The 231,690-nt window shown below is 42.6% G+C and overlaps 6 protein-coding genes across 8 annotated transcripts; 3 read left to right on the forward strand and 3 right to left on the reverse strand.

Annotated features, from left to right (window-relative positions):
* The first annotated feature begins 31,873 nt into the window (after window positions 1–31,873).
* CAMSAP3 (calmodulin regulated spectrin associated protein family member 3) lies at window positions 31,874–75,396 on the forward strand. Of its 3 annotated transcripts, none has more exons than XM_081321885.1 (17): window positions 31,874–32,191; window positions 48,230–48,495; window positions 54,651–54,785; window positions 55,518–55,616; window positions 59,230–59,368; window positions 59,478–59,617; window positions 60,120–60,213; window positions 61,414–61,462; window positions 63,019–63,095; window positions 63,791–63,863; window positions 65,535–67,254; window positions 68,485–68,621; window positions 68,883–69,109; window positions 71,901–71,997; window positions 72,140–72,258; window positions 72,503–72,621; window positions 74,408–75,396. In XM_081321885.1, the coding sequence occupies exons 1-17, from the start codon at window positions 32,044–32,046 to the stop codon at window positions 74,714–74,716; spliced, it is 3,948 nt and encodes a 1,315-aa protein (XP_081178011.1). In that variant the 5' UTR covers window positions 31,874–32,043; the 3' UTR covers window positions 74,717–75,396. The 3 variants fall into 3 exon arrangements, with proteins under 3 accessions (XP_081178011.1, XP_081178012.1, XP_081178013.1); XM_081321886.1 differs by having other exon boundaries at window positions 63,022–63,095; XM_081321887.1 differs by lacking the exon at window positions 31,874–32,191 and adding an exon at window positions 47,446–48,158.
* Window positions 75,397–76,640: 1,244 nt separating this feature from the next.
* XAB2 (XPA binding protein 2) lies at window positions 76,641–100,235 on the reverse strand. The gene is made up of 19 exons (XM_081321888.1): window positions 100,154–100,235; window positions 98,825–98,973; window positions 98,400–98,523; window positions 94,462–94,659; window positions 92,311–92,445; window positions 91,998–92,162; window positions 89,988–90,132; window positions 89,301–89,452; window positions 88,812–88,931; window positions 88,400–88,531; window positions 86,665–86,796; window positions 85,865–85,978; window positions 85,037–85,199; window positions 84,216–84,406; window positions 81,874–81,996; window positions 80,975–81,146; window positions 80,756–80,882; window positions 77,436–77,545; window positions 76,641–77,291 (listed from the first exon to the last, which is right to left on the reverse strand). Exons 1-19 carry the CDS (start codon window positions 100,196–100,198, stop codon window positions 77,230–77,232), a joined length of 2,559 nt encoding a protein of 852 aa, XP_081178014.1. The 5' UTR covers window positions 100,199–100,235; the 3' UTR covers window positions 76,641–77,229.
* Window positions 100,236–100,249: 14 nt separating this feature from the next.
* Window positions 100,250–106,136, forward strand: PET100 (PET100 cytochrome c oxidase chaperone). Its single transcript, XM_081321897.1, has 4 exons — window positions 100,250–100,370; window positions 103,368–103,448; window positions 105,665–105,697; window positions 105,787–106,136. Exons 1-4 carry the CDS (start codon window positions 100,338–100,340, stop codon window positions 105,862–105,864), a joined length of 225 nt encoding a protein of 74 aa, XP_081178023.1. The 5' UTR covers window positions 100,250–100,337; the 3' UTR covers window positions 105,865–106,136.
* A 1,393-nt stretch (window positions 106,137–107,529) lies between these two features.
* On the reverse strand, window positions 107,530–123,747 carry PCP2 (Purkinje cell protein 2). Its single transcript, XM_081321982.1, has 4 exons — window positions 123,546–123,747; window positions 110,044–110,167; window positions 109,221–109,378; window positions 107,530–107,627 (listed from the first exon to the last, which is right to left on the reverse strand). Exons 1-4 carry the CDS (start codon window positions 123,654–123,656, stop codon window positions 107,622–107,624), a joined length of 399 nt encoding a protein of 132 aa, XP_081178108.1. The 5' UTR covers window positions 123,657–123,747; the 3' UTR covers window positions 107,530–107,621.
* A 10,339-nt stretch (window positions 123,748–134,086) lies between these two features.
* On the reverse strand, window positions 134,087–180,625 carry STXBP2 (syntaxin binding protein 2). The gene is made up of 19 exons (XM_081317672.1): window positions 179,717–180,625; window positions 155,818–155,867; window positions 154,598–154,679; window positions 154,221–154,297; window positions 153,839–153,917; window positions 151,123–151,226; window positions 149,490–149,638; window positions 148,773–148,857; window positions 142,461–142,591; window positions 142,244–142,351; window positions 141,844–141,901; window positions 141,048–141,113; window positions 139,056–139,136; window positions 138,754–138,892; window positions 137,413–137,519; window positions 136,428–136,523; window positions 135,860–135,945; window positions 135,304–135,461; window positions 134,087–135,216 (listed from the first exon to the last, which is right to left on the reverse strand). The coding sequence occupies exons 1-19, from the start codon at window positions 179,751–179,753 to the stop codon at window positions 135,137–135,139; spliced, it is 1,773 nt and encodes a 590-aa protein (XP_081173798.1). The 5' UTR covers window positions 179,754–180,625; the 3' UTR covers window positions 134,087–135,136.
* Window positions 180,626–187,926: 7,301 nt separating this feature from the next.
* On the forward strand, window positions 187,927–192,561 carry RETN (resistin). Its single transcript, XM_081315611.1, has 4 exons — window positions 187,927–188,034; window positions 188,981–189,117; window positions 191,995–192,072; window positions 192,340–192,561. The coding sequence occupies exons 2-4, from the start codon at window positions 189,000–189,002 to the stop codon at window positions 192,474–192,476; spliced, it is 333 nt and encodes a 110-aa protein (XP_081171737.1). The 5' UTR covers window positions 187,927–188,034; window positions 188,981–188,999; the 3' UTR covers window positions 192,477–192,561.
* The last annotated feature ends 39,129 nt before the right edge of the window (window positions 192,562–231,690 follow it).

The raw sequence follows: 231,690 nt of genomic DNA on the forward strand, positions 1-231,690 counted from the left end.
GCAGTTGGGACAAGGATTTCTGTTGCAAAGCAAGGCAGTTACTAAGTGAGTTGCGCCCAATTTTACAATCTTTATTTGCTATAGTTGTTAAGCAAATTACTGCAGTATTAGGTTAATCATTCAGTTGTTAACTCAGAAAATCTTGTAAAATACATGCTAGTTTCCAAGCTTGTGAATTTTTACCAAATAATTGCAGTGATATTGTGATGGTCGTTAAGTGTGAAAACTGGTTGTGAATCACTTTTTTTCAGTCTTTTGTGACATTGAACAGTCGCTAAACAAATGGTTATAAGTCAAGGATTACCTGTAATCATAATTTCCTGATAAGAAAATGTGGTGAGCAACCTGGTTTTTGGTAGCTTCACATTCTGTAAAATAAATAAAAAAATAAATAAAAACCCTTGCCTGTTGATGAGACATTGTTGTTTAATAGTTCGATTGCTTCCAACACTTTGTGACTCAACAAACTTTGCTTTTCCAGGTTATGTGTCACAAACTGCTTCTCTGAGCGTGTGTAATCTCATGTTTACGTCATCAGTGATATCAAATTGTCTTCTGTCAGCCTCTTTTTGTTACCTTAAATTTTTTCCAAAATTTTCCAAGAATGATGATCTTCTCCAGTAATTCTTCCCTTTGCTTTATCTGTCCAATGTATTTAAACATTAGTTCATTATTAATGCTGCCTGATTTTTCTTCATCTGGTTTTGAATCATGTATTCTTTTTCCAGCCCAAGATATTATTTTTAATTCTCATAAGCCATCTGCATTTGTTTTTTTTAAAAAAAGTTGCAATTTTATTAAAGATTACAAATACAACAATAAAAACTAATACAAACTAAAGAAAATAAAAGAAAAAGAAAAATAGAAGGTGCAGAAAAGGAAAAATAGAAAAGAAAAACATAGTGGAGAAAAATGAAATATATAAAAAATTGACTTTCCTCTTCAACACAAGTATAAACAATTTTAGTAACTTATCACCTTCTCTTAAAATATAACAAATGATCTCTTCTTCCCATATCCCATTTATTATCCATAAACAAATCCATAAAGTCTCATCATTTTAGTCCTGATGTAAGCGAAAATCTATTAAGGGTTATCAGAGAGAAAATATCTTTTATCTCACCTTGATAAAATAAATCAACTTTATATACCTTCTTTTTATTTTTTACAATCTAGATTTTTAGTACCCAATTTATTTTCATTTTTTTTCTTCACAAGTCTTTTTTTGTAAGTCCAATATGGGAAAATTATCCAGGTAATCTTGGTTTGTTATTTCTAAATCACTTTTAATTAGGAAGCCACCACCCAGTTTCTTTTTTATGTCCAATGTAGCATCTTTTTTCATATCATTCTTGTAGCCTGTCATTTTTTAAATCTACTTTCAAATAAGTCTTGATCCTGTCAGGCACAACTTGTTCCTCTTCCCTAACATATTTTAACATCTTTTAAGGATAATCTATTAAATAAAATATATACTATTCAAATTAACTTTGGTGTCCACTGTTCAAATGTAACTTTCAAAATGTCTAATGTTAAAGTACTTTGCTTCATTCTGTAACTGTAGCTCAAGATTACGTGTTCTTTAATTGTAATCTTTAGTTCCTTCTAGTCCCACCCCCCCATGTCCAATTTTTAAATTCTTATTTTTAAAATTCAAAACAAAAGCATTTCCCCATCTTTATAATTAATTCCAAAACCTTTATCTGGACCCTTAGTCCATTTGTAATTTTTCAAAACCAAAGTTTTAATCATGCTTTTATTGTTTATTCTCCAATATTTTTAAAATTCTTAAATTTGTAGTTAAAACTTCTTTCACCAAGGAAACTCACCTGGTTTTGTGAAACTTGTCGATCCAAAGATTTGTAATAGCTGAAAAGCAATTAACAATGTGTGGAAAGTTTCATATCAAAATAAATGTTGTTCCTTATACTGTTTCCAACTTCCCCTTAACTATTAACAGAATCTACAATTGACAGACTAGAAACAAGGTTGCCAACAAAGATAATACATTGTTGCATAAGATCGCTAAATCGCATCTCCAATAGATGATTGACAGCTGTGACAAAACGGATTAAATCAAGTGCAGAACATCAAACAGGAAGAATCTTTTACACAAACTTCCTTGACTCTCCAAATAGGTGAACCAGACTTAATCCATGCAATAAGGAAGAATGGCTGTAAATACACATAAAGTTAATTAAAATTTTCTCAGCAAACTATAAGTCCACTGGAGTACACATCAAGCAACACACACAAACACACACACTCAAATAGCATACCCCTATCCAGTGCTTTTTTTGTAAAAGAAAAAGGTGCCAGAACTCACACGTGATACAACCTGCCTTGCTTACCCTACAAGGTTCCATCCAAAAAAGGTGATGGAACTCCGTTCTGAGCGTTCTATGAGAAAAAAAACCCTGCCTCTACCACTTTTTCTATAAATATGTCTAATTTCTGTACCTCATGTGTAGCTACCTTTCAGAGGGTGGACTCTGTGCCCTTTGTCAAACACCAGAGAAATCAGGAGATTCAGGCCATTCAAATGTGCCTCCAAGAGATTCATTGCAAGCTTAAGCTCTACAAGAATCTGAACTACTAATGGTCAAGGGAATTTAGTGGGAGTTAAGAACAGAAGGAATTCAAGGTGGGTTGGACTTAGCCTGGTAATCTCCACTCTTGGAATAAACCAACTCTGTTCCACGCAGCATGTTGCTCTTCTTCTTACAAAAGCTCAGCTTCAATTGGGATCCTCAAATTCCTTGCACAAATGATTTTAAAAGGAAGTTGGAAACTTAATGTCCTTTCAAAGGCACCAAGTGAGCAAGATGATAGTCCATCATGTCCCAGAGCTGTAAACCTGCCAGAGACCACTGTACTGTGGTCTCCTGTTGAGCAGAATCCTTCTGAAGCATTTGTGGGCAATCTCAAGTCCACTCCTTGTTCAGAGAGGAATTATGAAGAGCCGGTATATTTGCCGACTCCTTATTCCACCATGCTCATCAGCTCCACTTTTAACAGATCCATCTTCACTCCACTATTTGACTACTGCAACGCTCTTTACATGGGGCTGCCCTTGAGATCCACTCGGAAGCTTCAGCTGGTACAGAGTGCAGCTGCACGAACACTTTTGGGGGCTTCCCGATACTCCCATATTACACCTCTCCTCCGTGAGCTGCACTGGCTTCCAGTTGCCTTCCGAGTGAAATTCAAGGTGCTAGTGATGACATACAAAGCCCTGCATGGCATGGGTCCGGACTACCTACGGGAACACCTACTGCCAGCGTCAACACCCCTCCCTCCTGTGCGCTCCCACAGAGAGGGCCTCCTCAGGGTGCCACCGGTCAGAGAATGCCGGCTGGTGGCCCCCAGGGGGAGAGCATTCTCAGTGGGTGCGCCAACCCTTTGGAACTGCTTGCCTGCCGAAATCCGGATGGCCCCCGACCTTCGCACCTTCCGGCGTGACTTAAAAACCTACCTATTCCAGCAAGCCGGCCTGGCCTGATAGATTTTGGGGTTTCATTGGTTTACTATTGCTTTTACTGTATACTCACCTTGCTCTGTACACCGCCCCGAGTCCTTCGGGAGAAGGGCGGTATATAAAAACAAACAAATAAATAAATAAATAAATAAATATTTCTTCTATGGAAGTCCCAGTCCAAGGTATTCTTAACCGTTTCCCCCAGCAGCATAGTTCAAAAGGCATAGATTGTTTGGGTTCCATTTTTTTTAATGGTTAAGCTTTCATAGCCAGATGTGGGAGACACATAGCTTCGACAATGCATCTCTTTGTCAATGTGATGTCTCTATCTAGAACTGCCACCCAAGTAGCAGACATCTGTTTATTTTATATATTAGCAACTCAATACAGACTTACAGACTAGTCCTCGTTCTTTTTTAAAAAAAAATTAAAAAAGGAAACAGAAAAGTGCAAAGAAAAAACATGCAAAGATAAAATATCAGTTAACAAAGAAATTGTAGAAATTGTACTGTTAGTGCTCAGTTATGATCAGTTGATAAGGAATTAACCATAAAAACAGAATAGGTTGAGTTTTTTAACCAAGGAAAAGGGATTTTAAATATCTTTTTAAACTGAATGTCAGTACACGGAGAGACAAATTCCTTGTGTGTCCAATCACACTTGGCCAATAAAGCTATTCTGTTCTGTTCTGTTCTGTTCCGTTCCGTTCTGTTCCGTTCTTTCTATTCTATTCTATTCTGATGGGCATCATATACATTTCACGTATAAATAATAAATAAAATTTAAAGATGCATTTATCTTTAAATTATCTATACAGTCACCATTCTTGTAAATGTTAATACTTACATAATGTCTTCCTAGGTGAAATATTAAATCTGTACAATTTAGTGTAAAATATTAATAATTAATGGTTGATCTAAAATCTTTAAAAACTTCCCAATGTATATCACAAATAAACAATTACATATAATACTTTAAGTCTAAAAACCAGTAACTTACTGTACTCCTTTCCCTTCTGCAATACAATAAAAATGAAATGTTTTAGGGATCAATAACTTGTTAAGTGTTTAACAGAGACTAAACAAAAGAGAGAGAGAGAGAGAGAGAGAGAGAGAGAGAGAGAGAGAGAGAGAGAGAGAGAGAGAGAGAGAGAGAGGGAGAGAGAGGGAGAGAGACATAGGCTATATCTTTGATTTTCTCCTATAACGATTTTACTTTACTTTACTTTACTTCCTTATATGAGAAGTCTATTATAGAACATCTACACTATATCCCATTTCAAGACAGTTATGAAACTAAGTCCTCGTTGATATGAAAAAATATGAATCCCTGTCTGATTGTTTAATAAAATATTATCATTCAAAGGCTATTTGAAAAGTGTGAATTGTTTTCCAATAAGGCCAAATGAAATAGTTATAAGATCTGTGCCAAAAACCAGGAAATAATGCAAAAGATACACAATTTCTAGGTGCAGAAGAAGATATATTAATATTGGAAAGGAGCACAAGAATACAACTTTGGAATTTGAGAACAAAATTGAAGAGAGTAGGACTTACAGTATGAAGAGGCATCTAGAGTTATCCCACAGTCATGATTGTTCTCCATGCTAACTCTGTCTAATAAGTGTAAGAAACCATCTTGATGCCTATCAGATTAATTGTGGGTGAAGTTTTGTTCAAGAGCATCCAATGTACGTCTATGGGTAGAGCATTAGAGAAAATGAGGGAAAAAAACCATTTACCTTTAATAACTGCATACTATTAGCATGAGAGCTCTCCTGGGGTTTACTTTTCTTACAAAGTCCTTGACTTAATCTTTTCAATGGCTTCAGAAGCTGCTATTGTTCGTTGTTTTCTAGCTTGGCAAGCTACTCTTAGGGATATGGCTTATGGCTCATAATAACTTATAAAACCACAACATTATCATGCTTTATGCAAAAGATTAAACTAAAATACAGTTATATATTGCAAAGCACAAACATACCCAAAGAGATTGCATCAGGTATTAAAAAACAGTAATGGCCAATTAAATGTATACAGACACCTATGAATATGGACACAAGCAGCACAATAGAAAAAGGGAAAATTAGTTCAACATCAAGTGTTTAAATGTTAATAATTAGTAAATAAAATAAAAATGTTCTTAAAAATCTCTTAAAAGACATTAGGTTCAACACTTGAAAGTCTCCCAGTTAAATCCTCCTCAAGGATACAGGTGAAACTCAAAAAATTAGAATATCGTGCAAAAGTTCATTTATTTCAGCAATGCAACTTAAAAGGGGAACTAATATATGAGATAGACTCATTACATGCAAAGCAAGATAGTTCAAGCTGTGATTTGTCATAATTGTGATGATTATGGCGTACAGCTCATGAAAACCCCAAATCCACAATCTCAGAAAATTAGAATATTGTGAAAAGGTGCAATATTCTAGGCTCAAAGTGTCCCACTCTAATCAGCTAATTAAGCCATAACACCTGCAAAGGGTTCCTGAGCCTTTAAGTGGTCTCTCAGTCTGGTTCAGTAGGAATCACAATCATGGGGAAGACTGCTGACCTGACAGTTGTGCAGAAAACCATCATTGACACCCTCCATAAGAAGGGAAAGCCTCAAAAGGTAATTGCAAAAGAAGTTGAATGTTCCCAAAGTGCTGTATCAAAGCACATTAATAGAAAGTTATGTGGAAGGGAAAAGCGTGGAAGAAAAAGGTGCACAAGCAGCAGGGATGACCGCAGCCTGGAGAGGATTGTCAGGAAAAGGCCATTCAAAAGTGTTGGGGACTTTCACAAGGAGTGCACTGAGGCTGGAGTCAGTGCATCAAGAGCCACCACACACAGACGGATCCTGGACATGGGCTTCAAATGTTGTATTCCTCTTATCAAGCCGCTCCTGAACAACAAACAACATCAGAAGCGTCTTACCTGGTATAAAGAGAAACAGACCTGGTCTGTTGCTCAGTGGTCCAAAGTCCTCTTTTCTGATGAGAGCAACTTTTGCATATCATTTGGAAACCAAGGACCCAGAGTCTGGAGGAAGAATGGAGAGGCACACACTGCAAGATGCTTGAAGTCCAGTGTGAAGTTTCCACAGTCTGTTTTGATTTGGGGAGCCATGTCATCTGCTGGTGTTGGTCCACTGTGCTTCATTAAGTCCAGGGTCAACGCAGCCGTCTACCAGGAGATTTTGGAGCACTTCATGCTTTCTTCTGCAGACGAGCTTTATCAGGATGCTGACTTCATTTTCCAGCAGGACGTGGCACCTGCCCACACTGCCAAAAGCACCAAAACCTGGTTCAATGACCATGGGATTACTGTGCTTGATTGGCCAGCAAACTTGCCTGACCTGAACCCCATAGAGAATCTATGGGGCATTGCCAAGAGAAAGATGAGAGACATGAGACCGAACAATGCAGAAGAGCTGAAGGCCGCTATTGTAGCATCCTGGTCTTCCATAACACCTCAGCAGTGCCACAGGCTGATAGCTTCCATGCCACGCCGCATTGAGGCAGTAACTGCTGCAAAAGGGGCCCAAACCAAGTACTGAGTACATATGCATGCTTATACTTTTCAGAGGTCTGATATTGTTCTATGTACACTCCTTGTTTTATTGATTGCATGTAATATTCTAATTTACTGAGATTGTGGATTTGGGGTTTTCATGAGCTGTAAGCCATAATCATCACAATTATGACAAATCACGGCTTGAACTATCTTGCTTTGCATGTAATGAGTCTATCTCATATATTAGTTTCCCCTTTTAAGTTGCATTACTGAAATAAATGAACTTTTGCACGATATTCTAATTTTTCAAGTTTCACCTGTAGGTCTTTCTGCTGGAGAAGAACTAGGCAAATTGTCTGAAATGGTATAGGGTTTCCTGCCTGAGCAGGGGGTTGGACTAGAAGACCTCCAAGGTCCCTTCCAATTCTGTATTCTATCCTATTCTGTTCTGTTCAGTTAAGGTTTAGCCTAAGCTAAGAGGTCCTTTTCTCTAACCACTAGTAGCCAGAGGGACTGAAAAGGAATGTGTTTTGCAACAGGCTGGAAATCAAAACAATTAGGAAAGCTATTACTGAAAGACACAAGGCAAAATTAGACTAGAATGTTAACCAAGTCCAGTGATGGAAGATTAGAATCCAGGCAGCTGGTCATGGGATAAACATGTTGCCCCAAATCCTGGGTGAGTGCCAAATTACAAACTTTATCTCACAGCTTAGAAACCTCTTTGCAGCTGGTCTGCTTCTACCCCATTTAACACATAGACCAACTCAAAAGCAAGCAGAATTCTTGAGAGGTTTCTTCAAAAGCCTTGCTGGCACACTATGGTACTTCTTAGCCTTCTGAATGATGGTCTGTCAATGCTCTGGAATCCAGGCAAATTTAAATGCAATAGGTGATTCTTCAGGCAATTTGGTCTTACATTATTTTGAGCTTTAAAGGTTTTTCAACCTAGAAAAAAAATTGACAAATCAACACAGCTTTTACAAACTAGGTATAATATATTCTGACTGCCTGGAGTAACAAACAATATGGATATTTTATTCTGTCGAAACAAGCATGCAAAGTGCACAATATTCAAAGCAGACTTGCAAAATGGAATACAATAGTCTAGTTTCCATATAACTAGAGCAGAGGTCCCCAACTTTTTGGGCACCAGGGACTAGTTCCATGGAGAGAGGTTTTTCTGTGGACCGGAGGGTGCATGGTTTTGTGTGCTGCCTGCATCCCGCGGATGGGGCTTTGCTTGTTTGTGCGGACCGGCTGCTGGCATGCTGTGGCCCAGTACTGGTCCACAGACCGGGGGTTGGGGACCCCTGAATTAGAGGATAGGTGGTTTGGGCACTATTCCTAGATAATAGCTTTCTCTAAATGAGGCATGTCAAACATGTGGCCAGATGCAGCCCATGCAGGGCACGTCCACTCTGGTCCCGCAAAGGCAAAAAACATCCCAATACATCACAATATGGCCCACAATGTAATCGGGCTTGACACCCCTGCTCTAAAAATTCAGCCTTTCCTCACTAATGATGTAATGAACCACCAGCTCTTGCTTGTGGTTAAAAGGGTGATTGCTATGGTGTGCCTGGCTGAGGAATTTTGGGAGTTGAAGTCCACAATTCATAAAAGGGCCAAGTTTGAAGACCCCTGCTTTACATGGTCTAGAGCAGGGGTGGGGAACTATAGCCCTTTAAGTCATAAAGGGGCCATAGCTGCTCACCTCTGGTCTAAAGTCTTGATAAATACCTTGTCCTTATGGGTTGGCACCAATATTTTCAAGTAAACATTTCTTCAGTGGCAAGATTGACACGCACCATCAGCCAATGATCTAAAGAAGGGGGCATGATAACACCTTCCCACAGCTCACATCCTGCAGTAAGTTACCTTACCTGTCCTTTCTGAAAAAGGATGCTGAACCACTACACATTTTTCACATTTAAATGTTATGGGCAGCCCCATCAGCTTAAGCAGGAAAACCTGTTCCTTTTCAGGACTTCTCCAGACTCTTTGGGCTGGGAACAACATGAGATCAGCATCATGCAATCAAAAAGCTGCCAAGTTGTTCTGAGACAGAAAACAAAGAAAGGACTAAGGTCAAAATGGTAAATCAATCTAAGTAGCTCAAGGCTGCTTCATCCCACTATTGAAGCCATCTCAGCTTCTGCAGAGCTTATTGTACTCCTCCATCCCAAATAGCAAATTATCCCATCCACAGTGTCATCTTATCTAGAGATTATTTTAGTTTTTTTATGAAATGGAAATGGACACCTGTTTAAATCCCCATATCTTCCCTGCACTAGTAGGAACACAGAGCTAGAAGTACATGTCATTCATAAGCTGAAGACAAATCAGCTAAAAGTTTTGTCTGGTTTTTATAGTAGTTAACAATATGGGTGGTAAAATGTACCTATAGCAGCTAAAAGTCATCAAGTCATGGAACACAGTAGTCATCACCTTCTTGGTTACAGCCATCCTTAGCCTTGGAAAGCCTTGCCAAGCACCATGGGCCTGAAGCTAATTCATTATCCCTTGCATAGCAGTTACATCATGTATTTTATTTCAAATCATTTTTGGCTTCCGTCAGCTCTTACAATCCTTCCAAAGATCATCACCTCCTACAGAGACTTCATGACTCTCCTCTGTAATAACACTATGAAGCTGGATCTCCTGGGAGGCCACGAGATATTTGCAGATCACAACACTTGAGATCATGACATTGGTCTAGTGTTAAAATACCAAGTACATAGGGGAGATTTCCTCTTCATAGCTTTCTCATTGTTTAAAAAAATAGGAGTCCTACTGTATTAGGTGGGATCAGTGGTACCATAATAATTTTCTTCTTTGGGAGAAACTGAAATTTCTTTATTGCCCTTCCCATTTATGTGCATTAAGGAAGGAAAATTATGAAAGAGTGAGCACCCTATCCATTTACACAATACCATCTTCCCCTGGAGAACGTTCCCTTCCCCTCACTCTACCCAAGAAATCATCCCAAACACATTTCATGTTCATTTTATAAGAACTGAAAAGAGCTGTAGGGGATACATTGGATCTAAACTCCAAAAAGTGCTTTGGAGTGGGGAATGTAACACCAATCAGGGACACCTAAAAGGAATCTGGAAGCACCTTATGGAGGCTGAATGCAAAGTGCTACACAGCTCTGTGACAGAACAGTTCTGATCTTCATTTATCAATATCCACACCAGGGATCTTCAAACTTGGCCCTTTTATGACTTGTAGACTTCAGCTCCTAGAATTCCTCAGCCAGGCATGCTGACTGAAGAATTCTGGGAGTTGAAGTCCACAAGTTATAAAAGGGCCAAGTCTGAAGACCCCTGATCCACACATTAGAGGATGGAAGAAGAAACATATTTACATGGATGAATGGAACCATTTTAAAACAAGTTCATTTTTAATGTGGGTTTGGGACTGCCTCTAAGGACAGAGCACGTTGAAAAGATGGGCCCAAGTTAATTTAGAGCAGGGGTTTTCAAATGTGGCCCTTTTATGGCTTGTGGACTTCAACTCCCAGAATTCCTCAGTCAGCATGCCTGGCTAACAAATTCTGGGAGTTGAAGCCCACAAGTCATAAAAGGGCCAAGTTTGAAGACCCCTGATTTAGAGCCTTTCCCCCTTTAGAGTACTTTAGAGAAAGCTGGTCTTTGCTGTGACAAAATTTGCTACAGTATTTGAGTATTGTAGTAAAACAGCCTGAACCTCCTTGCTCTCCAATCCAGCTATCCAAATGTGTTGTCCATGTGGGTAGAGGACAAATGATTTGTGGTTGCTGACTAGTGAATGAATGCAGTTATGTAAGGTATTATATATTTTACTACATTGTAATACAGGCACTTTGAAATTGCACCACTGCACAGTATACAGAGTTCACATGACAGAAAAGAAACATAAAGTAACCACACAAGCTACACTCATCACAAAGGAATGGTTCTCAAAGAGTGCATGGTGAACTCCTGGAGAGCCATAGAGTCTTTGCAAGAGTTCTATGCACCAAATAAGGAGATGATTTTTTTTTAAAAAAAAACCCTACTTACACAGCTTTTCCAGGGGCACAGAGGGATACTTCAGTGCCTCAGATGCAGTGGGAGAGAGGAATGCTGGGCTGTCCTAAGAGGAAGCTTAGAAGGAACAGGATTCAGTTAATTTGACTGATTCTTCCTTCTTGCCTCCTGCACCAGCTGGGATTTTCCCCCTTCTCAATATAGGCATTACTTTACCCAGGAGGGCCATGCTTCATGCATGGTGCCTGAATGCAATTCCTGTAAACTGGTTGCAACTTCATCTCTAATCATGCACAAAGGGCTTCTCCCCAAAAAATGAAAAGTGGGGGGGGGGGCGGAATTCATAACAAGGATATATTTGGTTGTTTCTTCTGAACAAGTGTGGTGTGTGAGGTAGGGGAAAGAATGGGGAAAGAAAAATCATTGTCACTGCCTTTTCGAATTATTTAGCAAATTGCCAATGAGATTTGTTTGTGTGAAAAAGACTAAACTTCTGTAGCCTGAGTAGATATTTGTGCATAAATGTGATAGTATTTTTCTGCTATTGCTGTTGTTGTGAATATTTAAAATACAGGCAGTCCTCAACCTATGACCACAACTGAGCCTAAAATTTCTGTTGTTAAGAGAGACATTTGTTAAGTGAATTTTGCCCCATTTTATGACCTTTCTTGCCACACTGCAGTTGTTAAGTTAGTAACACGGTTCTTAAGTAAATCTGGCTTACCCGTTGACTTTGCTTGTCAGAAGATCGCAAAAGATGATCACATGACCCCAGGATACTGCAACCGTCATAAATATGAGTCACTTGCCAAGGAGCTAGATTTTGCTCACATGATCAAGGGGATGCTGTATAGGTGTGAAAATCAGTCATGTCACTTTTTTCAATGTCATTGTAAATTCAAACAGTCAATAAATGAACTGTTGTAAGTTGAGGTCTACCTGCAATTACTCATGATTTCTGAAATCATAGCCTTTTTTGTCACTATGTTTTAATTCAGTCAGCAAAGGACAAGGTGAGAGTCCACAACATTTTTGATGTTTTTAAGAAAAGTTTTTTTAAAAAAAATAAAATAAAATAAAATTTGAGAACTACCCACCTAGTTAAAAGGTGACTGATTAGTGTTTTGCCTGAGTGCATCTTGCAAATGCAGCCATACCTTGTTTATTTGAATGGCTGCCTTTTCTTTTTCCTTTGAAGTAAAATGGTTTGGAAATAATTAATCCAAGAAGTCTATTGGAATGCTTGCAAGAGTTGGACTGACTGTGTAACAAAATTGTGTAATTAGCTTATCAGGCTGTGAAATGCACCAGATATTGAGGCGAATAATAACCTGATTCAGCACAGGGAGCACTTTCTTAGCTGAGTTATGGAAATCAGCAGAAAGGTCAGGATATAAAGTTATGATTCACTCTCCACAAACTGCAACCAAATTAAAAAATATTCAAAGTATTTCGAAATCTATCATTGCGCTCAAGAGTCTAATAGTGCTGAGAAGTACCTCATTCAAAATGCCAAGAATAGGAGGGTGTAGTGAACATGTGAAATCAGAAAATGGCAACATGCACCTTAATTGCACTATCCCTACATATTGAGTAGCAGTCCCCCTACTAATAGTTGGACTTATGCAAAGCTGTGTTTTGTTTGTATAACTACACTTGGCTGGTTTCATTGCACTAAGCAACACACTATAAATGATATGCCACATGTCTAGGTTTATTTCACATGCTAAGCCAAACACACACACACACACACACACTCTCCACCTTATGATTATCACGGGAACCTGACCAATGGCTAATTTTTAGCCTATTATGGAATATTAGGGCTAAGAGCTCTCCATCCTTTCATGGATTCTCTCCTCATATGCTAAGTTGCTAAAATATGAATGAACCTATTTGTATAATTCTCTGTCTCCACATCTAGACCACAAGGAAAACAGCATTGCAGTGATGGTTTCTCACTGTCTATAAATACTTCAGACAAAGATTTTTTTTTCACACACACTCATCTTCCCCAATTTAATCAACTGCAATAAGGACATCTGTTTGTTATTCCATTATTCTGTCATTTCAGCAGACAGCCCTTTCCTTGTATTTCTTACATGGATATACAGACTATAGAAATGCCAGTAAAAGATGGGAGTAAAGGTTTTTTGCAAGCAGTTTAACACAGATCAGGTTGTAAGAAGGGAAGGGAAAGTTCTGGAAATGCAAAGAAATCTGAAATTGACTTGAAAACTGTAGAAACCAAAACTGCCTTCCAGGTTTTGTGGAAATCTCCACCCTATCACTGCTTGATTATTGCTGTTTCAAGCATATATAGATATATTTACTCTGTTTATCTTAAATTTTGCGTATGTGTTTCCTAACGTCAATAACTTTAGCCAGCAAACCACATTTCCACCCCCAAAGGCAGCTGAAATTGGTTATGAGATTACACAAGCCATATGTTGCCCCCATCTCCAAAAAAGAGATGAGTGAACACAAGTCACTCCTGTGCTATGCATCAGAAGTGTTTCCTCATCCCTTGAGTAACATGATCTAATTTCTCTGTGGGACAGAAAATAAACTCTAAACTGCAAAACTTGGTGGATTTGTCAGAAATATTTGTGGTTCCTTAGAACCCAGATGATAAGTGTCAGTTTTGTAAGTAGCCAACACTTGCATTCCAGATCAGTTCAATCTATTAAAACTACTTAAAAATAAAGGAAAGATGAAGAAAGAGAATTATTCACAAATTCTGATCCAGAAAAAGCATAGGAATAAAGAGTTCTGTGGAAGAACATGGCTTACAAAGTACTTCTATCCCACTCACAAAATGTGAGAACATTATTTGTGAAATTCACAACTTTCAATAATACTGGAATGCACAATCAAACGTTTTGCTGTAGACACATCGCGAGTACTCCACTCATGCTACAAATTTTACAGGGTTCTGTTCCTACTATCTTCTATTATGTCCAACTCTATTTTTGGGACACAAACATTCACGGTTAACTATATTTTATGGAATTAGCCCAAATCCCTGGGTTGATATATCTGCCTAATAGGTCTAACAAATATGAGGAGAGGTGAATGGAAGGAGACTCATATAAAAGGTCTATCAGATGGAAATCACATGACCTTAGAGATACGGACGGGTAAGTGGGATAAAGAAACAGGAAATCCACCAATCAAAGGTGCTCTGGAGCGGGTCGTGGGATTACCTATTCCCACGACATTAGGGAATGTCAGCAGGTGTATGAACAGAGGGCGGTATCGACATCCGGGAGGGCCTCTCCGCTATTTACAAGCGGTGAGGCGCTCCGACCCTCTGCTTCTGCCCCGAGGTCCCGGGAGAGAGGATTTGCAGCCACCTGAGCTCCGGTTGGTGTACTTGAATGCCAGGTCCATTGTTAATAAGGCTCCTCTTGTCCGGGATCTGGTCGAGGGTGAGCATGCGGACCTAGCTTGCATCACAGAGACTTGGTTGGGCCCAGAGGGTGGTATTCCTCTGGTTGATCTTTGCCCACCAGGTTTCCGGGTGCTACACCGGCCTTGGGCTCAGGGTAGGGGCGGGGGAGTGGCGGTAGTTATGAGGGAGACCTTGTGTCCGTGGGAGGCCACCGTTCCCCAGATAGTCGGGTGTGAGTCTCTCTTTCTGAGATGTGGTCCTGGGGCACAGTTGGGCTTGCTGCTGGTGTACCTTTCGCCTAGTCATGCAGCAGCAGCCCTGCCTGAGCTTCTCAACATCCTCTCGGAGTTGGTGATTGAGTTCCCCAAACTTATAGTTTTGGGTGACTTCAATCTACCATCCCTGGGAGGATCATCTGAGTTAGCTCAGGAGTTCATGGCTTCCATGATGGCCATGGACCTGATGCAAGTAATTCATGGACCGACTCATGTGGGAGGCCACACCCTTGACTTGGTTTTCTTATCTGGACGGTGGTTAGATGATCTTGGTGGGGGCTCCCCAATTGTTATGCCCCTGTCATGGACCGATCATCATCTCCTGCGGCTGGTCTTCCGTTTTGCCACTCCCCGCCGTAGGTGTGTGGAGCCAATTAGATGGTACTGCCCCAGGTGCTTAATGGACCCTGATAGGTTCCAGGCAGCGCTGGGGTCTCCACCTGCCTCCGTTGCTCACAACTCGGCGGATGCCTTAGTGGAAGCCTGGGAAAGGGCAGCCACGGAGGCACTTCACCGAGTTGTACCCTTGCGGCCCCTGACCCGGTACAGATCCCAGCGAGCTCCATGGTTTTCCGTGGAGCTTCGGGAGATGAAGCGTCAGAGACGGGGCCTAGAGAGCTGTTGGAGATCCAGCCGATCCGGATCCGACCGATTGCGACTAAGAACCTATATTAGGTCTTATCTCGCAGCGATAAGGGCGGCGAGGTCTAATCACTTCGCTACCCTTATCGCGTCCGCAGATAACCGCCCGGCCGCCCTATTTAGGGTGACCCGCTCCCTCCTTAATCAGGAGGTGAGGGAGGAACCCTTGCAGGGTCGTGCCGAGGAGTTTAGTCAACATCTGTCGGACAAAATCGCTCGGATTCGGACCGGTCTGGACTCCGACTGGGCAGAGTCTGACGATCAGGACGCGGGCGGTCTTGTCGATATTATCTGGGAGGAGTTTGATTCTGTGACTCCGGAGGAAGTGGACAGGATTATGGGGAGGTTGAGCTCCACCACATGTTTATTGGACCCGTGCCCTTCCTGGCTGGTTTATGCGGCTCGGGAGGGGACACGAGGCTGGTTCCAGGCGGTTATATCTGCCTCTTTGAGTGAGGGCAGTTTCCCCGCCGTCTTGAAGGAGGCGGTGGTGAGACCTCTCCTCAAGAAGCCCGCCTTGGACCCAGCTGTGTTAAATAACTTTCGTCCGGTCTCCAACCTTCGCTTTCTTGCGAAGGTTGTTGAGAGTGTGGTGGCGCATCAGCTCCCTCTGGTCCTGGATGAAGCGGATTATCTAGACCCATACCAATCGGGTTTCAGGCCCGGGTACAGCACGTAGACGGCATTGGTCGCTCTGGTGAATGATCTCTGGAGGGCCCGGGACAGGGGACATTCCTCTGTCCTAGTCCTATTAGACCTCTCAGCGGCGTTCGATACCATCGACCATGGTATCCTGCTGCGGCGTCTCAGGGGATTGGGAGTGGGAGGCACAGTTTTTCAGTGGTTCTCCTCCTATCTCCTGGGACGTTCGCAGTCGGTGTGGCAGGGGGGCAGAGGTTGACCTCAAGGCCTCTCGCTTGTGGAGTTCCTCAGGGGTCGGTCCTCTCGCCTCTCCTGTTCAACATCTACATGAAACCGCTGGGTGAGATCATTCGTGGTACTGATGATACCCAGCTTTTTATTTCGACCCCAAACCACCCCAGTGATGCCCTCGACATGATGTCCCGTTGCCTGGAAGCGGTTCGGGTCTGGATGGGGAGGAACAGACTTCAACTCAACCCCGACAAGACTGAGTGGCTGTGCATACCGGCATCCTGGGATATTCAGAATGTTCCATCTCTTTCTATGGGGGGTGAGCTATTACCCCCCGTAGATAGGGCTCGCAACTTGGGAGTCCTCCTAGATTCATGGCTTACTTTGGAAGATCACATAGTGGCTGTGACTAGGGGGGCCTTCGCCCAGGTTTGCCTGGTGCGCCAGTTGCGGCCCTATCTAGACCGGGATGCCCTGTGTATGGTCACTCATGCACTCGTGACCTCTCGTTTAGACTACTGCAATGCTCTCTACATGGGGCTGCCCTTGAGGACCACTCGGAGGCTCCAACTGGTACAGAATGCAGCCGTGAGAGTTGTGTTGGGAGTCTCCCGATACTCCCATGTTACACCTCTGCTCCGTGAGCTGCATTGGCTCCCAGTTGTCTTCCGGGTGAGATTCAAGGTACTGGTAATGGTGTTCAAGGCCCTACATGGCATGGGTCCAGAGTACCTCAGGGATCACCTGCTGCCGGCATCAACGTCCCTCCGCCCTGTGCGTTCCCACAGAGAGGGCCTCCTCAGGGTGCCACCGGTCAGAGAATATCGTCTGGTGGCCCCCAGGGGGAGGTCCTTCTCTGTGGGCGCCCCGGATTTATGGAATCGGTTGCCAGTCAAGCTCCGGATGGCACCCGACCTTCGCTCCTTCCGACGCGATCTGAAGACTCACTTATTCGAACAAACCGGCCTGGCCTGATGGGGGATGGGTTGGGATTTTACTGTTGTTTTTAATATATCTATTTATTGTTTTAGCTGGGCATTGTGTTTAATTCTTTTTAACTTTTGTATCTTTGTATTTTTATATGTTTATATGTATTTTTATATGAGAAGGGCGGTATATAAATAAAATTATTATTATTATTATTATTATTATTATTATTATTATTATTATTATTATTATTATTATTATTATTATTATTATTGTAATATTTAGCAGGACAAGCCTTTAATCAAAAGTTAAATCACAGAGCGATCACCTGCATGATCTAAAGTGCTCTTGTGAGTTGCACAAGCAGGCAGAGGCAGTATAGACTTTCAGTTTGGCTGAGAAAAAATGTTGCCACAATGAAAATGCTAAATGGGTGGTTTCCATTTCCTTACAAGCAATGCTAGAATTCAAAATGCCCTTTCAGGTTATCATTTTACAAGTCCAGAAATATGTAGCTGTTTATTACAGGACTGCAACTTTTTCTAAATTAGGAACTTCTACTGCAATAGGAGAGTATATAATATTTTCCTAGCAAACACATTGCAATACCCAATTCTTAGGAAAATATAATTCTTCCATTCTACACCACATTATGATCAAGCATCAGTTCGGGAAAATTATTTGTGAAGGAACTGAAACTGTCCATTTCCAAATCTCACTCTAGAAACAAATCTCTAAGTAATCATGGTAAGCTATTTTTTTTTAGCTCTTCACTATCAGAAAAGTAATAGTCTGCTTTACTGAGTTTGGAAGGATTAATGTGTTCATGTTTTGGAAGTGCTGTGAATCTTTGCAGTACATTGACATGGCGTCCAAGCCAAAACCAAACTATTCTGGCTTGGTGTACTATGTGGGCCTATTTAGCTACTCTTGCACACCAACAAAGAAAGTAATAAAAGACATGGGGGATAGTCACAGAAGTGACATTTTGTGGCTTGTACATCCATTTCTTTTCTTACTTTTGCACAATCTGTGACACTCTCAATTCTTGGAGTTGAAGAAGTGTTTGTATCCAAAGGTGAAACGCCTATTGAGTTTTCACCAAGAGGAAGCTCAGGGTTCTATGTGCACTTTGGAGCAAGCTATTTATACAAAGGGTAGCCTTTGTTCATAACTTCTGTATAATCTGGGAATGGGAGGAAAGCTATTAATTAGAAACAGTAGTTAATCATTTCTAACTTTATTTAACACTGCAATAAACTGATATGTTGCTTTTTAAGGCATCAGTATTTTTAAACATACAAGAAGTTACCAGAACAAGAAGCTTCCTTCTCTCTCAAGATATTAGATTTTTTTTTATGATTTAGCACGAGGTGTAAAGTTTTCTAATGACCGAAAACTACTTCCCACCTCATGTTGACCTTGGGAGAACTACAATTATTCCAGATAGAGATGATTTCCAAATAGGATGGAAAGGTCTAAGGCTAAGCAAACAGGGAAAAGGAAGAAGATACCAGTTAGCTGCAGGTTTTGAAATAGTGGTTATCACATTCTAGTGACTTTGGAGATAGTCCTGTTTGCATGGGACTGAATAGGCACTAATAGCAAACCATGGATGAGATTCTAAAAAGCCTTACTGTACTCCTTACACACATTTGATAGCGTCAGAATTTATTTCAGGCATTTTAAGCTCTCATAGTTATAAGTCATGTCCAAGTCAGTAAAGATGATGTGGATTCCTACGAGGTCTGATGAGCATGTCTTGCTTGCTTTGAGTGACTTCTTTTCCTTCTCCTTGCTAAGGCCCCCTTCTTCCTTTCTCAAATGAAAGTGAAATTAACAAGATAGAGCCTCAGTGTCCAAAATAGTTAAGTAGAGGTTTGAAGGAGTACAAGGAACAGGAGAAAGGCTACACGGGAAATGTGAAGATACAACTACTAATTTAAAAAATCTTGCTTTCCAGCCAAAAACAAAACAAACATATCAGCACCCCCCCTTTAAATTTACTTTTCAACAAGCATACTTCCTGGTATTGTAATTTATAGGTAGAGATGTGGTATATTTTAATTAGGGAAGAAATCTTATAACTGGAGATGTGCCAGCTTGGGGAGGTTGGAGAGGGAGACCAAACAGCTGGCTATGACAGCTGTTTGGGCTATTCCAGTCAAATGCCTCTAATACCCTGCAGAAATAGCTAAAATTGATCAGAGTTGAGAGAAGACAGGGAGGAATAATTCATGTGTAATCTTACAGTGCCACAACCATGCTTTTGTGGACTATGGAACTTGTCCATCAATACCAGAGGTGCAATGAGGAAATTTATTCATTAAAATGCTTATATGTGATATAACTGATCATTGCAAGATCAGTTAAAAGAAAAACAACAGCAATACTACATAATGTTAACAGGAAAAAAACATACCTCAAAGGTTCTACCAGATTACAACATTTAAGAGAAGAGTCCTGGAGCATGCCCACACTATCAAGTCTAGAGGGGTGGGCAGATAATATCAGGGGGAGGTAGTTCCTCAAATAACCCGGCCCTGTGCTGTTTAGGCTTTATAGGTGATAACTAGCACCTTGATTTGGACCTGGAAAGAACCTGGGACCCAGTGCAGCTTGTACAGCAGCAGTGTAATATGGGCAAACCACAGGACAACCAGAACTATTGCACTCTAAACTAGTTGTAACTTCTGGATGGTCCCTGTGTGGAGTGCATTGTAGGAAGAAACCAGGGTATGACTGTAAGGCCTCCCAGTCCAGGATACGCACAATACGAATACCAGATGAATTTGTCTAAAGACTCTCCTAGACACGGCTACCACCTACCTCAGGAGCCGCACCCCTAAATTGTGCATTCGCCCTGACCAGGGGAGTGCTATCCCATCAAAAGTCAAACACAGCATCCAGGAAAACCGAAAACCCAAAGCCACTGCATCTTGCCAAGATTGAATGAGAGCTGGTTCTTCCTCATCCCTCCCTCATAGCCTCCAACATACTAATGATACTACACCTCATGCTGCTGAATTGCCTAGTGGTTTTTATGCAGGTGTTAAAGAAGAGTGGGGAAAGACCTAATCCCTGAGGCACTCTCTTCAAACCAGGTCTCTCTCCCCCAATAGAGACTGGAACCAACCATGAAGGAAAGAAGTCCTTTCCATTCCCTCACTTGCAACTTGGTAAATGTTATTGAAAGCCACTGACAGATCAAAGAGGGGCAGGAAAGATACACATCCCCATCCCAAGCCATCCATAGTCCTCCTAAGTGCTGCCTCAGTACTGTAATTCAGTCTGAAATCTGACTGAGAAGGGAGCAGATAATCTGCCTCTTGGTGGTGGTGGGCAGACCTCCAGGCCTGTTGATTATGTGGTTTTGTCTCCTGCAACCTAAGTGAGAGTTAGGTTAGGGGTAGGGTAGGAAGAGGGTTTGGTGGATGACCATTGATTTATTAAACTTTGTATCCACCCATATAAAGTGCACAGGTGTGATCTGCTATGCTCCTTCCAACAGCCCTGGAGAGACTGATATAGTTCCCATTATTCTTGGCTATGCTCCATATAGTATGATTCCATTTAACAACCTTTGAGAACCACCTATGTCCCCATAATTATTTATCAATATTCAGGATTTTTATCCTGTCCATTTAAGTAATGTTCTGATCTCTTGCTGAGGAAAAGTCAATGCTTGATAAGACAAAGGAAGCGTCTTGCAGCAGGATTACATGAGTTCATGACAAAGATACTGCAATAAACCTACATGTCTGCTTTGCCCCATATTTATATCAACGATTTCACATAAAAAGCTAGAGGCTCCTTCACATACTCTTCCTCCAATATCTGTCATCAACTGCCAGCAATGTTTCTCTGGATTCTGCGTAGGAGAAACAGGCCAGACTTTGTACAAAATTTTCTTTAGTGGAAGATTTGATTATATTGATTGGGCGATTAGTGTGAATCTTGGATTTCAAACAGTTGAGTTGCTAGCCAATTCTCTTAGTTTAGGAAACAAGAACTAAAATGAGAATCTTTTACGTATAACCTTCAATTGACAAAACTTGCTTCTGATTAAGTAACATGTATGCTATGGATCGTACGGCATTGCACTGAAATTCTTCTTCCTGTTGTTCTTTTCCAGTCAGGATGAATCCAAGGCAGAAATTATTACCGCTGGATCATCAGCTCACAGAAATAATAACTGCTGAGGTCATGTGGATTAGACATTGGCAGGATCATTTCAGTGATAAACTATTTACATGGAGATAACCTGATAGAGCAAACATACCCTAACACTGGAAGAAAAGAGGGCTGGGATTGTACTGGTAATTAGAGAGAGAAAACATTTACCCCAATTCCTCTGCCATATCATTCCTGATCTTGTAGGTGTGACTACGTTAATGTTTAATTAGGACAAATCAAGCAAGATCTTATTCAAGAGAAATACATTGGCATGTGTTACTTGCCTCAGCAAATAGCTGGCAGGTTTCATAGCTCATCTCAAGATAAACAAAGTCACGTTTGAACTCGAATAAGGTAAAGTCTACAAGGGGGCTCAGCCTACAGGTGGTATTGTTTTCAATATTCTTTCCTCATCCCTCAACTGTTCATAATTATCTTAAGTGTATGAAAAAAATAATACTCTTTTTTTTGCCTCTACAGATAAGCTGTGATCTTAATGAAGGTTGGGGTGATTCCTTTCTCTGGGCAGCTGACCGATACTCTGCCCCACATTGTTCTCAAAGCCTTCTAATCTTTCAGAGAATTTTGGGGATCAGTGTGGAGAGATGCAACTGACTGGAGCACAGTCATAAAAGTTTATTCATGCTGAATTGTCTTAGAACATGTTTATTTAATAAAGTTTCTTTAATAATAAATATACACATATGGTAAGATTTTGCAATCAACAGTCAGTCTGATTCAATGACAATTGTACCAAAACTCAGATTAATAACAATCTGCTGGCAGCATGCATTTGGGAACTATTTTAGGATAGAGTTAGAATTAAAATCCTGAAAAAGTGGACTATTGGGAAATAATTTACAACCTGTATCACAGGGGTCTTCAAACTCGGCCCTTTTACGACTCATGGACTTCAACTCCCAGAATTCCTCAGCCAGACACACTGGCTGAGGAATTCTGGGAGTTGAAGTCCATGAGTCGTAAAAGGGCCGAGTTTGAAGACCCCTGCTGTATCAGGTTAGTGGAGCTTCTGAAAAACTGTGCAACTTGGCTAATGTTTGCATGAGATTCATGGGTTAACTACGTAATACAACAGAGTGGCTGCTTAGGAACTTAATAGTTTATCTGTAGCCTTATACAGAAATAAGAAAAATCAGCTTTCTAGTATCCTTCTAAGCATGTTTACTTAGAAATGCTGGGGGCACATCTGTAGGACACAGTGCAGGACAGAGTAGATGGGATTTTGGCTATGAAGCAAACCTGTGGAAATTTGGGAAGAGAAATAAATGTGAACTTGGATAGGGAGACCCAGGCTCAAATGCCGATTTGACCACAGAACCAGTCATTCTCTCTCAGCTCAATTTACCTCACTGCTGCTGTTGTAGGAGTAAGATTAGGAAAACCTTCCCCTGTTTGAGCTCTCCGAGACAAAGCAGGATACAAATTCAATAAATGAATCTGGAGCAGTGCCCTGATCTAAGACTGTTGAAGTGAGATTGGCCAGAATGACAAGGAGAGACAATTGCAGGGGAAAGCTGGCAAAATTTGGGAAAAATAAGGCAGAGCAGGAACCAGCATTCTCTGTTTTAAGAACAGTGTTATCATTTGTTGTCTATCTATGTATTCTATTCTCTTTATATCTATCTACAGTATGTATTCTATTATCTTTACTGTTTCCCCCCCCCCTACTATATTCCCTATATCCTTTTAAAACTGTATCTGTACCAGCAGAAACGTGGTGTTATGTACCCTCTTCCCCTCCACTGGAGAAAAAGAAAAAATTGCATCAAAAACTCGTCAGCTCTCATTTCTGTATTGAGGAGGAATTTGTGAAGCTTATAATAGAGGATTCAAAGGAAAAACTGGAATAATCTTTATGCACTCCTGAAAAATTCCACATTGAAATAAGCTCCTTATTAAATCTGGTTGTCATGATTGATGTTAAAGGATAATCAGATCTTAGGAAGAGAGGGAATAGAAGAACATGGCAAGAGCTCTGGGGGATCAGCTTTGAGATTCGTTTTGTCAATTATTGTATTCCCCTACTGGCTTCGGGCAAATTTAAATGCATAACATCTTTGCAACATTCTCTATTTGATCTGCAGGATCTGGTACTGACAGGCAAACCACCTCAGACATAACTATTACATTTTTATCACAGAGGTTACTCTTTTATCTTTCATGAGCCCCAAACTCTCCAAATTGCTGATTACCACTGCATCTTACAAATTATATGATTCACCTGTGCACTAGACCAGACCAATGACAGGGAACCTCTGACCATGTATGAAAAATGACATACCATGTTTTGGGTGACACGCCAAGGTTTACCAACATTGGGCAACTATTATTTAAAGCATAGCCTATTCTCACATGATTTTTGGAGGTTGGGTGAGAATGTGGTATGTTCTTGCGTGCCCTCTGGAAGTCACGCAAGAGAGCTGTGCTCTTGTGTAGCTTCTGGAGCTTCCAAGCATTGTGGGTGTGCTTTTGTGAGATTTTTGAAGGCTATAGAGGCCCATGAGATACGATGTGCTCTTGCGCAGCCTCCAGAGCCTCCATAATTTGTGCAAAAAGGCTGTGCTCATGTGGTCTCTGGAGCCTCTAAAAATCATGTGAAAACAGTATATGCCATGGAAGAGCATTCTCCAAAGTTGCTTCAAGAATGAAAGCCTTGTATGACCTGGAGCTGCCTCAATTCATATTTTTAAAAAAATAAATGGATATGTATTGTTTCTCTTTTTTGGGTGTATATGTGTATGTGAGACAGTAGAGAAGTATTTATTTTTCTTTTCAATATATCACTATCCAGCTTTATTCCATATGACCCTAACCTCTAATATTTTAGGTGCGTGTGTGTGATATTTCCCTTTTTGCATGGTGCATGATTTCATATACCACTTTCATGTCATATATTATTGGCATTGTTGTCCACAATAAAAAGTCCAAATCTTCTTTTTACAAGTCCCCTCTTGATTGTTTTTGTTTTTCAGCTCTTCATGCACCATCCTCTCCCAGATTCTTAGTTGGTGAGAGTTCTGTCATCAATATTTGAATTTGCACCTGCACAAGTGACACTGAAGCTCTGGGTCACTGATTGTGGCAAAATTAAAGACCTGGGTAAATTATGCAAAATTGGGTAAAAATCTTTTTTTCTTTGGACACACAAACCCATTACCCAATCACAACAGGGACATTTAAATAAGGAGTCTCTGATAAGCGGGAAAATGGATTTTCTGATAAGCGGCTTGGGGTAATGAAGGAAAAGGTTTGGGAAACACTGCCGTAGGAGAATGTTTCAGCTGACTTCTCAGTAAATCTGTTAATCATTTACATACAGAAACTTGCACTGCATTCCCCAAGGGGAGTCAATGTCAGACTTTGCTTTAGGAATTCTGTTTTCCTGATTTAATCAATATGAGAAGTGGAGAATAATGCCAAGAGAAAAAGATTATCTTGGGGTGTCTGTGTGTGTGTGTGTATCTCCACTGAAAGATCAAGACCATTGAACAAGAAAAGCTTCATTATCTCAGACCATTGACTAAGCTGACACTGGTAGGTAGCCTTCAAAGTGACACCATGCTTATGTACAGTAATCCTCGACTTACAACCATTTGTTTAACAACCATTTGAAACTATGATGGTGCTGACAAAGTGCCTTAAGACTAGTCCTCACACTTGACTATTGTAGTGTCCCCATGATCAGAATTCAGGTGCTTGGCAATTGGCTCCTATTTACAACAATTGTGTTCACGTGATCACCCTTTACGACAAGCAAAGTCAAAGCAGGAAGCCATATTTGCTTAAGGCTCATGTAATATTGGCGTCTAGTCATGCCGGCCACATGACCACAGAGACGTCCTCGGACAAGTGCTGGCTCTTTGGCTTTGAAATGGAGATGAGCATCGGCCCCTAGAGTCGGAAATGACTAGCAAGCATGTGCGGGGGAACCTTTACCTTTACCTAATATTTTAACAACTGTGGCAAAAAGGTCATAAAATTGGGTGCAATTCACTTAACAACTGTATCACTTAGCGATGAAAATTTTGGTCTCAGTCGTGGTGTAAAGTAAGGACTAACCTATAAACATCTACAATATTTGCCTCAAACATGTTTCTCTTTGGGGAAGGGATCACATTTTGAATATTTTAGGAGTTGTTTAGGTATCTCTAAGGCATTAAAAGTGGAGAAGATTCTTACTGGAATTAGGTAAAAGCATAGAATTCTAACTGATTTCTCATGTCTAGAGCAGAATCTAATAATTCAAGACAAGTGAAGAAGTCCTTCGTTTGACTGATCCTGAGCAATGCTTTTGGGTGGTTTGTTTTTTTTCAAAATTAGAGTTTTTGCTTTCTTTTATCACACTAGTTTGAAATAAACTGGCAATGTAGAAAAAAAAGAACAGAAAAAAATCCTTTCTGACTCTTTTGTTTAAAAGTCAGTGGAATTTGGGTTTCTACCCAGGAACTAAAAAGCAAAACAGAAATACAAACAGATACAAGTGGCCTAAAAGAGCCTGCCTGAAACGGAGGCCCAACAGTTACCTTGGAACTTAACTCTTAAAATTTCTGATTAGCATGGCTAGTGAGTAGTAACTCAGGGAATTGTAGTCATAATGTATCTGGAGGGCATGAGGTTCAAAAGATTTCTCTGTTCAGCTTACATTGATATGGATTCTTTCACTGTCTGCAAACCTTTGTCAATTTAAATATTCTATTGCAAGTGAAGATTGCCAAGTGTACAGGCGCTCTAAATTAGTTGATAAGATCCAAATGCCCTTCATTATTTGTCTGATCCCATTCAATTGTGTCTGATTCTCAAGAGACTGCTGTCCCTGCAGTTTTCTTGGCTAGGTTTTTCTGAAGTGGTTTGTCCTTGCCTCCTTTAAAAGATCCATCCATCCCCATTTGGCCCAAGGCAGGATTAGAACTCAGCTTTCCAATTTCTAGCCTGATGCCTTAACCACAATACTAAACTGACTTTTGTTCGTTAGGGTAATGGACTGAAAGTACATTTTGCTCCTAAGTTTTATCTAAAAGCTGATACAGTAGTTGCTTTATACTTTTAACAAAACAATTAATTACATATATGGGGCAAACCCCTTCATGGATTACTGCCTTGTCGTGGTGAAGGGCTTGCGTAATTCAATGAAGCTATGAGCTATGCCGTGTAGGGCCACCCAAGATGGACAGGTCATAGCAGAGAGTTCTGACAAAACGTGATCCACTGGAGAAGGAAATGAAAACCCACTCCAGTATCTTTGCCATGAAAACCCTATGGACAGTACCAAAAGGCAAAACGATATGACGCTGGAAGATGAGCCCCTCAGGTCAGAAGGTGTCCAATATGCTACTGGGGAAGAGCAGAAGGCTAGTACTAGTAGTGCCAGAAAGAATGAAGCGACTGGGCCAAAGCCGAAAGGACGCTCAGCTGTGGATATGTCTGGTGGTGAAAGGAAAGTCCGATGCTGTAAAGATTTTTTCTCCGTAGGAACCTGGAATGTAAGATCCATGAATCAAGGAAAGCTGGACATGGTCAAAAAAGAGATGACAAGACTGAACATCGACATCTTAGGTATCGGCAAACTAAATGGACAGGAATGGGTGAATTTAATTCAGATGACCATCAGGTATACTACTGCGGGCAAGAATCCCTCAGAAGAAATGGAGTAGCCTTCATAGTCAATAAAAGAGTAGGAAAAGCAATACTGGGATACAATCCTCAAAATGACAGAATGATCTCAGTTCGAATACAAGGCAAACCATTCAATATCACAGTAGTCCAAGTCTATGCCCCAACCACCAGTGCTGAAGAGGATGAAATTGACCAGTTCTATGAAGCCCTACAGCACCTTATAGAACTAACACCAAAAAATGATGTCCTTATCATCATGGGGGATTGGAATGCTAAAGTAGGAAGCCAAAAGATAACCGGAATAACAGGCAAGTTTGGCCTTGGAGTACAAAATGAAGCAGGGCACAGGCTGATAGAATTTTGTCAAGAGAATACGATGGTCATAGCAAACACTCTTTTCCAACAACCCAAGAGACGGCTCTACACATGGACATCACCAGACGGTCAACACAAAAATCAGATTGACTATATGCTCTGCAGCCAAAGATGGAGAAGCTCTATACAGTCAGTAAAAACAAGACCAGGAGCTGACTGTGGCTCAGACCATGAGCTTCTCATTGCAAAGTTTAGGCTTAAACTGAAGAAAGTAGGAAAAAACACTAGGCCACTCAGGTATGAATTAAATCATATCCCTGTTGAATATACAGTAGAGGTGACAAATAGATTTAAGGAATTAGATCTGATAGACAGAGTGCCTGAAGAACTATGGACAGAGGTTCGCAACATTGTACAACAGGTAGCAACCAAAACCATCCCCCCCCCAAAAAAAAATGTAAGAAAGCAAAATGGCTGTCTGAGGAAGCTTTGCAAATAGCTGAGGAAAGGAGGGAAGAGAAAGGCAAGGGAGAAAAAGAAAGATACGCCCAATTGAATGCACAATTCCAGAGAATAGCTAGAAGAGATAAGAATGCCTTCTTAAATGAACAGTGTAAAGAAGTAGAAAAAAACAATAGAACAGGGAGGACCAGAGATCTCTTCAAGAAAATTGTAGAGATGAAGGGAACTTTTCATGCAAAAATGGGCATGATAAAGGAACAAAATGGCAGGGACCTAACAGAGGCAGAAGAGATTAAGAAGAGGTGGCAAAATTATACAGAAGAACTATACAAGAATGAGCTTAACATCCCTGATAACCACGATGAGGTGGTCACTGACCTCGAGCCAGACATCCAAGAATGTGAAGTGAAGTGGGACTTAGAAAAGCTGAGCAACAACAAAGCTAGTGGAGGTGACAGTATTCCAGCTGAGCTATTCAAAATCTTAAAAGACGATGCAGTAAAAGTGCTACACTCAATTTGCCAGCAAACTTGGAAAACTCAACAGTGGCCACAGGATTGGAAAAGATTAGTTTACATTCCAATTCCAAAGAAAGGCAGTGCCAAAGAATGTTCAAACTATCGCACCATTACACTCATTTCTCATGCTAGTAAAGTTATGCTTAAAATCCTACAAGCTAGACTCCAACAGTATGTGGATTGAGAACTACCAGAAGTACAGGCAGGATTTCGAAGAGGTAGAGGAACTAGAGATCAAATTACCAACATACGCTGGATCATGGAGAAAGCTAGAGAGTTCCAGAAAAACATCTACTTCTGCTTCATTGACTATGCTAAAGCCTTTGATTCTGTGGATCATAACAAACTGTGGCAAGTTCTTAAAGAGATGGGTGTACCAGACCATCTTATTTGTCTCTTGAGAAACCTATATGCGGGCCAAGAAGCAACAGTGAGAACTGGACACAGAACCACTGATTGGTTCAAAATTGGGAAAGGAGTCCAGCAAGGCTGTATACTGTCGCCCTGCCTATTTAACTTATATGCAGAGTACATCATGAGAAAGGCAGGGCTAGATGAATCAAAAGTTGGAATTAAGATTGCCGGAAGAAATATCAACAACCTAAGATATGCAGATGATACCACTCTAATGGCAGAAAGTGAAGAAGAACTAAAGAGCCTCTTGTTGCGGGTGAAGAAGGAGAGTGCAAAACTTGGGTTGAAACTAAACATTAAGAAAACCAAGATCATGGCATCCGGCCCTCTCAATTCCTGGCAAATAGACGGGGAAGAAATGGAAGTAGTGACAGATTTTATTTTCCTGGGCTCCAAGATCACTGCAGATGGGGACTGTAGCCAAGAAATTAAAAGACGCTTGCTCCTCGGGAGTAAAGCCATGGCAAATCTAGACAGCACACTAAAAAGCAGAGATATCACCCTGTCAACAAAAGTGCGTATAGTCAAGGCTATGGTCTTCCTAGTTGCAATGTATGGCAGTGAAAGTTGGACCATAAAAAAGGCTGAGCGCCAAAGAATTGAGGCCTTTGAACTGTGGTGCTGGAAAAGACTCCTGCGAGTCCCTTGGACTGCAAGGCGATCAAACCGGTCAATCCTAGAGGAGATCAACCCTGACTGCTCTTTAGAAGGCCAGATCCTGAAGCTAAAACTCAAATACTTTGGCCACCTAATGAGAAGGAAGGACTCACTGGAGAAGAGCCTAATGCTGGGAAAAAATGAGGGTAGTAGAAGAAAGGGACGACAGAGAATGAGGTGGCTGGATGGAGTCACTGATGCAGTAGGCGTGAGCTTAAATGTACTCCAGAAGATGGTAGAGGACAGGAAGGCCTGGAGGAACGTTGTCCATAGGGTCACAATGGGTCAGAAACGACTTTGCAACTAACAACAACAATGGGGCAAAATTCAAGTTTGATATCTAGGAAATAAGCTTATATAGACTCAAATGTGACAAACAAGAAACTGGAAAGGCTGGTTTTACACATTTTTTTTCTGTCTCCACAGTACTGGAAAAACAGATTAACATTTCCATGTTTCATGTACAGAACTGCCTGCTCCCTGGATTGCTCTTTGGAGTTTCATGACTATGACATCTGGAATAAAATCAAGACATCTGGAAAACGTGCCCTTGGCTACATGCAAACCTCAAATGCTCATTGAAAATGTGAAATGTCTTGAAATAATTTCATTTCAAATCAGATTTTAGAAGTTTAACTGTGCGGGTGCTCATCTTTTGAACAGGGTGGGTTCACTAGAACTTACCTAGGAAGGTGGGGAGAGGAAGGAGTGGCACAGGCATGTGAGTAGGTTTTTGCTTATATATGCAACATGTGGCAATACATATCAGTTAAAACTATGCTTCATCTACATGTACATACAAGCAAGCAAACGAGAGAGACCCTGACAAGTCCATTATCTCCCTGCTTAAATAGTTAAACTGACATTTAGAATTATTTTGCCTCTGAATAAGGAAGCTTCAGATGGCCTCTGTGCCAAGATGTCTTGCTAGGCTTACCTTCAGTCATGCATTTTTCTAATTCCCTTTTAAAGTTTCCGAATTAAATGCTGACCCTTCTGTGATGCTGTATTGGGCATAAACTCGGGCAGTGGACTGAACTATTTCATGCAACGGGGATGACAAAGAACCACAGAAGGAGGTGGGTTTTTTAAAAAAAAAAATAAAATAAAATTCCGACCATTTGTTTTTTGTCAAGCGCAGCCAGGAAAATAAATACTGGGCAAAAAACCAATTTCAGGTTGAAAAACTAAGGATTCAAGCCGTTGGTCCCTACGCTATTCAACCTTTAGGTACCACCCCCATTCCCCGGATCAATAGGATTTAGATTGGCTCCAACCTAACAAAATGGTAATTACTTGCTGCAGCCAAACCCAATGGTCTTTACTGCATCTTTCAGCCGCAAATTCCGCTTGGTTATCGCCCTTTAATCTTCGATTGGTTGCCCCGAGTTAAAGTTACAGGAGAAATAAAACCTCCCCATCAAGGGGCGCTAGATTTCGGTCTTTTAAAGGTTCGTTTTGAAATTCTCCCCTTAGCATTTCTTTCAAATAAAAAATAAAAAATAAAAAAGTGCCTCAAGCCTTTGTGATTACGTCGGTGGCCTTTCCCAGCTCCACAGCATCTTTGTTGGCAAAGATGAGAGCGTGTCGGAGCGAGAGGAAGAAGCGTAATTCTACTGTTTTCCAACCCAATGCTTTTCCCACAAACGCCGGGCGCAAAGCCAAACTCGCGCTGCGTATTGGTCACGGAAATGAGCCCAAGGTCCGAGTTGGGTTGGGTTGGGTTGGGGTGCGCTCCGAGGGACAAGTCGCTTTCCTTCGGGGGAGGGTCATTCACGGCTGACTGGCCGCTTGCAAACATGGTGGAGGTGTGCAGACGAAAAGAGCGAGCACGCGCGCGCTTGCTCTAGCCCGGGCTGCGGCTCCTTTTTGTGTGTGTGTGTGTGTGTGTGTGTGTGTGTGTGTGTGTGTGTGTGTGTGTGTGTGTGTGTGTGTGTGTGTGTGTGTGTGTGTGTGTGTGTGTGTGTGTGTGTGTGTGTGTGTGTGTGTGTGTGTGTGTCTCCCCCCCCTCGCTCTCTCTCTCCCTCTCTCTCTCTCCCTCTCTCTCCCCCTCTCTCTCTCCTCCCCTCTCTCTCTCCACCCCTCTCTCTCTCTCTCTCCCTCTCTCTCTCTCCCTCTCTCTCTCCCCCCTCTCTCTCTCCCTCCCTCTCTCTCTCTCTCCCCCCCCTCTCTCTCTCTCCAGTAGAAGGACTGCCGTAGTCATTTCCAGCCTATATAACCAGGAAGGGGGAGGGAAGAGGAGAGGGAAATCCCGATCTCGTTTCTCGTTCCTCCCTCCACCACCCCCCGCCCGCCCGCCCTCCAATCCCCACTGCCGGGAGAGCGCTGGCAAGAGACGCTCAATGGACTCCAAGCGGCCCCCGCCGGCCGCTTGGTGCAAGGCGCGCACGCGTCCCACTCCCCCAGGGCTGCGGCTCCCAATTCATCCAACCCACATTTATAAACCAGCGCCTCCTTTTGCCCCGGGCAATTACCTGTCTGGAAGCTCCGCCCTCCCCTGCCCTTGATTGACGGCCGCGATCACGTGGCGGCGAGCGGCTGCGGGGGGGGGGGAGGCGGGAGGCCGGGAAACTGGGACGACTGGGCGGGCGCTCGCACCTGGAGCTAGCGGGGAGGGGAAAAAACCGGACGGGGATGCGCTCGGCTGGGGCCGCCGCCGCCGCCGCCGCCAGCTTAGTCTCCGTTGCTGTCGCCTTAGCCGCCGCCGCCGCCGCCGCTGCCACACCAGGCCGAGTCCCCTTCTCTTTCCCGGTGGCGGGGCCATGGTTGCCGCTGCTCCTGCAGCCGCCGCGGCCATGAGGAAGAGCTTCCTGGTGCCCGAGATCAAGCCTTTGGATCAGTACGATTTCCCTCGGGCGCGGAGCGCTGCCAGCTTGGCCTGGGTGCTCGCCAAAGCCTACGGCGGTGCAGGTACGGCCGGCGGCGTGCAAAGGGGGTTGGTACGGTGTTGGCCGATGTCCTTTATCTTCTTTCTCGGGGTCTCTTAGAGAAGGCGGTAAGGGAGCAGGGATTACCTCCCCCGGGGCGTCTATTGTGACCCGATCTTTCTCTCCCTCTCTGGCAGCTTACTGACCCTGGGTTTTGTGTGGTTTTGTTTTTTTTTTCTTCTATCTTCAATGGAGCCGCAGTTTTCTTTCTCCCTCTGGTTGGCGGCGGCTGGGAGAATATGTCAGCCTAGCCCTCCTCTCTCCCGGCTTCAGGGATGCCCCACCTGGTCGCATCGGTCCAGGGGTGCGGTGGGCTGCCTTGGCAATCTTCCTTCCATTCCACAAACACCCCCCCCCCCATTTTTTTCCCTTTCCCCGGCGCTAACAATGAGCTCAGCTCGCTTGCGCCTTCTCAAGCAGATAGTAGCCCGGGTGGGGCTGGCAGAGCCAGCAGTGGGTCGCCTTGCACCTAGGAGGATTACTTCATGTCTTTTTTCCTCGCCAAACAGGTGTTTGCTTTTCTCAGATGAACAGGTGAGAGAGGTCTGGGAGAGAGACTCAGATAGGTAGTAACAAGCATGTGAGGGGGGCCGTGGGTAGGGGCACTTTGCCATGTCTACTGCAGCTCCTGTCCTACACTGCCCCATGTAAATATTCTCAGTCGCTCCAATTCCTTACGCTGTTGTTGCTTTGTGTTGGCTTTTGTTACAGCCTAATCTTCTGCAGGGCTAGTAGGCTGCTAGGTGAGATCAAAGGCTTAGCAACACTCGCTTGGCTGGGCACCCCAAGGACCACATTCTCCAAAGCCTGATGGTATCATTGCTGCCCCACCCTAGTTGGTGGCACTGACAGATCCTTGAACAGGAAGGCAGTATTGGGTGTTTACCTTTGTTCAGCAATGGAAAATTCTTTGGGGAAAAGGATGCTACCAGCTTCAGCTATATTGCTTCCCCCTCTCCCCATTTATTAGCTTTTATAAGCAAAAAGGATGTAATGAATGCTTGATTCCTTTGCTAGTGCCTTGGCAGGGTGTCTAAAGAAGTGCTATGGAAAGGCCAGTGCCTCTTAGCATGGACCTCTTCGGTCCTCTGGCAGTGCCAGGTGGCAGACTTTGCACCCAGGCAACCCCCCTGGGCTCTAGCTGTGGTTCCCTTTGTCTCTGCTGGGCCTGGAATTAATGTTCTGTGAGGATTTGCAAATTGGTGGTATACAATGAAGGGGAAAGGAGGGGTGGCGGAAAATCCCTATTGGGATTAACCTCCTTGCTGTTCCTCCAGAAAATTGGGTGTCATTGGCACTTCTCTCCGGTTCTTGATAACCCAGATTTTGCTTGCTTCTTGGGATGTCATCCTTTCATTCTCTTGGTTGCAAAAAAATAAATAAAATAAAATAAAAAATCCCACCCCAAAGAGGTGAGCTCATAGACACCAGTCTCTCCTGTAGACCATTTCACAGTTATCATTGTGTGATTGCAGAAAGTGATTTGAATCATAAATGGCATGTGAAGTACTGTTTAATTTTGAGGATTTTCAAAGTTATGTGTAAAAAATATGAGGTGCTTACTGTCACCAGTGATTCTCCAACCAGGGTACTAGCAGTGGACAGACCCTCCTGATATCTCTGTGTATGTATTTGTGTTTGCGTGTATGTGAATGAGGGGCATTCCTCTGAGGCTGTTGACCTAGAAATAACATAATAGGGTTTGAGTCCTGCTGGGATTCAGGCCAGCCTGGAAGTAGGAAAATGGCTTGTGAGTCAATTAATAATTTTTCTCCTCTTGGTCCAGGGCTTTTGTGCCCAGAAGCTGTTCTCTCCTCAACTCCTGGAATCATGGATCTTCTCTGAGTGAGATGCAACAACTATTCCATGGAGCAACGAGAAGAAAAGAGTAGAGTAATTGTAACTCTTTTTGAAAAGCCATGTGTGTGAGTGTGTGTCTGTGAAACGTCTTCACAAGGGGTAGAATTGGAATTCATCTTTGGAATTAGTTCACACATATCTGGTCAAACTCAAGTGAAACAGGTTCCCCTTGTCCCTACCCTTCCTTGTCATCTTGATGACACACCAACAGCACACTGTGATGGAAGTGAGAGAGAGACTTGTCGTTTGCTTTGGACTGAGGCCAGAGTAATCAGGCTTGCTAAACCAGTGCTGGGTTCAGAGTTCAGTGGAAAGTGGAGAAGGTGCCTCTTGGGACTGGTAGAACCTTAAAGCACAGTCCAGTCTGGCAGTCAAGTCCTTCTGACCCCCAAAATAAACATGGCACAGTTGCTCCAGAAATTGGCTATTAGTGAGAGTCATTAATAGTTGAAAGCAGGATATTTGGGGGATTCACACAGTTGAAGTAAAATAAAATAAAATAAAATTTAACATCCTTTTTAAAGATAAGTATTAGTAAGTGATTTCATCAGATACCTTGTTGTCTAACCTAATGCATGTTATATTATCAGAAATATTTTTGCGTGCACTTCCCCCCCATCTACAGTATATATAAAACTCTGGAGATGATTCAAGAAAGGGGCCCAGGTTCTCCTCAGGAATGTCTCCAAGTCTGGCACGATCGATGGATACAAATCCAATCATTCGTATGGGTTAGACCCACTTGATTTACCCATCCTGTGACTGATGCTTTTCCTCTAAACTAGCTATCCCCTGACAGGTTTCCTGGCTGAGATTGCTGTTGTATAAATGAGAAAGTTGGTTATAATCAGTGCTTTTTTTGTAAAAGAAAAAGGTGCCGGAACTCACACATGTCATACAACCCGCCTTGCCTACCCTACAAGGTTCCATCCAGAAAAGGTGCCGGAACTCCGTTCTGAGCGTTCTATGAGAAAAAAAGCCTTGGTTATAATTACGTAAATTAAGGTAGCATGCTGAGATTAATTTCTTGGACAAATTTTGGCCCTTGTATGTTAGACCACAACTTGGAGCCTCCCATACCTTTGAAGGATTTTGGCAAAGGGATGGTAGGAATGGGAGAAGATATGGGTGGAAGTGACTGGATCAAAAATGACCAGCAGAAATTGACCAAAAATTTCAACTGTTTGCCTGGCTGACTAATTGGATGGGTTTTGCAACTCTGTTATCACGGTTTTGGTATTGTCATACTCTAAATCAGGCATGTCAAACTGCTGGCCCACGGGCCAGACGCATCACCTTGAAACCGCACCCACTCCATTGCCGGCAATGGGGAAAAAGTCACGATACATTGTGCGATGTCATGAGTTTCACATGCCTGCTCTAGATCAAACAGGCAGACTGTTTGAACATTAGCACCTTAATCCAGTATGATAAACATATTCTTCACTGGCCCAGCTATTTTTTGATAATATAGGAATATAAAATGTAGTTATGGTTTTTAATTTGCTGACTTGGGAAATGAAATGAAAAGAGAAAAATGAACTCCACCTAGCTTTTATCCAGTCCTTCCCCAAACTATCAAGTTGAGCAAAACTACCTTGTTTAAAGTGTATGTTTCAAATGAGATGTGCAGAGCCTAATATGAAGCTGGTGAAAAAAGAACAGAAAGACAGTTGGTCTGTGTATAAACATGTATATTATTATCTATTTCAGTCAATGTCAGTTTTATTTAAATTAACTAGACTCCTTGCTCTCTGTAGTAGAATCCTGTTTAAAGTAACATCACTGACTCATTACACTGATGTAAAAAAAATGTTAAGGTATTTATTAGAGTGTACTCAGTTTTTTTAAAAAAAAATGTAAAGAAATGTGAGTACAGATCCTACTAAATTGTATGGTGTAACTGTATGCCTTGAGCTGTAATATAGATTCTCATCAGCATCAAAAGGCACATGGAGATGATCTAAACTAATATGTTTTCCTCTAAATATGCTGGGACCACAATTCCGAAATTTCTCAGCTATCATGATATTGAATTACCTCCACCTCAGTGCTTACTGGGTCAAAATCACCTGCGATGCAAACTTTTATGATACCAGCTCCCAGATTTTAAGTAACAATTTAGTCTTTGTTGCTCACAATTTATATATTATATTTTACTTTACTTTATGGAACCTTTAAAATGTCCATTGGAATTCCATAGAAGTTTTCAATGGAGCCTGCTTGTTAAATAATAATATTGGTTTAGTCTAGTTTTCTTCTTCATGCTTAAAGGTTTTGTTAGTAAACATTTGTTTTGAGTATTTTAAAGATAGAAACAAAACTAATTTTCTGAGGTTTGTGTCCTTTTTGCTAAATACAACAACTGCGGCTTTTTTCTTGTCTGCTGGAATTTTGTATATTTTAAAGATTTCTCCAAAAAGACTGTTAGTGGCTTTGTTTGTTCCTTGATTTTCTAACATTTGGGAGTATAGTTGGTTAGGAACTAGGTTTTTTTAACCATAGGCCCACCTTTCCTGCATAGCTATTTGATCAATTTATTGAACATCTGAGCTTTATTATAAGGAAACTGCACTGAGAAAATCCATACTGAAAAGCTATTGCTCTTATTCCTCTTTGACACTATATAATTCCTCTTGCTGAATATTCTCACCTCGAATCAAGTCCTTGATCCATCTGCCTTGTTATGTCAACACTGGACGTTATGCATGGAATTCTCAGGAAAGTGCTTGCCATGGTAGCTTAATTGAACGCTTGCTGTTGATAAAAATATTAATGCCTTGTCTCTTCTGGGTATCTTTCCAAGCTCTTCCTGCTCTTTTTACCTAGGCCAGGGGTAGGCAACCTTGGCTCTTTTATGACTCGTGGACTTCAACTCCCAGAATTCCTGAGCCAGCATGGCTGGTTCAGGAATTCTAGGATTTGAAGTCCACAAGTCATAAAAGAGCCAAGGTTGCCTACCCCTGGACTAGAGGGATGCATATCTCTCTTTAATTATTATAATAGCGACTGTATGGCTGATGTAATGATTCCTGTAGTAGTTTTGAGAAGGCTGCTGACTTGCCTTGTGATTTGGAGGTCTTTAGGGGGTTGCATTTTTCATCTTGGCTTCTGAAGCTGAACTATATTAGTCTAAATACTACTTGGCTTAAATTTGAGATTGTGGGTGCACATATATACTGGGGTGTGTGTGTGTATGTGTGTGTATATATACACACACACATACACACACACATATATACATACACACACACACACACACACAGTAGGAGATTTAAAACTTTTTGATTGTAGAACCTGCCTTTAGGTTCATTCTGTATCATAGGATTTTCTTTCTTATTTCCTCACTTGCCTCTTGCTGATTTAACTGTATATTGGGTTTGAATGCCTGAATTTTCTGTGTAAGCACTTTCTCTTTGGTCTGCAAACTGGAAAGTCCAGAGATTGTTGGTAGAAAAAAAAGGTGCTGTTCTTAGCTAGGGATAAGTGTATCGCAGGTAGGAAAATAACTGAGTATTTCTCTGTCTTACCAGCTACAGTGGCAAGAAAGTTTATTCTGAAACTCCTATCCTTGATTGTGTTTCAACCCCAGAAGCTGACATTTCACCCTTTGGTTATTTATTCTCTGCATCTGTAAAATAGATTAGTTTATTTTCTTCATAGTGACTGAAAGATTTCAGAATTTTCTTTCAAAGAAATAGTCCACACCAAGTTGTGTCAAGTTGCCCAGTGTGGAATAGGCAATGTGCATAATAATGCTTTTGCAGTATGATAACCATCATAATAATATTACTACAGTATAAGTAAAGGAAACCTTGGAACAGAGTAGAAAAAACTTCTTGATAATCAATTAAAATAGAAAATTATTACTGTAAAAAGAAATGTGGGCTTCTAAGGTTGTATAAAAATTTCAGATTCAAGTTCTGACTTTACAGGAGTTGTTCTAGCTTTGGAAAAGTGTTATGATCTCAAAACTATTTTACACTATAGTGCTTAAAAGTGTTTTGTACCCCCTTCCAACTTCAGTGGTTTTAAAAATGAAATGGGATGGATCTATGAATGGTGAAGATTTTAGAGGCCATTTGCTGTTGCCTTCATCTCCTTCTAGGCACACGGTTATCTTTTGTGCAGAAATCTGGTGCTGCTTTGTATATAGACCTTTAATCCCATCCAGAAAAACTCTGCCTTATGAAACAGAGCATGTATGACCAACCAGATCTCTGTAGCATGGATATTGTCTTATACCTGGCACATCTCTGGGGCCCATTAAATTTGCATTAATAGACTTCTACTTGCCTCCCATCCTCGACTGTAGCCCTAAGTCAGACATGTCAAACACAAGGCCCGGGGGCCGGATTCGGCCCGCGAAGTGGTTTCATGTGGCCCGCAAAGCCTTCCTGGAAACAGTGAGGGAATGGCCCCCACTGCCTTGGCCCTGGCCCAGAAACCCTCCTTCTGCTGTAGACCCTCAGATCTGTCCTACTCCTGCCCAGGCCCCCATAGGCACCCTTGATGCGAACGATGTAGAGCTGGCCATGCCCACCCAGTAGGCCATACGTGCCCTAGCCCCGCCCACCCAGTAGGCCACGCCCACCCTGGCCACACCCACCTGGCCCCTTGAGGGCAACCGCAATGCTGATGCGGCCCTCAGTGAAATTGAGTTTGACACCCCTGCCCTAAGTGGTGATCTTAGCATTGCAAGATGGAGGAGTAGGTAACTGGCTAAATTGCTCGTTTTTGTCTGTAATCTGGCTGCGTTGCTACAATTCCCACATGTGATTTTACAAAACAGTTTCCTGGCTTGAATTAAACTCCGGTGCCTTGAGGATATATTTCCATACGTTTGTGGCACAGTTTAGGATATTTGGTCTTATCTGTCTGTCTCTCAGAAGGCCTGGGATCCTAATATAAAAACTGTCTATGAAACTGACTTTCTGGACTCAATAGGAGTAACTCTGATTCGCAGATGTCTTGGGGGCAAAGGCTGTTTGCTATTTTAAATACTGCAGCTTCTTCCTTTTCTTCTGTTCTAGTGACCACCAACTGTATGTATGCCTGGGTATAGTTGTTCCCTCCCTGATTCAATCACAATCCTGCGACTGCCAGAATTCCTGGTCATTGTGCAGTTTCTGGAGTCTGGGAGATGTAGTCCAAAAAATCTGGACAGCATCCAAATGGGGGAAGTTCTAGTCTTAACACATTTGGGAAAGCATTTGACTAGGGATGGCAGGATTTTTAAATTCCTTTAGGAACTTTGGTTTCAGTAACCAAGAATCTTTTTTCCCCATGTAATTAAATTGTGCTGGTCATATTTACATGGACAGCAGGCTTGGACTATAAAAATAAATACATAAATAAATTACCACCAGGCTGTGCTGATAGATATATTTTTGAGTATTTTCTCATATTAAAAACCAGCAACATCTCCCACCCTCTCCAGATATTCTGATAACAGGCTCTAGGCCACAGGTCTGCAACCCACGGCTCCGGAGCCGCATGCGGCTCTTTCAGCCGTCCCCTGTGGCTCCCAGTCCTCTGCCATGTGCAGTCCAAAAAAAAAAGTGGGACTAAAAAAGTTCAACCAATCAGTTCAAATATGCAGGGTAGGTGCATATCTCGCCTTGGCTCCACTCTTCAGTCAAACCCTGTTCTGCACATGCGTGTATGTACGCGCATGCGCACACAGTTTTTGCGGCTCCCAGTTTTTCCTTTTGTGAGGGAACCGGTTCCGAGTGGCTCTTTCACTGTTTCAGGTTGCTGACCCCTGCTCTAGGCTATATTCTCACTCACTCCGCTATGACATAGTTTTTTTTTACTTACAGGTGTGTCTGTGCATGCATATATATGTATAAAAGTATGTGTATATATTATATAAGGGACGCGGTGGCTCAGTGGGTTAGGACGCCGAGCTTGTCAATCAGAAGGTCGGCAGTTTGGCGGGTCAAATCCCGAGTGCCGCGTAACAGAGTGAGCGCCTGTTACTCGTCCCAGCTTCTGCCAACCTAGCAGTTCGAAAGCACGTAAAAAAATGCAAGTAGAAAAATAGGGACCACTACGGTGGGAAGGTAACAGCGTTCCGTGCGCCTTTGGTGTCTAGTCATGCCGGCCACATGACCACGGAAACGTCCTCGGATAAGCGCTGGCTCTTCGGCTTTGAAACGGAGATGAGCACCGGCCCCTAGAGTCGGAAACGACTAGCACGCATGTGCGGGGGAACCTTTACCTTTACCTATATATTATACGTTTGTAATAGCTGGAGCTTTTTCCTCCTGAAGATAGAATAGAAGATCCTAAGTTAGACCTTGATAACTTAGGACACCCTTTGCTACGTACAGGGAATATTTGCAACCCAAATCTAGTAGCTTTATCCACATTGTAGAAAAGGAAAGGACAGACCAAAGTCTACCTGCAGTCTTTGTATGGAAAATGAGCAGCTGTTGAAGTTGTAGAAGCCCCTAGTGCACTTTCTTGCTTACTAGCAGGCCAGAGCCCTGGTTTTCTTCATTTAGTGGCCGTGATGAGAAACTAGCCATCTCCAGAAGAATTTTCTAATTTCTCTGAGTGATCTTACCCAAGATTGATGGTTTCCTGTTGCCAGTGGCAACCCCAGAACTGAAAAGGTTTCCCATCTCCTGCTGTTACAGTGAAATTGTATGCGTTTGAAGGGGAGGAGCATTTAACTCTTCGCCCCTTGCTGTATTCATATTAGAACAAAGTCCTTTTTTCCCCTTGCCATGGCCCCATCAGCCATGCAGGTCTACACCTCATGATGAAAGTCATATCTAGTGGCACCTGAGTGCTTGGATCATGATCACACAGCCATAGAGGTGCTGCATGGCTGGGACTTTGAGGGTTGACCATATGTCCATTTTTTCCGATATTGCCATAACTTTGGTTGTTGAACAAATGGATGTAAGCTGAGGACTACTTCTACTAAAGAGATCAATGTGAAGGAGAAGAATTGTTTTCTGCCTTCTGACTGGATGTCTGCAAAGTCAGGGCTTTCAGTCATGAATTGTTAAGCAAGCTATAGTGGCTTGGCTCTCACACTAAAACAAAGAGCCTTGGTGGAGCAGTGGGCTAATGCCTCCTTAAGTAACACCAGCTGCCTGCAATTAGTGCAGGTTCGCATCCCACCAGGCTCAAGGTTGACTCAGCCTTCCATCCTTCCGAGGTAGGTAAAATGAGGACCCAGATTGTTGGGGGCAATTAAGCTGACTTTGTAATAATGCCGCTTGGGTGTGTGTGTGAAAGCCCTAATAAGCAGGCATATACATAGAATGAAGGCTACTGCTAAGCTTGTAAGCCGCCCTGAGTCTTCGGAGAAGGGCGGGATATAAATGGAATTAAAATAAAAAAAATAAAAAAATAAAAATGATTGGATTTATAATCAGCTGAGCAAAAAGAAAATTGCCTGATGGTTATATGTGAACCAGGCCATGGGCATGCCTACCGTGCTGTAATATACTTGGCATTATGACTAATCTTCCACTGGTTCACTGTGAGGGCAAAGGTAATTCTAAAAAACATTTGCTTTGGAACTGAGCCATTTAAAAATGGACTTGCATCCCAATCTTTGCTGTTTGCACCACACCTTCTGAATCAGCTAAGTGGCCAGTTTCAAAATTGTCACCTTATGGCCAACTGCGATCCATCTTGAATGATAATGGGCTGTACAGAAACTGAAACCTACTCAATGAATTAGATACCTGCCCCATCAATGGCAGCTGTACTTCAAATCCCAGGATGTGAATCATGTTAGGATTTCCTGGCTTCAAGGAAATGGGTGTCCTTGTGTTAGTGCAACCTCAAGTGGGGCTTGGTTTATGAGTTTAAGCCTTTGGAAGCAGTATCCTAAAAGCTTTCTTGTTGGACATGCTTAAATAAATAGCATTTACTGCTGAAAGGTTTGTGAATTTCAGATGCAGTTTTCTTAAGCGAGAATTCTACTTGGCCAGATTTAAGCTTGTAGATTTTCACAAAGCTTGTCCTGGGAAATGATTGGCCCATGAGGTGAAATAGCAGATGTGTGCTGTAATAACTATCTGTAAGCTTAATTTTTGCCCCATGGGGGGCTTTTTCTGATAAAGTTCTTAGTATGGAAGGTGTAAGATCCATTTTGGCCTGTGACCTCTTTCATGCTGTATCAAAGCATATTACTTCCTTTACTTATATATTTCAGTGCGAGGTCCCTTCCTAAACTTAAGCTGGACTCAGGAAAATATGGGCAGTCCTCACCTTACAACAGTTCATTTAGTGACAGTTCAAAAGTTACAATGACACTGAAAAATGCAGCCTCGGAGGGGGTACAGTGGGCTTCTAAGCTAAGGTAGATCTGCTCCATTAGCTAGAAGGAAATGGGCTTTTAGCCAAGTTTTCAGCGGTGGCTGTGATCAGGTGATGCTGAATCAGCTGGTGAAGCTGTTCCACCTGTTCTTCTTCCCTGCTCTCTTACTCAGGGATGTCCCGTCCCTCCCAGCCAGCTTACTGGCAGGAGCTGACAGGTAGATCCTGATCCTGATCCTTGTGGCCTCTTGAGGAAGTAACCAATAAAGCATGTGAATATCAGCTCTAGACATATTTTCCCCAGAGTAATAAATTACGATTTGCTTTGTGATACTCAGTCAAGAGTATCAGAGACTCTGGGGAATAAAATTTCATTGTTCTCAAAAGAAGAAAAAGAATCCATGAGTGTTTTCTGATCTACTTTTTGACTTATTTGCAAACCCACACTTTTTCCAAACTAAACAGGTGAAACTAAAGGTGAAACTTGAAGTTCTGACTCTTTCTTCCCTTGTACTTAGATACTGGATACAGTATTCCTAAACACTTTTATTACATTGTAGCTATAGCTCTGTAACTTTTCTTCATCTAGGACAGGGGTCGGCAACCTGAAAAAGGAAAAGAGCCACTGGGAACCGGTTCCATCACACATAAAAAAAAGTGGGAGCCACGTGCATGACTCCATGCACGCGCATGCGAAAAAATGTTTTGCGCATGCGCAAAACAGTTTTTTCTTGCGCATGCGCGGATGCGCACAGTTGCCATTTTTTATGTGTGATGGAACCGGTTCCCGGTTGCGTGACGGCGACGGCCCGTTTGCAGAGCTACTGCCTTCGGCAGCCTGCAAACGTGCCGCGGCAGCTTTCCCAAAGAGCGGCGCCGCTGCCCGTTCGCGCGGAGGTGCGTGCGCACCTACGGTCGTTCGGAGAGGTGCGCGCGCACCTCTCAGAATGGGCAGCGGCGCCGCTTGTTGGGAAAGCTGCCGTGGCCCGTCTGCAGAGCTGCCGCTTTCAGCAGCCTGCAAACGTGCCGCGGCAGCTTTCTCAAAGAGCGGCGCCGCTGCCCGTTCGCGTGGAGGTACGCGCGCACCTCTCCAAAGGTTTGGGGAGGTACGCGCGCACCTCCGCCCATTCGGAGAGGTGCGTGCGCACCTCTCGGAACAGGCGGTGCCACTCTCCATTTGGAGAGGTGCGCACGCACCACTGCCCGTTTGAAGAGGTGCGCGCACACCGGGCGGCTGGGAGCCGCAGGAGACGGCTCAAAGAGCCGCATGCAGCTCCGGAGCCGCGGGTTGCCGACCCGTGATCTAGGACAGGGGTAGGCAACCTCGGCTCTTTTATGACTCATGGACTTCAACTCCCAGAATTCCTGAGTCAGCTATGCTGACTCAGGAATTCTGGGAGTTGAAGTCCATGAGTCATAAAAGAGCCAAGGTTGCCTACCCCTGATCTAGGATGACTACCTGGGATAGCTGCTAAAAATCTTACCAGGTATATATTCAGTTGTTACAACTGATTATTACAACAGCTGTTGTTGTAACTGTATTTGTTATTTAATGGAAGGTGCTTGTGTGTCAATCTCACTTGTGTGAGGCTGGTTTTTTAGACTTAGTTTTTTTTCCTTCCCCATCCCCTTTAATATTGATCATATAATCCTAAGAGTAGATTGCCTAAGTCAGGGGTCTTCAAACTCAGCCCTTTTATGATTTGTGGAATTCTGGGAGCTGAAGTCGATGAGTCATAAAAGGGCCGAGTTTGAAGACCCCTGGCCTAAGTAATTATCTGGCCATTCTCTTTGCTGCTCTATTTCTCCTCTTATCTTCTTCTTGCTATATGGAAAATATTCTAAATAAGAATGATAAACTGTTGCAGATGGAGCTTCTGCAAGGAAGATATTTGCATTTGATATTTGCATTTGTATACCGCCCTTTCCCTGAGGACTCAGGGCGGTTTACAGGGAATTAAAAATCAAAACATACAAAAGTTAAAACCAATTTAAAAAGCATTAAATTCACCCTGTACATTAAAACCCCAGTTAAAATTTTCTCCTCAGCCTGGGCCCGAGAGCTCAAAGAGCCAGGTCTTCAGGCCCCGGCGGAATGATCGGAGGTCGGGAGCAGTCCTCAGCTCTACCGGCAGCTGGTTCCAGAGGGCAGGCGCTCCCACTGAGAAGGCCCTATCCCTGGGTGTCACCCGCCGGCAATCTCTCACCGGCGGAACCCTGAGCAGACCCTCCCTGTGGGAGCGCACTGGGCGAAGGGCGTTTGATGCCGGCAGCAGGTGTTCCCTCAAATAACCCGGACCCAGGCCATGTAGGGCTTTATAGGTGATAACCAGCACCTTGAATTTCACCCGGAGGGCAACCGGAAGCCAATGCAGCTCGCGGAGTAGAGGTGTTACATGGGAGTATCGGGAAACCCCCATTACAACTCGCGCGGCCGCATTCTGCACCAGTTGAAGCCTCCGAGTGGTCTTCAAGGGCAGCCCCATGTAGAGAGCGTTACAGTAGTCCAAACGGGAGGTCACAAGCGCATGAGTGACTGTGCGTAGGGCGTCTCGGTCCAGATAGGGACGCAACTGGCGCACCAGGCGAACCTGTGCAAAAGCCCCCCTGGTCACGGCTCCTATGTGATCTTCAAAATTGAGCCGTGAATCCAGGAGGACGCCCAAGTTGCGAGCCCTATCAACGGGGGGTAACACCTCACCCCCCATCATTAGAGGTGGAATAACTTGGTTAACCCGAGACGCCGATATGCACAGCCACTCAGTCTTGGCGGGATTGAGACGAAGCCTGTTTCTCCCCATCCAGACCTGAACCGCCTCCAGGCACCGGGACATCACGGAGAGGGCATCACTGGGTTGGTTCGGGGTGGAAAGAAAAAGTTGGGTATCATCAGCGTACTGGTGATACCCCACCCCAAAACCACGAATGATCTCGCCCAGCGGCTTCATGTAGATGTTGAACAGGAGGGGCGAGAGAACCGACCCCTGAGGGACTCCACAAATGAGAGACCTCGGGGCGGATCTCTGCCCTCCTGTCAACACCGACTGCGAGCGGCCCTGGAGGTAGGAGGAGAACCACCGTAGGACGGTGCCTCCCACTCCCAACCCCCTGAGACGCCGCAGCAGGATACCATGGTCGATGGTATCGAAAGCCGCTGAGAGATCTAATAGGACCAGGACAGAGGAGCAACCCCTGTCCCTAGCCCTCCAGAGATCATTCACCAGCGCGACCAATGCCGTCTCCGTGCTGTGTCCGGGCCTGAAGCCCGATTGGTACGGGTCCAGATAATCAGTTTCCTCCAGGAACAGAGGGAGCTGATGCGCCACCACACTCTCAACAACCTTCGCCAGGAAGCGAAGGTTGGAGACTGGACGATAGTTGTTTAAAACAGCCGGGTCCAAAGCAGGCTTCTTGAGGAGGGGTCTCACCACCGCCTCCTTCAAGGCGGCAGGGAAGACACCCTCCTTCAAAGAAGCAGTTATTACTGCATGGAACCAGCCTCGTGTTCCCTCCCGAGCCGCATAAGCTAGCCAGGAGGGGCACGGATCCAACAAACAGGTGGTGGAGCTCAGTCTCCCCATGATCCTGTCCACATCATCAGGGGAAACAGGGTTGAACTCAGTCCAGATAACGTGCTCAAGACCGCCTGATTCCTCCACATCAGACTCTGCCCAGTCAGAGTCCAAGCCGGTCCGGATCCGAGCGATTTTGTCCGTCAGATGATGACTAAACTCCTCGGCTCGTCCCTGCAAGGGATCCTCCCTCACCTCCTGGTTAAGGAGGGAGCGAGTCACCCTAAACAGGGCGGCCGGGCGATTATCTGCGGACGCGATAAGGGCGGCAAAGTAGTTAGACTTCGCCGTCCTTATCGCCGCAAGATAAGACCTTATGAAGGTTCTTAACTGCAATCGGTCGGATTCGGATCGGCTGGATCTCCAACCGCTCTCTAGACCTCGTCTCCGACGCTTCATCTCCCGGAGCTCCACAGAGAACCATGGAGCCCAACGGGATCTGCGCCGAGTCAGAGGTCGCATGGGTACAACACAGTCGAGTGCCCTGGTGGCAGCCGTTTCCCAGGCCTCCACCAGAGCATCGACTGGGCTGTGGGTAAGGGTGATAGGTATCGGCCCAAGCGCCCTCTGGAACCGATCCGGGTCCATTAGGCGCCTGGGGCGGAACCACCTGGTCAGTTCCGCCGCCCAGCGGCGGGGGATGGCATGACGGAAAACCAGCCTCAGGAGGTGATGATCTGACCATGACAGAGGGGTAATGGACGGAGAACCCCCTCCCAGATCATCCAACCACTGTCCAGACAGGAACACCAGGTCGAGAGTATGATCCCCCTCGTGAGTAGGGCCCTCAATAACCTGGGTCAGGCCCATGGCTGTCATGGAAGCCATGAACTCCCGAGCTAACTCCGACGACCCCCCCAGATGAAGATGGGGGGGGAAAACTCCCCAGCTCCAAATCTCAGACGTTGCCAAGTCACCTGTATCTAGGAATGTTGGGCCAGCATTCGCACATGTATCTTTGTGTATGCTAGAAGCCTTGTTGGGCCTGAACAAATTGACTTTAATCTTTTCCTTGCTGTCTCCATCCTGTAAAATATATTGATTAGTGATTTCTTGGTTATCAGTCTGAGGAACAGAATGTTTTATTCTTATCCCTGTCACTCTGAGGACTGCAAGATTCCTCCCTCTTAATAAGAGAGTTGGGAGAAGCAGCACTTTCCTTCCTTTCTACGTTGCTGTTGATCTCTTCATGGTTTTATCACGGAGAAGGAAGTTTTGGAATGTGAGGCAAGTTTTCCTTATTTGTGGGTAGGAACCCAACCCTTGTCTCCCTCTATCCAAATCTGATGTACTCCTGGACACAGTAAAGGAATAAAAGTTTGCCAGGGATGGAATCTAACCACATATCTAAAACTCACCGTAAGCGTACTGGTTTATGACCACAATAAACTGAAATTGATTTCTTTTTTTAGAAAACCTCAAAGGTATATGTTTAAGAATACCGAAAGTGGGCCTAGAAGCATATATTTTGAAAATGCAGATTGTACAGTACGTGAACACACACATTTGGGAAGTACTATTCACTAAGTAGATCCTCTGGTCTCATGGGCTGAGAGTGCTAGGTGCAGCATTGAGCAAAATTGCAGCTTTCTGTCCGATTCCCATTCACTCCAGGCTCAGAAGAGCAAAGAAACCAACTTCCATTTAAAAAAACAAAACCAAAAACCCTCACTGGGTTCTACAGCGGGAAGGCTACACAGTTTCCTCTTCTTTATACGCAGTTAGGCCAGGAAAAGCCTTCTGCAGAACTCTCTTAACTATCTGTAACCATAGTAGACAAATCAGTGGAGACAATGGAACATAAAGTAGACACTGAAAGGGTCTGGAGGACAATATAGCAACACACCTACAGCTCCTCCTCCTCTCTGATGCCAGTTACTTGTCACTGTATATGAAGCCCAAGCTCCACTGAAGGGTGCAATCTGTATTATTTCTATTCATACAGCAAGCTTCCCTTTGATCCCTGACAGATGTATCAAGCTATCGTTCTCATCATCCTAGCCAGGGGAAAGATGGAAATTGCAGCCCAAGATATCTGGAGGCCCTCAGAAAGGGAAAAAAAATTAAATATGTGGAAGGAAGTTAGATTGAGAGTTGATAATCTGCCCTGGCAACCTGTTGTGTTTCAGAGGGACTTGAATCTAGTTATTCTGTGGCCAGATCCAATGTTCTCATCTCTGATTGCAGCTCACTGAACTGGGGCTACGGGCCAAAGCTAATGGAGCATTCAAGGTAACTAGTCATGGGCACCACATTTATAGGGAGATATATTCAGCATGACTGCTTGCTTCTCTCTCTTACAGAACACATCCCCGCCGAACTGCGCGAGCCCTTTTATACAGACCAATATGAACAGGAGCATATGAAGCCTCCTCTCATCCGCCTGCTGCTGTCCTCCGATGTCTACTGCCGTGCCTGGTGCCAGACCATGCCTTCAGGCCCTGATGGTGCCCTTCCCCCAAAGGATAATGCTGCCTTGCTGCAACTTTTGGGACATCGTGGCTTGGTCCCCACCTTTCAGGACAAGCCTGTTAAGGAAGCTGATCTGCATCACAAACCAATCAAGCTGGTAAGTCTGGAGGCAAGGAGGTGGCTGTGCTGCTAGAGGCAACTTTTGTTTGGTGCTACAAGAGGGGAGACTGTCAAATTGTGCAGTGAGATGAATGAACGAGTGGTTCTCCAGATCTTTAGTTGGAGCAGGTAGTAGAGTACCATCTCAGAATTCCTTGAAGGGTTAATTCTGCTAATTTAGTCAGACCTCTTGGGTTATCCATGGACAGAAGCTCAGAAATCTTGATTAGCTTGCTTTTATTTTGCTTAGTTCTGTCACTCCTCTGCCCACCACTACATCATCATAAAAAAGAAGCTGCACTTTTTTAAATTAAATACATACTTTAAATTTGGAATAGGGTTGTCCTGTATAGGTGGGACATAACATCTGGGAATTTAAGCCCTTTATCTGTGATATTGATGAGAATGCCTCCCAAATGGAGCATCTGCCAAATCAGGCATGCTCCCAAAGGCATTCTGGTAGATGTCCTGCAGAAGTGTAGGGCTACAACTCCCATCAGTTGCAGCCAGTAACTGAAAGGCATTAGCTTGAGAAAAGAATGGAGAAGAAAAGTTTTAAGTGAACTATTCTTCCTCCTGTATGCATGAAATCCCCCGGCAGCATCCTGGATGACGGATTAGGTAAAGTCCCCAAGGATGCCAGGCTGGATCCCAAATCGCCCTCTTTACTGTGTTTCCCCTGTCTGCTGAATACCAGGACTGTCCCATGTGGTGCCTCAACTTCAGGGTGGGGCCTTTGCAGGCTTAGATCTCAGCCACCCCGTGGGAACCCCTTCCCTCCTCTTTTTCTGGGTGGGAACATTGAGGTGTAGCTAGAGCCACCCCAGAAGTAATTCTCCCCCCCCAGGGCTTAAAGTACCTGTTGAGATTGAGGATCCTGCTCCAGCTCCCTGCCGCCACCATATTTCAAAGGCTGATATTCCTAAGGGCTAAGATGGATGATGAACAGCCACAGTTTTGATGGTTAGAGTTGACAGATGTACATCTTCATTTTGGAAGGATAAATCAAACACCTCTGTTTAATAAGGAAAATATATGAGAATTCAGGTTTTGTTTAATGTGGGCACCATTCTGGCAATTCCCATTATGGCTAGAATGTGTAGAGAAAATACAAGAGGGAATAAATGTCTTTTTTTCTTCAATGCTGCCCAAATCGGGAGCGAAGGAAAAATGGCTCTATCTCTTTTCTATCATTATAAGTGTGGTGGGAATTCTCTCTCTCCCTTTTCCTTTCTAATGATATGTGTGGACACAAGTCCCAAAGTTGCTTTTTTCTTGTGTTTTTTTTTCATTGAAATGTTTCACTTCTCATCCAAGAAGTTTATTCAGTTCTTTGCCTTTTGAAAAAAAGACCTTTGGGACAACCATGACCTGGAGGATTCAGAATCTCCTTAAGACGTGTGGACACAATTTTTTTTTATAAAATAAAAGGAAGTAGATATGTCAATAGCAGTGGAAGGCATCTGCAGAAGTTACAAGATGTTCAGGATTTGATTCTGGAAAAGTTGGAAGCCCTGTAGATTGCTAAAATTCTCTTCTTTGGCCTGATCACTGTTGACGGAAGTATCACCAAAAGAGTGGCTTCTCCCAAGTTTTCTGGTCAATGCTAGGATGTTTCAATTAAACCTTGAACCCTGATAAATTTACTAACATCTTTAGGAATGGGGATTTCTGTTCACTGCCTCCACGTGCCAGCAGTTATCATTCTTCTGGCTGGGACTCAATATGTGAAAGAGATAAGGATCACTCCAGCTGTTGAGGTTCTATCAGCAGATGTCTAGTAGGACTGGTTAGCCCTGAGCTGATCTCACAGACTTGATAATTGATTCTGCTTTGGGATTTTTATCAAGACTGGAAGGAGGGATGGCAACTGCAAGTAACTGCTCAGGGATGCTCTTCTTCCCTTGCTCTCTTTTGTGAGATACACTAGCAGTGGAGGAAGTTTGAAGAAATTATGGTGTTTTAATTCTGGTGAGATCTTGGGAAAGTTCTCTCTCTCTCTCTCTCCAATACTTTGCTTTGAATTTGATTCTGAATAAATGCTGTGGAAAGCAAAAGCAAGTCAATACAAATTGTTACTCATTAATGCAGTTGTGGTTTTTTTCAGCATTATGAGGCTTGTGTGGCCTGCAATTCTGGAATCCTCTTCAAAAATGGGTTAACAAGACTGTGGATCAGCAGCTCTTTGAAGGGAATCACATTGGCTCATTGCCAGCAAAATGTGTCACAAAAGATGTCACTTGAGAGTTGAAAATGGCCATTATTCTACTTCCCTGGCCTGTGTGACGCAGTTTTCATGCATTTATCCTGTCTTACCATGTATTCAGACCTGTAGATCTTGGCTTGGGCTAGGTTTGTGCCTTTTCCTTGCGGGGAAGAGAAACCCAATGTTTGGAGCAAAGGAGGAGTAACTGGGGAGCAGAGTAGCCTTTTCCTGTGCAAGATGTTATCTTGCATCCAATCTCTTGAGGTTTGTTAAAAACAGCTTTGCCATAAAAAAAAGAGAACTTGTTTTCAGGTTTTCCTCCAGGCTTAAGGAGTTCCTTTTCTGCTTTCTTCCTCCTTCCAATTAACACTCTCCCGGGGTTTATTAATTACCTAGTGAATTTCTTTTTTGCTGCTGAAGTTCTTTTTGCTGTAGTATTTGTCATCTTAGGAAAGTCTTGAGTGTGGCATAAATGTATTTAGAGATTCAATATAACCTTTATTTGTGTTTACTGAAGATGAACCAGGTCAACCTCAGGACCAGCACAGCCCCTCAAGCCGTATCAGAAGTTGTTTTTGCATAGTACAAGGGAGATGCTATGAATTTGATTTTTTTTCTCCTTGTCTTACCTACTCTGTTCTGGCTCTACTCCCATTTTAGAGTGTTGTCATTAGCATATAACTCAAAGTTCAAGTGCTGGTTCCCCCCCCCCCTTTTTTTTGGCTCAAAAAAGATTACAAAGTTCTGGCTTCTAAGATCTAGTTGCTGCCAGGCATCCACTGAATCCACATTCTCTAGTGGATTAAAATATAAAACCCAAAGGCCTTTCTAATCCAACCAGAGGCCTCGGAAATCTATAAGCTGGACAAGAATGGATAATATTCTCTGCTTATTTTCCAAGGAACCAGTAGCCCATAGCACATGGCCTCCAATACTGGAGGTAATATATAGCCATCATGAATAATAACCATTAATTGCCCTGTTTTTCATTAATTTATCAAACCTATTTTCAGACCCATCCAGGTTTGAGGTCTCACCTTATATTAGTGAATGGTGTCGTCATAAGTGGAAGCCAGACCCATCCAGTCTTTGACTCACAATATTCTCTCGCACGTTCTTATGAATGAAAGTTCCTGCTATGGTATATAAATTGGGACTTGGTTTTGTTAAAAAGCCCTGGGCAAAAAAACCCGAGTCCAGTTCTGTGGGTAATCAATAGGCAAAGGATGTTCTGCTGTCAAATAGTTCAGTTCCAAGATTTAACATCCAGGACAACTGAATGTTTTGTGGTCCTTTAATCAACAGAGATCTTCCTTGGGACTGCCGCCTTACTCCTAAAGAACCTGTCTTGATAGGATTTATATTGCTTAAATTCCCAGGTTTACTGGCTGGGGCTCTGGTCTGAAACAGAGATAATAGTGAAGAAATATGTACTGGATTTCATTGTGCAGATCTGCAATCCTCAGAGAATGGAGTTGTATGTATGTGATTTGGGGAAATGTTTACACAATACTCATCTGGTTTCACATATGTAAAATTTAAAGCTTTGTTATATGCCCTAGATAAGAAATGCATCATCTGCCCTATGATGTCCTTCCCACCCTTGTTACCCCAGTTCTATTTTTCCCATCAGCCTTTTCTTTCCCATCTTTCCCAACAACTCTGGCTCTTTTCTTGATACTGTATTTTCTCGCTCCCCAAAGAAATTATTCAAGGGTTTACACACCATATTTTCCATTTCCTTTTTTCAGGACAGAATCATATAGACACACACACACACACAAGCATCTGTTCAGAGTCACCCTTATTAGGAGACCTTGCTCATTTGATCCCTGGTTTGCATCCTAGGACTTAGGTTATGGGATGAAGTCACCCACCCAGCTACAAATATAGATTGACTTCACCCTTCTCTTTGAAGAAAACTGTTCAAAGATACAGATGATGATGATGATGATGATGATGATGATGATGATTAATAAAAATAATAATAATAATAATAATAATAATAATAATAATAATAATAATAATAATAATAATAATAATAATAATAATAATAATAATAATATGCTTCCCACTTTTAAGACTATCTGCATTCCTATTTTTTTAGAAAGGTTTTCTTGGAAAATTAGATTTGCAGAGAAGAATGAAGCCTAGGCTTTCCCTATATGCAGAAAGCATTTTTGGTGGAAAAGCAATAGATTTGGTATGAGCAAGAAAAGCTTTGTCGTCTGATTCTGTTGTTAGCTTAAGTTAATCTACCGTGTGAACATAGAGTAAACCAGGATCCTGCTATTTTATTCTTGTTACCCTGTTGCAACTGAAGAAACTCCAGTAGTGCTAGATATAGGCACTGCTGTAGATATAGGTTCTCTGCCTCTCCTTAAGGAAATGCAGTTTATTGAGCCTGTAGTTTTCCTTTTTAAGTTAACATTGAAGGGTGGCTGAGAAATTAGCTCAGTTCAATTTTTAATTTAAGCTTACCTAATTTGCACTTTCTGAACCTCTGTGACTTGGAAATGTAATTGTAGTTGATGTTTGTCTTGTTTTAAATTCTACAGTACAATTCAAATTTGAAATTCATGCAAATCTTCATACTCATTTTAAAAAAATTGTTGATGCTATGCTTCTAGGTTTACTGGCAGCAAATTTGTTTACTCCTTTACATCGTGTAGATATTGTAGTGGATATTTTAATGATAGGAGCTATAATATTTGAGAAATGTTGTATTCGTTTACTTTAGAGTTGCAGTGAGCAGCAAAATATCCCACCAATGATTACCAGTGTTTCACGTTTTCCCTTAGTAGAATGCCTTTGGCAATTGGATTATTTGGCTAAAGTTCTCACTGAGGCTTTGAAGAGTTGTTATTTCTGGATCAGCAGTTCTTGGATCTGATATTTTGTTGAGCGGTGTTGAGAGATTTGGTGCTGAAGATTCTGGAGGACTGGCAGATGGCATATGTAATGGTTTACCCAGGTTTTTCTTAACAGCATTTAAAATCTTAAAATGGCCAATCTAGCTTTAGGTAGAGATGGGATTAAAGTGGAAATTAACTTCTTCAAATCAAACAGAAAGAACTGTGTTGTCACCATACTTTTGCCAAGATTTGGTCCTTTGCAATTTATGCCTGATATGTTAGTCATATTTGATGTTCTAATAAACTTCTAAGCATTTTTGAAGTTCCTTACCTCAGTTAATTTTTATTTATGGTTGGAAAATTCTATTCAGATAATTTTGGGTGATTGGCTTAAAACATATGATTTTAAAATGAATAATTCAACATAAGATTATTTTTCAAGTGTATACTGGTTAACGGGACATCACATCAAGGGCATCGCTGGGTTGGTTTGGGGTGGAGATGAAATTTAAATTAATTTAATTTTTATCTTAACTTCTGTATTATTGTATGTTATTGTTGTTAGCCGCCCTGAGTCCTTCGGGAGATAGGGCGGCATATAAGTCCAAATAAATAAATAAATAAATAAACAAACAAATAAATAAGTGGGTTTCACCCTTTATCGTTGAAAGGTGCAGTACTTTGGAAGAATGAGTCTATTTTTGGATCTGCTGTACATTGACACCTTTTGGTTTAATATTTTTATGGTGATAAATAGGGTATTTGGAAAAAAGAAATAAGGTTCAAAGAGGCGAATGTGTTGTTGAATTACATTCTGAAAATTTGGAACCTATTGAATAATGAAGCATTTTGAAGGCTATTCCTGCTCCAGATTTACATTCAGTTGAAATATGGAAGACCAGTGTGATAATGAGAGATTAAGCTTGCTTCTGTCTACTCCATCGTTGATACTAGTCCTTGTGTCATTTCATACTCTGGAAGATAGTGCCAGATATGTATGCGTATGTGACTCCCATTTGCAGAGTAGGGATGCCCTTATGAGTACCGCAGCTTTTCTGATTCCAGTTTTCTTTTTCCCTGCTTGACTTGTAGGGGGCACACCTGGCATTAATTGACTCTCTGATGACAGCATTTGCATTGGAAGCCACCGGTTCATTAAATGTTGCATTGGGCATTGAGCCAGCAGCCATCTCTTGGGACCAGAAACTCCTACGCTGGATAGATATGGTATTAAATGTTAATTCATTTACATTTTCTCTCTTTTATCTCCATCCAAGGAGCTTATGCATGGGAATATCACATTTTCTCCACACACCAATCCATGTGAGAGAGGCCAGATACAACACATTTGAAATCTGCCTCTTTAGCCCAAGTACATGCTACTGATGACATATGAAATACAATGCTGGGTTAAGCGTGTTTGGGTTACTTAGATCAACTTCCCCACCTAATCCCATCTAGATTTGTGAGATTAGAATTATTATTCCCCCCCCCGGCCCCCCATTTCTTCATCCCAGCCTGGAAGTTGAAGAAGGCTCAGTTTGTGAAGGTTAAGAGCAGAGGAATGAATAGTGGCAGAAGACCGCAATTCATTTCAAGGGTAGAGAAAAAAATGCAATATTGTACTAAATTATTCTTAGAATACGTCCTCATGAGAAAGATGAAAAAATGTGGATGACCTAAAGCAGGAGTGTCAAACTGCCGGCCTGCGGGCCGGACGCGTCATCGCGAAACCACGCCCACCCCATTGCTGGCCATGGCGAAAAAGCTCCGATACCTTGCGCGACGTCACGTGACGTTGCGAGTTGGACATGTCTGACCTAAAGCGTGCAAAACTCACAAGGGCCCATGGTTTAGGACCAGAAAAAGGAGATAAAGGGATGAAGAGGGAAGAAAACCGCATCTGGCCCAATGTTTGTCTTGCATGTTTGCAAATGATTTCTTGTTGCCGCCCTGCAGATAATTCACAAGATACAACAGACCGCGGATCAGGAGTCCTCTCAGCGTTCAGCTCCCGGAACCGATGGCCAGACCCCAGCTTCCTGTAGTGGTCCCAAGGTGTGGGTGCTTTCCTCCTATGGCTATCCTCCTGAGAGGAGCAGGGGAAGGGGGCGTGTGAGAGTGGCGTTCAGAGTTCAGACCGGTTTAATTTGGGGGTGGCAGCAATTAAGGGTGCTGCTGCATTCATTGAAAGAGCTTTCCCCACACTGGCTTTGTTATGTTTACAAGCTGCCCCTTTCCCTCACCGTTGCCTTGGAGGATAAGAGTTTGCTTCCTTCCACCCTCCCTCCTCTTGGGAGAAGGCCTCTCTTTCACTTGTAAAGCCAAGGCTACTCTGATTGGGCTAACTTCCTGTCTTGCCCTGTGGGTGGCCCGCTTGACTGCCAGCCAATGCTGACCATTTATTTTTCCCCCCAAGCTGTTCAGTGGGGCTGGCTGGCTCTGCTGGGCTGACCTATTGAGCAATGGGGAGTAGATGAGGGGCCATCCTGTTTCCATTCCTGGTGGCCTCAGTGCCCCTGTCCCAGCTCAACGGCCTCTTTGGTTGCCTGTGCTGAATACAGTCGAGGTGTGGTATGTGACCGAGCTGTCTTTTTCTGCATCTCTCTTCTCTTCTCCCTCTGGCCTCTCTCCTTCCTCTGCTTCAGTGTCCCACCAGGTGGTACTGGAAACTGGTTCCTGTAAGTGGGTGGCTTTATTTATTATCTCCCTGCTGCCTTGGCTCCTGTGCTGCATGCCAGGGGGACCCAGAGCAAAGGATGCTGGGGGGTTAGGACCTTGGGAAAGAGGTCCCTGCGTAGCGCCTAGATAGAGCTTCCCTTGGAGAAGATTTTGGGTGACTTGGTTGGTCTGTTTCAACAGGCAACCAATCTCCTAAACTGAGATTAGATGGGGGCAGAGGGAATGCCTGTGGCAGAGACTCAGAAGGTTCCCATAGGAGACTCCAGCTGCTGGGATGCTGGTATATCCCAGCATCCTTTGTTCTCTAACCCTCCTCCTTCCACTCACAATCTGTACCTGCTTTGGTCTCTCTTAGCTCCCTGCGTCCTCCTCTGGGGGCATCGGAGGAACAGGTTGTTCATTGCAAATATAGGTGGATTTGTATGTGTCTTCATTTTCTGCCTTGATTACACAGCCTTCTTGGGATTAGAGGCATTTGGGTGGGGAGTCTAATGCACTGTTTTCAGAAATCAACAGAAAGCCCACTCGTTATTTATAGGGAGGGGTTAAGAGACAGCCAGAGCAGGGCAGTTCATGCTTGGAGCTGCCAGTAGGAACCGCATGCTAGTTACCTGGCATGTCGTTATCCCTTTTCCCCTTTGTGTTGCCTTCTGCCCCCTCCTCCCTTTGCTTGCTGTCCTGCTGTACTTGGTGCAGCTAAGTAAAGTCTTAGAGCAGTCTTTTTCAAACTTGAAATCTTTTAAGATGTGCGGATTTCAATTCCCAGAATTCCCCAGCCAGCAGCTCCGGGGGTCAAAGTCCACACATCTTAAAGTGGCTAAGTTTGAAAAACAACGGTGTAAAGCAGGGGTGTCAAACTCGCAACGTCACGTGACGTGTTGCAACGTATCGTGACTTTTTCCCCATTGCCGGAGCTGGGGTAGGGGCGGTTTCGGCATGACGCATCCGGCCTGCGGACCGGCAGTTTGACACCCCTGGTGTAAAGGATCGTCTTTCCAGGTCTGTTGAGATCCAGTGTGTTGGTATTTAGGAGATGGGGTGATCCAGACGGCAGAGGGGTTCTCAAGATTTCAGTGCATGCTGGGAAGCATTCCTCTAGTTCAGGCCTAAGTTAAGTACTGGTGGCCCCTCCCCACATCCGGGACTCCCTCCCCCAGCCTTGCAAGGCAGCAACCCTTCTTTTTCCCTCCTGGTGGGTGCATTGACCAGGCTCTCTCTTTTCTTTGCTATTGCATCCAGCATGCCATCGCTTTTTGTTTGAAGGAGTCGGGGAATAAGCCTCCTGTGGTAATGTATCCATCGGCGTGCTCACCTGCCCGCCCACCTGCCCCCACCCCCCTTTGCCATCCACTTGGGTTGCTGTTCTTGAACTTCTGGCTGTTCCTGCTGCAATGGGTCTGCCCTTTTCCCCCATGTCGCCCCAACCTGCTTGGGTTTCTCAAGAGGCGAGCTGTCCCCTGCACCCTCCTACCCTTTTTTCCAGCTGTTTTTATCTAACAGCTTCCTTTGTCGGGTGCAGATGCACATGGCACTTGAGACCATCCATCTCTCCGTGGCTCTTTGGCCTTATGTCCTTGTTGGAACTGAGGACTCTAACGATCTCGCATCTCTTTAGGATGAAAATGCAACGAATGCGAGTTGGGAATTTTGGGGGTACATTTTCATTGTTCAGTGAGATGCCTTATTACTTAAGACTACTTCTGTATTCTCTCCAGAATTATAGGTACAGTCAAATTTTAGGAAGACCACCTCCAGGTGTATCAGTTTAATCGTTGCGTACTCTAGCTCCCACCCCACCCCTGTACTATGACCCCTTTTGTCCTTGGTGGCCAGATGAGATGTCTCTAGTTTCTCCCCATCTTTTTCCCTGGAGGAGATATCTAGAAAACAGGTTAGAAGAGGGATTTTGTCTCTGAATTCTGAATTCCTTGATTCTGCAGGTTATGGAGAGCAGGAGGTTGTTCTCCAAAGCTTGCTGAGTCTGGCCAATTCATAGATGCCACCCAGCAGTTCCTATTGATCCTCCCTCCAGCTCATTTCAGCAGGAATGGAGGTGTCCCATTTGCTCCCTTTTATTTCTCCTCCTCTTTGCTGGCCTGCTCAGTATCTGTGTCTGCCTGTCTGTGTCCCTCCCTCCCTCCCTCCCTCCTTCCCCTTCTTGCCATGTGCACTCTTGATGTGTGGCCTGCCCTGCTCTGTGTGTGTCTCTGCTGGGAGTGCTGCCTTTTTGTCTTGTGTGCTGTGTCCTGGGGTTGAGGACAAGCATATACAGAGTGGTAAAGGATAGTTTATAATTTTTTTAAACGGGTGGTGGTGGTGGAGGAACTGACAACTGGATCTTCCACCTTTCCGTTCTCTCCAAAGCCGATCCTTCCAGTTGGACTTCGTGGGGCTACAGGCTCACCCTGTCCCAGCCTAGAGTCACTCTGATGGTTAGCCATGCTGCCTTGGAATTTTTAGTGTTTTAGTGTCCTGCAGATATAGGGCATCTGCTTGCAAAAGGCTGATCTAGCCTGCGGGACAAAGCCTGGGATCTGGCCTCCCTTGGACTAAATAGCGGGAAAGGATTCTTGCTCTTCAGGATCATTCAGAAGTGTTCCTGAAATGACCTCCCCCCCAATTATGGCTTCGTCCTCCTTCCTGCTTTCCGCCTCTGTTGCCTTTCGAGGGGCTCCTGCAAAGTTCTTGCTTGCCCGTCCCTCCCTGCTTTTATATCCTGTCTCCTTCCCTGCATGCAGTTTGCTCTTGGCATCCAGAGGAGGGGAGCACTGTCTTGGAGGGAACCGGCTGGATTTCAGTTGGTCCTTTGCCCGCTGGGGAGCTCTCCCTGGTGGTGTTTGTGAGGGCTGCTGCATGGGACCGGAGGAGCTTCGAACATTGGGCATGGAGACGGGAGGGCATTGTTCCAGCTTCTCTGGCACATGGGAGCCAAACCCCACAATCAGGACTTTGAATTCTCCTTGCATTTTTTTGGTTTTGTCCTGCTCAGATCCGCTATCGCAAGGATAAAGCACTGCCCAAACAGACACCGTGTTTCCCGGCCATCACGGGAATAAAGGACCTGGCCAGTGGAGGGGCCATTGCTGCCACAATCCACTACTACTGCCCGCAGCTCATACGCCTTGAAGGTGAGCCTGTGCTCTGGGACCGAGTGGGAGGATGGGGCAGCCATTCAGAGTCACTGCGAACGGCCCTCCGTTCCTTTTGCCACTTACCTCCTTGTGTGCTTTCTGGTAGATGTGTGCCTGAAGGAGACGATGTCAGTGGCAGACAGCTTGTATAACCTCCAGCTTATCCAGGGCTTTTCTTCAGATTATTTGGGTGGTTCCTGTTTCCTCTCATTGGAGGACCTGCTCTACATGCCCCCACTGCTAAGGGTGAGTCCTGGGACTGGCTGGAGAACGGCAGGCTCTGCTACTTGAGAGGCAGAGAGGTGCGGGAAGGAGCCTGTCTAACTGAAGGAAGAGGAGCTTCCTGGAGTAAATGGCTGCCCTGGCACGGTGGGGAAGTCTAGTCCCACATCCAGAAAAGTTCCTCCTGTGGAGTAAATAGGGATTATTGTTTTGCACCAGCACTCAGCCTGTCTTGCCCTAATAAGTCTTGGCTGATGTCTCAAGCCACATTAATTAAAAGCTGATTGTGCAGAAACAATGAGGCCCTTTTAAGATAGAGGTTGGAGTGATGCTGGAAGGAAAAAGAGATTTGGCTGCGAAGATGGAACTGTTATCCTGTTTGCTTGTTGTATTCTGAGAATTGCTGGGACGGTATAGGGCAGAGACCCCGGTGCTTCCCTCCTGCTCAAATTCAAACCAAGGGAGAGACATGTTTCCCCCCACCCTCTCCAGGACCCTTGGCTCACTCCCTGCTTTGCTTCCTCAGGTCAATGTCGGCGTATTCCTGGCTGAATTGTTTCTGTGCTTTGAGGTAGTGAAGCCAGATTTTGTGTGTCCAAAGGAACTGCCAAGAGTTCAAGGTAAGAAGATAGCATGTCCATTCGCCACCATTCCTGGGCCTTATAACAAAATATCTTCACAACTGTCAGGCCGTTGCTGTCTTGTAATGTAGAAGCTGCTATTAGGCAGGGCAGGTTATGCAAAATGAGATACTAGATGGGCATATTAGGTTAATGTGCCTCTGAATATGAGGAAGTGGATATTGAAGAAAAAAAGGTAAAGGCCATTGGGCAATAAAGGAGCATGTGCAGATATCTTTGCTGTAACCATCTTAATTTTCAATTGTATATTTTCACATTTCTTGCAGCTCTGCAACTAATGCTGCTCCTTTAAAAAAACAACAAAATATTCAGGCTCTCACATTTTAGGGGAGTCGATCACAGATTGTATATTTTCTAAACCTGAAAACAATCTGTTAGGCTGTTTTCTAACAGGAAGGCCAAAGCGCAGCTTAAGTATCCCAGACATCCCAGATCAATTTCATATAATTTATAAACTAAAAGAATTAGTATTTTCCTTCGTATAATTCGTATCCATTGTAGATTATTCTAGGTATTTTTTCCCCTCAGAAGTTTGCACTGATTACCGAATCCTTGTTAACATCCAGGTTCTTCCAATTTTTTAGAACTTAGGGGCAAGAGAGTTGGAGTTTGTACATTACAAACACTTCTGTCTTCTTTTCTCATGAACATAGGATTTTTCTCATTTATTTGGTATACCACATGGCTAATCCCTGACTAACTGGTCAAACGGGAGCAATCTGGTATATAGCCAGGGCTTTTTTTCCCTCATAGAACGCTCAGAACGGAGTTCTGGCACCTTTTTTGGATGGAACCTTGTAGGGTAGGCAAGGCGGGCTGTATGACATGCGTGAGTTCCGGCACCTTTTTCTTTTACAAAAAAAGCACTGTATATAACCAACCCGTGTACAGGGTATACATGCACACCCACACAGCTATACTTTGGCATTTGATAGGGGACTATCACTGTTGCTCTTTATGCCAAATCCACATCCCAGCTAGCGAAGCTGTGGAGCCACAACAAAGTCTGCGGTGATCTGGCACGGCTCCATTCTGGAACAATGGTCTCCTTTCTGAGCTGAGATCAGAGCAGACTTCTTTCCTGCATCTTCTGACCTTCCACCAGCATAATTGCCAGTTTGAAATCTCTGTTTTTCCCCCCTTCCCTGCTTTTGTAGTAAAGCTGCTGATCTCTTTCAGATTCCCCTGGCCTGAACGATGCTTCAGCACCAAATAGTGGGAAGACAAGGTGAGTGAGTCCTTGATATTTCCACCAGAATTACCCCTGTGGTATGTGTGTCCTGTCTCCCCTGAGCTGAGCGGGGGTGGCTAGGATTCTGTGTATCAGGAAGCAACACTGAGGATTTCTAAAGACAGATAATGGATTGTATCTCATGAAAAGATCCTTTCCTGCAAAGTAGTTGTATGTCTAATGATTAAAGGAACTTAACAAAATGATAGTTCTTCCTTGTCATCCCCTGCCAAGGTTTCTGATTATATAAAAAAAATGCCTTACCTTAGTGAGGGTTGATTCGGCCATTTTATGTGTGACATTACATGGAAAGGTAGAGAGCAGGCAAAGTGTGTATATACTTGGTCTGCCCCCAGACCTTCCCCCCCCCACTTACCCAGTGCAGTGGAGGGAGTTTTTGCTCTATCACCACTCTAATCCAAATGCTAAGTTGGACTCTGGGAACCATGGAACATGTATTGCATGTTGCAAATGGTGCTTGTGACTTCCTAAAGTTAAATATAACAGGCTTTACATTAAAAGGACTTAAAATGGCTAAAATGTGATTAGACTTCCAAATCTTGCCAGATTTTGGCCTTTAATTTTTCTTTATTTTAGTACTGGGCCAAGGACTCCATGCACTACTGGTCCCTGATGATTCTCCTTTTGTAATATGTCCCAAGTACCTTTTGGGTTGTGTCTATTTCAGAGCCTGATTTTTTCACTTCAGACACAGCACTAATCCAGGGTTCCCAAACTTGACTTTCCTGCTGATAGTTCAATGCTTGCCCACAGGCCTTTTTAGATGCTAGAAGTCTCTTGAAGTAAACTTGGATCTGGAAGGAGTTATTCCTGCTATTAGGGTGGGGAGAACTCACTGTGTGTGTTACGGTGTCTTGGAAGCCTCCTCATGTTTCAAGCTGTAGAACCTGCTTTTGCTTCAGGGGGAAAAACTTGAGTCTGGGCTGTTCTGAAGTAAGAGCAGAGTGCTACTTGTTCTCACAAGATCTAACTCTTGATCAGGAGAGCCTCCTTGATATACCTGGATTGAGTTGCATGTTTAGAGGAAAGATTCTTGGCCAACAATGCAGTTCCCAAATTGCTTCAGGCTGTTAAATATTTTTTTTTGGAGGGACAGAGAAAACCTTTGATCTTATTTAGATCTCTGGCACAGCTCTCCTCTCATTTGCAAGTTATGGGAATGCCCGTAGGCAGCAAATTAGAATAACTTGTTTCCACAAGTCAATAAATATACATTCATTTTATCTACCCAATGAATGAACTGATTGACTCTTCACCTTATATAGACATATGTCATATTTGTGTATGCGTCTGTTTGTAGCAATTTTATGATTGTATAATTTCTTTCCGAGTTTTTTTCATCCCTCCTGCTTTCTTACCTTCTCCCATCCTAGGGGACAGAACTATTTTAGGGAGATTTGTTGCTTATGGATGCAAATCCTGGTTATTAGTCCTATAATATTCAGGCTGTAGTACTGTCTTTCTTGTGTGCAACAACCCGAAACATTATCCCTGTTTTGATCCAATCTTTGCTTTTTGCTCTTGTTTTGTAGTAGCTCCCCTGTGTTCAGTTTGCGCCACCCACTGCTGCCTGGAGGACAGTCACAGTCACCGCTCTGTGGCTCCTTAGGTAAGATCTGGCTCCGTCTTGCGCTACCAAGTAACTTTCACATAGATATAGAAAAAGAAAAGTTTTGTTGGAAGTACGTGCTTAAGCCACTCCTATGTGGCTTTTGGAAATCTAAACGGTTATCTTGATCTTGGCTTCCAGCATTTCAGGGTGGTTTTGAATGCTCAGTGCTGGGTAGCCCTCCAGTTTTTCTGGGCTGTGACTACACACGTCAGGGAAAATAGAGGCACATTTAATTTTGTTGGTTTAGTTGTGTGATAAGGATGTACTCCACCAGACGTTTTCAGTTATGTAAAGCAATTGTGGCTTACTCCTTTGCACACTTTCTCACTGAGTCCAGTGACACTTCTAAACCTACATGCTTAAGATTGTACTGTATGCAAATCGACAGCCTTGGATTTTAATGAAATTCTAACCTCAAAAAATAATAAGGTAGATTAAAATGATCAAAGATTGGCCAGTCTTAGCATAATTGTGAAAGATACTTCTGCTAAAGTAGAATATTGTTGCTGTTTCTCCATGTTGCTTGTTTCTCCTGATCTAATGTGGAAATAACTGCCGTCCCACTAATAACCCTCCTGAGGTGCTTGCCATTCTGTTTTAAAGCAGGCCTTGAATCCTGCTACTTGAGGAAACCACTGTGTGATCATTTTGGGTTTGTGCTTTGTTGTGACTTTCTGTCTTTATGCACGCAGGTTCTCTGCATCATTCCACATCCATGTCCCAAGTAGAAGGCTTTGGCAAATCATGGAGCAAGAAGCAGCTCAGGTGAGAGGGGTGGGGGAGGAGGAACCGTGGATCATTTGCTGACACTCCTGAAAAACTAGGAAGAGCTACCAGGAACCTTTTTCGGAAGAATGGAGAACTGCTGATTACGAAAGCCCTTGGGATTTTAGCAACTAGAACTTTGTATAATGGAGTGGCAAAAGTTAGGTGAGGCAAGGAGGGAAAGAATAAGAACAGTAAGGAAATTACTCAGAAACTAAGATGAAATGAGCTGGAATAATAGAAAGGAACTAAAAGGCTAAATTACTAAAATGGACACAATAATGTGGTTTTCTTAGCAACATATGGAAGTGGTTTTTCCATTTTGTAGTCTAGCCTAAAGTCTTGGCCTTCCCCGATGGTCTCCCTTCTGTATACTAAGTAGGAGTAATACCAAGGACATTAATTTGCCTTAAGTAAAATTGGAGCCAAAAGGCATAATTGAATAATTGGCAGTTAGTGGGGTATCTGTTTACATTTTTAAATAGTATTTTAACAGATGGTAATAGGTTAAGATTAATTTGGCTCAATCGCCAATAGAGTTTTCTGCAAATTGTAATTTTGAACATATTGGCCTTCTGACCCAGAATTCCCAGCTAGCATCTCTGTGATTATTCCGATCCATCTGGAAGTGCAGGGAACTTCAGGGAAGGTGCAGCAGTACATTTTGTCTGAGATGGAGCAGAAACCAGAAGTATTGTTCACATGGTAATTGTGTTGATTCAACCTCAACAACATTAAGATGTGTGGACTTCAACTCCCAGAATTTTCCAGCCAGCAATCCGCTAAGGTTGAGAAACTTTGTGGTAAATACTGAACATGTTCAGAAAACTAAATAATAATAATTCTTGGTTAGGCCACTGAAAGAGTAGAGGTGGCACAGACCATGCTGGCAAAGAATTAGGGACATCGAACTCCAAAATGGTTAGACATGAGTTTGAACAAAGGCAATCTAATTAATGTGGTTCTAATTGTTCCAATTGTAACAATAATTGCCTTTGTCGGTTTTTAAGAAACAAAAATGAGTTTTGTCTTTTATTAAGGTGGAAATAATGTAAATAATTTTTTTTAAAAAAAATCAGTATTGGTTTATAATTGTATCCCAATTTAATTATTAAAAAAATGGATTTCCTGTTTTCCCATTTTCAAAGTTGTACTTGGGATTGGTTTGTATCTCTTTAAACTTTCATCAACAGTTAAACAGTTCAGTTAATTAAAAATAATGCAAAGCAAGATGCCAAATAATTAAACGTGAAAAATATCTGCCTTCCACTGCTCAACGAAAGCTAAACAAAATATTCTGCATAACTTGTTCTGCTTTCTAGTTAAGAGAATAAACAAAACATTGGGTAGGACATTGAAATTTCTACCTGCATCTGATACCAGAGCACCTGACCACCACCACCTCATTTCTGTGGCTTTTTAAGCTCATTAAAAATCACTTCCAAGACTTCCAAGTGCTTCTCCTTAAGTCCAGGAACTTTAAAAATCTAAACTGGAATTCCCAGGAAGTGTGAAGAATAAGTAGATGTTTAGGTTAGAGTCATGTAGGATGTTGTAGCTGTAGGTTTGGATATAGAATTGTGAAAAAGAAGCTAGACGATGCTGGGGTAGAAGATGAAGTTGGGTTTTCTCAGCCAATTAATATTCTGTCCCTTTCCCTCTCTTTTTCAGCCACCCCTTGTCACAGGCAGTCTCGTTCAGCATCCCTTTTGGCCTGGACAGTGATGTGGATATTGTGATGGGGAACCCCGTGGGCATCCTTCGTTCTGTCAGTTCTGACAGCCTGGCACCGACCCTCTATTCCTCCTTGCCTCGCTCCACCCATCCATGGCCTACTGAGGCTGCTGAAGCCCCCAACGGATTAGTAATGCCGTCACTCCATGGGGCTGGACACAAAAATCAAGAAGGACCGACTCTAGAGAATGGCCTAAATGATGGCTACACTGACTTGCCCACCATTGAGGAAGCACTGCAGATCATCCACAGCAGTGAACGCCTGGTCCCCGAGGGAGCCCCAGACGGTTTTTATTTGCACTCACCAGAGCCTCCTAAAACTTCTACGTTGGAAAAGACTCCCCTGCCCACAGTTTACCGCTGCCATAACGGGCCCCCCAATGGTGCTGAACCTGCGCAAGAAGGTAGTCTGGACTCTGATGCTGAGGAGCCCCTGCGGCTTGCAGGAGGCCCAGACGATTCCACCTCGTGTGTGAGTTCCCTGAGTTCACAGCCAGAGAGCACTGCCTCCTCCGCCTCTGGTGTGCGCATGACCAGCTTTGCAGAACGCAAGAAGAAACTGGCAGCTACCGATAGCAAGTCCAGCGGGATCAGCTCTGAAGGCTCAGAGGCTGGTCAGGTGCCGTCAGAAGAAAGCCCTGCCCAAAGCCCTGCCCTTAGCTCAGAAATGAGCCAGTTGAGTGCCCGGTTGGAGGAGAAGCGCCGGGCCATTGAGGCTCAGAAGAAACGCATAGAGGCTATATTTACCCGGCACCGTCAGCGCTTGGGCAAGAGTGCCTTCCTACAACTACAGAAGGTTCCTGATTCTCAGTCTGAGGACAGCCGACTTGCCCTGGAGGAGCGGCTTGCTCAGCTAGAGGCCGAGGAAGAAGCTGGAAGCCCACGTACCCGTCTGGATAGTAAACAGGTTACTTTCTCTCCTGATATCACCAAAGGCGGAGCGGTTGATGAAAACCTCGGTGATTACAACCGGGCAGTGGCCAAACTGAACACGGCTTTGAGCTCACTGCAGATGGACATGCAGCGCCTGAGTGAGCAACAGCAACGCCTCATGCAGGAGAAGAAGCCTAGCGCACAGGCCTGGGTGATCCCAGCCCCGAGGACTGGCCGCGAGGGAGCTCCTCCTCGCTCTTCACTGGAACTGTCCTCCCCTTCTCCTTCCCCTTCCCGCAAATCTCGCTCACCCCAGCCCACACCCAAGAAGTCCCCAGCCCCTGTGCCTCCCAAGAGTCCCAAGCACACCCGGCCAGTTGAGCTAAAGTTGCCGCCCCTCACACGAGTCCTGACACCGCCTCACAACGTGGACAACCTTCCACACCTCCGCAGATTCTCCCCGAGCCAGGTTCCTATGCAGACCCGTTCCTCCCTCCATTTTGCTGAGGAGGAGGAGAAGCTGCCTGTGCCAGAGGTGGAAGCCCAGAATAATCTGCGGCCGGTGGCCTCTGTTCCTCCACAAGGAGGCAATGCTCGTGTTTCAGGCGATGGCACCAGTGATGTCTCCTCACCCAGTGATCGACATAGTAGCCTGGTTGAAATCCCTCTGTCTAGCTTAAAAGGAGAGGATGATGAAGACATGGATGGGGATGACTCCCTGGAAGAATCAATTGCTGAGACTTTTGATTCTGAGCCCCGTACAGGTCTGGGCTTCTTTTTTAAGGTGAGGATTTAATTCTTGGCTACTAACAATATTCTTAACTACCTGACAGAGCTTTCTGCTCTCTTAAAGACCTTCTGGGGGAAGGGAAGGAGGTTGGCTTGGGCTTTGGATGATCTGTAGACCAGGGAACATTTCTTTTCAATGCTAGTTGGGTAAAACATAATAGAAGCAGGAGGAATATCAGATTCTGTCAAGCAGGAAGTGTGTCCCAAAGTGCCGCAAGCTTTTTAGGAACTTGCAGATGGGGATTGTCAGCAAAGGATTTAAACTGTGTGTGTGAATACGTGCAAGCAACTCCTGTTTGAGAAACATAAGGCATAAGAAAAATATTTTCAGAGAATTTTTTTCTATCTTGCCTAAATCACAGCAGCAGCAACTTCTCTAGCAATCACTGCGCTTTTCTGTGGCCTCTAGAATTGAAACTACTTGCACACCTCGTGTTATGAATGCTGGAGAGTGAAGATCCTGAAGTGCAGGCCATGTGTGCACTAACCTTCGTTGCAACTAAAACCTGTTTTAATGACTTCTATTTGCACGACCCCTTTCAAAACTTGATAGTAAGCCTGCGGCCCCTGGCATAACCGCACTGTAGCACTTGGTCTCATCGGTTTAAAATATGATTTGGTTGAAGTCTGCTACAGACAGAAACGGGCATGAGTAGCCTGAATAGAAGCGTGCAAGCCCTCCAAGATGAGTGGGAAATGAGTCTCTAATCTGAAGCCAAAACTGATGCTGATGCATTAGGACAGTGATGGCGAACCTAACCCTAACCCTAACCCTAACCTTTTAGCGACCGAGTGCCCAAACTGCAACCCAAAACCCACTTCTGTATTGTCGGGTGCTGGGCGGGTGTGGGCCATTGGGTGGGTGTGGCTGTGGTGGCCGCCCTGAGTCTTCGGAGAAGGGCGGGATATAAATGGAATTAAAATAAATAAATAAAAAAATAACGGCAGACTGGGTGGGACTAAAAAGTTCAATCAATTGATTCCAACTTTGTGAGATCTTTTTTTTCCCGTGAGAAGTTGAAATTGATTGAACTTTTTTTTTTTTTTTGCACATGGTGGTGGAGGCCTAAAGTGAAAAGGTTTTACAAAACCCAGCTGAAGACCTAGGACTGGGGCGATGGCGCGCATGCCCACATAGAGGGCTCTGCGTGCCACTGGTGGCACGCGTGCCTAGGTTCGCCACCACAGCATTACGGTTACTCAGCTGACATGTTTTTTCATACAGGATGAGGATAAAGCTGAAGAGGAAATGGCACAGAAGCGTGCCAGTTTTTTAGAGAGACAGCAGCGGCGCAGTGAAGAGGCGCGGCGCCGAAAACAGTGGCAGGAGGCAGAGAAGGAACAGAAGAAAGAGGAAGCCAGGTAAGATGGGATGAGCTGTCATATTGTTAGGCCTATATTCGCCACTTGGCCTAGTGGCATGGGAGCTGCTTTGATGTAAGGAGGCATCACCTGTCATATGCATGTGACTATTAGAACCAAGCCAAAGGTGCCAATTTACACCTATCTTCTACCTGGCCAATTACTGCAGGGTGGGAGAGAATCATGCAATTGGACAATTAGATGGATTTCCATTTGATCAACATCCCCTATGGAATTCTGATTCCTTTTTTCCCCCCCCAGACCTCAGACTGATGAGCGGGCCCGAGTAGAGGAAGAAGTTGGGCCAAGGCGTGGCGACTTCACGCGCCAAGAGTACCTGAGGCGTCATCAACTCAAATTGATGGAAGATCTAGATAAAGTGCTGCGTCAGAAGCCCACAACCGTTCGTGCCCTGAAGAAGGGACGGCCCAAAACTGTCTTCTGCGATGATTCTGCCCTTGCCCGCAGCCCTGTCAAAGGACTCCTGGGTAAGAGTTATGACAGGAGGGAGGGAGGAAAGGGAAAATAGTCCAGTTCAAGCAAGACAGGAAAAAGTCTGTAGGAGGCCATGGTTTTTCCAGAGAATTGAGACTGAAGAGTCTTCTGGACCAGAGGCCCCCAACCTTTTGGGCACCAGGGACCGGTTACATGGAGAGAGGCTTTTCCATGGACCGGAAGGGGCCTGGTTTTGTGTACTGCCTGCATCCCACAGGTGGGGTTTGGCTTGTTTGTGCAGCCCGGTTGCTGGCATGCCGCGGCCCAGTACTGGTCCACAGACTGGGAGTTGGGGACACCTGCTCTGGACTGTGAGGAAGGGATTTCAAACGCTGTGATTATGTTGCTCTATCATGATGTCATCATCTACTTGCATGCCTATCCTTTAGTCCCCAGGATGATTATGAATTATTAAAGGTGGAGGAAGTCTTAGTTGGTTCTCCCTTTGCCCAAGCTGGCTAGGTTAATCTCTTGTGTGGCTTTAGGGATTTCCAGACGATTATTGCTGGTTAAGGTTCAGGCCAAAATCCTTAGAATAAGTACAGTTCTGTATTTCATTACTTTTTATTGATACCTGATCTTATTGGGTACATTCTGGGCTTTCTTTAACTGTGGCATAGATATTTATTATTTATTTATTTATTGATGGGATTTATATCCCGCCCTATCTCCCGAAGGACTCAGGGCGGCTAACAACAAAACATATAATAAGTACAAATCAAGATAAAAATAAAATTGAGAACATCTGTGTAATAAATTAAAATTAGAGAATTTAAAAAATAAATTAAAAATTCTAAATATAAATTAATTAAAATGCCTGTCAGTCCAGGTCAGCCTGGTGGAACAGGAGTGTTTTGAGGCCGCAGCGAAAGGATTGGAGGTTTTGGGCCATCCGAAGCTCAGGGGGGAGCTGATTCCATAGGGCTGGCGCTCCCACAGAGAAGGCCCTCCCCCTGGGGGTCGCCAACCGACATTGTCTAGCCGACGGTACCCTGAGGAGGCCTTCTCTGTGTGAGCGTACTGGACGATGGGAATTTGTTCCCGGCAGCAGATGGTCCTGCAAGTATCCCGGACCTAAGCCATGTAGGGCTTTAAAGGTAAGTACCAGCACCTTAAATCTCACCCGGAGGGCAACTGGTAGCCAATGCAGCTCACGCAGGAGGGGTGTAATATGGGAGTATCGGGGAGCTCCCATCACAACCCGTGCAGCTGCATTCTGCACCAGCTGAAGCCTCCAGGTGGTCTTCAAGGGCAGCCCCATGTAGAGAGCATTACAGTAATCAATACGGGAGGTAACGAGTGCGTGGGTGACTGTACGTAGGGCATCTTGGTCCAAAAAGGGGCGCAATTGGTATATAAGACGAATCTGTGCAAATGCCCCCCTAGCCACGGCTCCAATATGATCTTCAAAACTGAGTCGTGAATCTAGGAGGACGCCCAGATTGCGTGCTCTATCAATGGGAGGTAACATCTCTGCTCCTATAGTCAGAGATGGAACCTCTTGGACTAAACAAGATGACGGTATGTACAGCCACTCAGTCTTGGCCGGGTTGAGTCGAAGCCTGTTTTCTCCCATCCAAATCTGTACCGCTTCCAGGTAACGGGACATCACATCGAGGGCATCACTGGGTTGGTTCGGGGTGGAGATGAATAGCTGGGTATCATCAGCATATTGATGATATTTCACCCCGAAGCTACGGATGATCTCTCCCAGCGGCTTCATATAGATGTTGAACAGGAGGGGCGAGAGCACCGAACCCTGAGGCACTCCACAATTAAGAGGCCTAGGGCTTGACCTCTGCCCTCCTGCCAACACCGTCTGCGAACGGTCCGAGAGGTAGGAGGAGAACCACCACAGAACGGTGCCTCCCACTCCCAGCCCCTCAAGACGATGCAGTAAGATACCATGGTCGATGGTATCAAAAGCCGCTGATAGATCTAATAGGACCAGGACAGAGGAATAACCTCTATCTCGGGCCCGCCAGAGATCATTCACCAGTGCGACCAATGCCGTCTCCATGCTGTGCCCAGATAGCTGGTAGTCTTAGAGTGGTGGGGATTAATATAATTTCTAAACATAGATTGTCAGACAATTTTCAACATTTGCATCAACACTCTGGAAAAATAGTTTGGGAAAGGAAAGTGGGTTTTTATCAGTTTGATAATACTTAGCTCCATTCTCTGTTCTAGAATCAGGTCTTGCCTTTATGGTATCAGCTACAGTAGTATCTTTGTTTCTAAATGCAGTGCTGGTTATCATTTTAAAATTCTTGGTGACTTATCAGAGTGCTTGTGGAATTTTCTGATAGGTGATATTGTGTCATCCATTACAATGAGATTTGTACAGTGGTGGGATTCAGCCAGTTCGCACCACTTCGGCAGAACTGGTAGCTAACTTTTTGTTGCCCAGGCCCAGAATGGACTTCCAGAAGTGGCATCCACACAGAGAACGAGTTGTACACATATTTGAATCCCACCACTGGATTTATACGTAGGTCTGCCATCATCGCAACACACAAATGATTTTTTTTAAAAAGACGTTACAAAGGAGTCAGTTGAGCTCTGCTGACAATGGAGGGTATTTCTCCTTTAAAGCATTCATTTGATTCTTTAGTTGCTTAATTGGATGTGATGGTTAATTTTGATTTAGTATCATTGATATTTTTTTTCTAGTAACAAAAATCAAGGTCTGCTGAACTCTCAAAATAAATGAATGAGCTTCTTTCTTAGCATTATAAATGAAAGGCTACTATGCCAGCTCCTATTGGTATCCATTTTTCTTAGGCTCCAAACTCAGCAAAGTATACTCTCAGTCAACTCTGTCTCTTTCGACGGTGGCCAATGATCCGGGCAACTCCCTCTTCACCAAGAGAGCTTCGCGGTGAGTAGGCATTGCTTCTCTATATCGCTGGCAGGTGGGTGAGGAAGGTTTAGATCTGGATCCATATCCAAGAAAATGCATTTGTGTAAAAATGATTGCAGTTCTTTTAAATCCAAGATTAAATTATTTATCTGTTCCCCAGAGCTGCATCACCTTCTGGGCCAATGTCTCCCAGTCGGTTGCTGCCAAATCAGAACCGGGAACGTGACTGGGAAAATGCATCGACTGCCTCCTCACCAGCTTCCATTCCAGAATATACTGGTAAACCTTATTGTTATTCCACAGATCATAGCTTTGCTCTCCTGGCGTGGTAGAGGGTGATTGGCTAGACCCCACATTTCTAAAGTGCCCCTTATTGAAGTGGCCTTGGCTATGTGTAAGACCATTCTAGTTCCATCTTCTTTCACTGCGAAGTGTTTATGAATGCCTCTATTTTGGTCTGCTTTCTTTCAGACGGGGAGAAATATAACCTACTTTCTATGCTAACCTCATTGTATTTCTGCAGGCCCCAAGCTGTACAAGGAGCCCAGTGCCAAGTCCAATAAATACATCATCCATAATGCATTGTCGCACTGCTGTCTCGCTGGCAAGGTCAATGAACCCCAGAAAATCCGTATCTTGGAGGTAAGTTGAGACCCGGTGAATATGAACCATGGAAAAGATGCAGTCCTTTTTTGCAACGGGCACAGCATGCAGATGTTGGTATCAAATCTAAGTAATTGCCTTAAAAAATTGGCACAATTGTGTCTGCAGCTCTGCATCAATAGCTTTGGAGCTACAGGCAGTCCTCAGTTAATAACCACTCATTCAGCAACTGCTTAGCACAGCACTGAACATCTGGTCCTCAAAGTTCTGGCCATTTCAGCACCTCCATGGTCTTGTGATCCCAATCTGGACACTTGGCAACCGGCTTGCACTTATGACAGCTGCAGTGTCCCGTGATCACACGATCGCTGTTTGTAACCTCCTCTGCCAACTTCCCACAAGCAAAATAAATGGGAAAGCTGGCAGGGAAGGTCACAAGTTGCTCTGAAGTTACCCACTTTGCAGCAGCTATCACAAACCTCACTGAGGCATGCCAGTTCCTTGTGTACCCTCCTCGGCCTGGAAGCAGCCATCACAAGCTTTACTTGTACTTGCGCCTCACTGGTCCCTCACACACCCTCCACTGCTCAAGAGCAGCCGTGTGTTACACACTAGCCCTTCCCTCACCTGGCAACAACCGCTTACCTGCCTGTCAGCCTGCTTCCAAACGTCCTTGTAATTTCCTGCTGGCTCACCCATTGACTTGGATATTGGAAGCTACGAGGGGGTTGTGAAGAGGTCCTTGCTTAACAACTGGTGAACCTCACTTAATAATGGCAATGGAAGCTGCTGGCGATGCAGATACATATCATGCGTTATGACCGCATCACTTAGCTACTGAAATTCTGGTCCCCATTAACTGGGGACTACCTGTAAGTATAAGGGACGTGGTGGCTCAGTGGGTTAGGACGCTGAGCTTGTCGATCGGAAGGTCGGCAGTTTGGCGGGTCGAATCCCGAGTGCCGCGTAACAGAGTGAGCGCCTGTTACTCGTCCCAGCTTCTGCCAACCTAGCAGTTCGAAAGCACGTAAAAATGCAAGTAGAAAAATAGGGACCACTCCGGTGGGAAGGTAACAGCGTTCCGTGCGCCCTTGGCGTCTAGTCATGCCGGCCACATGACCACGGAGACGTCCTCGGACAAGCACTGGCTCTTCGGCTTTGAAACGGAGATGAGCACCGGCCCCTAGAGTCGGAAACGACTAGCACGCATGTGCGGGGGAACCTTTACCTTTTTACCTGTAAGTATATTTGCATTGGCTTAATTTAGTAGGCTGGATGCTTCCTCTACATAAACAGATTTTCCTTCTGATGTCCTTAAGTATATGAACTGTTGACACGTACTATCATGGCATGGGTAGGCAACTTGATCTCTTAGAGATTTTGGACTACACTTCCCATACTCTCTGGCTATTGATCGTGCTGACAGTATGAAACCTCTGAAGAGCCCCAAGATTTAAGGTTTACTGCAGTTACAGAATAAACAGAAAGCTCCAGCTGCATTCTTTAGTCGTGATGAAAGGGAGAAGCACGAGCAACTCAAATCGTTAAGAAATGTAAATAGCTAAGCTTTACTGTGGAAAAGTTGTGGAGTCATTTTAATGGGTGCAAGATGTCGATAACTATAAAACAAGGTCAGTCTTTCCTCTTCGTGGGAAGAAGAAAATAATAGGGCACTTAGTATTGCTCTCCTAATTTGTTTTGATGAGCATCTATAACTTAGAATTCTGGTTCTTCTGGTTCTTCGGTAGTTTAGGAATTGTTTTTGTGTTTTACACTCTGCCCTTATCTAATCTTTGATGACATGTTTCTTTTCTCTCAATCTTAGGAAATCGAAAAGAGCAAAGCAAATCACTTCCTCATTCTCTTCCGTGATTCAAGTTGCCAGTTCCGGGCGCTCTACACCTTGTCTGGAGAAACGGATGAATTGACGCGTTTAGCAGGCTACGGGCCCCGCACCATTACCTTGCCCATGATTGAAGGCATCTACAAGTATAGCTCTGATCGCAAGCGTTTCACTCAGATTCCCAGTAAGACCATGTCCATGAGCGTGGACGCCTTCACTATCCAGGGCCATCTCTGGCAGACCAAGAAGCCAGGCACCCCCAAGAAGCCAAGCACACCAAAAGAGCTGTGACCTGAAGAATGTGGAGTCATTCCTACTCTCTGCCTAGACTTAGACCCACGACATCAAACAGCTGGCCTTCTGCGTTGGATGGCTTGAGTCGACGAGGCTGTTAGGCGTGGATCTGAGACCGAGTCCTGGGCCAGCACTCTCTCTGGCTGGATCAGAGTTACCTGGGAAATTCTTCTGGTGCCTGCTTTGAAGATGAGACTACTGTTGGCCGCTTTGGCTTGTGGGACAGGATGGTGTTGGAAGGCCAGGTTCTGGTCCCGTAAGCTAAAGTCTCCAGAGTTGCCATAGTAATACTGCCCTAAATAAGGGTTTGCTTCTTGCCTCTAACCACTACCTGAATGTTAATGCGCGGCCAGAAGGGTGGGTCTATTTTTCAGACTCCTGCTTGCCTGGAAGATTCTATGTTGGTTTTTTTCATTTCTTGGGTCTCCCTGTTTATACTTATACATACTATACATACATACACACACACACACACATATATATATATGTATATATATATGAGCTATTTAATGATTTTTCAATTATTTGTATATAAAAAAGAACAAATTTGGAACAGTGGGTAGGGTGAATTTGTATATGAAGTTGGCATGGGGGAGGTAGTGCAGAGCAAGGTGTGTATGTATGTATGTTCCTTCCTTCCTTTCTCCATTGAACACCTCCCTTTTGTCTACTCCCTTATTTACAAGGGCTATTGGGTGTACAGCTGAGAAGGAGCTGTTAACAGGATCTCTTTTTCAGCAGCTGCTATCGTTGACATGTTGAGAAGCTGGTGGCTGCTACAGTCACAGAGCAGGTCTCTGTGTACCCCGAGTTGAACTGCCAAAACAGACTCCAACCACTTTAGGGAGGAGTGTGGTCCATCTTTCTTTCTCTCTCCTGCCTCCTTTCTTTCTCCAGACCCTGTTTACCTGCTTCCAAGGCTATAGGCTGGGTATGCAGCACTCCAAAGAGATACGGGGAGCCTGGGCACAGAAATGGAAGTAGCCCTTGATTGTGTGAGCCTCATTTGCCATCCAACCTTTATGCCTCTGGATAGAACTTGCTTGCAAAGCAGAGTAGGGGAAGATGTGAGGGAACCAGTCTTAATTCAGCTTGGATACTTCACTCTGATTCTGTCTTGTTCAACCTTATTCCGGTCTCTTGTGGCTGACTGTCATGTAGGCGTCTGGGGGTATAGCGTAGGGCTGAGTTGATGTAAAAAGTGGGTTGGGATTTTTGTCCTTCCCACTTAATAAAGTAACTTAAATGAGCTCTTTACTGGTCATTACTCAGTGAATGTTTGAATCTTGAAGCCTGTACCACCGATATGCAGGCGAGGCATCTTTGCTTCTGTGCAAGTCTAGTGGATTCTGAAAGTAGAAAACTGAATGCCTCAGAGTTCTAAAAGGTGCTCATTCACCCCTACTTTCCATAATATATGGCAGAATATTTTAGAATGAATACTGCCCCTTGATTATTTAAAGTAAAAAAAAAATGCAGGCATACAGGGGAGGCTGCTGAAGTCTACACAAGTGGAGAAGAAAAATGCAGATGTCTGTGTACAACAAAGAGTGAACTCAAGATGGGATTAGCTCCTATGTCATACATCTTAAAAATATCCCTGCCAGAGCTTCTTAGTGGAACTGAAAGTTATTCCGTGCTCTATGGACCTATCCACTTTTTCCTACTTGTTCAAATACATTGAAGCTGTAAGGTGAACATACCCTTCAATTTTCTAAAGGTCGAAGCTAATATGTAATTAGTTACAATTTGTTCCTGGCAAATAAGTATCAAAATGAGAGGGAGAGAAGGCTTAACTTCTATTTCTCCTGTACCTGACCATACTGGCTGGGAATTCTGGGTGATTTTAGTTCCAGCATACTTTGAAGACTCTAAATTAAACAATGTCAGTTTAAGGAAAGCTGTCGTTTAAGGAAATCTGTAGCCTATGTTTTTGTATTGCAAAAAGAAAAATGTTTAAATCTGCAGTTCTTAATGTTTATAAAAATATAGGAATATTCGTTTTAAAAGTTCATTTCTATGAATGAAGGCTAATTTTACACAGTAAACAATTATTTCACTTTGGAACAATGGTACACATTAAGCTCCCCACTCCCCTTGTTTCCATAATTGCCTTGTTTGTAATTTTAAGATTTCAGCCCAGGCAATAATAAAGCTTTTAGTGATAATGAGGTTGGTTAAGAATAGATATCACCGTATTTCCAGAAAGATAAGCCTGAAGTTTAAGAAAACGCCCCATGAAGAAATTGTGTCTGCATTCATTACAATCCTTTCCACAAATCTTCCATTTTAAAGGTAAATTGTTTGGGAGAAAAGCTTCTTTCCTGTTGGTTAAATACAACACAATGATCGACAAGTGTTTTATAAATCACTTCTTCTCTCTATTATTATGTTGAGTTGCCAAGAAGGAACAGCAGCTCACACAATCACAAAGAAAGGCTTTGCGGGCCACGCTGCTTAGCCAGGAAGGTGTCGTCTCTGCTCCAGCTTAGAGCGGTTCATTAAACAGCTCAGTCGTCTTTAAGGCCGCCAAACACAGCCGAGGGGACACTCTTCTGTTCCAGCTGCACCTCTGTACAAGAAGAATCAGAATAGTTGGTACAAAAAGGCCAAGCGTTGTTGGCGTTTCAAAAAGGGGAGTTCCCATTCACCAAAGTCAACAGCCCCAGAAGAATGCTGCTGCTGCACTCCCGTCCACCCCTCCCCCCCCTCTTACCATCAGGCTCATTGTCTTCACTCTCATCGCTCTCATCCAAATCAATGTCTATCTCATCCGGGTTGGCCTGCTTGGAAAGTTCAGCCAATTCACTGCGGGAAGCATCACTCCTGAAAAAACAAGCCAAGGAAGATGAGTGAACGGACAGCATGATTCTGACTGGAACGGTCCTGTACTTGATCCTTCCCTGATAAAAGGAGCTGCCTATCCTTTTGCCCTGACTTGCATGTTTTCAAAAACCAAAAACCCATTGAAAAGTGTCGCATTTGAACATCTAAAGCAGGTATATCCGTAAAGGTTCCCCCGCACATGCATGCTAGTCGTTTCCGACTCCAGGGGCCGCTGCTCATCTCCGTTTCAAAGCCGAAGAGCCAGCGCTTGTCCGAGGACGTCTCCGTGGTCAAGTGGTCGGCATGACTAGACGCCAAAGGCGCACGGAACGCTGTTACCTTCCCCCCGTAGTGGTCCCTATTTTTCTACTTGCATTTTTACGTGCTTTCGAACTGCTAGGTTGGCAGAAGCTGGGACGAGTAACAGGCGCTCACTCTGTTACGCGGCACTCGGGATTCGACCCGCCAAACTGCCGACCATCTGATCGACAAGCTCAGCGTCCTAACCCACTGAGCCACCGCGTCCCTTCAAGGTATATCCATACTGTCATATAAACTTTCTAATATGTTACGAGTGAATTCATTCTTTGGTTGAGCGGGATGATTAACTAGCAGTATAATTTGTGGAATCCTGTGTCAGGACAGGGAGTCTGATGCCCTTTGACTGAATCTTTCACAAGTCCCAATAAACCTAATTAAAGTTCTGGGATGATGGGAATTTTCGAAGCCCCCCCCCAGTTATCTTCATTGCCTGGAAGAATCAGCTTCACATCTCTGTTTAGCTGTGATGATTGCAACTTGTCCTTTGGAAAGTCATTCTCTCGGTCTAGGGCAGGGGTAGGCAACCTCGGCTCTTTTATGGACTTCAACTCCCAGAATTCCTGAGTCAGCATAGCTGACTCAGGGATTCTGGGAGTTGAAGTCCATGAGCCATAAAAGAGCCGAGGTTGCCTACCCCTGGTCTAGGGCTATCTTGGTACAGTAACTGAGGTAAGGAGGAAGATAACTTTTATCTTCCAAAGGAGCTTCTAAGGATGAATGTGGAAAGAGTTTGCCAGAGACCAAGAAAGAGAAGAAACCAAACTCTGGAAATTGCCAAGAAGAAAACAAACCCAAGAAAAATAAAAATCAAAAGCTTCAGACCACTGTTAGAAGAGACAAGAAGCAATATTATAGCAACATTTATAAAGACACTGAGGATGGGAACACATTGAAGATGGAAAAACAAGGAAAGTTTCAAAATATCTCCGAGCTCAGAAGAAGGTCCCAATCTCAAACTGGTATGCTAAAAGGAACTCCATGGACAGAGAAGTAACTGATTTAGAGGAGATCAAAGGAAATGGAAAGAATACGCTGAAACATTGCACAGTAGAGGTGGTCATTGTCCATAAAAGATATTCCTTACTTACAAGAACCTCTAGTACTAGGAGTTAATTATTGCCAAATTGGAAGACTACAGAATGCCCCCAGAAATAGAGTAAGCAGCAGCAGCAGAAGAATCGGTAAAGGTTCTAACCAAGCTATGGAAGCGAATCTGGAAAATCATATAAAGACCAAGAGATCGGAAGAGGATGATTTACATTCCATTCCCCCCCAAAAAAGACTTTTTTTAAAAAAATTCCATTTATATCCCGCCCTTCTCCAAAGACTCAGGGCGGCTCACAAGCTTAGCAGTAGCCTTCATTCTATGTATATGCCTGCTTATTAGGGCTTTCACACACACACACCCCAAGCGGCATTATTACAAAGTCAGCTTAATTGCCCCCAACAATCTGGGTCCTCATTTTACCTACCTCGGAAGGATGGAAGGCTGATAGAATGTGCAAACTATCATAGAAAACGCTTAATTATACATGCTAGCAAAATAATGCTTAGGATCATATAACAATGAAATAGAGTTTTACATGGAAAAAGTAATGCCAGATTTCAAACTAACTTTAGAAAAGGCTGACTAACAGGAGATATCTCAGCAGAGGCAAGCTGGATGATTGGAAAAACCAAAGAATACCCCAAAGAAATCAGTACAGTCAGTCCTTCCTTACCAACTGCCTCGTTTAGTGACTGTTGGAAGTTATGACTGTGGCCAATCCTTTTATATTTACACAGCCACAGGACTGCCATTCAGATGCTTTGCAATCAGCACACATTTACAACTGTCACAGCATCCCACAGCAACAGAATTATCATTTGTGTGCTTTCCAACCAGCTTGAAACAAGCAGTTAATGGAGATGCAGAAGTAAAATCGCAAGTTGTGGCCGTGTGATGTCTCACTTAACTGAAAGTCCAATTCTGCCATCTCTTTTACAGCCCGGATGGTCCGTTCTGAGCCTCTTGCCTAGCTCTTTATCCAGCCGCAGGCTGTGCTGTCTCTTACCTGATCATTTCCGAGGCAGCATCCCTTTATTCCATCACCCAAGATCTTTCTCACATACTATTACATCATTTGAAGATGGAGCTTTCTGGAAAAAGCTGTAATACTGGGAAAGGCGGAAGGAAAGAGACCAGCAGCAAACTGGATGGACTCAGTAAAACAATGGCATTGGGTGCACTGGTGGGAGACCTGAAGCACCTGGTTAGGGACAGCACCATGGAGAAAATCTAACGTATGGGGTCACTAAAAGTTGACATCATCTTGATGACACATAATCAAATAATGAAATCAGAAAGCCAAATAGTACTCTCTGCTGCGTTCCCAATGGGTCATAAGTCATTCAGACCACACTGTTGAAAAAGTACCAAAACTGTAAATGCGAACAAGGCTATCCTCGGTAATACTTCGGTGTCATCTTTCCCTAGAAAAATACATCTGATAGTTTGAAAGCTGAAATAGCCATTTGGTAGAAAATTGTACTAGTTTCTCAAGACAACACCACAATCCTGTTCTCACTCGAGTCACGTTAGCAGCTAGGGCACTATCCAACCGTTTGTTCCCAATTCTTGATGGGTTAAAATAATATATATTGTCTTGAGTTCCTGAATACAAATCAACTAATCACTCACATTTTTCCCCATCATGGTGTTTTACATTTTTCCCCATCATGGTGTTTTTTTTTTGGTGATGTTACGAATCCAAATAGTCTTCATCAGTGCTTTTTTTGTTTAAAAAAAAAAAAGGTGCCGGAACTCCGTTCTGGGCGTTCTATGACAAAAAAAGCCCTGGTCTTCCTAGGGGGAAAAGTGAACAAGTCGTCTGCTTATAGTACCCTCACCTGACAAACAAGATCTTCTCCTTAGCTCGAGGCTGATCTCTTTCTGCTTCGGCTGCCAGTTGTTCCGCTCGCTGCTCTAAGAGCTTCATGTCATCCATGCCGCTCTGTCCTGGTGCTAAATCAGACACTGAAAGAGGAGGATGAGCAGGAGGGTCAGGGGGTGGCTAGGAGAGAGCAGAAGATGTAGCTCATCTCCGTCTAAGAGAAGGCAAGAAGTACCTGTGCCTGTGGCATTGCTGTAAACCTTTAGCATCTGAGAAGCCATGAAGTTAACCTGAGTATTGTAAGTAGCCTGCACACTTCGCTTAATGCGTAGCATTTCTCGGATAGTGTCTTCGTTCCCATGCCGAATCTCAAATTCTTTCCACGTCTGCCAGAAGTTGGCAGTAGTCTGGGAAGGGAAACCAAAAAGATGTGTGTTTTGAGGACTGCTGGGAAAGAGACAGTGGCAAAATTCAATAGACAGTCGATTGAAAGACTGCTGTTTCTGCTCTCCTCTGAGCTTTCTGATATATATATAAAAAGGAGAGATTTAATGAGGTTAAGGGGACAGAGGTCAACTATTATTGAGCTCTCTATCTTCTATATCAGGAACAGGCCATCATAAACAACAGAGACAAATCCATTGCATAAGCAAAGAAACACAAACACACACCTTTATTTATCCATCAGGTGGTAGATGGAAGAATCCACCCTTAAGTTTTTCCAAAACTACATACAAGATTGTTGTGTCACAATACATATACAATGGTACCCTTGTACTCAACTGCTTCGAAACTCATTGAATTTGGTACTCAATGCATTCTGACTCGAAAATTTTATGCCGGTACTCATTATTTGTTTAGTGCTCGACGCACAAGCTAGAACTTGATGGTGTCAGCTGCCTTGTGACTCACTATATTATTCCTTATGGGAAAAAATTTGTTTGGTACTCAGCGCACCTCACAGATCAATTAAGAAGTACCTAGGTACCGCTGTATTTTGAACTGAGCAGGAAGTGATCATTTCTGCTCTTTTGGCAAAATGAGGGGCTTCTTCCTTCCTTCCTCCTCTCAACTAAATATTGCCACAAGCAGATTAGGATGCTAGTTCTCCAGTACACAGAAAAAGCCACTTACTCGGGGGTCACACATCTGTGAACAATAGGAATAGATTGCCCGAGCTCGGTCTATTTCACCCAATTTGCATTCCATATCGGCAAAGCGCAGACACATCTCCCGAGCGTGTTCATCTGATAGCACCTGAAAAAGAGGATGGATATTTAAATGTACTACACCCTTCAACATTTCAGCTTCTAGGGTGGTATGAAGTAATAAATCTAGAGCTAAGTAGAGTATGTAAGGATTACGATTACCCAGAGGGCTTTCAGAATATTTTAGTGATTGGAATATATGAACTGATCTAGGAGTTTTGTTTCAGGAAAATAGAACCAATTTGAATAATAGTATTCCCTAAGGTGGGCCTACAAGTGTTATAATACTTTCTCCAATATATTGATCAAAATCTCATCTGAGAAAGCTTCTGCAAATCTGTTTGAGGCAAGTTATATGTGCCAATGCAGTACAATCTTAGTCAGCATCTTAATGGTGGAGCCACAGACCTGCTTAACTTGTGCTGCTGGTTTGTACAGATAAAGAGACCGCTGGGTGCCTGGTTTCAGTGAATCCCAAGTATCCTGCAAATATTTAACTTGCTGAATATTTTGCTTGCATTGGATGTATCTGAGATACAATTGGGCAACACAATCACTTAGGAATAAATTTACCATGCCTGTGTGGGAAACCCACAAACCTTGCCACAGTGTCTACAGCTCCTCCACTTTCCTGGCTGACAAAGCTACCAGGAACACTGCCTTCTAAGCTAATATTTTAGCTGGAATCTAAATAATAGCTCTGAACTAAGACTACTTACTTTAAATCCGTTGTAATTCAAGAGATTCACAGAATACCTTCCCCTCATTAAGGGCTTGTGTATGGTGGTCTATTCACAGTTACCTATTCCAGCGTAAGGATCTTTATCACTTTGTCCAGTAATACTGTGCGTACTTTTAATGTGAAGTCTAAGTTAGCTAGCTGTGCATCCCCTCTAAAAAGTTCCTCCTCCTCCTATTCCACAAAGAACTGCATGTCTGAGTGGGGCCGGTGACAGACCTTCTCCCTGCAGAATCTGTAAGATGAGCAAGGTCACAAAATAAGTGAAATGATACTGAATCAGCATCCGACTTTTATGGAGACTGCTGCCTGGGCCCTGGTGCTTCTTGAACCGGTGATTTTTTTTCCTATGCTATTTTGACTCATCTTATGATAGTGGCTTTCTTTTACTTCTCCTGCTCTGGCAATGTGAGGTGGGAGAAAGGAGACAAAGTAGTTGAGGGCCAGATGGAAGAAGGAATTTGTGACGAAGCAGATGCCAGAGCAAGACCCCAGAGAGACAAAAGATTCCTCTGTTTTGCCAGGAAACTCCTCTCCTTTAATTGTGAAGTGACTGTGCCCATAGATCTTACATGTCCACTTTCTTGGCTGGAACTAGCAAGTCTGGCATCCTCCTTGGTGCCTGGTTTCTGTCGTGGGTTACAGTGTTCTCCTTCAGGTCCCCTTCTTGCTTTAGTGGGACAGCTAAAGCTAACTGAGCACCGGGTGTCTCTCCTTTTTTTATACCCAAAGCGGCAGGTGCAAAAGGGCTGAGGATTCCCATATTTGGGTCTCCATGCCTACCTGACAAGAGTACTTCAGATAATGGATTCCCTTTGTACCCCTGCTGGTATCTCATATGAATGGAATGAAAAGCTATGGGAAGTGTCTCAATCTGTCACAAAACCCCATTTTCCCCTCTTCTGGAATTGCTTGTTCTCTAGCTTCCCCATGTCACTCTTCTGTTGTCCCAAAGAACAGTGAAGCTGCTACTGCTGCATGGAGTCTGTTGCAGACACTTGGGATTAACATTGCTGTGTAGTAGTCTTAAAGGCGTCTCAGCCGTTCTGGAAATTCACACTCGTCTTCGAGCAACTGACCATGAAGTGGCATAGAGGCTGTCAGCGTTGTTATGACTTCGATCTTTTATCCTGATGGCTGGTTTCTCCCCCCCCCCCTTTTTAATTTTTCTTTTCTTGTCAGTCAGCTCCAGAAGCTGCAAACGAAAAGGGGACCATTTCCTGCTTGACAAGGCCTAGTCGAGAATAAAAGCAGACTTCTCCCAAGGGAGCAGGCACTTCTTCCTGGCCTTTCTGATCAACTTGACAAAAACCAACCCTTTCCTATTGGGTCTAATTTGATAACGATGACCTCAGGATACCTGCCGATTTATATAGCGGATGCGCGTGCTCTACCTAATAAGTGACCCACATTTTTAATTCTGGTCGGCCAGCAAGAATAGATTAAGCCTCATCATTCTGTGAAGGAAGCTGAATCATATTGGTTAGGATGGCAAACCGACAGATGCAATTTAGAGAGAATAAACGAACCTCGATCGCCTTTTCATAGATGCTACGTGTGTGGGTGACGCCATAAATTTCCGCTGCTCTCTTGATGTAGATGTTGTACATATCATGCTGCTCTGAAGGCAGCACAGCCTGAGTAGCTCGCTCATATACTGCCATGGCATGGCGGGCCAGCCCATATTCCTCCTCCAGCTTGGCATATAAGAGATAGATGGCTGCAAAAAGGAAAATTAGAGCCAGATTTCATCTTCTTTCAATTTCGGGTCAACAGTTTTCATATCCAGACGTATTGTTATGAAAAAGCACAAAAATAAGTTCTTGTTGAGAATGTGCTTACTGATTCACCTTGCTCTCCTCCACTAAATGATGAAGAAATGAAGAGAAGTTCCACGTCTATGGAGATTCTCAGTCATCCAGGTCGCCGTTGTCCCAAAGCTGCTTTTTCAAAAGGCAACTGGACTTTCCTAGTTTTCGCTTGAAGATGTTTCGCTTCTCATCCAAGAAGCTTCTTCCGTTCCGAAGAACTGAACTAAAGAAGCTTCTTGGATGAGAAGCGAAAAGTCTTCAGGCAAAAACTAGGAAAGTCCAGTTGCCTTTTGAGAAGTCCTCTTTACCCAATTTCCAATGAAAAAGGCATTTTTGAGTCCTCAAGATCACCCATCTGATCCTTTTCAGGCCAATAAAGGGAGTCCATCCAGAAGGGTTATTTTTTGGGCTAGGAGGTTTGCTATACAAAACTACTGTCCAGATAACATGTCCCATCCAACTTTTCTTGTAATCAGAATCTGACTGAGTAGGAAGAGTTTCTGACTCAACTTTCTGCCAGAGCGACATTTAATACATACTTTTTGCGTATTTCTGGGGACAGCCATCCAGCGCCTGCTCAAAAAGATCCCGAGCACGCTCCAACTTCTTGCCACCATAGCGGTCAATGAATTTGGTTAGATAGGTGTTCCAGATATCATAAACATTTGGCCATCTAAACAAGGAGATGCCTCTCTCATATGCCTGCCAAAACGAACAGAAGGTACGAACTAAACATTCAGACTGCTTTGCAGAAGGCTCTGCCCTATTCCCCGCTCGCTTAAAATACCATCTGGGACTGTCCTGCTTTGACTATAATGACCTACGTTTTAAAGAATAGCTTTTTTCCTGCAAATTGCTAACCAACCAAGAACCACTTTAATCAGAGATCCTAGGACCCTTCTACTCTAATGGGCTGCTAATTCTACCTTAGTTACGTTTCTGTTTAACATTTTCCAATTAAACAAAAAACTGACAGCCATACCAGAAGAAAACAAACAAAAAAATTGGATTATTATAAACAATAGCTAAGGGCAGCAAAGATGCATGGCAATTATAGTGGAAAACACTTACTCTGTCCCTACACCTAAGCTATAGTTTGCTCTGAAACACAGATTATTTCAACATAGAATATATCGGCTAGTTTGTTCAGAGGTTTGAGAAAGAGAAAGAGATTGAATACAGTAATTATCCTTTGCTACATACTGTACATAATAAGGTCCTAGTGGCATCTAGTATACCATCTGCACATGCGGTCTACTTCTGTACACTGCACGTACCATCTGTAACCTGCCATGTTCGAGGTTCAATGACTTCTACACTGATGCAGACCCAGATGGCAGAAGGAAGCCTTGATGAAGCCAACTCACCTTGAAGCTCTCCTCAAAATATTTGTGCTCCTCCAGGAACAGACCATAGTTAATGATGATTTGTGGGGTGGCAATGCGTAGATCCAAAATGCGATCGTATACAGCCTTAGTAGACTAGGAATGGCAAAGCAGAAAAGCTTTAATACTAGGCTGGACCAGAACTCCAATCACAGGCGCAGACTCTTTATTACCCACTTCCCAACTATGCCCAGATTGAGAGGAAACATTTAAATTTGATACTGAATGGCTTTAGCCAGTGTAACTTGCTGGGCTCCAACTCCACCTTTCACACTTTCTATCAGTAACATGATAGATGAACAGAAATACAGTAATGCACTTATGGGAGACTATAGTTACCATTCTTCTTTAGCTACTCAGGGGAAGGAACAGAGGGTTGTGCCAATAATTCTGTTCTGGCCCTATTGCTTCAATGCATTATTTCCAAGCCAAACTCATGAAATAAGAGGGCAAGGATGCTTGGATTCCTTAAAGAGGAAGAGGAAAAGAGACTACCTTTTATTTTGGATGACTTCTTAGTCACTTGCAAATTAAGAAGGGTAAGAAATATCTTGATTTGATTCTAAGCTGGGGGCATGTTATTTTTAAAACATTTCATCTGTGCTTGGTTACAATACTTTGTCCAACCTCATAAGGCCTAAAGAGACAAAAAGGGGAAGTTTCTTCTCGATGCCAAGCTTAGGCTAACAAATCTCTGCCTGGCAAGATGGCCCATTGTAAAAATTGCCAGGAGAAATGCCAGCCGGGGTAAGCAAGCATGGAAGCCAACCAAGACCACTCACTTTGAAAGTACCGAGACTTTCTTCCAAGTCAGCCAGCATGGACCAAACCTTGAGGGACTTATATACACGGTTCTGCACAGGCTCTGTGGAATCAAAATATTCTGCTTTCTTGGCTGGGATAGCTGTAGCTTTCTGGAGGGAGAAGAAATGCTGATGAGAACAGAGGAAGTAGAGCCTCTATACACACACACACACACACACACACACACACACACACACACACATATATATATATATATGTATATATATATATATGTATATATATATATATGTTAAATGTTTGTTAAGCATTCAGAATACACTTGCTTAGTCCCAGACACGGGACAAATGTTATTTCCTGTTTCAGCCTAGCCCAAGGCCATCCACAGGCAGTAGCAGCTCATATTTGTGTAATAAAGTCTCCATTTATTCTTTGTTAGCAAGCAAAAAAATCTACATACTGTATTTTCCGGCGTATAAGACGACCCGGCGTATAAGACGACCCCCCACTTTTAAGAAGATTTTCTAGGTTTTTCGTCTTATACGCCGGAAAATACATGCGCTGGAGAGGCGGGCTTGGGGCGGCCATGCCGAGGCCGGCTGGCGAGGGCCGCTGCGTGGTCTGCGGGCGAGAGGGGCGCCAGGCCCGCCAGAAGTCCCCGGAAGTTCCTGGAACTTGGAACGGCCTGGCGGCGGGCGGGCGCTCCCTCCCTCCCGACCCCGCCGGCCCTCCCGCTGCTCCCGCGCTTCTGCCGGCCCCCGAGGCGCAGCGTTTCCCGGGCGGCAGGCAGCACCGGAGGGCAGCCGCCACCCCGCCACGGCCGGCGCCCCTCCTGCTTCCCCCCCCAGGCCTTGAACTTTTCCCATTGGGCGCAGGGCGGGGCAGCTCCACCCGCCGCCTCTCACTGTTGGCCGAGGTGCGCTCGGCCCGGGCTCCCGGTCCCTCTTCCCAGCCGGCTTCCCGCCCTGCCCCTCATGGACCTGGACTGGGCGTGCAGCCTCTTGGTGTGGCTGCTTTTCCTGGGCAGCCTGGCGGTGCGGCTCCTGCGCTCAGACCTGTTGCTGAGCCGGCGGCTGCTGCTGCGCGTGGGGCTGCTGGCCGTCCTGCCGCTGCCCCTCAGCGCCGCGCTCACGGCGGCTGCCTACTGGCTCGTCTCGACCAGCACCGCCCGGCGGAAGCGCATCCCCACGGGGGGGAGAGCGGTGCTGGTGACAGGTGAGTCCGGTGGGCGCGAGGCCCTCCCCTTGGGCCAAGAGCCGACGGGCAGCGCCGCCTTCGCGTGGGGAGAGCCGCCCGACGCTCCCGCCCAGCCGTGTCCCGGAGCCGCGCCGGAGATAGCTCGGTTGCGCGGGGCGGCCCAGCTTTGCAAGAACGGGGACGCTCGACTGAGTTATTTTTTTTTCCGGCGTATAAGACGACCCGGCGTATAAGACGACCCCCCAACTTTTGGCAAGATTTTTATGGGTTAAAAAGTCGTCTTATACGCCGGAAAATACGGTACACACACACACACACACACACACACACACACACACATAAGATTCCTGGCTTTCTGCAGCCTTGCTTAACTAAAGCCATGACCCTCTTATTGTGGAGTAAAAAGAATCTTTGTCAGCTTCCCAGTGATCAGGCTCTTTCAAGAAGATACAGACCGTCTGTTCAAACCTAATCATTTGGAAAATGATTACAATCAAGCAAGTTTCATTATTAACACCCCCAAATGTACTCTTCCCTTTTTGTTTTGCTTCTTCTCACCCTCAGGATACGCAGGGCTTGATCGTAGTTCTCATGCCGCAGCTCCATCTCACCATACTCGCACCAGACGCTGGCCAGTTCATCCACCTGCTTAAAGTTCACTTTAGTGGCCTTTTCAAAAATTGTTCTGGCCTGGTATAAGACAGGGAGAAAAAAAAAATCAGAGAAAAGCTACGGGAGAAAAACACTCACCCTGTTTTCTCTTTGGACTCTAGTATGTAATGCAGCTGAAAAACACGTCCCTCACAATGTCGCTGGGGCCCTTCTTTAGAAATCCTACAACATTCAAGTACTGATGTTTTCTTACGGCTATTGTGAAAAGCCCGTAGTTAAACTCTTAAGAGAGTGGCTAGGAAAAAGAAGCAGGAAATAGATTAGGGCAGTGTTTGCCTCTGCCCAGTGCATCACTCACATCTTCTATCTGTCCATTGACCTCGTAGAACTTGGCGAAAGAAACCCACAAAGTATGTGTTTTTCCAGTGGCTTTAAATGGGTCGACAGTCTGCACTGCTTCTGTGTACGTGTTGATGATCTGGAAGGAGTAAACAAATAAGAAAGAACTGGATGAGATACTGTGAAACATAAGACTGAGCAAGTGAGAAGAAGAAAAGGCTTTTTGTGTTAACTCAACCTAATGAAGAGACGTAATTTTTTCAGCTGTTTTGAGATGCAAGTACATGAAAAGAAGCCCCCATATCTCCTATTTTCACAGACAGACCTAATCTCCAAGGACTGTCTCAAACTGGGTGGCTAACTGGTTCAAGTGAACTGCTTGAAAGGCATTTCCATCCATTACAGTTCCCAAAATCAAATCCAGTGTTTAATAAATGGGAACAGTGTTGTGGGTTACTGGCTTGGGAACGTGACAGCTCTAGCCGTTCAAAGAGGAACATTCTCCTACCTCCCAAGGTTTGCCTTCATACAGCTTCACCCGCTTGTGCCACTCATGGACATTGTGAGGATTCTGGCGTAGGAGGACACTGTTGAGAAGCAGAGGCCGGCGTGCGATCAGCTGCTCAAAGCGTGCCAGTCGCAGTTCCAGATCTACATCATCTATTTTCCAAACAGAAAAACAGCAAAAATGAAATCATACTATTGGACCACAGTTCTTTTCTACTCAACTATACAGTTCTCCAAAAGCGTGGCAAGAAAAAAGAAAGTAAGAGTTGGGTAGCCTACAACTAACAGACGGGATGAATAAAAAGAGAAAAGCAGTTTTCTATCAACCTAAGGTGCTATCTGTAATAAAACACAGGGAAACGTCCGGCATCATGTAAAAGTTGGAGAACTCCAACTTCCATCAGCCTTAGCCAGCATAGCCAATAGTGAGGAATGGTGAAATGAAGGAGGATTGTAAGACCAAACAATCTGGGAAGTCCTAATCGATGGAATTCGGAAAGCTTTAGAAGACTCAAAAACTGTGGTAGATCAGGGGTAGGCAACCTTGGCTCTTTTATGACTCGTGGACTTCAACTCAGCTGGCTCAGGAATTCTGGGAGTTGAAGTCCATGAGTCATAAAAGAGCCAAGGTTGCCTACCCTTGCCCTAGATGCACCTTCAAGAGAAAGAGTAACATTTGCTTTCTCACCCTCCTCCTCACGTCCCATTTCAGAGGTGATCTCCATCTTGGCAGCAATCATGCTCTCCTCAAACTGGGCGTAGCTGTCAAACACTTGAGTGAAATCCCGTACTGTCATCACTGTTTGAATTGCTTCTTCATATACATCACGAGCCTAAAACAGAGACAATAATCACCGAGACTGCTCCAGGACACACTGTGGCCTCTCTTCTTCAGCCACCTAGCGGTTTGCGCTTCTCTTCAAAAGGGATGGGTTTATAAAAGCACAATCAATCTCTCAGGATGCAATCCACCTTTAGAAAAACCACGTTCTCATTTCTGTGGGTCAGCCAAAAGGCAGCTAACTGGAATGAACATGATCTAACAGAGAGGAAATCTCCCTGTTGCAGTTGCTGCTAAGAAATTATACCTACGTCAGCTCAAAGTGATGGTTGACAGTTATGCCTAAATCTACTCAAAAAGCAAACTTCAGGCAGGCAACAGGAAATTGTACCCATAATTTGATTTGCCCATCAAATCCAAAGTCCAATAACTAAGAGTATTTTTTGATTCGTATCTGAAAATGGATGAAGTTTCGGGCTCATCCGACACAACCAGAGATAGGAATTTCCAGCTTCCTCTAGCTGTTTTCTTCATCCATGTGCTACCAAACAGAGGTTTCTTAAAATCTATCTGGCATTCCCTAAAGGCTACCCTCCAGTCAAACATAGAGTACTAAAATTTTTACCTATGAAAAGTATACTACAGAATTCAAAGAGCCCCCGAGAGTATTCTTCTGCCGCTACCCTGGAGAAGCTCACGATCCAGAGAAGATCCATGAGAAGAACAAACTTAATAATATTGGCTCCCCTTCGGACCTGAAACAGGCTAGTGATCTAATGGCATGTGTTTGGTTCTTCAGATTTTCTATTCCAAGGGAAGTTCCTTTTCTCTCTTTCTCTCTCTCTTTGTGTGGGCAAAGGAAAGTTATTTTGAAGTGAAGCCCGGAAGACGTGCAGGGCCCACAACTTGCCTCTTCTGTTTTCAACCTTCTAAAACTAGCAAAGGCTGACAAGGTTTTCCTAAAAATAGAAGCCACATGTACACGTGAACAATGAATATTTATTTATATCTTATCTTTATTCGAATGTTTAAAACTAACTCAAAGCAGTGAACAGACACAATACTCCTTCCTCCTCCCTTCTATTTTCTCCGCAACAATCCAGTGAGGTGAGTTGGGCTGAAGAAGACTGACTGGCCAAAGCCATTTAGCTGGTTTTCATTCCTAAGGTGGGACTCAAACTCACAGTCTCCTGGCTTGTAGCCTGATGCCCTAACCTTCAGACAAACTGGTTCTCATAGGCCAGGGGTAGGCAACCTTGGCTCTTTTATGACTCATGGACTTCAACTCCCAGAATTCCTGAGTCAGCATAGCTGACTCAGGAATTCTGGGAGTTGTAGTCCATGAGTCATAAAAGAGCCAAGGTTGCCTACCCGTCATAGGCCCTGCTCTGAAATCCCTAACGGTAACTCTTTGTAACACTGTTACTGCCCTCCTCTGAAGGGCTAGGCAACAATTCTATGTTTCCTAGCTAATAAGCAGGAAACAGTTATTTGTTTCCCAGCTAAATTTCGAGGGCTGCAAAATAGCAGCGGCACTTATATACCGCTTTATAGTGCTTTGCAGCCCTCTCTAAGCGGTTTACAGAGTCAGCACATTGCCCCCAACAATCTGGGTCCTCATTTACCGACCTCGGAAGGATGGATATCCGAGTGATGCACAACTGAAAAGGCTGACAGCGGTGCACAACTGATTTTTTTTCTTTTCTTTCCAAGTTCCTAGGGCTGCACAAATTGACCTGCAGAATCCTGGATTCAGCCCCAATCTAGCCTAAGATTTCCTCAATTTAGTAGAGGAAAATCAGGCATAAAAAGACAATTTGGTGGCTGCGCTCCGCTCAATCTATGCTTTGGCAAATTTCTTCCTGGGGCGGGATTCTAGCCTGTATCATCATGCAGGTGGCTGGATTCAGTGCCTACCTTCTCAAAATGGCCACTGCGGATGTAGTAATCTGCCAAAGAACACCACAGCTTGCCCAACTGGTCTGTGAAACGAGTCAGGCCGCCTCGGATGATGGCCCCCACATTGAGTGACTTCACCTTGTCTGGGTTTTGAGAGATGAGATCACAGAGCTCGTGCCATAACTGCAAAAAGAAGCCCAAGGTGCCAAACAATTAGAGGCAATAGAGAACTCAGAAAAGCTTCCGAGAGGCACAGGAAACGCATGCAGACAAAGGAGATTTGATAGCCAATTCTGGATGGTAGACACGACTGTCTACTACCGAAACCGACCTGATAATTGGATTTTCCCTCCTTGGAAACAAAACGCTCATCGTTCACCACAGCTGCAAGACGGACAGCGGCCTCATCCAGACGGTCAATGGAGTGCAGGTACTCAATATATTCCTCTGCATTCTCAGGGCTCAGCTGCAACATAAAAGGGAAACCATACCTGTAAACCCCATATCCAGGACTCAGAGCACACAGCCATTTAGAGCCTTTAGGATTAGTTAAAAGAGTGCTGATGGAAATGCTATTCTGAAGGCTAGTCGAGCACAAGGTCCAGCCTGCCTTCATCAGCCTTTGTTATATGAATGTATTAGGCTGTTCAGTTTATGATCTTGCTTGGGAGGCAATCAAGGAACAATTAAGCTGTACTTTGTCTATATTATGTAACAGATTGAAAACACAAAGGGGGGCAAAACTCGGGAACCCTGAACTTAAAACTATTTCTGATTATTAACATATCTAATTATCACACTATTTCAGAAAGGAAAGAACCCAATCCCCCGATTTTCAGGTCTCCTTTCCCCCCCCCCCTGTGAATGATGTGAGAGGTTCTATTTGTCCACAAATCCTGTGCCAGAAGCAACCTAGAACTAAGGAGAAACTTCCTGACAGTTAGAACAATTAACCAGTGGAACAACCTGCCTCCAGAAGTGGTGAATGCTCCAACACTGGAAGTTTTTAAGAAATGGACAGCCATTTGTCTGAAACGGTATAAGGTTTCCTGCCTGAGCAGGGGGTTGGACTAGATGACCTCCAAGGCCCCTTCCAACTTTATTATTATTATTATTAATTAATTAAGAATAGGCTTAGGAAAGTGAGACTGCTAACAACCAAGCCACTGTAATATTTCCTTAGATGCCTTAGCTCAGAAACTTTAACCATCTTTTGAGGTCCAGTTTTATCTTAAACTTGCAAATGGGATCAGGTATATTTATTATTCCCCAACTCTAACAACTTACAGATGTGTGGACTTTACCCCATGAAATTCTTAGCAACGGTCATGGTGGTTTATGAAACTGTGATAGTCTATATATCTAGAGTCACATATTATGTAATCACTCCTTCCTTTTATGTACCTTTACAAGATTCCAAAGAAAAAGGACAAAAATCTTTATTTTAACCGTTGCATACAAGGAGGAATGACAGAATATTAACTTGGCATATGTGGACACACAAAAAGTATGTCCATGCTGGCTTTACATATTAAAGCTGATGATATCTGAACATACTGAGACCTGATTTTTAATCTTAAAACATGCAGAGAACAAATAGAAGCCCTTATAACAGACCACAATCAATCAGCTGAAGATCACAGGTACCTCAACATAAATTTATTTATTATTTATTTATTTGTTTTTATAAACCGCCCTTCTCCCGAGGGACTCGGGGCGGTGTACAGAATAGGTAGGCATACAGAATGAACAATAGTGAAAACAAACAATAAATGCCAATTTACTACAGAATTTTATGCCTTTTTTGTCATAATTCACATCGCTTGGATAAAAAAAGACATACAGCAATCAAACTATGTCTGTTTTCAGACTTTGTCAGAAATAGTCTTCCTCAGGACAAAGTTTGCCAACAAAAGTCTCAAGAAAAGTACAAATAAAAATACTTTCTCAATAAGTTCCTGATCTATGCCCGTAATAAAAAGTAGTCTAAAGGGGAAGAACCATGGTATTCCCTGATGGATGGCCACACACCTTTTAGAGTATGTAACCACAGGATTTACTACCACAGTTGGGACCAGAATTTCACATTGCTAAACTAGGCAGCTGTTAAATGAGTTGTGCCCAATTTTATGACCTTTTGTCGTGGTTGTTAAGCAAATCATTGCAGTAGTTAAGTGAAACATGTGGTTGTTAAGTGAATCTGGCTCTTCCCCCCCCATCCCCCCTTTAAAAAATTGACTTTGCTTGTCAGAAGCCAGCTGGGAATGCCGCAAATGGCAATCACATGATCCTCACATGCTACAACTGTCATATATAAATGCGGGTTGCCAAATTTTGATCATGTAGCTGTGGGGATGCTACAACGGTTATGAGAGGGTCAATTGTGACTTTTTTTAAGCACTGTTGTAACTTCAAGCGGTCTCTTAAGTGAATGGGTTTTAAGTCAAGGAATACCTACAGCGGGAATGGGAAGCACCCTCACCTTCAGGTACCTACGGTAGACCCGTACAGCTGTCTCAGGTAGCGGATAGAGTCGCACAAACTTCAGGTAAAGCGGCCAGATACGATGATGCTGTGTAATGGGCAGAGCTCTGAGTGCCCGGTCAAAGGTCCTGCGGGTACGGGTAATGCGACATTGGTCCATGAGAAACTGGCAGTAATCTAGCCATATGCGGGGCATCTGTAGGAAATACAAGATAGCAAAAATAAGCAATCCCTTCACTGAACCAGACAAAAGTCCATATTGTCCGACTCTCTGATCGCATCGTTGGCTTGTCTTCAGGGCCAGCCTCATCCATAGGACCACCTTTGAATAAAAAGGTTTCATCTGTAATCTCGCATTGGAATGGCCTACAGGTTTCGTTTAACGATTGCCAACAGGCTTTGTCCATTAATTTATCTCATTCTTTCTCCAAGTAACCCTTAAAGGAATTTTCTAATCTTACTACTACAGACTTACGCCAGTTTGCTTAGTGACTGTTCAAAGTTACAATGAAAACAGTGACCTATGACCATTTTTCACACTTATGACCGCTGCAGCATCCCCGTGGTCACGTGATTTACATTCGGACGCTTGGCAGCTGGCTCATATTTATGACGCTTGCAGTGTCCCCGGGTCACGTGATCCCCTTTTGTAACCTTCTGACAAGCAAAGTCAATGCCGCTTGGGGGGTGTGTGAAAGCCCTAATAAGCAGGCATATACATAGAATGAAGGCTACTGCTAAGCTTGTAAGCCACCCTGAGTCTTCGGAGAAGGGCGGGATATAAATGGAATTAAAATAAAATAAAATAAAATGGGGAAGCCAGATTCAGTTAACAACTGTGTTACTAATTTGACAACTGCAGTCATTCACCTAACAAATGTGGCAAGAAAAGTCGTAAAAGAGGGCAAAACTCACTTAACAAACTTTCTCACTTAGCAACATAAATTTTGAGCTCAATTGTGGTCATTCACTTTAAGACTATCTGTATTCAGTTTTACTAAGTGGCCCAAGCTCAGTTCTTTTACAGAAAGTATTTTATTTTATTTTATTTATTTTTTTATTTTAATTCCATTTATATCCCGCCCTTCTCCGAAGACTCAGGGCGGCTTACAAGCTTAGCAGTAGCCTTCATTCTATGTATATGCCTGCTTATTAGGGCTTTCACACACACACACACCCAAGCGGCATTATTACAAAGTCAGCTTATTGCCCCCAACAATCTGGGTCCTCATTTTACCTACCTCGGAAGGATGGAAGGCTGAGTCAACCTTTATCTCTCTCCATCATTACCTCCAAACAATCATAATCCTATAAATCTTTCAGTCATTTTTTAAAACTAAGAAAAACAAAACACTTTTCTTAAGATACTCCACAACTGCTCAAATTGCTTTTCACCAGCTGTATTATATTCGTCTATAGATGGGCATCTGAATTGTATATAATGGAATGATTGTTGCCTTCAGACCCCTTTTTCACTATTGTTACCATTGGTCAAGACGTTTTGTTATGTTACATAAGCTTTTCAACAAATAGCAGGATGAACAGAAATATCATTCAGTTGATATATATAAAATGTATAATTTTCAACACTCCCAAAACTAAAATTGAATTTGCTTTTTTCTTAATATTTCCAAGAATATTTTATTAGTTACAAATTGTTTCTGTATCTGAGGGGCTGCCACAAGGCAGAAGGGGTCAGGTTGTTCACCAGAGCACCAGAGAGAAGGAGGAGAAACAATGGTTGGAAACTAATCAAGGAGAGAAGCAACTTGGATCTAAGGAGAAACTTCCTGACAGTGAGGACAATCAACCAGTGGAACAGCTTACCCACAGAAATTGCGGACACTCCATCACTGGAGGTTTTCAAGAAGGGACTAGACATTCACCTGTCTGAGACGGTATAGGTCAGTGATGGTGAACCTTTTAGAGACTGAGTGCCCAAACTGCAACCCCAAACCCACTTATTTATCGCAAACTGCCAGGGCCGCATCAGCATTGTGGTGCTCTCAGGGGGAGCGGGGGGGTGTGGCCCACTGGGTGGCATGGCCGCTAGGTGGGCACAGCTGCAGTGGTCACAGCAGACTGGGTGGGCGTGGGTGGGATGGGCAGGCCGGGACAAGGGTGGCAGAGACCAGTCCCTCGCCATCCCCGGTGCACCCCCAGGGGGCCAACGCTGCTTGCTCGCTCACTTCCTGCCCCGTCGCTTCCAAACACCACGCACTCACTACTCTGGCGAACTCTGCTGGGCCGACGGCACGCGTGCCCACAGAGAGGGCTCTGAGTGCCGCCTCTGGCACATGTGCCATAGGTTCACCACCACTGGTATAGGTTCTCCTGCTTAAGCGGGGGGCTGGACTAGAAGACCTCCAAGGTTTCTTCCAGCTCTATTCTATTCAAAAGATTGATTTCTATCAGTATAATTCATTAAAAAGCTTTATCTTGTAAAAAAAAATTTAAACAGATTTTTTTACAACTTCATTGGAATATAATCCATCTCAGAGAGCCGTTTTCAGTCTTTGAGATAGACAGACATAATAAAAATGCAGAATGTGAAAACAAGACCCCAAAAAAGAGGGAGTCTTAATTTAAATAAATTCAAATATTTTAAATAAGAACATAAACAGCTGGACTGGACCTCTGGCTCATCTAGTCCAGCTGTCTGTTCTCACAGTGGCCAACCAACTGTACAAGGAAGGCCACCAGTCTTCCAGTGGATGGTCTTCAGAAACAGTCACATCGTTATCAAGATTAATTGACAATGATCACCCTGACTTTCAATGACATTTTTGAAGTCAGTCAAGCTAGTAGCCAGTAACACATCTTCAGGTGGTGAATTACACATTGTTTAAAAAAAATTTCCTTTTTTTCTGCCCTGATTCTTCTAAGATTCAATTTCATTAATGACCTCTGGTTCTAGTTTTTTGGGAAGGAGAAAATAGATTCTCCTTGTCGACTTTGCCTACACCATGCATAATTTTTACACCTTAACTATGTTTCCTCTTATTCACCTGTTTTTTTAGGCCCCAAAGTCCCAATACAGCAACCTTTCTTTATAGAAAAGTGCTCAAGCCTCTTAAAAAAACCTTACATAGTCCTTGAATTACAGCCACAATTGAGCCTTGAATTTTGTCTGCAAGTCACTCTGGTTTTAAATGTTTTTCTTTTTGCTATTTGGCATTCCCAAACTGCCACCTCCTTTTGATTTATAGGAGATGTTTTCCTCCCTGTTTTATTGCCTTAGTCCCCCTTTTTGTTTTCTGAAGGCAAAGCGGTGGAGGAAGTAGCTTTAGTTTCTTTACAGATCCCTTACCTCCTATGGATATGTATGCTTACTTCCTGTTACTCGTGTCTTAATCTCTCACCTTTCTGAAAAGTATAAATATGAATGCATCCCTTTATCGCTCAATTTCTTCAGAGAGATCCCACCAGCACGTGCTGCCTAATAAACACTGCAATGAGTCTTGATTATTGGCTTTTTCCACAGTAAGCTGAATCATCAGATGACTAGACTTGACTTGACAACTTTAGTTTTACGGTGGCCATTAAGTTACACCATGCTTGTTAAACATATCATGTGGTATAAGTTTGAATCCAGGTAATCCAATTGGGGTCTTTTGCTAAAAAACAGCAAAAAAAAAATTGCAACAAACGATCATGTGACCATGAGATACTGCAGCCAGCCATAAATGCAAGTCAGTTCCCAAGCAACCAAAACGTGATCACACGATCACGGAGGGTTTAGGAGTCATATCTCTCAGGATGGGTTGCAACTAAGTAACGTAGTCACATTCTTTTCCAAACAGAAAACTAATTAGCAAGCGTTTCAAACTGAGCACCCTTGAGCATAAAGCACAGGCCAAATATTTTCCCTATCCATGTCTTCCTGCTCCTCTTGGGCTCTTCCAAATCCTTTAAGTTTGCAGGTTAAGACTGTACCTTATGCATGAAGACCAGGGCACGCTCATGGCAGTTGTTCACTTCTTCATAGCAGGCATCTGTTACACATTTGGTCTTCACTTGTTTCCGTCGCTGCTTAAGATAGTTGTACCACAGCTTGTAACTGCAAGATACAACAAAAGCGACCATCAACATCAAAATAATTTTGATCTTTTCCAACTCGGCAGCAAACGCTGAACCACTCTCTTCACACTGCGTTGGGAAGTCCCCTAGCTACCCTTTGCTGATCTTCTTTCAGCAAAGACAAACTTGGACAAAAAAGGGGGGGAGGGGGCAGAACAGGCATCCGAGTTATTGACTTTGAAAAATCAGCAGCTTCAATGAAAAACTGCATGTTAAAAAATGTTAGTATTTGCAAAAATGTAATTTTCAAAACACTCATAATTAATGAAAGATAACTATACCTTCCTGGCAATTCCTTAAGAGCTCTCTCATAGATCAGGTTCAGGATATGTTTAGGAGCATTCTGCTTGAAGTCAATATAGCGGATCCAGCATTTGACAGAGAACGGGTTGCGCAAGATCTCTTCTTCATACTGTAGGTCTTCTTCCTCCTGTGCAAATAGGAAACATAGGTTTGGACAAAAAGTACTGTTTTCTTTCACTGAATAGCCCTACAACTTCAATAGCTCAACAATATTATTTTCAGGTATAGATTACAGTGTTATGTAGTAATAAAATAAAATACAGTGGGGGAGTAAGAAAATCTAAACATTCATCCAAATGTCAGTATCATTAAATAGCTATTGGTACATCTCTGTAATGCTCCCGTTGTCTCTATCCACACCACTACTTATGGGAATAATAGGTTAATAAAAAGTATATGATTATGTTACTAAATGTTGACATAAATGTTGCAATAGATTTGGAAATAATACTATTCTAATTGAAATATTAGATGTTATGATCTTTCCTGCCCAACTCAAAAGCACAGAGAAATTGTAGCTACACTTATCTTAAAATGTGCTTTCAAAAGCATTGTGTGATTTTTTCATCCTTTAATCATATACTGTTAGAAGGAAGTTGGCTATACAAGTCATTTTAGGGTGCCTACATGTTTCCCAAAGTGCATTACTCTTAAAGATTAAATGTAGACAGTAGTTTCAAACAGACACTATTCCGTTCTGATATTTATCAGAGCAACTGTTATTCCTTTCACTTGCAGCTATGGATTGCAATTCACAGTTGACAATTAAGAGGCATTAGCTTTTTCCCACGAGCAAAAATCCCCATGATATATTCACGATGTTGTAAAACTGATCCACTGCAACTACACTTTTTTCTGTTCAAGATCGGGTGTATTTGTCCACGTATATACTTGGACCAATATAAGTATATATGTATATACTTAGACCAACATACTTACACTTAAAAATACTTAGATCAAAGTATATTTACCCGTGTTGTATGGCTGTAGTAGTAGTATTATCCTTCCCATCTTTTTCACTCCCCCCTCTTATTGGTACCATTATTATGATTGTTATTACTCTGTTGCTTTGCAGCTTTTGCACCGGAGACAAATTCCTTTTGCGTCTAATCACACTTGGGCCAATAAAGTGCAGCATTCTATTCTACTGCTCCATTAGGAAAAAAAAATCTCGAAGCAAGCCTCCCCTTCCGATTAGTCTCTACCGAGAAAAACTCTCGTAACGTAAACGTCGATGGGAGCCAAACGTCCCGACCCAGGGACCCAGCCTCTCTCTCTGCCCTCCCACCGCCACAAGCCGTACTCACGAAGAAAAGCTCCCGCTTTCCTAACACCGTCTCCGACTCCGGCATCGCGGTCTTTCCCTCCCGAGGCCCAATACAGCGCGCACAGATGACGTCACTCCTTCCTGGAACGCGACGTCGAATCAGTCGGACGTCTTGCATTGGCTTGACCTGCCATTGGCCGTTCCTTTCTCCGTCGCCAGGCATCATGATATCGAGGAACCAGCTTGAGATTTTTCGGGTCTGTGATGTTAGGGCGGCAACGGCGGGCTGGTGGTGGTGGGGAAACATTTCCGTTTCTTAAAGCAGCGTTTCCCAACCTTAGGAACTTGAAGATGCGTGGACTTCAACTCCCAGAATTCCCCAGCCAGCATAGCTGGCTGGGGAATTCTGGGAGTTGAAGTCCACGCATCTTCAAGTTCCTAAGGTTGGGAAACGCTGTCTTAAAGGGATCGATTTGGAATGCGGAAGCCTCTCGGCAAAGGCCTCCCCGCCTTTGGGCGCAACGCTTGGCGGCTCGCTAGATCCCGGGGCGGGTTCCCTCGCTCCGCTTTGGGGGGGAAGGGTCAAGGTCGGAGAACCTGCGACCCAGTGGAGAGAATTCGGGAATTCTTCCTTTTGACGGGAAACTTAAACTTGTTTCAGTTGTCCTAAAGGCGCTTTTTCACTAGGAAACTGGACTTTCTTGTGTTTCTTGGAAGCCGTTTCGCTTCTCATCCAAAAAGCTTGCTCAACTCTGACCTGGATGGTGGGGAAGGAAAGGATTTATATATACCGTACCAACAGGCTGAAAAATAGCTTTTATCCGTGGGCTGTTAGGCTTTTAAATGGGACATAATCTTATGCAGAATTGACTTGGGAGCCCGGTGTGTGGTGTAGTTGGTTCACATAGTGTGGTGGGATGGAGGGTTTGTTGTCACTGTGTGTTGGGGGGAGAGAGCACAGGGGGAGGCTCAGCTAATTTCAATGTACACATGTTGTACTTTGACAATAAAGGTTTATTTATTTATTTACTCCTTGCAGACAGCTGGTCATTTGCATTCTTTAGGCAGGGGTAGGCAATCTTGGCTCTTTTATGACTCGCGGACTGCAACTCCTGGAATTCCTGAGCCAGCATAAAAGAGCCAAGGTTGCCTACCCCTCCCTGCAAGTTTAGAGAGTCGTTAGTGCTACCTGGAGGCTTATCTGTGTCTTCAGGGTCACCTGAGTAGTGCAAATGGGTGTGGAGCCTTTGAGAGAGAGCATTTTGGACAGAGAGGACCACTGGTTTGAAAGAGGGGTCAAAGAGGCCATCTGTGTCAAAATTGAGCAGCCCTCTCTCAGCAGAGGGGGAAGGATAGACATCATCTATCTCCAGTCTACGGCAAAGTTCTTTCAACAGTTCCAAGAAGGCTCCACGCCCATTTGCACTACTTAGGTGACCCTGACTACACAGATATGCTTCCAGACAGCATTACTGACTTGCTAAAAAAAAAAAGGCAAATGAACAGCTGTCTGCAGGAGTATAAATCTTTCCATTGCTTACCATTCAGTCAAAGCTGAAGAAGCTTCTTGGGTGAGAAGCAAAACATCTTCAAAGAAAAACAAGCAAGTCCAGTTGCCTCATGAAAAAGTATCCTTGGGACAGCCGTGACCTGGATGACTGAGAATCTCCATAGACACGCATTTCAGTTCGTAAACTCTTAAGCTGCACTTGTTAATAGACTTTGCAAGGAAAGCTGTCTCCGCCACCTTTCATTCCTTTCCTGCAAATACACCTTGGGGCTGAAACTTTGAGGTACTCACTGTTACCCAGAGATCAGAAACTTGGAGCTATTGAGGAAAGAGATACCGGTAGTTCTCGACTTACGACCTCAAGTAAACCCAATTTTTTTGTCGCTAAGTGAAAGAGTTGTTAAGTGAATTTTGCTGCATTTTATGACCTTTCTTGCCCCAGCGGTTAAGTGAATCACTGCTGTTGTTAAATTAGTGACACAGTTGTTTCCCATTGACTTTGCTTGTCAGAAGGTTGCAAAAGACAATCATGTGATCCTAGAATACTGCAACCATCATCAATGTGAATCAGTTGCCAAGCATCTGAATTTTGATCATGTGAGGATGGGGATGCTGCAACGGTCATAAATGTGAAAAGCGGTCGTAACTCCTTTTTTCAGTGCCGTAACTTCGAACGGTTACTAAATGAACTGTTGTAAGTCGAGGACTACCTGTATTGAGTGGAATTGGCTGCCTTTTCTTCCCCTAGAGCAATGTTTCTTAACTTTGGCAGCTTGAAGATGGGTGGGGAATTCTAGAAGCTGAAGTCCACATATTTTGAAGCTACCAACATTGATAAACTTTGCCCTACAGCAGTGGCTCTCAAAGGGTGGTCTGGGAACCTTTCAGCAGATTGCAAGGTCAAAACTGTTTTCATGATAATACTGGTTTTTTCATTCTTTCACATTGCAATTCACCTTTAAAACGTGTTGGCTTTTAATATGGGGTCAAAGCAGAATTTCCTGAAAAGGCTGCTAAAATACTGTACTTCTTCCTTTTCCAACCAAGACCTGTGTGAGGCCAAATTTTCTTTATTTATTCCATCCAAAACAACAGATTGTGGCAGACTGAATGCAGAAATAAATAGGAGAATTCAGCTGTCTTCTATTAAGCCAGATATTAAAAAGATTTGAAAATACTAAACCAATGCTACTCTTCTTACTATTTTGTTTTGAAAATGTAGTTATTTTTATACTAAAATATTTATATTGACATGAAAATAGCTTTATTTGCAAATAGGTTTATTATTAACAATACATGAATTATAGGGAGCGGGGCAGTTAAGAAATATGAAATATAAATAAATTAAAATATAAAAATATTTTAATTTCTAATGTAGTAAATGTTGATAGATACAACCCATGTTAATAACAATTCTTTGGCATCTTCAATAATTTTTTAAAAAATGTAAAGGGATCCTGAAACCAAAAAGTTTCAGAACTGCTGTGATATTAGAAGGTAATAATATTAGGAGGTAAAAAAGGAAAAAGCTCTGGATATCACCAGTGGCCATTTCCTTTTTTACCTTCTAATATTAAAAGAAACATTAGTCTGAAAAGTACAGACCCTTTTCCTTTTTGCCATTTTGTAATGTCTGCCTTTTAACTAAAAGAGGCAAGGAAAATATATCTAATATAAATCCGGTAAAATAGTTTCTTTTCTTTGATTCAACCAATGGCGTTTGGCTTTTTTCTTTCTCTTTCAGATGATTTTGTATCTGACTTTTCCGGTTGGTATATTCTGGATAGCAAATCAGACAGAATTTTTTGAAAAATATGCAATTGCAGTAAGTATTCTGTAATTAGATGAGAAAAATTTGTGCTAATACATTTATTTCCAAAGTTTCCCTGATGTGCATCTTTTTTTTTAAAAAAGGGGGGGGAGTGGATCCAGGAAACTACAGACCTGATATCAATACCTGGAAAGATTCTGGAAAAGATAAGCAACAAATCTGCGAACACCTTGAGCAGGGGTCCCCAACCCATGGTCCCCAGCCTGGTACTGGGCTATAGCCCATTGGAAACCAGGGCACGTAAGTGGCAGGCAAGTGCACAAAGCTGCATTTGTGCAAGAAGTGCGCACTCAAACCATCCCCTCTCGTCCACCTACCACTGCCGGTCCACAGAGCTGGAAAGGTTGACCTAGAGGCAAACAAAAGTCATAACCAAAAGCCAACATGGGTTTGTCAAAAACAAATCATGCCAGACAAATCTTATTGCATTCCTTGACAAAGTGACAAAATTAGTGGACTATGGGTATAATTTACTTGACAAAATAGAAAATTGTGGGTTAGACAGCATCACCACCAGTTGGATTTGTAACTGGCTGTTAAACCACACTCAATGTGTAGTCCCTAATGGAACTGCATCTACATGGAAGGAACTATGCAGTGGGGTACCCCAAGGCTCTGTTTTAGGCCCAGTAGTCTTCAACATCTTCATGAATGACTTAGACGAGGGGATAGAAAGGGAACTCATCAGATTTGCAGATGTCACCAAGCTGGCAGGAATAGCTAACGCTCCAGAAGATAGGCTCAAGATACAGAAGGATCTTGACAGATTTGAACACTGGGCCCTATCTAACAAAATGAAATTCAGTGTAGAGAAAAGTAAGACTTTATATGTGGAAAAGAAAAACCAAATGCACAAGTATAGAATAGATGGTACCTGATTCAAGAGTAATAACTGTGAGAGGGATCGTGGACAATCACAATCACTGTGCTACAGCTGCCAAAAAAGTCCTAAGCTGCATTAATAGAGGGATAGAATCAAGATCACATGACGTGTTATTACCACTTTATAATGCCTTGGTAAGACCATACTTGAAATATTGCATTCAGCTTTGGTCGCCATGATATAAAAAAAGATGTTGAGACTCCTGAAAAAGTGCAGAGAAGAGCAACAAAGATGATGAGGGGACTGAAGGCTAAAACACATGAAGAACAAGAATTGCAGGTTACAGGAATTGGGTATGTCTAGTTAAAGGGACGCGGTGGCTCACTGGGTTAGGACGCTGAGCTTGTCGATCAGAAGGTCAGCAGTTTGGTGGGTTGAATCCCGAGTGCCGCATAACAGAGTGAGCGCCTGTTACTCGTCCCAGCTTCTGCCAACCTAGCAGTTCGAAAGCACGTAAAAATGCAAGTAGAAAAATAGGGACCACTACAGTGGGAAGTTAACAGCGCTCCGTGCGCCTTTGGCGTCTAGTCATGCTGGCCACATGACCATGGAGACGTCCTCGGACAAGCACTGGCTCTTCGGCTTTGAAACGGAGATGAGCACCGGCCCCTAGAGTCGGAAACGACTAGCACGCATGTGCGGGAGAACCTTTACCTTTACCTTTACTAGTTTAATAAAAAGAACAAGGGATGACATGATAGCAGTGCTCCAGTAACTAAGGGGCTGCCACAAAGAAGAAGGGGTCAACCGATTCTCCAAAACAACTGAAGGCAGGACAAGAAGCAGTGGATGGAAACTAATCAAGGAGAGAACTAACTTAGAACTAAGGAGAAATATCCTGACAATTAGAACAATTAATCAGTGGAACGACTTGCCTCCAGAAGTTGTGAGTGCTCCAAACTGGAGGTTTTTAAGAAAAGATTGGAGAATGATTAAGGTATAGGATTTCCTGCTTGAGCAGGGGGTTGGACTAGAAGACCTCCAAGGTTCCTTCCAACTTCGTTTTTCTGTTATTCTGCACTTTTTCTACTTTGATTTAAATTGAACGACTTGCTCAAGCACTGGCTGGACTCAATGTTCTATCATGCTAAAAATAAATTCACAGTAGTGACAATAGGATATTCATTAGAACATAGCAGTGCATCTTCCCTCTAAATGATTAACTTTGATTCCAGTTACCCTTCAACTATTTCTTTAAAGCACAGCATTTTACTTGCTCATTGTTCCATTTTTTTTCTTGCTGGCATTTTACATTCTGTCATTGTTATATTATTTCTGACACTTTTATTTGCAACCCCTAATTGTTTTCTTGCTACTTTTTCCACAGAGCAAGATCTTTCAACCTCTAAATGAAGAGCAGGTAAATCTGTTGCTGCAATAAATGTTATTACTGTACAGTTTGGAAGGGAGAAAAATCCATGGTGAAAATTGCATTTCTGTCTTCTCCAGAGAAAAGATCTAGAAGCCTTTAGAAAAAGGCTGCAGGAGATGAATGAGAAGAAGATGCTGGAGGCGGCTAAAAAATAATGGACTGGTATCCTTCCTTTAATTCCAAAAGATTTGGGGCAATAAAATGAAGGGGTTTGTATTCCACAATAAAAGTTCTGTACATATCTTAAGATATTTTGGGGGGTAAGAATGAAGAAAAATTGATTTTGCTTTTTTCCCCAGTTGTGATCAGCCTCTTGCAATGTATAATCATTAAACGTAATCATTAACTTGGCAACTGTCTCATGTGAATCACCTTGACTAAAGCAGCATACAGTAAAATTATATTACACAGCACAAGTGCATATAGTACTTTATTTGCATCTCTCAGACTGAAGTTCAAATTGTGATGTTTTCTTAAGTACGTTTGAATCAGAAGTGCAGCACAGCCCTAAGACTTAGTTAACTCATAGGAGTACAGTAACTCTAAAGGGGAACTGGGTTGGGGAACAGTGGTATATGGGATTAGTGGTCTATCAACCTCTTCCAGTAACTGCTGAACAAGGTTAGTCTTGGTTTGAAAAACTGGAAACAAAGGAAACAATAGGTGGAGAACCTAAAGGTGGTTTTCCAAAAGATAAGTAGACTTTCTTGGTTTTTTTCCTTGAAAACATTTTGCTTCTCATCCAAGAAGCTTCCGTTTTCAAACCAAGGCTAACCTTGTTCTTGAATGGAAGAGGTTTGACAACCTTGAACTTCCCTGAGCACTCATATTGCTTGGCTTTTAGCTCCTCTGCACTTTTCTTCCTGTTTTTAATGCTCCTTTAATATATGATGAATACATGAAAATGTATGCAGATTTCATGTGGAAAGCAGTTATTGACTTGTTCCAAGTCACAAGGATTGTCAAAATGATAAAATCTGCATTGAGACCTAGTAATTATTTCCTTTCAGACCTGCCTCAGGGTGCCACATGCAATTGTGTTGCAGGCTGAGCTTACTTTTCAATGTGCATTTAGTCATTTGTGCCCACTAATGCCCTTGCAGATAGCACTTAGACTTATATACCGCTTCACAGTGCTTTACAGCCCTCTCTAAGCGGTTTACAGAGTCAGCATGTTGCCCCCAACAATCTGGCTCCTCATTTTACCGACCTCAAAAGGATGGAAGGCTAAGTCAACCTTGATCCGGTCAGGATCGAACTCCTGCCAAGTCGGCAGAGTTAGCCTGCAATACTGCATTCTAACCACTGCGCCACCAAGGCTTAGTATGCTATTCCTTCAGTAGCCTTTCTGGTTCTTTTCCATCTAATAAGAACAGGTGTCATTACCCCATCTAATACATGGAATTTAAATCAGGACGCCAACAGGGCTTACTGGGATCAATTTATTTGTTTTCTAGGCTATGACATGAAACTGAACCAGAGGCGTCATTTTCTTTTTGATGGAATTTGGGTCCAATTATCTAGTCCAGCAGCAAGAGCTTTTTGTTTAGAGGGAGAAAGTGGGATTCGGAATTCTCTTATGTATTCTTTACCATTTCCTGAGTTGCAGACAGAATTAGTAGCAATGTTATCCACATTTTTGCTTTGCTTATACATATGGGTAGCAAGAAATAGCTATCTTCTTCAAGCCACCAGTAGTGGCTTGCTCATCCTGCTGCTAGGAGGTCTACTAAGGAAATCAACAGGGAGGGAATGGTTGGACGTGTTTATTAGAATCACAGAGCATGTGCAGTAAATGCGCAGGGCTGATACAGCAGCGAGGGGATGATCTTGGGCGAGGGGCACAGCACGTGCTTAGCGGCATCACACTGGTGTCTCTCCTGCTTTCCCAAGGAGGGCTGGGGAGGATCTCTCATTTCTGCAAAGAAGAAAATAGACAGGATGATCACACAGCAAAAGCCAGGAGAATTTTCCTCTGCAGAGAGTGGCCTGACTAGGCAGAAGCAGACACAAGCATAGGCATACACAGATAGAATCAACTCAGATCAGAATTTTGGGAGGCTATGACTGGGTGCCATGAATCCTCTCATATTGATAGTTAATGCACATTTCTCACTAGAGATTCTCGTGCAGCAAGCACATTGTGACTTTTATGACAAATACACTTTCTTTCCCCCCTAAAGAAATTTACCAACATATTTTTTTTTTGCTCAAGGCACAACTGTCTGTCCCATTGCCTTCTGGGTGTATTGACTTAACTGAGATCAGAGTGTTGATGCCCACTTCAAAGGGAAAGCAAGCTTCTTGATAATGTGAGGGGGGAAAAAGAAACAGTAGTTTGATCCCCATAGGTGCTAATGAAATGGTAACTCTATTTGGCCAGCCCTTGAAGCCAGGGTTGTCAAGAAAAGTTTTTGAAAATAGGTTTTCTACTCTATGGGACAGACAGGAAACACTCATGAATCTTAATGCATGAATGCGAGGATGGTGCCAGGAGGAAACATTAGTTGGGCACCGGAGGGCTTTTTTTTAGGTCAAGCCAAACCTGTACAAAAAAAAGACTGCATTTGAACTAAACTGCAGATTCCTGATGTGTAACTTTACAGAGGTAGAGAACAACTTTGAAATGATGCTGGAGGGAAACCCATCCATTAGACCAGACATGTCAAACACAAGGCCCGGGGGCCGGATCCGGCCCGTGGAGTGGTTTCATGCGGCCCGCGAAGCCATCCTGGAAAGAGTGAGGGAACGGCCCCCACTGCCTTGGCCCTGGCCCAGAGACCCTCCTTCTGCCAGAGACCCTCAGATCTGTCCCACTCCTGCCCAGGCCCCCATAGGCACCCTTGATGTGAACGATGTAGGCCATACGCGCTCTAGCCACGCCCACCCAGTAGGCCACACCCACCCAGGCCATACCCACCCGGCCCCTTGAGGGCAACCACAATGCTGATGCGGCCCTCAATGAAATTGAGTTTGACACCCCTGCATTAGACTGTCCAAAAAATTCAAGATTGGATATGTTGTGATCAAAGCCTTGCTCCTTTTTACACATGTACTACTGGTATCTTTTTACACACATACAAAATGCACATGTGTAAACATGATGGCTCCATAGATGAATTGCTGTTTCTTATACTATTATTGTCTTGAAAAATATATTAAGTTTCTGTCATGTTTGCTAAATGATGGTGGGGAAAGAGTGTATCCATTGCTTTTTTTGCTGCAAAGGTGTGTGCTTGTCCTTCTCAAGATATTTTACATATTTTCCATTACATGGCCCATCCTGAGAGTTTTGCAGAATTAGGGAACACTTTAAACAAAGCAGAAGAGATACCGCTGTACTTAGGATTTCCTTTGCCTGTTTTCCAGACTTAGTAAGAAAAGTCTTCTGAGAACAGAGTGTGTGACCTAGCCCGTTAGAGTGATTTATCAACTCTGCTTTTTTACTGTCTGGGCAGGTTTTAATGGCCACCCTGCACCTCCGTCCACATCAATTTCTGGAGAGACTCACCTTGGTGGCTCCGGAGCCTGATAGGCTGCTGGTGTTACTATTCTGAAAACCAGGAAGGTAGTTGAAACTGACCCTCTGATCGTCCATTCGTCGGCTCTGTGTATGAGCCAGCATTTCCATTAAGTTGTCCATCTCGGGAGGTGGGCTTGGGCTGTCCTCTGCAGGCCCAAGAAATAGAAGTAGGTATCAATGGATGGCACATTGAAGGACAGCAAGACTGGCATTCTTTTTTTCATTTTTTTAGATGCCACTATTCTGCAGTATGTCAAACATTGCCATTTGTCCATTTAGCATCTTTGCTGCTTACATTTGATGGATGTGAGAATTCCTAGCTAACTTTGGCTGATTTTAAAACCACAATGCAGGGTTAAATGAAGATTACCAGGAAAATAGTCATCATGTCTCAGAAGAAGACAACGGTAACCTAAGGATCTGAGGAAGACGGGCGGTTCAAAACGTGAAAAATAATACATAAAAAATGAAAAGCAAGCAAGCAAGCAAACAAAACACCCCACATGGATATATCCATATAGTCACTGAAAGCCAATGAATCTTTATTTATCGGATGAAATGCCCAGGCAATGTTGGAAATGGTTTCCCTTGAAAAACAGAGCCAATGGTTAGGGGATCTCAATTGCACTCAAGACCATGGACTGGTACTGGGCCGCAGCAGGCCAGCAACCGGGCCACACAAGCAAGCAAAGCCCCATCCATGGGATGTAGGCAGCACACAAAACAACACACTCTCTGGTCTTTGGAAAAACCTTTCTGAACCGGTCCCTGGTGCCCAAAAGGTTGGGGACCTCTGGCTTATAGAACTCACTCTTTTCAGGATCTGAGCCACTCTTGCTATGTACAATTTGAATGTTACAGCGTTGCTCATCCATACGTCCTCCCTGCACATGAGTCAGCAGATTGAAGAAGCCTTCTTGTTCCGGAGACCCTGACTATAACAGAAAAATAAGAATTATTATCAGTTGGTTCCAACCTTACCTATCTTAATTTCACAAAAATCTTTCCACAGGCCTGTCTTTGTCATCAACCTCTGGAGCAAAGCTATGTAGCTTTCTAACGTTGCTCACTTCAAGGATTCAGCTAGGAAGACAGAATCATACATTTACTGACGTAACCTTTTGATATGATATTGAATTACAAAGGCCATTAATAAGAGTTTTGTGGTCATCTGTGTATTCTTCCTTTGCCTTTTCAAATGAGGAGTGACGATGACTTCTAAAGTACTAAAATACCATGCCATCTCTGGATGGAAAGATCACTACCATTTATTCAGAAGGAATCTGGTAGCACCTTTTCTGTCTTAACAACTTTTACTAAAAGGTATGAGTTTTTGTGAGCTTTGGACTTTGCATATATGCACACTGCTGTAGTGCATTTGGGTATTCAAAGCACATGCTATAGACCACTGGCCTCATAAATGTGACTAGATCACAACTCAATAACCTGAACAGCAGGGCTAATGGTGAGCAGAACTTTTAGTACCGCACACAGCAACGTCTAGATGGCTGCAAGCTCTCTACTACTGGCAGAAACCCTTGCCATACCTTTGCAAGTATGGCAAATCTCATGATTCATATGATACAAATTAAGGTTGCTTGTCTGTAAAAGGTGAGAAACTGGCTCGCTGTTCTATTTTATTATGTTCCTTATGTTAATAATGTATTAAGTACTGTAAACCTTTGACTGAATAACCCTCCATTCAGCAGACTTTGGATGTAATGGACAAACTTTCCATCAGAATACTTTCCTGAGTAGCAATCAGGTCAGATGCATCCAAAGTAGTTGAAATATGTATTAGTTTTCATTACATCATTTGTGTAAATTATGCAGATGGTATAGGTCAGGGGTGTCAAACTCACAAAGTCACGTCACGTGTCGTGACGTATCGCGACATTTTTTTCATTGCCGGCAACAGGGTGGGCGCAGTTTTGGCATGACGCATCTGGCCCACGGGATAGCAGTTTGACACCTGTGGTATAGGTTATTGCAAGTGCATATTTTACATCATTTCCTTAATAACGTCATGACTGAAATTATGCAGATTGCATAGATGACATACTTTCTGATTCTACTGACATTTGGAAGTAAAACACAAGCCCTTTCCCCCCCCCCAGCCAACTTGGTCCTTATATGGAGGTTTTACCCAAAAGTAGATTATAGAAGATGACTCATCTCTTAATCATATCCCTTTGCAAAATGTAGCATCAGAAAAAAGGCTCACAGCTCTTTACAAAACACAGCATGGGGGAAAACCAAGAGTTCACTTTTAAAACCTTAGGTTCAAACAAACAAAGAAAAAAATAAAAGCAAAGGATGTTTTCATTTGCTCATTAAGTGAGCTTTAAGCTTTATGTTCGTTGTTCAATGTCTGGAGACAAATGGCGAAGCAAAATAAACTGGGATCAACTTAATGCTATTATCATCCCCTGGACAATAACTAAAGCAGATGGAGCATGATCTTCTATGAAGGAAGGGGTCTTTTATATAAGGCAGAGCCATCATTCATTGAGCTGCCAGTGGGAGGAGGACGAGCTTAGAATGAATGATCTTCTGAAAAAGGGCCAAAGATCCTACTTGACTGCCCTTTTGACTTAAAACAGCTGGACAGCAAATGGGAGACGCGTGGCAGGAGACCTTGTCAGAACCAGAGTAACAAACATGTCTGAAAATACTGGAGCAAGGGAAGTAGATACACTGCCTTTAGAATAGAAATATGGAATACTTTTTTGGAATCAGTAATGTTTCTATAATATTCGTTTTCAAAATGGTATACAATTGGCCATTGGTAAAGTTGTATGCTTTACTAATAAATAATGGGCTTGAGGTGGCTTGTTAGCCTCTGTTTATACTGTAAATCCAGAAGAAAGATTAATTTGGGATCCAGATTATGTGAATTTAACAACTGTGTCTAGGAAAGAAGAAATATTAATTCTTAATTTGAAAAGTTTGAATGATGGTGTACCTGCTTACCTCCTCCTTGCACAACTACAACCATGAATTATGTCCAAATACTATTAAATACCAATCAGTATTGATGATTATTTGATATTTTGTTGATTTAGGTTGGAAAACTCTCCCATCATTTAGTGTCCACTGAAGGTTCTTACTTCTTACTGCAAAAGATGCAGATTTTTGAAAAACAATGGTCAATTATCCTTTACCATAAGCTGTTTCTTATCCTTCCTCATATCTTACCCAAATGTATGAGAAAGGCTGTGCATCAACTCTGGCGGAATCCCAAATGCACAATCAAATCTGCCTTATTGGGAAAAATCTACAAGATGTTAGAATCAAAGCAAACCTACATATGAATTCTCATGTATTTTAGCCATTCAAAATAACACAAGACATCTCCTCATAAAAATAGGCGTATTTCTTCCCAAACACTCTATGTTAGAATCCAGATCTGACTTGCAGGGGATGGGGTGGGGGCCAATCTACCATGTTCAGACATATCAGAATTTATTCAGAATTATATAATTGGAATTTAATTTTTGATCAAGTGTGTTGAAGCACGAGTGAGATGGTAACCCTTTAATGGCTTCAACAAATTATGTTATGTTCTAAGTGTTTAGGAGCAAGGTGTAGCTGCTGCACTTTCATTTAGGTTTTTTCGGAACTAATAAGACCATACAGGTAGTCCTTGTGTCGTGGTTCCGATTAATTGACACCTTGACTTAAAACAACAACTGGGGCCCGAATTTCTGTTGCAAAGCAAGGGGTTGTTCAGTGAGTTGCACCCAATTTTATGACATTTTTTGGCAAGTTGTTAAATGAATCACTGCACTTCAGTGAATTGCATGGTTGTTAAGTGAATCTGACTTCCCTCGTTGACTTCTTGTTGGAAGCTGGCTAAGAAGATCACAAGGGCAATCTTGTAACCCTGGAATTGTTGCATATAAATGCTGTTTGCCAAGCACCCAACGTTTGATCATGTGATCTTAGGAATGTTGCAGTGGTTATAATTGTGAGGACAGGTTGTAAGTCATTTTTTTCAGGACTGTTGTAACTTCAACCAGTCACTAAACAAATGGTTGTAAGTCGAGGTCACAGCCTACAAATGAATTCCAATGACGGAGGTGAATAAATGAATAAGGATCCTTTTTGCCTACCCTGATCAGGCACATCAAGGTATATCTTCATGTCATTCATGTCTTTCTCTTTTAGACTATGAACTTTGGGATGTCCGTGGATAAACCGTTCATTTGAATAAGGAAGGAGGAAGAGGAGGAGGAGGAGGAGGAGGAGAAGGAGGAGGAGGAGGAGGAGGAGGAGGAGGAAGGGTCATCCTTCCTGCTCCTGCATCTGCATGTACCCATTTTACACGTTTACAGAATTTCAGGACAGTTCCCTGTCATAATAAATAACGGATTTTTTGCCATAAACAATTGGTGCCAGAGCTGTGCTTGGAGACAAAGGTTGATGTGATAAGTAACCTATCAAGATGACTGATTTTTATGAAGAAATTAATTATAGATAGAAGAAATTAAAAATGAGTCTACTGGTTTTGAGTAATTTAATAAAATTTTTGTTGTTAGTTGCGAAGTCGTGTCCGACCCATCGCGACCCTATGGACAATGTTCCTCCAGGCCTTCCTGTCCTCTACCATCTTCTGGAGTCCAGTTAAGCTCACGCCTACTGCTTCAGTGACTCCATCCAGCCACCTCATTCTCTGTCGTCCCCTTCTTCTATTGCCCTCAATCTTTCCCAGCATTAGGCTCTTCTCCAGTGAGTCCTTCCTCCTCATTAGGTGGCCAAAGTATTTGAGTTTTAGCTTCAGGATCTGGCCTTCTAAAGAGCAGTCAGGGTTGATCTCCTCTAGGACTGACCGGTTTGATCGCCTTGCAGTCCAAGGGACTCGCAGGAGTCTTCTCCAGCACCAGAGTTCAAAGGCCTCAATTCTTTTGCGCTCAGCCTTTCTTATGGTCCAACTTTCACTGCCATACATTGCAACTGGGAAGACCATAGCCTTGACTATACGCACTTTTGTTGACAGGGTGATGTCTCTGCTTTTTAGTGTGCTGTCTAGATTTGCCATGGCTTTCCTCCCTAGGAGCAAGCGTCTTTTAATTTCTTGACTACAGTCCCCATCTGCAGTGATCTTGGAGCCCAGGAAAATAAAATCTGTCACTACCTCCATTTCTTCCCCATCTATTTGCCAGGAATTAAGAGGGCCGGATGCCATGATCTTAGTTTTCTTAATGTTTAGTTTCAACCCAACTTTTGCACTCTCCTTCTTCACTCGCAACAAGAGACTCTTCAGTTCCTCTTCACTTTCTGCCATTAGAGTGGTATCATCTGCATATCTTAGGTTGTTGATATTTCTTCCAGCAATCTTAATTCCAACTTTTGATTCATCTAGCCCTGCCTTTCTCATGATGTGCTCTGCATATAAGTTAAATAGGCAAGGCGACAGTATACAGCCTTGCCGGACTCCTTTCCCAATTTTGAACCAATCAGTGGTTCCGTGTCCAGTTCTCACTGTTGCTTCTTGGCCCGCATATAGGTTTCTCAAGAGACAAATAAGATGTTCTGGTACTCCCATCTCTTTAAGAACTTGCCACAGTTTGTTATGATCCACACAATCAAAGGCTTTAGCATAGTCAATGAAGCAGAAGTAGATGTTTTTCTGGAACTCTCTAGCTTTTTCCATGATCCAGCGTATGTTGGCAATTTGATCTCTAGTTCCTCTGCCTCTTCGAAATCCTGCCTGTACTTCTGGTAGTTCTCGATCCACATACTGCTGGAGTCTAGCTTGTAGGATTTTAAGCATAACTTTACTAGCATGAGAAATGAGTGCAATGGTGCGATAGTTTGAACATTCTTTGGCACTGCCTTTCTTTGGAATTGGAATGTAAACTGATCTTTTCCAATCCTGTGGCCACTGTTGAGTTTTCCAAATTTGCTGGCAAATTGAGTGTAGCACTTTTACTGCATCGTCTTTTAAGATTTTGAATAGCTCAGCTGGAATACTGTCACCTCCACTAGCTTTGTTGTTGCTCAGCTTTTCTAAGGCCCACTTCACTTCACATTCTAGGATGTCTGGCTCGAGGTCAGTGACCACCTCATTGTGATTATCAGGGACGTTAAGCTCATTCTTGTATAGTTCTTCTGTGTAATTTTGCCATCTCTTCTTAATCTCTTCTGCCTCTGTTAGGTCCCTGCCATTTTGGTCCTTTATCATGCCCATTTTTGCATTGAACGTTCCCTTCATCTCTCCAATTTTCTTGAAAAGATCTCTGGTCCTCCCTATTCTATTGTTTTCTTCTATTTCTTTGCACTGTTCATTTAAGAAGTCATTCTTATCTCTTCTAGCTATTCTCTGGAATTCTGCATTCAATTGGGCGTATCTTTCTTTTTCTCCCTTGCCTTTTGCTTCCCTCCTTTCCTCAGCTATTTGCAAAGCTTCCTCAGACAGCCATTTTGCTTTCTTGCATTTCTTTTTCTTTGGGATGGTTTTGGTTGCTACCTCTTGTACAATGTTGCGAACCTCTGTCCATAGTTCTTCAGGCACCCTGTCTATCAGATCTAATTCCTTAAATCTATTTGTCACCTCTACTGTATATTCAACAGGGATATGATTTAATTCATACCTGACTGGCCTAGTGCTTTTCCCTACTTTCTTCAGTTTAAGCTTAAACTTTGCAACAAGAAGCTCATGGTCTGAGCCACAGTCAGCTCCTGGTCTTGTTTTTATTGACTGTATAGAGCTTCTCCATCTTTGGCTGCAGAGTACATAGTCAATCTGATTTCTGTGTTGACCGTCTGGTGATGTCCATGTGTAGAGCCGTCTCTTGGGTTGTTGGAAAAGGGTGTTTGCTATGACCATCGTATTCTCTTGACAAAATTCTATCAGCCTGTGCCCTGCTTCATTTTGTACTCCAAGGCCAAACTTGCCTGTTATTCCGGTTATCTTTTGGCTTCCTACTTTAGCATTCCAATCCCCCATGATGATAAGGACATCATTTTTTGGTGTTAGTTCTATACGGTGCTGTAGGGCTTCATAGAACCGGTCAATTTCATCCTCTTCAGCACTGGTGGTTGGGCATAGACTTGGACTACTGTGATATTGAATGGTTTGCCTTGGATTCGAACTGAGATCATTCTGTCATTTTGAGGATTGTATCCCAGTATTGCTTTTCCTACTCTTTTATTGACTATGAAGGCTACTCCATTTCTTCTGAGGGATTCTTGCCCGCAGTAGTATACCTGATGGTCATCTGAATTAAATTCACCCATTCCTGTCCATTTTAGTTCGCTGATACCTAAGATGTCAATGTTCAGTCTTGTCATCTCTTGTTTGACCACGTCCAGCTTTCCTTGATTCATGGATCTTACATTCCAGGTTCCTATGGAGAAAAAATCTTTACAGCATCGGACTTTCCTTTCACTACCAGACATATCCACAGCTGAGCGTCCTTTCGGCTTTGGCCCAGTCGCTTCATTCTTTCTGGCGCTACTAGTACTAGCCCTCTGCTCTTCCCCAGTAGCATATTGGACGCCTTCCAACCTGAGGGGCTCATCTTCCAGCGTCATATCGTTTTGCCTTTTGGTACTGTCCATAGGGTTTTCATGGCAAAGATACTGGAGTGGGTTGCCATTTCCTTCTCCAGTGGATCACGTTTTGTCAGAACTCTCTGCTATGACCTGTCCGTCTTGGGTGGCCCTGCACGGCATAGCTCATAGCTTCATTGAATTACGCAAGCCCCTTCACCACGACAAGGCAGTAATCCATGAAGGGGTTAATAAAATAACACCAGCATTTATTTTTACCCTTTGACTAGCCCCTATACAAAAGAGATTTAAAATGATTCCTAGCCTTTTTTTTGGTCTAGGGATTATGGAGTGTATTAGACAAACCTAAGTGAGCTGGTATAGTTCACAGTGACTTATCATTTATCTTAATAGCCTATCCATGTTTCATCTGCCAAAGGCTTTCTCTGAGAACTTAAGCTTTTACAGGAAGTTAAATTGCATATTTACAGATCAATGGGGTTTGGTTTTTTGTATTTTTTAATTTTCCATTTAACAATGAAAAATTATGTGGCTGAGGTCAGACGTCACTTACCTCTCTCAAATGATAAGCCCTTTGTTTGTTTTTTGGAATTATAAGAGACAATTTAGAGATTCATGGAACTACTGCTTGATCTGAATGATAAAAGCACAAACTTCCTGTAATTAAAACAGCTGCTGAAAGCATGGATTAAAATAATGGATAGTAACTATGAATTAAAAAAAATGTGTTACCAAGTACAACTTGTTTCATAGTTCAGATAAATACAGGTGAAACTCGAAAAATTAGAATATCGTGCAAAAGTTCATTTATTTCAGTAATGCAACTTAAAAGGGGAAACTAATATATGAGATAGACTCATTACATGCAAAGCAAGATAGTTCAAGCTGTGATTTGTGATAATTGTGATGATTATGGCGTACAGCTCATGAAAACCCCAAATCCACAATCTCAGAAAATTAGAATATTACATGCAATCAATAAAACAAGCAGTGTACATAGAACAATATCGGACCTCTGAAAAGTATAAGCATGCATATGTACTCAGTACTTGGTTTGGGCCCCTTTTGCAGCAATTACTGCCTCAATGAGGCGTGGCATGGAAGCTATCAGCCTGTGGCACTGCTGAGGTGTTATGGAAGACCAGGATGCTTCAATAACGGCCTTCAGCTCTTCTGCATTGTTCGGTCTCATGTCTCTCATCTTTCTCTTGGCAATGCCCCATAGATTCTCTATGGGGTTCAGGTCAGGCGAGTTTGCTGGCCAATCAAGCACAGTAATCCCACGGTCATTGAACCAGGTTTTGGTGCTTTTGGCAGTGTGGGCAGGTGCCAAGTCCTGCTGGAAAATGAAGTCAGCATCCCCATAAAGCTCATCTGCGGAAGGAAGCATGAAGTGCTCCAAAATCTCCTGGTAGACGGCTGCGTTGACCCTGGACTTAATGAAGCACAGTGGATCAACACCAGCAGATGACATTGCTCCCCAAATCAACACACACTGTGGAAACTTCACACTGGACTTCAAGCATCTTGCAGTATGTGCCTCTCTATTCTTCCTCCAGACTCTGGGTCCTTGGTTTCCAAATGAGATGCAAAAGTTGCTCTCATCAGAAAAGAGGACTTTGGACCACTGAGCAACAGACCAGGTCTGTTTCTCTTTAGCCCAGGTAAGACGCTTCTGACGTTTGTTGTTCAGGAGCGGCTTGACAAGAGGAATACGATATTTGAAGCCCATGTCCAGGATCCGTCTCTGTGTGGTGGCTCTTGATGCACTGACTCCAGCCTCAGTCCACTCCTTGTGAAAATCTCCAACACTTTTGAATGGCCTTTTCCTGACAATCCTCTCCAGGCTGCGGTCATCCCTGCTGCTTGTGCACCTTTTTCTTCCACACTTTTCCCTTCCACATAACTTTCTATTAATGTGCTTTGATACAGCACTTTGGGAACATCCAACTTCTTTTGCAATTACCTTTTGAGGCTTTCCCTCCTTATGGAGGGTGTCAATGATGGTTTTCTGCACAACTGTCAGGTCAGCAGTCTTCCCCATGATTGTGATTCCTACTGAACCAGACTGAGAGACCATTTAAAGCCTCAGGAACCCTTTGCAGGTGTTATGGCTTAATTAGCTGATTAGAGTGGGACACTTTGAGCCTAGAATATTGCACCTTTTCACAATATTCTAATTTTCTGAGATTGTAAAATGCTTCCCCGTCCCTTTTCTTCCAGTCCACCAATCGACAATGGTTGGTGACCTCTGCTCTACCACCTCCACTCGAGCTTGCTAGTTGGCCATTCGCCTCCTTTGTGCTGGGCGGGGCTCCTGCTCTGGGTGGCGGTGACACCCTGATGGACCTGCTGCTGGTGGTGGTGGCGCATGTGCCAACAGAGAGGGCCACCTCTGGGACGCATGCCATAGGTTCGCCACCACTGTGCTAGTTGCTCTAAATCATGGGTGTCAAACTCGCTGTGTCACATGATGTGACGTATCATGACTTTTTTTCGCATTGCTAGAGCTGGGGCGGGCGCGGCCTCCACATGATGCAACCGGCCCATGGGCTGGCAGTTTGACACTCCTGCTCTAAATAATAATAATAATAATTATTAATAATAATAATAATAATAATAATAATAATAAGAAGAAGAAGAAGAAGAAGAAGAAGAAGAAGAAGTTGGAAGGGACCTTGGAGGTCATCTAGTCCAACCTGCTGCTCAGGCAGGAAACCCTATACCATTTCAGGCAAATGGCTGTCCAGTCTCCTCTTAAAAACTTCCAGTGTTGGAGCATTCACCACTTCTGGAGGAAGGTTGTTCCACTGATCAATTGTTCTAACTGTCAGGAAGTTTCTCCTTAGTTCTAGGTTGCTTCTTTCCTTGACTAGTTTCCATCCGTTGCTTCTTGTCCTGCTTTCAGGTGCTTTGGAGAATAGCTTGACTCCCTCTTCTTTGGGGCAGCCCCTGAGATATTGGAACAATGCTATCATGTCACCCCTCACCCTTCTCTTTGTTAAACTACACATACCCAATTCCAGCAACCGTTCCCTATGTTTTAGCCTCCAGTCCCCCAATCATCTTTGTTGCTCTTCTCTGTACTCTTTCTAGAGTCTCAACATCTTTTTTACATCGTGGTGACCAAAACTGGATGCAGTATTCTAGGTGTGGCCTTACCAAGGCATTGTAAAGTGGTATTAGTACTTCACGTGATCTTGATTCTATCCCTCTGTTAATGCAGCCTAGCACCGTGTTGGCTTTTTTGGCAGCTGCAGCACACTGCTGGCTCATATTGAAGTGATTGTCTACTAGGAATCCGAGATCCCTCTCACAGTTACTACTATTGAGCAAGGTACCACCTATGCTATACCTGTGCATTTGATTTTTCCTGCCTAAGTGTAGAACCTTACTTTTTTAACCATTGAACTTCATTTTGTTAGATAGCGCCCAGTGTTCGAGTCTGTCCAGATCCTCCTATATTTTAAGCCTATCTTCTGGATTATTGGCTATTCCTGCCAGCTTGGTGTCGTCTGCAAATTTGATGAGTTCCCCATCTATCCCCTCATCCAAATCGTTGATGAAGATGTTGAAGAGCACTGGGTCCAGAACAGAGCCCTGGGGCACCACACTACACACTTCCTTCCATGTAGATGCAGTTCCATTGAGGACCACATGCTGAGTACGGTCTGTCAGCCAGCTACGAATCCATCTGGTGGTGATGCTGTCTAACCCACATTTTTCTAACTTATCAAGCAATAGGTTGTGATCTACTTTATCAAATGCCTTACTGAAGTCCAAGTAAATTATATCTACAGCATTCCTCTGGTCCACTACTTCACCTTTTCAGCACTTGCTATTTCTGTCGCTCAGCAAGAAAGTCCAGAGAAGAAGTACACTGTCAGCCTCACAAGAAGACCAGACAGGACACACAAGATTAGCCAATTCTACTTTATTATAAGGCTACATTAACAGAAACTTGTAAGTCTGAATCTCCTGCTGTCTCTTTTTACCACCTGATAACTTTAGTTTGTTTCTCTGCCCATTATTCAGCTAAGGGCTCCTCCCCATCTTTTATCTGATTGTTCCCTAGATGGCACCTCTTCCCGTCTACTCTCAAGTTCATTCCCACATCCCCAGAACTATTAGCTCTGACTTTGTTGAGCATTGCAAGTCTGAAAGTACATCACTACCCTTTTTGCCTTTACCATCCAAGAAATTAGGAAGGGTCCCTTCTGAGATATTTGCTGCATTATCATTCCTTCTGTGGAGTCATTTGTTTCTTATCTGACCTTTGTCCAGCTCTTGTCTCTTCCTCCTGTCTTCCCAATCATTCCCACACGCCATTACATTTCCTAAAGTTAAGAGCTGTATGCCTCACATTTGCATAAAAAAACATAATATGAGGTGCTTGGGACGAGTCTCTGAGGTACAAGTGTGTCTCGGAAAGAAAGTATCATTGCTCTACTTCACACATAGTTAATCCTGTCCCAGGAACTATAAAAAAACTAGTCCAGAATATTGAGGTAGAACTCTAAAAATTGCTGAAAGAAAGTGAATGAATGAGTTCCCGTATTCCCTTTATATACAATACCTTCTATTTTTGATTTCCAGCTGCTAAGGGGAAATTGTAAAGCACTGAGCAGCTGTGTATCTACAAGAATAAGGACACGACTGCCTAAGATGAAAAAGTTACAAAATGAATGAAGAGAAACAAGCAAAAGCAAAAGAGAACAATTTTAGGGATTTGAGGGGGAAGATAGTTGAAGTGCATTCTTCCCCTTGAGATGTCAGTAAGGAAAGCGGTAGAATATATTTTCTGCCCTTTGAGTATCTTGCAGTCATAATGGACCTGAACAGTGTAGGTTGATCACCTTACTCAGCACTGCCTGAAATGCTCCAGTAGGGAGGTGAGACCATAAAGGAAGACATTGCTAGAATTGTTTTCACACTGAGAGCAAATTCAGGAGTTCCAAAGTACATCTTGGAGACTTTACAAAATAATTTACTTGAAGTAGAATGGCAAACAATATTACCTTTTCCTCCCTAAATCAAGTGACCTGAGGCAGACTAGTTATTATGGTCCCTGGAAAGAAAAATGCATGGTGGTTTTTTTTTTTTGCCTGATAGTATAAATAGAGCAAACAGGTAAACCAGTTCCGTTTTCCATCAATATTCCTGTAGAAAATTCAGAGATCCACATCTGTTCATCATCGAACACAGATTCCTAGGTGTGCTAGGTGCTTCCAGGGAAGAAATGGCAGACTGAAGGCAGTTTTGCTTTACAACCAAGTACACACATGGAGAGATGTGCCCATGGCTCTGTTCTAGGCCTCGCGTCTTTCAACATTTTCATCAATGATTTGGATTATGGTATTGGGAAAACTCTTATGAAATTTGCAAATAACACTATATTGGAAGGAGTAGACAATGCCTTAGAAGAAAGAGAGAAGTGTCAAAAAGGTATAAACAGTCATGAACAATGAAATGAAATGAACAGAATGGAACTGAACAAGGACAAAGTGTGATGTTCTGCAACCGAGGAGGAAAAGTGCAAAACACAAATGTGTACAGTATGGGAAAGAGCTGATTTATGGGTAGGCTGGAGAGACATTGCATAGAATTGGGGGAAAAAGGTAGTCATTCCCCCTTGTCTTCTGTGATCCTTCTTGAAAAATTGCTCTCCTGCAGGGCAGTTAAAAGTTTTGGAGCCAATGAAAGCTTTTAGGCAACCCAGTTGGAATAGGAAGGGATCTGTATATATTCTATAAGCAGCCTTTTGGGAAAGCAACATTTGGATTCCTGCAAGAAAAAGGCCAAAAATAGCTCCTTCCAGTTCTGTGATTTTGTGTATGAATATTTGGTACCCTTATTTTGGGGTGGAAGCTATGAAAATTTCCCTGGGGAAATAAATATGACACATTTAGAAATCATTATTCTAAATTAAAATAGAGATACTAGGCACTTTCCAAATTTCCCTGAAAAGAAATATGACACATTTAGAAATATTTATTTCAAGTCAAAATGGAGATACTATGCACTTTCCAACTGTGGGGAGCATAGAAAACAGATAACTGGGTTGTCTGTTTTCCTCTCCAAATGCTGCCGGTTGATGGCAACTTTGAGCCTCTTCTTCCTTGAAATTTCAATCAAGATTGTGACTGGATAGCAAACTCTACTGGAAGAGACATAACCGCCCTCATTAACTGCAGAAATCACATTCTGGTATTTTTCAGCTATACCTCCTTCACAGTTACTTCCTGGATTTGTTTTCACACTCTTTTAATTTAAAATGCTGCAACTGAAAAGATGGTCTCAGAGAAAAGCCTAGAGTATGTAGGTGTCAATCAGTATTCCCAGAAGAAATCTATCTGCATGGATGACATAAACAGACCATTAGCTATTGAAGATTAAGTTAGTGGTGATGTAGTCATATGTATTGAAAGAGGACCATGAAAACCAGTATTCTATTTGCAGGGAATGCTGATGAACAGGATGGGAATTCTGGAGGCAACTGGGAACGCAGAGTAGGGAGAAGAAGGGCAGAACAAGCAGCAGTTGAGAATCAGCTCAACTGGAGATATCCAGGGCTTCCAGACCAGGACTCGTGATGCATCTTCCCCCCCCCCCCCAAAGATTTCAAATAACCATTTCTGCCTTTATCCAAATCCTGCTCTTTTGAATTCTGCTCATGGCCTTGATACATGGCACTTGTCCTCCCTCAAAGCCCAACCCTAACACTGACCAGCCTCTGGTCCCAGAGCAGTGGGAGAACTGGACAGACTCAAATCCTTGCACAAACGTCAACCTTACCCTGCTTGATGAATCGGATGCTGGCGTGGTTGCTGCCTCTGAAGCAGGATCTGACACGGAGTCTGGTTCCTTTTTGTCCTCCTCTTCAGGTTTGGCTTCCACTGTTGTCATTGTGAGGAACCCTTCTTTCAAATGACTGTTCAAAATGGGCTCCTTCCCTACCAATGAAGCTCCTTTGCTCTGGTGTTGACTGTGTGGAATGTCTCAGCACATGGACTTTGCCTGTCCTCTGGCTGCCCTGATCCTGCTTTAGTGATTTATATGGAGTGGCAACACTAAGCCCCCTCCTTGGCTCAAGGCCACACCCCCAGAACGATCCCACTCTCTGCACAGGGATCAAAATTCATATTTAATAAACACAGGCATCCAATCTGCTTTGTCCATCAGGCCCCGATAATCTGCATAAAGATTATCCTGAATAATTGTAATATTCTTTATTAGGGACTGTGGATCTATGTGCAGGAGGATGCATATCTCTGCTCATAGTTGCGTCATATTACAAAAGGAGTACTCTTGATTTGTAACACTTCCAAATCTTATTTTGCCTTGGTCCTGTCCTGATCCTAAGAGAGTCTGAAGGCATTCCTTGGTGGGAGATCCAATAGATTTGGTTCCCAAGTGAGAAAATTCCATTGCCCTGCTTTTGGGGGCTTGTTTGTTTGGCTAGCAGCTGTAAAATCTGGCCCTCAAGCTGACTTATAATCTTTGGCTGTACCGCCAGGTATCAAGTCTTATGATTCCATAATAAAGGGCTATGTTTGTAAAGCAAAGATAAAATTGCCAACTTCCCTAAAGTGTAAAAAGTCACTGCCAACTTTTGTTTTGATATTTGGCTTGGTATGTTAACAAATCTTTGGCACAATCATAGCAGGAAGAAAGTAACTGGCCTGGATTAGTTGGGTGGCAATCAAACAGACTCCTGTTCTCACTTGGTAATTGCTTATCAGCAATCTGAACATGAACAGGTCACTTCCTTCTTCCCAAGCTTACCCACCTTCTTTTTCTCCTGCCCATCTCTATTATATATTAATTAAATTAAATTAAATTAAATTAAATTAAATTAAATTAATGAAATTAAATTTAAACATTTCACTGGAAATACAGTAGGCCAGCAACACTGATGTTGCTCTGTCAGATTTAAAGCCAGAGCATCTTCTGAAACACAACCTTCCTTGTCTTAGGCAGTAGAACCATTCGGTACTTCCTGCCTTTCCTTAGTGGTGGTGGGTGGGAGGGATATGGGGATAAATAAATCTAGAGGAGGAAATTTGTAGAACCAGCCCTGTACTTTGTCACGTATTTGCAGACCAAAAACCAGCATCAGAGGAAAAAAAACCCAGCAAAGTGGGTGAACTACATGCCCACTGGGTAAAGTGGACAATACCCAGGGGGAGGGCCTTCTCTGTGGGTGCACCTGCCCTTTGGAACCAGCTTCCTGTAGAGCTTAGGACTGCCCCTGACCTTCGCTCATTCCGCCGGGACCTGAAGACCTGACTCTTCGAGCTTTCTGGCCTGGACTGAGAGTATTAACTGGGGTTTTAATTGTATTTTAATTGTAATTGGGGTTTTTAGTTCAAGGTTAGTGTAATCATTTTAATTGTTTTTAATTTTTGTAACTTGTTGTATTGTTTTTAAAAAACCTTGTGAACCGCCCTGAGTCCTACGGGAGAAGGGCGGTATATAAGTCTAATAAAATAAATAAATAAATAAATAAATAAATAAATAAAGTAACTAAATGTTGATTTTAAATTGTCTTCCATAATCTTGAGATGTTTGTGACTGTAAGAATTAGGGAAGATCTATAGCAGCTTTTCCCAATCTGGTGTCCTCTAGATATGTTCTAGTCCAGGCTGAGGAACAATGGTCTATGGTGGGGAAACAAAGACAAGGACAGAGGAATAGAACAGAGGAGACTAGAGTTTTCTGCTGCTGTTGTGTGAAGAAGTACTGGTGAGCGTCAAAAGTCGATTTGCTCAGTTGGTTGGCTCCAGAGGTCAGCAAGCGGCAGTTAACCTTGAGGGCAGGGAGATGCCAGAAGATTAATACAGCTTTGCAAGCTCAGGAATGGGACCTGTTACTGCCTCTAAATTAAAGCAGAGGCATATTGCAACATAGGCAACATGCCCAGTCAATCTTGGCATCAGAGCCCAGGACAGGTTTCCATAACTGGGATGGGGAGCTGGGTGTTTGCCCTAATGGCAAACCTGTTCAGGGAGAGTGATCAGGATCAGGTTCCACTGAGATACCACAGGCAGATTTAGATGATGGAAAACCCAGAAATGTCTGGGGAGGTGCACCATGACTTACAGAGAAGAGTCCCTTGGGTGTCCTGGTGCCGGCGTAGCGGATGCTGCTGTCATAGTCTCCAAGAAAGGAACTGGGAAGAGCCTGGTAAGGGCGGCCAGGCATGGAGAGGGCCCTGAATGAATAGAGGAACAACTTCTGCGGACACTTTGCATTTCCAAAGCTGCTTTTCTTCTTCATCACCTAGGGAGAGGAAAGCCAATGTGGAGGGGTGGTTAGAGCACTGCAGCCTGAGTGAGGAGACTCTGCCAGGAAAACTCAGGCTCAAGTCCCTGCCCTGCTAGAACTCTCACGGGATAATTTTGAACCAAGTCTGCTTTGAAAGGTAGTGTTCTGGCAGAGAAATGCAAAGGGCAAAGAAAGAAAAAAAGAAAGGGAGGGAGGGAGGGAGGGAGGAAGGAAGGAAGGAAGGAAGGAAGGAAGGAAGGAAGGAAGGGGAATCAAAGTGTCAGCTGTGAAAACAGAATTGGTGAGAGTTGATACCTGCTTACCTTACCTCTCCCCTTGAAAACCTATTGTTAGGCATATGGTGTTAGCCTACAATGTTGGGTTGAAAATATATTAACCATAATGCTATGTCTTTAAGAAGTTAATTGGCCAATGGGTGTGTAAGTGTTCTCATGGCCATAAGAGGAAGCTAGGAACGTAGCTTCTTTCTCTCTCTGAATTCACTGATCTCTACTATTACTGTTTTTGCTCTGCTGTTGGTTTACTACTGTTGTAAACCTGAACTGTGTATTGACCTCTGGACCGGTAAGAAGACTTTGTAGTTTGGATTGCTATTTGGACTGTTGCTATTGTTTATGACCTGGACTGTTTATTTTTGACTGTGCATTTTTGTTTTTACACCACCCTCAAAGTAAAATACTTTTTGCTTTTACAACTCAGTGTACTCTTACTGTGTGACTCTTGCTGCTCTCAGTACCCTTCCTTGTCTGTGCAACTCTTTGGTAGCACAAGGAGACCTCTGCACAACAAAATTCTTAACACCTATCTACCTCCTGCTCTTTCTCCAGTTAGAAAAACCTCTCCCTCTTCCAAACTGTCACTGAGACGCCATCTTATGATTCTACCATTGTGACCACTTTTGATAAAGAACAGGCTTTGAAATACAGCTCTTGCTTTCTGTTCCCTGGTAAAGCACCTGCAGCAGTTGGTAGCCAAATCTCAGAATATAATCCGAGTGGAGTGACTCTGGAGTTGCTTCCTCTGTGAAAAGCTTTTGACCAGATCAGATGTGGATGGGACCTGAAGACCTGGCTCTTTGAGCTTTCTGGCCAGGACTGAGAATTTTAATTGTAATTTTATTTAATTGGGTTTTAATTGGAGTTTAATAGGGGTTTTATTTTATTCAAGGACTAAATTTAATTATTTTAATTGTTCTTAACTTTTGTAATGTGTATTGTTATTTTAAATTCCTTGTGAACTGCCCTGAGTCCTACGGGAGAAGGGCGGTATATAAGTCCAATAAACATAAACATAAGATGTGGCCTCACTTGATGGCAGATGATCTGACTCTGAAGTGATGGCCTCAAAAAACAAACAAACCATGGTTGAGTAGAGACAGATCAGGATTAAGAGCCCTGCTCAGTCCTTCCAGGCTTCTTTCTAATGCCAACCTCCTTGTCTTGGATATTGTTTCAGGGGATGAGCCCAACGCACCTGACATCCCTGGGAAACTGCAACATGTAAATCTTCCTTTCTGAGACCAACTGGTTTCTTGTGCACCATCTGCAAGATGCTCAACCCTTTTCTCCCTTTCAGTATCTGCTACAGATGGCGGATAAGTCATTGTGCCAAACGAAAGGACCTATCAGATTTGGCCCTTCTCCTTACGCCAAGCATAGAAATTCCCACTCCAACCCCCACCCCACCCCGTCGACGTGATCTGCTCCCTTACCTGAGATGCTCCTGACATCCACTTCCTGTTGAAGAGCTTTCTTCTGAAACTCCTGCTTTCTGCTCCTTTGTAATGTGCTCTGGCTCCTTTCTTTTACACTAGCAGAAAACCAGGGCCCTTGGAGTTTTGTGGGCCTTGGAGCCTTGTTAGCACAAGCTAGTTTTGGCCTTTCCCAACACAAGTTTCTATGACTCCTAACTTCCTTGGGGAGAGGCAGTAAGAAAGAGAGACAATTGCAATTAGATTATACTATGAAAAGTAGCACCTGTTTTAAGTGTAAGCGCTCAGTCACGTTTGCTTCTTTTGCTGGGGGTGGGTGGGTGAGGGAGCATTAGAAGTAAGCTATGAAGGATCTAAAATCCCCCAATTGTTACCCTATGCAACAAAGAAAAAGTCAGTAGAAAAAGACTGGCTTTGCCTTGAGGAGAGCAAAGTGTGAGTGCATTGCCACATTGGGGGGGGCAGACTTGGTTTGGCATTAGAGGAGTTAATCCGAAGGGGTTGTGAAAAAGTGTGAGGAGAATGGAAACCCAAAAGCAGAACCAGATTAGCAAATGTTCAGATATTTTCTTTTTTAAAAAAAATGTATCTACCACTATTAGCAGTGTTCTGGTGCTCATATTCTGCTTGCTTGCAATATGTCTTATATTTTGTACAAGTTTGCCCGAATGTGTCCATAATAACCACCTTGCAGAATGACAGAACAGAGGGAGGCATCTTCACAGAGATTTCAACAAGTAAGTCAGATGGGTCCACGGATGCCTGACTGTTTACCCCATCCTTGTTGGCTTCCTCAGGACAGGAACGATGGCCCTGTGTTCTCAACATTCTTCTTGATGTGCGTGTGAGATGTTCCCAACAGGTTGTCCTTCCTTCTCTTGGCACCAAGCAAGATGTGGGCCTTTCACTTGTTTCTTACAGATAATGAAAACCTTGACTAAATGGACAGGCACGACTCCAGAGCTGCTTTCCTGAAAGGTCCATGCAGAAGGTGCTTTCACCCAGGAGCAATGCCCAGGCATACAGAAGCCCACTTCAGAAGAGCAAAGCAAATGGACAGTTGCCCTTAAAAGTGATTCTGAGGAAAATGGGGGCCGCTTTTTCTGTCTTCGCATGCGGTAACTATAGGGGCTTTAGGGCAACTGCCACACTTGTAGGTGTTAACACTCTGTTCCATTTGAGCGTTTAGCTCAAGAATCAGTTTTGTGGTAGTCCCTTTTGTAAGTTCTAAGTTAAAGTGCAAACTTTGAGTGCCAGGGAATGTCTCACAAACAGTTCGCATGTGTGTTAAAGGGGACTTCAGGACAAATAGTGCTTAATACTACCCATACACTGTGCAGCATTTCACCTTTTCCTATTGAATGGATTTTCTGTGAGAATTTAGCTCTTCCACAGAGGCATCCCTCTCTGTTCCAAGTACAGCAGGGTAGCCTAAAAACTCTAGGGCTGAAAGCTCCAATTCAGATGATTCCCAGCAGTTCAACTCACATCTTCCACAAAGTATCTACAACTTTGCAGTGATGTGCAATGCCTCAAGGTTAGTTCCATTTAAAAAATGGCATCAGCAGCTGACCTTTTTACTGCAGTGCGACCCCAACGTTTTGATTCATTTAACAATTTAATAAAATAAATAGCAGTTTTGTTCTTCTGAGAGAAGCAAGAGGTCCTGTTGTTGAAGTGGCCCTAAATGATGAGATCCATTCAACGTTCTTCAGACATTTGGCTTGAATCAAATGGTGTCCGGTTAGGAAAATACACAGAGGGTAGAACTATCAATGGCTGGTTACCAGTCATGATTGTCACGTATTATTGTGATATCTGAGGGAATAGGTATGCAATGCTAGTTGCTGGGCTTGTGATTAGGAGGTTTCTCAAGGGAACTGGTTGGTCACAACATAGAGCAGGAGACTGAACTACATGTCTCTATGGTCTGATTTTAGAGTTACTCTTATGATTAAAAATATCCATTATTAGTGAGCAATGCTAAGATAGTTTTATCCAAAGTATTTTCAGTAAGTGCCTAGTGGTTTAATGATTATTTCAAATGAATGTGTGCATAGTGCATAATTACATTTTATTTTATTTATTTTAATCCCATTTATATCCCGCCCTTCTCCGAAGACTCAGGGCGGCTTACAATTTAAGCACAAACCAATGTGCTTAGCAATAGCCTTCATTCTACATACAAATTTTTTATAGATTTTTCCCCCCCAAGACATCAGGAGTGGGAACAGACATGTTCCTTGCCCTCTCTATGCAGTCACCCCCAATCTACTTCATTCCTTTGTATTCTATGTAGATGCAGAAATCAGGTGTACATCTTAGAAACAGGACCAACCTATGGAAATCCTATTTATCAATGAATGTTACCATCCGGCTATCCTTGGCTGCAGCTTCTCATCAAGTTTGCTGCAATGTAATAGAAAACTTCAGTATGTTGAGGTCGAGCTCTGGGAAATCCGGTTTCCATAATTCCCAATTATGGGAACTGAAGTCTAAAACCAGCAGAGGACAATAGACTGGAGAAGCATGTTGCTGATGAAACTAACTCAGTTGCCTGCGCTATAGTTTATCCTGCAGATAAACTCTTTTGCATTTACCATTTCTGTAAGTACGTACTTACTAAAACAAAATAAGTATGTTTAGATTATTTTATTATTTTTATGTAGGCCCTGAATGCAACAGAAGGACTATCTCATTGATTCAGACACATAGGCCAAGGGGTAGTACACTGAGTAAAATCTAGGAAGGAGGTTTAAAATTTCCTTCCATTTAACAGACTCAGCATGCAATCCTTTTAAAGTAGCTTAGTTCCCTTTCTGTAACAATAGAAACTCTAACATTCACAACTGAAGACTATAAAGTATTTTGATAATATTTGTCAAAAAATACTAAGCGCTGTGTTTCAACTGACATTTTATGCCCCCTTCTCGTTTAAGCCACTGCAATATTAATTTAAAAGGGGGCGATCAAGCAGGGCTTAGTTCACCTGCTATAGCCTACTTAAAGATAGTTAAACAAGTGATATACCCATTGCACTGCTTCCTACATAAAAAAATAGAAGTGTTATTATTTGTTGGATGTCACCTTTTCTCCAGCACCAGCAGGCTTAGAATAGATTGGTTCAAGTGGGGTTGCTGGATCTTGTCCAGTAATTAGGAAATGAGGTTTAAAAGCTCAATTCATGCCATAAACAGATGGGATAAGGGTTGCTTGCTAAATTTACAAGGGCACTAGGAGCTAATTGCGTAACTCACAAAGGTCTTCCAGCTACTCTATGCTGGCATCTGTGGGAGGTTTCAAGAAGCATAGCCAGGGCTACAGAGCCTCACTATTACTATAAGACAGTGAAATTCACCTGTGTTTTTCTGCCAGTTTTTCATTTGGAAGAGAATTTCTTTTAGAAATGTTTTCAAAGGAGAGGAGTATTTCGGAAAAGGATTTGAAGAAAGTATTTCTGTACTTACCGGTATTTAGGGACAAAGTGGGACGGATATTGTGCCAATGTTTCTTGGTGCTAGAACCTTCCCTCTAGCTGTCTGGTCTTGCTTAATCATATAGGTTTCCCCCTACTGAACCTTTCCACAGCGATATTAAAATTACTAGCAAAGGGAGTTCAGCTCTTGAAAATTTGCTTGACTCTTTTCTTTTCTTTGCAAAATGTCAGAGGAATTGCCCACTATCAAGACATTTGAAACTGTGTGCCCAGCTCTACTGTGTAAGTTTTCCCCTCCACTGAAGTATGAAACGACAAGAGGAAATGGAACCAAATTAAAATGGAAAAGGCATTGCTCCAAAAAATATACTGCAAAATTGTGTGTGATTGATCACTGAAGCGCTTTTTAAACAAATGACTCCCATTTTCCCCAGAACAAAGTCTGGGGGGTTTGGACTACCACCACCTATCCTACTGGTAATCAGGTTACAAAAATGGTTATTTATCCTACCCTAGAGCAAATTTTATCAAATTGCATCATATGGAACCTAAATGGGGTTCTGTGAGAGACTAAGAACCAAATGAAAAAGAGGAAAAAAGTTCACTTTAAATGCAACCGTTCTCCATCACCAGAACTTTTCCTCTTGCTCAGGGGTTCTTAGGATTTTCTTTTAAACAGGTTCTGTGGCCTGAAAAGTTTGAAATTCCCTCTAGCATTGTATATAATTTATGGCCATCATGGAAAAATAATACCTTCATCTACAAAAGATGCTGCAAGTGCGCAAATGAAAATCTATAAACGTGTTCAAACGATTTAAAACCAGCTCGTTGGGAAACAAATGTCTTCAAGCATTTCCATTTTGCTTTTCACAGTCATTCTCTTTTACCAAGCCAAAAGGAGAACTGGAAAGTATATCTGGCTCCTGCCCTAGAAGCTTTCGGCAATTTAGGTACATAAATCATTCTAAAGCCATTTATACCACAGCTCCTTCCTTGCTACTCTCCTAGGCAGAAAAAGTGTCTAGAAGCAGCATTTAACACCTATTTGTCCCTGTCTGTCTCTCACATATCCCCCTCTTCGGACCCACTATCCAGCTTAACACAGCTGCTTTACAGTAATTATCCAAATGGATAGTAATTGCAATTAATTCCCTAGCAGGAGTCGGGACTTAAAGCTTTACACAGGCAGATTGTGCGGGGGTGTCCAAAAAAAAAATCTGCAACAGGACATCATATAAAAATGACTTATAGCTTACTGAGATCTCAACCCCTTTCATCACACAAAAGTTTGCCAGGTGGAAGTACACAAAAGCTGTATTATGTACTTCTGAATCTTACAAAAAATGAAGCCTAGTCACAACACATAGGAAAATAAAACGCCAGAATCCTACTAGCATGAGTGGGAAATTGATTCACACACCAAGTCAGACAATAGCTTCTAACAGTCAATACATCAGCCACACTGTAGCCCATCACAGGTCATTAATGTTGCCATATAATGATGGATGCATTTGGAACATCTAGTATTCATGCATATAAGAATTAAAGAGGACCATGCTTCAACTTTCAGTTGCAAGCATTTATCAAAAGGTTATATTGGTGTAAAAGTATAAAAGCAGAATAATGTGCCATCATCTTAAATACATTTGTACGGTTATGCACTGTGTTCCTCACACTTTAGGTAGCACTGTCCCGTCATGCAACGGTTAGATATGCTCCATACATTAAATACATTCTAAAAAAACTCTGCTTGTAGTTGCATGGAGTTTTTTTTTATAGAGTGTTTCTATCTGCATTATTCAGAGATGCATCACAGAATTTCAATAAAGGTTAGTTATAACAATCACCCTTTTTAAGATGCAACTCAGAAACTGGAACGGATAAAAATGATTCTTTCCCTGTTATGATTGTGCTTAAGAATCAACAGGATTCTGAATATGGGTCCATAGCTCTGAGTTGAAGTCCCCTATATTCCTGGCTATTATCCTACTTGGAATCAATTAAGGTAAAATAGAGAGGAAGACATGGGAGTTGGCTAAAGGAATCAACACTGGAAAGAGAAATCTACAACTAATTTGCAGTGGTGGATGGTTGGTGCGTGCTTGTAATCTTAAGAATTTTTTTCAACAAAGGGAAAAGGGAAAAAAAACATTTGAGCAATACAAAGTTTTTGCAATTACATATTATTTCTCCTCCTCTTTTTATTATTGTACTTGTCAATTATGAGGTTGTATTGATCCTTTAATACTGTTATATGTACCTGTACTTCGTTAATTAGCATTAAAATATTAATTAAAAAGGACCTTTCTACGTGCAATGATCACAGGATGTAAAGCTACTCCATATTTACCACTAAATCAAAAGGCACGTCTATTTTCCTCTAATGGCACAGAATTTTTTCCCCCTATTTTTATTTGTCTTTGTAACAGCCAACAGCTATATGTTTTCTGGGAAGTTCACTGAATGCAGCTTAAACGTATACAACATCAGACAGCACAGCATAACATAACCCCTCTAAACATTAAGAAACAAATACACAAGAAAACCTGAATAAAATCTGTGCCATAGGAAGAACTAAAGAGTTCAAATCTAGATGTTTTAACAAACGAAGATGAAGCCTTGTTTATTTTCACAAGCAACTTAATCTGGCTCCAAGGTTATCATTTATGCCAGGTAAGCCTCTCTAGGATGACTGCTCTCATGGTCTCCGTCTCACCTTTTGGGAGGGGTTGGACCATCTGAAAATATCCCTAATGTCTTTAACTCTACAGAAATGCATAAATAATCTTTATGCATTTTGTTGGCATTTAAAACTAAACTTAAGATACTGCAACATCTTTTAATAATAAATACGTTAAATATCTGAAGATATTTTGTACATCATGTATGAAAAGAGACAACTCTGGTTAAATGTTTAATTTCAACATTTTAAACTAAGGCCAGAAATACAAACAAGATACTTGTGGAGTGTAAAGCAGTAGCATACATCTTACTGCATCACGGTGAACAGTCTTGCTATCCCATTTTTGACCAGCTGTTGTTTCCATGCTGTTATCAGGAAGTGGAACATGGACAAAATAAATACACTTATACAGAGTACCGTTTCCACCTGGAACAGTAACTTTCTAAGATGAAGGCTGGCGTACCCGATTTTTTATACAGAAAACAAAAATTATCTTCTTGCCTAACTATCACAGCTTGAATTCTCCTCTACAGAAGAGAAAATGCCAACAAGTGTGAGTTTCATATTTATTTTAAAGACTGAGATTCCTCAGCTGAGCTGTGCAATTTTTGTAACACAGCCAGCACATGCCTTCTTCAGCAAAAGCATTTTCCTGCTTTTTGAAAGCAGCAACTAATCATCCTTTCAAGCTAAGTGTTAAAACAATAGCCAAGCTTCTAAACCTGGGAATCCAGAGGTGACAGTTTGTTCTTGAACATTTCTATAAAAAAAGAACAAGCAATCACTTTTGTTGATCAATTTCCTTTGCTGGGGGTGGTGGTGTAAGAAAAAAAAAGTAGGCTCTGATGAAGCCCATCAAAGTTATGTATGTCAGGTCAAAAGAACTGATTTCCTGGCAAGGCCTCATATAATGGAACAAATAACTGCTAAGCAAGAACAGAAGAGACTTATTCATAAACTACATAGCCCCTACTTCTCCTCCTCATTTATGGGGGAGAAGAAAAAGGGTGTCCAGAAACAATGTCATAATAAGAGATGAAGATGAAGACAGATCCTTATCTTATCCTCAGTCCAGGCCCTGAGAGAGGTCCTTCCAGTGTCAATTCAATCATGATAGCTGGCTAAAGACTGGGTCAAGATAGGGCCAGTCTCAGAAGAGTTCAAACAAAGGCATTGATGAGGAAGAAGCCATCTTGCTGAGGAAAAAGTTTCCTCCAGGTAGCTAATCGAACTGTTGCCAGCAAGTCTCTTAGGGGCTAGGAGACGTTTTAGGTCTTCAGGGGTGTCTGCTCAGTCAGGTTGCGCACATCTTCCAGGAATTGTTTGGGAGTCAGGATGTGGGATGAGCCTATGTGGGAGAGAAGGATTACCACAGGAATCCATCAAAGACAAGGCACTTGTGAGCAAGCAGGCTATCCACTGGCTGTGCGCTTACCAATCAGCACTTCCCATTTTCCATCAGTAGCCTCCGTGACTTCATAGGCACAACGCATCTCTGACATGGTAACTCCACCAAGCACATACAGGATAAGACGGGGTCCTGTCCTGTACTCAGTTGCTGTCTTGGTCTTGTGCCAATGTCCAAAACGGGCACTGTGAGACAAAAATGGAGGAACCATCTGCTAAAAGACTGTCAGCCAAGCAATCTGGGAAAAACAGCCTTTCCTTGCATGCTAGACAGCTCCCTGGGAACATTCAACACCAAAAGCTGGTCCAAGAGATGGAGGATCCCACCCTCCCAAATGTACATAGAAAGAATCAGCTCTATCATATACTCTTCAGCCATTCAAGGACAGGTGATGTTGCATCTACAAACCTTTCAAACTGAAGAATACATGAATGTTCTTCAACCAACTCTTAAGTGGAAAAGCAAACATCTTTACATAAGAGATGAGTAAATTTTCTTCTCATCATTTAAATGTATATCTTGTCTATGTGTTAAAAATGGTGCTGCCTTATGCTTTCTTCTATTTGTTTGGAGCATCACTTACCTCACAGCAGTTTGGGAACAGGGACCAGGGGCAGGGCAAGACATATAGGGCCAGACCTTCTTATCCAGTTTGTCCTCAATGGCATCCTGTGTCAAGATGAACAAAAGTAAAAAGATGGGTTCCTTTTTTCTGATTTGATAGAACCTGGCATTGTGTGAAAAAGGTTAAAGAAGCCGTATGGCTGATCCTGGCTGCTCAGTATGCACGTGCGGGCACAGACGTTTTCGTTTGTCTTTTTCCCTGGGGGTGGGGGTGGGGGGTGTCTGTTTTCAAAAATTTCATCCTGACCACAACTACTGTCTAAGCAAGAAGTCAAAAGTCGTGCAGTTTGATGGACAATAAATCTGGACTACAGAACAAAATAGTAATAAGGACTTCGTGATTTATCTTCTGTCGATTTTCTATAGCAAGAGCTTAATTTTTTTTTTCTTGTGCAATTCAGGTCACAAAGACATACAGGGCAGATGGATTCTCAACTGGATTTGCTTCAGGACTGAAGCTGTATCCATCCTCAAGTACACAACCAACACTCAAGGCAGCCAGCTCCCTTCTCCCTCTTTCTGTGTACCTCCATGACATCCTTAAGAATGGGAATCCACCGGGAGAGTTGGTAGGTGGGCTCTAACCGTACTTTCCTCACAGGCTTCAGGTTTCCGCCAGTGTCCTGCAAGTAGAAAAGCCCATTAAAAAAAATGAAAGAGCAGGAGCCGGGCCTGTTGGAAGAAAGGCAGAAGAGGGTGGACAAGACGGTTCAAGAAAGTCCAGTGTTTAGAGGAAGATGGAATGGCTTACCTAAACAGCTCCAGCAGGACTGGCTGAGGGACAGGCAAGAGAGGAAAAGAGCAGAGAGAAGAATGAGCAGGGAGAAACATACAACACCGGCAGACTTAAATAAGAGGGATTCTTATCTTCATCAAAAGGATAGCCAGAAGTTACCCTTCTTGTCCATGAACTGTCAGGGCCATTACTCAGACTGCACTAGTGAATGGTAACTATGCACAAAACAGCACAGGCACAAGCGACCTGCCCAACAAATTCAAGGTACTAGTAATGGTATTCAAAGCCCTACATGGCAGGGGTCCGGAGTACCTGAGGGAACACCTGCTGCCGGCATCGACTTCCCTCCGCCCTGTGCGTTCCCACAGAGAGGGCCTCCTCAGGGTGCCACCGGTCAGAGAATGTCGATTGGTGGCCCCCAGGGGGAGATCCTTCTCTGTGGGCGCCCCGGAGCTATGGAACCAGCTACCGGTTGAGCTCCGGACGGCGCCCGACCTTCGCTCCTTTCGCCGCGAGCTAAAAACATACTTTTTTGAACAAGCTGGCCTGGCCTGATGAGGGGATTGGGGGGGGTTTGCTACTGTTTTTTATTAGGTTTTAATGATGTATTTTAGTATGTGGGCATTTATTTAATCTTGTTTTAACTTTTGTAATTTGTATTTTTATTCTTGCCCTGTTCACCGCCCTGAGTCCTTCGGGAGAAGGGCGGTATAGAAATAGTATTAAATAAATAAATAAATAAATAAATGTCAGTAGCAAATGCATATGTGAAATACCTCTGGCATGATGGTGGCCCCCAGGCAGTGCATATTATAGAGGGTGTCTCTCTCCTGCTGGATGTTGGCATGCTGGATGAGCTTGGTGAGGTTCTCCTCGTTAATGCCTAGGTGAAAGGAGTGCAGCTCAGACCGAGGCCTTCAGAGTTTTATGACCTTTGCCTTCCATTATATTATCCCCTGATATTGCCACATCAATTATCCACACTATTTTTTTTCAACCAGAGTTTTAAATCTGGTGTGTTACTCTCCAGGGCTTTATCAGTTTGTATTTGGTACTCCCACAATACTTTAACATGCTCTTTACAATACTTTTTCTACTCAATGTTCCCACCAATTTTTACGGGTGCTTCAGTAAATCTTTTATGGCACCTATGTCTTTGCTGAGAGAGGTAGTCCTCGACTTACAAGAGTTCATTTAGTGACCGGCCAAAGTCACAACATCACTGAAAAAAAGTGACTTACGACCGTTTTTCACACTTACAACCGTGGTAGCATCCCCATGGTCACGTGATTTACATTCGGATGCTTGACCACTGACTCACATTTATGATAGTTGCAATGTCCCGGAGTCATTTGATTGCCTTTTGTGACCTTCTGATGAGCAAAGTCAATGGGGAAACCAAGATTGCTTAATCGTGTTACTAATTTAACAACTACAGGGATTCACTTAACAAATGTGGCACGAAAAGTTGTGAAATGGGGCAAAATTCACTTAACAAATTTTTCTCTTAGCAATATAAATTTGGGGCTCAATTATGTAAGTTGGGGACTACCTGTAATCAGTTATGTTTAATATTTTGTGCATGAACTGATTATATGATCTATTGTTTCTTCTGCTTCTCAACAACATCTGCTTTTTTCAGTTGTAAGTCATTGCCTAGTTTCCCCACAAGATGGTTTTCATGTCTAAGGGATGTTAGAACTCACAGTCTCCTGGTTTCTAGGCCAGCACACGTCTCTATGTTTCTGTCACCGTTTCAGATTTCACCACCCAGCATAGGAAGTGGATGAGCACTAACCATGAGTGTGATGGCCCTGATTGTGCCATCATAGATTTTTATGCTTTTAAAAAAATAAAAAACAGAAGCAAGAACTTTCTTTTCTGTGGTGGCTTAGAGGACCTTCTCATGGCAGTTGACACAACCGCCTGAGACTTACGAGTTTGATGTAGCTAGTCATAGAGGGGATTTAACCCCTCCTAGGAGACAGCAGTGTTGTGTGAACATGGCATCCAGTTATGGGCAAGAAGCGTCCTGAAATTTATCTTCCTTTTGGTCCTTGCAAGGGATCTTTTCCCTAACCTAGGCAGCTGAGAGAGAAGTTATCCAGCAATAGTACCATTTTGGAGAAGTATGCAAAGCAGGATAATGCGAATCTTATCAAAGGCTTCCACAGTGGTATCAAGAACAATTGGCACAATACTCTTCATTGGGTTCTTGACTTTCTCCCCTTCAACATCTGCCCCTGTGGCCAGATCCTGTGAGGAGGGAGAAGAGATGCCCATCAGGAACGATCCTTTTCACCAGGGAGGAGAAGGGAGACACCCAAAGTAAGTTGTACTTCACTGTGAATACGCAGAATTGAGCTGCCATGGCGGCTCCCTTTTCTTCTCACCTCTCCTGAATTCTTAATATGCCTACCTGCTCCACGCCACACAGCTTCTCTATGGTGCCCTTAAAGGTATTCATGCAATCTTCAGCCAGATGCAAATGTGTGGAATACTACGGGATGAAAGAGGATGGTAAGAAACAGGCTGTCAACTCTACAACAAACATGGCTGCAGCCATCTTGCTCGTTCAAGGTTGCCACACAACAGGGAAGGGGAACGAGTATCTCTGTTAGCCTAAACAATATTGTGTCCCGTGGAAACCAAGGTCACTCTCTCATTTGGAAGAGGAGGGTCAGGCATTCTGGTAGAAAGCCTGCCAAATTGCCGTATTGGGTCACATCGCTATTGCATAGCACTGTGGTGGGAACTTTTACTTTCTAATAGTGTAGCTCTTTGGAGGGAATTTCAGACTTGGTTTCACTTTTGACTGTGCCGATATTTTGTATCCAATAAACATGTTCTTTGAGGAAGATTCAAGCCTCTAAGTTCTGATTTATTCGGTTCTATCGGAACCATGACACAGGCTTTTTGCCAGCATTAAAGTTTTTCTCTCCTGCCCCTCCAATGAACAAAAAGTTGCCTGTAGAAACTGAGCAAGGCAAGATCCGAGGGATGCCTGAAAAAATAGCCACAATCTGTAGTAGCTAGAAATGCCATGATCAATAAAAGTTATGCAAATGAAATTAAGCTTGCCCCTGTGACTATTCTCCACAATCTGTCCCGCTTGTACTTCTGGCAGTGCAATGGCTCCAGCCCTTTATATTACATACAGATCTTAACAAGCAGAAACCTGGCTATTTAGAGAGACAGATGAGATGTCTCTGGATAAAGATTTTGGCTCATCGCAGCATGTTGAAAATGATTCTGCAGATAATACAAAATGAGATATACTTTTCTCACAACTAAATATGGTTGTCAGAAAAACAGCTTCCATGGAAGCTCAAGGAAGCAGCAGCAGTTTGGTGCAGAACATTCAGAAAGTATGAGAGTAGTACCAAGATGGGATTGGCTAAGCTTTGTGGAACTTGTAACAATGGGGACTGTAGCCTAAGGTATTGTATACAATCCATATTATAAGGTAGAGTATACAATCCATGTCCTGTCCCAATTCTTCTAGAGCTTAAATTTACCCAGGCCATTTAGATACACATGGATGGGTGAATGAATTAAGCTTTTTAGTTTAGAAGTTATAAACTCATACATGTTTCTACAGGCTTGCAGATAAAGAACTGTGAAGACTGTACCATATCAGCTGAAATCAAAGAGCCAGAAGGTAGGGTGAGGCAAACATTCTTACTGCTGCGAAAATTATAGACTTCTATAAATGGGGATTTAGGGACGTGGTGGCTCAGTGGGTTAGGATGCTGAGCTTGTCGATCAGATGGTCGGCAGTTTGGCGGGTTGAATCCCGAGTGCCGCGTAACAGAGTGAGCACCTGTTACTTGTCCCAGCTTCTGCCAACCTAGCAGTTCGAAAGCACATACAAATGCAAGTAGAAAAATAGGGACCACTATGGTGGGAAGGTAACAGCGTTCCGTGTGCCTTTGGCGTCTAGTCATGCTGGCCACATGACCACGGAGACGTCCTCGGACAAGCGCTGGCTCTTTGGCTGTGAAATGGAGATGAGCACCGGCCCCTAGAGTTGGAACGACTAGCACGCATGTGCGGGGGAACCTTTACCTTTTATAAAAAATGGGGAATTTTTTTTTCTCATATTGGATTTGCTGCTTGAATCAGAAATATATTAGCTCAGCAATAAAACATAGATGAACATGTCCAGACCTGATTTTCGATTGGTGCAAGAGCCTATGTGGACATGCCTCTAGTTGTTTTTATTCAGCCTTTTAGTGTCAGATTTAAAGACATTTTAGAACATGAAACAATTTGCACTGTCAGCGTACTCTAATTCATGCTAATTGATGGTGGCTGATTATAGGATTGACTTATTTTAAATCACTTATATAACTGATTACAACAAACAAATAATTAAGTACAGGCACATGATACATTTTGTATCTTTTACCTTGTGAAGTTCTTTCTGGTATTGGGGCATCTTCTTCAGGATCTGAGAGAGGTCTTTAAGGTTAGCCTAGAAAGAAGAATAGCAATTGCCCATGACAAACTCAACATAAAGGCAATCCAAGTATTAGTAAAATTTCAGATAAAATCAACTCTCCCCCTCATTTTACAACCTGGTTGAAGGAGCTCCTAATACTCCTAGATACCTTGAATTTACCCCCAAGATATATGCAGGGCATTCAGGTTAATGAATGCTGTCTTACAAGACCTACAGGCTGACGGTTCCTCTCTTTTATGTCTGGCTAAGTAAGTTCCAAATTTCTAGAGCAGTCACTCAAGAAGCTTGAAGAAACTCAACGTTAAAACTTCAAAGGATGGAAATAAGTAATTTTCTCCAGAATTTCCATTTGTATGCAAGTTCTACGGAGGAATGTCAGTCCCTACCCTACACTGCCTCTTATTCTCCCAAATGACTTCAGGGTCACTTTTGCTGCTCTGCCTGAAGATTCCTCATCTTGGTGTACCCAAAGGCCCTCTTATTTTTGTGCTATCTATACTTCTCGATGAACCTTTCTTGTGCACTGTGCACATAACTGTGTTTTCAAAATGCTGCCCGGAACTAATGAGATTTAGTTAAGGTTAACCCGCCTCCCTGAAAAACCAAAAAGCAACGATGTTTCAGTCACTTAAGTGGAGCCAAAGAAGCCTAGCTTGCAAGATGTAGAATGCACGTCCTCTCCCTCACCACAAGACTCTCAGGAAGGCAAATCACAGACAAGACGAGGGTCTGGCCATCCTACCTTATCTGTGGTGAGCCTTTTGCTTTCACAGAAGGTACGCAGGAGCTCAGTCACTTTCCTGTGGAAGGAGGTCATATTCAGGGCCAAATACAAATACTCATCCCCAACGTGCAACTCTTCATCTCTCCCACAACAATAGACTCTGTGCGGCCTCCAAAGTCCAGGGCTCTCTGTACCAGAAATGGCAGTAATTCTGGAACAGAGGGTAATGGTGGAAGCAACATCTCTTCCCTCCCCCCAACCTCCCCTCTTCACAATGGACACCAATGGCAATCCAGATCAATTTAGGAAGAAGGGCTCCAGCAGGCTTATATTGCTCTAGCCAGTTGCCGTTCTGGCTGATTCATGAACTCATCAGGCAATCAGGCAGTTGTATGTAGGGCTGTATGCAGGTTCTCACTTGGACACGTCTGCGATGTGCATATGGCGTAACTGCACCCAGAGGTCATCGTCCTCGTCCAAGAGTACTACCTTTTCCCTGGAGTCACTGATGCCTGTGGATTCATACCTGAAGGAAGGCAACAGAGTAATATTCTGTTAGAAACATATGGTTGCTCTCTAAATGGGAAGGCACAGAATTCTTTTACTCATTCTTTCTCCCCCACAGCAGCTCTCACCGGTAAGTATCACTCTCAATGTTGAGCAAGTCGTAGGCCATGGCTTGGAAAGTGAGCTCATGAAGAAGTGGCGACACCAGATCATAGCTGCGGTCAACTATCAGAAGCTGTGATCGAGATTTGTCAGGGCCCTGAATGCAGCAAAAAGAGGAAGATAAAAACAAACAAACACAACTTTGTGGTTTCGGTTTGTATGTTGTGCTGCATGTTTCCCTGCTAAGCAGAGTCCTTAGGCGTATCTTAAAGAAATTGATGAAACATGGCAAGATTGATTTATTCTGTAATCCTATTTGGAAATAAATCCCCCCAAGTTCAGTGGGACTGAGCAAATAAAAAGACAGCCACAGAGCTGCACTGTTAATTATTTAATGGCAGCCCTGCTACAGGCACTAAGGAAGAGTGGAACAGCTGAGTATTGCAGACCCAATCTCCCCTCCAAACATTGACTGTTGACTGTGGACAGCCTTTCTAGACATCTTTAATAGAGAGCTTGGTCAAAAATTTATTATTTAAACAGTGCAAACCCCTTTCCAAGGAACGTAAACAATTCCATAAGCGTAACGGACTTAACGCTTGTGATGTCAACACAAGCCACTAAAGAGGCTAAAGGCTGTTAATTCTCTGTAGTGCAAATTCTGCTCTAGAGCCATCTGAAACAAGGCCTTTAGATTCTACTTGGACATCCCACCATCTTCACTATACCTTTAACTGACCTAATAAGTGTCCCGGGTTTTAATGTTACTTTGGTTATGATGACTGGGAGAGGATGGCAGAAGAACCCAGTTTTATTTAAATGCTGCCAACTGTTTCACATCTAGTTTATGAAATGTACAAAGGCAGCAGCAGGACCATCATTGTTACCAAGGCATTTTCCGCATGCCCAAGGCCAGAGGTAGGCAACCTCGGCTCTTTTATGACTCATGGACTTCAACTCCCAGAATTCCTGAGTCAGCTGACTCAGGAATTCTGGGAGTTGAAGTCCATGAGTCCTAAAAGAGCCAAGGTTGCCTACCCCTGCCCAAGGCTATTCAGAACAGGTGTAGTAGCACTGCTGGGCCACTTTTGGGTGTTAAGAGTTCAATGCAATCTGTCATTTAGCCTGCAGGTGGCATGCAAATACACTATAGAGGCCTATGGACATGAATGTTCACTCCAGAGACAGAAGGTAGATCAGGCTTTCTAAAACAACATTCGCTGGTGATGTTGGAACTGCACAATCTCAATCACACAGTTGCTAGCAAGGGACAGCTAACCTATCCAAGTACTTTTTATTATTTATTTATTTATTTATTTATTTATTTATTTATTTATTTATTTATTTATTTATTTATTTATTTATTTAATAATATTTATATACTGCCCTTCTCCCGAAGGACTCAGGGCGGTGAACAGGGCAAGAATAAAAAATACAAAGTTACAAAAGTTAAAAAAGAATTAAATATATGCCCACTAAAAACAGTAAATACAAATATTAAAATAACAATAAAAACCCCACCAATCCCCCATCAGGCCAGGCCGGCTTGTTCGAATAAGAATGTCTTTAGATCGTGATGAAAGGAGCGAAGATCAGGCGCCATCCGGAGCTCAACCGGTAACTGATTCCATAGCTCCGGGGCGCCCACAGAGAAGGATCTCCCCCTGGGGGCCACCAATCGACATTCTCTGATCGGTGGCACCCTGAGGAGGCCCTCTCTGTGGGAACGTACAGGGCGAAGGGAAGTTGATGCCGGCAGCAGGTGTTCCCTAAGGTACTCTGGACCCCTGCCATGTAGGGCCTTAAACACCATTACTAGTACCTTGAATCTCACCCGGAAGACAACTGGCAACCAATGCAGCTCACGGAGCAGAGGTGTGACATGGGAGTATCGGGAGACTCCCAACACAACTCTCGCGGCTACATTCTGTACCAGTTGGAGCCTCCGGGTGGTCCTCAAGGGCAGAAAGGTAAATAGCATCCTTTTTCATGCATTCAGGAGTTTCATGGCTACTCGATAACTCACAAAAATGCATGCATGGGCTGTAGAAAATATTATGTCCTATAAGCAATGTCTCAAAATTACTTGTTATAGATAAATCAGCTTTCAATATACTACCCCCTTTCTTAAAGGAAAAGGCAGCACTTCTTCCTGTTCAAAAGCAACACGCTTTCAGGTTTCTAGGTATGAAGTCACCTTGCTTTGTACACAGAATTCTGCCACTGTTGGGTTTTCACACAATACTGTTGTCAAAACTCGTCCTGCAACAAGCAGGGCAGGTGCCGAAACAGGAACGAGAGACTTCTGCTGCAGTCTAGAAGCACTTTATTCTTCAGAGCAACAGCCGCAACAAGAAACAAAGCCAGCGTTGGCCGCTATCCGCAGCCAACGCTATTATATACACACCTGAAACCCCCACCCATACTCCACCCAAACACGCCCACGCCCTCCCATTCCCTATAACTTCCCCACCCCACCCCTACAAGTCCCTTTGCCCGTCGCCCAACCAGGTAAGCCTCCTCCCGTGCGTTGCCGTCACCGTGCTCCACCCCCTCACCACCTCCCTGCCGTGCCCAACTCTGAAACCCCCTGTGGTCATCCACACCCGCAGCTCCTAGCCACCCAGGCACCGCGGCGGGAAGGGGCTTGTCTCCCAACGAACCCGCCGTAGGTCCTGAACCCCCCCAGTCCGCCGTGAGTGGGCCCGAACCTCCGCCGGTCAGCTGTGCGGAAGAAGACGACCGGGGCGGCGGCGCGGCCTCCCGAGCTCTCTGGGCCGCCGACGCGCCGCCAGGCAAAGCCAGCTGTTGTGCGGCGGGGAAGGAGGACGGCTGAAGCGGCGGCGCAGCCTCCCGAGCCTTCCGGGCCGCCACCGCGCCGCCAGGCAAAGTCAGCTGTTGTGCGGCGGGGGAGGAGAACGGCTGAAGCGGCGGCGCGGTCTCCCGAGCCTTCCGGGCCGCCGACGCGCCGCCAGGCGCAGTCAGCTGTTGTGCGGCGACGGATGAGGGCGGTCGAAGCGGCGGCGCGGCCCTTGGAGTCTCCCGGGCTGCTACAGAGCCGGCCCCAACCGGCACGATCCCAGGAGCCTCGCAGTCCGCCGGGGAGGCAGGCAGGTCGAGCGGGCGGCAGGCGGGGGTTGCCGGGGAGGTGGAGGGACCCCCCCTCGAGTGTCGGGCTCCCGAGGCCCGACAACTGTCTTGTGTTTGCTTTTCATTATGTTATCATTTTTTTGCCACAATAACTGATTAAATACAGAGAGATGGAATATCTGCATTGGGTCCTTTGGTTGGCAGCAATAAGAGCACTTCTCCACCTCCAAGATCACCCCATTTTGATACAGCACTCCTGTTCATTAAGACAATTGTTTAAAAACAAATTACAACCAGTGGAAAGCCCTGCTTTAACAAAATCATTCAGGGCCAAAGACGTTGGTTCAATTAATGACATGGATCTCAGCCGTAGATGAGGAACAAGTTCCTTCTCCTCTTGCCCTACACAATTAGGAAATTCTTCTATTACTTCCCTCTTTATTTTATTTTTATTTTAAGAGGATTTCACACCAGTCAACAAAAGTCAGCCTGACTTTTACTTTAGGTGGCAACTGACACACTACTATGACCATCACCACCATCTTACTGCTTGTTTTCCTCCTCTTCTCTTTTCATCCACCTTTTCCAGCATTACAGATTTCTTCAGAGAGCTGGGACTCATAATATGTCTAGAGTATGATGATTTAAGCATGGCATCCACACAGAGAACCGGTTGTTCACATATTTGAATCCCACCACTGGTTCTGGCTCAAGGTTACATTATGGAAACTGTCTGGCTTTCTTCTTCTTTTGGCTTAACATGGAACTTACACACAAAGAGTTTGCAATGGTTGACTCAGCCTTCCATCCTTCCGAGGTAGGTAAACTGAGGACCCAGATTGTTGGGGGCAATAAGCTGACTTTGTAAAAATGCCACTGGGGGGGCGGCGAGAGCCCTAATAAGCAGGCATATACATATAATGAAGGCTATTGCTAAGCACATTGATTTGTGCTTTAGATTGTAAGCCGCCCTGAGTCTTCGGAGAAGGGCGGGATATAAATGGGATAAAATAAATAAAATAAATAAATCTGTTTCACAGTCACCACTTGGCCATATCTTTGAGCAACTCCACTTCCTTTTAACAATAATGTAGTCAATTTGATTTCTATGCATTCCATCCAAAGATGTCCCCGTAGACAGTGTTAGTAATAAAGATATAATTGGATTGGCAGAAATCAGTAAGACATTCTCCTGTTTCATTTTGGTTTCTTAAGTCATATAGTCCAACTACATTTTCTTCCTTAATATTTCCAGTTTTGGCATTCCAGTCTCCAATCATTCAAACTGAACTTGACCATCAAATCCTGCTTCTACATCAATTTCTGGAGGATACATGCTGGTGATGACCTATAAAGCCCTACATGGCATGGGTCCGGAGTACCTAAGGGAGCACCTGCGGCCGGCGTCAACTTCCCTCCGCCCAGTGCGCTCCCACAGAGAGGGCCTCCTCAGGGTGCCACCGGTCAGAGAATGCCAACTGATGGCCCCCAGGGGGAGGGTGTTCTCTGTGGGCGCGCCAGACCTTTGGAACCGTTTACCGGTTGAGCTCCGGATGGCTCCCGACCTTCGCTCCTTCCGACGTGATCTAAAAACTTATTTATTTGAACAAGCTGGCCTGGTCTGATGGGTTTGGGGTTTTAATTACTGTTTTTAATTAATTTATTGTATTCGGGCACAATTGTTTAATTTGTTTTTAATTTTTGTATTTTGTACTTTTGGTATTTATTGCCCTGTACACTGCCCTGAGTCCTTCGGGAGAAGGGCGGTATATAAATAAAATAAAATAAAATAAAATAAAATAAATAAATAAATGTCAAATTAAAAGTCTAAGTGATGTTACTGTCCACAAAGTCTTTTTAATACATTTGATTGGAGCCAAGTACTACTTTTGCTATACCTTTCCTAACTACAAAAGCAATTCCAGCCCAGGTTTTCATGTTTTAAGTAGTAAACAGCATGAGCCTCTGACTCAAAATGTGGAGTTTCAGTCTATCTCCATTCACTGATGTTGCCCATGATGTCACTTTCTAGTAGTTTGACTTTTTTCACTGTGTCGAGCTTTCTCATGTTCTTACGTTTCATGTCCCCACCATAATTCTGTCTCTGCAGCTTTGAATTTTCTTTTCCTGTTTGACAAAATCAGCAACTAGACTTCTTTAATCTAGCCATGCCGTAAACTTCATTAGTACTCTACAAGATCCTTGGTTATTTCTTAGTAGTAAGAAAAAAACAATAGTAAGTTGATGGCCCAACCTGAGGGGCCATCATCCGGCATTATATTGTAAATCATTTTATATTTTTATCCATGTTTTTTTCTTGGATTATTCTTGCTTTCTCCTGTGCAGTATGAAATTATGCTTTTGCTGTTGTCATTAAAGTGATCATCTGCCTCCAGGATCTTTATTTAGCATTATAGGTACCTGCTTTCTTTAGATGGACAGCTGGGATTCATTCATGCCCTGCGTAATGCTGCAGGAAATATATATTCTTGGCATTCTTTGCTCATCCCATCCCAGAAATATTCCCCACTGCCATAGTGAGGCACCACAGCAGGACTTGGACAGGACATGTATCTAATCATAAAGATCAATAGTTTGTTAGCTAAGTAGATATGTGGAAAACCTGGAGGACTTCCCACCACAATTTGTTTAGAACTGAAATGCAGTGGTGAGAATTTGTTCAAATAGTGTGCTTCAATCTTGTCTGTATAGACCATTTTTCTGATCACTGTCTTATTTCCTGGCTTCTTGCTCACCTACTAGAAATGTCACTTGGAGAACACTTGGAGGTTGCTGAATAGTATGTGGGGGAAAGGGTTAAAGCAGAATCATTGTACATAGATAGTACTATTCCAAATTAAACAGTTAACCTGCAGTGAAAGAGACTGCAGTCATTTTTCCCTGTGATCTTGGTCTTTAGTGCATGTCTAAACTTGACTTGGAAAGAACTGTCCAGATGCCAAACAGCCTGTCCTGGAGACCTCTGCGAAAAGCATCTTGACAATGCTTGGCTGGGCATCTTCACTTCCACTTAACAATATGCTGTTTATAATCAAGGATAGTATTTGGAAGACGGATTCTTCCAACTTGTCATGAGAGACTAGATTCTTCCAACTAGAGATGGGAGACTAGAAAATGGTTAGCTTTTACACCCGATCTGTTCATTCTAAGTGACACAACAGTCTTTGCAATCTTGTTCCACCCACTGCCTGCTCTTCAACATTCGGGAATGTTCTGGGATTGCTCACCTCTCCCATGGTTGGGTTGTCAGCTTTGAAGGCATTCAGCTTCACCAACACTGCGTGGGCCAATTGGAAGCAGTCTTCAGAACCACTGTAACCACAAACACACAGTTATTTAGAAACAGGACTTCTGCCACTCTGGAAGGGTGACCAAGCAAAATCAGTGCCTGGACAAGGCAAAGAGTGTCTTGCCGCTTGCAGTTCTTGGCCCACTTTCTTATACACGCATACTGTAAGAAACTCTGCTTTCAATCCCTGGCAACAGAGATGTGTCCAGGAGGGATCAAGGGGGGCTCAGTTGATGAAACAATGCCCCACACACGATTAAAACATCAGATCCTGCAGATGAGCTGGTCTGGGTGTTAACATGGTTTTTAACTATTGTATTATATTGGGCACAATTATTTCTTTTTAACTTTTGTATTTTGATATTTATTGCCCTGTACACCAGCCTGAGTATTTCGGGAGAAGGGCGGTATAAAAATTTAATAAATATAAATATAAATATATAAATATAAGAAGTAGGCCAGTCCTTGCATCAACTAATAGTAGCAGGATGCTCCATTGCATAATAGATAGGTGTGGCCTCCCAATATGCTCCACAATTGTAGTCCCACGTTCTCAAGTATTATACCCCAATTTGTCCTCATTCTCTTTATAGGGTTTTTATACAGAATACTGGTAGAATAGAAGTTTTCCCCTTCCTGTTCCCTTTGTACTAACTTCCTATAGCGAATTGAAGGGTATTCCTTGAGGGTGTCACACAGTGTGGCAATCTGCTCTGCCATCCTCTCTAAGTGGCTGTTTTTATCTTCCCTGCAGTAGGGACTAAAGAGGTGATGGAAACTCTGAGCGCTGTCCAAGGTGTACACCTGAAGAGAAGGAAAGAGAGAAGAAATGGAGAAAACAATGGGAGTGTCATATTAGTGATCTATGAGGAAGGAAGTGTAAACTCATACAGTGCTCGGGTAACATTTTCTTTTTTCACAATAGTGGCGCCCGGTTCCTTAAAAATAGTCTGTCATAAAGCAGATTTATTTTGAAAACTATGGATGTACAATATTTCATTAAATGCTGCCAGTTTCTCTGAGAACCTTGTAATTAACGTTGTGTTCTCTGGTTTACCTAATCTTAGAAGAATCTTGACTCAAAGTTTTAAGGACTTTCTTGCTTGATGTGTTAAAAGTAATCAAAACGCTGAGTGGGTGGAGGGCAATTTGATAGAAAAAGATAGGAGAAAGTGAGTTTACAAACACGGGAGTTTGTCAAGTTTTTTTTTTATTCCGCCTTTATTATTTTTATAAATTACTCAAGGCGGTGAAGATACTTAATGCTCTTTCCTCCTTCTATTTCCCCTAGACCAGGGGTAGGCCATGCTGACTCAGGAATTCTGGGAGTTGAAGTCCATGAGTCATAAAAGAGCCGAGGTTGCTTACTCCTGCCCTAGACCAACAACCTTGTATGAGGAAATGGGCTGAGAGGGAGTGGCTGGTCCAAAGTCACTCAGCCAGCTTTCATGCCTAAGGCAGGATTCGAACCCATGGTTTCCTGGTTTCTAGTGTAGTGCCTTTACCGCTAGACCAGGGGTGTCAAACTCAATTTCATTGAGGGCCGCATCAGCATTACGGTTGCCCTCAGGGGGCCGGGTGGGCATGGCCAGGGTGGGCGTGGCCTACTGGGTGGGCGTGGCTAGAGTGCGTATGGCCTACTGGGTGGGCGTGGCCAGCTCTACATCGTTCGCATCAAGGGTGCCTATGGGGGCCTGGGCAGGAGTGGGGCAGATATGAGGGTCTCTGACAGAAGGAGAGTCTCTGGGCCAGGGCCAAGGCAGTGGGGGCCGTTCCCTCACTGTTTCCAGGATGGCTTCGCGGGCCGCATGAAACCACTTCGCGGGCCGGATCTGGCCCCCGGGCCTTGTGTTTGACATGTCTGCGCTAGACCAACCTGGCTCTCAGGCTGGCTAATCATAAATTCAATAACTAGTTTGCAAGAAAGAAAAAAAGAAAATCACCCCCTCTAGTTAAATACAGGAGAATAAGCCGTGGGCTACTTGACAGCACTTGGATCTTGAACCCAGGCGGTCAGCTTTCCAGCTGACAAATTCAACTTCTTAACCACTGAGCCATCCTGCCTCTCCCTCCCCCCTCCCCCATGAAGTGCTATAGAGGAAGCTCTGCTCCTTCTCTTCTGCAAAGATTTTAAAGATAGAGAGTAACTCAGTGTAATCATTTCTATCAAAAGTGAAATCTCTCAAAGCAAAAGTATGCTATGTTCATTCATGTATCTTTACGCCCTTGAGACTAGGGCAAAAATTAGAGGTCCCTGTTCTGTTCCCTTTCCCCCGCCCCCCCCTCACCTGCGATTCATAGGGAAGGAAGGCAACATTGATCTCCTTGAGCGTCTTGATTGCTTTCGTGATCCGGGACTTGCTGAGCTCATTAAAGAGCTCATCTGGGCAAGCTGAAAGAGAAGGGTGGGAGTTAATGTTTATCATCCTCCAAATGGTGCCACTCATTTTTCTGCAAGTTTTTTTTTTTTATGGTTATAGGTCTACTCCAGAAGCTATAAAGCAAGGGGTCACCAAGCCCCGGTTTGTGGACCAGCATCGGTCTGCGGCATGCCAGAAACTGGGCCGCACAAAAAAAGTGAAGTCCCATCTGCGGGCAGCATGCAAAACCATGCCCCCTCCAATCCGTGGAAAAACCTCTCTCCATGGAACTGGTCCTTGGTGCCCAAAATAGTGCCCTTGGGGGGGGGCACTATTATAACGTACACTTAACATTTTGTAAGTGTCTCAGAACAGAAGTTAACTTTTGAGCCGTCTTGGTCAGATTCTTCTCTGGGCTCTTAGAACAATTCATACTCTCAGTGAAATGGGTTCAAGAATCACACGAGGAAATAATTTTTTTGTCTATTTGTATGTAATATGTTAGATGATTTAGCACTATGGTGTGTAGGACCTGGTTAACCTGCCAGCAGAATTTATGAATCAAATAATTTAGTCATCAAATCATGGTTAAACAAATCATGGCTTAACATGAATTGTACAATTTTGGCCAAAAATGAATGAATCAGATAGATAAAATGCAACAATCTAGTCACTATGGATTAGAGCGCCAGTTTGGCGTAGTAGTAAAGCAAACTGGGGGACTAAGTTTTAGTCCTGCCTTGGGCACAAAGCTAACTGGGTAATCTTGGACCATTCACTTACTCTCAGACCTAGGAAGGAAGGAATGACAAACCACTTCTGGAAAACCTTGTGAAGAAAATTGCAGGGACTTGTCCAGGCAGCCTCTCAGCATCAGACACAATTATTTCATTTCATTTTCATTTTCATTTTATTAAATTTATATGCTGCCCTTCTTCCTGAGGACTCAGGGTGGCTCACAACATATAAAATTTTTTAAAAGAGAATTAAACAATAAATACAAAATTACAAAACAATTTAACCCAGTAAAAGCCTAATTAAAAATCGTAGTCAGTCCAGGCCCGCTTGTTGGAACAACCACGTCTTCATGTCATGGCGGAAGGACTGAAGGTCAGGGGCCATCCGCAGCTCCGGAGGCAGTTTATTCCAGGGGGTCGGCGCGCCCACAGAGAAGGCTCTCCCCCTGGGGGTCGCCAGCCGGCATTGCCTGGCCGATGGAACCCTGAGGAGGCCGACTCTGTGGGAGCGAACCGGGCGATGGGAGGTTGACAATGGCAGCAGGTGGTCTCGCAAGTACCCCGGGCCTAAGCCATGCAGGGCTTTAAAGGTTATTAAAATGGTATGATCAAGAACTGCCCTCTCCACTCCACCAGATTCCACCCAGTCGGAGTCCAAGCCAGTCCGGATCTGAGCGATTTTGTCCTGCAGATACTGTACAAATTCCTCAGCTCTACCCTGCAAGGGGTCATCCCTCGGTCCCTGATTAAACAGGGAGCGGGTCACTCTAAACAGGGCGGCTGGGCGGTTATCTGCGGACGCAATGAGAGCGGAAAAGTAAACACGCTTTGCCACTTCCATTGCCACTAGGTAAGACTTAAGATAAGTTCTTAGCTGTGTTCGATCAGATTCGGATCTGCTGGACCTCCAACAGCTCTCTAGGCGTCTTTTCCAGCGCTTCATCTCCCAGAGCTCCTCGGTAAACCAGGGGGCCACCCGGGGTCTGCGCCAGGTCACAAGCCGCAAAGGCACAACTCGATCCAAGGCCCTAGCAGCCACCCTCCCCCAGGCTTCTACTAGGGCCTCGGCAGAGTCGTGGGCAAGGGAAGCAGGAAATGTCCCAAGCTCCATCTGGAACCTTTCAGGGTCCATCAGGCGCCTGGGGCGGAACCACCTGGTCGTTTCCGCCTCCCAGCGGTGGGGGGTGGCGCACTGAAAGTCTAGCCAGAGAAGAAAATGATCGGACCATGACAGGGGTTGGATGATTAAATCCCCCCTACCCAGATCATTAATCCACTGCCCAGAGATAAAAACCAGGTTGAGTGTGTGCCCTCCATTATGGGTTGGGTCTTGAATTATTTGAGTCAGGTCCATGGCCGTCATGGAAGCCAAGAACTCCCGGGCCAACTCAGACGCCTCACCCACGGAAGGCAGATTGAAATCCCCCAGAACTATAAGCCTGGGGAACTCAATTGCCAACCCGGACAAGACGTCGAGAAGCTTAGGCAGGGCCGATGACACGCAGCTGGGAGACAGGTACGTAATCAATAGGCCCAACTGAACTCCAGGACCCCACTTCAAAAGGAGAGACTTACACCCACCTATCTGAGGGACAGTGGCCATTAGATGGAAGAAAAAAAAATCCCTAGGACCAGCAGCCATACACTCTGCTATTATATCTCAAGCAATTGCACAATAGCCCTTTGATTCATAGCATGTAATATGTAATGTAATGTAATATATTACAGGTCAACACTTATATTGGCTAAGTACCTGTTCACTAACCCAGCTCCCAATAAATGTTGTCCCACTTTGTGTCTAGACACAAAGTTGGACAACATTTATTGGGAGCTGGGTCTAGACACAAAGTTAGTAAAGACAGTCCTAGACATCTTCCTGTTTGCCTGAGAACGTTCCTTGTACTTACTGTCCGTGAAGAACACGTGGGCAGCCTTGTAGGTGAATGTGGGAGTGCCTTTAAAGTCATTTATCAGAGCACGAACAGACTGCAAATGGAGAACAGGTTGTTAGCAGCAGTTGTACAAATCCCAAACATTTTCTAAGAAATCCCATATCTTGACCCTAACTACCCTTAATCATAGTGACCTCTGGGATGAATAATTTTCCTTTTGAGGCTACAGGGCAATCAAAAGCATTTGCCTTTGTTCTTTCTACTTTTTTTTCCCCTTCCCAAGGAGTTGGCAGTAAGTGCTAATTACTCGTGTAGGTATATGTAGAGGTTTCACAGGATCTATCTTTAAGGAGGCATTTATCAATGTATTAACTGCCCAGATTGGCAATGGACCTACCGTCTCAATGGGGCTGATCAAATAGATGGCTTCCAGACTGGGAAGGGGCTCTCGGCGCTTGTTTATATCTTCAATAACTGAAGAAAGTAAAATGTTTATTAGATTGACAAAGAATTGGCCAACAATTCCCGGGAGTATGGAAAGAGGAAAAACAGTAGTAAAAGGATAGACATTATCTGATTCTGACAGTACCAGAAGAAGCTGAATGCAGAATGATCTAAAGAAACCAGGGCCCAGCTATGCCTGGACGGATGCACTGTGTTGGGGAACTGAGGCAAGAGTTGTGCTACAAAAGTTATAAACCTTTCCAGCTCTAAGGAAGGCCTCTGTTGACAGGATCAACCCCAGACAGATAGTATCTTGCACGTGCCACTCACTTGTGATTCCTTCGGCCAAAAGATCTGACATCTTAAAGCAGGAGGAAAGAATGCGGGTGCTGGGATGATCCATAATGAGGACCTTCAGGGGCAGAAAGAAAAAGAATATTATACATAAAGAAGCAGTCGTTAAAGTTGAGCAAAGGTATAATTAAAATAATTAGTTACATCACAAAAGGCATGAAACAATAGTTATACTCATGTTCCAAAGCACTTCCTTCTTTAAAAATGAAATTATAAAACTAAGTATCCTATTCTCCTATTCAATTATATATTGGTCTTCCAACTTTTTATTTCTATTCCCAAACTTGTACAGATAACTAAAATAAGCCCACATCCATATCCATTTCTCTTTCCCTCCCCAATTAAGTCCTATTTCAAAATAAGCCTGGAGGTTTTAAGTTTGGGGATCTGACTTTCTTTCTAAGGCATCTTTATCATTATGAATGGCTGGATCATAATACTACTTTGCTAGTAAGTCAGCATTTACTATTCCAGTTCCTGGAAATAAGGACCCATTTTTGTTCTCCATCTGAGTAAAGAGAGTACTGTAACGATGAGTTAGGCATTTAAAACAATTTTACTTGCATTGGAGAGTTCTTTAAAACCTATTATCTCATTGATGTACTGTAATTTCTCTGCACAAAGATAAAGGATATTTTCAGATCTGCTTTCTATCATCAGCTAACACTTCTTTTTTTGGGTAGTATAATGCAAGATTGGTCACAGCACTGAGGGTTCCATCTTTGTTTGTTTGTGTGTGTGTGTGTGTGTGTGTGTGTGTGCGCATCTGTGGGTGTATAGTTTAAAGGGGCAATTATGTTTTTGAATACTCTGAGATGGAGTATATTTACTAACTTGACAACAAATTGTAGGTTAGATATGAGATAATCAGCATAGCTAAATAACACACCTGCAAACTCAGTAGAGCAAAACTAATTTAATAACATCTTTGTCTGTCTCAGTTAGTAATTTCAAGGCTCACTTGCTACCTTGCTGCATCAGGAAAAGATATGAGAAGCGTGAAGAACCTTAAGTGTCACAGTAAAGGATACAGCAGGTCTACTGAACACAAGGCCCAGAGTTTACTGTGTGATGAATTAACTGCATCACAGATTTACTAAATATATAAACAGAAAGTCCAGTGCAGATGCATACAATTTAGATTAGTAAACTGATTAGACAAATTTAACTCATCCAAGACACAGAGGTGTACTAACTTTCCATTCTCCTTCCTTCTTCATGCTGTGTATAACATCATTCAGGATCTCTGAAAAGTGAAGGTCAATGGTTAGAATGGAAGCCCTTTTTTGCTACAATGAGAACATTTAGCTGAGTCCTCTGCCACATAAATAATTTTCTTGTCACCCCAGTATAGCTTTTTTTCACAATAAGCAAGGATATTCTTGAGAAGCCAAAATGTAGGACTGGGACAAAAATCACAAAAAACACACAGCAGGTGTTTTTGCTTGGATTTTATAGCAAGAAAGTCAAGCCCATGTTCTGAAGCTGCAGCAAATGTTCAGGTTTTTGACATACAGCAGTATCTCCCAGGTGAATCTCAAACTCTCTGGAATCAATTATTTGAAAGACCATCCCCACACAACCTGGACGGCACCTCACCTCATCTGTTGACCTGGTCTTCAAGATCTTCAGAAGCTTTCCCCTACTTTCTGAAATAAGAGGGTAGCTATTTGAGAGGAATAGCCAGTAATATAACCCTGGTTGTGGAATGTTCTCAGGTTACCCTGAGGAATTTTATACAGGTGATTTTGCTATTTGGAGACAACATGCTGTGAGAAGACTGCCGTCATCATGAGACCAAATGACCATTAGTAATTCTGTTTTTTAAGATTTTTGGGGTGGTGCTTTTAAAATATTGTAGATATTATAATAAAAATATTATACATTGTGGAATGCCCTAAGAAAGGTTCACCTGACTATTTTATAGTCTTTTCACTAATCAGTGAAGGTTTTTTGTTTTACCCTAGCTTTATAAGTCTGAAAGCTTTTCAGTGTATGCAAAATCTTGCATTTCTGGCTCTTTCTGCTGGAGGTTCTAACTTTTATGTTTTAGATATTTTGCTACATACACTACTTTAGGTTTTCAATTGGTATTGTGAACTCTTCATTGGGTTCTATTTATAAAGAGCGGACTGTATACCTTGTACATAAACATATTACAGGCCTGATTCTGAGACACACACACACACACATCCCTTGCAAGTTGAGGTAGATGGGCAGATCCTTTTTAATACTGATGTCTTGTCTGTGCAACTATGCTCAGTTAACATTTTTCCAATGCAGGATTCATCTTATTTGGATGCTTGGTTAAATTTTCCTTGAATTCAGTTTGAAGCCTACTAGAAAAACATCATTTAAAGCTGTTAAGTGGGTTAGGACGCTGAGCTTGTCGATCAGAAGGTTGGCAGTTTGGTGGGTCGAATCCCGAGTGCCGCGTAACAGTGAGCGCCTGTTACTCGTCCCAGCTTCTGCCAACCTAGCAGTTCGAAAGCACGTAAAAATGCAAGTAGAAAAATAGGGACCACTACGGTGGGAAGGTAACAGCGTTCCGTGCGCCTCTGGCGTCTAGTCATGCCGGCCACATGACCACGGAGACGTCCTCAGACAAGCGCTGGCTCTTCGGCTTTGAAATGGAGATGAGCACTGGCCCCTAGAGTCGGAAACGACTAGCACGCATGTGTGGGGGAACCTTTACCTATGTGTGACTTAAAAGTCATATATTTTAAAAATCTTACTGCAAAAAGTGAGATAAATATGGTGGCAAATAAGCTGCATGCTGCATTACAATTTTATGGAGGGGGAGCATTCAATAATGCATTTTCTATAACTCCATGTTAATTTGACCAATTACTAAAAACAGAAGGAATGCTGGCAGTGACCCAAGGAATCCCAATATAATATAATATTGTATTATAATATTGTATTTTCAAGAAGACAATAAAAATAAGCAGATTAGTTGTGAATATGACTTCATAGCAAATATTAATAAGAATCCAGAGGTTTTTAATTAGCCTTTCAAATATGTGGGACTACTATAACTTCCAGATTCCCTCTTCTCTGGCAGCAGAAAACAGAGCACTGACTTGTTCCAAATGACAGGGAAATATGATTTAAATATTGCTTCTCCTGCAGAAAAAAATGAGCATCAGCTCCCTGTTGATTGTATATTTGCTCAGAGAAGAGGTTAAATTCCAGGGATCCTCGCTCTAAAGCTCATTTTCCCCTACTTAACACATTAGTCTTTCCATGAAAAGAAATAAGAGCCAAGAATTCTATTTTTAAAACGCGTTCTGATCTCTAATTGACAAATGGCAGATGTTTCCCATGGATTAATTACAGAAAGCTGTTCCTACAGCAGTAACTATATGCCAGCTTGAACCAATCTCTTGAGCTGTAATGTTCAAATACCTGATAATTATCTTAAAATTCAAACAGAAAATTGAGCTAGTGGTTAGGAATGAGATAAGTTGTCCTTTAGATACTGAATATATTTATAAAGTGCCTGAGTTTATGAATCCAAATAAAGTTTGATGCAATTAATCTTTAGAAAGCAGCTCAATAGTAGTGATGTTATTTTTTCTGGGTTTTTTGGTTATCTAAATTAATCATACAGGTTAATTAAATAATCTAAAGTTGCCAGGCACTTAAATATTCAGACTGCACTAGATGTCTGTCTGTCTCTTTCTTTCTTTCTTTCTTTCTTTCTTTCTTTCTTTCTTTCTTTCTTTCTTTCTTTCTTTCTTCTCTCTCTCTCTCTCTCTCTTCTCTTTCTTTTTTCTTTCTTTCTCTCTCTCTCTCTCTCTCACACACACACACACTTATTCTAACTGGACAGATAGAAATATACCAGTTATTTATATGTATGTATGTATGTATGTATGTATGTATGTATGTATGAACTGGTAATGCTGGTTTAGTTTGATAAGTTGCAGCAATAACCAGAGAATGTAAAACAAACTGTAAAAAGTGGTTGCAACAAGATAAACTGAAGAATTTCAGTGCCTGACCTCTGACTGAGTACAACAGGCTCCATATGACATTTTCCCATGCAAAGCAGCTACCTGCAGAAATCCTTTTTTTAAAAAAACAAACCTAAATCAAGCATGAATTTTCATAAATACATACTTGTAGTACATAGTAACATACTGAACGTGGAACAAAGAAATCTTAGTTGATTTATTGAACAAAAGATTAATTTATCTAGCCAGTGACTATATAAGATAAAATGCTTTCATCACATGTCTAAATTATCATAAGGCTGCGTACTGTCTTAGGCATAAATCCATTGATTGACCGTGAATGCAGCATAGCATTAGATTTATGACCAGGCATTTCATGACTGTTTTCCAGTTCCAATTATGGTCTGAAGTTGAGGATTACCTGTACTGGAAGGATATAATTTATTCCAAAGAAACAGGCCCCAAAATTGGGAGCTGGAGTTTCATTATATGTAGAGAAAGTAAAAATGAAAATCCTGCTGGAAGTGTCTGGGTGAATATTAAAGGGAAAGAAAAATGATGTTGGTGTGGACTTGAGGACACTCAGCCAAGCAAAAGACAGAGCAAAGTGTTCACAGACGAGATGGCCAAGATATCCAGGAAATGCATCACTTTGAGAATAGGGGAATTCAACTGCCCTGACGTCAACTGGGAAGCAAACTTTGTGGCAACTGGAAGACCCCTGTAAGGATCGGGTAGAGCAGTGTTTCGCAGCTTCAGCCCCTTTAAGATGGGTGGACTTCAACTCCCAGAATTCCCTAGCTAGCATGCACTGGCTGGGGAATTCTAGGAGTTGAAGTCCACCCATTTTAAAGGGGCTGGGGCTGAGAAACACTGGAGTTAGAGCAGGGGTGTCAAACTCAATTTCATGGAGGGCCGCATCAGCATTGCGGTTGCCCTCAAGGGGCCAGGTGGGTATGGCCAGGGTGGGCGTGGCCTACTGGGTGGGTGTGGCTAGAGTGCGTATGGCCTACTGGGTGGGCATGGCCAGCTCTACATCGTTCTCATCAAGGGTGCCTATGGGGGCCTGGGCAGGAGTGGGACAGATCTGAGGGTATCTGGCAGAAGGAGGGTCTCTGGGCCAGGGCGAAGGCAGTGGGGGCCGTTCCCTCACTGTTTCCAGGATGGCTTCGCGGGCCACATGAAACCACTTCGCAGGCCGGATCCGGCCCCCGGGCCTTGTGCTTGACATGTCTGAGTTAGAGCAAGGCTTCAGTCAGTTCTGTGAATTCAGTGTGTTAACTTTGTGGGATTGGACATTATTTCTATGGTTTATACAGTTTTTATTGTTTTTCTGTAAGCTGCCCATAGTTATGGTATACAAGATGAGTGGCTACATAAGTCTTAAATAAGTGAACAAAATAGATCCCACAGATTCTTGATGTGCTTTGCAGACACTATCAATGTTCTAAAAGTGGAAAAAGAAACTAGATGATCAACTATATTGGACTTAATACTAACAACAGTCACACCTAACCATTATTGTGGTGCCAAAAATCTAAAATTATAATTTATCATCAAAACTTGTCACAAGTTAAAGCACAGCAGGAAGCTGAGGTCTCTGTGGTCCATGTCTAGTATTCAAAGAAATTAATAAAAGTAGGGCTGCAATTATCATTTTTCTGTTTTCCATTGTCAGTGATTGCTACTGATTGCATTTCATTGAAGAAAAGTGTCCGGATATGACATGGAATAAATTTTCAGTCGAGATACTGCAGATATGTTAAACATATGTTAAACAGTTGGAGGTAAGCTAACTAAGCATCAATGAAAATCCTACAAGTAGCTACCAAGAGAAAGAGGATCACTTCCTTTTTTTAGTTATTTTCAAGAAAAGCTAGCCAGGCATTTGATAGCTCCATTTGGGGGGTAGAATAGATACCTGTGACCATTGGGTCATCATTTCAGAGATTTTCCTTATCTAAACAGAGAACTAGAATGACCATACAGCAGGCAAAAAAATAAACAAAAAACAGTGGGACCAAGAGTGGTTTCCTGCTGGCTTCACCATTTTCTTTATGGGATGCTGGCAGGGCACATCGGAAAACTTGTTTCTTCCCTGCCTCCCTCCCTCCCTTGAATTCCTGGTAGTGTTTCCATTTACTGTATATGTAGGAAGCTTGCAGGGAGAAAGTCAGTTTCAGCACTGGCAAGTTGCAAGTCAATCTACAGTACTAGAAAATGGAAGAGGGGGGATACACTATTAAAATTCATGAATAAGCACTACAGGTAGTTATTAATTTATGACCATTTGTTTAGCGTCTGTTCAAAGTTAGGACAGAAAAAAGTGACTTGTGACTAGTCCTCACACTTATGGTTGTTATAGCATCCCAATGGTCATGTGATCAAAATTTTGGCATTTAGCAACCAGTATTTTTATGATAGTAACAGCATTATGGAATCATATGATTGTCAACTGCGATCTTCTCAGCCAGCTTCTGACAGACAAAGTCATCAGGGAAGCTGGATTTGTTTAATGACTGTAGTAAAAAAGGTTGTAAAATCAGGTGCAATTCACCTAACAATCATCCTGATTAGCAATGGAAGTACTTTTGAGTCCTACGGGAATAGGGCGGTATACAAATTCAATAAATAAATAAATAAATAAATAAATACTGTTCCCAGTTGTGGTTGTAAGTTAAGGACATTTGTACATATTAAACTGTTACTTCCAAACATGTCTCTCTGACTCATTCACGTGAGTAGAAAGATTTTGTAAAGCTCCTCAAGCATATCAGTCTGTTCATTGCTACTAATATAGTTCTAGATTACTTAGATCTCAAATCTGGCAACTCTATAGGAAAAGGTTCCCTGGCTTGGTATAATTATTTTCTTAAAAAAAAGCATTCCATTCAAGAGTATGACCTATTTCGGGCTAAAAATTTGGGACATGGCATTGACCTTGATACATGGCAAACGCTCTGGGACAGAAATAAAAGAATAACACTGGCTTCATCTTACAAAGAAAACCTATTCAAAATGTTCTACCGATGGCATCTTCCTCCAGCACGTTTAGCCAAGATGTATAAGACAATATCTCCTAAATGTTGGAAATGCTCCGAAGAATTAGGTACATTTTTTCATACGTGGTGGTCCTGTAGCAAGTCACAAAGATTTTGGCAAATGATTTGGACATGGCTAAAAGAAATATTAAGACAAGAAGTTGAGTTCAGTCCAGAATTTTTCCTATTGGGCATAACAAAAGAGAAATACCCCAAAGACGAGTTGTATCTGATGATTCACATTATTACAGCAGCAAGAATGTCATTTGCCCAGAATTGGAAAAGGAGTGAAATTCCAGTAGAAAACGAGGTAATAAGGAAAATTTGGGAATGCGCAGAAATGGATAAATTAACTTTGGAAATTAAAAATAAAGACCAATCAGGTTACTACAAAATTTGGAAAAAAAATTATCTTTGGCGGGAACAAAAGGAAGGTCTCTATTAGAATTTATAGATTGGCTGATTGTTCTAAGTATTGTATTATATATAATTGATTTGTATCTTAAGTGTATTTTATGTGTACATATACATATATGAATATTGTAGACAAGAAGGTATGTCAGTCCGTTTGTACTGTGTCCAATGTTTTAAATAATAAATTTAATAAAGTATAAAAAAAGAGTATGACCTATTTCCTAGTCTGTCTTGCTGGACAGGCTCTGACCTAGTATACACAACTCATCCCAGAATCTACATCTGCATGAAAGACAGTTACATGCCCTGGGCTACCTACAAAGTGAGGTTACCATAGCCCTTGCTTTCTGCTTCAGAAAAAAAAAGGTTTTCTCTGTAAAAAAGGGAGAGAAGATGCAATTCAGATTGAGAAAAGAAAATAAGGCCTTCTCCATTTCCCCAGCAGCCTTCAAAATAAGTGACTGGACTCTTTTAGTCTGAGACAGAAGGAAATCTGTTTCAGAAAAAGCTTTAAAAGGATAGGCAAAAAAACCCTATTTAGCTAGAAATATTTTATACAATTTCATTGTTTTTTAAGTCTACTGTAACGTGTCTGAGATTATTACCTCAACTACAGTATTTGCTTTCTATATATGCTCAGTAAATTGTGCTCTTTTAAGCAACTTTGAATCTTTTACAGCAAAGTTCCTCTATTTATTTAGAAATAAACCAACATTATTGGGTGTTGGCCCTGAATGTTATGTTCACCATTAGAGTTTTCTATAGGAGATCCTTTGAAATCATGATTTATAATTTAAATAAGCATGTTTTATCCCCTGTGCCACTGAATATTTCACATAGATATTTTCTATTTTTTTCTTTAAATTCTCTATGTACCTTGTGAGTTTGATCCAGATCCCAAAGGGGAGTGTGCTGTACATGTGTGATTTTCCTAGCCATATGGCTCAACGCTATGGATTTTTATTTTATCATTTTTCCTACTTGTCAGTAATATGTACAGGCTTTTGTGGCCTTCAGGATTAAGGAACTGTAAAGGCATTCCCTTGGAAGGTAAGTGTTGGGAACAGTAACTACCAAACTACTGGACCCAAGAATAATGTGATTCTAGGGTGTGGAGACTGAGAGGAATTTTGTGAGAGAAGACCTGACATTGCCAATTTTTCACACTACAAACCTAGCCCCTTTCAGCCTATAAAGTAGACCAGATTAATAAACAGACACACTGTGGCCTAAAGCTATTATTAAAATAGTTATAGTAACAGAAACTGGCAAGTCTGAATGTGCTTCTATTGTCCCTCTTTTATCTTCATGTGAATTAAGGTGGTCAGGTCTGAAGTGTTTGTGTAAAAGTCTTTCTTGATATGGGTTCAAGCCATGTTTATCTGATAATTGCTTGAGTTCATCAAGGCCATTTGCTGTACTCTCTATAGTCCTTTCAAAATGATGTATTTTTCCTGCTCTGATGTGGAATCCTGTTGGTTATAGTGCTTCTAAACAATTTCTATCATATTCACATTCACTTCCCTTAAAGCAATAATATACAAAGAAGAACTAAAGAAAAAAGGGATAAATGCAAATATGAATAAAAATATAGTAAAATTAAAATACAATAAAATACAAATGAAATTTTGAAAAATTGTTTAATAAAAGTCATACTGGATACTATTTGAAGGAATAGTAAAGTAAAACCAAATGTGAAAAATTTAGGATACATTAAGAAGGCATATTAAAATAGAACTCTCATGGAGTTTCCAACAAGGTAGATGACAAACTATTGAATTATTTTCCCCTCACCTGATGTCTTAATTTAGTATATAAGTGCTCTCGTCTTCCCAGGCTCATTTGCTTTTGTCCTTAAGTTTAGCAGGAAATGATTCACACCCATTTGCTCTTGTACAGCCATCCCCTTGGAACACTACTACTGGTAAAAGCTCTTGAAAAACTTTTATATAATTCCATTTAATAAAAAAAACATTTTGAACCAACTGAGTTATCAGGCAGGCATAGTAGTATCAAGTCTGATTTCTATATTTCACAAAACAGGATGCCTTCAATTTTATGTTATTTCTTATAATCATAGCCTGCATTTCCTCAAGAAGTCCAAAGTAATGTACATGGAAATTTCTCCATATTTTACTTTTATCAAATAGCCATATGAGGATGGGTTTGGCTCAAACAGAGGTTCTGACTGTGAAGTAGCTTCAGGATCAGGTAGGGATTGAAAGTGCAACAATATAATCCTGAAAATACACTGGATTTGCAACTTTCACTATTTCTTTTAAATCAACAATTAAAAAAACATGTACAGGTGAAACTCAAAAAATTAGAATATCATGCAAAAGTTCATTTATTTCAGTAATGCAACTTAAAAGGGGAAACTAATATATGAAATAGACTCATTACATGCAAAGCAAAATAGTTCAAGCCGTGATTTGTCATAATTGTGATGATTATGGCGTACAGCTCATGAAAACCCCAAATCCACAATCTCAGAAAATTAGAATATTGTGAAAAGGTGCAATATTCTAGGCTCAAAGTGTCCCACTCTAATCAGCTAATTAAGTCATAACACCTGCAAAGGGTTCCTGAGCCTTTAAATGGTCTCTGTCTGGTTCAGTAGGAATCACAATCATGGGGAAGACTGCTGACCTGACAGTTGTGCAGAAAACCATCATTGACACCCTCCATAAGGAGGGAAAGCCTCAAAAGGTAATTTCAAAAGAAGTTGGATGTTCCCAAAGTGCTGTATCAAAGCACATTAATAGAAAGTTATGTGGAAGGGAAAAGTGTGGAAGAAAAAAGTGCACAAGCAGCAGGGATGACCGCAGCCTGGAGAGGATTGTCAGGAAAAGGCCATTCAAAAGTGTTGGGGACTTTCACAAGGAGTGAACTGAGGCTGGAGTCAGTGCATCAAGAGCCACCACACACAGACGGATCCTGGACATGGGCTTCAGCCGCTCCTGAACAACAAACAACGTCAGAAGCGTCTTAACTGGGCTAAAGAAAAACAGACCTGGTCTGTTGCTCAGTGGTCCAAAGTCCTCTTTTCTGATGAGAGCAACTTTTGCATCTCATTTGGAAACCAAGGACCCAGAGTCTGGAGGAAGAATGGAGAGGCACACACTGCAAGATGCTTGAAGTCCAGTGTGAAGTTTCCACAGTCTGTCAGAGGTCTGATATTGTTGTATGTACACTCCTTGTTTTATTGATTGCATGAAATATTCTAATTTTCTGAGATTTTGGATTTGGGGTTTTCATGAGCTGTACGCCATAATCATCACAATTATGACAAATCACAGCTTGAACTATCTTGCTTTGCATGTAATGAGTCTATCTCATATATTAGTTTCCCCTTTTATTTTATTTTTTATTTTATTACATTTATATACCGCCCTTTCCCGAAGGACTCAGGGCGGTTTACAGGGTAATTAAAAACCAAAAATACAAAAGTTAAAAAACCAAGTTTAAAAAAGATTAAATTTATCCCTGTATAAATAAAACCCCAATTAAAATAAATTAATCCTCAGCCTGGGCCAGAGAGCTCGAAGAGCCAGGTCTTCAGGCCTCGGCGGAATGAACGGAGGTCGGGGGCAGTCCTCAGCTCCACTGGCAGCTGGTTCCAAAGGGCAGGCCCTATCCCTGGGTGTTACCCGCCGGCAATCTCTTACCGGTGGCACCCTGCGAAGACCCTCCCTGTGGGAGCGCACTGGACGAAGGGAACTTGATGCCGGCAGCAGGTGTTCCCTCAGATATCCCGGACCCAAGCCATGTAGGGCTTTATAGGTCATCACCAGCACCTTGAATTTCACCCGGAGGGCAACCGGAAGCCAATGCAGCTCGCGGAGTAGAGGTGTTACATGGGAGTATCGGGAGACCCCCATCACAACTCGCGCGGCTGCATTCTGCACCAGTTGAAGCCTCCGAGTGGTCCTCAAGGGCAGCCCCATGTAGAGAGCGTTGCAGTAGTCCAAACGGGAGGTCACGAGCGCATGAGTGACTGCGCGTAGGGCATCTCGGTCCAGATAGGGTTGCAACTGGCGCACCAAGCGAACCTGGGCAAAAGCCCCCCTGGTCACTGCTCCTATATGGTCTTCAAAATTGAGTCGTGAATCCAGGAGGACGCCCAAGTTGCGAGCCCTATCAACGGGGGGTAACACCTCACCCCCCATCATTAGAGATGGAATAGTCTGGTTAACCCGAGATGCCGATATGCACAGCCACTCAGTCTTGGCAGGATTGAGACGAAGCCTGTTTCTCTCCATCCAGACCTGGACCGCCTCCAGGCACCGGGACATCACAGCGAGGGCATCGCTGGGTTGGTTTGGGGTGGAAAGAAAAAGTTGGGTACTGATGATACCCCACCCCGAAACCACGAATGATCTCACCCAGCGGCTTCATATAGATGTTGAACAGGAGGGGCGAGAGAACCGACCCCTGAGGAACTCCACAAATGAGAGGCCTCGGGGCGGATCTCTGCCCTCCCGTCAACACCGACTGCGAGCGGCCCAGGAGATAGGAGAACCACCTAAAACGGTGCCTCCCACTCCCAACCCCCTGAGACGCCGCAGCAGGATACCATGGTCGATGGTATCAAAAGCCGCTAAGAGATCTAATAGGACCAGGACAGAGGAGCAACCTCTGTCCCTAGCCCTCCAGAGATCATTCACCAGCGCGACCAATGCCATCTCCGTGCTGTATCCGGGTCTGAAACCCGATTGGTACGGGTCCAGATAATCAGTGGTTTTAAGTTGCATTACTGAAATAAATGAACTTTTGTACGATATTCTAATTTTCCGAGTTTCACCTGTATTCACCTGTATTTAAAAAGTAATTTAAGCATTCTAAGCACTTGAAAATGTTTACTGTTAGATCTTCCTGATTAATAATCTGCATTTGTACTATTGTTAATTTGCAAAGATATTAGCAAACAAGCACAAACCATCCAAAGCTCTGGCCAGAAAACACAGCAGGATTGCACAATGGAAATCAACAAAACTTCTATTTCTCAGTAGCATTCTGCAGATTTGTCACTTGTAGAAATAACTGAGGAAAGTGAGGGAGAAGGAAGCATTCAACTGTCTGCTGGAAATGTCACTTCAGTATCTTGGAGATTTTTATGTTCACATAGAGATTTGGAAAACTTGCTTGCCATCTAAAAAGTATGTAACCACCACAACAAAATTTCTAGCATATATATGTCACTATACTGAATTTTCCAGTATTGCAATGCATAGTTCTGAAGAAGTATAATAAGCAAGCAACAGTAAACTCAGTTCTACAATCTTTGAATATAGTTTTCACATAATGTGTGTAACCCATCCATACTGGAAATTTCAGAAGTCCCACGGCATGTGAGGGGGAAAAAGATAATTCATGCAAGAAGTAGATTTTTAGCATAAAGAAAAGAGCAGGAAGCTGAATTATGTCAGGAGAGGCTCAACTAGTTCATACCATCCACTCAAACATTTACAGAAATGGTGAGGGAAATTAGTCTTTCATTTCCCTCAAGAATAATCTGGCAGAAGCTAAAGCCAATAATGTACAATCTGTCAGTACCAATCTTAATTCTTCTGACACTCCCTGCACATTGCTCATTCTACCAATCTCATCTCTTTCCCTGCTTAAAAGGCCTTTTAATACCTAATGTCATCTTTTAAAAAAATATATATTTTATTGATTTTTTTAACATAGTCACCTTAATATTTGGTAAATAGCGTGTTGTCTGGGTTTATATTTAAAAACAATCAATAACAATTAATTTCTACAATTCCATAATCCACATAGTAGCTTTATTTGATTTTCTCTTCTTCCAATAATATTCTTTTACCAACCTAAATTAGTACATTTCTTAGTATTTTGATAGATAACAATTGAATATAAACATTTTTCTAATATTTAACAACCATATCAATATAAAGCTTCTTTTCTAATTGATCATCTTACTTACTTCATCATAGATCCTGTTTTCAAAGTTCTTATTTACTGTAGATTTGTTTTCCAAAACATTCTTACCAGTTAAGATTTTCTCAAAGTTATTTACACTTAAATATTTAAGTCGTTTTCCTCATCCCAACAATTTTAAATTTTTCATATCTTAAAAAAAAGAAGAAAAAAAGGGAAGGAAATAGTATACTACTTGAGAAACATGTCCTTCTTAAGCTAAGATACATTTATATCCAGAATGTTTCTATTCTTTTTAACCGTATTCAGACAAATATTTAATCTTTAAATATTCCATCTAATAAATCCAGTCATCTAATCTTTTGAATCTATTCAAAACATTTTTATCAACTGAGATTTTCTCAAGATCAATTACATTTAAGTATCTAAAGCATTTCCCTCATATAAACTTTGTGTGTGTGCTAAATATCTTTCCCAATCAGTATGCTCCACTGGACCAAAAAGACTTCCCATAGTCTTATAGATGTTGTTGTAGGTACAGGAGACAAATCCAGTTTAAGACGTTTTTGTAGGACGGTTTCGCTCCTTCGTATTCATTGAAAATCTTTTTCTTTCTTTCTCTCTTAATTTCTATCATTTTTTGTTTCTCAAGTTCTTGTAGTTCTCCTGACAGCTCTATAATCCATTTTGTCTATTCTTTTTTCTTGTCCTCAGACTTATTTTGCAGTCTTCAAGTGTAGGTTATCTTTTCCATCTCCGCCAGGGTTAAGTCATAATTCTTTCCATTGTTGGGTTCCATCTTTAAATTTCTTTCCTCTGATTTATGTTCTGTTGTCTGTTTTATCTGATCGATCTCTATCTTTATTTTCTGAGAGTTTTTTTGTTGTAAGGATATATTGAAAATGTGTTCATTTATGTTTTCAAAGTTGTTTTTAATTTCCTTGTAGTTTGATATTATTGTTGTTTGAATTAGTTGCAACATAGCATACCTTTCCTCCTGGAAAGTATTTGTTTTCTCTTGATATGTTCTTTCTGCAGATCTCTGATGTTCCATGATAGCAAAAAACCAGTTTTCCTTTCTCTGCAAACAGCTTTGGAGTCACAATTCAATAACTATTTATAATCCAGGAAGTTCATTTTTCCCCCCTAAGGTTTATAGTTCTCGCCTTGTAGGTAGCCCAAAATGTTTTCTTTTCTTTGTTGCAGCTGTTCTCTGTTTAGTTAAGACATTGAAGGTCACAAAAACAACTTATCTTTTTCTGGGCTTTCTGTCAATTCCTGTATTAGAGCAACTACAGTTGTATATTTTCATCCACCACTAGATGTCAGGACCAGTTCATTTTTTCAGTTTTCAAAATGAGCAATTACTTTCTTCTGTTTTCATCAATCTTTTGAAAAGAAAATCTTAACAAATTCCACCAATTTCAAACTTATCCAGATTTCTTATATTCATTTCATTTCAATATATTTCTGTCCCCCATAAAAGTTTAATTCGCCACTTACTTCTGTGGGAGGGTGGGGAAGAGTCCCCCTCCTTTTCACTGACAGATGATTTTTGCTTCTTGGGTTTTTCCCCAGGAAATCAATTATCAAGTAGAAGAGAATCAATAGTCTTACCCAGTTCCAAACACGTTATTTATGATCAAGTTTAAATTAGTGCTTTTTTGCTTCGGCTGCTTGTAGCTTGGGCTAGACTCTGGATTGAAGCTAGCCTTTCTTCAGCTGTTTTCTAGAGGGCTTTCCCCGAATTACTAGCTCAACCTCCGTCTCTCAGTGGTCACCTCTCCCTCTTCCTTCTGTCACTTTGCTTTTGAGGTTCATAAAGTTCAGGGTTTACTTGCACCACACAGACACATAAATTGCCTACCTTTAAATCATCCTCTTAATTTGTGAGATGAAGGATCAAGGATTGCATGGTATTGGTGGTATATAAAAGTAATAAATTACTGTGTATCTTGTGGATAAGCTGAGAATTTTAGGTACCAAAATGCACCCCCAAAATTGGGTTTGGCTTACCTACAGATGGGCTTATCTGCAATAATATATTTCCGTCAGCTTTTTAAAAGTATCTGTATATTCTTTATATTCTTGTTCATAAGCCAGCCCTTGATTTTTTTAATCAAAATACCATAAAACACACATCACCTATGGAAAAACCCATTGTAAAAATTAAAACATACAAAAATTTTATGGGCCAGCTTATCTGTGGGTGGTGCATTTTTCATGATATTTTAGTTAAAAATTTGAGGATTGGTTTACTTACAGATGGGATTCTAAGTATATATGGTAATAAATGAGTGGCACAGTGGCCTATAGGTGAAGACGCTCGCTTCCCACTCAAAAGGTTGAGAATTCAATCCTAGGCACTGAGAGATATTTCTCCATCAGGGCGCAAAGAGAAAATATCTGCTGCGAACTCCGCATGGGCAGCAGGAAAGGTATCTGGCCAGTAAACGCTCAACTCCACTCAGTCACCCAGACTCTACCCCAAAGCAAGGGATTACAGGGTGGTAAAAAAAATCTAAGGTAATAAACAATAAAGTTATCACTTCCTAAATGTTAATTTTGGATTTATGATTGGACCTGCTGCAATACATAGAAGCAAAAGAACTTCTCCTCTGAATCAGACAGCAAAATACCTCGGGATCCTCTTCATCCTCTTCATTTATCTCTGCTTTGGGAACCTTCTGCTTTAATTCTGGAGCCAATATTAGAACTGTGAGTTCAAGTCCATCAAACAGGTATAACTGGTAATAGCTTAATTTGTTATTAAAAAGACATCAGCCACCAAACTGGCTTTAGAGATCAGTCTCCACCTTTGTCCTATATTTTACTTATATTAAGTCACCTTATGGAGCTGAAAAAACAAGGGATGCAATTTTTTTCACATTTAAGGACAGCATCCCATTGTACATAGCCTGATTATGACTATCCTAATGTACAAATATAAATATACTTTTCACTAGAAAGCAAAGAAGTCACAGAGTCTTTCACAAACATTTTGAGTGCCTATATTTTTTACAAATGGATGGAAAAGTATTTTGCTCTTTAGGCTAAAAATACAAGTTGTTCAAAATGTTCGACAATGATGAACATTTTGTTATAAGAATAAGTTGCATGAGACTTGAACTCATTTATTTTTCTTTTTTTATTCCCTTAACCTCAGCTATAATGGGATTGGAAACTCTTTTCTCCAACTTTCCAGTAGTCCCAATTTAGCATTTCCTATGAATTCTAAAGGGTAGTTAATTTTGTTGGGAAAAAAGCCAGCTTCCTATCTTGGAATATGAATCTGGGTCACATAATTTGACTAAAGTTGAGATTAATTTTATTTTAAGACTAGGACAGGGGAAAACCAAGTCACAGAAGCCCACTGGGTGATTTGGCTCTCCCCCCCCCTTTTTCTCTTTCTCTCCAGCTGAACCTACCTCACAGGATGGTGGTAGTGAAATTGGGGAAAGGAGTTTTATGTTCACTACCTTGAGCTCCTGGAGGAAGGGAGCTCTAGGAAATGTATCAATAAGTGAAAAAACTAAATTATCAAATGGACATAAAAGTTCTTGATTTTCACTCCACACAGAAGATGTGTGGGGAAAGCAAGACAGCCTCAACAAGGTTAATTCCTATAATCACACAACAGTTTAGATGTACCTCATTTGGTTCCCCCCCCCCTCGTTCTTTCTCTCTATAGACACTCTTAGATACTTATCTAATTATAAACTGGGAGATAAAATGCACTTTGCATGTCTCACTGATGTGTTCCATTGAGATAGTGTATTCTGAAATGTAGAATCTTCAGCCAAATATAAATTGTATAATGCACAACAGCTGTCTTATTATGTTGTGTGAATTATAGTAACTAAACAATGCTATTGGATCGGATAATTTTACCCAGGCATACTGAGAGTGGAATCAGAGCATAAACTAAATTTCAGTTGATTTTATTTGCAACATTAAATATAGTTAACAGACAATTACTTTCACTTCCATCACAAAAATTATAATTTGTTAACAATATTTGGAGGGCTCTGCATGCAGCTTTAGGTTGTACATCTTTATAGTTTGCTATATGAATGCAGTAAAGATTATTTAGATTAGATATTTTTAGAATGTTTCTTTTTATTCTGCCTTTAATATTTTTAGAAATAATTCAAGATAGCGAACATACCTTATATTCCTTCCTCCTATTTTCCCCTCAGCAATGACTCTGAGACATGAGTTGGACAGAGAGAATAAATAACCCAAAGTCACCTAGCCAGCTTTCATGCCTAAGGTGAAACTAAAACTCAGTTTCCTGGTTTCTAGCCTGGTGTCTTTTTATTAATTTATTTATCAAATTTCTATACCTCAAATCATCACATTTGCATGCCTTTGGGCAGTTTAGAGAAGAAGGCTGACTTCCCTACACTGTACAAACATCAGCTAAAACTTTCAACCAGCTGCAAATGGATATGCAGTGTGTATCTTTACTCAGCCTTGAACATGATGTTATCAAGAACAGCCAACTACAATAGATATCAGGTAACAGTGTGTGACTTTTAAAACAATTATTTCTGCTCAGTCTGATATAGTTCTTTTCCCTCCTTTGAACAGGTCTGCACCTTAATGATAATGAAAAGGAGAGTAAGTGACAGCTCTGAATTAAGGTTTTCATTACAATGGAAGATAAGACAATTCCAAGCAAAACAAAGGATTAGGCAGAAATGAATTTAGAGTTTGTGGGTGTTTTATGTACCGCCCTTCCTTTCTGTGCTCTAGAATTAAAATAAAGCTGTAGAAACATTAAGGCTTAGCAGACATTAGTTGGGAGACATTATTCTCATAATCTTTCCAAATTAGGAAATTTGAAGAACCAGAGCAAACATGACTGAGAAACAAAGATTTCTTGGAATGCAGGGCATCGTATGTTAAATGTTAAAGACCATTTTTCTCTGAGTAGAATATACCAGCTGTTGCTCTGACATTTTTCTACCAGTACTGTTTTACAAGCAACATTAAAGTCAGTAAAATATAATGCTCTCTATTTATTTATATCCCACCCTTATTATTTTTATAAATAACTTGAAGCGGCAAACATATCTAATACTACTTCGCTCCTCCTATTTTCCCCACAACACTGTCAGCTGAATTGGGCTGAGTGTATACAATTTTATAAGTTATTCCCTTTAATACAGGGTCTCTAATTTCTTAGATGCATAAGATAGCAGATCTCTATCTTTAAAGAGACTGCAAAATTGGTTCATAATATAGAAAGTACTAGAGTAGATTAGGGAGAGTGGAGGGAGAGAGAAAAAAAGATAGGGATCAGAAACAGTTGGGGAGAGGAGATAACTATTCAAAATTTTGAAGTGGAGAAATAAAATAAGCCATTTCCCAAAGAAACACAATTAGAAATTGGTAGAAATTGAGCTGTATTAATTTGGAAATTAGCTGCTGGATTTATTAAATGACAACCCGAAAGTTAACACTGCAGCTTTTAAAAACAAGTCATAGCTTTTTTCCAAATGCCACCAGGATGTGGCACTTTTTTGCAAATTTCTTTATATGTAATGCAATGAGAAAATGCAAAAATGTCATTAAATTTTAAAGATTACTGGATTATAGTGGCAATATATCTCTATTTGGATGGATTCAAGATACAGATTGCAAAGGAGTTTACCACGGAATTGAATGCTTGTTATCTTTTAGAATCCAAGAGAACCTGGATTCTCTTTTTACCTGAAGAAGCTTCTAGCACAACCAACCAATCAGGTGGTTCATGAATTGAGAGGCAGGGAATACCTAACCATAATATATCCTATATGAACGTAAAGTTTGCTCAGCCTCATTTCTTTCAGAAACTGCTTAATTGCTCTTATGTTATCAGTAACATTTGCAATAACACATTTTATAGCACCAGATGTGTTTCTTTCAATTCTTACCAAGAGATTTTAGATACAGATTTGAGGATTTTGAAATTTTTTTTTAATAAATAGCAAAGGCATGACTAAAATGTTGATTTTGGAAAGTTACAAATTATAAATGCTCATTTTGAATTCTTTTTTTAAAAAGGGATTTTGAAAGTTAGACACTAGAGAAAACCAGAAGGAACTAAGATTACAATTAAAGAATACAATTTGATTTGCTAATACAGAATGGAGTAAAATACTTTAACATAAGAGATACTAAGGATTTTTTTTACTTTTAAAAAAATCTCTGCCATTATAGACAGACTGTGTTTAAAAGATGCAATGGAAGAGGAACAGGTTTTACCAGACAAGACTGAGTCTGATTTGAATGTGGATTTAAAAATGACGTCTACAAGCATGATACAGAAAAAGATACTATACTAGATATACAAGTGAAATTGGCTGATGTCTTAATAATTAAAAAGAATATAGAAATAACAAACCAAAACAGTAATATGGCTTAAAAGTAAAGGTAAAGGTTCCCCCGCACATGCGTGCTAGTCGTTTCCGACTCTAGGGGCCGGTGCTCATCTCCGTTTCAAAGCCGAAGAGCCAGCGCTTGTCCAAGAACGTCTCTGTGGTCATGTGGCCGGCATGACTAGACACCAAAGGCGCACAGAACGTTACCTTCCCACCGTAGTGGTCCCTATTTTTCTACTTGCATTTTTACGTGCTTTCGAACTGCTAGGTTGGCAGAAGCTGGGACAAGTAACAGGCACTCACTCTGTTACGCGGCACTTGGGATTCGACCTGCCAAACTGCCGACCTTCTGATCGACAAGCTCAGCGTCCTAACCCACTGAGCCACCGCATCCCTATGGCTTACTTTCCTATATTTGATTTACGAAAGAATCTTAAAGTTTTGAGGATTTTTATAAGAAGGGACAAAAAGAAAAGAACAGAAATCAAATTCTAGGACAGTATTTGTAGGGATCAAGATTAAAAAGTAAAGTAAAGGAATATAAGTTTATTCTATCAAGGTTAAAATAGATATATTTACTCTGGTAACTCTTAATGGATTTTAACTGTTAGGACTGAGTGAGGTTTTAAAGATTTGCTTACAGATATAAAATGAGATATAGAGTTCATTTATTTTATTTTAAGAGAAAGTGATGTTACTAAAATGTTATAAAGGGGGAAATTATATATTTTTTCTTTTTCTTTACTATATTCTTATTTTTCTTTCATTTTTATTTTTCTTTCTGCATATTTTTTCTTTCTTTTCCACATTTATTCTGTCATTCCTTTTTACTTTGTATTAGTTATCTTTTAAATCAAATGTTCAATAAAATTATAAAAAAACAAAATGCTACAATATTTACTTCAAAACATAAATTCCTCCAATATCCTTTCAAAATTATTCTCCTCATATACCTGGAACTGAGGATTAGTAGGTTATTTTCCTTCTGTGTCTTCAATGTGTGACTGAAGGGGAAATATGTCAATATCCTGAAATTTTAGTGCAAATCTTTTTCAATCAAATGATGATAGGTAGATGAAAGAACCAAAGTGTAAAGGAAACTAATATGTTTACTAAAATGTTAGGTACTTAACAACACAAGTCATAGGAACCAGATCATGAAACAGAAAAAGGAAAATAAATTCTATTCTCAAAGTATATAAGACTCACTCCTTTTGAAGGGCTGAAGTATGAAAAAAATGCTTACTGTGCCTAACAATTGCTAAACAGAAAGGTACTTATTTCAGTCTTGTTAGAAATGATGTCTTCACACTCAAAAGAAGTACCGTACATTTATATACTTTTTCAACTATTGTTTTAAAATGTGTATAGGAGAATTGCAAATTTTTTTAACAATTTTATTTAAACTCATGTGATCTCATTTCATCCCTGAAGAAAATCAGATCATTGTTTACAAATCTCATAAGATTGTAAACAATGTAAACAAACAATGCAATTGTCCATGTATCATTGGATTTTAGGTTGGGAAGTTAAAGTTACCAATTAAAATCCAACTCTTTATGATACATGAGCTAGAATATTTATTTCTTTATCCTTAAGTCTAGTATATCAGCAATGTACTAGCCTTTCTACTGTCTCAAAAACAATCTCAGAATTTTCAAGATATGCATTTTAAAATAATAATAGTTTATTATTTTTTCTATAAGACATGTTACATTTACAATTAACATACTGAATAGCTGTATCATATACTGTATGGCCATGGAGTGTAACCTTTTTTTTATCTGCAGAAATTAAATTTGATATACTTTTTCTTGGTTTTTTGAGATCCAATAATAGAAGGTAACTAGAGTACTAGAATTCAAAAACTCTGGAGGGCAAGCATTACTCTGAATAGCAGAATTAAATGACAGAAATTCCATTCTTTTATCCCAACCTTTATTTCTGTACTCAGTTGGATATTTTATGATGATGAAGGGAAGGCCATCTTGTTTCAACTATACTAGGAGTCACAAATCCTTGTTAAAATGAGATCAGTAGATTATCAAAACATGAATAAGAATTTAACACCAATCAATTCCTAATACAATGTTTTAATTCTGTCTCCCCTAGCCTGGTTCCCTCCCTATGTGTTGGAATAACAATCTCAAAAAAACCCCTCAAAAATTATATATTTGATCAGTATATTTGGGAAATACCAGATTGGTTTAAGCAATACTTTTCCTAATTCAAGTAAGGAAATTGAGCAAAACTACTGAAACCATTACTAGATTTCGGGGTTTATTGCAGGGCAAGAAGTACTGGGTCTTATCAGGAAGATGAAAATCAAGAGGTTTTGGTATGCCAGATGGGTTTTATACTATCAAGCATCAGTGTTAACATGGATAAAAGAATGGATAATCCTCAGACAAAAAAGATTGTTGTATCTAGAGCAGACATGTCAAACTCACAATGTCACGTGACGTCGCACAACGTATCTGGACAGTTTTGCCATTGCCGGCAATGGGGTGAGCGTGGCTTCCAGATGACGTGTCCGGCCCACGGGCCAGCAATTTGACACCCCTGATCTAGAGGGACATGACTTACAACTTGGTTAGCATGCTTTTTATGGTATGGGAGAAATAAAATTCATAAATATTTTTAAAAGCACTATATTAGAAATGCATTATTGCTAACATGGGAAAAAATAAAATGCAAAATATATTTGAAAATTCCAGAATGGCTTTCAACAATGGAAACATTTGTACACTCAAATCTAGTTAGCCTTGAGAAAATATGAACATATAAAGATATTCTAAATTCTGAACGGAAATTAAAGTCTAGACAAGAGATGGAAAATCAGGGTATTGATTTATCATGGTGGTCATGCAAGTGAGATATGATAAAGATGTTAAATTGTATGGATTTTATAAAGAGCAGACTCTGATCAGATATTATTAACCTCTGATGAAAAACTAATTAAGAAAATGTATAATTTTCTATTAAATTTGAAAATGGAAGATGAACAAGTAAAAGAAACAATAACATGGGCAAAGAATTTTGGATATAATATAGATTTAGAGAAATGGCAAACCCTATAGGAAAGAAATTATAAATTGACAATGTCAACCTCTTATAAAGAAAACTTACACAAAATGTTTTATAGATGGCACTTGCCATCAGCAAGATTAGCAAAAATGTTTAAAAATATGTCAGATAAATGTTGGAAATGTAATCATAAACCAGTTACTTATTATCATGTATGGTGGACGTGTGTTAAAGCAAAGAAATATTGGACAAAAATACATACTTGGCTAGAAAAGATGCTGGGTAAACATGTAGATTTTAAACCGGAACTTTTTTTATTAGGTTAATGCCAGAAAAGCTTGATAAATGAAATATATATTTGATTTTGCATGTGATAACAGCAACAAGACTTATATTTGCACAATATTGGAAAAATGAAGAAATACCATCAGAGGAAGAAATAATTAAAAAAATATTGGACTGCAGAAATGGACAGACTTACTTTGAGATTGAAAGAAAAAGAAGAAACAGAATATTTTCAAATTTGGAACTTATTTTATCAACGGTTAGAGAAACGAACTAGGGATTAGGAATTTTATTTGTATTAGTGAATGATAAATTCAGACAACATGTTTGTTGAATAAGCACTGTTGAATTGTATTAAAAAATCAATAAAAACTTTTTTAAAAAGGAAATCAAAAGGTTTTAGGGTTTAAGACTGCACCAAGTAGGCAGTGCTAAATAACATCATAAGGCAACAAAAATGTACAAGTTTTAAGGGCATTTATTTTAAGTAAATAAGAAAGGTTCAAAACTGTATATGCTGCTGATAGTGGCCTACAACTGCACCTGCAATTGTAGGCCACTATCAGCGGTAGATTGAAGTTAAATGTTTTACTGTGAAATAGTTTACTAAGAAATGATTCCCCAAGCACCAAAACATGTTTATAAGCATATAAAGCTATGGAACCTGTTTGGTCTAGTGGTTAAGGCATCAGGCTAGGAAGCAGGAGGCTATGAGTTCAAGTTCTGCCTTAGCCATGAAAGCCAGCTGGGTGACTCTGGGTCACTCCCTCTCTCTCAACCCAACCTCATAGGATTGTTGTGGTTGTTGTGGAGGAAATGGGAAGGAAGGCGTGTTTGCCGACTTGAGAATACAAATAATTTATCTAGAAGAATTAATAGTTCAAGCTTCCACTTTTAAACCTGAGTTGGAAGAATTATATTCTAAGTGCCATTTTTAATTTACTGTTTTGTCAAACAAATCACAATGCCCTAGTCGTAGTTCAAGTATCCCCACAACATGCTAAGTCAATAAATACTATTTATATAATGGCTTCATGTTGCGAATGATTCAAATTTAGTGAGGAAAAATGTGAATTTTTGATTGTTCTATCCCCAAACATTATGATGCTGTATTTTTTAATAAAACCATAGCATCTGGTAGTTTAAGGAGGAGAATGCAAGTATGGATTTACTACAGAGTGCAGAGGATAACTCATACTGATATAAAGATAAAGGTATTTGATTTAGGACAGAGGGAAAAACAGCAGGATATCCTAAGAAATATGTCATCAATGAAATCTGGTGTTAACTTATCTGGAAAAAAAAGTAAGGAAACATTAAGAAAAAAATTAAGAATTGTAAAGAGGGGGGCTCTTCTCCATGATTAGCGATTGCAAATCTGTTAAGAGATTAGTTAAAACAGAATAAATGGTTGTGCGCGGAGGTGAAGAATTTAAGAAGCAGCAGGAAGAACGAAGAAATGTAAGCAACAACAATCACCAGAGTTGAGGAAGTCTTATTTCCATGCCTTGGTGTAGCAGTGGGCTAATGCCTCCTTAAGTAACACCAGCTGCCTGCAATTAGTGCAGGTTCGAGTCCCACCAGGCTCAAGGTTGACTCAGCCTTCCAAGGTAGGTAAAATGAGGACCCAGATTGTTGGGGGAAATAAGCTGACTTTGTAATAATGCCACTTGGGGGGCCCTAATAAGCCCCAATAGGCAGGCATATACATAGAATGAAGGCTATTGCTAAGCACATTGGTTTGTGCTTAAATTGTAAGCCGCCCTGAGTCTTCGGAGAAGGGCGGGATATAAATGGGATTTTTAAAAAAAAATTCGGACTCTGGTGGGACATGGGTAGCGGGAAGGAGGCGGCGCCTGGATTGTCAGCCAGCCCCTCCTCCCCGCCTCCTCCCCCCCCACCCCACAAACCTGCTCCTATCAGAGAAGCCCCTGTTGCTACTAAAACCGTAGGACAAACAAACCCCGGGAAAAGTGGCGGGGAAAGCGTCGTGGAACGGGAGGCGCTCCTCTTGCCCCCCCTCCCCCGAGAAAGCTACCATCCTCACAGCCACGAATTGGCAGGCGTTAAGCGCGCCCCACGCGGCCCGTTCACACTCACTCTCGCCAACGACCGCCTTCAGCCCGGTCGGCGCCATGTCCCACCCAAGTCCCTCTTTGGTTCCTGGTGCTGCTGCTGCTGCTGCTGCGCCGGAGGCTGCCACTTCCGCGTCTTCAGGCGGGAGGAGCTGACCTCGAACCTCGCCACCTCTCAGCACCGCCCGCGGGGACACACCCCCTCACGCGCAGCAAGGCCCTCCCGGGTTCCCGCGTTGGCGTTGCGACCGGATGTCGGAGCCCGCGTAGGCTCGGAGCGGGCTGCTTGCTACGGGTTGCACCTGCGGTTGAGTGTGAACTCGGTGCGCTGCGTAGGTCTTCGGGCTGCAGCTGATTGCCAGGAGAAGCAGCCCTTTACACAAGCAGCGCGCGCTTGTGAAAAGGGCAGAGGGGATAAACACAAGGCAACGGCCGGCGACGGCTAAAAGAAAAAAACAACAACACCTAGTATTGAGCAGGAGCTCCGTTCGCTGCTTTCTTCGATATGTTTGTTCCCTAGCACCTCGGAACGAACTTTCCTCCGTCTCGCTTTAATTTGAATGATCCTGTTTAGCTTTGTTTTTTTTATTTTTTATTTATTTATTTATTTATTTATTTATTTATTTATTTATTTATTTATTTATTTATTTATTTATTTATTTATTTAGATTTATATACCGCCCTTTCCCGAAGGACTCAGGGCGGTTTACAGGATATTTAAAAGAAAATCAATACAAAAGCTAAAAACAATTAAAAAAAGATTACATCATTCCCTGAGAAAAAATAAAAACCCCAGTTAAAGTTAAAAAAAAATTCTCAAACAAAATTTGTTTGATTGTTTTCTTTCGTATTTTAATCTTTTTTAATAAAATAAAAATTGGGGGGAAAAAGAACTTTCCTCTTTCTCCCTTTAATTCAGGGGTGTCAAACTCAAACCGCATCAGCATTGCGGTTGCCCTCAAGGGGCAGGGTGGGCGTGGCCTACTGGGTGGGCGTGGCTAGAGTGCGTATGGCTTACTGGGTGGGCGTGGTCAGCTCTACATCGTTGGCATCAAGGGTGCCTATGGGGGCCTGGGCAGGAGTGGGACAGATCTGAGGGTCTCTGGCGGAAGGAGGGTCTCTGGGCCAGGGCCAAGGCAGTGGGGGCCGTTCCCTCACTGTTTCCAGGATGGCTTTGGGGGCCGCATGAAACGACTTTGTGGGTCGAATCTGCCCCCCACCTTGTGTTTGACATGTCTGCTTTAATTGAATCGAATTCGAAAACCATGCAAAGAGAAGGAAAGTTTTGAAGGAAAAAATAGTTTGATAGGAAAATGAGAGCTGTAAAATAAAGAAGGGGTGGGTTAGATGGAAAGAGACAATCTAGATTCTAGGATCATAGAATCAAAAGAGGGTCCTGCTAACTTGTTATGAATACCATGGAAAGCTATAGGATTTGGGGCTTTCTTTACCCAGGAACAATAGGAGGCCAAAAGCCCTGTTAGTCAGCCCACCACTTGGATTCCTTTTACCCAACATAATTTGAGCCAATAACATTTTGAGTCTCCTACATGTGGGGACCAATGACACAATAAATTTGAAAACAATAATAAGATTACAAACTAAAAGTCTCTGCGTGTAACAGGAGCTAGATTGGAGTAGAAAATCTGACTCGAAAGTCCTGCCAGAGTCTCTCCCCCCCAGGGAGATTGTTAAAAGCCTGGGATGGAAAGAAATTGCCCATTCAAGTAGGGTTGAAGAAAAAATGTGCAGGACAGTTATATAAAGAGTGGGCTTTGCTCAGAGATGAGAACTAATTTGGCCAGAACTGAGTACTTTTGAATACAAGGTCTTGAAAACACTGAAATCTAGACTGAAATTCTCCCAGATACCTTACTGGTACTGCTGGGCAGAACTTTCAGATCCAGAGCACTCCCAACCAAACAATAAAAAGGAATGCCAATTAGAAGCAAATAACACACATACTGATGACAATGCAGGAGCCAAAATTATGGCCCCTCTGCTGCAAAAGCCATCCCCGAATGAGGACAGGGACAGCTGGAATATGTTCTTACACATGCCACTTTTTCCCCCTCTGTCCTAGTAATATGGAAGGATACCCCTTCTTTCCACTCAGACTCCCAAACGATAATTTGGACCCTCCAATCACTGACAGCCATAATCCCTTGTGAGGTGATATGATGCAACTGCTTCATATCTTCCTCACGAACAATGAACTTCTCAGGCTGTTCGAAAAGATAGAAAAAATTGCCAGATGACCCATCATCACAACACCAGGGTAGGTAGCCCTAGTTAGAATTGTCTGGCCACTCAACTGATTATAACACAACAGGTCACTGGGATGAATATATCTGGGCAAAAGAAAACTTACTGGAGGCAATACAGGAAATAGGGAAAAAGCCACTGAATTGGTCAAGAATTTCAACATAGGGTACAGCATGAAGGAGAGACATCCAATGCCTTCTGGGACTTTTTGTTAGAATCAGGGGTAGCCTATGCTCGCCTAGATATGAGCAACCCCAAGGATCAATGGATCTTAGGTTCAGCTTTCGTTGATCAATTGGCTGACAATATCCGAAGCCTTTTTCACCAGATTGTATAAAACTAGTCCTTAATGGAAATAGCGGAATTGCGCAAGATTGCTAACTTCATATATGACCAAAGGGAGAGTGTAGGAAAAGGAAGGAAGCAGAAAAGGAGAAAGAAAGGGAAAGGAAGAGGAGAGTTGAAAGGAGGGAAGACCTGAAAATGATTGTGACGATGCAAAATGATAGGAGATGCCCAAGCTTTCAGCCATCAGACGAACCACCAAGATGCTTCTGGTGTGAGGAAGAGGAGATATCTGGGACAAGGTGCCAACATTGCTTTAGATGTGGATGGGAGGGACACTTTAAGAAGGGATGCAGAATACCCCGGAGCCTCTGACCCCTCTCCAAAACCCCATTCCCTAAGGGATTTCCTGCCCCTTACCGTGATCATGAGACTCACAAACAGCCTCAACATGTACAGTTCCAGGATAACCCCAACACATTATGACTAAACACTGAAGTAAGCAAATGTCATGCCATCTTCATCGGCCTTGCTATACCCTTAAGAAGCAGTCCTGAAGATGAGCTCCTCCTGACCCTTACAATAGGAGGAAGGGATTATAAGTGTCGAGTCGACACTGGAGCAACATTATCTTTTATTACAGAGCCACTGTTTAAAGGATCAATGGTACCAGGGGCAAGGGACAATATTATCAGAGTGTGGTGGTGGTGGTGGAAATAATACCTGTATAATTCACCAATGATATGCAGGTGGAAATCAGTCCTGTGAAGGATCATTCCTTCACAGTTTGTCCTCAATCTCCCATCTCACTGTTAGGCATAGATCTTTTATGTAAATTGGGAGCTACCATAAAATGTTCCCCAGCTAGGCTCACCTTAGACATCCCAACCAAACAAATTCACTGCCTTGTCACCCAAGTCCCAATTAAGGAAAACATACTGCACCCAGATTTGCAAGACCTACCCCCTTCTCTCTGGGGTTGGGACTCCACTGAGGTGGGCCTCCTAAAGAGTGCCACACCAGTTAAGATATAGGTAAAATCAGGGCCACCCCCATGCATATAAAAACTGTAAAAACTGTACAAAAATCCTTATGGTAACCCAATCAAGCTGCCAGCTGATCCAGAACTAAATAAACCCACCTCCTTTCCAACATGCTGGCTTTTCATTTCATCAGCACTGTTTGCATTCTCCTGGCTGGAGAAAACAAACCAGGGGACCTTTTCTTCCAGCAACAGCTGCTGCTTCTCTGTCCGTTTCCTCCCTGCTGGCTGATCTCTCCTTCTCTTTCCCTGTTGTCTTTTTTTTCCCTTTCCTGCCCAAACCACCTCCTTTTATAGCCTCTCCTCTGCTCTCCCTTTTTCTTCAGTTCATCTCCAGCTCCGTGCAGCTTCTGGAAGCACCAATCAGCTGGAGCCCTGCTGGCTCCTGGGGCTTCTGCTGAACCAGACAGTCCTGCAGCTGCAGTTGCCTCTCCTTCAGGCTTGGCTCGCTTCGGCTCATTCCCCTCCCCTGCTACACTTGGCTAGCAGTTTCGTACTACCTGCCACTTGGCAAAGTACCACAGGCGGTACGTGTACCACTAGTTGAAAATCCCTGCTTTAGACTAAACGGGGTGCTCATGTATGCCTTTAAGCAGTTCTTTAAAGCAGCTATATCTTTTCCCAGGATCATGTAGCTAATCTTCACAGATGTAGTGGGATACCAAGAAATCACATTTTTCACTTCAGAAGTGGAGACAGTTGCTGTGTGCATTTCCTGATAAGAACCATCTTTTTGCCTATGGATCTAAAATATTGCATAAACCTAACAGAAAATATTTTGAGGGAATGAATGATAGTGATATAGATTGCCCTCAACTTTTCCTTTATTCTAAAATAAAATACTGTGTTGGAGAGTTTTTGTTTTCTCCAAGTTTGTTCACCTTTTCAAAAAACTAAAGAACTAAATGCGGCCCTGGATTCCCTTGCCTCTGGCAAGGCACCTGGGAAAGTTAACATCCCTGCTGAAATTCTGAAGTGCTGCAAAGAGAACATCCCCACCGAACTGCATGAAATCTTCTGTCTTTGTTGGAGGGAAGGTGGAGTACCACAGGACATGAAGGATGCAAATATTGTCACATTGTATAAGAACAAAGGCGACAGGGGTGACTGTAACAACTACTGTGGCATCTCTCTTCTCAGTGTTGTAGGGAAGCTGCTTGCCCATGTCATACTGAAGAGGCTCCAGCTGCTTGCAGAGAGAATCACAGTGTGGATTCTGAGCCACATTACTGACATGGTATTTTCCCTTAGACATTTGCAGGAGAAATGCAGGGAACAAAGACAGCCACTTTTCATAGCCTTCATAGATCTTATGAGGGCTTTTGACTTGGTTAGTAGGGACAGACTTTATAAAATTCTCCCCAAGATTGGATGTCCACCTCAGCTCCTCAACATCATTAGGTCCTTTCACAAGGAAATGAAGGGCACTGTAGTTTTTGATGGCTTAACATCAGATTACTTTGACATTCAAAGTGGAGTGAAGCAGAGCTGCGTCCTCACGCCAACTTTATTTGGGATCTTTTTTGCTGTTATGCTGAAACATTTCCAGCTGAAATGCCTATGGGATTTCCTCTTCACTGACGATGCTGCCGTTACTGTTCACTCTGTCGAAGACCTTCAACAACTTATGGACTGTTTTAGCAAGGCCTGCCAAGACTTTGGACTAACAATCAGCCTGAAAAAAACACAAGTCATGGGTCAGGACGTGGATTCACTTCCCTGTATTACAATCTCTGCACAAGAACTGGAGGTCGTCCATGACTTTGTGTACCTCGGCTCAACTATCTCCAACATTCTCTCTTTAGATACTGAGCTGAATAAATGTATTGGTAAAGCAGCCACTACATTTTCCAGACTTACAAAGAGAGTATGGCTTAATAAGAAGCTGACAGAACATATAAAGATCCAGGTCTATAGAGCCTGTGTCCTGAGCACACTCTTGTACTTCAGTGAGTCTTGGATCCTTTATGCACGGCAGGAGAGAAAGTTAAACACCTTTCATATGTGCTGTCTCCAATGTATTCTTGGCATCACCTGGCATGACAAAATTCCAAATAGCACAGTCCTGGAATGTGCTGGAATTTCTAACATGTATAGACTATTGAAACAGCAACATCTATGCTGGCTTAGGCATATCGTGAGAATGGCTGATGGTCAGATTCCGAAAGATCTCCTGCATGGAGAACTAATGCAGGGAAAGCCCTCCAGAGTTTTGATATAAGGATATCTGCAAGAGGGATCTAAAGGCCTTGGGAAAGGACATTAACAGCTGGGAAACCTTGACCTCTGATCGTTCAGCCTGGAGGCTAAAGACACAGCATGCCCTTCTCCAATTCGAAGAGACACTTGTGTGGCAGGCTGAGGCAAAGAGGCAGTCCCAGAACCAGCGAAATCTGGGGGCTGGACAGGGGACAGATTGTATCTGCCCTCAGTGTGGAAGGGACTGCCATTCTTGAATTGGCCATTTTAGCCATACCAGATGCTGCTTTAGGACCTCTTTCCAGAGCATGATACCATAGTCTCTCGAGACTGAAGGATGCCAGTGATGTTACAATATGTGTAGCCTACCTAAGAGCATTGTTTTCCAGCTGATGTATAGCAGCAGAATATTAAAATGCAATAATAATTTAAAAAACCCTAAAAACATTAAATTTTCAAATGCAGTCTCTTTAAAAGAACCCAGCATAGCTACATTTTGGTGAACTAAAAGTTCAGAGAAGTCAATATGCAAGACTTTTCACAGCCTTCATCAGATACTGAAAGCAACACTGTGTAAGAAAAATATTGATGGCTTCTCCCTGAGGGGAAATTCCATCATGGGGCCCATAACAGTCAACATTCTTCCCCGTTGCAATCGCCTACATCTAATTAAACATAATAATAATAATAATAATAATAATAATAATAATAATAATAATAATAATAATAATAATAATAATAATAATAATAATAATAATAATAATAATAATAATTTAATTTCTATACCGCCCTTCTCCCGAAGGACTCAGGGCAGTGTACAGAGCAAATACAATAGAAATACAGTGTACAAAAGTTAAAAAATTAAATAATGCAGCCCAATTACAATAAAATTAATACAATAATATTAAAATACCCCAAACCCATCAGACCAGGCCGGCCTGTTCAAATAAGTATGTTTTTAGGTCACGGCGGAAGAGAGATGAACCTGCAAGAATTTATATGACAATGATATGATTGTTCATGTAGCTTGGATAAGTAAATAAATGAATAAATGATTTTTCCTTCCCCAATTTACAATTGATTTATTTAAGAGATCTTTTTTCAACAAACTGCATCAAATTCATCGGTGAATTTATAAATACTTTATATAAAGTAATTTTCTCCATATATTGCATTTAATTAATATTTTACTTAATTGCAGACTAGGCTAGGGATGATGGAGAGGGTTATGGGTTTAATTGGGCAAAGGCAAAGATACCCCAAAGATGCTTTTTCATGAGGCAACTGGACTTTCTTGTTTTTCTTTGAAGATGTTTCACTTCTCATCCAAGAAGCTTCTTCATCTCTAAGTGGAAGAAAAAAACAAGAAAGTCCAATTGTCTCATGGAAAAACATCTTTGGGATAACTATGACCTGGATGGCTGAAAATCTCCATAGACGCAAAGGCAAAGAATTTGCCTTCCACATGTATCCTATTCCCATATATCCCAGTCAGGGGAAAAAAACCCTAAAACCCAGCACTGCCTCTTGGAGATGACAACAGTGGACATCCTGATGTTCTGCAGGTAACTAAGGAAGCGAGTTCGAGTCCCTGGGGAAATAAGAAGGGCACATGGTGAGAATGGTTCTGCTCTACCAGATGTGAATATAGGTTGTAGTACTGAGGCTTTTTTTGTTTCATCCATTTATACATACAAACATACATATTACTTTCTAATATATGTAGACATGCACTGGGGAGGAAATAAAGATATAGGAAAGTACCGTGTCAGAGTGAATGATTACAACATTTTTTTCTCTGCAGGAAGTTCTGCATCACAAAGATGAAGAAACTCATCATATTCCTACTGTTTATTGTGTTGGTTTCTGAAAAATATGCAAATACACAGATTTATGGAGTTGATAGTGTGATTGAACTGAAGACTTCTAAAGGCATTTAGTTTTTTATTTTTTAAAGGGGAGACATGAAAGCTGTGTTCCAATATTTGAGGGGTGTCACCGAGAGGAGGGGGTCAACCTATTTTCCAAAGCACCTGAAGACTAGAGAAGGAACAATGGACGGAAACTGTTCAAGGAGAAATTCTACCTAGAAATAAAGAAAAATCGTTTGACAGTGAGTACAATTAACAGTGGAACAGTTTCCCTTCAGATGTTGTGGGTGCTTCATCACTGGAAGCTTTCAAAAGAGGCTGGACAGCCATCTGTCAGAAATGGGATAGGGTCTCCTGCTTAAGCAGGGGGTTGGACTACATGACCTAAAAGATCCCTTCCAACTCTGTTATGTTGTTCTGTTCTTTTACTGTTGCTACTTCCTTCTCTGTGGTCAGTGTTGAGCAAACCGGGACATTGCCGAAATCCCTGGCAATATTTAAAAATAGTGTTCCTGCTGCAGACACCAATGGTATGTCAGATAGGTTAGGGGAGGAGTGAACCCACTCTTGAAACATTTAGGCCAATCAGTTGAAGAAGAGTGGACAACTCTACAGTATTTAAAGGTGGGTAATTTGTTTAGGGCACAGAATACTTTGGAAAACAAATCCTTGCTGTTAAAGGTAAGTTTGTACTTTTTTTTAGCAAGGGAAGGAGGGATAACAGGAGGCTACTCTAAGGGCGTAGTATCTACAGTCCCATATGTTTCTCCAAGAATCTGTTCCATAGAACAACATCAAGGGGCTTCTGATTGCGTTGCCAAGTTACAGCTTGCTTGCTTATTGATTTGATTTTTTTCAACATAGAAGATTAATTTGACTAAATAAATTGCTGAAATGCTGTAATTTACAGTTAAAAACTCAGTAAGAACTGTTGACTTAAGAAGTGAAGTATCTGTCATGGTTTATTTGGACTTTGCTACAGATTCATATTGATCATGACTAGAAAAATCATTTTAATTTTTTCCTAGGAATCTAGGGGTTATACATTTTGTTATATTACAATATTTGTAGCCTAGCTAAGAGCAGTGTTTTGTGGCTGGTTTATAGCAACAGAATATTAAAATGCAACAACAACAACAACAAGCAACACTGTGTAAGAAAAATATTGATGGCTTCTCCCTGAGGGGAAGTTCCATCATGGGGCCCATAACAGTCAACATTCTTCCCCGTTGCAATCGCCTACATCTAATTAAACAGAAGAATGAGAGATGAACCTGCAAGAATTTATATGACAATGATGCGATTGTTCAGGTAGCTTGGATAAGTAAATAAATGAATAAATGATTTTTCCTTCCCCAATTTATAATTGATTTATTTAAGAAATCCTTATCTCTGAGATCTTTTTTTCAACAATTAAACTGCATCAAATTCATTGGTGAATGTATAAATACTTTAGAAATTCTTCTCCATATATTGCATTTAATTAATATTTTCCTTAATTACAGACTATGGGGTGGTGGAGAGGGTTAAGTGAATAGGCCTGGGGAGGAAAGAAAGATATAGGAATAAGGGGGCTCTGAAAGTACCATGTCAGAGTGAATGATTACAACATTTTTTTTTCCTGCAGGAAGTTCTGCATCACTAAGATGAAGAAACTCTTCATACTGTTTACTCTATTGCTTTCTGAAAAATATGCAAATACTCAGACGTGTGAAATTGATAGTGTGATTGAATTGAAGACTAAGAATATAATTGCTTCTGCAGGTATTTATTTTTTATTTTTATTTTATTTTTATTTATTTATATCCCTCCTTTATTAGTTTTTTTATTAGTTATTAGTTTTTTTTAAAATAAATCAAGGTGGTAAACATGCCTAATACTCCTTCGTCCTCCTATTTTCCCACAACAACAACCCTGTGGCTGGAGTTGGTTGAGAGAGTGACTGGCCCAAAGTCACCCAGCTGGCTTCCATATTAAGGCAGGATTGAAACTCTCAGTTTCCTGTCCCAAAGGTGCTTTTTCAAGCAGCAATTAGATTTTGTTGTTTTTTTCTTTGTAGACATTTCGCTTCTCATTCAAGAAGCTTCTTCAGTTCTGACTGGATGGTGGGGTATGGATGGATTTACACTCCTTGCAGACAGTTGGTTATTTGCATTCTTTTAGAGAGTTGTTGAGACCACAGGGAGGTTTATCTGTATCCTCAAGGTGTTGAGCCTTCTTGGAACTGCTGAAAGGACTGTGTGGTCTCCATACCGATTTGCATTACTCAGGTGACCTTGAGGACACAGATAATCCTCCAAGTGGCCTGCTTTTCTGCAAGGAGTATAAATCCTTCCTTTCCCCACCATCCAGTCAGAGCTGAAGAAGCTTCTTGGATGAGAAGCGAAACGTCTTCAAAGAAAAAATAAGAAAGTCCAGCTGCCTCTTGAAAAAGCACCTTTGTGGCAACTATGACCTGGATGACTGAGAAGCTCCATAGACACCCTCAGTTTCCTGGTTTCTCCCTTTATTTATCAAATTTCTACATTACCCATCATATTTCCATGCCTCTGGCCGTTTTACAGAATAAACCGTAAAATGATATATAAGCTATAGGCAAAAACAAGTTAAAAAGGAGATTAAAGCAAATGTGAAAGGGACAATTACAAAGTAAACAAGGCAGACTGAGCACCTTCAGCCCATCCATCACTCCTGAGGTTACATAGCACTCTAGGACCTGCAGATAAGTTGGCAGAGCCGGATCTTAATGTTCTTCCAGAAGGCCAGGAGGGTGGGGCTTTGCCTTGCCTCTGGGGGTAAGCTGGTCTGTGGAGTGGGGACCACAGCAGAGAAGGCTTTCTTCCTAGACCTGCCAGTCAAAGTTCTTTAATCAAAAAGGATACATAACATGCCGTACCTACCTGCCCATGGTGGGACAAGTGGATGAAATCAATTGAACAGTCTGTTTCTGGACAGAGTTTATTGCACAAATCACCTACCTTGAACATGAGTCATGCACTTCAGATCTCTTCTCTAAATCAGAGCAGGGGGGGAAAAAAGGGGGGGAGTAGCAATATAAGTATATTGAATTTGCTCATGTGGTTAGTGATTTTTTCTGTTTGGAAGGAATCATCTTTTCTACTTGTGTAGCTGTCTGGAAGGAATTCCTAAGGAAGTCCTAAGCCCTGGTTCATGTCTTTGTTTCCTTAATCTTTCCCCCCCCCCCCCAGAAAAAAGCACAATATTTTTTACCATTTGTAAAAAAAATGTAACGTGTACCTTTGTAATGGGGTTCAGATTAAACAATTAGGCGTCACAGAATAGCACAGCCATTAAACAAATCATCATACTAAAGGAAATAATAAAATGGTTCTGTCCCAAACTTTGCATACCCTTGACTGTTTGGGCTGATAGAGCTCTCACGCTTAAACTTTCCTAAATTCTAGCTTTTCAGGAGCATTTGTCCAGCAGCTGCCCAAATCTCTTGCTTCCACCTAGTGGTCAGGAGGTAGAAAAAGTGTCTGGTATTTTCAAGTTCGGTTGACCATATGACAAGAAAGAAAGGAGGGAAGACAGGAAAAAAAATGCAGCGCGGAGAGGAGTGTTGTGCATGCCAACTGGAGGAAGCTTTTAATGTGGTGGATTATATTGGATAGGACTGTAAGGTTTTTCAGCTCAGAATCCTAATAAATCCCAATGAGATTCTGAACACGAGGCCACTGGAAAAAACAGTTTTATTATTCATTTAATCAAAGTAATACGCTGGGTGTCCCAATCTCTTGTCACACGCACGCACGCTGTGAGACAGAGGAGAATGGGCATGCCCTAATCAAAAAGGCTCTACCTTTTATAACTAATACATGTTTTTTTCCTTAACATTGCAAGGTTCCTGCACATCTAAAGATTTCTTTTCAATTTCCTTCTCTACATGTTGCAATTCTGCATCTCTAAGCTCTGAATACACAATAGCTCAATACCCGGTAATTAGCCCAGAAACTTAACTTGTTACTTCCAGGCAGAGAAGCAAAGGAATACATTTTAAAACCATGGCAGAGAAGCAAGAAGCGCAAAGGAAAGTGATACATCCATTTGCAATAGATCTATGTTTTATTTTTTTATTTTTTAAAAACACACATTTTGCATACCTCCGCCCTCCAATATGATCCAATCCAATGGAAAGACAGTGTATTTCAATAACTTATATGTATAATAGTTGCTAAACTGATGGCTTAGTTAACACAGTCTCACAAGAAGAAAACAGATAGAGAGCAACCCCTCACCTTAAATTATAGCATGTCTCTAAGGTCAGGTACAGGTTCTTCAATGCATAATTAGCAGACCTGGAGCTCTTTATTCTGATTTTCATCTCACCTATTAAGGAAGTTTTATTCTTTCCTTCCTTCTCATGGTCCTTTCCTTTCCTTTCCTTTCCTTTCCTTTCCTTTCCTTTCCTTTCCTTTCCTTTCCTTTCCTTTCCTTTCCTTTCCTTTCCTTTCCTTTCCTTTCCTTTCCTTTCCTTTCCTTTCCTTTCCTTTCCTTTCCTTTCCTTTCCATTTATCCTCTCAGGACTAGCCTGGAACCTTCCTCATGTTCAGTCTTAAAGTTGTCATGGTTGGATACCCTTGTCCTAGACCTTTAATAATTACTGGTTTCATTTTCCAGTGTCTTCAGCTCTGTCGAAGATCCAGCTGGGTTGCCAAGATGTGTTTGGTCAAGGTGCTTTTGCTGCTTGTCCATCAGGTGAGAACTAATAACTTGTGGGAGCAGATCAGGAGCTAAGAGAAGTGGATTAGGTGAAAAGAAAACCTCTCTATCAAACCGCTTTCTCTGACATCTGCCAGCCTTGTGTATGCACGGGTACAAAATGAAAACTAAGCTAGACTGCTGCAGGAATCTGCTTAGCTTGGCATTTATATCATAATTGTTCCAAACGCTCAAATAAAGTGATGCAGATCTGCATAACCTTCATCTTTTTAACTTTCTCTTCTTTTCCTTCTTCCTTTGTAGGATTTCTACCCACTGCATGTTCCTGTGGAATGGGTTGTGGATCTTGGGATATTCGTCAGAACTCAGTTTGTCACTGCCAATGTGCAGGTATTGACTGGACTTCAGCCCGGTGCTGCAAAATCTCTGTTGTCTCCTAAGCTGCTTTGATGGCAGGTTGGCTCCAGTTTCTGTGCACAATAAAACTATGAATCAATAATTCCATGAATTGTTCTATACTACTTGAATTTCTATCCAGTGTGGAGATGTAATCTGATAAATGGCAAATTGTTGAAGTGTGTCTGTCTGTCTGTCTGTGTGTGTGTGTGTGTATCTGTGTCTGTGTGTCTGTGTTTGTGTCTCTGTGATCTCAAACTGGAAGCAAGTGCCGGTTTCTTTATCCTGTTGCAACCCACTTACATATAGAATGACAAAAGTCAGTTCTGGCTCCTAAAACGTTTTTCTCATATTTTATTGTGGCTGGAAAAGGGAATTGTCTCAGTGGCTTGATTTCAAAAAAGCAAAGCTGTGTCACAAAGCTCATGTGCACGTATCAAACTTCATCTTGAGAATTGGTTTCATGTTCATCTTTGCTTATATGTAACCTAAATTGTGATGGAGTCTCCTTCCCAAACACTGTTTGGCTATATTTTCCCTCCCAAAGGTGCTTTTTCACGAGGCGACTGGACTTTCTTGTTTTTCTTTGAAAAGCTGTCCAAAACTAGGAAACCATAAACAAGGCGACGTGCGAAGGAGGGCCTCAAGCCTGGTAGTGCCCAGCCCTGTAGAATGAGGGTCTCTTGCCTCCCCCCACCTCACTATACTTTCTCTATTATCTTTACAGCTCCTCTCTCTCTCTCTAGTTTGCTCAGCCACATTTCTTTCATAAAATGCTTAATTGCTTTTAAGTTATTAGAAACCCTTGCAATAGCACATTTTAGAGCACTAAGTGTGTTCTTTTTAATCTTTAGCAACAGAGATTTTAGATACAGGTTTGAGGATTATGATTAAACATGAGAGCAAACCAGAATGAACTAAGATTACAGTTAAAGAAGAACACAATTTAATTTACTAATCCAGAATGGAGCAAAATTGTCAGAATCCATTTATATCACATTTCATAAATGTATGGTTAGAATATTATACCTATACTCGGGATTCTGCCATCTCTCCGAGGGGGGGGGGAGAATCTGTTTATTCAGATTGCAGTAGACTGTTTTCAAAGACCAGGAAAGCTTTTGATCTGGGAGGAACAGAGGGAGAGAGAGAGATCTGGGTTGCATCTCCATTTGAAACTGAAAGGAAGAAAGCAATAACAATAAAGATTTCCCTTTCCCACGAAAGGGCCTGACACCTAAGTAAATGATGTGAGCCTAACCAAATGGATTTGAGGGGAGGGGGTTGAAACAGGAATGCTTTATATAGTATCGAAATGTAACTCAATGTCAGATCCCGTCTTGTATTGCCACAACTGATCTCATCCTAGTAAACTTTTCCTTTTGGACAAACTTGGATCCAAGAGTTCTTATTTCCTAAGATGTGGATGTGGGTGGGTCCTGACAAAAATCTTTTAGCATCAGAGATGTTATTACCAGGGCTTTTATTCTCATTGAACGCTCAGAACGGAGTTCCGGGACCTTTTTTGGATGGAACCTTGTAGGGTAGGCAAGGCAGGTTGTTTCTTTTACAAAAAAAGCACTGGTTATCACCATATATATATATATCCAAACTAGACTGTGTTGTTTCTCTGGGCCACATATACTGTATGTGTATATGTGGGCATATACATAACTTATTTTATTTTTATTTATTTTTGTCATGTTTATGCAATGCATATTGGAAGTGGTTATTCTCTGAGGGCTGTATGTAACAAAATCTCATTTTAATGTATACTGATTAGTGTACATTTAAAAAGACAATACTATTCTACAGTATTCTATTCTATTCTATTCTATTCTATTCTATTCTATTCTATTCTATTCTATTCTATTCTATTCTATTCTATTCTATTCTATTCTATTCTATCCTATCCTATCCTATCCTATCCTATCCTATCCTATCCTATCCTATCCTATCCTATCCTATTCAACCTACCAAACCTACCAACCTACCAAAACCAGTGCCATAAAAAACAGAATAGAAACGCAAGTTAAGATAGGCAAGAAAATGGTAAGTGAGCACCTGTCCAGCCTAGACGAGTTCAAATCACCAGGACCAGATGGATTACACCCCAAAGTTCTCAAGAAACTGGCAGACGTGATCTCAGAACCACTGAACTATATTTTTCAAAGATCCTGGAGCACTGGGGAACTACCAGAGGACTGGAAGAGAGCTGATGTAGTTCCCATCTTCAAAAAAGGGAAAAAAATAGATCCAGGAAACTACAGACCTATCAGCCTGACCTCAATACCTGGGAAGATTCTGGAAAAGATAATCAAACAACAAATCAGCGAACACCTTGATGCAAACAAAGTCATCACTAAAAGTCAACATGGGTTTGTCAAAAACAGATCATGCCAGACAAATCTTATTGCATTCTTTGACCAAGTGACAAAATTAGTGGACCAGAGGAATGCTGTAGATATAATTTACTTGGACTTCAGTAAGGCACTTGATAAAGTAGATCACAACCTACTACTTGATAAGATAGAAAAATGTGGGTTAGATAGCATCACCACCAGATGGATTCATAGCTGGCTGACAGGCCGTACTCAGCATGTGGTCCTCAATGGAACTGCATCTACATGGAGGGAAGTGTGTAGTGGGGTGCCCCAGGGCTCTGTTCTGGGCCCAGTGCTCTTCAACATCTTCATCAACAATTTGGATGAGGGGATAGATGGGGAACTCATCAAATTTGCAGATGACACCAAGCTGGCAGGAATAGCCAATATTCCAGAAGATAGGCTTAAAATACAGGAGGATCTGGACAGACTCGAACACTGGGCAATATCTAACAAAATGAAATTCAATGGTGAAAAAAGTAAGGTTCTACACTTGGGCAGGAAAAATCAAAAGCACAGGTATAGTATAGGTGGTAACTTGCTCAATAGTAGTAACTGTGAGAAGGATTTCGGAGTCCTAGTAGACAATCACTTCAATATGAGCCAGCAGTGTGCTGCAGCTGCTAAAAAAGCCAACACAGTGCTAGGCTGCATTAACAGGGATAGAATCAAGATCACGTGAAGTACTAATACCACTTTAGAATGCCTTGGTAAGGCTAGACCTGGAATACTGCATCCAGTTTTGGTCACCACGATGTAAAAAAGATGTTGAGACTCTAGAAAGGGTACAGAGAAGAGCAACAAAGATGATTGGGGGACTGGAGCCTAAAACATATAGGGAATGGTTGCTGGAATTGGGTATGTGTAGTTTAACGAAGAGAAGGGTGAGGGGCGACATGATAGCAGTGTTCCAATATCTCAGGGGCTGCCCCAAAGAAGAGGGAGTCAAGCTATTCTCCAAAGCACCTGAAAGCAGGACAAGAAGCAACGGATGGAAACTAGTCAAGGAGAGAAGCAACCTAGAACTAAGGAGAAATTTCCTGACAGTTAGAACAATTGATCAGTGGAACAACCTTCCTCCAGAAGTGGTGAATGCTCCAACACTGGAAGTTTTTAAGAGGAGACTGGACAGCCATTTGCCTGAAATGGTATAGGGCATGGGTCAGCAACCCGCGGCTCTGGAGCCGCATGTGTCTCCGGAGCCGCATGTGTCTCCTGCGGTTCCCAGTCCTCTGCCATGGGAAAAAAAACTTGCGACGCTTGAATTGATTGGTTGAAGTTATTTGGTTTGTGGGACTTCCCACAAGCTGTTTGTGGGACTGCCCACAAACCTCTTTTCTTCCTCAGACTGCACATGGCGGCAGCGGAGGAAGAGACAGGAGGACTGCTGTAAAGGTGAGTGGGTCGATCAGATGGGGCATGCCGGGGAGGGAGAGTTCTCTCTGTGTGTGTGTGTGTGTTTGTACACGCGTGCGCGCCTCCAAATCCATTCATTGCCAAGGCTTCTTCCCAGTGAGGAGGGTCCGCTACAAAGAGGGGATTTAGCAGCTTAGTTGGTCAGCCCACAAGCTTTCTCTTACCAGTTTTCCTGGATGAGGAAAGACGTAATCCCCCTTCCCAATCTGTACCCTCCCTAACACCCATTGGGCACCACTCTGTCCATTAGAAGGAAAGAAACCAAAAGCCATCCCTTTCACATTCTTCCTTCCAAGCAGGGAACCTTTTGGGGGAGGAAAGGGTGAAGCAAACCCACCCCTCCCCCAACCATTCCTTGCAGAAGAAACTAAGACTGATCAGCCGCATTTATTAGGAAGTGGCCCCTCTATTCTGGAGAGCCAGCAGGGCCCCTGCTTCACTTTTCCTACATCAGCAGGGCTGGCACTCCCTTAGCCTGGAAAAAGAAGAGTAAAAAACTCAAAAAGATGGTCCTTGCTAGCGGCAGGGAGCTGTGAAGGTTGGTGACTCGGGAGAAACGACCGGGGGGAAGGTGGTGTTGGAAGAAAGGCGATAAAAAGAAAGCTTTTATCTCGCTCTCTCATTCACTCACACATTCCTTGCAAAAGCTTCTTTTGCTCTCATTTTGTCACATTTTGCTCTAAAAAGCCTGTTTCACACTCTCATTCACTCACACTTTGCTCGAAAATGTTTCTCTCTTGCTCTCATTCACTCACCAACTCAAAAGGCCAGCCGCGGTGCCTCATTGACTTCCATGGGGACTCTTGGCAATTAAAACCACTCCTGCTACTGCTGCTACTGCTAACTTTTTCACTTGCTGCTTGGTTCCAATTTAACCTGAGAATCCCCGGATGCCACTGCTGGGGGTGGAGGAAGCTGCCCAGGTTCGGCCGTAGCGGAAGCCAACGCCAGTAGCGGCGAGAGAGACGCTGGAGGTCTGCCGCATCTCCGTCAGCCTACGCCTCCCATGCAGAAACAAATCCCTGTGCTGGCCCCCATGGCAGCAGTGAGCCCCAAGGAGCGGGCAATCACTCCGCCGGTGGTGGCTGCTGTTGAGGAGGCCTAGTGCGCTCGCTGAGACGCTGGAGCATCTTTGGCGGCAGGAGTAGCAACGCCTGCCTGCCGGGCGGAAGAAACAGGAAGGTTGGCAGCGGCTGCTGCTTTTGAGGCAGCTTAATGCCCTTGCCGAGATATGGAGGTGCTCCAGACCCGCGCTCCGCGGCTTTGACGGCAGGAGTAGCAACGTCTACCTGCCAGGTGGAAAAAGAAAGGTTGGCGGCGGCAGCAGCAGAGGCTGCTTTTCAGGCAGCTTAGTGCCCTTGCCGAGATATGGAGGTGCTCCAGGCCCACGCTCTGCTCCTTTCCACTGTTGGTGACTCTGTACAGCTGGCCCCGACCTCCGCCGACTGGAGCCTGTCGGCGGAGGTTGGGACCAGTGGTACAGAGTCGCCAGCTGATAAGCAGCCCTGTGTATGCATCCTCCCGGGGAGCATGGGAGCTCTGGCGACTCCGTAAGGCCGGCCCCGAACTACACAAGTGGAAATCGAGGGAGATTGCCAGGAACAAGAGATTGGCATTTCTCAGCCCACGCTGATCTTGCACTCCTTACAGTCTCCCTCTCTTTGTTTCAGCTTGCTTTCTGTTGATCAGCGCATGCAGAGAAATGCCCATTCCCTCTGCTGCGCCGTCCTAGTTGCTTGCCTTGCAGAAGGCATGCATTTGGGACAAAGACTTGAGATTCGGCGTTTCTCCATGCCCGCTGATCAACGCGCACGGAGAAACGCCCATTCCCTGTGCTGAGCCGTCCCAGTTGCTTGCCTGGAGCACCTCCATATGTCACAAGGGCACTAAGCTGCCTGAAAAGCACCTGCCGCTGCCACCACTGCCAACCTTTCTGTTCTTTCCATCCGGCAGGCAGGCATTGCTACTCCTGCCGCCAAAGATGCTCCAGCGTCTCGGCGAGTGCACTAGGCTGCCCCAACAGCAGCCACCACCGGCAGAGCGATTGCCTGCTCCTTGGGGCTTGCTGCTGCCATGGGGGCCGGCACAGGGATTTGTCTCTGCATGGGAGGCAGAGGCTGATGGAGATGCGGAAGACCTCCAGCATCTCTCTCACTGCTGCCTCCACCGCTACTGTTGTTGGCTTCTGCTACGGCCGAACTCCTCCACCCCCAGCAGTGGCATCCAGGGATTCTCCGGTTTCATCGGAACCAAGCAACAAGTGAAAAAGTTAGTCCATTTCCATGGAGCTTTCTTATCTAGAAGCCTGTGGAGGGGCTCTGCTATTGTGGCCTTATGAGGTAGAAATGTGTGATAGAAGTTTAGGAGGCCCAAGAATGCTTGTAGCTCTCCTTTTGATTTGGGCCTAGGAGCCATTTTAATGGCCTTCACTTTAGAATCAGCGGGGTGAATGCCGTTAGCATCAATTCGGAAACCCAGGAATTCAGTTGAAGAAACCCCAATAGTACACTTGTTCTTTTTTTAATTTGAGGCCTGCTTCATGAAGCCTCTGCAAGACAGCCCTGAGCCTACTGGCCAACACTCCTGGGGATTCCCCTGCAATAAGAACATCATCAAAATAAGGGCAGACGCCCTGAATACCCTTGAGTGTACGCTCCATGATTCCCTGAAAAATACCCGGTGCAACACTAGCTCCAAACTGTAAGCGTTTAACTTTGAAAGCCCCCCTGTGAGTCATGATCATTTGAGCTGCGGCTGTGGCCTCATCAACTGGCAATTGCTGATAGGCCTGTGCTAAATCAAGTTTAGCAAAATAGTACCCCCTTGCAAGGTGTCTAAAATATGGTTGACTACTGGGACCGGGTAAGCGTGTTGCTTGAGGGCTTTATTTATTTGCATTTATAGTCAGCACAAATGCGAATTTCCCCGTTGGCTTTAAGTGGAGTGACTATAGGAATTTCCCACTCCCCACCATCAACAGGCTGTAACACGCCCTGTTCTACAAGCTTATCGATTTCGGAATCAATTTTATGTTTTAAGGCAAAGGGGACCCTATGAGGCTTAACCCTGATTGGAACTATGTTGGGATCTAGCTTAAATGAGATAGGCGGGCCTGTGTATGTTCCTAGGGTTGAATCAAAAACATCCGCATATTCCTCGCATACCGACGTGAGGTCTGCAGTTTGTGTCCGGTTTATGCCAGTAATCTGAATACCTAAGGCATCAAACCAATCGAGTCCAATGAGACTCGTTCTCTGGCCCCCTACTACTATTACATCCAGGTGCCCCCAAAACCCTTTAAACCTTACCAACAAAGTGGCTTCTCCCTTAACTTTAACGTGAGCATTTTGAAAGTCTGTTAGGATTATATCTGAGGGTCTTAGTTTGGCCCAATTGTTACTGTGCCTACACACGAAGTTAAAAGTGTCTTGAGATATAATTGAGACTGCAGAGCCAGAGTCCAATTCCATCTTACATGGAACTCCTTGTAGCTCTACCATGAGCTTAAGTTTGGGTTTGAGGGGGCGTCGAGCCCTGGTGTGGTATACGCTTCTACGGCTTCTTAAAAACCCCACACTAACTGGACCCTGGGCCCCAGTATCTCTCCTAGTCAGTTCTTCCGACTGGTGTTTGGGTGGCCGGTCTCTCTGGCGGGCTCTGCAAACCACTACGATGTGGCCTGTCCTTCCATAAGCTCTGCACATGGCTGGTCGAAATCTGCAATTGGCATGAAAATGGTTGCCGCCGCACCTCTTACATCTCGGTAAGAGAACTGCCTTGTAACTGTCCTCTCACTGCTGGCTGTTGTGTTGCGCGTTGGGTTGCTTTTGGAGTTGGTTGATTTCAGGTTCTTCTTCCTCAGAAGATTCTTCAGTGCGTTTGGCATCCTCAAGGTGGACTGTTTCTTCAAACTTTGTCGATTTGGCAGGCTATACTGTTTGAACTGCGCCCCTGGCAGCTTCGTCGGCCATCACCTCGTCTTGTGCTTCAGAAAATGTTAAGTTTGGCCTAGCAAAGAGTCTCTGCTGAAGCATTCTGTCCCGTAGGCCGCAGACGAGCCGGTCTCGTAGTCACTCTTCTAAATTTGAAATTTTTCATAGGTGTGCGGCCTGCCTTAGGCCCGCTATGAATTCTGAAGCTGATTCACCGGGTAGCTGCACTCTTTGGTCGAACTTGAACCCTCAAGCCATTTCAGACATCTTGGGCTGGAAATGCCTGGTTAGCTTCTTTTTAAGATCTGCGTAGGAGACCGCTTCAATTGGTGTCGGCGCGAAAAGGTTCTTGGCCAAATCAAAGGTTGCTGGGCCGCACACGCAGCGTAGCGTTGCGGCCTTCAGTCCTTCTTCCGTGATCTGATTGGCCCTCAGGTAGTTTTCTACTTGCGATAAATATGATGGCCATTCCTCCGGGTGTTTCACGTTGAATTCTCGCAGTTTTCTGACCTTCGGCATTCTTTCTTGCTGGTTCCTGCGTTCTTCCGAATCCTGCTTCCAGGCTCAGGGAATGAGTTCACTGAGCACGAGGTCACTAGTGTAGCTTGCTAGCCGACCTTGAGGGGGGGAAATGCCTTTTCCCTCTGGCGTGCGCTGCCTTTCCCTCGTAGACTTCAACTCTTTAATCAGTGAAGCAGGATCCCATCTTCGTTGCCACTGTTAAATAATGTGTTCTTTGGCGCAGGAATGAAGACGTGGAACGAGTACAGGGTAACTCAGTTTATTTCGTGCAGAAACTGTACTGGGGAAATGGCTGCAACTAGCCGCAATATACAGTCTAGCCCCTAGGCGGCAGCCAATAGGTTTGAATCAACCATTGCTGCCTGGAGATAGCCAATTGCAGCACAGGAGACTTGTAGTCTGGGTTGCTGGAGAGCCATTAGCTGCTCCAGCAACCCACCTGGTATTTCTCAAGAGCCCAGTACATAACAGTACTGTATGTTGCAATAATGAAAAAAATACCCCCCAAACTTAGCAGAATGGCATTCTAACTGTAACAGAATGGGGGAGGGGATAGTTTATCTTCGGGAAGCGTGTTTCTTTTCTTTCATATTATTTGTGAGAATTCATTTTTTTCTTTTGATTTTCCTTTAAAATATTTTTAAACCCCCTAGCTCCCACCCCATAGGACTAACCTCCTGCCCACCACCCCACCTGCCAGAGACACCCTGGAACTCCCCCAACCCTGCTCTGCCCCACAGGCATCCCTTCCCACAAGCAACATTGAGGTAGCCACGCCCACCCTGGCCACAGCCACACAGTCTGCCGTGACCACACGGCACCCGGTGATAAATAAGTGGGTTTGGGGCACTCAGTCCCTAAAAGGTTTGCCATCACTGGCCTAGAGAATTAGGCGGAGAAATATAGAAGGCTCCTAGAGGCCAATACAGTACTTTTTAAAAGGTTTCATTCTTTAAAAAAGCAGGGGGTTGGACTAGATGACCTATAACAGGGGTCGGCAACCTGAAAAAGCAAAAGAGCGACTGGGAACCGGTTCCATCACACATAAAAAAAAGTGGGAGCCGCGTGCGTGCGTCCACACACGCGCATGCGCAAAAACATTTTTCGCATGCGCAAAACATTTTGTTTCTTGTGCGTGCGCAGACGCGCACGCGCGGTTGCCACTTTATGTGTGATGGAACCGGTTGCGCGGCGGCGATGGCCCATTTGCAGAGCCGACATTAATCTGGCACCCAGTCAAACGGTCACCTCCTTATTGTGATGCCATCTTTCAACCACCCGCATAAAATTTTCTGGCAAAGCTTCTGTAATCTTAGAAATACAGGGAGAAAGAAAAACAACACAGAGCGTGAGCTTTTTGTTTTTTCTTTACGAGAAAAGATCCTGTTGTTAAAGTGCTCTTTTCCCCACGACATAAAAGCCCAAACCTTACAAACTGGCAGCCCTCCTCCATTGCATCAGCTCTCCACACAGCCTAGTATTGTGCTGATTTAACGAGTCGCTTCAAGGGAGTCGCGGCACTTCGGGGAAAGGCAACTTTTTTCCCCCGGCTCCGCAAACGAAAAGCGCCATGCGCCTGAGTCTCAGAGCACGCCTGAAGGGGAAGTGAGAATCCAGGCGACGGGGAGGCCGAGTGTGTGTGTGTGTGTTGGGGGGGTGTTCATTCTCCCCATTTCTCACAACCAGGTCACAAGGGGTTTTGCCCTCGTTGCCTGTGGACGCGCAGGACAAGTCCTCCGTACCAGCCATGCTCAAAAAAAAAAGTTCCTCTTTAGCCGAGCGCCTCGTGAAACAGCATCGGCGGCAAAGATGAGCGAAGACAAGAGACGTTTCCCCTCACGTAAAACGCCTAGTGTTATACTGTGTTCCTTTCGGGGGGCGAGGTGGGGGGGTGGAAGGAGGGAAAGGGGAATCCATTTTATTTTATTTTAAAGGAAATGTAAGCTTGTTTGTCATCAACATCAGACTGCGACAAGCCTGACTGTCTTCTTTTAAGCCCCCGGCAGAGGGCTGCAATCAATGGCTTAATCATGGCTTTTAGCATTTCCCTTGCAAATCCGCACCGTTTGGACTTGTCACCGGGCGCGTGGATGGTGCCAAAGACACCACATTCAAGGCTTTCCAGGAAATAGTTGCAAGCTGAACAATAGTGCTTCAAAGCGTAGGGCGCTCACCATCACCACCACCACCACCACCCCCCGCGCGCGTACCCCCGCAGGTATAGAGAAGGTATGCGAGGGATACCGGCGTGCGCAGGCCCCGGTCAGTTTCCTTAGAAACTGGCAAGTTATGTGTGCTCTGCAATATGTAGAGTTTAGTAACAGGCCACGGCAACTTTCCATTCGGAGAGGTGCACACGCAGCTCTCCAAAGGTTTGGAGAGCTGCGCGCGCACCTCCACCTGTTTGGAGAGGTGCGCGCCCATTTACAGACCTGCTGCTGCAGCCCGTTTGCAGAGCTACCACCTTTCTCTGAAGGTGCGCGCGTACCTCTCGGAACGGGAGTGGCGCCGTCCATCGGGAAAGCTGCCGCGGCCCGTTTGCAGGCTGCCGCCTTCCTCTGAAGGCGGCAGCTCTGCAAACGGGCTGCAGCTGCTTTCCCAACGAGCGGCACCACTGCCCGTTCGGGTGGAGGTGCACGCGCATCTCTCCAAAGTTTTGGAGAGGTGCGCGCGCACCTCTGCCCATTCAGAGAGGTGCGCGCGCACCTCTCGGAACGGGCAGTGGCGCCGTCCGTCGGGAAAGCTGCCGCGGCCCGTTTGCAGGCTGCCGCCTTGAAGGCGGCAGCTCTGCAAACGGGCCGCAGCTGCTTTCCCAACGAGTGGCTCCACTGCCCATTCGGACGGAGGTGCGCACGCAGGTGCGCACGCACCTCCACCCATTCGAAGAGGTGCGCGCGCACCTCTGCCCGTTCGAAGAGGTGCGCGTGCACCTCCGCCCGTTCGAAGAGGTGCGCGTGCACCTCCGCCCGTTCGAAGAGGTGCGCGCGCACCGGGCGACTGGGAGTCGCAGGAGACAGCTCAAAGAGCTGCACAGCGGCTCCGGAGCCACGGGTTGCTGACCCGTGTTCTAGACCAACCCCCTGCTCAAGCAGGAAACCCTATACCATTTCAAACAAGTGACTGTCCAGTCTTAAAAACCTCCAGTGTTGGATCACCCACAGCTTCTGGAGGCAAGTTGTTCTGTAAGGGAATTTCTCCTTATTCTAGGTTGGTTCAAAGTTAACCAACAGATACTTCACAGTAAGTCACTCGTGGGAATTAATATTTCAATTCATTATACTTTGGAAACTTTCTTCTCTTTTTTTCCACCATTGTCCAGATTGTTCCCATTTACTTCCAGTCGCATGGCACAGCTTTACTTATCAAACAGGCTCTCTTGCTCTATCATAGTCACTTTCTCTTTCAACTTCCTCCTCCTCAAAAATAGGAGAGGAATTGATACATACTGATATCAATCTTTTCCCCAAATCTGACAACATAGCATCTAGTTACCCAGGTTCTTAAACAAACAGGAAGTCCTTTATTTTGGGGTGGGGAAATACTTTTTAGTTATTTCAAGTTTTCAACTTATTGAAACTTCCTCCTCCTATTCAATGCTTTTCAAAAGCAGGAAGTAGGAAAACAGGAAAGAAACAGAGTAAATATAAGTGGAAATTGAAAATCTGCTAAGTGTATATTGGCTACTGCAATTCTACTAGATGGACCAGATACTGGAAACTGAAAACAGATAGTTATAATCTTTAGCAAATGACTTTCTCCTACAAATCTGATTGGCACTACCATGGCTGGGGAAACAAAGTAGATATATTGAAGACAATATGTACCAAATTTCAGTCTTGATTCTGATGTGAGAGTTTTCAGGAAAGGCAAATTGAGTATTACTATATTTGATGCAAGGGAGCACCAAGTTGCAGTATGGGTTGCTCAAAGTTTTCATGGAAGAAAAACCGAAAAAGATATCTGGATTCATCAGTTTTGCAAATACTACGTATGAGCATTAATATCTCCACTGGGTCTATCTTGTTCTCGAGATAGATCATCTCATCAGTATAGGATTATTCAGCTATAGAAGTACAAAAACTGAAATGCAGACATTGAAATATTGAGATGTGCAAGATGAATTATAGATCCAGCTGTACCTCTAGACACCTTTGAGACATTAAATGTATTTGCACAACCTTTAAAAGAAATCAGTATATTTTGCTGGCTGTTCGCCATCTTTCATTTGCAATATATCTTATTCAGGATTAATCATGGGCAACAGTTCCTATTCAGAGAAGCAGGTAGATAAATGTGAACTTGCCTCTCTTAAATGATGCACATTATATGTGATTAGAGGGAGTAAAGTACTCCATGTCTAAGAACATCCTCATGCTTTTTGATAAAATAGTTACATGCATTATGTACTGTAGATAAAGGGTAAAATATATGACTTGGAAAGAAAAAATGATAAAAATTTGGGAGAGAATTACTTTTTATGTGGCAGCTGGTCACCGCAGGTGATTCCCATTTAGCTAAAATTAAAATGTGTTTTTTCCAGTGTAGTTATTGCTGTTTCTTAACACAAAAGAAATTTAGAAGTATCTTTGCTCTCTCCCCATAAGTTTTATTTGCCATTTCTTTATCTCTCACATGGATGATCAAGAGCTGCCATGAAATCAGACAACTGATTGTTTTGTTGTGTCGGGTTCATGGATCAATGAGACGTGAATTCAGGTGTGCAAGGACTTTATTAGGAGTAAAACGTGGCCCGAACTGGGAAACAAAGGTTACCTGCTTCCTTTTATACCTGGCCAGGTGAATGCCTGGCCAATCAGTTTATTTCCAGCTTTCCCACCGGCTGGGCAGCCAATCCCTTTGAAACCGGCTAGCCTGCCGAACGTTGCCCCTTTAAATCCGGCTTTCCCGCCGAACGCTGTTCCTGCACAGAGCTGTCCAGCTCCACGCCTCCTTATTCAGCTGTCATCCGTGTATGCTATACCCGCATACACAACACCCCTTCCCCCATAAGCAAAAACAATATCCTTGTGACTCTTCCCAACTCCCCCCCCCAACATAACTATATACACTTAATTTCAACAACTTTCCTGCCACCCTCAAGTTCGAACATACTCTGAGAGATAAGCAGGAGGCCTGTGAGAATGGTCAGAACACCTCAGGGGTTCCCCCCTTTCAGGCCTGGTATTGTCTTTTGAGTTATTTGGCCTGGGGTTGTGGATTGCCCCTGGGGCAGGTGGTGATGTCTCAGCTGTGGGAATGTCTCTGTCCTCATTGGACCTGAAGTTATGGTTACTCCCTGGGCTTGTGCAAGATGTAGTAGCCCCATTACTATGGTCCAGATGTTGGAGGGGTCTGAATTGTTCCAAACCCCAAGGATTGGAAAAGTCTTCTCTGTTTACTATGTCTCTTTGGTCCCTCTGAATAGGCTCAGGTCTGGGTAGGGCCTCCTGAATGTTGCTGGCTGGTACTTTTTCAGGTGCTCGCTGCCTGAGCTGATCAACATGTCTCCTCCATTGGAGGCCCCCCTCCACCCTTACGATGTATGACAATGAACCTGTTCTCTCAACCACTTCCCCTTGCACCCAAGCTTCCCCAGAACTGTAGTTCCTGGCCCAAATGGAGTCCCCTTTTCAAAACTCCCTGGGGGCTTTTGGGTGTTCCACGTCCGCTGCCACTCTGTCAGGGTGTAATCTGTCAAGAGTGGTTATTAGGCGCCTTCCCCAACGAAGTTTGGCTGGGCTCTTTCCGATAGCCGTGCAGGGTGTGGTGTGTTGGTGCAGTAAAAACTTGGCCAGACGTTGTTTCCAGTCCCCTTGGATGATGCACTTCAATGCATCCTTTGTGGTGCGCACCATGCGTTCAGCCAAGCCATTAGTCGAAGGATGGAAGGGAGCAGAGGTGACATGTCTAATCCGATTGGTCTTCAGAAACGCCTGGAATTCTGAGGAGGTAAATTGTGGACCGTTATCAGAGACCAATACATCAGGAAGGCCATGAGTGGCAAAGAGTCCCATGAGCACTTGGACAGTCCTAGCTGTGGTCATGCTGCTCACACGCACTACCTCTAACCACTTAGAGTGGCTGTCCACCACTACCAAGAATGATTGGTTGTGCAAGGGGCCTGCATAGTCAATGTGTATCCGGGACCAGGGTGTGTGTGTTTCCTCCCACTTGTGGACTGGGGCGTGCGGCTGTGGTGGCCGAGATTTTTGGCAGGTGTAGCAGCCAGCTACCTGTTCCTCAATGGCCTTGTCAATGCCCAGCCACCACAGATAACTTCTTGCCAACACCTTCATCCGTACCACCCCTGGGTGACCCTCGTGAAGTGAGTGAATGACCCTGTCTTACAATGATATGGTATGATGACCCAGCATCCCCACAATAGGCAGCCTTTGTGTGATGACAATTCGTGCCTCCTGGTGAAGAATGCCGTGAATTCAGGGCCTGCAGATTTGTCTTGCCACCCCGTGTTCACCCATGTCAGTACCCTACTCAAAATCTTGTCGTTTGGTGTTTCAGCTGCAATGTCCCTGGCACTGAGAGGACATTCTGGCAGATCTTGAATAGGTAATATTTGGGCTGCAGGTGCTTGGTCTGGTTTAGCATTGTCTAAAGGAAGTCTTCTTAGGCTGTCAGCATGGCCCATTTCCTTTCCCAGCTTGTGCACAAATTTACAAGAGTAAGCCGACAGGAAAATGGACCACCGGAGCATTCTGGGTGACATAATCTGTGGGGTCTGCTTGTCTGTGGTAAACAGACCTAATAAAAGTTTATGATCTGTAAAGATAGTGAAATTCCTTCCATACAAATAGTCATGGAATTTCTTTACTCCAGCGACTATTGCCAGGGCCTCCTTGTCTATCTGTGCATAGTTCCTCTCAGCCGCTGACAAAGTCCTGGAGTAGTATGCAATAGGGACTTGTCTGCCATCATCCTCTAGGTGGCTCAACATAGCCCCCACCCCATAAGGTGATGCATCACAAGCAATACAAATTGGTTTGTTTTCTATAAAATGGGTAATTGTGACATTGCTTGCCAAAAGGTTTTTTAAAGACTGGAAACTGGAGTCATGTGTCTTGATCCAGTTCCACGTGGAGTGCTTGTCCAATAATCTGTGCAAGGGTTCAGCAATAGATGCTTTGTGGGGAAAAAAGCGTGATAAAAGTTAAGTAACCCCAGGAAAGCTTGCAGCTCCGCCTTGTTTTTGGGTGGGGGAGCCTCTTTGATTAGATGCTGTGGGGTGAACCCCCTGAGCATCAATTCTAAACCCCAAAAATTCTGTCTCTGGCACTCCAATGCTGCACTTATCTCTCTTAAGCTTAAGGCCAGCAGCACGAAATCTTCCCAAAACAGCCTGCTGACCCGCCAGATGGGAAGCTCGTAGGTGAAGGGCGTCCACTTCTGTCTCCAGCCCGTCCTCGCTGCTTCCTGCAGCCCCATGCATCTGATGAATGGTGTTTCCCTGGCTGCAACGGCCGGATTCGTTCAGCTCTGGCCTCTCCGCTAATTCCCAGGCCAGTACTTCCTCCTGTACTTGCTTGAGGGTCAGTCCTGGTTTGGCAAACAATTTCTGCCTCAATTTCTTGTCCCTGAGACCAAAGACAATTCGGTCCCGCAACTTTTTTTCGAAGTTTTCAAAGTTACACAGGCGAGCCGCCTGCCAGACTGCAGCCATGAATGCTGATGCAGATTCACCTGGCAGCTGGTCTCTCTTTACGAACTGGTACTTCCAAGCCATCTCAGACATGTGTGGATTGAAATGCTGATTCAGCTTGTCGATGAAGTCATCATACTTCACCTCGCCAATGGCTGTGGGTGAACACAGACCCACCGCCAGTTTGTAGATGTCCCTCCCGTATGTGCTGAGCAGAGCAGCAACTTTCATGCCATCCTCTGTGATGCGGTTCACCTTCAAATAGAATTCCAGCTGACACACGAAGGCTTCCCATTCCTCAGGCTGGGCACTATTGAAAATGGGAGTCTGACCAACCGCAGCCATGGGAGTCTGTCCCTGAGCCATTGCGTCTGATCCGTCTGATCCTGCTCTGACTTCAGGCAGTTGCCCGGCAGATACCACCCCTGTGGGGATCCGACAGTCCTACGAAGCAGAATCCCATCCTCGTCGCCAATTGTGTCGGGTTCATGGATCAATGAGATGCGAACTCAGGTGTGCAAGGACTTTATTAGGAGTAAAACATGGCCCGAACTGGGAAACAAAGGTTACCTGCTTCCTTTTATACCTGGCCAGGTGTCTGCCTGGCCAATCAGTTTATTTCCAGCTTTCCCACTGGCTGGGCAGCCAATCCCTTTGAAATCGGCTCTCCCACCGAACGCTGCCCCTTTAAATCCGGCTTTCCCGCCGAACGCTGTTCCTGCGCGGAGCTGTCCAGCTCCGCGCCTCCTTATTCAGCTGTCATCCATGTATGCTATACCCACATACACAACAGTTTATCTCATAAATAACTTAGGCCAGCTGGAAAAACACTGAGAAGAATTTAACTGGTTCAAAGAGATTTCACTTTAATGAACTCACAGTAAATGAGGAAGGGAAATTCCAAGATTCTGTATTTACCCAGACTAGCATTAAAAAATACCTTACTGGAATAAGTGTACTACTCTCTTTAAGCAGGGCAGTTGCTGGTGAAATAGCCTGAGCTGGTGAAAGGTACTTTGTGTCACAAAACTCACTCAAGCCTCTAATATTAAAGATGGATTCAGAAGCTCTTCCAGGTATGAACTTGGACTTTTAAGGTGAGCGGGGGCACTACCCCATCTAGAATTGTTTAAACATCACTTTCCCCGGTAGATAACTCATTCACTGTCAGCATTTCTGTCTTGCCTGGAATCACTTTCAGTTTATTGACCCTCATCCACTCCATTATAGCAGCCAGGGAGTTAAATTCTTATACATTCTTATTTTATAAAAAGTATATGTTGTGTACTGGGTTTGTTGCTTGAATGGAGAGACGAGGCGAGTAGTTCAGTCAGAAACATTCTTTATTTGCTTGCAGGAACTGAACTGGGGAACAGGGCTGCAAATGCAGCTATTTATACCGTGGCCTCTAGGTGGCGGCCAATAGGTTTAAAAAGCAACCTATTGCCACCCTAGAGGCAGCTAATGGCAGCGCTGGAGACCGGTTGTCTGAGGAGCTGGGAGCCATTATCCAGCTCCCTGCTTAAACAACCTTCCAGCATTCAAATCCCACGTGGTACATTCAGTAAAACAAAGCCCAATACATTACAGTATAATTTAAAAAAAATTGTAATGGGCTATTTTTGAAATGGTTACATTTTTATCAGTAACTATAAACTCTGGTTTCGTTGATTCCACCTACCTTATTAGCTGTCTTCTTTACTCAAATTTCCCTTTCTGATTGTTTGACACCGAATTCAACCAGCGTTTGGAGATTTTTGTATTGTGGTTTTTAGTTCCTCAAAATACTGCCCCTACATCGCTGATTATTTTCACAAGACATCCACTTTCTCTATTTATTCTTCAGAATCCTGCTATGCCTAATCCAGGGATTATGCAACGATTGCATCTTTCCCCTTTCAGGAAGTTTTATGCTATGCAGATGATAAAAGCCACCATATTCTTGCTGGTAGCTGGGATGTTTTCTTCAACATCTGAATGAGACATCATGTGGTGTTGATAATGTACTTAACTTGAAGATTAAAGCTTTAAGTGATGCTATAAGTGTTTGGATATAGGAAAGTAGGCTTTTTCTTTTTCTTTTTTAAAGATTTTATTAAGATGTAAAGTAAAATACAAAGCAAATAGGACACAATGGGAGGAAAAAGGGAGAAGAAAGGGAGGGAAAGGGAAGAAAAAGGGAAAAAAAGAGATTGACTTCTGACTTCCCCTGTTGCACTAGAATAGAGCAGTAACGTCGAGCCTCAACTTTTTACTTTTTCACAATAGTAAAAACTAGCCATTTCTGTAACAAACCAATCTAATCAGTCAAACCCAAAATCAAAGTTTCATTCTTTTCCACCTCAAGCACAAAGTCCAGAAGCAGTCTCCATGTAGAAACAAAGGTACTTGTATTCTTGTATTCTTTTCTTTAATCAAAACAGTCAATTTGTAGGCTTTTTCTGATGCTTTAAAATTTGGTAGCTTCCAGATGAATTTTAACTGTGTTGCCATCAGACAGTTAATCAAAGATGAACTAATAATAATAATAATAATAATAATAATAATAATAATAATAATAATAATAATAATAGGTTGGAAGGGACCTTGGAGGTCATCTAGTTCAACCCCCTGCTCAGGCAGGAAACCCTATACCCCTCACCAATGCACAGAGTATGAACAGTAAGCAGGGTGAACTAGAAATTCAAGTAAATGAGGGCAGATATGATATTGTTGCCATTACGGAAACATGGTGGGACGAAACCTACAAATGGAACACACAGCTAGAGGGATTTAAACTATTTAAAAGAAACAGACTAAACAAAAGAGGAGGAGGAGTTGCTCTATTTATAAGAAATAACTTTATCTCTACAGAAATAGAGCACAACAATGACGAAAACTGTAAACTTGAAAGCATTTGGGTCAATATAAAAGGGGGAAAAATGACATTGCCATAGGTGTATACTATAGGCCGCCCAACCAAGCAGAGGAAATAGATGAACTTTTTGCTAGTCAGCTAACTAAGGTATGTAAGAAGCACATCACAATAGTAATGGGGGACTTTAATTACCCTGATATCAACTGGGAGACAAACTCAGCACCAAGTGGAAGATCAAACAGATTCCTGTCAAACCTAGCACACAACTTTCTCTCCCAAAAAGTAGAGAAGGGAACTAGGGGATTAGCCATATTGGATTTAATTCTCACAAACAGAGATGAAATGATAGAAGGTGTCGAAGCCACAGAAACCTTGGGGGGAAGTGATCATGCAATATTGGAATTCAACATTCTGGAGGCACAAGCAATAGAACACAGCCAAACTAGAGTCTTGGACTTTAAAAGAGCTAATTTCAATAAACTTAGAGAGACCATGGGAAGAATTCCATGGATGAGAATCCTAAAGGGGAAAACAACTCAAGAAGCTTGGGAAATTTTGAAAAGTGAGATAATAAAGGCCCAGTCTAGTACAATACCAACAAAGAAGAAAAATAACAGCTCTCAAAAGAAACCAGCATGGCTGCATAAAGATAATAATAATAATAATAATAATAATAATAATAATAATAATAATAATAATAATAATAATAATAAGTTGGAAGGGACCTTGGAGGTCATCTAGTCCAACCCCCTGCTCAGACAGGAAACCCTATACCATTTCAGACAAATGGCTGTCCAGTCTCTTCTTAAAAACCTCCAGTGTTGGAGCATTCACCACTTCTGGAGGCAGGTTGTTCCACTGGTTAGTTGTTCTAACTGTCAGGAAGTTTCTCCTTAGTTCTAGGTTGCTTCTCTCCTTGACTAGTTTCCATCCATTGCTTCTTGTCCTGCTTTCAGGTGCCTTGGAGAATAGCTTGGCTCCCTCTTCTTTGTGGCGGCCCCTGAGATATTGGAACATTGCTATCATGTCACCACTCACCCTTCTCTTCATTAAACTACACATACCCAATTCCAGCAACCGTTCCCTATATGTTTTAGCCTCCAGTCCCCCAATCATCTTTGTTGCTCTTCTCTGTACTCTTTCTAGAGTCTCGACATCTTTTTTACATCGTGGTGACCAAAACTGGATGCAGTATTCCAGGTGTGGCCTTACCAAAGCATTGTAAAGTGGTATTAGTACTTCACTTGATCTTGATTCTATCCCTCTGTTAATGCAGCCTAGCACTGTGTTGGCTTTTTTGGCAGCTGCAGCACACTGCCTCCAGAGGTGGTGAATGCTCCAACACTGGAGGTTTTTAAGAAGAGACTGGACAGCCATTTGCCTGAAATGGTATAAGGTTTCCTGCCTGAGCAGGGGGTTGGACTAGATGACCTCCAAGGTCCCTTCCAACTTTATTATTATTATTATTATTATTATTATTATTATTATTATTATTATTATTATTATTATTATTATTATTATTATTATTATTATTTCAGGCAAATGGCTGTCCAGTCTCTTCTTAAAAAGAGAAGTCCAGTTGCCTTTGGAAAAAGCACCTTTGGGACAATGATGACCTGGATGACACTCCTCTCCTATACTATTTTATCAATTTCTTAGGCCTCTCCCGTGACACAAAGATTTCTTGGCAACATCTGCTTTCGGTTCCACCATTGACATTGCTTTCATTTCATTTCCAACTCATGTTATCCTTAGCTGATAAAGGTAAAATAAAATAAATATTTGTCTCCTCACAAGGACGAAAGTAGGTAAAACTTGAGTGAATTAATTTAATGTGATCTTGTTTTCTGCTGATTCAAGGATGGGGAAATAGGAATGGGGAAATCACAGATTCTCTGAACCTCACAATCATAATGTTGAAAGGGGCCATTTAAGGTAATGTTTTCCAACCTTTTAACCCAAATGTTCATTAATTGCCATGCTGGCTGTGGAATCTGTCATTTGAGCCCCGTTTCCTATTCAGTGCAGAAGTTCAACCAAAAGCATCTGTGACAGATGGCTACCCAGCTTTTGTTTGAATACATCTAAAGGGGGGAAAAAACAACTTACCCCCTTGGCTGCATTGTTGATCAGCTAGGCTTTGAAAGCATTCCAGAATCACGGTCTTCTAAGGAGCACAAAATTGATGGGCATGATTTTCCTGGAACACTCATGAGGAAAAATTAAAGCAGGTAAGAGCAAATGAATTTCTTCATTAAAAAAATGTAATTTAGTTAGTTTTTAGCGCTAACAGTATTTCGCAAAGAGCTTGTCCATCTCTTTTCCGGCAATGACTCAAGGAATATTGTGCTGCACTGGGATTTCAGCAGCTGCTTGTGAATTATCTTCACTGTGTTTCTCCAGAGAGTTTCTCCAGAAATGGTAATGACAGCTGGTTTGTTTGCGAATTCCCCAGCGGTTAAACTGCCGATTTCCTTATCTACTAAATTTGCCAATTTGATAATGTGTTTCTTGCTGAATAGTTCTGACTCAGACACCCCACTGCTATTCTCTTTTAAAAGACGGCTGCTGCATCATGAAAAATTATCCTGCCAAATTCAGAGCACAAACAACTTACACCCCCCCCAACAAGGACCCAGAAGGAACTTACCTAAAGTGTTAGTTTAACAAATTCATACTGATTGATCTGTAGAATTCAGATTGGAATCCTAATGTGGAAGGAGATCTCAGAAGTAATCTAGATCAGCCATTTAATATTTAATAAAAGTTGCTTCTCTTGCAAAAATGGACACTACTATGTTTGGGGTATTTCTTGCTACATCCTCTGCTGAAAACTATGCTAAACAGTATACAGGGACTGTCTACTGACTGGACCATTCCAAAGTAGCTAATCTTTCTCAGAGAATTTAATCTCCTAGATATTTTTTCAAGCGAAGAGCAATCATCTTGGACTTCAATTCTGCAAATGAGAAAATGAATCTTTGTCTGATTAATATGGCACCTGAGTGCTTTTGCGTACTCCAAATCTGTACAATGATTGAAGAAAGGTAGTTGGCTGAAACTACTATATACCCTATTGGGCTATTAGTTTCATCAAAGCTCTAATGCATAGATTGTAGGCAGCTGCTGGATGTGAAGCAGTATAGAGAGAAATGTGGTCTAAGTTCATATAACACAAAATCAACCGGGTTTTGAAAACTAGAGGCTAGGACCCTTGGGGGTTATAAACAACTTGGGGTGGGGTGGGGTGGTGGATTTCACAATTTTAAAAACAAGCAACACAGGAGCACAGTAACAACTCGATCTGGGCTTTGCTTCCCACTTTGCCTGTGCTAACTTCAGCAGGTGAATGAAGTACTGCAAAGCCTGAATATCCCTGTGATCTGTGCTTAGCATTGTATTATTAAATGTAAGTGGTAAACAATATTTTATTTATATTTATATTTATTAAATTTTTATACCGCCCTTCTCCCGAAAGACTCAGGGCGGTGTACAGGGCAATAAATATCAAAATACAAAGTACAAAAGTTAAAAAAGATTAAATAATTATGCCCGATATAATACAATAGTTAAAAGCTATGTTAAAACCCAAACCCAAACCCCAAACCCATCAGACCAGGCCGGCTTGTTCAAATAAATAGGTTTTTAGATCGCGTCGGAAGGAGCGAAGGTCGGGGGCCATCCGGAGCTCAACCGGCAAGTGGTTCCACAGGTCTGGCGCGCCCACAGAGAATGCCCTCCCCCTGGGGGCCACCAGTCGACATTCTCTGATCGGAGGCACCCTGAGGAGGCCCTCTCTGTGGGAGCGCACTGGACGGAGGGAAGTTGACGCCGGCAGCAGGTACCCAACTCTAAATGAAATGAAACCAGCTGGTTCATTGGAGGAGAACAAAGGGGCAGGGAAATATTTATTATTTTCAGGAGTCACAATATCATAAAGTTTGAGGACACCTGCCTTCCATCATGTTGGCTTCACTTATTTTTGGCTTAATCAATTGTATGAATCCAATTATTAGGCATGGGCCATTCAGTTTTGGGGAACCTCCTAAATATCTCAGGGTGCTCAAAACAGTAATTTGTGAGATTTTGTTTAGTTTTGGCCTGATTTTGGGGGGAAGGGAAGGGGAGGTTGTTTTGATATATTTTTTTAAAAAACTATATTAAATCTGGATTGGAGGCTTAAATTTTCAGTTTCCCTATGTAGCCCCCCATATCAGCAGACTTCCCCAGAGATCTCCGTAGCAAGATCCCTCTAGTTCCTATTCTATTCATTTTAAACAAACCTGTTGCCATGTCTCCAGTCCACATGAGGAACTGTAAGATGCAAATTCCCCTTTCCTTCTTGTGGTATCCAATAAAAAAAAATTCCAAGCTCTAGTTGCACAGTGACAAGAACAACTTTATCACCTGCATTAGAAACACAGTAACCATAGAGATATCTGTAACATATAAGTACATATATAACGTTAAATTGTGGTTAACTATTGAATTCAATAGGCTAGATCTCTGTACTTTTCAGAAGGCAGCTGGACTTTGTTTTTCCTTGAAGATGTTTTGCTTCTCTTTTTTTTATTGAAAAGTTTTACAATACATTTTTGAATACAAACGACCCCCCTCCTCCCCCTTCCCTCTCCCCAACCCCTCTCCACCCTCCCCTCCCACCTCCCCGACTTCCCAGAGCTGAATACAGGGTATAAAAATACAAACAAACATAATCTAAAATATGCAAACAACAATAAAATATTAAATTCTATCGCATTTTAACTCTTAGTAAAATAACTACTAACTAGTTATACATCATATAAATCCACTACTTATTCAAATGCTAAATGAAACTTTTTAGTCCCATATTTATTCTGAATATAATCAATCCATCTCCTCCATTCCACAATGTATCTCTGTTGTGATTGGTCTTTCAAATACGCTGAGATCTTTGCCATTTCCGCCAAGTTACAAACTTTTAAAGTCCACTCTTCTATAGTCGGCAGTTCTTCCTTCTTCCAATATTGCGCTACTAAAAGTCTCGCTGCCGTAATTAAATTCAACATCAACTTAGTATCTATAACAGTAATATCTGTAATAATACCCAATAAAAACAATTGCGGAGAAAACTTTATCCTTTTCTTAAATATCTTTTGCACATTCCACCAAATTTTAATCCAAAAAGCTTTAACCTTTTTACAAGTCCACCATATATATAAAATACGTTGCATCCTCACAACCACACCTCCAACATTTGGGCTGGCAGTTCGGATACATACTTGCAAATTTTTTTGGATCTAAGTGCCACCTATAAAACATTTTATAAAAATTCTCTCTTAAATTTTGGGCCTGTGTAAATTTTACATTATTCTAACCCAGATCTTTTCCCAAGTATCCATTGTTATAACTTCTTGAAAATTCTGAGCCCACTTTATCATACAGTCTTTAACAAGTTCCGTTTCTGAATCAATTTCTATCAATGCATTATATATCCTTGTTATATGTGCTTGACCTTGATCTCTAATTTGTTTTACCAAATTTTCATCAGTCATCGAAAAACCAACTTTCTGGTCCTCTTTCCATCTAGCCTGTAATTGCCCATACTGAAACCAAGTTTGTACAATCTTTTCTTCTTTTAAAATATTATATAGCTTTAATTGCCATACATTCCTCTCTAAACTTAAAATTTCCTTATATGTAGTCTCATCATGTTTAAATCCCACATTTATATTTTCTATTGCGTGTTTAGGTATTGCCCAAATGGGTATCTTATAGTTTAACTTATGTCTATACTTTTTCCAAACTCGCAACAGAGCATACCTTAAAATATGTATCTTAAACACATTATCCACCTTCTTATCATACAATAAATATGCATGCCAACCAAATAACAAATCATGACCCTCAAGATTTAATAATCTCCCTTGTGTTAAATTAAACCAGTCACTTATCGCTGACAAGGCAGCAGCCTCATAGTATAATTTAAAATTAGGCACTTTAAGACCACCTCTTTCACGCGTATCTTGCATTATCTTAAATTTAACTCGTGGCTTTTTCCCTGCCCAAACAAATTTATTAATTCCTTTTTGCCATTTAAATTAAAATCCTTTTTAAGTATAGGTATCATTTGAAATAAAAATAAGAATTTTGGCAAAACATTCATTTTCACTGCTGCAATTCTTCCCAATAAGGATAATTGTAATTTTTTCCAACTGTCTAATTCTTTTTGTACTTTTCCCCATAACATTTCATAATTATTTTTATATAACTTCACATTTGAGGCTGACAAATATATCCCCAAGTATTTAATCCTTTTAACTATTTCAAATCCCGTTAGCTCTTCTAAAACAGCCTTTTGTGATACTGTCATATTTTTAGACAATATTTTAGTTTTTTGTATATTGATCTTAAATCCAGAAACTTTCCCATATTGCGTTATTATCTCCATCAATTCTACAACTGAATAATTGGGCTGAGTTACTGTAACAACCAGATCATCTGCAAATGCCCTCAATCTATAATCCTGATCTCTTATTTGGATTCCCCTAATTTTATCCGAATCACGTATTTTAATCAATAATATTTCCAATGTTAAAACAAATAATAGAGGTGACAACGGGCACCCCTGCCTTGTACCTTTTTCAATATTACATAGTTCGGTCAAACTATTATTAACTATTATACGGGCTGTTTGCTTTTGATATATTGCCCTAATTGGTTGTAAAAATTTATCCCCAAATTCCATTTTCTCTAATACTTTCATCAAAAATTGCCAATCCAATTGATCAAAGGCTTTTTCAGCATCCAAAAAGATCAGCGCTGCAGGGATCTGATTGTTTCTTTCCAAAAATTCCAATAAATCTACAATATGTCTCACATTATTCTTCATTTGTCTACCACTTATAAATCCAGTTTGATCACCATGAATTACTTGTTGTATTACCCTCATTAATCTATTAGCTAAAATTTTTGCAAATATCTTGTAGTCAGTATTCAAAAGTGATATTGGCCTATAATTTTTAGCTTGGGTGGCATCCTGATCTTCCTTCGGAATCAAAGAAATAAAAGCAGTCTTCCAAGATGGAGGTACCCCTCCTCCCATTTGAATTGTCTTAAACAATTCCCTTAAAGGTTTCACCATTTCTAACTATAAATTTTTATAAGACACAGCAGTCAATCCGTCAGTACCCGGCGCTTTACCCACTTTCAATTGTTTGATTGCTAAAAAAATTTCTTCATCAGTTATCAATTGATTCATCCCTTCCTTTTGTTCTTGCGTAAGAACAGGAATATTAGCTCTTGTCAAATAATCATCTATATCTACATCTCTAATCTTATCTCTAGCATACAACTTAGAATAAAAATCAACAAAAGTCTTTTTAATAAGACTCTGCTGGTACACTATTTTACCCTTATTCTATCTATATTAGCAGCCCTTTGCTTCTTCCTTAACAAATAAGCTAACCATCTACCTGGTTTATTAGCATTACAAAAAGTATTATGTCTAGCATACCACAAATTAGTTGCCACTTGATCTGCCATTAACTTGTAAAAATGACCCCTAAGTAAAATAATTACCTCTTTGATCTTCCCATCAGATGGATTCAAAATTAAAGCCTTTTCTTTTTCCTTAATTTTGTCCTCTAATTCTTTCCTCCTAAATTCCAATTTACGTCTATGTTTATTATTCAAATATATTAATACACCTCTCATATAAGCTTTACTTGCATCCCAAACCATCTCAATAGAAGTACCTTTATGCATATTAATTTTAAAAAATTCCTTCATCTGTTTTTTACACTCTTCCACATTTTCCTGGTATCTAAACAAATTTTCATTTAAGCGCCAAGACCGTCTATCCCTATTATCTTTTTCTATCTCTAACCATACTGGACTATGATCAGATATAGTTCTTGGACAAATCTTGATCTTCTTAATCCTAGAAAAGAAATCATTAGTAATTAATACAAAATCAATCCTAGAAAAAGATTGATGCCTGTCGGAGAAAAAAGTAAAATCTTTTTCTTGCAAATTCCTTTCTCTCCAAACGTCTCTCAATTCCAAGTCATCCTTCATCTCAAAAAAAGATTTAGGCAGTTTAGCATGACTTGGGGTGCTTTTAAAAAAAACCCTTGTCCATTTGTACCTCCAAAACGCCATTCCAGTCTCCCATAAAAATACAAGATTTATAATCCCACTGAATAATCTTGCTGTGTAATAAACTGTAAAAATTTCCTTGTTGTTGATTAGGAGCGTATAGTCCAACCAAAAGCGTTTTCTTGCCTTCTATTAACAGTTCAATCATAACATATCTTCCTTGTTTATCTGCTTCAATTAAAGTCGCTGTCAAAGTGTTCTTAACATAAATGACCACTCCATTTTTCTTATCAATCGCAGAAGCAATAAACTGTGTACCCAACCTCAAGTTAACCAAATACTTTTGATCCGACGCTCTAATATGTGTTTCTTGTAAACAAATAACATCGTTTTTAAATTGCTTTAAATATTGAAATACTTTCTTCCTCTTATGTGGTGAATTTAAACCATTAACATTCCAGGTTAGAAGCTTTGTCGCCATCTTTTGCGACCTGAAGCTTTTGGAGCGCCTCTTCCAAAATCACCTGCACTCTCTTAGGTCGCACTCCTCCCACCGCTTCACTGTAAGTAAGTTTTTGAGGTGCCGTCACAGCTCTCTGGTGTTCTTGCTCTTGTCTCATTCGTCTAGCAGCAGCACGTGTCATTCTTTGGTCTCTAACCTCCTCCGATGATACTAGGATTTGATCCACTCCTGTACCTTTCTGAAATTCTCCATCTTTCAGCTGCATAACTCCTTCAGCACCTTGTATGCTCTCACTTTGTGGTTGATGCACTCCTTCGCCATTCTTCTTTTTAGATTCCAAAAGTGGTATAGGGACAGCCTTTAGAACATTAGCATAAAAATCACATGCCTGTAACACCATGAGAAGACGATGTCTCGTGCCTGCGTACATCACCACCATACCCACTGGAATCTCCCATCTGAACTGAATATCCCGTCTTAATTTTTCTGCCAGAAAAGCAAACTCCTTCCTTCTCCTTAAAATTCTTGGAGGGATCTCTTAAAATTAAAACTTCTTGTTCTGCAATTGCGAAGTTACTATTATAAAAGGCTTGAATAACCTCATTTCTAATTGCTCTCTTTGTAAAATAAACCACCACATCTCTGGGTAATTTCCTTTGTCTTGCAATCCACGAATTAACACGAAATATTTTATCTATATCCTCCATAATTTCTTCTGCTGAACGCTCCAAAACACCTTCCAAAGCCTCTGAAACTATTTTTTTCAAATTTTCCTTAGAATCCTCTTTTAAACCTCTAATTCTCACAGCGAACTCCATCTCTCGGTACTGCACCAAGGTTAAATCGTCGTCAATCTTATCCATCACATTTTCAGTCTCCGTCATTTTAGCATCTAATCTGATATTATTTTGGCTGAGATCTTCCACTCTCTTGTCCAAACGCTCTATACAAACAGCCATGCCTTGAAATGCAAGTAAGATGTCTGCCCTCATTTCTGTAAGCTTCTCCTCCATAAGTTCAGCTAATTGTTGAGATTGCTTTTTTCAAAGCCTCTTGCAAAACATCCTGCAAATCTTTTACTGTCAAAGCTGGTGCAAGTGCAGGTGCAGGGGGGGGCATTAAAGCTTGTAACGAAGATTGCTGCACCGGGGAAGCCCCCGTGCTTCTAGAAACTTTAGATGATTTGGCAGCCATTTTCACCCACTTAAATCTGTTGCGCACTTTCACTTTTAGAAATCTCCACAAAGTCCACTGAGTTAAAGATCATATACTTGCTTTAACATGATTCTCCTGTACAGCTCTGCTTGCATCCAAGTAATCCAAAGTTCACTCTCGCTGGCAGGGATGGTTGCTGCGTCCTGCTCTGCTCCAAAGCCCTGGAGCAGAGGCGTCCCGAGGTCCGGAGCAAACTCAGACTTTGGGGGGGCTCAATCCTTCAACCACCAGAGTTTCAACTCTGGCAGTCTGGGAGAGCTCTACCCCTGCCTGGGCGCTCACCCCCTCCTCTTCTCCCGAGGAGGGGGCTTCCGAGCTGCCAAAACAGCTGATCAGCGCTGTATTTGGTGATTCTACGGAGCGTCGAGGCTGACAGCCTAAATGGCTGCCAGCAACGGAGCCTTGCCACCCGGAAGTCAAGATGTTTTGCTTCTCATCTAAGAAGCTTCTACAGCGTCTTGGATGAGAAGCAAAATGTCTTCCAGGAAAGCCAAAGTCCAGTTGACTTTTGAAAAAGCACTTTTGGGACAATCATGACCTGGATGACTGAGAATCTCTACAGATACAGACCTCAGAACTTACAGCTGGTACACAGCAGACTGCGAGGGACCGTGTATTTCAAAAGCACAATATATACATGAAACAACCAAAATCTCCCCCTCCCTTGCAAAATGTCCTGTGGCGGTAGCTGTTTCTACAAGTGTCCCCTACATTAATGTTCCTGCCAATTCTCTCTTTTGGTTTGAGCCTCTTTTCATCTCACCCACCTAAATCCAATGCACCTCTCAGCCCTTTAAGCCTTGATTTCCATCTACCCTTACCTGGATGATCCACTGGACAATTTCCTCAGTGGTGAAGCCTCTAGCACCCCTCATCAACGCTGGCTGAGTGCCCCTCTCCTGCTCTCTTGGAAGCTGCAGAGAGCAATGCCCCAGCCAGGCCAAGGACTGTTAGGAGAAAAGTCTCCCTCTCACCTCTTCCTTACTCAAGCAATGTAATTTTGCTATTATTGTACTTGGGTTATATTGCTCATGTGCTTGGAAGTTCTTTCCTAGTACTATAAGTGAAAACTGTAAGAGGTTCAAGATTAGAAGGGGCTATCTTTTCCTACTGACTGCCCCAGAAAACAAAGAAATTGCCTTGTAGAGAAATTCCCCCTCTTTTTAGATAAAAAACTAATTCCAAGTTATTATCTCCCCCACAGTGTTTATCATGCTCCAGATCAATTCCCTTCCCTGCACCAGTGATTATTATTTGAATATTAAGTCTGAAAAAGCAGTAAACATAATTTAATTACATGTTGTCATACAGCGGGAAAAGATTGTCCAAATTACAGGTGAAACAGAATTGGATGGTATAACTACCGCATTAGACACAGAAGCAAAATTAAAACTGATTCTGATGTCAAAAGCAGGCAGTAAATGACAAGCAATTTAAACAGAGATAAATGCTACGTTCTTCACTTAGGAAAAACAAATCAAATGCACAGGAATAAACAGAGGGTGTCTGGCTTGGTAATAATACAGTACATATAAAAGAGGTCTTGGAATGATGACTGATCAAGGAACTGAATACGAGTCAATGATGTGGCTTCGGAAAGACCATAAAATATAATTTCTGAATCATGGGAAATAATAGTTTCTCTTTGTTCTGCTGGTCAGATGGCCAGATCACTTGTGTGAAGTTCTGGATACCACATTTAAAGAAGCATTCAGATTAATTATATTCTGAAAAGGGAACCAGCCTAAGAATCCCCTGAAAGAAGAGCCTTGCAGGATCAGGCCAATGGCCAATCTAGGCTAGCATTTGGAGTCCTACCATGAGGCACTGGGGAAGCTCACAATGAATAAGCCTCCTCCACTTCTACACTCCAGCAACTGGCATGCAAGCCACGGGATTCCTGAGGAAATAAACCATCAAGACTAGAAATCACTGATAACCTCAGTTTCTGTGGATTTGTACAGACCAATGTTAGTCATATTTGATGCCAGTAAATATATGCATTGTATAAAGCAGGGGTGTCAAACTGCCGGCCCACGGGCCAGATGCATCATAGCAAAACTGTGCCCACCCCATTGCCGACAATGGCAAAAAAGTCGTAATACGTCGCGACACGTCACATGACATTGCAAGTTTGACACCCCTGGTATAAAGAATCAGAGGCCTTTATTTCTTCATTTCTGAATCTTTCTGCATTTTATTTTAGGTAGTTATACTGCAAGCAAGGGAGAAAAAAATATTTTAATGCTTTGATTGTATACATATTCCTTTATCACACTTCCCCCTTTCTTTCCTTTACCCCAAGCTAAATAAGCATATCAATGAAGCCCAGTTGTCAATCTTGTCAATCAACCATCTTAGGTTTCCTACCTTTAGTAACTAGCAACACTAGTTTAGTAAACTTGGATGGACTTTACTCTCCTCTATAGGTACTTTATCTTACTGTCTGGGTTCAGACAAGAGCAAGGTCAATACTTTGTGTGTGTGTGTGTGTGTGTGTGTGTGTGTATGCTCATATGTGCACATTTAAGCTGGGTTATAGATACATACACACACACATACATACATACACATATACATACATACATGCATATACATGCACCTTTAAGCCAGCTTTTTGATTCCTGGCAACTGCCTGGACAAGTCCCTACAGTTTTGTGAGCAAGATTTTCAAAAGTGGTTTGCAATTGCCTCCTTCCTAGGGCTGAGAGAAACTGTCTGGCTAAGGTCACCCAGCTGGTTTTGTGTCTAGGATAGAATCAGAACTCAGAGTCACCCAGTTACTAGCCTGGTACCTTAGCCACTACACCAATCTCTCTCTCTCAAAACTTAGTTGTTGCATTTGCATAAAGAATTCTTGGTTAGTTTTAAATTAATTTCTTTTTTGTTGTCTATGGCAGTGGCCCCCAACCTTCTGAGCACCAGGGACCAGTTCCATGAAGCGAGAATTTTCTGTGGACTGGAGGAGGCATTTCACGTGCTGCCTGCATCCTGCATTTGTTTGTGCAGCCCGGTTTCTGGCATGCTGCGGACTGCTGCTGGTACACAGACCAGGGATTGGGGACTCCTTGTCTATGGGATGAAGCTAACCCATTAAGTCAATGTATGGTTCAATACCCAGAAAAATTGTTCAGTAAAAGTTGTAACTCATCTTGTGTAAATGTACTGTATTGTAGATGCTAGGCATTGTAGATTCTCTTTGCCAGTACTCAAATCAATGTCCTGTAGGCAACAACACTGGAAAAAATCTCAGCAACTATATCACTGAGCTCCTATTTATAGCATTTTAATCCATGGGGAAGTTCCACATTACTGTATGGCTGGACATAACAAGTAGCAACGGGAGTATTGCAAAGATAGATCAAATAGTTATTTGATCAGGGTCTTTGGCAAAGATTTAGAAAAGCACAACAAAGGTTAACAGTAAATCTCAACTATGAGAGTTGCTTAATTTCAGTCAATGTCTCTGTTCTTAATTTGCAAGTTGTTAGCATCATATCACAAAAAACATGAAATCAGACGAACAGTGGGAGGAAAACCTAATGTTTTTATCAAATATATGGGTGCATCTACACCATATCCATAATTGCACTTTTAAGAGTAGCTTAAGACATGCAAATAATGAATTGCTTGGAGGACAAAAAGGATGGAGCAGGTGTGCCATCCCAGGTTTCTGAAGGATGTAACAAAACAACAACAACAACAACAACAAAACGACAAGCAAGTATCATCATTGGACTCTTTCAGCAATGGATACACTTGACAGTTAGGCAGGAGAAACCTCTGTAGTTCTGACCAGCAAAAGTAACATTAATCATACGCATATTTGATACTTATTTAGATGTGTGGTGCTAAATTAACTCAGAAAGGGAAAAGGGAAGAAACATTTTCAAGAAGGAAGGCAAGAAGGAGAAAGTAAAAAGAGAACACTATCTCCTTCTCCTCCCTTCTGTTTTGTTCCCTTCCATCACCCCCCACCCCCCCATTCACTACACAAAGAGCCCTTTGATTCATCCTTATCACTCATTATTCGGATGGCTTTTTCTCACTGTGCGTCTCTCTCCACTGAGACATATCCCTGAGGATGGAAGTCCTTATGCCAGCAAGTGTCACCTTGTGAAAAGTTCTTTCAAACAGAACTTTGGGGTGGAGAGGCTGAATGTGCCTATTTGCAAAGGAAGACGGAAATTATATTTAGCAGGCTACAAAGGCAGTGAAGCACTAGAAGCTCTTCAACACTGTCTTGTGATGAAAGGCAAATAAAGAAATACTTGAGCCTTTTCAGATCAAGAGGGCCAGCCACTCACACCCTGCAGAAATGCTAGAGGGATGCTTCTTCCTGCGAGGGATTTTAGGGTGGTTACAAATTCATCAAACTGGAGATTCAGGAAAAAGAATAATACTCTGTCATTATTCAGGGAAGGAACCTAAGCACTGAGGCTTAGAAATGAGGTAATAAAAGGTACATATTTTGAACCCTCTGGAGAGGATAAGGCATAAATTATTGAAAATGTGGAATGTTAAAGGTAAGATCATGAGCTTGGAGCACATTTCCCTCAGGTAATGAGGATGGTTTAAAAAGGATAAAGAACCGCACTGATTCTGGCATAAATTTATTGACCACATTTTAATCACACTCTTAAAGAGGGCAGTTAAAAGTTGAGTAGATAATTCATGTAAATATACTGAGCTTAGTAATAATCTTAATTTCTGCTGTGTTTTAGGGTGGTTTGTTTATGCTTCAATATTACATACAAACCTAGAACATGGATTAATTCAATAAAAAACCCTATGCGTGTTATTTAAACAAAGCTATTCTTTATTCGTAAAAGGACATAATCCACTTCCATGGTATCTGGGGAACAGCTTTTTCTCATGCTGGCCCTAAAAATAAAGAAGAGAGGAAGACAATAGATAGCAGAGGTGATCTGTGCAAAAATGAAATGATGTGAGTCTGAAAATAGCATTGGGATAATGCTTGATCTGTCCATTTATGCTGCAGGAAGAGGAATGGTGAAAAAAGAAATAGTAGAGGAATTGGAGGGCTGGGCATTCAATTTCTGATCCCTTGTACATAAATACCATTATAGACACATGTACAAAAAGTGCAGAGTGTTGACTGCACTGTTGGAGGTGCCATCTTTCCTGTTTTGGCAGTCCCTCCCCATCCCATGAATGCTCTGGTTGATAGCCATAGCTACATCTTCCGATGGCAATTTCCACAACAGAGTTCTTGAAGAAATAATGTCTTTAGTGTGTCCTGAAAACTCCATCATTCAGTTTCATTAGATGATCCAAAAATAATATATCAAGAGGCTTTTTTACTTAGGCTATCCCACCACTGAGCAGAGGAAGACACTTCATAATGGTTCACAGGATGATTGGAAAAATATAACTATAAGGAAATACACAGTTTAAAAAGATAAAAATAACAAATTGCCCAGGTATTAAAAATTTGGAAATCACAATTAATATAAAGAAGATACAAATGCATCATCGCTCAGCCATTACCTTTTCGCCATTGCCATATATTAGCAGCAGTCAAATATCAAAGGTTTTTTTTTTTCATCAGTTTGTTTTGGGGGTCTTTGTTGAGTAGCTGATTTTTTTGCTAGGTTTTCATGTAATTTTCTTAGATCGATAGTATGTTTTTATTTCTTTGTGTAAACCTCTTAAGTAATTTAAAAAACAAAACAGTTTTTAAAACATCATTTGCTTTGTACCTTCTGTTTCAGATGAAACAGAAGCCTTTTATTATTGGTTTGTCACACAGTCATCCAGATGTTCAGACCGCATTTGGCATTTTTGTCTGCCTATCAAGTCCTTCCCAAGGACCTTGATAGGCAGATGTGGATGTTTTGATGGTGTTACAGATGTCATTGTAGGGTGTCAGCTGTTCCAAGATGCCTTTTGCTATTGATTTGTTCCAACAACATTATTATTATTATCTGGTTAGTTTTACAATATTAAACAGTATATTGTTATTATGTTATTACTGTGGATATTTTGATTATCGATAGAAGATTGTAAACCTCAGAGCACCGCTGGTGTTATGTACTGGGCTCTTGTGAAACACCACGTGGGTTGCTGGAGCAGCAACGGCTCTCCAGCAACCCAGACTTTTTAAGTCTCCTGTGCTGCAATTGCCTATCTCCAGGGGGCAATGGTTGATTCAAACCTATTGGCTGCCACCTAGGGGCTAGACTATATATTGTGGATAGTTGCAGACATTTCCCCAGTACAGTTCCAGCACGAATAAACAATGAGTTATCCTGTACTCAGCTTCGCATCTTCATTCCTGCACCAAAGAACCCACTATTTAACAGTGGTGATGAGGATGGGATCCTGCTTCACCAATTAAAGAGCTGAAGTCGAGGGAAAGGCAGTACACGCCAGAGGGATGAGGCATTTCCCCCACCCCCAAGGTCGGCTAGCAACTACGATAGCGACCTCGTGCTCAGGGAACTTACTCCCTGAGTCTGAAGCAGGATCTGGAGGAACGCAGGAACCAGATAGAAGAAATGCCGAAGGTTGGCAAATTGCGAGAATTCGACATGAAACACCCAGAGGAATGGCCATCATATCAATTGCAAGTAGAAAACTACCTCAGAGCCAATCAGATCGCAGAAGAAGGACTGAAGCCTGCAACGCTACTCTCTGTGTGCGGCCCTGCTACCTTTGATTTAGCCGAGAACCTTTTCGCGCTGACACCAATTGAAGCAGTCTCTTACGCAGATCTCAAAAAGAGGCTAACCGGGCACTTCCAGCCCAAGATGTCTGAGATGGCTTGGTGGTTCAGGTTTGACCAAAGAGTGCAGCTTCCCAGGGAGTCAGCGTCGGAGTTCATAGTGGGCCTAAGGCAGGCCGCACACCTATGCAAGTTTTCAAATTTAGAGGAGCGACTACAAGACCGGCTCATCTGCGGCCTACGGGACAGAACGCTTCAGCAGAGACTATTTGCTAGGCCAAATTTAACCTTTCCCAAAGCTCAAGATGAGGTGATGGCCAATGAAGCTGCCAGGGGCGCCGTTCAAACTGTACAGCCCACCAAATCGACAAAGTTAGAAGAAACGGTCCACCGTGAGGACGCCAAACACACCGAAGAACTCTCCGAGGAAGAAGAACCTGAAATCAACCAACTCCAAAAGCAACCCAATGCGCCACACCACAACGGCCAGCCACGAGAGGACAATTACAAAGCAGTTCTCTTACCGAGATGTAAGGGGTGCGGTGGCAACCATTTTTGCGCCAACTGCAGATTTCGTTCAGCCACATGTAGAGCTTGCGGAAGGACAGGCCACATCGCGGTGGTTTGCAGAGCCCGACAAAGAGACCGGCCACCCAAACACCCATCGGAAGAACCAACTAGGAGAGATACCGGGGCCAAGGGTCCAGTTAGTGTGGGATTCTTCAGAAGCCGTAGAAGTGTATGCCGCACCGGGGCTTGACGCCCCCTCAAGCCCAAACTTAAGCTCATGGTAGAGCTACAAGGAGTTCCATGTAAGATGGAATTGGACTCTGGCTCTGCAGTCTCAATCATTTCTCAAGACACATTTAACCGTGTGTAGGCGCAGTAACAATTGGGTCAAACTAAGACCCTCAGATATAATCCTAACAGATTTTCAAAATGCGCATGTTAAAGTTAAGGGAGAAGACAACTTGTTGGTTAAGTTTAAAGGATTTTTGGGTCACCTGGATGTAATAGTAGTAGGGGGCCAGAGAACAAGTCTCATTAGACTCAATTGGTTTGATGGCTTAGGTATTCAGATTATTGGCATAAACCAGACACAAACTGCAAACCTTGCGTCAGTGCGCAAGGAATACATGGATGTTTTTGATTCAACCCTTGGAACATACACAGGCCCACCTATCTCATTTAAGCTTGATCCCAACGTAGTTCCAATCAGGGTTAAGCCTCGTAGGGTCTCCTTTGCCTTAAAACATAAAATTGATTCTGAAATTGATAAGCTGTTAGAACAGGGCAATTGATTCCACAGGGCAGGCGTGCCCACAGAAAACGCCCTCCCCTGGGGATCGCCCGCCGGCATTCCCTGACCGGCGGGACCCTGAGGAGGCCTTCCCTGTGGAAGCGCACAGGACGATGGGAAGTTGATGCTGGCAGCAGGTGCTCCCTGAGATAATCCAGACCCATGCCATTTAGGGCTTTATAGGTCATCACCAGCACCTTGAATCTCACACGAAGGGCAACTGGGCAACTGGAAGCCAATGCAGCTCGCGGAGAAGAGGTGTTACACGGGAATATCGGGAGACTCCCATCACAACTCGCGCGGCTGCATTCTGCACCAGCTGAAGCCTCCGTGTGGTCCTCAAGGGCAGCCCCATGTAGAGAGCATTGCAGTAGTCTATCCGGGAGGTCACGAGCGCATGAGTTATGATTTTCTCCAGTTCTTTCTCTTCTCTTCTGCTGTGCCCTTGTACTGCATCATACACAACCTATGCTCTTTTGTCTTTCTTATCAACAATTTTAAGCCTGGGCTGCTATGTGTCTGGTTAAACTATAAAGTCCAGAGCACTTTAGCTTATTCATTCTCTATTACTTTGTCTATTTTGTAGTTCCACCAGTTTTGCTTCTAAGTAATGGTATTTTTTACAGATAGCCCAATGCATAATGTTGCTACTTTGTCATGCCATTTGCTTGTAGTCAGTCTGGGTAATCTTGCAATAGCTAATTAGGGGTTTTTTTTGGCTTCTTTGCAGAGCCGGTATTTGTGTCTTCTCAGATCTGGCTTTGTATAGCAATAATACTTAGCAATACCACTTAGATTTATATCTGGTACCACTTCATAGGGCTTTATACCTCTCTCTAAGCAGTTTACAGAGTCAGCATATTGCCCCCAACAATCTGGGTCCTCCTTTTACTGATTTCGGAAGGATAGAAGGCTGAGTCAAGTTTGTATGCAGTGGTGGGATTCTGCCGGTTCGCACCACTTCGGCAGAACTGGTAGCTAATTTTTTGTTGCCCAGGCCCAGAATGGACTTCCAGAAGTGGCATCCACACAGAGAATCGGTTGTTCACATAATTGAATCCCATCACTGTTTGTATGCATTTGTTCTTAGTCTTATGCAGCCAGAATTAGCCTCTCTGTCTTTTTCTTCCACTTCCCTGCTCTTAGCCATAGCCCAATCTTACTATTACTTGCTTTGCCTACTTGTTTTATTTGCTTGCTTGTTTGTTTGTTTACTCACCATGTGACACTTTGTCTTGCCATGTCTCTTTTCTATTCCTTTTTTTAAAATAGGGCAGTTTGGTCTCTTGGGTATTCTGTAAGCCTTCAACTATCTGGTAAACTTGCAACATTCCATACCCACCTATTTTTCCTGGAAAGTCAAGTTCTTTGTGGATAAAGGTTGCAATTCATTGTCATTACTTTTCTAATCTTCCTGTCCAGGGCTTTTAGTTCTACATGAGTCCAATTCACTTCCAACTGTGTATCTAATGACTGGTATTTCCTCCACCTGAGTGTGGATTCTAAGTTCACTTTCATGATGCATTCACTTTTAATCTTCTTCCTGACTTTAAGTGTTTGATGTTGTCAGCCTGAAGGTGCTCAGGTATTTATGATCCAGACTCATGGTATTATTCCCATAGAGCACCTTAATACCATCCATGTTCATTATTTTTTCCCCTGTCGGTGGTAAGGGTGGCACATTTTGTCCAAACTCTGTTGCAGTATCTTGGCTGTGTATATGGGCAGTGTTGAGCAATGATTCTGTTTCAGGTGGTGTTTTTCTATACAGCTTCTGATCATTGATGTAAAGGAGGCGGGATAGTCTAGCACAGACATGTCAAACACTAGGCCCGGGGGCCAGATCCGGCCCGTGAAGTGGTTTCATGCGACCCGTGAAGCCATCCTGGAAACAGTGAGGAAACAGCCCCCACTGCCTTGGCCCTGGCCCAGAGACCCTCCTCCTGCCAGAGGCCCTTAGATCTGTCCCACTCTTGCCCAGGCCTCCATAGGCACCCTTGATGCGAATGATGTAGAGCTGGCCACGCCCACCCAGTAGGCCATGTGCACTCTAGCCATGCCCACCCAGTAGGCCACGCCCACCCTGGCCATACCCACCCGGCCCCCTGAGGGCAACCGCAATGCTGATGCGGCCCTCAATGAAATTGAGTTTGACAACCCTGGTCTAGCAGATATTTGATAGCAATTTTGTTGTTGTGATTTACACAACAATGTGAAATCACAACTACCAGTCCATTAGCTGGTATTGGGACAATTCAACAGTCACTTCCTAGTCGTGCAAAGAAATGGAAAGGGGACAGAACAAGGCTCATCAAAGTTTTACATCGTCCTGGACCACCTGCAGTCGTCCAAATGTTTCTCAAATTACGGTTCCCAGCAGCCCCAGCCAGCCTGGCCAGTGGCAAGGTGACACGGGGAGTTACAGTTCAGTAAGGTTTGAGCGGCCTTGCCCACCCAAGTAAGCAGGACCCCCGCCCACTGAGGCAAGTCACTCCCAAGCCTTAGGTCCCCCCCCCCCCAACTCTCCTCTAAGAACTCCAGGGACCCTCCAAAATCTGGGGAACTTGTAGGACATTTCTCCTGCGAACTCGGCTTTCCGTCGACTCTTGATTGCTCTTGGGGCTCCCGCCAGGGAGACGGTCTTCAACGAGGATCCTCTTCCATCTGTCCGCCGCTTGCGGCAGCGTCCTCGGGAGCCAATCACAGCCGCTCTTCGCGCCGCTCTTCTTTAAGTTCAGCCGTCGGAGC

This window comes from Vipera berus (genome assembly GCF_964194415.1).
Source record: "Vipera berus genome assembly, chromosome: 2".
Lineage (NCBI taxonomy): Eukaryota > Metazoa > Chordata > Lepidosauria > Squamata > Viperidae > Vipera > Vipera berus.

What these genes read in the sequence shown, in the direction of transcription:
- CAMSAP3 (XM_081321885.1), top strand. Translation starts at nt 32,044, where the DNA reads ATGGTTGCCGCTGCTCCTGCAGCCGCCGCGGCCATGAGGAAGAGCTTC. An exon ending in GCAGCTCATACGCCTTGAAG is followed by an intron (nt 59,369 to 59,477) that starts GTGAGCCTGTGC and finishes GCTTTCTGGTAG; the next exon opens with ATGTGTGCCTGAAGGAGACG. An exon ending in TTCACCAAGAGAGCTTCGCG is followed by an intron (nt 71,998 to 72,139) that starts GTGAGTAGGCAT and finishes TCTGTTCCCCAG; the next exon opens with AGCTGCATCACCTTCTGGGC.
- XAB2 (XM_081321888.1), bottom strand. Translation starts at nt 100,198, where the DNA reads ATGCCGGAGTCGGAGACGGTGTTAGGAAAGCGGGAGCTTTTCTTC. An exon ending in AATGGGACGTGAGGAGGAGG is followed by an intron (nt 89,453 to 89,987) that starts GTGAGAAAGCAA and finishes TTTGGAAAATAG; the next exon opens with ATGATGTAGATCTGGAACTG. An exon ending in GAGAAGATCTTGTTTGTCAG is followed by an intron (nt 77,546 to 80,755) that starts GTGAGGGTACTA and finishes TTGTTTTTTCAG; the next exon opens with GAGTGATGCTTCCCGCAGTG.
- PET100 (XM_081321897.1), top strand. Translation starts at nt 100,338, where the DNA reads ATGATATCGAGGAACCAGCTTGAGATTTTTCGG. An exon ending in ACCAGCTTGAGATTTTTCGG is followed by an intron (nt 100,371 to 103,367) that starts GTCTGTGATGTT and finishes TTTCTCTTTCAG; the next exon opens with ATGATTTTGTATCTGACTTT. An exon ending in TTGAAAAATATGCAATTGCA is followed by an intron (nt 103,449 to 105,664) that starts GTAAGTATTCTG and finishes CTTTTTCCACAG; the next exon opens with AGCAAGATCTTTCAACCTCT.
- PCP2 (XM_081321982.1), bottom strand. Translation starts at nt 123,656, where the DNA reads ATGACAACAGTGGAAGCCAAACCTGAAGAGGAGGACAAAAAGGAACCA. An exon ending in CATCCGATTCATCAAGCAGG is followed by an intron (nt 110,168 to 123,545) that starts GTAAGGTTGACG and finishes TTTCTGTTATAG; the next exon opens with TCAGGGTCTCCGGAACAAGA. An exon ending in TGGCTCAGATCCTGAAAAGA is followed by an intron (nt 109,379 to 110,043) that starts GTGAGTTCTATA and finishes TTGGGCCTGCAG; the next exon opens with AGGACAGCCCAAGCCCACCT.
- STXBP2 (XM_081317672.1), bottom strand. Translation starts at nt 179,753, where the DNA reads ATGGCGCCGACCGGGCTGAAGGCGGTCGTTGGCGAGA. An exon ending in CCTTCAATTCGCTATAGGAA is followed by an intron (nt 148,858 to 149,489) that starts GTTAGTACAAAG and finishes TTGTGGTTACAG; the next exon opens with TGGTTCTGAAGACTGCTTCC. An exon ending in CACATCGCAGACGTGTCCAA is followed by an intron (nt 141,902 to 142,243) that starts GTGAGAACCTGC and finishes CTCCTTCCACAG; the next exon opens with GAAAGTGACTGAGCTCCTGC.
- RETN (XM_081315611.1), top strand. Translation starts at nt 189,000, where the DNA reads ATGAAGAAACTCTTCATACTGTTTACTCTATTGCTTTCTGAAAAATAT. An exon ending in GAATATAATTGCTTCTGCAG is followed by an intron (nt 189,118 to 191,994) that starts GTATTTATTTTT and finishes TTCATTTTCCAG; the next exon opens with TGTCTTCAGCTCTGTCGAAG. An exon ending in TTTTGCTGCTTGTCCATCAG is followed by an intron (nt 192,073 to 192,339) that starts GTGAGAACTAAT and finishes CTTCCTTTGTAG; the next exon opens with GATTTCTACCCACTGCATGT.